Here is a 288,358-nt window from a genome sequence, read left to right on the forward strand (position 1 = left end):
CAAGCACCATCTATCTCCTAACCTAAGACCTTTCTGATCCCTCGTCCCCTATGCTGGTTCCTCCCCTTGGAAATCAGCTTATATTTTGTATCTATTTTGTATATGATTATTCTGATACACTATTTCCCCTGAAAGAATATAAGATCCTCAAAAGCAGGAACTGTTTCATTTTTATCTTTTTATCCCCCCTACTGGCTCAGAGTAAGCATACTTTTGGTATCAAAAATCTAAGTAACAATGAACGAACTAAGGCAATATTGTATAAATTTATGGAGATAACCTTCTGTTACCAAAGACAGAATCTAAGTATCTAGCCGGTCCTAATACTTAAAAAGGCTTTCAGTGCTGGCTAGACAAAACACTGTATATTATCCATGGACCAACCTGAGTAAGTTTGGAGAGGTTCATCTCTCCATCTTCATCACCTTTGGTGACTAATTTTTTAGCCACAGCAGTTCACAAAGACCAACTATGATGCTATTTAGGCACAGAGGGGCCAGTTACAATTTGTGTCAATACAGGGAGTCCCAAAAGGCTAAGTGACTTTTTGTCACTGACAATTTAGTAATAAAGACAAAAGAACTTTTCCAGTTTCCTTAATACTGAGGTCAACTTTATTAAAAGAAAAAAAAGAGGAAGGAACTTTGTGCCCAAGAGAATTTGTTAATTGAACCATCACTAAATGATTCTTTTTTAATTAATTTATTTTTAGTTTTCAACAATCACTTCCATAAACTTTTGAGTTTTAAATTTTCTTCCCCTCCCTTCCCTCCTCCTTCCCCAAGACAGCATGCAATTTGATACAGGCTCTACATATAGATTCCTATTAAACATTTTTCACATTAGTCATGTTGTAAAGAAGAATTAGAACCAATAGGAGGAACCACAAGAAAGAAGAAACAAAACAAAACAAAACAAGAAAAAAAAAGAGCAAATAATATGCTTTGACCCACATTCAGACTCCATAGTTCTTTCTCTGGATGTGAATGGCATTTTCCATCATGAGTCTTTTGAGGATGTCTTAGATCCTTGCATTGCTTAGAAGAGCTAAGTCTATCAAAGTTAGTCATCGCACAATGTGGCTGTTACTGTGTACAGTGTTCTCCTGGTTCTGCTCACTTCACTCAGCATCAGTCCATACAAATCTTTCCAGGTTTTTCTGAAGTCCTCCTATTCATCATTTCTTATAGTACAATAGTATTCCATTACATTCATATACCACAGGTTGTTCACCATTATCCAGTTGATGGACATCCCCTCAGTTTCCAATTCTTCACCACCATAAAAAGAACTGCTATAAATATTTTTGTACATGTGGGTCTTTTTCCCATTTTTATGATCTCTTTGGGATACGGACCTAGAAGTGGTATTCCTGGGTCACAGAGTAAATACAGTTTTATAGCCCTTTGGCTATAGCTCCAAATTGCTCTCCAGAAGAGTTGTATCGGTTCACAACTCCACCAACATTGTATTAGTGTTCCAATTTTCCCAGATTTTCTCCAATACTTATCATTCTCCTGTTTTGTCATGTTAACCAATCTGATGGGTGTGAAGTCTTCTACTTCTAAAATAAATGTGTGTGTGCGCGTGTGTGTGTGTGTGTGTGTGTGTGTGTGTGTATGTATGTATTGTTCAATTGTTTTCAGTCATGTCTGACTCTTCATGACCCTATTGGGGTTTCCTTGGCAAAGATACTGAAATAGTTTGCCATTTCCTTCTGCAGCTCATTTTACAGATGAGGAAACTAAGGTCAACAGGGTTAAGTGACTTGCCCAGGGTCACACAGCTAGTAAGTATCTGAGGCCAGCTTTGAACTCAGAAAGAAGAGTCTCCCTGACTCCAGGCCCAGCACTCTATCCACCATACCACCTAGGCGACTCATGACTAGAAACTGATAGGAACAAAAAATTTACCTTAAAGAAAAGAAGAAGATAAAAATTTGGGCAGAATGTTGAGTGAGCAGACAAATGGAGATGAATTGCCTGAAGATGGTCAGAGGGAAATGGTCCAAGGCAAAAGAGATTTAGATGATGACAATGATGCCACCAGTGACAATGGCAGGGCTACTTGGCATAATGAATAAAGAAGCAGCTTCAGAGTCATGAAGACCTAAGTTCAAGTGTGACGCTGGGCATGTCACATGCATTCTCTAAGATTATAAATTGCAGAATAATATCTGATTTGCAATGATAAAAGGAGTTTCTTTAAAGGTCTAGACAAAAATAATTTGTATAGCATATTAGCATAGCACTTAAAAGTTAACAAAGAAACCAAGATGATAATTAAAATTGCAAAAATAAACTGAAAGCTATCTTGGATAAGTTGTAGGAAAGCCAGCTTTCTTTGGGAATTCAACAAAAACATTTGATTCAACAAATATTTATAAATGATTACTATGTACAATACAAGGCACAGTGCTAGGCATGCTATGACTGCTATGATATGATTTAATCATTGTAAGGATTTCTAGATGCTGGATCCAAAATTAATGGAAGTTGTCAACATGATATTAGGTGAAAACCAGGTTTATTACAAGAAAATGAATACACATGCAGAACTCAAAGGGTTCCCAGTCCTTAGAGAAGTTTACATTTTTATGAAAAAGGGAGGAGGGGATACCAGGAAGGGGCATCACATGGGAGAGGGAACAGTGCAGCAAAGGTGGGAAAAAAGACAAGACCATTTCCCATGGGGAAAAGCAAGGTGATGGCAAAAGCCTTATTCTTTTCCCTTGGAAACTGCTAGACTATGAAGATAGGAGAGTCTGTTTATTTGCAAAGGACCCCAGCTGCCCAAGCATTATCCTGGCCTGCACAGAGTGCCTCCCAAATACACACAGGGAGCCCAGCTTGGGATACAGCAACAAATTATTTCAGCTCAGGAGGAACTTCATCCTTGACACTTTCAGGGCCTCCTGCATGCTCTGGATCCAGTGTTTCTGAAAAATATGGCAACTAAAAAAGACAAGTTCAGGGGACCCCGTAACAAAACACAGCTTTGACTATGTAATAAGGGAGCTGCCTTCAGCATAAATACTTTCCTCACTTTCATTTTTCCGGAGGCACTCAGCTAGTAAATGTCAAAGGCAAGATTTGAAGGTCTTTCTGACCGCAAATCTATTATATAGTCTATCCACAATACTACTGTCTGTATCAGGCAGTAGGCATTAAAGCAATAGTGGAAAATAACATACACAAATCAGAGGATGATTTTCAGAATTATTTTTGTATTTTTCAAATGAGTTGGCTATTTTGAGTCAACTCACAAAGCAAACCACAACTAAAAAAATTTTTTTTTCAAATGATGGTATGCTCATAAAATGTTTGTGCGACATATTAGAAAAAAATAGCAAAGTAAAATCCTATGGACTAACCTCATAACTGTATATTATGTCTGTATGTGCTGTTGACAAACAAACTTGAATAGGTGAAGTTTTACTTAGCTGCTCTATTTTCTCCTCTCAGAAAAGCATACTATGTGAGCACCAGCCATCATTATTAAGACTAAACTCTCTTAAGGGCAGATCTTGAGAAAGATAAATCCTTTTTCAGGCCTCAGATCCAGGTTAGAAGTGACTTCATTGTTCCTGAAACTTATAACCATTAAACAAACAATTCAGCCCAGGTAATTCACCAGGTAGTTTCTTAAATAAACAAAATTTAAAGGTGACCTTCTCAGAAATGTTTCAGATTCCAGGGCTTGCTTTCACTTGCTTTCCCATCACAAATTCACAAAATCTGGGTTGCCAGGCATAAATGACAGCTCTGATTGTGACATCTAGAAAGAATAAATTATGAGCCAAAATGGGAAAGCCCTCACCTTTTCTTATGAGAATTCTTACCACATAACAATGTCAGTGTTCTGTGCCTTGCTATTTCTATCCTTACAAGTACAGATATACTCACTTTCACATCTGATAAAGTTTATTTACATGGTTCATTAATTTCAACAAAAAAAAGTTTAAATGCATGATTCATGGTAGATTCCTTTGTGGAAAAAGTAAGCTTTTGCTGCATTTTCCTGGAAGGAAGCATTTATTAAGCACCTACTGTGTGTCAGGCACTGTAGAAATATCTCATTTGAGTCTCACAGCAATCCTGGGAAGTAGATGCTACTATTATTCTCATATTACAATTGAGGAAACTGAAGCTGAGAGAGATTAAATGACTCAGTCAGGGTCACACAGCTGGTAAGTATCAGACTTTTTAAAATAATGGACTTTTCTGACTCCAGGACCAGCCTTCTCTCCACTGAGCCCTCTAAGCTACTCAGGCTAGTTATTTCCGTAGTTTATGCCTAGAAGGAGCACGATCTGATGGATAAATAGGGCAGTGGACTTGTCAAGGGACTAGACAGACCTGTGTTTAAATCCCACCCCAGCCACTTAGAACTGTGTGGCACTGTGCAAGCCATTTATACCTCTCTGTGCTTCAATTTTCTCATCTGCAAAATGAGGGAGAAAGGCTCCCCATTCTCAAAGGTCCCTTCTGAGTCTCAATCTATGAATCTGATCTGGTTCAATTCAAAACATATACTGTATTCTACTGCAGTCTAGTGGTAGGTCTAATAACAACAATAATTTGAAAGTAGTGATGAGAGTCTACAGTATCTAAAGATAGCCATAACAACTGTAATGTGCTATGAAAATATCTGTTCTCTATTGGTATAAAAGTCACAGGTACTGTTAATTCTGGTGTGGTCTGTTGCCTACATTCATAATAGAAGGAAATGTTAGATTTTATTTAGAGGCTAGTGAAAATAGAATTAATTTTTTTCCCATCCAAATTCACAAACTTTTAAAAAGTCAGTGTATTCCAGGTTAAGAATCTCAAAAACAAAAGTCACTTAATAATTATTCAATTCCATCTTTGGCTGCTCTCCTCAAGTGTTTTTTTTAAAGTAATCAAAGGCAACTTCCCTGATATCTTAATCCCTTGCAAATATGTGTATAAGGTGTTTGTGACCCCCAAAATAATCAAATCAGAGACTTTTTCTTAAGAAAGGCAAAAAGGAGTTTTATTGCTTTCTCATGAGAAAGGACACACCAAGCATTCACTCAAGATGGCTCCAGCCAGGGTGTGTGAGGGAGTGTAGATCAAAGCCAGTTTATGTAGACCCTAAGGCGGAACCCACACCCTCCCACTAGCTCCTCTTCCTATTGGCTGGGCTTCAGAGCTCACAGTCTAAGCATGGAAAGTTTTCCCCAGCAACAAGGTTTGCACAAAGGCTCCAAACAAGGAACTGTTGGTTCAGCAGGAAAGTAAGAAAAAAGGAGGGGAGAGCCAGAAAGCCTGGAATCAATAACCTAATCTCCCCCTGTCCTGTTTTCTTATCAATTCTGTGGGAACCAAACTGTTAGCATTCCTCACATATGGAAAAGACACTAAACCAGATATATTTTTTGTTTTAAATTTGATCACCACCATTAATCCTTTCCCCCAGGCCTTACTTAGCTTTCTATTCTTGACCTCTCAAAAATTTTCCAAAAGAGAAAAGTCTGGAAAATATTTTGACTGGAGAAATATTTTTCTTAGTATTTTCAGTTGAACTAAAAAGGTGGTTTTTAAAAATATGCTTACACAAAAGAAGGGATAGATTATAATAGGAAAGACTGATTGTATGGGGGAGGATCATGTCAAACATAGGGGATAGCATGCAGAAAGACAGAGAAGAAGGCAGGTGCAGGATGAACCTAAGAAATACTGAGTCATACAGTTTAGGAAGAACATAGAATTCTTTAAGCCAATATATGATATATGATAAGCCAGGAAAGGTAGGTTGGAGACAGATTGTGGAAAGCTTTGAGTGCCAGGCTAATTTGCCTTGGTTTCGTCAGTATGGCTTCATCAAGAACAAGTCATATCATACTAATTTTATTTCTCTTATTGGCAGGATCACTAAATTGATGAGAGTCAGAGTAACATGGTAGCTACAAAGTGGACCTTTGAGTCAGGAAGACCTGGGTTCAAATCTTCCTACTGAATGTGTGACCCTGTACAAGTCACTCAATTTCTAAATTTTTGTCTTGCCACTGGACTTTGATGACTCTAGAGAAGAGAATGAGGCTGACAACTTGGCACAGCTCTGCCTCACTTAAATCCAATTCATGTGCAAATCAAGAAATCACCCTTGTGGTCCTCTTCAGAAATGAAGGAGCAAGGGGCAGCTAGATGATGCAGTGGATAGAGCACCAGCCCTGGAGTCAGGAGGACCTGAGTTCAAATTCGGCCTCAGACACATAACACTCACTAGCTGTGTGACCCTGGGCAAGTCACTTAATCCCGATTGCCTCGCCCCCTCCCCAAAAAAAAGAATGAAGGAGCAACAACAACAACTAACTTAGAGGAAACTCTCAAAGATTTTAAGCTTCAGAAAAAGTGCAGATATGCATAGGTAGAGAGAGTGCCCTCATCTGGGAGTTCTCTATGCCAAAGAAATCATAGGTCCAATCTTTAACCCTAGGTTCTAAACTGATAGATCAAGGATCACAGGATCATAATTTAGGTCCAGGAGGGACTCCGAAGTCATCTAGTCCAACTCCTTCATTTTACAAATGAGGAAACTTAGTCTCCAATAGAGGTTATGTGACTTGACCAAGAATGCAGGGGGTGAGGGGCAGGATTTGAACTCAAGTCATCTGACTAAAATAAAATACTATTTCTACTGCACTATACTGAATGATACCATTTGTTTAGGTTTTAGCAAAGCATTTGATAAAATTTCTTGAGTCATTTTTTGTGGGGAAAATGGAATGATGTGGATTACATCAGTGGTGTCAAATTCAAATAGAAATAGAGCCACTAAACTGTACATAAGAATTGTTGCAAGTTGCATGTAACTTAGAAAAGCCATATATTATAAAATATTAATGTTAAAAAAGAAAATCACATGTTAACACTATTAATGTTCTATTATATTTCTATTTTGTTAAATATTTCTCAACTATATTTTAATCTAGTTCAGGTGGCACTTAGGACTTTTGGAAGCAACACATGGCTGTAGGCAGCATGTCTGAAACTTCTGGACTAGACAGTTTTAAACTGGACTCAAGTCGTAAATAGTTCAATGTCAACTTATAAGGCAGTCTCTCCAGTGAAGGTCCTCATGGATCTATGTTTGTCTCTGTGCTATTTAATATTTTAATAAATGACTTAGGAGTGTAGAGGGAAAGTTTATCAAATTTGGAGATAACACAAAACTGAGAGGCATAGGTAGCCCACTTAATGACAGAGTAATGATTCAAAACCATAAAAAAAATTGATCTGTATCAAATAAAATGAAATTTAACAGGGCTAAATGTAAACTCTTACATGGGGCTGTAAATGTAAACTCTGAAATAGATTTTAAAAAATCTATTTCACAAGTACAAATGGGAGAGATGTGCCCAGACAACAGTTTGTCTGAAAAGGATTGTATTGGCCTCTATAAATGTGACATGAGTCAATCGTGTGATATGGCAGCCTAGAAAACCAAGGCAATCTTAGGTTGCATCATCTCTCTTTTAGCTTCTATGAATGAGGATGTGAGAGTCCATTCTGTTCTTTCTTGGTTAGACAACATCTGGAGTATGGGAGGCAGTGTAATACAATGGAAAGAGTATTGGTTCTGGAGTGAAAGGATTTGGGTTCAAACCCTACCTCTGACATTTAATACCTTTGTGACCTTATGCAAGTCAATTAAATTTCCTGAGCTTCTGTTTCCTCATCTGTAATATGATGAGATCAAACTACATAGCTGTTTAGGATTCTTCCCAGCTTTCTATCTATGAGCCTATAAGAATCAAATTTAGTTCTGACCTTCACAATTTAATTTCAATTATTATCTCTTCCTTCCTTTCTTCTATCCACTGTCAAAATCCTTAAAGCCAAGACTTTTTTAAAAAATCTATTTGTACTTAACGTGCAGTTACTCCTTTCTTTTCGGTTTAACTCCTGAGACTTTTCTTACTTCGTAGTATTTCTTCATTGTATTAGGAGTTTTTCTTCTCTTTACTCATGTCTTCAGCCTTAGTTTCTGGGTTGAGAGTTAATTAATGTCAGTACCATCTTTTGCCCCTTCTTGCACTCTTGGATGGGGTGGCAATGCTCTGGTCTTATTTCCTCTGAAGTTTGGATAGTGGTACTCCTGGCCTGCCACAGTAATGGATGGGATGGCTATTTCCTGGTCTCTTTCCCTCACTTTTCCCTCAATTCTGGCCTATGACACAGGGCTAGGATCAAGCTATACCCTCTGCCATAATCCTAGGCTTCTGCCTCCTTCTTCTGCCTAAGACAGGCACTGGCCTGTATTTACCTCCATCTTTGTCTCTTTCACCTTGCACAATCACTCACCTGGAGTTGGCTTGCCCCCTGCAGCAGCCCTGAAAGGTCCCAACTAGATTTTTTAAATAATGCTGGCTGTAAGCCTCCTGGAGGACACTGGGTTGCCTTTGCCTCATCCAATTTCCTTTATTCACCTTTATCTCCTTGGCCAGTCACCTACTGGGAGCTGCCTTTGTCCCCTGCTATTGATCCAATAGGACATCAGAAGTTGTTCTGACTTTATTCTTCTTGGAGAACCTTGAGGCCTGCACATACTGCCTGTTTTTGAGCAGGGGAGTGATATACTCAGATCTAAGCATTTGGAAGAATACTCTGGTAATAGGGTGAATGATAAGGGAGTGAAAGGAGAAAGAGATTGGAAGCCACAAAACTAGTTGGGCCAACTTTGTAATAGTCCAAGCAAACGTAATGAGGGCCTGAATTGATTGCAGTAAGAGCAGAAAGAAGGGATAAGTTTGAGCGCTATCACAGAGCTAGAATGAAGCAGATTTAGTAACTGATTGGATATGGGGGAGGAGGGCAGGGTGAGGGAGATAGAAGTGAAAAAGATGACTCATCCATAAAATGGATATAAGCTTGAATATCATCTTTTTGCTATACAGGCACTTTCCAGGCTTCAATTAGTAATAGCTATGCCTCTGGCATAAAGCATAAAGAAATGAATAATAAAACCAAGGGAATGTTTAATTTGTTGTTATGCTAACAGCTGCTCTAGGATCAAAAAGAAAAAAATATTCCAGCCTGTTCTGCTATAATGTGACATATGCATTAAAAATCACCACAAAAAACACACAATAAAAACCACAGAGCTTATATAGAAAATAGGGTTGGGGGACAATATTCAAAAATGTCATTAGTAACACATTAAAAAGATAGGAACCTGACAAAAACGGCAGTACATTTTTATACATGTTAAGTGGTCAAGAAATACATAAATACCATGATAAATAGTGGCGGGATCCACAGAGATACTATTTAGCCTACACTTAAGCTGAGCTACAGTACAATGATCTCAGCTATAGTTGAGGGCAGTGGAAACTCCAGAACTAGAGGCCAGGGCCTCAGCCAAGGCTGAAGGTGTGCGTGGTTGGGGAGGAATTCCTGGGTTCAGTTGTCAACTCTTCTGCCCACTACTGCAACAAAAGATATACAATAAATACAGTATTTTACCTTGAAAAAAGAACAGAAGTTTGCTTGTGGATGTGAGAGTCAGAAGGGTGGCAGCTTGTGAGTTATTGTGAAGTGGTGGAAGGAGAGTTATCTGAAATTGGGTGCACAGTTGTAACACCAAATGTGGATGTGTGCTTCACTGTCCTCTTGTCTTTGTGAGATGAAGTCGGGAACAAGCAGACCAAAATTCATTATGCTCAAATTATTTCCTGATATATCAATCACATTGGAACAAATCAGCATTTTAAAAACAATCCTTTTAGCAGAATTGACTAAGAAGGAAGTCATTAGCAAGAGAAAAATACAAGCTATATGTGAAGAGAGGCAGTTGTGATTTAGTATAGAGCCACCAAGAAGTAGGGTTAAGTCCCAGCTCTGATACATGCTGGTTTCTTGAACTAGAGCAAGTCACTGAACTTGTCAGTGCTAGGCAATTCAAAGTCTAGAAGGGGATGGCTTTTATGGCAGAGGGAATCCCCTCAACTAGGAATTCCCTATTTTAATGAAATCATAAGTCCAGTTCCTATTCTTTTATTTTAAGGAAGATAGAAATTTGGTTTTATGTCAGCAAGATGCTGGAGATAATAATACCAATAGCAACAGTCCTTTAATAGACTTGTAAAATTTGCAAGAAGGCAACATTGTATAATGGTTAGAACATTGGGTCTGGAGTCAGAAACATGTGACTTTAAAACTTGCCACTGGTACCTACTAGCTAGCTGTGTGACCATAAGCAAGTTGCTGAACCTTAGGCAACTCTCTAAGACTATAAGTTATAGTTATATTGCTACCTTCCAAATGGAGGGATTTTCCGCACCAATAAAATAACAAAAATATTAGTACTATAGCTAATACCCCTGATACAAAGTTTGCAAAGTGCTTTACATAGATTGTCTTCAAATAGCCCTCTGAAGGAAGTAGGACGAGTTTGGTTTTTTTATTGTCATTTTACAGATGGAGATCTGAGACTAAGAATCTGTAAGTGACTTATCAAAGAACTGCTAAGTGATCACAGGATCAGGAAGCTGGAAGGAAACAGACGCCATCTAGGGCTGCCATACGTTAACTGCAGCCTAACTTCAATCAGTTTACAAGGCAAAATATAAACTTTTCATCATATGTGACAGATTCTTCTCTTGTTACTAGCAGGAAAATGTTGTGTCAATAGCTCTTGACATGACTTTAATTTCAAATTACCCATTATTGTACTTATTTAAAATTTTTATTTAACATTCATTTTTAAAATGTTGAGTTCCAAATTCTTTCCTTTCCTCCAGTCCTTCCCCCACCCATTGAAAAAGCAAGCAATATACCTGCTATGCATGTGAAGTGATGCAAAACATATTTCCATATTAGCCATGTTTAAAAAAAAGTGAAAAAATACGCTTTCATTATCGTACTTTGAATTGAAAAGTCTTTAGCTAGAGTGCTAATATTTCTAGGACCTACTGCTGCAAAAACTACAAGTCCCATGATGCCTTATGATCCTACCCTCTCGTGATAGGTACAGCCTTTCTCAGTGGAGAAATGGAAGTGCGCTGGAGAGAAACATTCCCAGTTGGGATGATGGTTTCTCCTAGCAAGGCTGTGATTGTTCCTGGGAACGGAGGAGGTGATGTAGTGACCCATGGTTGGTATGGATGGGTGAAAAAGAGACTGGAAAAGGTAAGACTCTAGGAAATGTCTGTTTTTTCTTTAAGAATTAACCATGTAGTTTTTACTTCCCTCCTAGCTCAGTCCAAGGAGAGTTGTGGACTGGTCACAGGCAAACAATTACTGTATTCTCAGCTTTCTCCACTGCTCCCCTTATTTTCTTCCTGCATGTCCCATTTACGCGTTCATTTTGAGACAGGGAGAAACACTGACTGGTAATGCTTTTTTTCCCCCCTAGAAACATTTCTGCCCCCAAAACTTTGCTGAAGACTATATGTACTTCGAGACCTAAATGGTTTCCCCTTTGAAATCATAATGACACATTTATAGAGTGCTTCACAGTTTAGAGAAATCCGATGAGGTAGACAATAAAACTGTTACTACATCCCATTTCACAGGTAAGAAAACTGAGCCTTAGAGACGTGAGTAATCTGCCTAAGGTCAACTTGTTGAGTAAATGGTGAGGAATCAGGACTTGAATTCAGGTTTCCGGGATGGCTTGCTTGAAGATGTGGTCAAATCCCACCTTCTGCCGGCAGTCTTTTTCAGTTCCCCTTTAATGCTAGCGCATTCTTTCAAAGAATACTTACCATTTACGCTGTATAAACTTTTTTTTTTTTTTACATATTCCCTCTCCCTCCCCGCCCCCATTAGAACAGGAGCTTCTCGAGGGCAGGGACATTTTTGCCTTTCGGCACCTGTCACATAGTAAGGGCTTAATAAACGATTGTTGACTGTCTCCACTGCATCATGCTAAGGAAAGCAGAACAACCGTTTTACTCAGCCCAGTCTGGTCCACTGAGATCTGGTAGTAGTCCAGACACTACCTTTCCTTTGCCTCTTTGCTCAGCCTTTTTATTTTCTCCTCGCACCTCTCACGTCTCCTCAGCCCCAGCCCTTCTTCCCCAGAGAGAGTATGAAGTACTTGTCTCCTCCAGGTTGCCTTAAGTTTTAATAAGCTGTGAAGCTTTCTTGCCTAAATGGTGCAGGGTTCCCCCAAAATCTTAGTGTAGTTTTAAGCTATTAAAGCTTGGGACACCCTGTACTTTGCTAATACTTCTCTAATGAACCTGTCCTTGTTCTATTTGTGTATGCATTACACCCACCTCTAAGTGGTAAGTGCTGTCAGGGCAGGAACTGTTATTGGTTTTCCTATCCCTAACCCTGAGCACAATGTTCATAAGTATTTAATGAAATTACCTGCTTTAAGCATATAGAGTTTTTAGTACAATTTCAGACGTGACTGAAAAGTGGAGATGGAGGCACTAACAAAAATACAGAACTAAGAGTGACTTGGCTATTATGATCAAAGCAATGATCCAAGACAATTCTGAGGAACTTAGGATAAAATATAATGAAATATGCTATCCACCTCCAGAGAGAGAACTTATGGAATCTGAGAGCAGATTGAAGCATAATTTTTTCACTTTATTTTTCTTGCTTTTTTTTTTAACAACATGGCTAACATGGAAATATGTTTTGTATGATTTCAAATGTATAATTGATATCACATTTCTTGCCTTCTTGGCACTCAAAAATTTTTTTTAAATGAATGTTGCAAGTAAATAGTAAATTTATTTTTTTAAAAAAATGCAGAGCCAGGGCTGCTCAAAAGACTGGCACGTGTGTGTGCATGTTCTGGGCCAGGCCTGACCTCAGAATTGTTCAGCTGTTAGGTTCAAGACTGGAATGAAATGTATATAGCTCATCTAACACTTAACAAAAAGAGGTTTACTTAACACTAAATAGAAAGGATAGTGAACAAGGAGACGGAATTGATTCAGGTGGGCACAGGTTCCCTGCCTCCACATTTGTCAGGGTGGTATGCCTGGACGGAAGTATTTCAAGCCTGGGGAGCGCTCAACTACTAGGCCTTTGTACTTAGGCAACCAGGGACAGTTTGAGCCTTAGTGTCCTGGACAAACTAAATCTCAAGGATGATTTCATTGCCTTTTAGGGAAAAAATATCAGCCTACGTGTCATTCCTACCATAGCCTGTATATCCCCTCCCTGCACCTAACCAATGTTTGTTACATTGTAGACATTAATAAATGATCAAATGAATTGGTAACAGTAACATCAAAAACCATGTGTTATGGAAATTATCTAGTATTAACTGATCAAGTTGGTCCCTTTGATATCTTTCTCTTGTAGATACCTGACTTCCAGTGTTTGTCTCAAAATATGCCTGACCCAAGTAAGTTTTTATTGAAAAAAAAAAATCCCTTTACCTTACTTTATCTTTTTTCATTTTTTTTTACCATAGGCACAGGAATGACATAAGAGAAGCAAAAGTATAATTTTAATTTCCTAAGAACAGATGGTTCCAAAAGGGATGAGTTTTGAGTTTCTTTAAGGACAATTATCACTGAGCCATGAGGCAGAATTCAATTTTCTGCTTTTTCTTGAGCCTGGTTTTTCATTCCATACTTTCATAATAGTCTCTCAGAGAAATACCTTTCTTTCTTTTTTTTTTCCCCCTCTTTGGTGAGGCAATCGGGATTAAGTGACTTGCCCAGGATCACACAGCTAATAAGCGTCAAGTGTCTGAGGCCAGATTTGAACTCAGGTCTTCCTGACTCCAAGGCCAGCCACTCCTGAGATATACCTTTCTGAAAGTCACATTTCCATGAGGAATAAAAGAAATGATACTTGGGGAGAGTATATGTTTGAGAGGGTGCTTAAAAAGTACACAACTACTTATGTATTGACTATGTTGCTGTATGTTTTACTAGTATTATGAGAATTTTTGAACAGTCTGTTTCCTTGATCGGTGGCTATTGGTTTCTCATGAGAACATAGTAAAATAAAACCACCTGCCAGATCACACTTATCAGGCTGTCTAGCGCCAACAAATCCTTTGGCTCTGATCCCATGTTCTGATTTGTGTCTAATATATAGACCTTCTTTTTGGAAAGTACTACGAAATTTTTAGAGTTTATGAAACTCTGTACTACACCTGCTGAAAAGCATAGTATGACCTTAACAGACTCTAATTATCACCATCAAGTAATGTTAGATTTCATCTATCTGCTTAAAATCAGTTGTAGCTCGAGAAAGTATCTGGTTGCCTTTCATGGAGTCTGAGTTCCAATGTGATGAGAAGACAATCATCATAGGACACAGTTCTGGTGCCATTGCTGCCATGAGGTATGAATGCTTGTAAAATAGTTCATGGTTATCATCCACATCTACAAAAGTACACCTGAAAGTCTTCTGCTTGCCTGCGTCTTTGCACCTTAAGCTTTTTTTTTTCTATTGGCATTTAAAGTCCTAGACAATTTGGCATTAACCTACCTGTCCCAGCCCTATCCTCTCTCCTTCATGTACTCTTTGATTCAGTCAAAATCACATTCTTGCTATTTCTCAGACCACCATTCCATTTTCCATCTTCATTCCTTTGAACAGGCTGTCTCCCATGCCTGGAATGCACTCCCTTCTCACCTGCTATTCTGTAACTATAATAGAAAAGGGAAACTGGAGTAGCAACACCTCCACATTGTCACCCCTACACCAGTTTTCAGCTTTAATATGTAAATGATAGCAGCTATCCAATCGAGCACTCTTTCCCTTTATCCCACATAAAGACTAGAGGATAGATAAGTAACTGGCTGGATAAGCAGTTTAGGGCTGGGTTTCTTTCTTAGTTACAGGGCTCCACTGTACTAAATGTTTTTGTTTGCTTGGCCTCTTGCATCCAGAAGCAGCTTAAAGTATCATATTAGTTCCATATTAAAGAATTGCTCACTAAACACCATAATCTTCTGCTCACGTCAATTCACATTAGCAGTATAGTAAAAGAAGGGGTCAAATGTGAAACAATAAAATGGCAAAATTAAAATGTTAATGTGCTACAATAGGATATCTGAAAAATGAAGGAAGATGTTGCTTCTGGCAACGTGTCCCAAGTCCTGTTAAACTACATTTTCTCAGGATGTTAGCCTGTAACCCCCTCAGAGATCCATTCTGAGGCGTCACTGTGGCACAGCGGTGACCCTGGGCTCTTTTAGACTATGCCAGTAGATCACAAGCTCTGGAAGATTCTACAAAGCCAGAAAAGCTTTGAATATTGATCTGGCAACAATATATGTCTGTTTTCTGAGGGATCAGCCTAGCCAGCTTTGAAGATATTTTCTAGGTTGACTGTAGGGCAACGAATTTTTTGTCTTCTACAACTCTTAAGAAACTTTCTTATTGCTAACTTTTGTTCTTATATGACCATTTAAATTATATTCCTTCCCTCTTCTTCACTCAAAGGGCCATCCATCTCTTGTAACAAAGAATAAAAAAGAGAGAAAGTAGTTTATCAGTATTAACCAACATATCATTCAAGTCTGACCGTATATGTTATGTCACACCTCCATGGCTTCTACCTCTGCAAAAAAAGGGAGGGAATACATTCTCCTATCTCTTATTTGGGATCAAGCTTGATCTTTACTCTTACAAAGTGTCTAGTTTCTATTTTTGTTGTTCTCATTTTCTTTCTACTTGCATTGTTATGATAGGTGTTGTTTTCTTTGTTCTGTTTACTTCACTTTGTATCAATTTATATTTTCCTATGCCTCCTTGTATTCTTCATACTTATCTTTTTTATGACACAGTCATATTTCATTACATTCATGTATGTACCATACATTGTTGAGCCATTCCCAATTCAACTGTTGGACATCTATTTTGTTTTAGAGTTCTTTGCTACTAGAAAAAGTGTGGCCATAAATATTTTGGTGTTCACAGCACCTTTCTTTCCATTTTTTACCTCCCTGGAGCCCTAGAAGTGGGTATTGGTCAGAGCATTGTGGACATTTTAATTGCTTTCTTATTATGATTCCAAATTGCTTTCCAGTGGACCAATTTACAGTTCCTCCTACAGTATATCAATATGCCTGTGTTCCTGCAACTCCAAGAGTTAATGTGAATTTACCATTCCCACATTTTATGGTCTTTACCAATTTCTGAATAGGAAGTGAAACTTCCAAGTTGTTCTGTGTTTCATTTCCTATTATTAATGATTTAGAGCAGTCTTTCATATGCTTATTAATAGCAATTCTTTACAGAATTCTTTGTTCGTATATCTTCATTACTCATCCCTTTGGGAATTGAATGAATGACTGAAAAAGTATTTATTAAGTGCCTACTCTGTGTCAAGCATTGTGAGAACTGGGGATACAAATATAAATACAAATGTACAATAAATATAAATTACAAATCCCTTCCCTCTAGTTTACATTCTAATGGGGGAAGAAAATACACATTAGTCAGTGGTGACTCTGTAGGCAAAAAGGGGCACTTTGATCCTAAAAGTTGCTGCAATGGTGAGTGAGGCCATTGAGGAAGAGACCAACACACCTCTTCCAGGAATCAGTAACAGTGAAAGAGTTGATCTGATCAATATTCCAGAAGACGATGGGGACAGAGTTGAAGAGGGTACCTGAGAAGCAAGGAGGTTGGTGAGACTATCCAAATGATGACATGAGAGTAGGGAGTGAAGTGAAGCATGGCTGGAGCCTTCCCGAAATTGTGGGCCAGTAGAGACAGTCACAAATTAGGATCAGAAGACAGGGATATGGGGGTGGTGCAGGCAGGGTGGAACTTGTGGAGATGAAAGGGTTAAAATTTCCAGGTCAATTGGAACTGGCCATTACTACATTTATAGGGGTTCTACTGGAATTATAGAAGAACTGAGTTCTGTGTTGGTAAAGAAGGAGCTATCCTCATCAACTAAATTACCAGTCCTTGTAGTATTGAAAAAGTTAGCTTATAAAAGCTATATATTTTGTTTGTTTGTTTTTTGCTAGGCTATGGGGTTAAGTGACTTGCCCAGGGTCACACAGCTAGTAAGTGTTAAGTGTCAGAGGCCATATTTGAACTCAGGTCCTCCTGACTCCAGGGCCAGTGCTTTAACTTCTGTGCCACCTAGCTGCCCCAACCTGTCTATTTCAAAAGCCTCTGAGACTGACTGAAGGTAGGAGGACCCTCAGAAATATGTTTTTCTAAAGCAAATATAACTTAGTAACCCAGGAAAAGTAGCTCAGTCACAAAAGCTATCTTAAAATTATTAGTTGCTGAAATCTTCAGAAACCACTTCACCTATTAGTTTGCAGACAGCTTCAGACTAACCTTTGGGTTAGGCATTCTGAGTTTCCTTTCAAGGGGGCAGTTTGGAGGAGAGGATGTAGTTCTTTCTTGTAACAAATTATTCCATCATGGGCTTTCTGAAAACAAAGTAAAATAGATTTAAATTTTTCTTTTGGTTGGCTTTGACCAACTCCAAGAAAGAAGTGCTGTGATATAAGCTCAGTTAACACTATTTTTTCTTTCCCAGGTATGCAGAAACACATCGTGTATATGCTATCATATTAGTATCTGCATATACATCAGATTTGGGGGATGAGAATGAACGAGCAAGTGGTAATTTAGGTTTTGTTCCCTTCCATCTCCACCTGCCTACAATTTCTTATTTATTTTAATTCTTATTTTCTCATTTATCTATGCACTACTTTCAAATGTCAATTTTCAAATTTCTTATTCTCACTTACAATCCTCACTTCTTTGTTTATTTCCTCAAATATTTTCCAATTACATGTAAAAAATTTTTAACATTCATTTTTGAACATTTTGAGTTCTAAATTCACTCCCTCCTGCCCTTCCCCTGTCCTTTGAGGAGGCAAGCAATATGATATCCATTATATATGACTTCATTTCTTTTCTCATTTATCAGATATCCTCTCCTGAGAGACATGGTTAATATCAACCTTTTGCTTATGCCATCTTTCACATGACAGCACAACTTAAACTCATTCAATTTAATCATACCATTCTGATAATCATGTCAAGTCTGGTCCACATTGATAAAGAAACAAAAATGTATCGTATTTACCAGTGCAATGAAAATAACATCAGGGCAGGTGAGGATGGAGAGAGAAAAGGAAAGACCAGAAAGGCAGGGAATAAATTTGGACTTTGAGCACATAGTGGAGAAGAGATGAAAATGAAAGCTATATTTCTTACTTCTTGTCCTCACCCAAGGAAGCATAGACCATAGAAAAGCTAAGCTATTATTTGAGAGAGGCCTTTGCCCTTTTTGAGTGTTTCCATTTTTAGGCTGTGATAACAGCATAGGAGGACTTTAAAAAAGTCTCCCAGTGTGCAAAAATCATTTACCAATTATTCACTGAGAGGAAAGTTAGGTATTTTTAGGCCCAAGCCTCTTGTATCTAGTTAGTCTACAGGTATAGGATCCTAGTCATCTAAATAGGTTTGCGGGAGCAATTTCTTCCTTCGTCATTTATGATACAGTATCAAGCCCTATTGATTTAGTACAACAGTGGTGGATTTGGCTTATAGTCAGAAAGTTCTGGTCCTCTGTGTTTTAACTGGAGTAAAGTGTCTGGATAATACTGAAAATTGCTTTTACCAGACTTAAGATAAGCTTTTTTTCCCCTGTGATTCACAGGATACTTCAACCGTCCTTGGCAGTGGGAGAAGATCAAGTCCAATTGCCAACATATAGTACAGTTTGGGTCCACTGATGATCCTTTCCTTCCTTGGAGTGAACAGCAGGAAGTAGCCAATAAGTTGGGAGCCAAATTGCACAAATTCACAGACCGTGGCCACTTTCAAAACACTGAGTTTAATGAACTGGTCAGTGTGGTGCAGTCTATGCTGAATGTACCTACTTAGGCTTGATGAACTCTGTTAATCTGTCATGCCCAGATCTATACTTTATAGTCTGGACCCTCATTAAAGGACAATAAACAGCAAAGATTAAGTAACATTGCCCAAATGCTTGGCAAAAAGCAAAGCACAGTTCTTTTCCAAGTTTGCAAATAATTATTCCATGGGCATGAAGCCTCTGGTGTGAGTAACAGGCAGGGAGGGGAAGCTTTAGAACCCAGGGCACAAGCAGTGCTTCTAGAAAGTAGCACCTGAAAAAAAATAAATAAAAAGAAAACGAAAATAAAAAGAAAAAAAAAAGAAAGTAGCACCTGATTCCGGAACAGCAATTAACCAGGAGCCATTAAGAGGTGATAAGCTGTTGGTGTTATGGGCTGCCCAATATTCTGCTGTTGTGCTGTGGAGCGTGGGAAAAGACTCCCGATGCAAACAAGGTAGTGTAGTCATAGCTGTCCTTGAGAATTCTGGGTTCCATTGTTCTGTGGAGGTTTTCAATGGCTCCCACAGCATCCTTGGACTTGAAAAGGTATCCAGGACGGCGTGCCTCCTGCTGCGCATGTTACCTGGGGAGTAGCTATGGAAATACTGCTTGTAAGGGCTTCTCAGGCCACAGGGTGGTGATAAGGACAAGCAGATGCAGTGGGAAGAAACCCTGTATTTGGTCAGAGGACCTGCTTTTGAATCTCAGTTCTGCTGTTTCCAAATCTGTAAAACTTTCAACCTCTAAACCTGAGTGATGACTTGGTATGAATTTAGGACAGGCTATGTGTATTATACTAGAGATTCATATTCACAGGGTTGGGCCACTAAGGGAAGACTTTCTGGGGTCTGCTGCACTGCACAAAAATGGTTTATGTTAAATGTAGAGAAAAAGATTCAAATCAGTTAAACAATTGGTCCTGGAAGTACCAAAGTTTATCTCTCAGCACCTAACAGTACAGGAGTGATGAAGAAATGTGTGCTAAATGAATAAAGACATAAGGACTAAAATAGGTGAACACAATTTTAAAAGGAAAAAGAGTTAATGGGAAGACACTGATAGAGGTAGTTCCACTGGGATTTGTTACCAGAGTTTTGCATTTTACAAGAAGGATTTCATCAGCACAGTGCTCTCTAGTTGCCCGCACACACTGTAATCCTTAACTTGGGCTCAGGCATTTGCCTGAGCCACTCAGAGGGTAAGTGACCTGCCCAGGGTGACGTGGGTTGTACTAGTGGGGTGTGGGAGGTGAGTTTTGATCCTAGGTCTTGACTTCAGGTCCAGTACACTATTCACTAGACAGTACTGCCTCTATATCTTTGTTCAAGAACCTTCACTCAACATCGATGCATCTTGGGTTTTCTGCTTTGTATAAGTAATTCTTGGTCAGTTAGGTGATAGTAGATAGAGCACTGGGCCTGGAGTCAGGAAGATTCCTCTTCCTGAGTTCACATTTAGCCTCATACACTTATTAGCTGTGTGATCCTGGGCAAATCACTTAACCCCATTTGCCTCAGCTTCCTCATCTGTAAAATGTGCTGGAGGTGGAAATGGCAAACCATTCCAGTATCTTTGCCAAGAAAGCCCCAAATGGCGACATGAAGAGTTGGATACAACTGAAAACAACAATAAGTAATTATAGTGGTTCTTAGCCTGGACCTCTAATTGGCCCCAAGATTTTTGCCTCCTTCAAAGACCAAGTACACTATATACTTTTGGCTTGACTACAGCCTCACCAAGTAATATTTTTTTGGTTCTCATATAATGTTGAAGTGTGGACAGATCTTTTTGGAAGACAGGATGTCTTTTTTAAAAGAAATTTAGATTATTGTGCTTGATGTTCCAGTATCATTCAAGGCATTAGTGTGAATCTCCAGATTATTTTATGTTTTCATGGAGTGCCAGGTTCTTTATAACACACCATTTTATTATATGCATCATTTTTAGGGGTGGGGAGAGCACATGGTGAGGTAGTAGATAGAGCACTTCACTCAGAACTATGAGACCTGGGTTCAAATCCTAATCTCTACCATTTACTATCTATGTGACCTTGAACAAATCACTTAAATTCCCTGGGCTCAACTTTTCATCTGTAAAATGAGGGGTTTGGGCTAGACATTTCCTAAGATACATTCCAGTGATTTATGATCCAGTGACTCTGCAGACGATCAGAGACTATTTTAGAATGAATACATTCACAAACTGTGACACTTTAATGAAAAACAAATTAGATACATCTTTTGAAATTCAGTTCTCAAGCTACTGTTTAGCATTTATAAGGATTTTGCTGGAATCTTCCACATAAACCCTTAATGAACTACACTGGGATTATAGGCTCCCTGCATTATAATGGGCGTTTGATGACAGCTAATGAAAGAACATCCTCAACAGCAGCTTTGGAAGATGGTTATACAACTTACTCAAACACCTCTCATAATGAGCTCACTACTTTTTAGGGCAGCCCATTCCATTGTTCCAAAGTCCTTTTTGTTAGAAAGTTTTTGCTCATATTGAATTGAACACTACCTCCCTGTAACTTCTACTTGTTGGCCTTAGTTCTGTTCTCTGGAGCTACAGGCAACAAGAATACTTCGTTTTTCTTATGATAGCACTTCAGCTATTTGAAGACAGCAGTCATGCACTCTCTACGTAGTTAATGAACATTATCGAGACCACTGTATGCAGAAGACTCTGCCAGAATACAAAAGCAGTGATTCACTTTACAAGCAGGAGAGCTTGGTCCAGTTCTCATATCCTCAAGAGCTCTGGTGTTCTCCTGTTGCCAGACTTGTATCTACTGTGCCCTACAGAGTGAAGGTTGTTGTACTCTATAAGACTATAAAGGGGAACAGAACATTTTCCCAAAAGACCTTGGGTTCAAGCCTCAGAGTTTTGTTTTGTTTTGTTTTTTTTCCATAATTTTTTTTCCTTTTTTGCAATAGAGGTGCTACACCTCCTAGACTTCCCCCAGTCCCACTTTTTTTTCCCCACCAGGGTCTATTTTATTGCCTCCCCTTACTGGTATTGCCCTGGTGCCACCCATTCTCCCTGCCTAGTGATCTCACCAAGTCAGGTTTCTAATTCTTTCCTGCACTGCCAATGGATTTAGAAAATACAGTTCTTTATAGATTTGGGTTTTTTTTAAGGTATTTTCTCTAGTAATCTACAAGGGAAAATACAGTAGTTTAGAATAATTAATAAAACGGAACAAGTTACAGATTTATAAAAGTCACAAACCATGCCTCTGGAGTCAGAAGACATGGGTTCAGAAATCAAATATTTCTTCTGATGCTTAATACCTATGTGACCTTCACTTAACATTTCTGGGCCTCAGTTTCCTAATCTGTAAAATAAAGGGACAGAGAGTACTGAATAATATGGAAGTATTGAATAATATGAGGTCCCTTTCAGCTCTAGGGCTGATTCTATGGTCTTAAAATGAAACTGGTCAGGGGCCAGCTAGGTGGTACAGCAGATAGCGCACCGGCCCTGAATTCAGGAGAACCTGAGTTCAAATCCAACCTCAGACACATAACACTTATTAGCTGTGTGACCCTGGGCAAGTCACTTAACCCCATTGCCTAGCAAAAAAAAACCAAAAAAATGAATCTGGTCTTCCATACCAAGGAAAATCTAAGGTTAAAACTTTTTAAATTTCCCATTTCCTGGCAATTCCATCTCTTCAATATTGTCTCTAGAATTAACCCTGTGGTGTCCTTGGTGCCAATCGTCCATTGGCATCTCAGGATGCTCCTTTTTCTATCAGGAAGTCCAGGCTCCTTGGCTCACTGCTGTCCCTTTCAAATTTTTCACTTTTTGCCATTCTCCTTGGCTTACTTGTTGTTCAGTTGTGTTTTAGTCATGTCTGACTCTTCATGATCTCTTTTGGGGTATTCTTGGCAAAGATCCTAGAGTGATTTGCCATTTCTTTCTCCAGCTCATTTTACAGATGAGGAAACTGAGATGACTTGCCCAGGATCACACATCTAGTAAGTGTCTGAGGTCGTATTTGAACTCAGGTCTTCCCTACTCCAGGGCCAGCACTCTATCACTGTACCATCTAGCTATCCTTGGCTTACTGCAGTACTTTAAAAACCAGATCCCATGAAGGGGAAAATCCTTTCCCCTATTGCCTGATAATAGCAACCCAACCTTTTAGGTGTTTTTAAAGGGATTTATCATGAAAACTAAATAGTGAACATATAATGGAGAAGTGGGGCCTACAACAATGTGAAAATTGGACCAGTAGAGAATAAAATAGTATTCATTTACATTTCTTTTTTTTTTTTAAATTTTTAGGCAATTGGTGTTAAGTGACTTGCCCAGGGTCACACAGCTAATAAGTGTCAAGTATTTGGTCTGAGGTCGGATTTGAACTCAGGTCCTCCTGACTTCAGGGCCGGTGCTCTATCCACTACACCACCTAGCTGCCCCTATTCATTTACATTTCTAATAAAGTATCTCCCTGCTGTAGGCAGGAAAGTAATTTTAGGTCTTTCCCCATCCCAGGTCACTCAAAAGAGACTGGCTTAACAATCAACACCCAAAAAGCTAAATGGATGAGTAGATGTTGTATAGATTATGACAGGCAGTTGGACTGAATCTATAATACATATAAGTCTATATGTATTGTACAGGTAGTACAGATGGACCATGAGCTTGAAAGAAGAGGAAATTAGATTGCATTTGGGAAACTGCACAATGTCGTCTGGGATTTCAGGCTGTTTATCCATATAAAACTCATCTTTTTAAGACCAGTATTCTCCTGGATATTCTATAGGACTATCAGTTATGGCACACCAAACTTGTAAAGAATCAAAATTGTGGAGAACCCAAAGGCCAGTGGAGGAACAAATGGTGGGGGTAAACAGTCTGCCAATATATTGATGATGCTTTGTGCTCAAAGAGTGTTATAAAAGAGGTCATTCAGGAAATACATAATCAGAAAAGAAGGTAGACTGGCCACCTAGAGAGAAGGAGGGTAACAGATGACAGCATAAGCAGCATACAAGAACACACAATATTGAGAACCCAAAAGGAAGGCTAAGACATGGGATCATAGATGTATTCAAGTATTACTTCCTCTTCCACCTAAAAATAAAATCATGCCCCTGTTTCAAATTTTAACATTCCCTTTCCCTCTGAGTCAGTATACCAAAGTTCTTATCCAGGAAAAGGAATCTGCAGGAGTTCTGGAGAGAATGTTTATATCTGATGTTGAAACTGAAGTTTTTTAAAAAAAACTATGATCACTTGGGTGGTTTCCAATTGGACCTCTTCACAGAAGTTATCCATGTCAGTCTTATGTTGGGATTAGAAGGAAAAAGGGGCTTGCCACAGAGGTATTAATGACACACCTTTTTCACCCCAGCCTCTGTTTTCTGAGAGACAGTTTCCTACCAAGAAAAGCTAAGGGACATTTTTCACCATCCTCAGTACCCTGCATTAAAAATCACTCCAAGCTCTCCATTTGAGGCCTCCTGGATAGGCCACAAAGTACTTTTTGTTAGAATCATGGGCAATCAGAATGTTGCATCTTGCCAAGTGGGCTTTTATCAGTCAGTCCTGTAATTCAAGAACCTCTTGTCCTGTCCCACATGTGCATATGTTAACTCAAGCTTGAGTAGAGCCACCGCCTAGAGCCACCAGAGAGCTATGTCCCAGGGTGGGAAATGTGGAGGGCCCTAACATTTAACATAAACATTTCTTCAGAGAATAAGTAGAAGGGAGTAGGAGTGACACTTCTCTCTCCCACCCCCACCCCCCAGGTATGAATAACACCCATATTAACTTCTTTCCTGTACATTGTATGGGAGGGGATCTGTATGAGATATTTCTGGTAGAAAAAGAGCATTTGTCCTTAAATTCCGGAGTTGGACTAGAGACTAGAGCTCCCCCACACACCAGGTTCTATCTCCTTAAACCATTATAGTCATTTATTCTCCCTCTCACTCAACTGATGTCTTAATCACTTGGAAATTAGTTAGAATGTCTGTTTGTCTTGCTTCTCCTGGACTGCCCAAGTGTTGAAATTGTATCTGTGGCTTTGAACTTGAGTCTATTACTTTGTGGTTCGTGTTTTTCCTTGTCACATGCACATCAAACTCTGTGGATCCTGGGGTGGATGAAGGGGAGAATGTCTTCCTTGACTCTCCTGCAACTAGTCTTCCAGTCCATTCATGCTTTTCTAAAACTTGGGCTGGATTTTTCAAATGCCAGATGTTATGCTGGCATGCTCATGTAACTCGGGTGTCCCACTGCTCCTGCCAAGTTGTAGTCCATAATAAGCACATATACCTGTGCCTTCTATGTTTCCTTTAGCAAGTTCCATGGCTTGATTCTCTGGCTTGTAGAAGTAGTATAATGATTTTGTAGTTTGGCAGAAACCTGGGTTCAAATCCTACTGTAACTTGAAACCTGACATGTCCAGAAATGAATTTATCCTCTCCAGCAAAATACTTGCCCTTCCCACCACTAATTTTTGTTAGTGATACGACTTTTTACCTAGTCACCTTCATTATGTTTGTTTTTTCTCCCACTCTCTCTTCCCTCCCTTCAATTAGCTACTAAATCCTGCTGATTCTATTTTATAGAGTCTTCTAATAAGGCCTTTGGGCCTTAGTCTATCCTTCTCTAATCACCCTGCTTAATCTTCCTACTACACTGTTTTTTAAGTATATCATTCTTCTAGTCAAAAATCTTCATACCCTTGACACCAAAATTTGGGACCATAGTATTCAAGGCTCACTATAATCTAGCCCAAAGGTATCTTTCCACTCACATCTCATACCCTTTTATATATTCTATGTTCCAGGCAAATTGACTATTAGCCAACCCTTCCACCACTGAATTCTGATCCCAAAAGTGTCATCCAGAAGGCAATAAGAATATATCTGTAAAATGCTTGGTGAACTTTAAAGCATTATATAAATGCTTTATTATTTATGAAATGCTTTATTCCATTATTTTTATGGAATTTATTTATTTATTATTATGGAATATCTCAGCAAAAGAGGTTGGGAGGAATCTTGGCAGTCTTGTAGCTAACTAGAAGAAATTCTCATTTTCATACTGAAAGACTATTCATCAAAAGTACATAGTCATATTTATTATTTAGGAAGAAAAATGAAGACAGCATAGAAACCTACTCATGAAACTTTTACTAACATAAAATTCAAAATACAATGTTTTACATCAGTGGTTCTTAAACTTTTGGGTCTCAGGAACCCTTTACACTCTTAAAAATTAGTGAGGACTCCAAAGAACTTTTGTTTGTGTGGGTCATATAAATAACATCAATATTATTTCTGTAAAAAATTTTGATCCCTCAGACCCTCTGAATGTCTCTTAGGGACCCTCAGACTTTAATAACTATTGTTTTAGACTATTCATTAGTAAAATATAACTAAGGTCTCCTTCATCAAAATGAAGGACATAATGAACAAGTAGGTGAAAGGAAAACTTTGTATTCTGTAATTTTATGGCCATAGATTACAGCTCATGAAAATTTCTGTTAAATTCAAGTTAAAAATGATTGGCAGGCTCAAATTCTTTCATCTGATATGTTTTTCCCTGTCATGTTTACATCAAATCCACTATATAAAGTAAAACATTTAAAACATATTTTTAAAAAATTCTGATATTAATTTAAAATAGTGAAAAGTACTTCCTGAGGTCTCTTTACATGCAGTATGTATCAATAAATAATATTTTAGAATATGAGCTTCAGTGGGTAGACACATAGACTTGCATAATTTTTAATGATCATAAAAAACTGTGAAGGTCAAGTATTAAATAGCTAAGTGTATATTATGAAAGCATCTAGGTGATTCAGGCGATAGAGCACTGGGCCAGGAAGACCTGAGTTCAAATCTGACCTCAGACACTTACCAGTTATGTGACCCTGGGCAAGTCACTTATGGCAAACCATTCCAGTATCTTTGTTGAGAAAACCCCATGGATAGCATTGGCATGTGACAGGGTGACAAAGAGTCAAACACAACTGAACAACAAAAAACATTATGTTTTTGTCTCATTCATAAAATGTACACATAAGGAAAGCATGGATCCCATATAGAAAAACAAAAAATTTCACATATAGTCCTCTGTGAATCAGAACTGAGAATTATAAAGTCTTTTTTTCCTTGTTTACATATACACATCTTTCATGCTCTGATAGAGGCCAGATTTACATGTCTATAAATGATCAAATATCAAAATATCAAAAGAATCAAAACTATAGGTTACCACTCAAAGGGAAATTAAAAGACTAATGCTGGCATCTATGCAGGTTTAGTTGGCAAATTTGTCAGTCAATAAACATTAATTGCCTACCATATGCCAGGCACTGTGCTAAGCATTTGGGAGACAAAAAAGAGATAAAAGACAGCCCTACCCTCAAAAAGCTCACAATCCAATGCAGTAGACAGGTAAATAAATATTTACAAACAAGCTATATACAGGACAAGTAGGAAATAATTGAGAGTGGGAAGGCACTAGAATTGAGGGGTTAGAAAAAGCTTTCCCAGAACATGTAATTTTAGTAGGGACTTAAAAGAAGCCGGGGAAGTCAGTAGGCTATGTTGAGGAGGGAAATCATTCTAGGTATGGCAGATAGAGAAAATGCCTAGAGCTAAGAGATGGAGTATCTAGTTTGCCCAACAGCCAGGAGGGTGGATCAAAAAGTATGGGGCATGGAGGAGTGGGAGTGGGTAGAGTATAAAAAGACTGGAAAGGCAGGACGGGGTTAGGTTATGCAAGGCTTTGCGAGCCAACCAGAGGATTCTGAATTTGATCTTGCAGGTGACAGGGAGTGACTGGAGTTTAGAGTACGGAGTGACATGGTCAGACCTGTGCTTTAGAAAAATCACTTTAAGCTTATTAGAAAAGCACAGGTAAGAGGAGCATGCAGAAAATCCATCTGGTACGTTGAGGACACTGCTGAATACTCCTGTTAAAGAGAATTCTCTTTGAGCTATTTGGTTTCTTGATTTTCTTTAGAAATGGCAGCTGTCAGTGGATTTATAAAATACTCTATGTTTACATTCAACCTTATATTCTGGGTATGTGGCTGCATCATCCTGGGAGTATCAATATATGAACATGTCAGCAAACATGGTCAAGATATCACATACGAAGACGCATCTGGACTCACCATATTTGCAGCTATAAATCTCTTGAAAGCTGTGGGCACCATTATCATAGTCCTTGGTTTCCTGAGATGCTATGGCGCTATGAAAGAAACTCACCGCATGCTGTTCTTGTTCTTCATCGCATTACTTCTTTTTTATTTATTTTATTTTTTGTGGAGGCAATTGGGGTTAAGTGACTTGCCCAGGATCACACAGCTAGTGAGTGTTATGTGTCTGAGGCCGGATTTAAACTCAGGTCCTCCTGACTCCAAGGCTGGAGCTCTATCTACTGTGCCACTACTTGCCCTGATTGCAATTATTCAGATTGTTGCAGACGTATTAGGCATTGTCTACAAATCCAAGATTGAAGAATCATTTAAAAAGAATTTCCAGGAACAGGTGAAAACTTTGACTCAAGATGGTACTGAACATGAAACATTTAAAAACAACTTGGACAAATTTCAAAAGAAGTTTAAATGCTGTGGCTTGATCGATAGAGTTGCTGACTAGGGAAAGAACTTTGACAAGTATTCTGCATCATGTGAATGTACAAACACTACTAATACAAATGATATTTGGTAATGTATATGGGGAAACAAGTTTACAGAGACATGTGGTGACTGTATTATAAATTATTTAAAGAAAAATTTGATTGTTGTTGCTGGAATTGCATTTGGAGTGACAGTGATTGAGATACTTGGCTTAGTGTTTTCCATGGTCTTATACTGCCAGATTGGGAAAAAAAGAAACTACAGGAGTTACGCTGTAACCCACAAAATCTGCCTTTTAACAATTTGCTTTGCTCTTTAAAAAAAAATACAACTTTGTCAAGAAGTATTCAATTTGCTAAAATACTACATTTTGATGAAAGCATAGGTAATTTCATTATGCATCAGATGTCTTTAAGAGTTACGTGACATAATGATTTGAATGTATATTTTTATTCAGAATAAAAGCACATTTTTGTTTTAATTGAATTTTGAAATTTGAATTTGAATTTTATTTTAATCGAAAAAAAAAAGAAAAAGAAAAAATCACTTTAGTGGCTGAATAGAGGACGGACTGAAGTGGGGAGAGACTCTGAGGAAGGCAGACCCACCAGCAGGCTAATGCAATATTCGAGGTATGAGGTGATGAGGGCCTGCACTAGAGTGGCAGAGAAAAGGGTGTACTCAGATGTTGAAAAGGTGAAATTGACAGGCCTTGTCAACAGATTGGACGTGGGGAGGAGATAGTGAGGAGTCCAAGATGACTCCCAGGTTGTAAGCCTAAAGGCCTGGAAGGATGGTGTTGCATTCTATAGTAATAAAGAGGTATGGAGGGTTTAGGGGGAAGGATAATAAGTTCAATTTTGGATGTGTTAAATTTAGATGTCTACTAGATATCCAATTTGAGATCTCTGAGAGGCAGCTGGAGATGTAAGACTGGAGGTCAGTAGAGAGGTTAGGTCAAGATAGGTAGATTTTAAAGTCATCAACATAGAGATGTTAATTAAATCCATGGGAGCTGAAGATATCAAGTGAAGTAGTGGAGGAAGAAGACCCAGGACAGAACCTTTTGGGACAACCACATTTAGAGGGTGTGATAGGCACAAGGATCCAGCAAAGGAGCTTGAGTAGTGGTCATATAGGTAGGAGGAGAACCAGGAGAATAGTGTCTCAAAAATCAATCAGCATCAATCAACCAAAAAACATTTATGAAGCACTCACTATATGCCAGACACAGTGCTAAGTGTTGCAGGAGAAGGTGATCAACAGTATCAAAGGCTACAGAAAGGTTGAGGAGATTGAGGATTGAGGAAAGGCCATTAGACTTGGAAAAATAATTGGTAGCTTTGGAGAGAGGAGTTTCAGTGGAATGATAAGGTTAGAAACTAGACTGTAAGGGAATGAGAGGAGAGAAAATAGAGGCTGCAAAGGGCCGGGGATGGAAGGATCAAGTGAGGGTTTTTTGAGAATGGAGAAGATGTGAGCATGTTTATAGACAATAAGGAAAGAGCCAGTAGACAGGAAGAGATTGGAAATATGTGATAGAGTGGAGATGATGGAGGGAGCAATCTGTTGGAAGAGACAGGATGGAATGGGATCTCTTGAGCAGGTATGGGGTGGAGGGTTAGCTTTGGTAAGAAGGTAAGGCCACCTCATCATGTGAAGGAAGAAGGCACTGGCAGAGGGAATATGAAGGCAGAGGATATGAGGAAGCCAGGAGAAGAGGGAGCGCACAGCCTCAATTTTTTTCTGTTAAATACGAAACAAGACTCTCAAATGAGAGGAATAGGTTTATGTGAAGATGAAAAGGTTTTAGATAACTGCTATGGAAAGTGGGATAGTGAGCTAATGAGAAAGGTATAGTAGGATTACCTAGCAGCCGTGAAGGCCCAGTTGAGGTTGTGTAACATAAATTTGTAGAGGACCCTATTGAATGGTTTTGTGATTTTCTCCTCCATTCAACAGCACCTTGGGTAGGAGTGAAGACAGTGAATATTATCCAGGTTGCCTAAGGCTGACACTTGGAACTGTGCAATTGGCAAAATGATAAGGGGGCTAAGAACCCAAAAGAAGACAATAGAGAATTGAATTGGATCACCAGGGGGTTAAGATGGGGAAAAGAAGTGAGAAGGGCTAGTGCAGGAGAGATGGCCTGGGAGAGAACTGGGTTGAGTTTGGAAGCCACAATGTGAACGAAAAGTACAGTTTGGTAAGGGAAGGCAGAAGAAGAGGTAAAAAGCCAATAGATTATGATTGGACAAGGGGATTTTGTAATTCTTGAACATGGAAGTGATATATTTGTGGGTGATGAATGACAAGATTAAGAATATACTCATCTAGCAGGCAGACTTCAGAAAAACCTGGAAAGACTTGTATGGAGTGATGCTGTGAAGTGAGCAGAACCAGGAGAACGTTGTACACAGTAACAACCATGTTGTGAGATGACTAACTTTGATAGACTTAGCCTTTCTCAGCAATGCAAGGATCTAAGACATCTCCAAAAGTCTCATGATGGAAAATGCTATCCACATCCAGAGAAAGAACTATGGAGTTTGAATGCAGATCGAAGCATATTATTTGCTCTTTTTTTTCCTTCTGTTTTGTTTTGTTTCCTTTCTTGTGGTTCCTCCTATTGGTTCTAATTCTTCCTTACAACATGACTAATATGAAAATATGTTTAATAGGAATGTATATGTAGAGCCTATATCAGATTGCACACTGTCTTGGGGGGGGAGAAAAATTTAAAACTCAAAAGCTTATGGAAGTGATCGTTGAAAACTAAAAACAAATTAATTAAAAACAAACAACAACAACAAAAAAAAAGAATATGCTCATCTTTGTTAGGGCTGAGGTAGGGTAGAAGAGGTCTTAGGAAGTGAGTAGGTTGAGGAAACTGAGTGGTTAGGATGCTTAAAGGAGAGTCAATATGAATGTTGAAGTCTTCTGGATGAGGGCAAGAGTTGGGGAAAAGAGAAAAATTGTGAGCCATGTACTGAATTCAATTAAGAAGAAAAGGGGAATGATCTAGAAGTTTATAGACAATTACCAGGAGTCTGATTAGGTAGTAGAAATGAATACAATGAACCTCAAAGGAGGAGAGGTTACTGACTGATGGAAGTAGGGGGAGGTCTTGGAAATGGCAATAAGAAGCAGCAACCTAGATGAGTGAACTGAAGAGAATATGTGAAGGTGCAGCCATTACTGGAAAGCATGGTCAGATAGAGACTGGCCTGCTGCCTGTTATTGTAGGACCTCACAAGAACAATTTTTTACATTTTTAAGTAAAGTTTTATTGTATTTAAATACAACTTTAAAAATAGTACAAAAATAGGCAGCCTACTCTCCTCGTGCTATAGTTTGCAGACTCCCCCTTTAGCATACTTTCACTGATGACTTGCACTAGAAAAATCAAATGAGACAACCTTTGTAAAGCACTTGGCACAGTTTCTGACATACAGTGGGAGCTTCATAAATGCTTATTCCCTCCCACTAGAAAAGTAGTATAAAAGATATCAAGGACATAACACGAAAAAAGATGGGCTAGAAATGTGGCAAAAACCTGATGGATAAATCTGTACTGTACAAAATATAATCCACAAAATACAAAAGACCTAGAAGAAGGCTTCCAGAATGTTGGTAGACAAGCTGTGTAGGATTTGTTCAAGGATGAACAACTAGCACAGGATGAATCTATAAGGTGAGAGTAGAATCAAAGGGAACTTACACCTTGATGAAATCACAGTCATCAAAGTATACATCACTTTAAACACCACAAAGGGAGGGAGAAAAAGGAATATTAAACACACAAAATTATTCAACCTATACTGAGGAAAGACCAGCTTTATTTTCGAGGCTGCCACCCTTTTAAAGCCCAAAATGTAACAATATTTCCAAGGGCAATTATGATTTATCATTAAATAAGAATGATGGGCAACAATGGAACTGAGCCATTAAGTTACGCCTAGGACACTATGAAATAAAGCAAGTGTTTCAAATTAAATAAATGATTTTACTAAACAAGGATAGCAATTAACATCTATACATTAAAAAAACATATACCCTTGGTGACTGTCATTATTTTGGCTTGAAGTTTTCTTACCCCAACCCAACAATAGGATGGCCTGAAAACAGACCAATGCTAGCAGCCACCATGGCAGGGAAAGGAGGACCTTACCATCACTTGTCTCAGTCCACAAGGAGCACCTAATGAATTAAGGCCAGCATGAATTAGCTTTGGGGAACCTTCCAACTTAATCTCAAATTCCAGTTCCCAAGCTCAAACAATGGATATCCACTTTCAACAGGATGCCAACCTGCCCTACTCCTCCCCATCCCCATATTGGCTGGTAGAGGTAACCCAGACATGCCATGTTAACCCTTGTGCCCACCCAACTACCCCATTCCCAACAGTCAATGGTTGAAAACTGTCTGCCCTGCCACTGTTCCTCAAGGTCCACAGAGCCTTACCATCTGCTCTGCTGTTTTGTCAGTTGGACTCCTGGCCTTTTCATTGGCCATGAAGCTGAATTCTCCCTTATGTGCTGTCTACCCAAATTACAGCATGCGCTCCTTGAAGGCAGGAACCATCTCCCTTTTCCTTTTGTGTCTTCAGAACTTAGCATGGTTCTTGCCAAACAGTAAGTGCTTTTCAAATGCTTTTCCATTGCATTACATGAGAATAAATAGAATGTTTTGGGGAACAATGCCTAACCTTTCCACATATCCACCTAGTCTGCAATAGTTGCTTGCTATTGCTGCTTGTACTACCTTTAAGCCTTTTCATCTGGAAGCTTTCAAGTTCTTGCTCAATTGATGAAGGGAAAAATGATAATGGTGGTAATGAACCAGACACAGTATCTGCATTGGTCAGCTCAAAATTCCTTGCCTCTAGCAGCAACACAGGAAGGGGAAATTTCAAGTTCCCTTTATTACCTCTGTCCTTGGCAAATGTCAGAATTATCTTGAAGTTTATTTTCCTCTTAACCATTCAAAAATAATCCCTCTTGACAGCTTGGTAGGTGAATTCCTTATATTTTCCTGGTCCTTTATTAGCAGGAGGAATGGTTTCATTATTAATCTCTAATAGCTGCATCATGTACTTTTGGCCCAGTCAATCAAAATGTTTAATCTACATAAATACAAATATGCTCTTCACAGTAAGAAGTCTGTATCTCTTTTAGTGAAGTGTGCTTTTAACCATAACCAACTTCAATATTTCATGATAAATACATTCTTGGCTTGCAAAGTAACTTCATTTTCTTCCTGAATTTGTAAAATGTGAGTAGAATGCACACTTTGCTATTAAAATTCCAGCCACTCTGTCATATATATACAATTCGATGGTGAAATTTCACCACCTTCATGGCAATCATCAAAAACCTTTGGGAACAAAAAAAAAAGTTTCCAATTAAACAGAAGTTTTAAAAAACAATTTCATTACAGGCACAGATATCAATTATATTATACCCCACTACAACAAAAATCTGTTTCTTAGGATCAACTGATAGTATACTTATTTCAAGCAATATTCAAAATGAAATTTGTTGAATTTTAAAGGAATCAGGACAGTGCCTAATAATGTATCATCACATGATCTGACCTTTAATTGCAAGGGGAATTTATTAGTAATTACTAGAGTTTTTAAAAAACCACTAAAATTAAATGCTCATATTTATCATTTTATCTAGGGTAGCAGCATGGAATAGTAAATAATGCCACACTAGGTTTAAGGAAAACGTTAGCTTAAATCCTGCCAGTGGCACTTATTGGCTGTGTTAACATAGGCAAATCATTTAACCCTTCTGTGGCCCCAGGCAATGCTTTAAGATAGGGGTTATCAAAAAATAGTTATCAAAAAAATTTTTTTAAGTTCATGGACCCCAAAGTCTATCAAGATGACCTCCTAGGCCATATGACTTGAGTTTTCTCAATTTCTTTATCTCTCTACCTTAACATTTCTCTGTGTTAATTCATTTATTCCTTCCTTCATTTATATCCTTGATCCCTTCTTCCTTAAGCCCTTGCTTTATTAATCATCTCTCCTTTCTTGCACTTTTAATCTCTCCCTCTCTACCAAATGTGCCTACCAACATGTTCAGCTTTCTCCAATCCTCCCCTTCCCCATTACGCTTCCAATCCTCCCCTACACCATTCCCCATCTTTACTAACCCCTTGAACAACAGTGTTCTTTCACTTTTTTTTGACAAATTTCTCAAGAGAAGTTAGTCTATACTTGTTGCCTCTATGTTCCATCCTCTATAAATCCTTGCAATTAGATTTTTATTGCTACTATTCTACTCAAAGTGCTGCTTAGGTTAACAAAGACCTCCTAATTTTTAGTCTAATAGCTTTATCTTTCTTCTTCTTTCTGCAGCAGGTGAAATTGCAGAAAACCCCTTCTTGAAATCCTCTACTCAATCTGCTTTTGTGTTACAGCACTCTTCTGGTTCTTATCCTGTCGCTTTACATGCTTCTTCTCTCACTGATTTACTGGCTCCTCTCCCCTTGTACATAATATGAACATTTCCTAAGGTTCTATTCTCTGCCCACACTTCTTCCAATACATTTACTTTGGCAATCTTATTTAATCTCATAGCTTCGGCTACTACCTCTATTTAGGTGATCCTCCAATCTCTAGCTCCAGTTCTAATCTCTCTGCTGACACACTAGGGTCTAAAAGCATGCTAAACACAGGATCAGATGTTGAGTTGGAAGCAATCATCTAAGCCACCATTTTACAGATGAAGGCACAGGCCCAGAAAGAAAGTGATTTACCTAAGGTCAGACAGGTAGAAAGTGGCAGATATTTTAACATCCTAAAGGCTGAACTTCTCATTTCCCCCCACTAAATCATTGCTTCTTCTTCACTTCCAAATTTCTATCAATGGCACTCAAGCTGGAAAACCTTGCAGTCATCTCTGACTTTTCTCTTTCTTATTCTCCAAATACAGTCAGGGTCACTTATGTCCTTCCCTGTTTTGTAACCAAACTTCCACTATCTTAGCTGAGGTCCCTATTACTTACAACTACACCAACAGCAGTATAGTGCAAAATGCACTCAAGTCTGGAAAGCCCTAGGTTTGAATCCTGCCTCTGAAATTTATTAGCTGGGTGATCTTGTGCAAACTACTCAATCTCTATGAGCCTGAGTTTCTCCATCTGTAAAATGGAGATAATACCTGTATTATTTACTTCAAAGAGCTGTTGTGAGGATCAGATGAGCTAATATAAGTAAAGTGTTTTGAAAATGTTAAAACCTTATACGAACGCCAGTTGTGATTACAAGATTTTGTATGAGTGTCATAAATGATCTCTCTGCCTCTAATGTTTTCCCCTCTCCTCCAATCTGTCTTTTATACTGTTGCCAGATTAATCCTACCACTAGAAGGACTGGAATTTAAGAATATATTGGAAAACCAACCTGCATCAATTGATGCAGCTCATTTTTTTATCCATAAGGCAAAGAAAATAGAGATAGCAGGATGAAGAATTTTGTTTCAAAGTAAAATTAATTTTTTTGTGTGTCAATTAGTGTGCCTGTCCTTCCAGTGTTAAAGCAAAATTCTGATCATGTTATTAAACTGCTCACAAACTTTCAATGGTTGCCCATTTCCTATTGAATGAAGTCCAAATTGAGTATCCTCGCATAGGATGGCACCTCAGTATCCTGAGATGTTAAATACAACTTAGCCTTAAACTATCTTTCCAGTCGAATTTCCTACTACTTCCCTAAGTATACCCTGTATTCTGGCTAAACCAAATTATTAATCATGTTCTGAATCTGTCTTGTACTTTTGGTCAGACTATCCCTTTGCTTAGGAAAGCCTTGCCTAACCTCTTCTCTTTGTTGAAATTTTACTCATCTTTAAATCTTCAACTTAAAATCACTTTCATGAAATGAAGCCTTCCCTGTCCTCACAGGCTGAAGTGATCTCTCTGTCCTCTGAATCTGATAGCACTCTGTTTTTACTTCTTGTGTGTCATTTTCAATATTTTGCCCTGTAGATAGTTATTTGTATAAATGTAATAAAAGCAGTGTGGATTGGGTTTATCTCCTGGCTCTGACACTTACCTAATCTCTGTGAGCCTATTTTGTCATCTATAAAAAGGAACAATAATAATTAGACTACTCACTTTTCAGGAGTGTGGTAAGGAAGCATTTGTAAACCTTTAAATACTACATAAACCTGAGTTATTATCATATTGTCTTTCTCTACCATTAGTTTAAGCTCCCTGAGGACAGAAATATTGTTCATCTTTGTCTTGCCCATGATGCCTTGTATATAGTGGATATTTACTAAATATTTTTTCAAATAAATGAATATAAGCAGATTTATAAATATGAAGATTTTGTTACTAAACATTTTGTTTCTTCCTCTTCTTACAAGAACTTTAAAACAACTTTTTAATGCCAGAATGTTGTCAGGAATAAATTAAAATTTACCTTTACTTATAGATGAGGAAATTGGGGCATAAAAAGCACAGTTTTATAAACAGCACTTTAACAGCAGGTCTAAATAAAAGACAAGCAGCTTAAGAGCTATTTTATAGGGAAAAAAAGGTAAATGATTTGCCCACCTGACAAAACTAATTAGCTTTGGAGTTAAGGATTCAAATTTTCAAACTCTCAGAATCTGCAGTCTATCCTTGTTCTCATGATAAACATGACTGTGCATAAAAGACATGATTTGCTCAATAACTGGCCAATGAGGCAAAAAATTATGACAGCAAATTCACGTGACAGCTCGTGGCTACCCACAACAGTCTTAGAAGAAGATAAGTTTTATTTCTCTTAGGTTACCTATTCAGTATGTTCATTTTGAAATCAATTAAAAAATATAAAGTAGCCTAACTTACCGGACAGAGTCCACAAGGCGCTCGAACTAAGCCAGTAGGCTGTATGATTGGACTAACAGCCCTATACAGTTTCATATGTCCATCAACACTGCCAACTGTACCTTCTTTGGCAGCAATGATGGTCATTTCCACTTTGCCATCATAAATAAGTGTGTTCAAAATTGTTTCAATATCTTCCATGGACAACTCTACCTAAAAAAAAAAGCAAAAAAACCTTATGATACTCTTTATATAACAGAGATTGACAGGTTGATATGCAAGCCTCTTTTTTCAGGTTTTTTAATATGAAAATTGTTCATATTTGTCACGTGTATAACAAATAAAAGCAGTAAAAAATATGAAAACTGAAATGATAGCTGAATACATATCATTTTAAGGTTTACTAAGTAGTAATTTTATTCTTTTGAGTCAAATCAACAAGTAGTTATTAAGTACCTACCACATTCTAGGCACTGTGAGCCTCACTTTTAGGCCTCACAACAACCTTATGAGGCAGGTATTACATGTATTATTATAGCCATTTATAGATTAGGAAACTGAATCTCAGAGAATTAAAATGACTTGTCCATGGTTAAACAGTTAATAATTGCTGGTGGCAGGATTCAATCATAAGTCTTCCTGACCCCAAGACTAACACTCTAGACACTTGTGAGGTGCAGCCTCTCTTTTTCTTTTTTTGGGGAAAAAAAAATAAAGCAACACTGATATACCACTCATAATTCAATTTGGTTTAGCTGAACAAGCATTTATTCAGGTTTTACTATGAGTCAGGCATTGTCCTAAGCACCAGGATACAAGGAGCTTACATTTTGCTGGACAGAAACAGTACAGATAAGTAAATACAAAATAGATGCAAACTAAATACAAAGCAATTTCAATGGGTTGGATGAGGAGAAGTGAAAATACCTAGGGGAATTAATTAATCAAGGCTCTACACAGGAGGCAGCACTTGAAGTAGGGGTTACAAAAGCAGAGGTTATAAAGGAGAACGTTACTAAACTGAGTACTAGGAAGGATCTTAGAGGTTATCTCTACCCCCTGCATTTAACTTATGAGGAAACTGATGCCTACAGAGGTTAAATGACTTGCCCAAGGTCACACAAGGAATAAGCGCCAGAGGGAGTATTTGAACCTAGGTCCTGAGACTACAGGGACTGTGATCTTTCTGCTATCCTACATTGCTTCCTCTTACTAAATCTGAGGTATCTATGAGACATCCAGGTTTAAATGTCTCATAGGTCAGTGGCAATGCAAAACTGAAGCTTAGGAGAGATGAAGGCTGGCTGCAGACAGGCTTTTGGAGTTATTTATATAGTTGTAATAACTGAATCTACGAGAGCTGATGAGATTACCAACAGAGTACAGAAAGAGAAAAGGGCAAAACCTTTGGGTGTATAGATTCAGAAGTAGGACATGCATGGTGATTCTGTAAAGGAAACAGAGAAGGACTGGACAACTATGAGGAAGAAAAACCAGGAGAAAGCAGTCATGAAAACACAGGAAAGAAAGATTATCCTGCAAATGGAGTGGTTAGTAGCATCAAATAATACAGAGAAGTAAAGAAAAATGAGGACTAAGAAAAAGACACTGGATTTAGCAACTAAAGAGAATATGCCTTTCAGCATCTACAACTATCAAAGGGTCACAATTACCTAGTGAAATGGGGAAAGCACCAATCTGCTATACTGTATATGAAGAAGGGTAAATGGGTAAAAATAAATGGATTGAACTAGACAGCCTCATAGCCTCTTTCAGGCCTAAACCCACAATCCTAAAGGTATGCATACAGTCAACACATGGCACAGTGCTTACAATGGAACCCAACTAGTTCACATTTCCAGTCCAATAACCAAAATCCTTGCTAAAATATTTATTCTTTCAAGTTAGAAATCTAAGTCTTTCACAGAAAAAAAAATTACATCTAAAACTAAAAATTTACTTCTAAAACTAAAACTTCTAAAATTTCTTGATAAAAGAGATAGTGCTTGGTTATACATTCCATACAATAGGTGGTAGAGGGTGGCATCACAGAATGCTGGGCCTGGAGTCAGGAAGGCCTGAGTTCAAATCTAGCCTCAGACACTTACTAGCTGGGTCACTCTGGACAAGCCACTTAATCACTGCCTGCCTAAGTTTTCTCAACTGTAAAATGGGAACAAGGGCATTTACCTCCCGGTGAGGGGCAAACAAGATAATATACAAAGCATTCTTCCTTCCTTTCTTCATTTCTTCCTTCTCTTCAACTAGTCTGAGGCTTTACAAATCCCCAGTGCCAGCCTGGAAAGGCACCATGCCATTTTGTTTATCTGCAGTCTTCTCTGTGCCACCCCTCTCCAGTTTGGGCTCAGGCTTCACTCTCCAGGACACAAGGTGCTACCCTGTAAAACCTAGGACAAACCTGGCCAGATGTGTTCAGCTCCCTCTTTAAGCCTTTATCAAAGGATCTTTTTCAAGATCCTCATTTAGAACCTGGATCTCAACCTGAGTTAGCTCTACGTCAACCTGCTGCTCATTCCCCTGCTTGTTATTTTCTTAAAAGTAAAAGAATTCCTCTAGCTCCCAAATTCTGAAGGACGTTTGTTAAGTATTGACTGAAGCCCACATTCTCGGTTCTAGTAACAGCTGAAGCGATACAATTCCACCCTCTGAACAAAAGTTTAGAGCAATTGCAAGGCATTAAGACTGATAAGAACATTTCTTATGAACTAAAATTTAATGAAGCAAAAAGGTTAGAAACTTGAAACTGACCTTACTAATGCCTAGTTCACAAATATATTTCCATACTTCATGAGATGAAGCAAATGAACTGTTTCTTTGTATCATGGGGTTCTGTTTGCTTTCTCTAGCTGTTTCTGCCTGAAAGTATAAGGGAAAATTTCAGTTAGGAGGATGTTAATGAATGGGTTTTTTTTTTTTAAATGCATAATTTATACAACACTGCCAAACTAAAGAAATTATGTTAAGCAAATATCTAGATATTTATATTTATAACCCAGTCTAGCACCTTTGATTTCTAAATAATATGATTTAAAAGGATTACATATATACAAAAAAAGATTATTGCAGTAATACATGTCTTACCTTGCTTTGTAAGAATTTAAAACACTGTTGGTTTAGCACTTCTACAAATTCAGATTCAAAATCTTGGTCACTATACCAGGCTCCACCAGTTACTGATCTATCTGGTTGTAAATTATACAGCATATAAACCTTCTTCTTTGAGGCCTATGAGGAAATATGCAAAGTTTATCTTACTAGGGGGACAAATACAATTTTTTCCAAACCCTAAAGATTATTATTCTAACCAATAAAGAGATATGCGTATGGAGAGGAAGGCAACATCCTAAAATGAAGAAAGACTATAATATAACTATCAATCTGTGAGCATAGTCTAAATACCAAAAAGACAGTTTTTCGCTTTCTCAATATGCATACCCTGGTGAATAGCTCAGTCTCTGAAAATTAGTTATAACTTTTAACCAAACTTATGTAAACTGAGTTACTTGGACACACATCTCTAAAGGGTCAGCATTAAAGGTCACTAATCAAGCTACCTCCATTGTAGTGAAAGGAGCTTATCAGTGTGGTAGGGTTGGGGGTTATAGAAGAAACATCAATAAATTAGAGCTAAACTAAAATGGAAATTATGTCTGCCATTGGATAACTAGTTGAGAAATGATCACTACCATTAATTCTTGCCTGAAAGAGTACAGTGGCTTTAAAATTTCTTTTGTGCCATGTCAAGGCAAGAAGATATAAAGAAATAGGACTATATCTGAACAGGAACTTTGAGTCTACTAAATAAAAAATAATTTTTTAAAGCTTCAAATTTCTGATTACCGAGGACTTTATACAAAGAAGAGTAGTCAAAAATAATATAACTTTCACATATATATTCTGAAGAGGTGAAAAGGAAAAAATTTACTTACTGCCACAGATTTAACAGCTTTGATAAGCTTTTTACTCTCCAAATTCTTTAGTATTTTGTTGATTTCTGTTAATGGCAAGTTACTTTTATATCGAATATCTCTGCTCCAGATACCTAAAAAAAAATTTAAGTAGCTGAACTCCTCAAAATATTTCATGTTAAACAAATGACACATACCTGATTTGCACGTATGTGCTATTTTGTTACAATTCCAAAACTGCCTATGATAATAAAGAATATGAGCAAATGTATGTAATACTATAGTCACTTACTGGTTTCTAACTGTACTTAGATTGTAAAAAGAAAATCAAATCAGTCAATACACTATTTTCTAATTTTTAAAAATCTCAAATCCTACTAATTCATTTTTTTTAAAAAGATACTTAGGTAAAAGAAAATAAAAAGTATTTTAAGTATCTAAAAAAGTAGATTAAAAACAAAAGTAATATTTAATATGTATATTTTCCCCCTAATCATCAGAATAGAGAAGATTAAGTAAGCATTCCACCTTTACCTCAGAATGAAAAAGGTTTTAAGCAAGGCTTTCTGTGAGAAAAGCTAGTGTATGTGTCAATACATTTGAGAGGGAAAAAATAGAGAAGAAAAGGAAGAAAGCACAAAGTGACATGCAAAATTATTGAAAAGTAGTATTTTTATTAAAGATTTCTCTTCCTTTTAAATAGGATTTAAGTACCTTTTAAGTACCTCTGAGAAGAAAGGCGATGTAGCTCTCATATAAGTCTGTTGGTAGAACTGAAGGAGCTAGATTTCTTGGCTAAGCTTACTGAAGACCCAAAGGAGGTAACAGTGAAATGAGTAAGAAAGAGTAGTTGCTAGCTAACAGAGACAGGAATGACTTCTTACTTAATCTACTTTCTCTCATTGTATATAGAACCAGGTAAGTAGTTTGTTTTCATGCTTTTAGGTCCTTTAATTTAACCCTCTGCCCTATTAAACAAAAGCACATGTTATCTGTTGCAAAGTAGTTCCTAAGGAAAGTTGTCTGCCTCCACCAATGAAACTAACTAATGTTCCCAAAGTTCTCTGTAAACCTATCCTAGCAGAAATGACTGTTTCAAAACAGAAAACTGGAGTAAATTTTGGGAAGGAATTACATAGGGAAAATATTTTTCTTGATTTTCTTTCCTAAATAAGGAGATTAGGGAAGAAATACACACATGTGCCATATTTTTTTGTGTATGTGTAGTCTTATACATACACGTGTGTACAGTATATATACATTATATATATACACACAGAATTTAACTTTATTGGCTTAGAAAACTATAGTTTGATATGAACTGATGAAACAATTTTTTTAATCTAAAATTGCTTATTGAAATTTTTAGACTGTTATTTCATTGCTGTACTCAGCTGAATACCTGCTCTGCAACTTATAGCCTTGAACAGATGCCCAGACTCTGAAGATTAACTGACTTACCCAGGGTCACAGAGCCCCTATGTATAAGACGCAGGCCTCGAACTCAGAGTCTTCGTGACTATGAGGCCACTATACCAATCTGTTTATTGAACTGTCAGGTTAAAATTACCATTCATTTTAAAAACAATTTCCTTATAGTTGATAATATATAAAATCAAAGTTATAATTGCAAATTGTATCATATTTTTCCAAGCAAGCACCAATATAGAATCCAAAGAGTACTTTCTACTACATACTACATACTATATACTAAAATATGAATATTTTGGACATGATTCTTCAATACCTTTATTTCCGGCATCTTCTATGATTTGATACACTAGCTTCTCTTGGTTATCTGATCCCTTCATTTTACTGGGAAAAAAATGTTATTAGAGAGCAAAAAATTGTTAGAATATTATTTCTGATGTTTATCCTTGGTTTTGAAAATATTCATGGATTAAAATATTATGTTGTTACATTTATTTATTTACAAATATAAGAACTTACCCAGTATTCTGAGATTCTTTTATTCTATACAGAAGGCCTGTATTGCTCCTTAAGAGATCCAACTGTCCCTGTAGTTGTTTTTATAGAAAACAGTTAATTATTTGATACATCAAATTTGACAAAGGACTTCAAAATACTTATTTATAATAGTTTTCTCTAACACAAACACCCAAATACTGTACTCTGCCCTCTCATTTAATTATTAACCCCTAACTTGAATAACTAGCCTTCATGAGGAATCTTGTTTAGGTATGGTTTGGACTAAGAAGCCTTTGATGTATCTCACCACGTTGCAATTCTGTGAACTACCCATAATAAAACAAGGTACATTCAATTATGTTCCCACTAATTCTTGAAAAAACTTTTAAAAGTTGTGAACAATCACCCTACCTAAGTAATAAAATATGGACATTCAGCATATATAAGCACAGATGTTCTATAATCAAATAAAACTTGCAATACTTATCAGGAGACTTGGATTTAAATCTAAGCTCTAACATTTGCTGCATATACGACTGGGCAATTCACTGACCCTCCTGGAGTTTCAATCTCATCATCTATAAACCTGGGACAAAAAGAATTTCACCAACTACCTCACAGGTTGCCGTGAGGAAAGGGCTTTGTAAATCCTACAACACTATGGAAATGTTAATTATTATGAATTATCTGACCCTCACAATGACAGGAATTGTTATTATGTTGTGATATTATGAGACATAGATGGGAAACGTTTCAAGTAATTATGCCAATATGATTTTTATATAATTAAACCATGCATTCCTATGGTTAGCTGCTAAAATAGGAATATAAGGGGAACAGGACCTTTTGAAGACACTAGGTCTGCAACCTAGACAGCCAGGGCTTACTACTTCTCCAGCAAGGGGTCAATTATTTTGCAAGTACACTTGAACCCAGGTGCTAAAAACTAGGCATTCTAAGAGTATAGTTTCAGCCAGCACCTTCATCAAAGCTGGTGAAGCCAATATTGTGGGTCCATAAATGACTAACCTAAAAAATTAGATTTTACCTTACCATAGATAACAGTCTGTTGATGGCCATTGCCCTCTGTTGAGCTTCTATATGAGGCATCTCATTCTGAATAACTTGGTCTGTGATCCCATGAGGGAACTGATGACATAATTCTATTATCCTATGAACAAAGATATCAACAATATTTTATACAACCCATTTCAAGGAGTGAGGAAAAAAGCTAGCATCATGAAATATAGTTTCATCTTTTCCACATTTGACAAATAATTGTTATAATTGATTTTGCTCACCCTTTACTAAATCTGAGTTTTAAACTAGAGTAAAACTCATATGAGAACATTTGGGGGGGGGGATTTAAAGTTGTGGCTTTAAAATCCCATCTAAAATACTACTTTTTACAGGAAGCCTTTCCCTGTCTCTTGTAATTCAGTGTCTTTCTATTATTTCCAGTTTATCCTGTCTATAGCTTGTTTACACAAAGTTACTTGCATATTTTCCCCCCATAAGATTGTGAGGTCCTTGAGAAGAGGGACTATCTTTTACCCTTCTTTGGCTTCCCAGTACTTAGCATAGTGCCTGTCACGTGATTAGTACTTAACATTTTTGACTGACTGTATACCTTAAGATGGAGAGATCTAACACAAAAGACTTGGAATTTCCTATATTTCATACATTTGCTATTGACATTTCTGAAGATAATGCCATTGTTTCACCTTGCCATTATGTTGTTCTCTATAACAATAACAAAGTTAACAATACCAAATAAAACTCCTTGCAAAATATTCCCCTGTCACTGGACAGTTTGTTTGTGTTGAGTTGTGAACTCCCTGAGGGCAGGGAATGGTTTTATTTCTGTATCCCTGCCAAAATCCAGCACAAGTAGTTTGTACATAGAAGTCTCAGAAAAGTATTTCCTGACTTGAATTAAAACTGTACATGATCAGGTACAATCCTGGAACTGCTGAACAGTGCTGGAAGAAATTCACTCAACCATGCTAACTGGGTTTACTATAAATTTATGATACCAAATCTCAACTGAACTCTCACTACAGCAAGGCAATCCTTTGATTCTTCCCTAAATGATTCTCTATCACACTTCCTAAAGCAGCTAAACCAAATCTTCTTCCCTCAAGCCTTCCATCCCTCCCCTCCCTGACCCTCTCAAAAGAGGACCTCTTCTCATACTTTACTAAGGAAAGAGAGGCCATTCAATATGACTCCTCCTTCTCCCCTATTCTACATCTCAAAAACCCTTTGATATCACTCCTTATTTTCTCTTTTACTATGGTCTCTGAAGAGGTAGCCCTTATCTTCATCAAGGCCAAGAGTTTTACCTGTACCCTTTATATCATCCCACCTATCTCCTCCAGCACAACTGTTTATATAATCACCTCCCTTTTCTTCCAATCTTCAGTCTCTCCCTATCTATTGGTTCCTTACCCGCTGCCTCCAAACATATCTTGTTCTTTCTCCTTTATCCTTAAAAAGTTGTCTATACTAGTTTCCTCCACTTCCTCATGTTTCAGCTCTTGCATTCTTGCTGTCAACCTCACCACCCAATCAAAACTGCTTCTCAAAGTTAATGACGATTCTATTTTTATTTGTTAAAAATGCAGTGGTATCTTCTGTTTTATAACATCATCATAACACATCTCCTCTTTGATTTGCCACCCACCTCCATTATTTTGATGTATATTGGAGCTTTCTTTGAATTTCTGACCTCCCTTGGGTATATGCCTGGCATTGGTATCTCTGGGTCCAAGAATATAGGTCAGATGGGCCACTGCCATCTTCCCAGTCTTCCAGGTTTGTGATCTTGGCATTATCCCGGACTCCTCACTTTTCTACATATCTAATCTGTTGCCAAATCTTTCTATTTCTACCTCCATAACAGCTCTCATCTCCAATCCCTTTATCCACTCACACAGTTAATACCTTAGTTCAGGCTCCTCTCCTATTCAATAAACTCCACAGGCCTCCAATTGCCACCCTAAAGGATCAGTTTAGTTTTTACAGCCTCACACAACCTGGCTTCCACCTATCTTTCCAGCATCATTATACATTACTCCCCCTCAAGTCCTTTGTGATCTAGGCAAACTAGCTTTATCTATGTTCCTCATATGATGCTTGCTCTCTCAGTTTTCCTCCTATTCAATCTCCTTTTCTGTAACCATTTCCCTCCCCCTTACTATGCATGGACCCCAGGAATCTGTCCTTCCTCTCTTTTTCTACACACTCTTTCAATGCCCTCATTAGCTACTATGTGTTCAATTATCACCACTATAAAGATTATTCCCTAACTATTTATCTAGTCCTGGTCTCTCTCATTAGCTCCAGTTAATCAATCATTTATCAAATCTCTATTATGTGTCAGGCACTGGGTTAGGCACTGGGAATGCAAAAACTAAAAAATGAAAGTCTTTACCCTGAAGGAAGGAACTTAGTATTTCATCACCTATGGCCTACTGGAACTTTCAAATTGTATATAGGGTAAGCATTTCGATACATCCAAAACAGAACTCATCTTTCTTCCCAAATCCAACTCTCTGTTTAACTTTCCTGTTTCTGATATGGGCACAACTATACATCCATTCACTCAAATTCCTAAGTTCAGAATCATCCTCCAACACTCTCCCTCTTCTCACTTACACAATAAATTATCTTCTTATTCTGCTTCATCCCACATATCCAATCAGTTATCTCCTCACTCTCCCTCATTCCACAGCTGATATATCCAATCAAGTCTTGTCAATTCTTTCACTAAAACATCTTTCATACGTGTCCCCTTCTCCACACTCAAATCATAGTTCAGGCTCTGATCATCTCTTTCCTGGACTACTAAAACAATTAATCTAGCCTCAGACATTTACTCTCTGGGCAAGTTACTTAAACTCCACCTACCTCAGTTTCCTCATCTATAAAATGGGGATAATAGTAGCACCTACCTCTCAGAGTTGTTGTGAGGATCAAAGCCTTAAAGCACTATATAAATGCTAACTATTATTATTATTATTATTATTAATTAGTCTTTTTGTCTCAGATTTCTCCCCTCTTCAATTCTCCACATAGCTAAAACACAAGTTTGACCATGTTTCTCCCCTGCTCAAGAAGCTTCAGTGGCTCTTTACTGCCTATGGGATGAAACATGAACTCTTTTGACATTTAAAGCCCTTCACAACTTGGCCCCAACTTACCTTTTCATATATATTACACTTTATTCCTTTCTACCACAGTATCATCTTGATTCCTTAACTCTTTCTCAGTCCCCATATCCACTGAGTTGTTAAGTCCTGTTAATTCTACCTTCAAAATATCTCTTATGCCTCCTTCTCTCCTGACACTACCAAGACTCTGGTGCAGGCCTTCATCACCTCACCCCTAGATTATGAAGATACCTGCTGGTTGGCCTCTCACAACTATTTCCCCACTTCAGTTCATCCTCCATTCAGCTGTCAAACTCATCTTCCTCAAGTGCAGGTCTGACCATGTTACTTCCCTATTCAATAAACTCCAGTGGTTCCTTGTTACCTCCAGGATCCCATATAAAATCCTCTGTTTGGGTTCAAAGTCCTGTATAACCTTCCCCCTCCCACACCTTTCCAGTCTTCTTTCACCTTACATTCTCCCCACATATATACTCTGCAGTACAGTGACACTGGTCTCCTTGTTTTTCCTCACACATAACGCTCCAACTCCAGACTCCAGACTTTCACTCATGGGCTGACCCCCATGCCCGGAAGGCTCTTCATTTCTGCTTCCCTGGCTTCCTAGTCTCACCTTCTTCAAGATGTCTTTCTTGGTCCTCATTGATCTTAGTGCCATCCCTCTGAGATTATCTCCATTTCACCCTGCATATATTTTGTTTGTACATAGTTGTTTGCATATTGTTTCAGACTATGAGCTTCTTGAGAGCAGGGACTGGTTTTTTGCCCTTCTTTGTATCCCCAGCACTTAGAACAGTATCTGGCACATAGCAGCCACTTAATAATGCTTGCTGATTTGACCTTTCTTAATAACACTCCCCAAACTGCTTAGTGAATGAACAAAAAAGGCATTTATTAGGCACTTCCTATGTGTTAAGCACTTCACTGAGTACTGAGAATACAAAGACAAAAGAGAAATAGTCCAAACTCTCAAGTAGCCTTTATTCTAATAGGGAGAGAAAAAGTATATAGGAGAGTGGGGGCTAGAATGGTTTGGCCCAGAAGTACAAAAACGGTGAGAGGAATCACTGGACTCTTAAAATGAGATATCTTTCCAAAAGCAAGGAAAGTTTTGATTTGATTACTGTTCCTAGAGCAAGGTGGAAAGAAAAGAGCAGCAGCATGAAAGGAAGATCAATAAGGAGAAGTATGGTCAGGTTATGGGGCCAGCTAGATACGATTGGTTTTCACCAATCAGGACATTAGGAACCAAGGGTAGTAGTTTCAAGTGTCTTTCCTCTTCATATATATTTTTATGTGCTTATATGTGTACATGTTGTTTCCCTCCATAGAAGGATGGCTGAAATTGTTTCACTTTTGTCTTTGTATTCCCAGCTCCTAACACAGGCATTAACAGTTATGTTTGCTGACAGAATAATTAATAAAATGTTATGAATGTCTGTCTCTCCTTAGGTTATGGTAAAGCTTTTTAGCTAGGCCCTGTGAAGCTTATCTTCATAAATATTTTTATAATTATATAGTAACATAATTAGTTTCCTTTGTAACCCTAATGCGTTTGAAAAAATAACATTCTAAGAAGGTCTGACACAAAAAATTTAAGAATCCCTGGGTTAGAGCATCCAGTAAGGCTAAGGTCTTAGGTTCAATTCTCTGCTTCTTACAAAAGCTGTACACTTGACTGTGACATTTCCTCACACTAGACCTAAACATAGTCAAATTATCACCACTACTGGAACACTTTAAAAAGCATGTTTTTACTCACGTCATTTAATGAATGAATGAAAAAGCATTTAAGCATTTACTATGTGCCCAGCACTGTCACCTCAGTCTACACTTGTAGCCTCTTAAGTTATTGCAACTGTCTAGACGGAAGTAAGAACAAGCTAAGTAATTCAGAGCCTGCAAACTTTCCGAAATCAATTCGAATTCATCAGGCCACACAGACTTGTAAAGGGTTAGGTGGGCAAAAAGGGGAGGAGCGCCAAGCCCCGCGACAGTCTCTGTACCCCCTCCCCGGGGCCTTTCACTCCCCGGGAGAAGGTGGGCTGGTGGTGAAGGGAACGCAAACTATAGGTAATTCCCAGCGTCTCCTTTTTACCTGTTTTCTATTTCGACCGGGTCCGCATCCGGCGGCTGTGCCTTCACTTTCACCTCAGCCATGAGGAGGCCGTGCTCGGGTCAGCCGGGCCGAGAAACCAGGAACTCGAACCTCCGCCAGCCACCCCCCCGGACTCCACCCCCCACCCGCGGAGAAGGGGGCCTTTTCCTCTGAGTCGCATCGCAGCAAAGGACCCTCCTCCCTCTATGAGTTGTCTAAGGCACGCCGGTCCCATTTGACCATTGGGTGCTGCTTGGTTCGCGTACAGCCTTAACTATTTAAACTATTTCCACACACGTTCAATGGGTTCATGGGTTTCCTTGTCCCCTTGGGCTCTCCTCTTCAGTATTTTCCTTCATGGATCAGGCGAATATTTAGACGCCTAGGACGCTCCTTTAGTAGGAGTAGAAGGAGAACTCGCAGTATTCTCCCAGCGGCTTGGAAGGGGCGGAGCCAGTTGCTAGGAAGCGGAATTTATACCAATCAAAATAGTCTCCTCGGGTTTGGCTGGTGCTGGAGCGTCGCTGGTAACTGGAGTCCTCAGGACCGACCCGGTGAGGAGCGACCGAGGGCTGGGGGCAGTCTAGGCGGCCACGGGAGACACCAGGGGTGGGCAGCAGCATGGGAGAGCCCGGGAAGCATCTGGCCCAGATGAATGGGGTGACCCCTCACCTGCCGTTTGAGGATGACCTCGGGGACGCCGTGGCCGAGCTTTGCCCGCTGGCTTCGGGTGAAGGAAAGGCGAATTATCCGTGTTATTGGTGTTCAGTCGTTTCAGTCATGCCCGACTCTTCGTGATGCCGTTTGTGGTTTTCTTTGGGATACTGAAGTGGTTTGCCATTTCCTTCTCAGGCTCATTTTATAGATGAGGAAACTGGGGCAAACAGGGTTAAGTGACTTGCCCAGGGTCACACAGCTAGTAATTGTCTGAGGCCAGATTTGAACTCAGGAAGATGAGTCTTCCTGACTGCAAGTCTGGCACTCTATACATGCATTTATCCACTAGCTGCCATATGTGTGTGTGTATACAAATACACATGCATGCACACACATATATATCACAGCTACTGTATATGTATAGATATATATACACATGCACACATATAGTGAGCATATCTATATAGATATCATAGCTAGTGTATATGTATAGATATATGCATACATATGCTTACACAGTATATATATGCATATATGTACAAATAATAGATAAATGTATACATATAAATGGTGTATCTGTATAGATACATTTCATGGCAAGGTGTGTATCAATATATACATGTATATCATGGCAAGCACATATGCTTATATGCATGTATATACGTATCATAATGAGGTTAATTGAATGATATTTCACACTCAGCCAGGTGCTTGATAAAGAAGCAAAGATTGAAAACGGAAGCATTGTGATTTTCTTCCAAGGTGCTTCTAGAACAAGGAACCCCTCTAAGGCCCCCCTCCAAGGGATTCACAAATAGATTTCATGGGGTCTATGAATTTGGATGGGAAAATAAATTATATCTTTGTTTTTACTAACCTCTAGCTGAAATGTATCGTTCGCTTCAATTACGAATGTAGACAGCAATAATATTCTGAGAAGGGGTCCACAAGCTTCACTAGACTGCCAAAGGGATCCATGACACACAAAAAGGTTAAGAACCTTTGTACTAGAAGGAAGAACATGTCTTGCTCCAGGCTTGTACCTTGAAGGGAAAAGACAGGTGTTGGAAGATTTTTCCACAGCAAACCACATCTTGAATCACACAACTGACCATGAAGTCTGTGTTTTTTGGTTGGTCATTAGAGAAAAGGATTTGGTGAGGAGACTGAAATGTATACTTAAATATGTACTCAATGCCTCCAATAATGTCTTCCACATATATGTTGAGATCATGCTAGAGTCCTTTAATTTTTTACATGGTAGGGAGGACCAGATTTGTGACCTCATTGGTATAAGGAACTTCTGGTGAAGAACATTCTTCTACCAATGCATAGGATTCCTTTATAGATTCAATAAAATTAACCCTACATTTTGTTTCCCACCAGACTTAACTCTAGGGAACAGAAATTATGGGCTAAATAGTAGTGAACTATCAGCTAGAGCTGAGGAGATAGGGACTAAGAAGATGGAAGAGTATGATAATAACAATAATAGTACTTTTATGTTGCCTTAAGTTTTGCAAAGTACTTTGTACATATTATCTCATTTGATCTTCATAACAATCCTGTAAGGTAGGTACTATTATTATCCCCATTTAATGGATGAGGAAACTGAGGCTGAAAGATTTTAGGTGACTTTCCCAGAGTCACATAGCTAGTTGAAGTCTAAGGCAGGATTCAAACTCAAGTTTATCCATTGAACCACCCACCTGCCTCAGAAGAAGGAAAAGATCAATACTGTACAATAAAATACAATCAATACCTATAATACTAGCACTTGTAATGATGGCCACGGCAGTGAAAAATGCTCTCTCACTTTTCCAGATAGACAGCTTTGACCTACCACTGCTTTCCCAATTTATGTCATGGATGTTGATTTTAACTAAATTTTATAAATATAGAAATATTAGAGGAAGAAGTCCGCCCATCTCTTAACCCCCAGACCCATACCCTGAAGTATGTTTCTGTTGGCATAGTACCAACCAGACAACACACAATTATTAAGTAATTATTATGTGCCAGGCTCTATGCTAGGCTCTAGGGATATAGGGATAGATTAACGCACAAAAAAATGAAACAACCCCTCCCGTTAAGGAGCCCTTCTATTAAAAGAAACAACATGTATACATTTTAATATAATAACAATAATAGCTAGCATTTATATAGTTTTAAAGTTTATAAAGTCATTACAAATATTAGCTCATTTGATCCTCACAACAAATTTTATCCCATCTTACAGATGAAGAAGTTTAAGCATGTAAAAGTTAAGTGATTTCCTCAGGCTCATGCAGCTAGTAAGCATCTAAGACTGGATAGGAATTTAGGTCTATCCTAACTCCAAGTCTAGGGCACTGTGCCACCTAGCTACCTATAATACTACATATACAAAGTAGTTGGTGAGGTAGAGGTGTTAGCACCTAGGGGAGTCAGAAAATGCCTCTTCTAGGAGGTTGTATTTGAACTGAGCTTTGAAGGAAGCTAGGGATTCTAAGAGATACAGGTAACATCCCAGCCATGGGAGACATGTCTGTGCAAAGGCATGGAAACAGCAGATGAAATTTTGTACGCAAAGAGTAGCAAGTGGGCCTTTTGGGCTGGACTGTGAAGCGGTAGAAGGTGAGTCATGTGTAATAAGATTGGAAAGGTAGACTGAGACAGAGATTAGTTCTCTAAGGTACTTGTCTATGATTGCAAAAATTTCAGGGAGAAGCTTATAATACTTTTAGTTAATTGCAAAATAGCTTTTAGAAAGTGGCCCTATTTCTGGCATCTAGCTAAAGAGATTCAGACATTATTTGCATTTATACTCAGTACCTTTCATATGGTAGAGGTGAGCACTACTGTTTGTCCCCCATTACTTATTTAGGAGAAAAGATTATGCTGTAGCCATTCCTAAATGTTCTTTTCAACTGTTGAAAGGCAGAAAGGGTAAGATCAAACTCCTGGCTCTGGTATAAGGGAGACAGAAAGAGCTTTTTTTAACGAGCTAACTTCTTCTAGGAAGCTCTGGAAAGTGTGACACAGATTTTTTGGTTGTCTGGATTGTTGGACTGGCAGAAACCTCGTGTGTCTGTGTTTGTGTGTGTGTGTGTGTGTGTGTGTGTGTGTGTGTGTAAGTAGGCCGTATCTGGAGAAAATAGAGGCAGTCTATCCAAGTCAGTAGAGAAGGTGTCTCAGAGATGTGTTGGCTATGATGTGATAATTAACTAGTCATTTAACCTCTCAGTGCCTCAGGTAATTCTCTAATATTACAGATTTCAGACTGGTTGGATCTTCATTGGTAGAGGAAATTTCCTCATCAGGAGTTCCATTCCCTACACCAGTTAAATCAGTCAATAAACCTTTATTAAGTACCTACCATGTGCCAAGCACAGTGCTGAAATCACTGGACTAGAACAAAAGTTTTTTTTTTTGAAGAAGCAGCCCTCTCTATAGTTTTCTACATAATTTAGAAAGATTGCTTCTTATTAGCAATTATATTCAAGTAACTGAGTAAAATTGTGAGGAGAATATACATTGTGTATTATTTTCAGATATGTGTCTTTTTTTCCTTAGGCTGTAACAGAGAAAATGACTGCTGGTTCAGTTTGTGTTCCTCAGATTATCCCATTAAGGGTACCTCTTCCAGGAAAAAACAAACATGAAATAAACACCAATACACTTGTAGAAATGAAATCAGGTAAGAATTAAGAATGACTGAAATCATTGCTGATAACACATAATACAGTGTTTACCTGGCTTATAGTATTTCTTTTCCAGAGTTTTAAAATCTACTTTTTTGATATGCCTTTATAAGAAGTTCCTAGAGTCCCCTCAGACTTTGCCAAGGAATTCATCATTTCAGTGGGAAAACCAATATTTTTATATAAGAATAAAGCAAACACATTTAACTCCTTGGGGGCACTTCTAAATGACTTATAGACAAACTCTAACTGCTTAATGAAACATGTGATTTCTTTATGTTGTAGAAAAGATTGGTTTTCTGATTACATAAATATAAAAACAAATGGATGTTACCATTTGGAAAGGGAAAAGATTGAGTCTTATAAATTATGTACATTTATGCCGTCTACTCTGATGATTTTAGACTTTTATGTTTCATAGGATTCTAGGATTTAGATCTGAAGGGGCCCTTGGAAAAACTAGCAATGTAACCCACAACTTCATGTTACAGATGAGGAAATTGGCCAATCAATCAATAAGTATTTATTAAGTACCTCCTGTTAGGCTGAGAACAAAACCTCAAACTGAAATAATGTGGAAATAAATTTATTAAGTCATCTAGCAGAAGAGAGAGCCAAAAAATGGGGTGGCCCATATCCCCCAACCCCCTATCTGTAGGTTACTCATAATATAGGATCCAAACAAAGGAGGAAGGAAACAGTAACTGATTGGCCAGTACAGAGGCACTTTCTAAATTACACAGATGGGTTGCTTCAGATGCGTAACAGGAGAAAACTACTCACATTCCTTGCATCAGTCTTTGGATCTGAGAGGGTTTCTGGTCAGCACAACCTAGGTCCTAAGTTAAGCATTAACCAAGTCTGGTCTCTAAACAAGTCTGGTTTCTCTGGCACACAGGGCTAGGTTCAAAAAATTCAATAAAGTTTTCCCACACTACTGTATGTCATATGCAGTGGTTGATGCTGGAAATAAAAAGACAAAAATGGAACAGTCCTTGTTCTCAAAGAACTTGTAACCTGTTTGGGGAAACACCACTTATGCATATACAAAGTAAGTATAGACTAATGGTGGCATGGGAAGGTCCTGATGTAGGAGATGGCACTTGAATGAGTCTCCAAGAGGTGGAGGTGAGCCAGGAAAGCATTCTACCCATGGGGGGGGAATGACAAAGTGCAAAAGCAAGGAGGTGAGAGTTGGATTGTTTTGTGTGAGGAAAAGCAAGTAGGTCAGTTTAACTGTAATAAGTCTATAAAGGTAAGCTATAGCCAGATTGTGATGACCTTTAAAAGTCTAGCAGAGGAGTGGAGCTTGTTAAGGAGGAGAATGACCTAGTCAGACTTGTGCTTTAGGAAAATTACTTTGATGGTAGTATGGAGGATGGGTAGAAAACCCTGAGGCAGAGAGACCATTTAGGAGGTTATTTCTGTAGTCCTGGTCAGAAGTGGGAAAAGGCCTTAACTAGGGTAGTGGCTGTATGAGTAGAGAAATTATAAAAGTAGAATTGATAAACTTAGCATAGAATTTAATATTGGGGGTAGTTTCAATTAATATTCAATGACTATGGTTGGGAGCCTGGGTGACTTGGCAGTGCCATTGATAGAGATAGGGAAATTAAAGTTTGGTTGAAAGGAAGAATAACAAGTTCCGTTTTGGACATGTAGAGTTTGAGATACCTATAAGATATCCAGTTGGAAAAGTCCAATAGGCAGTTATTGATATGGGATTGAAGGTCGAGAGAAGAGAGTAGAAAAAATAGTGGAGGCAATAAGTATAGACACCTTTTTCTAGTAGTTTGTGAAAAGGAAAAAAAAGAGGATAATATTTGAAGAAGTAGTAGAGTCAAAAGAAGAAAACATTTAAATGATATGGACATATTTGTAAGAACCAGTAGATAGAAGGATGTTGAAGATTAGAGAGAGAAGGAATAATCACATAGGCAGCCTGCTTAAAGAGATGGGATCGAGGATATAAGTAGAGGGATTGTCCTTGGAAGGAAAGGCCACCTCTTCATCACAGAGAAGCACAGAATCTCAGAGTTAGAAGAGACCTCTACCATCATCCCTAAATCAACTATTTCCTGAGGCAGCCCATTTCACTTTTAAATACTGCTAATTATTAGGACATTTTTTTCTTATATGAAGATGACATTTTTATATGGTATCTGTATTTTTGCATACTGCTCCTAGTTCTGACCTCTGGAACTAAAAAGAACAAGTCTAATATCTCTTACAAGTGACACACTTTCAAATACTTGAACATAATTACCATATTCCTGTGAACTTCTCTTTTCATTAGGCTAAACATCCCCAACTCCTTCTGTTAGTTCTATAGACTAGCTCCTTTCCCCTCACTAGCCTCTTGTGAGCGGAAGCTTATGAATGTGTTTCCTAAAATGTATCACTCAGAGCTATTCAAAATATTTCAGATGTGGTCTGATTTGAACAGAGTATATAGCAAGAGTATCACTTCCCTGATTTTAGATACTTTGTCTTTCTGGCAAAGTTTTAGAAAGTGTTATTAAAGAAATTATAAAAAATGTAGAAAAGAAAGCACTTCCACTCACTATAGGAAAGGAGCAAGCCATGTTGCTTGACTTGGGGATCAGTGGCCAAGTGACCTGATCTTAAAGACTTGGAAGTTCAGAAGATTCTCCTTGGAGAGATATAGCTTGGTGAGAAATTATAAGCCCAAGGTGAATATGAAAAAAGGTATTGATCACTTAACAAACATTATTACTGACTGTGGGCCTCCATAGCAATTGTTGCAAGTTTTACCTCAAACTCTTCTATTACCAAGCAATAAACATTAAGTATCTGTTATGTGCCAAGCACTGTGCTAAGTTCTGGGGATATAAAAAGAGACAAAAGATAGTTTATGCCCACAGGGAGCTCACAGTCTGATGGAGGAGATAATAACCAAACGAGTATTACATATGTAAGATAAATAGGAGATGAGGGAAGGCACTAGGAGGGGTTGGGAAAAGCTTCCTGGAGAAGATGAGATTTTAGTTGGGGACTTAAAGGAAATCAGGGAAACTAATAGGTGGGGATGAGGAGGGAGAGTGTTCAGGCATGGCGTATAGCCAGAGAAAATACCCAGAGTCAAGAGATGTAGTGTCCTGTTCATGGAACAGCCGGGAGTCCAGAATCACTGGATCAAAGAGTATGTGTCAGGTAATAAGGTATAAGAAGACTGGAAAGGTAGGAGGGGGCTTAGTTATGAAGGGCTTTGAATACCAAACCGAGGGTTTTGAATTTGATCCTAGAGGCAATAGGGAGCCACAGAGTTTATATGGAAGAGAGTAGAAGGGTGGGAAGGAGGGAATTAGTAACCTGGTTAGACCTGCACTTCAGGAAAATCACTTTTGTGGCTGAATGGAGGATGGATTGAAGTTGAAAAGAGACTTGAGGCAGGCAGACCCACCAGCAGGTTATTACAATAGTCCTGGCATGAGGTGATAGTATTTATACTAGAATGATGGTAGTGTCAGAGGACAGAAGGGGGAAGGGTGATATTTGAGAGATGTTGCAGAAGTAAAAGGCCTTGGCAACAGATTGGATATGGATAGTGAGAGATAGTGAATAGTTGAGAAAGATTCTTATGTTGTGAGCCTGAGGGACTGGGAGGATGATGATGCCTTCTACACCTACAGGGAAGGTAGGAGAGGGGGAGGGTTTGGGGGGAAAGAGTTCTGTTTTGGACATGTTTAGTTTAAGAGGTCTACTAGACATTCCATTTGAGATGTCTGAGTGGCAGTTGAAGATGCAAGATTGGAGGTCAGCATAGGGGTTAGGTCAAGATGAGTAGATTTGAGACTCTTCAACTTTGAGATGGCAGTTAAATCTATGGGAACTAATGAGATCACCAAGTGAAGTAGTATAAAGGGAGAAGAGAAGAGGGTACCAGAGAGAACCCTGAGGGACACCGACAATTAGAAGGTGTGATCTGAATTGGGATTCAGCAAAGGAACCTAAGAAAGGAAAAGAACCAAGAAAAAGGGTGTCCCAAAAACCTAGAGAGAAGGGAGTATTGGGATGTGAAGGTGATTAACAGTGTAAAGGTTGAAGGATGGTCAAGAATAATAATTGAGAAAAGGCCATTGTATTTGGAAAGTAAGAGATCGTTGATACATTGGAGAGAGCAGTTTCAGTGGAATGATAAAGTTGTAAACCTGATTTTAAGGAGTTAAAGAGTAAGAGGAGAGAAAGTGGAGGCCTTTTCAAGGTGTTTAGCCACAAAGGAAAGAAAAAATAGAGTATAGTAGTTAGTGTTTTAGGACCAGTGTTGCAGATGCTTAATCTGCTTAATGACTAAGCTACCAACAATTAGCCAAAGATGACATAACCAAAGATAAAACATATCAACATAATAAAATCTTAGGAACAAAATTTTTTAAAGTCCTTCACTCAGAAGCATGCTATATATGAAGAGTCAGGGTGGGAGGTTGGGCAGGGGGAGAAGGCAGAAGGGCAAATATGCAAGTTATGGGCTATTTATTACACTGAAACCTACCAAAGTTGATTTTAATTTTGCGTAGGTAGGTTTGTCTGGCTTTTATTTATTTTCTTGGTAAAAATATATATATATTTTTTTTTCGTGAGGCAATTGGGGTTAAGTGACTTACCCAAAGTCACACAGCTAGTAAGTGTTATGTGTCTGAGGCCAGATTTGAACTCAGGTCCTCCTGACTTCAGGGCCAGTACTCTATCCACTTCGCCACCTCTCTACCCCCTAAAAAAAATATATTTTGAAAAGGATGCAGTGATGACAAAGAGCCAGGATGGCTTCATCAAGAAGAGGTCATATTAGATTAACTTTGAGGCCATAAAGATGAACTTTATTTCCTTTTTTGACTAGATTATTAAACTGGGAGATCAAGAGAATGCTGTATTACCGTTTAACTAGATTTTGGGAAAGCATTTGTCAAAGTCATGCCATTCTTGTGGAAAAAAACTGAGATCTGGGCTAGACAATAGTACAATTAAATAGAGTTGATAGTTGTTGACTCAAAGAGTAGTGAACTCAGGTCTTCCTGACTCCAGGCCTAGGACTGTATCTCCTGTGTTGTTACCTCGCTGCCTAATGTATACATGTATGAAATTTTTGAGTAAGCCATAACAGTTATTTTATCACTAAAGTAAGATATATTAGATAAATACATGTAGACCATACAAAATATACAAAATAATAAAAATTACAAAAATTGAAGAACCTTAATGTGCCTCCTTCATTTCCTAATTTTTCTATTTGTGGAGTTAAAGCAGTGACTATAAGACATAGAACTGGGACACAGATCAGTTTCTTTTAAAAAAAATTATTTTTTAAATGGTTTCTTGCTGACTAATTTGAAAAGTAATAAATGCCTTCACAAATGATTTTTTATTTTCAGCTTTGATTCTCTCCCTCCTACATATTCCTTCCCAGTCACTGAGAAAGTAGAAGAAAAAAAAAACCTGTTACAAACACATATAGTCAAACAAAACAAATTGTCATATTAGCCATGTCCTAAAAAAAAAAATCTGCATTCTGAATCCATCCTCTTTTTGGGTAGTATTTTGCATCATGAGTCCTTTGAAATTGTGTTTGGTCATTGTATTGATGAAAGTTCCTTAAGCCTTTCAAAGTTACTTGTCTTTAAAATATTGTTATCCTGATACATGTTTTGTGTGTGTGTGTGTGTGTGTGTTTAAAGAAGTCTTTTTACATTTATTTTCAAGAGATTTTGTTCCCCCCAAATCATTCTCCTTCCCCTCCCCCCATTTGAATGTTTTGTCTTCAATGTCAAGAAAGTTTTTTTGGCTTCTTATTTACTTTTCTTTGATAGAACATTGGCATATGCTGTAATCTTGATGAGCTGACATTCCCCAGTCCAAATAAAACAATGAATTCAGCTTTTAAATGTAACCAGAAAAACTACTGCTGGGTCCATTGGGGCTGCTGTGCTTGCCCTCTTTCTCTCTGTCAAAGGACAGCAAGCTCTGAATTCATATATGCAAGATACTTGGATTAAGTCCTGAGGATGTCTGGCTTTTAAAGAGAGGGGTTACATTCTTACTCTTAACTATTGGCCTTTTTACACCTCCATTCCAGAGTCTGATGACAAATTACTTAAAACTTAGGTTTAGCTTATGTATTAAGTCTCCCCAAAAGGGACAAAGGTACTCTGGATCATGTAGATCAGGTATAGGACAATTATTTATTTCTTCTACTCAAAATAAGTACTTAATACACATAAGACCCAGATGCTTTCATTGACAAAAACTTCCATAAGAAGCAGTTACTTATAATACTGTTATACTTTCCTGGAAGGTTGATACTTAAAACCATCAAAAATGACCAAAAATGTGAAGCAGTTTTCAGAACCATGAAATAAGCCTCGTGTTTCACCTTAACTCCGTATTGTCTCTCTCAAAGTCTGTGTCTTCCTCCTGTTCATGCTTCTCCTCAAACAGAGAGTAGTTGCAGAATGCTCATTTTGCTGCCCATCAGCTCTGACAATCAGAACTCTTGCAATCACAAGGCTTCTTTGGAGACTGGTTAACTCCCCCTCTCCCTTGCTGCTTTATCACCTATGCTTATGGAAGGAAAGCAAAGAAAAGGAAATTAAAGGCCCAAAGCCTAGGCTGAAGTCTACTTATACCAACAACTGTCCTTTCACTGCCATGCTCATAGTTGGTCATTTTTGGGGTGTAGGAAGCCAAGTGAGGGAGAGCTATTTGCCCTGGGTTGAGTTGGAGGAAGAAAATGAGTCAGAAGCTGTCTCTGCTGTCAGCGGAGAGTAGGAGGACCAACGGACCACCCAGTATTTGTTGTGTGCAGGCTCTCTCCAAAGTTACCAATGAGCTCCTAATTGCCAAATCCAATGGTCTTTTCTCAGTCCTCATCCTTCGCCACCTATCTGCTGCATTTGACACTGTGGGTCAGCTTCTACTAGATGTTCTCCCCTCTCTGAGTTTTCATGGGACTACCCTTTCCTGGTTCTCCTCCTACCTGTGTGACCTATTCTTCTCAATCTTCTTTTCTAGCTCATCATCCATATCCCAACCCCAAAACCCTGTGGGTGTTCCGCAAGGTTCTATGCCATCTTCTCTTTTCCTTCAATACATTCTTTCTTGATAACCTCATTAGCTCCCATGAATTCAACTGTTATCTTCATTCCCTTGACTTCTGGATCTATCTATCTGTATCCAGTCTTCTCCCTGAGTTTCAGTTCCACATCATCTGTTGTCTATTGTGTATTTTAAACTGCATATCCTGGAGATAAGTCAAACTCAACATGTCAAAAACTGAAGTAATTTTTTTTCCTCCAAAGCCCTCCTCTCTTTTAAACTTCCCTATTTCTGTAAAAGGTATCAACATTCTTCCAGTTTCCTTGGTTCATTACATCAGCATTATCTTGGATGCCTCACTCTCCCTAACCCCACATTTCCAATCAGTTGCCAAAGCTTGACTTTTCTACCTTCATAACACCTTCCCCATCTGACACTTTCTCTCTGCTCATTACAGCTGTCACCTTGGTTCGGATTTTGTCTCCTCTTGCCTAGACTTTTGCAAGTCTCTTTGGTCTCTTTGCCTCAAATTTCTTCTTGTACTCCACACTGCTGTCAAAGTAATTTTCCTTAAACACAGATCTGACCATGTGACTTTCCCCTCAGTCAACTCCAGTGGCTTCCTATTGCTTTTAGGATCAAATATAAACTCTGCTATTTCGCTTCTAAAGCTGGCCTCAACCTGTATTTCTAGCCTCATTGGACTTTACTCCCTCCACCTGCGAACCAGCCATAGTGAACTTCTCTCTGTTTATCATGAACAAGATCTCATCTCCCATGTCCTACCTTTGTCCTGTCAGTCTCCAGTGCCTGAAATGCACTTTCTCCTTACTTCCGCCTCGCAGAATCCTTCTTGTCCTTAAAGACATAGCTCAAGGGGGCAGCTAGGTGGCACAGTGGATAGAGCACTGGCCCTGAAGTCAGTAGGACCTGAGTTCAAATCTGGCCTTAGACCAAACACTTGACACTAGCTGTGTGACCCTGGGCAAGTCACTTAACCCCAATTGCCTAAAACTAAAAAAATTTAAAAATTAAAAAAAGACGTAGCTCAAGAACCGTCTTCTAGATGAAATCTTTCCTGATTCACCTCAGATGCTAGTGCCTTTCTTTATCTACCCCCCCCACCCCTTATCTGCTGGCTACTTTGTGTTTACCTACTGTGTGTGTGTATACTCTGTATTTATTTATATTAGTTTACTTTGTATTGACATGTGTACTTGTCTCCCTGATAACAATGTGAACTGCTTGCTATTAGAGATTTTTTTTTTCATTTTTGTGCTTGTGTTAACTAGCACCTAGCGCAGCAAGCTTTATAGATACTTGTTGATTGATCAATAATGTCCAGAGAGCTCAAGTTCAGAATGAGTTGAGGCTGGAGAGTGAAGCCAAGAACAATTAAAATGGTCTCTTTTAAAAGCTGTATTGGGAGAAAAAGGAGGATCAAAGAATGGACAGGACCTTTTCTTGGGGCAGATGGGATGATGATGACTGATAACAGAAGGAAGAGCAACTCAATTCTGTTTTGTCTGCCAAGGAAAATGACCTTTGTATCGGAAATAACGGAATAAAATTAGCTAGCAGGGAGCTGATACCCAAGATCCTAGGATCATGGATCTAGAGTTATCCAGGATGTTAGAAGCCAAATAGTCCAAATCCTTTACTTTACAGATGAGGAAAGTGAGGCTTAGAAGGTTAGATGACTTGCCCAACGTTACACAGGTAGTAACGTAAGAGAAGGCAGTAAGAGAACACATATTTCCAGTCTCCTCACCAGACTATGGGCTTTTTCATTTACTTCATCATGCCTGAAATATTCATCCTCCTCATCTCTACCTGCTGGCATCCCTAGCTTCCTTCAAGCCTCAGCTAAAATCTCATTTTTATTCCTGATCCCTTTTAATGCCACTGTATTCTTTCTATTGATTATCTCCAATTATCCTGTATATAGCTCATTTGTATGTAGTTGTTTGCATGTTGTTTCTGACTGACCTCTTTGAGAACAGGCACTGGAAGAAATCAGGTTCATGCTGACTTCTTACACCATATTCTACAGTACAGTCTGAGTGGATATATGATCTTAGTATTTAAGATCATATTTTAAAAAGTAGAAGAGAAGCAGATCATATACCTTTTACAGCTATAGAGAGTAGAAGTATTCTTTTGTATGTGTGTGTTTTTAAACAACTTGGTTTATTATCATATGCTTTAAAAGGCAATTTTCATTTACCTAGTCATTTGAGGAATCCTATTGTCTAGTCATTTACTAAAAGAGTTTTTTTTCTACTAACTTGTTTAGAGAGAAATTTTGTTACCCATTTCTATATACCTTTAAAGTCTAACAGCCATGCATTCCAATAAACTAGTCACTTAAGCCTCAGTATGGGAGCTTCAGAGACCAACACTGAAGTTTTTCAAGGGAGAGCTGAAATATTCAGATAAGTGTTATCAGTAAAAAGGGGAAGTCACTGAGCTCCTGTAGTTCACACATGGGTTACAGTAGAGAAAAGATAGATAGGTGAGTTCTGAGAGGCACCAGAACTATCTAAATTCTGAGGGATATTACCAATTAATTGCATTTAAGTTACTTACAGAGGGGTAGAATGAAAGAGAAGCACTGTTGGGTCCATTAGGAAAAAGGAGTTTAGAGACTGCCTTCGTAAGACTATAATAATCCTATCACCCTCCTGGCCTAGTTTTGTGATCACAAACATGGTGCTTCCAAAGGGTCTTGGTGCACCATTGATGTTTTTTGACAATCATACTTGTTAGAGATTATGCCCAGACTCATCTTTTATTGTTCTTTGTACCCTCCTTCTGAATAGAATGGCACTTGATAAAGGTTGATGGTGTCAGATCTCCCTCTCCCTCAAATACAAAGAGGACTTTGAAAGCAGAAGAGTGAGCTTAGTGTTGATCCTCGGGGTGAGGATGACTGCTTAAGTCCCTTTTTGTGAATCCATCAGCATGTTGACTAGCAGCAAGTAGCTCTTGACCTGAGCTTAAATTTTAGCTTAGAGGTTTTTTTTTAAATGTTTATTTTTTAGAATTCATTTTTTAAAATTTGAGTTCCAAATTCTCTCCCTCTCTCCAGCCCCTCCCTACCTGTTGAGAAAGCAAGCAATATGACACTTATTATACATGTGAAATCATGCAAAACATTTCCCTGTTGTTGTTCAGTCATTTCAGTTGTGTTCTATTCCTCATGACCCCATTTGAAGTTTCTTTCTCTTTCTTTCTTTCTTTCTTTCTTTCTTTCTTGTTTTTTTTTTTTGGAGGGGGCTAGGCAATCGGAGTTAAGTGACTTGCCTAGGGTCACATAGCTAGTCAGTGTCTGAGGCCAGATTTGAAATCAGGAAGATGAGTCTTCCTGCCTCCATGTCTGGTATTCTACTTATTTAGCCACCTAGCTGCCCCAAAAGTTTCCCATAGCCTTTATAACAAATGAGTAAAAAAAACCTTCAGTAACAATTTATTACTCTTTATGGATTATTTTTGCTGACTCTTGTGTTATTTATCACATTTGTTTTATTTATGACCTCCAGACACCACAGATGTCAACATATATTACACCTTGGATGGCAGCAGACCTGAATTATTAAAGAGAAAAGGATATGGTGAAAATAGCACTTTGAAGTATATAGGACCAATCACTCTTCCTGATGGAAAAATACAAGTTAAAGCTATGGCAGTGTCAAAGTAAGTTAGCACTAAATGTCTTGAAAAATTACTATGACTGAATAAACATTGATTAAGTGCTTTCTTTGTATAAGGCACTGTACTAAATGTTGTGGATATAAATGTAAGCAAGCAAAACAGTAGCTGACCTCAAAAAGGTTATGTTCTAATAAGGGAAGACAACTTGCATAGGGGAGGGGTGACCGAGGAAGAGTCTTTTGATGAGGAAGTCACAGAGATGATCATTGGAGTATTAGGGTAATTAGTTGACATTTCCTTTGTAGGAATAGTAATGTTGATTTGATTCCTGTTTCCAGAGCTCTGGAACCAGTGTCAAAGCCAGAAAGACTTGAGTTCAAATTCTGCCCCAGTCTTACACTTAGTTAACTTGGGCAAGTCATTTAACCCCTCACTGCTCTAGGCATCTCACTAAGACTATAAGTTGCAGAGAAGGTTCCAGTCTGCATTGGTTGAGGAAGTTCTCTTCACCAGTGGTATCAAACTCAAAAAGAAGTGACCACCAAACCGTGTGTGAGTACAATGCCTGTAGGCAATATATTGACTAGTTTTAAAATGTAATATTATCTCTGCTTTTATTATAGTTTTATTTATTTTGTTAAACATTTCCCAGTTACATTTTAATATAGTTTAGGCTGCACTCAGGTTTGTTGTGGGCCACATGTGGCCTGTGGATTACATTTTTGACAGCTCTTCTCTACACCGGTGAAATCATAGATCCTGCCCCTATCTCTGTCTCAGAGCCCAACCAAGGACTGAGCAAGAAGAATATTTGTAGCACATCATGGCATTATGATGGCTGGGAAAGAGCACGATGGGGCTGAGTCTGAGCTGGAATTACTAAATGTTCACCAATCAGTAGCCTAGGATCTCTGGATGGAGCTTAAAGTTCTGATTAGAGGTAGAAGCTGGAGCCCAGGATCATGGAAGCTTGAAGGCAGGTAGGGAGAAGGAGATAGCCATTATTATGTAATGATAGGCCTGATCAATTTTTCCCATGGAAATAATATATTTTTATGGTTAATTTCCTTATGTTCCAAGGCTCAGGTTTCAGTTTACTACTTCTAAAACTTTTTTATTTTTTTTACTGCTGGATTTATTTTTCTGTGTCTTAGACTTATTACAGTATGTGCTACCATATTCAACATACGTCCATTGAATTAATTTAACACTTATTAAGTGTCTACTGTATATAAAGCATAAGCATAAGAAGAAAAATAATCTCTGCCTTCTAGGAGCTTACGTTCTGCTGGACGTTGGATGCTTTGTGTAATACAGTTGACTGCCCCCCACTCTCTCAAGGCCAGATCTATTACTTTTCACACTGAAAAGGTTAGGGGAGGGTCTCTTTTCTCTGTCATTGGCTCAAACATACTATTGGCTGTGTTCCCCTAATTTTTAGGGGCCCAGTGACTCCCCAGTTCTATTTAACCATTTACCATCAGATTATACAATGGGATATTTACTTCAAAGATATGTTAAGAACAAATGTACAAACATTTCTCCCCAGTTCCTTGGGGACATGATCCCCCTCCATACCACCTAGAGTAGTTTAGTTAATTAGGCTCATAATTGGAGCAGCTAGGTGGTAAAGTGGCCTATAGTCAGGAAGACATGAAGGGTCAGACAGGACTGAAAAAATGACCATACAACAACAGGCTTATAATTTAGCTAAGTTTCTACATAGCCTTGGTCTCACCAAGATCAAGTTCAAAGCTGGCAGTGCCAGTTTCTGCTAGGATGAAGTCACTGGACCCCTTGCTCCTCAGATTGTTTGCTGCTGGACTGGCTGTAGTATCTGGCCTGGATTCATGGACCTCCTGATCCCTGTAGCTCATGTTCCTGAGCTAGCTCAGAAAAGAAACTGAAGAAAGCCAAAGACCCAGAGCTGTTTCTCAGGCCATAAGGCTTCAGTGGGAGAGGAGGTGCTGAGATCTTTCCACTTCACCTCCTTCCTCAGACATGCAGCAAAAGCCACACGCATGTGCTGAGTCAGACCATGTTAAAGGCAAGACAAAGACTTTTCAGCCAATGGAGAAAGACTGCTCCCAGCCATGTGGTAGGCCAGCACAGATTATCCAGCCTCCTGTAGGCAGCTCCTTAGAGTCTTCCATGTGGATGACGCTATCATAGTGGGTCTTGGCATGTGCCAAACCCCAATTACACGTGATATTAGTTATTTCATTGGTATCCTTTCTTCCCCTTCCTACCCAATAACTTTTTCTTATTTTCACATAAAGCCTCATTTTATTAAACTTAGAAACTTTCACTATTATGTTTTCTGAAAGAAGAATCAATTGCGGGGCTGATTAAGTGACATGGCAGTGATACATCATTGTATCCTACAAGACAGGTTTGTCATCATTTATGGCACCGTCTAGGTTTCAAGCACAATGCTGCACGATTACCTGTCTGAATCCCTAGAGAATATAGACCTGAAAAGTGCCTTTCATACTCCTCCTGCTGGTCTACCTGTGAGGTGTATTTTTGGGGAATTGTTTAATACAATGTTAATCTTTCAAGATAGCTGATACCTGAGAATTTCAAAAGTAGAATACAAAATACTAAATACTTTAACTCTTCAAGTGGGTCAGCTAGGATTTATAGATTGTTTTCCATGGACTAAACCACCTTCTCACTCAGTAATGTCAATTCATCCCAGGCAGTTTTGACTCTTTAATTGTCCAGGTTTTTCCCATTTCTAACTTAATTACAAAGTTCACTATGTTGTATCAGTCAGGCTGTTTGGGTAATGTATTTTATTGATTTTAAAATCTTTATTGATATCTTTTATTTCTTATACAGTAGTCATTTTCTGCTTCTTCTCCCCTCCTGATTGTAAAGACAAGTAGTGAAGCAAAACCAACTGTTAAAAAGACCACTCTCCGAAGATGTGGCATTCCACCTGGTTGTCCCTTACATATCTACCCAGAGGAGGGAGGCATTGTCTCATGATTGTCTTCCCGGACCTGGATTACTTATTCTAATTAATCTGATTTTACCTTTTTCATCTTGTTTTTTTATTTATATCATGGTAGTCATTATGTATATTATTTTTTGGGTTCTATTCACTTCACTCTGTTATCAGTTCAAGTGTCTTGATATGTTTCTCTGAATATCTCAAAGAAGAATCACATTGGATGAAAACCTAAGGTTTCTTTTTTCTTTTGGTGCTATAATCTGGGAACTAGGGAACAGAACAGAGACTAATTCCTTTGAGTTTCTATGTGGTGGTTGTTGCCTAATTCTTCCCCTAGGATTGGAGCCAGGGTCCCAAGTAGCAGGGCATCTGACTAGAGCCTAAGAGAAGGTCATGGAACATATCTAGAAATATTTGTTTGACATTGTGTACAGTAACAGCAATATTGTAATGATGATCACAATGAAAAACTTAGCTACTCTGATCAATATAATGATCCAAGACAATTCCAAAAGACCTATGATGAAAAATGCTATCTACCTCCAGAGAGAGGAGGTATGAATGGAGATCATATTGAAGCATATTTTTTTAAATTTTCTTTGTTTCTTGCTTTTTATTTTTTATTTTTTATTTTTCATAACATGGCTAGTATGGAAATGTTTTGCATGATTTCACATGTATAATTGATATATTGCTTGCTTTCTCAGTGGGTGGGGTTGGGGCAGGAGGGAGGGAGAGAATTTGGAATTCAACATTTTAATAAAATGAATGTTACAGAAAAGAAAAGAAAGATTAAAAAAAATTTGTTTGAACTACATTACTAAGTAGCTTTAAATGCTCTCTTGAGTTAGACTTTTAAATGTCACATAGGTAAATAAAAAGGCATGATAATAGATAAATGTGACATAGTTTTAATAGACTTTACTCAGATTTTTACCAAACACTTCAAGAACTAGCGATTTATTTTCTGGTTAGAAGATACTATTTTCTCTCTTGAGATACTGTATTAACATCTCTATCAAAATATTTCATTTATCTTTCATCATATCTATCATAGCATTTTTCATCATAGGTCTTTTGGAATTATCTTGGATCATTATATTGCTCAGAGTAGCTAAGTTTTTCATAGTGATCATCATTACAATATTGTTGTTACTCTACACAATGTTTACATGTAGAAATTAGAGGCCTCAGATTTAACCATAGCTAAAATATTGATGCTGATATTAAAATGATCCAATTAAACCATATGCTCATTTATATAACCCTTACTTTGAAGGATCCCTGTTTTGCTTGGTCTGGGTAGAAAAAAAAACCTTGTTGAATCACATTGGATGATAATTTTAGTCAAAAGAATGAATTTTCATGATATAGTGTGAATGATATAGATATAGGCCACCTAATATTTGGTGATAAAATAGGCTATAGGATATTGATATTTTCACTTGACCATAAGTAAATGGTAAGAAGAGAAAGCAGAAATTAATCCATACAATATTTCCATTTTGTCATTGTGTTTCAATAATTGAGTAGTTGAACTAAAAATGTTCATTGATAATTTTACTATTATTGCATTACTGCAAATGTCTTTTCTGCCTCTCTGTTATAGAAAACTTTTTGTTTATTAATTTTCAGAGACTGCAGGGAAAGTGGCATCGTAACAAAGATATTTCAGGTAGACTATGAGCCAACAAGTGTGACTTCTTTTCAAGAAGACAGTGATGAAAATCTTCTCAAAAACTTTGAAAATCAGGCAAGTTATAATAAAGGTAGTCTCCAAGTCCTTATTTTTTCCTTTACAACTTCATTTTAATCTGTCAATTTCTTTCTATTCCTAATGTCAGCAGCATAAATCTGACTTTTATTACTATATGTTTTATACTGTAATATTTTCCTAACTGGTGTCCCTTCTACTCTTTTTCCTCCAATCCACCTGGAATACCAACCCCTATATTGATCTCCTTACAATATCACTTGATATTGTTTCCCAGTTCAAATACATTCCTCATCACATAAACAATTAAGTCCAAATGACTAAGCCTGGCATTCAAAGTCTTCCTTGCTGTGGGTCCAGACTACTTTTGCAGCTTCACCTCTCACTACTCACCTACACCCAACTTATACTCTAACCAAAATATTCTACTTAGAAAATTTTTGTTGATAATTATTCTTTATAGGAAGTCAAACTCTGAAGACCTAGTTGACTTCCTCAAAAGCCTGCTGCCTTTGCTTCAATCTAGAATCACAAATGCCTTGTCTTCTCTCATTCTGGATAGCAGCACACTATCTGGGACTTATCTGTTTATACCATGAAAGATCCTTAAAACCAAGACAGAGGGCAGACAACTCTTGTCTTTGGTTGTCAGTGTGGCACGTATTAGGTCAGTCTTTAGAAATCCAGATCAGGAGCAGGGGCACAAGGAGAAGCAAAGTCCAAGTGTATTGTCAAGGTCAAGATTCAGGCCCCATCTGGAGGACCAAACAGAGATCAGAGTCTAGACATTGTGACTGATATCTTATCATTTGATATAGATCTGTCCATAAAGCAGGTGCACCCTAATTAACCTGATAACTCAGACTCTAACTTTGTGATTTCTCTCTGGAATAACTAACATGTGGCCCATGACACTTCTTAATGCAACCCAAACCAAATTAAAATGTAATTGAGCAATATTTAACAAAATAAATAATATTTTAAAAAATATAGATAACATTACATTTTAAAACTACATCAAAATGTGGCCCACAGGGAACCTTATATATGGATTAGTGGCCCCTATTTCTATTTAAGTTTGACACCACTGATTTTGGCAGTCCAGTGAAGCCTTAATGAACCCCTTCTCAGAATGCTCTTTGTTGACTATATTCATTAGTGAAAATAAAGATGTAATTTTTTTTTCCATCCAAATTAACAGACCCTCTAAAACCTATCTACAGACCCCTTGGGGGTTTGTGCATCACAGATTAATAACCCTTGGTCTATACTAATTGTTTTCTCTACCCCTACTCTTTGTGGCATCTTGGCTTTATGTCTAGCTGTCTACCACATTGGTCTTGTTGACAGCTAGTCCTTATTCTTCTTGTTCTGCCCTGCCCTACTGTCTTCATGACTTGGTATAATTAATATAAATCTCTGGGTTTCATATAGTTGGTATGATATAGTGAAATTTAAAACTGTTTTTTAAAGTTATTCTATATAAATTGCCTTAGATAATTTCAAGTAGCAGGTTTTAACTATTATTCTTTTCCTATAGTTACTTTTAATTTTATATAGTACAGTGTTAAATAGGTACAACAGAATTATTGATGTATAATCTTTTTATTCTTAGGAATTGAAAAGTGAAATTTTTGCAACAAAGCTTGAAGAAAGAGATATAAATGTTGAAAATAAACCTGGTTGTAATGCTGGAGTTAAATGCCAAGGTATGATATGATATATTTAAGACTAGATCTAGCATTTCAAAGCCAGAGTAATTCATTCATTCCTCATGTGAACAAACATGGGAATAATGCTCAGAAAAGAAAGTTCTAATTTTGAGTCACACACTTAAATTCACACAGAACTGTACTTTTTCACAGTTGCTATTTTAAAGAAAGGATATAATGGTGATGGTCCTTCATTAAAAATAATTTTGTGGTTATGTATAATTATTACTGTTCATGAAACAATGATGTATTGTCATTTTAGACTTCAAAGGAGAGGCTAGAACTGAAAATAAATCTTTGTGAATCTGTCTTTCCCCAGAAAGTCCAATGGAAACCCCATCTTGCCAAGAAGAACCAGTTTTTACGCAATCCAATTATCAATCCCAGGTAAAAGAAATATTTTTGGTTCTAATTTTTAAATTTCCTATTACGTTAACGGTTTATAGTACTTCACATGTCAGATATTTTAAATAGTACAATCACTGTTGTAAAGTATTTTCCTATACCCAAGATTTGGATACACAGCTATACTTTATTAATTCAGACTCTGCTAATTTGCAGTTTGTTATGATTACTCAGGGCCTTTTATGAAGTTTGCCTTTACATAACAACATAGTTTAGTTCAGTTAAATATTTATTAAATACCTACTATGTGTAATACAAGGCTTTTTTTCCATAGAGAATACAAATTAATAGTGCAAAAAATGTTTTTAAAGGATTGCATAAAGTGCTTAAGAAGACAGCCTTTTCTCTTATATACTTTGTAAGCAACATTTATAATTAATATGCTTTTTTTTAAACAAATCATCCTTACATATTCTTTTAAACAAGTCTCTTAAGGATATCTGTTATGTAATATATTTTCATTTTAGGGGAGTGCAAGCTCCTGTGGCCAGGGATGACTTTGTTTTTTTTCTTTCTATCTCCATTGCTTAGAATAGCGCCTAGTACACAGTGAGTAATTAATGTTTATCGAAATGAATTGTATATACTTGAAAGTAATAAATTGTACTTCATTAAAATTAGTCTGTAATTCATACTTAAGTAATTCAAAAGTATCCACCTGCCAAACAATCTAATCGTGTTCCTATCTAATGACATGTAGTTATCTAATTGTAATGAAGAAAGCTTATAACATTAATGGTATATTGTCCTCCCAGCACTAATTATTACTGAATTTTGCTGTGAACATTTGTGCTTTTCTCTCTTTGGGTTCTTCAAGGATCTGTGATTTTGCCTGGTGTGAGTATTGCCTCCATGGATATGGAACACAGCTTCTTTATGACTTAGTGGAATGTCTTTGAAATGTGTTCAAAACCTTCATGCACTTCCATTTTCAGAAACTTAAGCATCCCTGGACTTTTTCTTCATTCCTTTAGCCAAATGATATATTCTTTTCTAGGCATGTTGGGCATGGGGATGGGGGGGGAGGGGAGGGTAAGTATCTTATCTTTTAATTTTAACTGATTCCATGTCAATTATGTTTTTTCTCCCTCTGTATCAAGCTGTAATATTCTCTATAAATCAGATAAAGAACTATATCATTATGCTATCGTTTTTGAAGACTACATAATTGTAGCTTTTTTACCTAATTCATTGAAATAGAATGACCATTTCCATGCTAAATGTTAACTTATTTCCCCTACTAGTCATTATATTATTTACTCAGTCAACAATGGCTCCAGTTATCTGGAATGACCCTGCTTTTCTACTTGATCATCTGAGATATTCTTATTGTTGTTTTTGTTACTGTTATTGAACTGCAAAAGATGAGTGGTTACCCTTATTCATCAAGGACACCATCACTAAATGTTCTTTTCTGAGGAAACAAAAATTCTATTTCTGTTGAAAAAAAAAAAAGCTAACAATAACAAAAATTCTTTACGCACTTGTGGCCAGACTGGCGATGAGGCACTATCACCTAGGGAGCCACATCTGGAGATAACAGACATATGGAGTCCATCACCAAACTTGTACTAAAACCCTTTGCAGCTTGGTAGGATCTTCTAGAGCTTACACTGTGGCATAACCTTATAACCATTATGCCACAGTGAGGCATTGGAAGGGGACATTAGTGTAGGTTTCTGTACTTTTCAAAACAATAATCTAAGTAAAAAAAAAAATAATAATAATCTAAGTCTCTAAGGTGTAAGCACACTCTGACAGCCCTAACTTTCTTACTCTCTCCCTAGTTGTAGTGAGAACATACTTAGACTAGTATTTCCTATTCAGATGACCTAAAATGATCTCTTGTGTGTACCTGTGAGCTCAGGACTACTCAAGACAGTGCAGACATGCTGTCAGAGAACAAACTTTGATGCCCTGTGATCATTAGAGTGTACTTCAGACCTAGGGGACCATCTGTCTTTCTTCTCACATGTGACATCTTACATTATATCTCATTTCTCATGTCTTCATTTTTCACATGGGATAATTGCCTGTTTCAGGTCTAGAGACATCTATTTTCCTTCTGCATATCTATAAGACTTACCTTACCTGGCAGGTCTTTGGCAGAGCTATTACCTAAAAATAATCAATATAACAAAGTGATGTCCAAAAAACCAAATCAAAGCAACACAATGAAAAGAACACTCCAAGTCCAAGTGGTAGGAATGTGAGAGGCCAGGGTCTGTGGCAAAAGTTATTTTTCCCACTGATGTTCTTCAGGTCAATGAAAGGTTTTCTCCAGTCTTCCTCAAACACGGGCCTACCGAGTTATACTTTGGCAAATTGGTTCTAATAACACACCGATGCATTTTAGCAGCTGCCAAAGAGACATGGTTATGTCTAAGCCAGAATGTATGAGCCATGACTAGGGATGACACAGAAGCACCAGGAAACTAGAACACTGTATTTCCAGAGAGTAGCAATGAGTTGAGGTGCTTCATGTTGATTTGTTTCCTAAATTTCTTTAGGATACTATCTCTGAAAAAAACAGATATTGGTAAAGCGTTTTAATACTAAGCTGCTAGCTAGTTAATTGAAGGCATTTTATTAAAAAGTCTGTTATATTAATTTATAACATTGATTTCTACCTATATCACTGCCTCCTACCCCCACTCCACCAATGCTGAACCTTTCCCTGGAACAAAGAAAAAAACAGTTAAATAAAAACACCTAATATAATACCAGACTATGTCTGATAACATGTATAACATTCTGCCTATAATCTCCATCTCTCTGATAAGAGGAGAACACTTTGGTCCATTATCTCTTTTCTGGCACAAGAGTGGGCTTTATAGTTACTTGGAGTTCAGCTTCCTTTTGATATTCTTATCACGTACATCAGTCAATAACCACATTGTTCCCTGCTTCTGTTTGCTTCAGTCTGCATCATTTCATACATCTTCTCATGTTTCTCTGAATCCTACATATTTATCATTTCTTGTTACCCAATTATACTGGATTATATCTGTTTTGTTCAGCTTTCCCTGCAATACATTCTTTGTTTCTAGTTTTTTACTACCACAAAAAAGGCTCCTAAGAATATTTTAGTATAGACGAGGCCTTTATTTCTGCAATTGCCCTTCTTAGCGTACAGGCCTAGTAGTGGGATCTCTGGGTCAAAAAGTATTTTTTAAAAATTGTAAAATCTCTTCCTCAAATATAGACATTGTATTTGCAATTAAACTCTAGTTAAATGTTCTAAAGATCTACTTGGAGTTTGGGGCTAAGATTTTTTATAACTCCTGGACTTTTTTTTACATGAGAGGATATAATGAAATTTTGCTTTCAGCCTGTCTTCATAGTGTTATGCTAAAACAATAAGTAAACTTCTCTATTTGTTTAGCATACTGATTCACAGTGTGTGAATGGCCAGAAAAGGCTGACCAGTGCCCAGGTCCAGAGAATTAACAAAGCAACAAACTTTTTCAAGTAAGTAGAGCTTTCTCTTTCTTCTTAGCTTTCAACAATGGCAAAGGACAGTGACAAACTTGAGGGAAAGACACACCAAAAACATTATTTCATGATGCTTCCACTTATTATAGTTTTAAATAACTGCCTCAGCCACAAAAGATTCTTTGTAGTCATTCAGTTGTTTTTCAGTCATGTCCGACTCTTTATGACCCCATTTGGGGTTTTCTTAGCAGAGGTACTGGAGTGGTTTGCCATTTCCTTGTTCAACTCATTTTATAGATGAGGAAAATGAGGCAAACAGGGTGAAGTGACAAGCCCAGGGTTGCACAGCTAGTAAGTATCTGAGGCCTGCTAGGAACTCAGGAAGATGAGTCTTCCTGACTCCAGGCCTGGCACTCTATGCACCATGACACCCACTAGCTGCCCATACTTAGTGCTCCTACTTAGTGCTTAAATTCTTTCTTTTTTTTATACTGAATGAAAAATCATTCTACAAGAACTTACTATGTGCCAAGCACTATGCAAAACCCCAGGAATAAAAATACAAAAGCAAAGACAGCCCCTGACCTCAAGGAGCTTCCAGTCTATCTTTTTCACAATTTATTTTCACTCCCACCTCCTCCCAATTAAAAAAAATTTCAAAAAAACTTGTAACAAATATGCATAGTCAAGCAAAATAAATTCCTGTATCACTCATGTCCAAAATATATGTTTCATTCTGTTAATACTGGGGAACTAAAGCATTTTAAAGGTTTTATCTACTTTTTTTACTTTGAAGGGATTATACTTTTATAAACTTAAATTATAACATATGTCCATAAATTTATAATAATGGGAATCCTAATAGATAAGAAGAGGAATTTTAATAATGGATGTTTGGTTAGTGATTTCACTTTGAGAAAAAATGCCATGTTCCAATAAACTCATTTTTAATTTTCTGCAAAACAAGTTTTGTCCTAATAAGTTAAGTATTATTCTTTTTATAGTTAATAACAAAATACATACTCATCTGGAGAAAAAAAAATATGTGTTTCTCTGTTTCTTCGAGTTGTATCTTTTTATGTTATAAGAAGACCTAGTCAATCATTTCTGACTGTCACTGTCCTCAAACTCCATTGACTTCTCATGGCCTCTAGAATGAACTATAAACTCCTCTGTTTGCCTTTTGAAGTCCTTCACAACCTTTCCCCACCTTTTATTTCTATCCTCATTGTTCATTACTCCCTTTACTGCACTCTGTAACCCAGCCAAAGGTCTTCCTTCTGTGCCTGACATGTGACCCTCTGTCTTTCCTCCCTGTGCCTCTGTTCTGGCTGCCTCCCATGCCTGGGATATATTCCCAATCCCCCTTCACTTTGGAGATCCCTTTCTTCCTTTCTTTAAGATACAGCATCTTCTCCTTGAACCGTACCTGATCCCCCTTGCATGTGACTGGCCTCTCCATCAAACTACTATTTAATGGCTTTGAATTTAGTCTGCATATACCTGTGTACTCCCCTGTTGTTTCTCCTGTTAGACTGTAAGCCAAAGGACCGATTGTTTCATTTATTGTATTTGTATCCCCAATTTCTAGAACAGTGTCTGGTATGTTGTACATAGGCTCTTACTCATTGATTTTTAATTGATTGATAGCATACCTCCTTGTTCTATGTGACTCTAGCATTTAGTGCTAGAGTGATACATAGGAAAATAACCCAAGGGTGGGCCTCTCTAGATCCATGATCTCCTAATATGGGATTTATGGAAAGAGAAACAGGCAAGAATTACACAGGATAATTTTTCTGAGACAGTGGTATGACATAGTTTGTAGCCACATATCATGGCTGGAAAACAATGGAGTTAAGAGGATGGTCTTTAGTGCACTAAATACTTTTCAGAAAATTGAATGTACTCTACAATTTTCTCATGTAGTCCAATCTCCTCTCCTCATAGATATAGGGTTGAATGAAACCTCTACCTTCATTTTCAATGCTACATGGGTCTAAGAATCCTGGCAGAATGGACAGACCCAGGGTGGGTTGATTGGGAAGAAATTAAGTTTTCAGGTGCTTGTGGTGGCTTCTAGACCAGGACCCATCACTGTTTCTTTGACACTGAACCCATGGACATGAGCTTCTAAAAAATCAATGAGACTTGCCAATTGCTCATTTTACATATTAGGAAACTGAGGCCTAGAGAGGCTGTGAATGAATTAATGAATGATAAAAAATTTATTAAGCACTTACTATGAGAATATGTAAGATTGCCCAAATCCATTAGATAGTTGTCTGTAAGAAAAGTCTTTGATTTCTGCCCCAGATAGGAAAAAAATAATGCCAGATCTAGACTGGGGGCATTATGCTAAGCAGTGGGCATACAAATACAAGTAAGAAAACAATCCCTGCTCTCAAGAAACTTGTATTCTAAGAGAGTAAGACAGTACATAAAGGGAAACTGGAAGGGGAAAGAGAGAATACACATTAAGCAAAGTGATTTGAAAATGGCTGGAAGGCAAAAAAGCTCACTTGTCAGAACCCAATGTCTCAGGGACAAGAGGCCATGATATAATAGAGGGGGGTAGAGAATACCAGAGTGGCATGGTCTGGAAATAGCTGTAAAGTGACAAGGGGACCTGGTTCTGGGCAGAATAAGGTGAAAGCTCACCTACTGAAGACCAGGGTACAAAGAGACTCTGGTGGGGATGAAGAGAGCAGCCAGAGTGCGGGTGGCCCTCCTATTGAACTAAGAATATAATTGCTATCTATTACAAGCTCCCTCTTCTCACCTGTTCTGCATTTCAAAACCCTCCTCCTTTAGTCTGTGAAGAGGTGGCCTTTCTCTTCTCCAGGGCTACTCAGTCCACTTGTACTCTTAATCTTCCCCCTACCTTTTTCACTGAATGTGGCTCCTGATGGTCTCACTGTGCAATCTCCAGTGGTGTTGCTGTCTGCTAATCTTAGCATCTCTCTCCTAGGCATTGCTCATTCATCCTGTCTTGTGGGCTTATCTCTTAAAGGTAGGCCAGGCTTCAGCATGCTAGGACATAGTAGCTAGAACCTTCCTCTAATAAGGACTGCCTGACAGTTTTTTGCTTATAACCACCATAGCCAGCTAACAAAAGCCAGGCATCATGCCTCCAGTCTAGGTCTTTTTTTTTTCCTATCTGGGGCAGAAATCAAAAACTTTTCTTACAGGTTACTATCTAATGGATTTGGGCAATCTTACATATTCTCAAGATCCTCTGTGGCTTAGCTACAAATTAATTTGAGTTAGAATGAAAGGTAGATTAAGGAGGTGAGGTCAATGTTCTCCATCCTACTAGTCCGTATTCTTGTCTTCTTTATATATATCTGTTTGCATATAAGCCTCAGTGCTTTGGTCTGATGTTTTGGCCAATGAACACCTTAATCTCCCTATATCTATTTTGAATGCACAATTATAAAGCTTGGAAGAGGTTATAGATTTAGTCATAAACATTTTAAAAGTATCTTATGACCATGGCTGCTTATTTTTTCATATTCTTAACGTTGAATGATAAGATACATTCAATTAACAAACCCTTGTTTTTTAGGTGTACAAATTGTTTAAGTACTCGCCTGTGCGACCCTTTCACTCTTTTCTGTCAAGAATGTGGCACTCCTGTTCCACCAGTGTTTGGTCAACGCCCTCCACCCCCAGAAGGTGCTCAGGTGAGAAAACCTAAAACAATCTTTTATTTATTCACCCTTTATAGACAGTATCAGCCAACTACATAACTTAATACTAAGAAACTATAGTTTTCTTATATTTTAGGTTAGAAAAACCTGTTTTTGGAACCATTTTAGTGTTCGTGTTTCTTATTGCATGTTGGGTATTTCTTTTTCCTGTTTGTTTGTTGGTCTTAGGTGGTGAAAAGATTTGAAATATCAATTTTGTCTCAAGCATCCTTCATCATAATATTACTGAAAGAGAAGATGTTCCTGCTTAGTGTAGCTTTTAATTCATAAAATAAATATAATGAAGAAAAATATTCAGCGGTCATAAAAGCTTAGAATTGGAAAGGCACTTTACAAGTCATCTACCCCAACCTCTTATCTAATACATGCATTTATTCTATAACATCCCTGACAAGTAATCTTCTAGCTTCTGCCTGAACACCTCACTACTTTACTATGCAGTTTTGGACCATTCTAGTTATTAAGTAGGTTTTTCTTATGTTATGCTGAAAACAATTTCTGTCTCGCTCCCTCCAGTTAATACTAGTTCTCCCTTCTGGATCTATACAAAATTTGTCTAATCTCCCTTCCACATGGGCTTATCCAGCCCTTCATACATCTCTCATGTTTTCCCTTAAGTTTTCTGTTCTTCAGGCTAACCATTCTCCATCATTTCTCATATGATATGACTTTGAGTAGCTTTGCTATCTTGGTCACCATCCTCTGAGGCAGGTGCAATTATTATTATCGCCATTTACAGATGGAAAAACTGAGGCCCAGAGAAGCCCAGTGACTTGTCCAGGTTCACATCCAGGAGGTGTCAGAATTCAAACCCAGGTCTTCCTATCTCCAAGTCCAGTGCTCCAAATACACTGCCTTTCTGTTTACTGTATGAGATTATTTCAGATCTAATGAGATCATGATTTTGTTCTGTTTTTAGCTTCTTAAAGAAAGTTGCTATTTGAACTAAAAATAGCACCTTTATCTTGAATACCCCAGGTATCCAGAATACCCCGGGATCTCTCTTTCTGTTCAGGAATGCTGTGCCAAATAAGGAAGCCTCTCCTCTGCAGTCCTTCTCTTGCAGAAGTTTGCCCCATTCAGCTCAATCCCAAGTGCATTTATTAAGCACCAATTGTGTGCAAGGTAGTAGTCCTTGCCCTCAGTGGGTCCTTGGCCCAGCTCCCACTCATGCTATTAGTTAGGGCTGGCTCCTTCTCACCCTCAGAGTTCTAGGAGTAACCCTAAGTGGCCATGAGGTTTCTTTATCACTGTAGGCTAGAAGGGAAGGGAAGAGGAAAAATAAAATCCCTGACTGATATATATTTGTATAGATATACATATATATATACACCTGTATATTTTTAGAGATTTGACATTTGGTTTTAGGCAGAAAATCCACTATCTTAGATTAAAAAGGTTTATGAAGATAAACCAAAAAACTGCCACCACAAATATTTTCACTTGTGTCAGTATACATACTGTAAGATATGTATAATTTTGTAATAATATACCAGTCCGAAACAAATTAAGTTAATGAACTTTGATCAAATGAAGTCAATTAGCTGTTGATTTTCTATCAGGTATTAACTAAGCTCCTAAGTAAATTTGAGTGGCATTTAGAAGTGATTAAAATAGCTGTGCTTCCAATACAGGTTTAATTTTTAAAAGCTTATCTAGAGGTTAAGATGTCAATTTAAAAAAAAAAAAAAGCTTTTTGGATAAAAAACATGCCTGCTAGGCTTTCTTCCTAAGGACAGAAGAACACCATGAATCACTTATTTTTTTTAAATCCATGCCTATGGTTTCTTTCTTTCGTTTTTTGTTAGGGGTGTATTTCATCAGTAAAGAGTACTATGAAAACTTTTCACAGTATATATGCCTAAGGAATGTTGGAAGTAGCTTTTCTAGACTTAAAAAAAAAGACCTATTTTTCCTTTCAGTATTTTGACTACTTTTTTATTTCTTTTTGGTTCTTGCTCATTCCAACATTTGTTCAAATATGCCTTAGACTATGTTGGGTCAGTGATTTTTATAGTTTTCAGTGGATATTTCAATATTCAGTTGTTAGCTGAGAACAAAAGATTCCTAAACTAAAATAATTTAGAAAGAAGTTTATTAAGTTGTCCATCAGAGGGGAGAGCCAAAAAAGGGGTGGCTCACTCTCCCCCTTTCACTCCCCCATGAATGTAAATTATACATTATAAAGGATTCAAACAAAGGAACAAGGAAACAGTAGCTGATTGGCCAGCATGAAAGTAGTTTCCAGATAAGATGTGTGGGTTGCTTGATATGCATGTATCTTCAGATCTGACTGTTTCTGCTCAGCATAACCTCCATCCTGAGTTAAATATTAACCAAATATAATCTGTAAGTAACATATCTGGTTTCTAGATTCAAAAAATGCCATAAAGTTTTCCCAGAATTCCACCCCACCTTTCCTATACTAGCAGAAGTGCAATTACAGAAACAAATAGCTAGGTTAAAGTTTAAAATAACCAGTCAGCAGAGGCATCTCCATCACTGCTCATCTTATTAAGAGCTTGATAGAACTCCTTTAAAGTGTGATAGGGACTAGATTGGTGGCAACTGATAGTCAGAGAGAAGAAACTGGGTAAGCATTAGAGGCCATAAGTCAGACTTAGACTTGTACCAGGAAACAAGTGCCCCACCTAATACATGTAGAATTCTTAGAAATTGAAAGAACACATATAGTCACAAATTTCATAAAAAGTTTAAAAAAAAATAGATTCACAACCCCATGTTTCCTTCAATGTCAATAAAGTTGAACAAACTTAGTTAAGCAAAGTTATAATCTCACACATCCCTTAAGGAACAAATCTAGTTAAACAGATTCTATAGGTAAACTAAGTCAGGTTATAGATTAAACTACCTTTGAATAACATTTCATCTTGGGTGTTAGCTGTCTCATTTAGCCATCTGATGCTTAGAAACATTTTCCCTTGGAAATTCTGGAACAGGCCTCGTTCCCAAGGCAGTTGTAGAAGGGTGTTCCTCTTAAATTTGGTTTTTCATTAACTAGTTCAAGCAGTGAAAACCAGTTCAAACCTTAGGGAGATAACTTTGTACTTGTCTTTTTGTCATTGTTCTTAATAGAAACATTTGAAGGTGTGTGGTCCAAAATTGTCCAATTTACAGTAAAAGAAACTGAGGCAGAGCTCCAAGCCAATAGCACTTTATTGAAGGGTCCATGGTCCCCTCTAATGAAGTTGACCTCAGATCTTCCTCATGATCTGACATGCCCCCTTACCCAGGGCCTTACTTTTGTAGTACTTGATACCCAGATACACATAAGAGGCAAAGGAAAATATAGTTTCATTGGTTGATAGAACTTGCTCTTGACCCTCCAGGAGAATCAGAAATGATGCATCACTATGTGTGGTCACAGGATGAGCAAGGCAAGTGTCATCTCCACTGGCTAAGTGTCTTTTCCTCAGGAATACTTTTAAGTCCTCTATTTAATGAAAGAACCATATTTTCCCCTGAAGGATTACACTCACTTTTGCTGGGTTGGTGATTCTTGGTTGTAATCCTAGGTCCTTTGCCTTCTGGAATGTCATATTCTACAACCTCTGCCCCTTTAATGTCGAAGCCATTGAATCTTGTGTGATCCTAACTGTGGCTCCACAATATTTGAATTGTTTCTTTCTGGCTGCTTGCAATATTTCCTTTATGACATGGCAGCTCTGAAATTTGGCTTTTATATTCCTGGGAGTTTTCATTTTGGGTTCTATTTTAGGAAGTAATTGGTGGATTCTTTCACTTCTATTTGATCTAAGATATCTGGATCTAAGATATCAGGGCAGTTTTCCTTGATAATTTCTTGAAATATGATGTCTAGGCTCTTTCTTTGATTATGGCTTTCAAGTAGTCCAGTAATTCTTAAATTATCTCTCCTCAATATATTTCCAGGTCAGTTGTTTTTCTGATGAGATATTTCACATTTTCTTCTATTTTTTTCATTCTTTTGACTTTGTCTTAGTGTTTCTTGATGTCTAACAGAATCATTAGCTTCCACTTGCCCAATTCTAATTTTTAAGGAATTATTTTCTTCATTGAGATTTTGTTCTCTTTTTCCATTTTACCTCTTTGACTTTTTAAGGAATTCTTTTCTTCAGTGAATCCTTGTGCCTCTTTTACCATTAGGCCAATTTTATTTTTTAAGGCATTATTTTCTTCTTTTTGTGCCTCTTTTACCATGCTGTTAATTCTCTTTTCATAATTTTATTGTGTCATTCTCATTTCTTTTCCTATTTTTTCCTTTATCATTCTTATCTCTTTAACTCTTTCAGGAATTTTTGTTGGTCTTGGGTCCAATTAGCATTTTTCTTTGAGGCTTTTTTGGTAGCTGTTTTCATATTGTTGTCTTCTTCAGAGTTTATATCTTGGTCTTTCCTGCCACTGTAGTAGCTTTTTATGGTCAGATTCTTTTTTTGTTGTTCATTCATTTTTCCAGCCTATTTCTTGACTTTGAACTTTATGTTAAAGTTGAGCTCTGCTTACCTGGGGGTGGGGAGACATCGTGCCAAGCTTTAGGCTTTTTCATATTGCTGTTTACAGGCTGGAGGTCTCCAAGTTTTTGGTGCTTCCAAGATGCGTTTTCCTGGGAGAGGTGTGGTCACTGCTCTCCCGGTCTATGCTCTGGACTTTACCAAGGAAAGGCTGCTGTTGCATGTCCTAATGCTTCTCTCCACCTTGGTACTGCTACCAGAGCCCTGGCTCCCTTGTGACTGACCACCAGTTTTCCTCTCGGCCCTGGAATTGTGACCTAGAACCATGTATGGGCAATAAAATTGCCAATAAGTAATAGCTTCATCCAGTACAAGTAAAGCGTCACCTGTGATCTCTTTCTGAGCAATTGTCCAACCCCATCACCATATCTGGGCTGAGAGTGCTGGAAGCTGCTACTGTCACCACTGTTGCTACCACCAAGTATATGAGCTCCAGACAAACTTCCATTAGACCTCCACCTCAGTGTTACAGACTTCTCCTGCCTACCTCTTAAGTTTTCTTAGGCCAGAAAAATTTTTCATCCTGACTTTTTATTGACTCTGTCACTCCAAATTTGATTAGAAGCATTATTTTAAAGTTGTTTGGAGGGGAATATTGGGCGAATTTAGCTGGGTGGCTGCCCCTAATCTGCCATCTTGGCTCCCCTGACTTTTCACTCTGCAATTTTTGTAGCTGCATTTTCCCCTTAGAAATCTTCCAAGGCAATAAATCTACAAACAACACTAAATATGACACTAGACAAAGATTTTCCAGAGAAGCTCTTAGGAAGGATGAAGAGAGAGAAAAAGAGAGATTTCCTACTGTTGGGCTATGAGCACTTGGCCCACGAACAGCTCATCCCTGGTCAACAGTTTATTTCGACTAGTACACATACTAGCTCTCTCATTAATCAAGGGTCATCTTAAGTGAATGAATGTAGGACTGATGTTAGGCAGCTAGTTTATCAGGGTCACTTAATCAACTAAATGAATAAAGGATTACCACCCATCTAGTCCCATGGTCCTTGCATCTGCTGCTGCCAGTAGATAGTCACAGACCGTGTATCTGGTTTATTTTCTAAAAATCACTGGAGGGTAAGAGAACTACAGAAAGAAAAAGAGAAGAAGGAGGAGGAGGAGGAAGAGAGAGATCGATCTACTAGAGGACTGTGCAGATTAACAGATGATGGATGATCCACTCCCTCAAAACTCTTGCTTGATCAGTCCAAAAGGACTACTCATTTGCTAGGCTAGTTCTAACCCTCCCTAAATAATTCTCCAGGTTGAGATAGTACACAGCCCCCTAGCTTTCTGGATACCCAGAATCCTGAGTCCTAAGACCTTGTCTGGGGCCAGGTGCAATTTGACTATGTTCTGCTTGAACCACAGAGGTATTCCTCCAGTTTTCTCTGTACAGAGTGATCCTATCTAGGTCAAATCCAATCTCTTGGGTCAACCATCAAAGATCCCAGTTATGAGCTGAGAAGAAAAGATCTCTAGACTGTAATAATTTAGAAAAAAGTTTATTAAGTTGTCTAGCAGAGGGAAGAACTAAAAAAAGGGATGGCTCACTCCCCTTGATTGTCCATAAATTTCACATAGGATTCAAATAAAGGAATAAGGAAATACAGTAACTGATTGACCAGCATAGAGGCAGTTTCCACATAAGACACATGGGTTGCTTGAAATGATGGAATCAATGTACAGTATGTCCACCTATGACTGATCAGACTAATACAAGCTCAGAAGGCTCTATCACACGTTGGGTTCAAATAGTCCATATAAACATTTGGGATAAAAATGTCTCTGAATTTGCACATCTCATGTTTCTTTTGAGCTACTGCAATTCTGCTTTGTTTATAGAGCGTAGCACTTTCTTTGATGCAGGCACACCATGCTTTTTTCTCTTAAAATACTCATTCACCTAAGATCTAGAAAGAATAAACACAAAACAGGCATAGTAAACAAAGGTGCTATGCATTCATAGACACAGTGGCTGGGTGGGAGAGAGACCCCTCTGCCCCTTCCTCTCATGACAGCTCACAATAATTTTCTTTACTCACAAGCCACGAAGGAAGAATAAGAGAGAGCATCTGCCTAAATCTTTTGTTCTGGCTCAGAAGCCAATTAAAATAACTTTATACTACCCTTCATTACATTATTTCCTTAAGGAAGTAGCTGGAAAGTTCTTGGAGTTCACAGACTGATAAAAATAGATTGGTAGTGCAAAGAGGGCTCTAGAGCCAGTTGCCCCCCCTAGAACTCTCCTCATGGCCTGCTCTGAGCAATTCACCATGCTAGGCTATCAGGGACATAGAAGGATAAATGGTCTCTGTCCTCAAGGAGCCTATATTTTAATAAGAGAAGACAAGAATGAAATAAATGTCTATGATATGAAATAAACATGATAATTGAGTGAGAAGTACAAAGTGATATGCATTTTTGGAGGAAAGGAGAATAATTTCCCACTGAGAGAACCCGAAAAAGCTTCAAAGTATAAAGGCAACTTATGGATAGAGTGCTAGATTGGGAGTCAGCAGGACCTGAGTTCAAATCCTGAATCAGATACTAACTTTGTGACCCTGGACAAGTTACTTAATCTCTGTTAGCCTCTGTTTTCCTCATCTGTAAAGCAGAGATAACAATAGCACCTAACACAGGATTGTTACAAGGATCAAATGAGGTAACATGTATAAAGGGCTTTGCAAAACTTTAAAACATTTTAAAAAACCATAAATAAATAAAACATTAAAGCATCAAGTGACACAGTGGATAGAGTGCTGAAAGTGGAGGCAGGAAATCCTGCGTTCAAATATGACCTTAGATACTTACTATGTGAGCCTGGGCAAGTCACTTAGCCTCTGTCTACCTCAGTTTCATCTGGAAAATGGGTACAATAATAGAATTTTTCAGGCTTATTGTGAAGATAAAATTAGATAATATTTGTAAAGCATTTGCAAACATTAATGTGCTATATAAATGCTAGTTAATATTAATATTGTTAGCTGTTATAGGTGGCATTTTTGCAACTTTTTGAAAAATGGGTAGGAACCAGTTCTCTAATGATAGCTATGAAAAGATTGGTAGAATTTCAGCAGGTAAAGTTGGAGGAAGAATTCCATATCTAGAGAACACCCATTAACTTCATCTCTTCCTGCAGTACGTATTTGTGTTCAAGGGAGCGCTCAGCTTCAGTACACTGTTTAGTACAGCCCAAATTAAAATTAAATGTTTCTCAGTTTTGCATGGTTCTTGCAAAATAAATTGATGTTAGTTTGAAATAGGCAGCATGGTGTGCTTGACATGGAGTCAGAAGGCCAGGGTTCAGACATTTGCCTCAAGCTTACCTTGAAGCATCGTAACTTGGCCAGGTCACTTCAGCTTTCTTAAGCCTCCATTTCTTCCTTTGTATAACGGGGATAATAAAACTTACTATTTAACCTCATAGTGTTGGGAAGAAAGCATTATATAAACCTTAAAGCATTTTACAAATAAGAGGTATCATAATTATTCATGTAGTCTTCTGTAGTGTTTTGTTTGGTACACTGTTTTCCACCCAATCCAAATCAGAACAGTTCATCTTCAGGATCTGTTGTGCTAACCAGAGGAACTTCTGGCAGACCCATTTCTAACTCTTCTCACACAACAGCTTTGTACTACAAGGTCCAAAACTGTTCCTATGCCTTGCTTATTCTACTCTTTGTCCTTTATCCCCATTTTGCTGATATAGATCTAATCTTTGTCTTCCTAATGCATCAGCAATGAGACACACACTTCCCAACTCCTTCCTTCCTTGTTTCTATTCCCATTTGCCCATTCCCAAAACTCTAACAGCCAAATTGCTGTATCCTTGAACCCCTTCTCTTTTTTACATTATCATAATTCAATGTATTCTTTCCAAAGGCTTATCTTCTCTGTGGAAAATTTAGAAATTTATAAGTCTGTCAGCAATAAAAAAAAGAAAAAGGATTGGGAAACCTAGGTCAAGATCCTTATCAAACAAAATTGGTAGCTTTGCTGATAGTCTCAGGAAAAGACAGAATGGATGACAGAGAGCTACGCTGTATGTGGTTCTTCCAAGTCATAGTTGAAATACAGAAAGCAAGTCAGCAGTGATGTCATCCTTTTTGAGCTTCTGGGATTAAAGAGGAAACTTTCAGACTAATTAGTTGGTCTTTGACCAACAAGATATTTCTCTCTTTTTAAGAAGAAATTGTTATTATTAATAAACTATGAACCTAGATGTTGAAAATGCTAAGGCAAGAATGAAGTTTTCTCTTTGATACAGGAAACTTGATCATGAAAAATGTATAGAATAGTTTGTCTTTGCAAATAGATTTCAAGAGGTAAGCTGGGATTGTTGCCTTTCTTCCTTATTTGGCACTGGGGGAGGGAGACAGTAAGTCTGTCTTATTCTTCATTTTACAGAAGAAACTGAAACAACTAAAATAATCACAATGACGCCTTTATTTGAAAATTTCAAGATACATATTCAAATAAGTGTATTGACTTACTGTTGCTGCACAGCCACTTAAAGAATTTGGATTAATTTTAGGCCTTGTGAAATCCTTTCATTTACCTGTGACTTTCTCTATAGTTCAGTATTACCTGGAAGTTTATTTTACATACTAAAGTCTGCTTTCCCTTTCAGTTAATTTTTTTTTTTCAAAATAAAAGGTACCTATCACTTTTATACAGATGGGGATGTGCATTGAATGCAGAACCATAGTACCAGTGAACACTCCTGTATGTGTTGTGTGTGAGGCCCCTCTTGCTCCACAGCTACAGCCCCAAGCAAACATTCATTTAAAGGTAATGCAAATTAAATTATGAATTAAAGCTATTGAAAGCAATATTTTGAATAGTAGAATATAGATTTTGATATAGGTTATATGCTTGGTTAATTAAACTATTGCCACAGTTAAGTCCTTGATCATATGTAATACTTATTAAATAGTATCTATGATTAAAGATATTTTTATTCATGGATAGCCATGTTGTACAAAGTAGCCTGCCAACAGGATCTGTGTGCACAAGAGATAGGTACACAAAAGTTCCTTCTGTAAAATTATTAAATATAAGTTTCCAACTCAAAGTCATTATAACTGAATTTTACATTGCTCTAAGCTTTAGGAAAATTTTGGCTTTACTCAACAAATTTGATATTTTGATAAACTATAATTTGATCAAAAATTTGAACATTATGACTTATTTTTATTTATTTTTATTACTATGGCTTTTATTTGTTGTTGTTTGTCCTTTGTTCTCAAAGAGGACCATGACATCAGGAAGATGATGCCATGACTTGTAAGTGAATTTGATTTATGTGAAGAGGGCTGTGCAAGATCACCAGCCTCACTTTCTCCTCCAGAGCCATGTGAGTCCAGTGGCCAGATATAGATCAGAATGACTAGAGATGGACCCCAGCTTTTACTTAAACTATTCTTAAGCTTCTGTTTGCTTTGATTATCAATTGCTACCATACACAAAGAGTGTAGACAATTACCATCAGAGAGGAAGAGTATCATAGAATCTGATATAGTGGATAAAAGGCCTGTCTTAGAGTCAGGAAGACTTGGATTCAGGTCTTGCCTCTGATTCATACTAGCTGTGTGACCACGGGCAAGTCAGCTAATTTCTCAGTATTCCAGGCAAGTTTCTAAGACTTTAAGTTGCAAACAAGTTGCCAATCTTCATCGATGGAGGGTGTGAATGAAACCACAGATCTGGACATACACAGACAGATGGATAAATGGAGAAGAGAGAAAGAAAGACTATCAGTTCCTCGGGAGCAGGGACTATTTCATTCATCTCATTGTTTTCCCAGCATGTAAAGACCTGAAACAGTAGGATCTTAATAAATGCTTGTCAACTTACTGATATATCTATACATATACATTATTGTTGTTCAGTCATTTTCAGTAGTGTCTGACTCTTTGTGTCCCATTTGGGGTTCCTTTGGCAAAGATACTGGAGTGGTTTACCATTTCCTTCTCCAGCTCATTTTACAGATGAGAAAACTGAGGCAAACAGTGACTTTGGTCACCGAACTTCACTGTTTGGGTGAAATGACTTGCCCAGGGTCACACAGCTAATAAGTGTCTGAGGTCAGATTTGAATTCAGCACTTTCTGACTTCAGACTCAGCACTTTAGCCACAGCACCACCTAGATGCCCTATATGTATACATAGATGTATCTGTATTTCTATAGGCAAAGGATACAGTCATAGTTAATCACCTGACCTGTAAATCCTAGTAAAAAATGAAACATAGTTTTCTTCTAGACGTGCAATTATGTCTATTACTGTTAGGTAGTTAGAGATCGGTCTTGTATCCCCTTTAATTTCAAGTGGTGACTAAAATAAGGAGATTGTTGTAAAACAACCTCTTCTTACCGAAAAACATTCTTTTGGTTCCAAAACAAGACTAGTTACCAATGAGAAACAATACTCACTTTATTTCCAGTATTTTGTTACTACAAAAAGTGCTGCTATGAATTATATATATATATGTAATCCATTCCATTCTGTCTTTGACCTCCCTGAAGTATGCACCCAGTAGTGGATTTTCTAAGTTAGACAGATATGTCTAGTCCTGAAAAATATGAGTTATTCTGTTTTAAGAAAATTTTGGTGCAAAGATTTTTTCCCAGTTGACCCCCTTCCTTTTTAACATAGTTGCTTTGATTTTATAAATGCAAAGCCTCTTTAATTTCATGTAATTGAAAAGATCTTTTTTTATCTTTTGTGATCAATTCTGTCTCTTGTGTGGTTGAGAATTCATCTCCTAGCCATAATAGATTTGATCTGGTTCTCTTCTGGTTTATTTTATGGCATGATCTTTGATATTCTGTCACATAACTGTTTTAAATTTATTGTTACATATTGTATAAGATGGTGGTCTAAACTTAATTCCTGCCTAATATCTTTCCAGTTTTCCTAGAAGTTCTCATAAAATTGGGAGTAGTTTTTCCCCCAATTAATTTATGTTCCTAGGTTTGTTATGGGGTTGTTGCTTCTGTTGTTTCTGGTGCATACTTATTTAATCTGTCACTTTTAAAAAATCAGTACCAAATAACTTTGGTGATTATTGTTTTGTAATATAATTTGAGGTCTAGAATTCCTTAACTTATACTCTTTTTTTTCAAGATTTCCCTTGAGATTCTAAGTCTTTTGTTCCTTTGAATTAATTCTATTATCATTTTATCTAGTTCCATGAGGTATCCCCTTGGTGGCTTGATTTTTTTAAAAAAAATCTCCCTTGAGATTCTAGACCTTCCTTTAAATGACTTGTTATTTTTTATCTAGCTCTGTAATGCATCCCCTTGGTAGACTGATTGTTATAGCACTAAATCTATAAGTTAATTTAAATAATATCATTGTTTTATTTATTATATTGGCATAGCTTAACCATGAACAGTGAATATGCTTCCAATTATTTAAATAATTCTTTATTTCATTAAGGAGTATTTTATAATAGTATCTATTCAGGTTTTGTGTGCATTGTTAGACTGACTCCCAGAGATTTTATGTATTTCACAATTATTTAAAATGAGTCTTCCTTTTCTAATATTTCCTTCTGGGTTTTGGTACTGCTATATAGAAACGCTATTGATTTTTGTGGGTTTATTTTGTAACTTGCTTCTCTACTAAACCTGATAATTGTCTCAGTTCTTTGCTGCTTCATGTTATCAGCAGATAGATATAGTTTTGTTTCTTCTTTGCCATAGTTTGTGACATTAACTCGACTTCTCTTTTCTTATTGCTATCATGAGCAATAGCGTTTGCCATTTGTTATTAATAAAAATAGCTAACATCTATTTACATCTGTTTTCTCATTTGATCCTCACAGCAACCCTGTAAGTTAAGTGCTCTTAATATTAAATTTTATAGATGAAGAAAGTATACCTTATAGAGGTTAAGTGACTTGGTTACCCAGCCAGGCTCTGTCAATATGGGTGGGATTTGAATCCTCTTTCTGGATATGAAGCTGGCTTTCTGTCCTTTATGCCAAGCTGCCATTTACTGAAGGAATCAGATATACTCCTTAAGTAGATTGATATATTTTTTCCTTCCTAATGTTCAAAGACATTGCCAGAGGGTCACCTGGCAAGTCTGAAGCCTTATCTTCCCAAACCTGGTTTAAAAAAAAAAGCATTGTATTCTAAGCATTCTTTCTACTAATTTTTCCTTTTACTATTAGCATCTAATTGGGCATTCATGGTATTGGGAGCCAATGACAGACTTCTTAAAGCAAATTTGAAAGATTTCATCTAAAAGAAGTTGCCAAATATCACTATTTGAGGAAGCTACTGCCTGCTCATCATTTCTTATGGCACAATAGTATTCCATTATATTCATATACCACAACTTGTTCAGCCATTCCCCAATTGGTGGACATCCCCTCAATTTCCAATTCTTTGCCACCACAAAAAGAGCTCCTTATCAATATGTTTGTACATTTGGGTCCTTTTCCCATTTTTATGATCTCTCTCAGATACAGACCGAGTAGTGGTATTGGTGAATTAAAAGATATGCACAATTTTATAGCCCTTTGGGCATAGTTCCTGGCTTATTTTCTAAAAAAACTTGTTTAGAGATCTAATGACTGACACTGTTTGAGGGCCTGGATTATTATTTTGTTGAGTTGTTTGCCTAAAGCAGTACATCATCCTTTATTTCTAAGGGTAAGGGAATCTGCCGTTTTTGTGGAACTGGAAACCCTGCTCCCTTGAAGCACTGTGTTACCTGTGAGAGTCGCCTGCCTGAAACACATGTGGTAGGTTGAATACATAACTGACTCAAGCTTGCTTCAGATTATACTGATCTCAAAATTGGATTGTCGTGATGAGTAAAGTTTTAACACAATCTCCCCTGATGTTAAGGAAGCAGAGGGAATTGTACTACTAGGTTAAGACTAGAAGACTTTCCCCTCTCCCCCAAATAAATCCAGGGACATCTAATTTCACAAAGGAGAGTCAGCTATGGAGGAAAAGCCTACCTCTTGAGAAGGGATTGCTCTTTGCCCTTGTGCCTCTCCAGAGAACAGTAAGGGTTGGAAGGGGAATTCTCTTTTTCCCTTTACCCTACATTAGCCATGGCCTTTTGATTTGGAGCTATTCTCCCTGTGTTAGACACCAAACCCAGCACTGAGCAGAGAATTAGGAGAAGTGACTCCAAGGAGAGTGATCCCTGGCAGCAGCTAAAGAAACCAGCAGTGGAAGAATAAAGTTAGCATTAGTCGTCTGAAGTCATATGGCAAAGAGGAGCAGGCCCAAGGAGCCATCATCAGTCAATCAGTCCATCAACAAGCATTAAGTACTTACTATGTTCTAGACATTGTGCCAAGCACTAAGGGTGTAGAGAAAATCAAAAGAAGCCTGTCCTCAAGGAACTTTCATTCTAATAGGGGAAAGAACACATAAACACAAGTTATGTACACAGTAGATACAAGGAAATTTTAGGGGAAGACCTCTTGGAAAAGGAGGAATTCGAATTGAGCCTTGAAGGAAGAGGTGGAGATGAGGAGGAATAGCCTTCCATGCATGAGGAACAGCCAGTGGAAAGGTACCAAGCCAAGAGATGGGGCATCTTGTGTGAGGAAAAGCAGAACTACTAGTTTGGCTGGTTGTGCCCACAGAGTACACAAAGAGAGTATCCTAGATAAGAAGACCAGAAATATATCAAGGGTCCAGGATGTGAAGAGCTTTAAATATCCCAAAGAGGAGTTTTGATCCTCAAAGGCCACTGAAGTTTACTGAACCAAGGGAGTAGTTTTTTTTAATTTTTATCTCTACACTGGCAAATGTTTACTTTCCAAAATGCTTGTTTTCAGAGACAGGAAGAATCACAGATCTTATATTAGAAGATGAACCATTGCCATCAATTTGCCTGGTTTGGTTGTTCTGATGGCAAAGTACAGAGACAACAAGGGGGTAGGAAAAAGGATGGCTTCTCTTCTCTGATTTTTAACCTTCAGAAGGAGGTGTCTATTTTAGAAAATATATGTTTCTGGTGGACAACAGGCCACATTTTCATCCCAGCATAAAGAGTAAAGCTGCTTGACCACAGGCTGCTTAAGGCCTCAGCTCTTCCTTGCCTGAGTGGTCATCTGGGGGAGTGTACTTCCCTTCCTTCATTAGCTTCTCTTTCTGCTCAATGATGATTCCCAAGCATTCTACCAATTCTGTGCGCACACTTGATGAATTCCTTCTCAAAAGCATGGCGGTGGGTGGGATCCTGTAAGGTTGTTTAGTGCTTATATTGTCATCCATTTGTCAATACTGAGGCCCAGCCAGCTATAAACATCAAAGAATGATGAGATTTGTGCTTTAGGAAAATCATTTTGACAACTTGGTGAAAGATGGATTAGAGATGGAAGAGACTTGAGACAGGGAAGCAAATTAGGATGCTGCAGTACTAGTGCGGGCCAGAGGTGATAAGGTCCTGAACTAAGGTGGTGGTTGTGTGAATAGAGAAAAGGCAACATACATATATAAGAGAAGTTGAGGAGATGGGAACAAAATTTGGTAACTGATTGGATATGTGAGGATAGTGAGAATGAGGAATTGAGGGTGACACTGGAGTTGGGAACCTAAGTGATCAGAAGGTGATACCGTTGACAGAAGTAGAAAGTTTGGAAAGACAGGGGTGGGTGAAAATATAATGAGTTCTGATTTGGACATGTTGAGTGTGAGGTTCTGACGGAATATGTGGTTTGAAATGTCCAACATGCTCAGGAAAGAGACTAGGTCTGGGTGTATGTTATGTGTGTATGTCTGTGTACACAAAGATAGATCTCTATATGCAGATAGATATCTACATACAGACAGAGAGACAGAAAGATACAGAGAGGAGAGAGAGAGACAGAGAAAGAAAGAGCAAGAGAGAGATTGAGAGAGATCTGAGAGTTATCTTCATAGAGATGATAATAGAATTTAGGAGCTGATGACATCATCAAATGAGAGAATATATAAAGAAAAGCTAAGAGGATCCAGAAGAGTTTTGGGGTGTGACCACATTTAGAGAACTTGACTTTTGCTGGTCCCACCCTTGTGTGAGTAGTGCTATTCTCTGAACTCCTTCCTTCAGACATGACTTTCTTTTCTAATAAGCTCCCCTGGGAAAAAAATGTTTTCCTTTCAAGCCTAGCATGGGAAAACAATGGGAAGAAGAATTACCTGAGTAGACCATCTCAGCAAAACTAGAACCCACTCACAACCTTTCCCTTCCCCCCGCCCCCCAACGAAAGGCTGCTAAACTCAGTTGTCTATGAGTAGATTGGATCCATATTGTTCTCCACTTTGGGGCAGTTATAAAAATAAGATTCAATAAAATATCTTTTATTCAACATCAAGCCCCCATTTTTTCCCTAGGGAAGGTCTCAGTAGTAATACATTTTATTTCTCTCTCCCTGTGTGCCTCTCCCTCTGTGCTTTACTACCTCTTCCTCAGCTGCCTTTAAGCAAAGAAAATACAGATGAGTAATGCAATGGTTAACCACAACTTTCTTTTAACACCAGCTTTAAGGACTAGGTGAACAGGCATGCAAAAAAACTTTAAAGAAACACAGCTAAGCTTTTGGAATAAACACATGTTCTCCCTGAGTAGTGAGAGGGAAAATGGAATCATCATCTTATATCTGCCTACCTGGGCAATTTCAACAAAACCAAGATCTGCCCAGACAAGCCTCAGACTTGTCTCAAACCTCAAGACAGACCCCTCTCAGGGTCCAGTGTAGGTGACCACATTGCTGCAGCTCTTGCTTCTGTTTCCATAGTGATTGAGTCTGTCCAGTTTTTTTCATTCATATTGTCCCAATACTGCTGGGGCCCCAGTGCTGCCTGCTCTCTTGTCTGGCATAGTACAAGCAAAGGTGGACATGGTTTTGTGCCCACACCTCCAGCCTGTTTGTGCCTATATTTTCTTGAGTCTCTTTTCATGAAGTTTCTGCCTTTCTCTATCTTTTAAGAATGGGAGAGAGGCTCACCTTTCAGTCGCAGTCTCAATGACTCCTCAGTGGCTCAAGTAGATAGACACTAGGGCATTTCTTCCCTTGTGGGAAGTCTCCAAGATCTTCTTACATACAGAGAACATAGCATCAGGTTATCTTTTTTGCAGGTCCTGTGCTAAGAAGCTAGGAGTAGTATATATTGGATTGCAATGGATATGGGCATTTACAAAGTAAGCTTTTTCTAGTTTATACTGGTTTTCTGTTCAAAGAAGACTTAGGAATTTACCTTTTCAATGTTCCCCTTTACTGACATTACTGCCAAATAACTAGAATGGCAGCCAATATTATAAGACAAGCTTGTTCTCTTTTAAAGATCTTTATCAATTGTTGGCCATATTTAGAGTAAGTTCTATTCTCTGAAAATAATCCACAAGAAGCTATTTTACAATTGCCTCACAGAATTATAGTATGGATCTGTAATGGTCAAAGTAGTTAAGAAATCAAATACTGATTGGCTGAACTGACTGATTATATTTAATAAATTGATCATTTGGGGAAATAACTTACATGGTCATGTAAACACAACTCATGTGTTGTATTTTCATGAATCTACTCTGTAATGTGGATTTTTCAAGTTGAGATTAAAATCATAAACCATAATATCAGTGGGTGAATTTATGTTTATGATGATATTTTAGTGATTTTTAAAATAACTTTTACAGATTAAAAAAATCAACTCATCATTATGCCTTAGAAAAATGCTATTTTCCAAGAAATAAGAGAAATACTATGATTGGAAAGCAGTACAAATAAAAAAATGTTGCATGTCTTTATCATAGTCATATTCCATAAAATGGAATCATCATCTTCATCATAGGGTTTATTAATAGAGGCAAATGAATTACCAATCAGAAGTCCATTCTTGCCTCAAGCTATGTGATCACAGACTATGTGATCTGTCCTACACAGATAATAAATACTTAAAATTTATATTCCTTCCTACACCCAAAATTTACATCACTTTCTATTAACCTCATAACCTGTACATAAGCCCAGCTCTGCTCATGAATGATGGCAAAACTGCTTTAACAGGATTTCTAAAACTGAATTTTTTTATCAAGATGATAAATGCTGAATAAATTACAAATTTCTCTGTAGCAGTATTTAGTATTGATATGTCTTAGCAAAATTTGCTACTCAGTCTGACATCTCTATTTAATATGATAGGATAAAGTGACTTATTTTCCTTTTTTTTTTAAGGAAGTTTCAAAAGATTTTTGTTTGATACATGAATTAAAATTCTAGGGCCAAACATAAACTTTGCAAAGGTGTTTTCTGCTATCTATCCCAACCCCTGCAAAAATATCCTCACTACTCACTGTGAGAAAGTTTCCTTTATCATGTCTAGGAGACACAAGAGCTGGTTGGCCAAGTCGGTAAACATATTGCCTTTCAGATTACTTCTGTCAAGTTGTCAGTGTCAGAGTTACAAAGTGGGCTAGTAGGATTTAAATTCCTATACCATCTTTTCTGAGCCAGACTCTGTGGTAACACAGAATGTTCCTAAGTGAACAAATAGCCTAGCCATTAACTTCTTTTAGGATATCATTTAATGCATAAAATAATTAAGTGGTACCCTGGTGTACAGAAAATTTCTTCCAGAGATTTTTTAACTTGTCCACATATTCAGAAATATTTATATTGGCACTAGCATCTGCACTAGAGCCAATATACCTCTTTTAAAAACCTATTAGCAGGGGCAGCTAGGTGGTGCAGTGGATAAAGCATCAGCCCTGGAATCAGGAAGACCTGAGTTCAAATCCGGCCTCAGACACTTCACACTTAGCTAGCTGTGTGACCCTGGGCAAGTCACTTAACCCCATTGCCTAGCAAAAAAAAAACAAAACCTATTAGCAGAGGCAGCTAGGTGGTACAGTGGATAGAGCACCAGCCCTGAAGTCAGGAGGACCTCAGTTCAAATCTAGCCTCAGACCAAACACTTGACACATACTAGCTGTGTGATCTTAGGCAAGTCAGTTAACCCCAATTGCCTAAAACAAAAAAAAAATAAAAATCTATTAACAGATTTGTATTTTGGGAACAGTAAAGACTTGTTTTTTCTATGTGCATTTTCATTGTCTGACCTAGAGTAAGCAAGAGATATGGGTTACAGAAACACATAGCATAAGTCCCAAATGCCTCAGGAATCCCATTTCTATCCCAAATTTAGTGTAGCTATTTGGGTTATCAGTCTTGCAACTAACAACATAAGGCCCTTTTAGTGCAATTCTACTACCAGACTACATAAGACACATTAAAAAAAAATACAAGAGCCTGAGAAAACATGTAATTAAGACTTTTAAAAATATATAAGTAGGGAATCAAATAGTAAAACCATCAACTTCTCATGCACAAATGATTATAGTCTCCTATACTTCCACAAAGGGATTGGATGAGAGAGATCTTGTGAGAAAAACTTTTGATTAGGTGGGGAAACCGAATCTTGACATGTGGGCAGACTGGGTGAGAAAACTGTCAGTCTCCCTTTCTTTTCAGGAAGTCTATCAGATTAGGCTGGAGATCTATGAAGCCTCTTGGTTAGACTCTGGGGTATCAAGATACCACCAGGACTTCTGGGTATGGGGGATGCCATGGTATCATCACTCTACACGTTCTCCTTCTGTCCTCCACTCTGAATGTAACATGTGGTTTGCTTTTCCTTTTCTATATCCTCTAACCCCCTCAGCTCTGGGCATCCCACTTTTTGGGAAACTTTTCAGTCTTACAAAATACTCCTTATCAGGGTCCTTATCTATTGGCCTTTTTCTATATGACCCGACATGCCCCTTTCTAGGAAAATGTAGTCTAGGGAATTTCTGCTGATGAGAAATGCTTTCTGGTCTTGAAACACTATGGGAAACTAAGTCCTGGTTTTTTCGTTGATTGTGTATGCCCACTATATCTTCTTGCCAGTTAAAAAAAAAAAAAAGAATACAGAGCCTGCTAATCACCCTGAGTGTACAAATAAACATAAAAATATCTATAGCAAAGGGAGTTGTATATGGCCCCAAGGGAATCAAGAATAGATATCTCTAGCCTCTCTCCTCCTCCCAACCTTCTCCAAGGGAGGCCTTAATTCCTTCCAGGAGGGGAAGCAGGAGGTGGGACCAGAGGCCAGCCACTCTGCTCTCCTCAGAAAGGAGTACCAAGGTAGAGTTATATCTCTTTGCTCCCTAACAGATTATTAAGTTTAAAGGAAGTAGTTTTCAAGTTCAAGCTAAACTCCTGATCACTAGTCATTAATGGGGAAAAGTAACTCCAAGCTTTTTATCCAAGGCTTGACTCCCTTCCCCTCAAATACAGGTTCCACAGTGAACACATATAGCAAATAGCAAGGAAATCTGTTTATCCGGAAATCAGAGAAAGTCTACATATGAGAATATATACCAGACCATATAGATTGAAGGAGCTCTCCCATTGGGAGTGAGTTAACTAAACTCAACTAATAGAGAGAATCCCATACCTCACCCAAGGGAAATTCCTTGAAGTCTCTAAGAATGAGGACATGATTGATGTTCTACATTTCAGTTTCTTCCCAGAGTCTTTCTCCCTTCATAACTTTGAAGAGAGATTAGAATGTCCCTCCCCTCCATTGAAGACTATCTAAATCTCTCTTCTCTCCCATCCTCACCAATTCTACCACCCTGCCTCTCACTCAGGCCCAAGGCATTGATCTCTGCCAATGAGGAGAGAGTCCCATACCAATGGGACCAATTTAGGGCCTCAGGTTATCTTCCATTAATTATTTTATAACCTAGTCATAATTATTCCAAGTATCATGCTTATTAGAATTAATTTCCTTGTGTAAGCATACTACAGGTATACCTGTTGCCCTTCCGCAAAAGAGGGCCCAGGAATAGTCTGTCCTATATAGATAACATTAAAACCCATTTTATTTACTGGCCAGAAATATTTCAGTGATGTATTCTTTAGCTTTGCTGTATTGCTCCACTAAGTGTTATAGTTGCTTGCTTTTGGTTGTTTAGTTGGGGAGAGGGAGAATCGAGAAAATGCTGTTTCTCTTCCTTAAAAATAGTTTTGTTTCACTAGCCAATATTCACTGGAGAAGTAACCTCACCTCTTATCAATCAGAAGGCAGCAACCATTTCCTGTTCAAAATGTGGCCGTAGGAATCGTTGTGATGCACGTTTTTGTGACTGGTGTGGAGCTAAGGTATGTACATTCAGCCCAGACTTCTTTAGCCCTGATCTTCTCGAAGCTGACGCTAACAGATTCAGTGTTTCTGCTCTGCAGTTTATGTTTTATGTGTGTGTGTGTGTGTGTATAACATATGTATATGTATATGTGTGTGTATATATATAACATATGTATATGTATATGTGTGTGTGTGTGTATATATATATATATATATTTGCCCAGCGTTCTCAATGAATCTAAAGTTAGGGATAATTTTTTTTTTATTTCAGAAAATAAAGAACTGCCTTATTAATTGCATTTATAGTCACTAAATCACTGCCACATGACTCTGGTAGTCACTGTCAGAATATGTGTTCTATTGATACAGCCATTGGGAACCCTGGGTCACTTTGACTAAAGTCCTAGTCTATTATGGTACCTCCTCCAGGTATAGCGATGACCCTGTGCTCTTGAAGATGATACTAGCAGAGCACAAACTCTGGCAAGTCCTTAAGGCTCAGTGGTCCTTTCCATCTCTTATCCTCTCTCCTTTTCTCCTCCTCTTCCCTCCTTCTTGTTCTTGTTCTTGTTCTCATTCTTCTTCTTGTTCTTCTCCTCCTCCTCCTTCTTGTTCTTCTTCTCATTCTTCTTCTTCTTGTTCTTGTTCTTCCCCTCTCTCTTTCCCTGTCTAAGGACCATCATCATCACATTGGTTGCAAGATAATGAATTTTTTTCTGCATGACAGCTCTCATGAAACCATTTATTGATGTTGCAGAGGGGTTGTGGTTTGCATTGGCAGAAGGAAGACCATACTGATGAAATCACAGATCCTTGAAATTGTCACTGAAATAAGAAATATCTTCTGTTTTCTAGTCTACTGTTCCTGCTGGCTCTTCCATTTGCACTAAATGCGGAGCTAGCAATTATCCAAATGCTCGATACTGTGGATCTTGCGGTGATTATGTGGAACCCTTCACAAACATAGAATCTAGTAGTAGTGTGATCTTTAATGGTAGAGAAATGGAGACTCTTTCTAAGGTAAGTTCTATAAAAGAGAATGCCACACAGATACTTTGGATTATATATATGTATTCAGATTATTTGTGTACTATCTGCCACAGTGTATCTGATTATTGTTTGAGATATTTGTGTTTTCATGAAGAACTTAGGCTCAAAGTATTTATATGTGTGGCAGGTGGTAAATGAGCGTATTCCTGATCAATTGAGTCCACTTGACAAAATTACAGGCATGGACCTTTTTTCTTTCTAGAAAAGAATCCCTTCCATGAAGAAGGTGGGCTTGCTGTCTGGCTCTTTGGTAAGGGACATTTCCTTTGCAGGGTGATGCAGAAACTCTTATTTGGCCTTATAGAATGGTAGCATAGATGATTGTCCCCTGAGAGTGAAAAGGATGGACTCGAGTGGGGCTAAAAGCTTTGGAAATGGCTCTACCCTTCTCTTTGGGGACCCTTGGGGCCCACAATTTCTTTACCTTGAACAAAGTATATAAACAATAGAAATTTTTATCAAAGAAAATTACATTAATCAAACAGCATGCCAAAATTTATGGGATGAAGCTAAAGCAGTCTTTAGTGGAAAACATATCTCTAAATATTTTTGTTAACAAAACACTTTTATCAACAAAAGAAGTAACAAATAGAGCAATGAATTGAGCATATAAGTAAAAATAACTAGAATAACAACAAATGAAAAAATGCCCAACTAAACAGAGTTGAAATTCTGAAAATCAAAAGACCAGGTTGGATTTGTACCAAAAATTCATCGCTGGTTCAATAAAAAGAAGTCTTTCAATGTAATAAGCCATATGAATCACATAAGTAATAACAACTATATGATTATATTCATAGGTGCTGAAAACGCTTTTGACATTATTGTTTCAATTTGACAAAATTGTCTAATTGTTTCTGTTAAAATGCACTAGAAAATATAAGAATAAATGGACTTTCCCCCAATATAGTAATATTTTCCTAAAACCCAGAGCAAATATTATATATAATACAAAAAATTTAGTGGCTTTTCCAGGAAGATTAGGAGCAAGCAAGGATGCCTGTTATCACCAGTACTACTTAACATTAGTGTTAGAAATGCTAGCTATTGCTATAAGACAAGAAAGAGAAATTGAGAGAATAAAAATAAGCAAAAAGGAAGGATTATTTTATTTTGCCAATTAGATGATGATTCACTTAGAAAGTCCTAAAGACTCAACTAAAACTAATTGAAACAGTTAATAAATTCATCAGAGTTGTGAGATATAAAATAAATCAAACATAATTCATTGGCATTCCTTTATATTCCTAACGAAACCCAGTAGGAAAGATATAGAAAGATAAATTCCAGAAGGTATAAAGTGTTTCTGAGTCCACCAAGACTTACCTAGGAACTCTATGAATTTAACTACAAAACACTTTATTGAGATAAAGACAAATATAAAATAATTAGAGAAATGTTAATTGCTTATGGATAGGTTGAACAAATATAGTTAAGATGACAATTATTTCTAAATTAACTTACTCAGTGCCATACCAATCAAACTACCAAAGGATAACTTTATAGATCTAGAAAAAAATAATTAAATTCATATGCAAGTAGGAAAGGAGGCCTAGCAGTACTAGATATCAAATTATACTACAAAGCAATAATCTTCCAAATAATTTGGTATGGTTAATAGATTCAGTGTACAACATACATAATCAAATGACACAGCATAATGTTTGATTAACCAAGAAAAACAGAAAGAGTAAGTCAGTTAGTCAATAATTATTTATTAAGCAACTACTATGTGCCAGGCACCGTGCTAAGCTCCAGGGATACAAAAAAAAGCAAAAGACAGTCCCTTCTCTAGGAATTTAGAGTCTATTGGGGAGACAACATACAAACAACTATGTACAAACAAGCTAAATACAGAACTCATTGGAGATAATCAGCGCAAGGAAGCATTAAGGGGGAATAAGAAAGGCTTCTTGTAGAAGGAGGACTTTAAGCTGGGAAGTGAAGAAGTCAAGGAAGGTAGGAGGCAGAGAATTCGAGGACAGACAGTGAAAATGCCTGGAATCAAGAGATGGAGTGTCTTATGTGAGGCAGAGTGAGAAGGCCAGGGCCGCTGGATTGCAGAGTACAAGAGGGTGAGGAGAATGTAAGAGTTTGGATTATGAAGGGCCTTGAATGCCAGAGAATTTTATATTTGGTCTTGGAAGTGATAGGGAGCCACAGGAGTTTATTGGGGTTGGAGCAGGGGGAGAGGTGACATAGTTAGAACTATAATTTAGGAAGATCACTTTGGCAGCTGAGTGGAGGACCGACTGGAGTGGGGAGAAACTTGAAGCAAGCTGACCTACGAGCAGGAACTAATCAATAAATCAATTAACAAACATTTATTAAGCACTTACCTTGTGCCAGGCATTGTCCTAAGTGCTGAGGATACAAAAAGAAGCAAAAGACAGTCCCTGCCCTCAAGCACTTCACCATCTAATGGAGGAAACAACATGCAAACAAATATATCCAAAGCCAGCTATGTGCAGGATAAATAGGAAATAATTAATAGAGGAAAGGCACTAGAATTAAGGGGGGGAGGAGGCTTCCTTTATGAGGTGGCATTTTAATTGGGACTTAAAGGAAACCAGAAAGGTTATTAGTTGGAGGGGAGGAAAGAGAGCATTCCAGGCATGAGACAGCCAGAGAAAATGTCCAGAGCTTAGAGATGGAGTGTCTTCTTCATGTAAGAGCCAGAAGGCTAGTGTCACTGAATCCAAGAGAATATGATGAGGGGTAATGTATAGGAAGACTGGAAAAGGAGGAAGGGGCTACCAGAGTGGTGGCAGTGTCAGAGGAGAAGTTTTGAACTTGAGGGACTGGGAGGATGGTGATGCCCTTACTGGGGGATCACTCATCTGACCACTGCTTTTAATCTGTCCTTAGAGGACAAGTAGCTGCTGTTTGTTCAGAGCACCCAGCTCCCTCCTCTGGAGGAAGACACTCAAATTTGTGTTTTAGGTCTAAATGTACAGTTACATTTTTCCTTCTTTTCCTCCTCTAGATATTCTTCTCCTTTTCATCCTCTGACACAGTTCACTTTTCTTTTCTGCCATTTCAGATAGTTTTATTAAGGGGGGAGAGATATTCATCCCTTCCCTCCCCACTTCAATTAATTTAATCATAGAAGGTCTGGAATGTTGTCACAAGTTGTTAAGTGTAAGGGTGGTTACACATGGCAGAATGTTAATGTGTCAACAAAAATGAGTGTATACTGTGACCCTTTTATGAGGAGTAAATGTCTTTGGTTAGTTCAAGAAGGGAATGGTATGATTTTCCATGCAAGTGAGCTGGCCATATCTCTAGAAGCATTAAATTGCTGGAGAAATTCCAGAAATTTACTAGTCCAGTTCTTGTTCACAATTCATCAGCTCAGGAGTTGGATTTATCAGTGGCCCAAGCAGGCCCCAAAGGGACCGACAGGAGGATTTTACAAAGTGAGAAAGGACTTCCAGTTCTAGGAATTGTAAGTAACCCTTTGTTCCTGTGTATCATAACAGGGCCCCACAACTATTGTACTCTTAAGTTTACTCCCACTCTTCCCATGGACATTGTGTGTACTTGTAGAAAAGGGCTCTCCAATTTTATAGGAGGAATGTTTTATTCCAAATGTTTTTTCTTAGACCATCTTAGTAAATGCTTTTGCTAAAAGCTAATTAATTGTACTGGCTGATTTTTAATGGGAAGCACACTGATGGAGGTTTATGAACCACAGTAGTAGAAATAGCCACAAATAGAGTTACCCTGAGAACCCAAGGTAGCAGTTGCCCCTCTGAGGACCTAACCTGTGAGTGTGACTGCAAGTTTGGGGTAGCTAGAGGATGTGCTACACTTTGTTTACTTATTTTTTTCCATTAAATTTCCACATCTGGTTTTGAAAGAACTTTTAAGAACTTTGTTGTCCCCAGTAATCTAGGTGGGGGGGATTGCATTCCTTGAGCCCTGTCACCTTCACTTCTAGAAGGGAGACCAGCCTGCATGTGCCACATAGATAGGAATCGCTTGGCCATGGCAGAAATACAAACATTGCACACTCAATGTATGACACACACAAAGGATGGGGATAGAGCAGTGTAATATACATGTTCTCTCTGGTAATTAATATTCTTAGCCTTGTTTTTTAAATAATTTATTCAGAACCCCACAAATACCAAACCAAAAAAAAAAAAGCATTTCCATAGAGAAAGCAGAATAGGAGGGAGGGGAAAGGTATTCATCTTTGTTTTAAAATCTGCTAGTGAGTGTTTACAACTTGTTTTTTAAACAACTCCCTACGACCTTTACAATGTTATATCCTCCTAACAGCCAAATTCATCTTCTCCTTTCAGCAACTTAATAGCCACGTACACATTCCTTTCCTTTCTCTATAACTCTCAGTGTTTTAGCATTTTGTTTTACTTATCTTGCTGCTCTAACTATATTCTTTCCTCCTCTTTGAGCCCCTTTCTCTCAATCTTTTTCTTCTCCAAGATCTGAGTCTTCTTCCTCCTCCTCTTTGAGCCCCTTTCTCTCAATCTTTTTCTTCTCCAAGATCTGAGTCTTCTTCCTCCTCCTATTTCAGGCTGAGGTTGTTCTTTAACTTTTCCTCAATTTCTCCTAAAATGTAATCTCTGACCTCCTTCTCAAGGCCAAAGTCCTCTAAATCATCTGCATGATTTTCCTTTCCTATTTATTCAGCCTTAGTCCTCTCTTCTCCTGCTTCTTCCACAACCTCTCACAGAAGATAGAAACACTGCTGAAAGTCATTTAGTACTGACCTTCTTGAATTCATAAGCAACTACCTGGGCATAAGTTAGACCCTTTTGGAAACTGTATCCCCTATAGAATTATAGTACTTACATAACACTTAATGAACAAAAGCACTTCATAGTGATCAACTGAAAAAGGGTTAGTGAGAACAAAGTAAAAAGTTTAGACTATTTATTTCATTTCTTGTTTTCCCCCACAGCATCCTTCATAGTTTGATAGTTTCCTTTGTTCAATGTTTATTTCTCTAGAAAAGATTTTCTTGTTTATGAATATAATTTTGATATGAAGACTAGATAAGTTAAGAAGACTAGAAAAATTAAATTATGTTTTAATTTTTGCCTTCTCTATTTTGCCTCATAGCCTCAATCAGCATGGCTACATGTTCCCATGTCGAAATCTAATATGCCAACAAAGAAGGACAAAGGCACACAAACAGTTGGCTTGTTTTACCCATCGAACAAGTTTTTGGGAAAAAAAGAAATGGATCTTATTTCTCTAAAAGAAAGGCAGGAGAAGATGAATGATCACAGGCCTCTGTTCACAGCCATCAGCCCTGGAAGAGGTGAGGTATAAGATATGATTTCTTTAGCGATCAGTGGGGAAATTATTCTCTAGTGTTTAAACAGAATATTTTCAGCCTTTTTTTTTTAACCATTCCTGTTTTCATAAGGTATTCTTATTTGACTGTAGAAATATTGCCAGCCCACTGTAATCTAACCCCTTAACATTATCATTTTCTGGTATAACCATTACCAGACCATCATCTATCACTTGGTTGCCTCTCTGAGCTCTCTGAGAAAACAAGAGCAAAATTAACATTGCTGTGATAATTCTCATTCATAAAATTATCCTTTTGAAAATAGGTGCCCATATCTGTGAGATTATGCCAGAGAGGCATAATCAGGAGCAAAGAATCATTTAGGGTATTGAAAACCATAGTTCTGATTTGAACTGATTTATGCAAAATAAATAAGACTCTGTCCAAGTGTGACCCAGTTCTTTTCCTTTGCACGTGCCTTTCAAAATCATTAGAGCCTAAACATCTCACAAATATTTCCTGAAGGATTCATTGTTTTCTTGTTTATTCTTCTCAGTTCAAGTCAGAGGGAACTTGTTACTTATACTACTGATTGCTCTTTCAATGTATGATGATGTTTATATTTCTTTGGTCCCAAATCTGTGTCCCATGAAGGACTTGTTTGTCCATTCAAAGACAATTGTTTTTATTAGTCTTTGAACAGGTAACTTCTCCTGAAAATATGCATAGCCGAGACTTTCTTTCTGCCCTACACAAGTGCTTGCGTTATTGGGAACACCAAGATCTATTCCTCTCCCTTCCTTTTTGGAGATCTTTTGAAAGCTGCCTCTAAAAGTTGTAAACATAAGCTAAGGAAAAAAAGAGACTTAAGGCTTTCAGCTTGAGTCTGGAGGTCACTTTGAACCAATAAATCAAGGTGAAAGCAATAGGTAGGTGGTACAGTGCATAGAGCACTGAACCTTGAATCAGGAAGACCTGTGGTCAGATTTGGCCTTGGATACTTGCTAGCTATGTGACCTTGGGCAAGTCATTTAACCTCTGTGCCTCAATATCCTCCTCTGCAAAATGGGGGTAATGACAGCACCTACTTCACAGGGTTGTTGTGAGGACCAAGTGAGATAATATTTGTAAATCACTTAGCACAGTATCTGGCACATAGTAGATACTTAATTAATGCTTATTACCTTCCTTTCCTCTTACAAATACCTTGTTCTTGAACCTCCTACAAAAGATGTTCAGGCCTGACAAAGAATCAGAATATATTTTGTTTCTGGTATATTCTGACTGTGCACCAATCATCTTGGGATAAGCAAAGGAACTGGTATTGAATTAGAGTTCAGTCAGCCCCCAGGCCTCAATTACCAGGAATATATTGACCATCCTATATACTCATCTTGATCTCTTTTCTTTTCTGCTATTTGAGGATTACCAAAACAGACACCCTGTGTATGTCCACTGACAAAGTAACCTTGTGGGCAGGAGTTCCAAACAAATTCTACTTCCAAATCCTATGACTAATAATTCTATTTACCTTTTCCTAATCCTTGGGATTCAAAGTTGAAGACTGCCTAGGTGAATATCTCCTTTCTCTGCTACTATTACTTCTCCCCATTACCTCATCCCTCTTTACCAGTCCTATGCCTCCTGAGTCTAATTGTCAAATCTAATAGCCTTTCTCAATCCTCTTCCTTGTTGACCCCTTTATCATTGAATACTGTTGACCTTCTTCTCTTATGGATACCATGTGCTCGCTGGTGACCCTGCTTTCTCTTGGATCTTCTGCTAATTGCTTCCCCTCAATATCTTTTGCTATATCTTAATCCATGGCATGTCTACAATGTGTGTACCTCAAGGCTCTGTCCTGGACCCTCTTTTTTTTTCTTCTATACTATCTCTTATAATAATCCCATCAATTCTCAGGGATTCAGTGTACTCTCAGGGCTGCTTTGGGTGCATCCCAAAAATTTTGGCATGTTGTCTCATTCTTGTCATTTTGTTTGATGAAATTATCATTTCCATGATTTCTTCTTTGACCCACTGACTCTAGGATTAAATAATTAAGTCCATTTAAATGTGAATTCTTTCTACAAAGCCTATTATTGATTATAATTTTTATTCTTTTGGTCAATAGAAGATATGTTTAACAACAGCAACAAAAACACCTTGTTCTCAAGGCAAGACATAATGAGCACAAAGAGATCAAGGGGAAGGTTATGGCTATATATGTTAAGAGACTTAATGTCATCCTGAAATCTAGCCGAATGGAAAGAGCATGTTTAAAGCTATTAACAGTTACACAATACCAAGTTTTGGGAACTAGCAGATGGACACAACGGCTTTGGAAAGTATCCTAACAAAAATCCATATAATATTAGTGACCCTTTGACACTTAACATTTAACCTAAGGCAGCTATAAAAAAAATGAATACTTACTCCCCAAAAGGGAGAAAGAAGAGTGAAATTTGTAGAGCATTTGACCCTACAGAAATACTTTTGGAACAAGCAAATATCAATAACTTCATTGGGTAATAATAAAGTCTTATAGCATGTACATGCCATTGGATTTGTAGAATGTAATCAAAAGTCTGTGAAAGATTGTGTTTATGAAACAGCTAAGTTGCTTAGTTTCCCCAAGTGGAAAGGGGAACATCTGCAGGAACTCAGCTAATAATAGTGGGTAGGAAGCAGTGGTCAGAGAGTCCGAGAGACCTGGGCTTGAATCCATAACTTTCCACCTATGCTAGTCCCTTAACCTCTCTCTGTCTCTCAGAATTATTGTGAAGATCAATTGACATTATATAGATAGAAATATTTGAAGTACTTTTATGAAGACACAAAGAAGAGACAGAATGTGAAGAGGCAAAAAGGATTTCCAACCTTTATCAGAAAGTTGGAGATTGGAAGAATGGGACACAAAAAAGGAAAAGAAAGACATCTTAAATACTTGGAACTAAATGATATCTATGAGGATTCCTGTAGAGGAAGAGTGAGGTTCTGAACCTTCTTAAAGCAAAATAGTTTTTCACATGCCAAGAAATGATGATGGGAATCCGTAGGTGCTTTTCAGTGCTTGATCAGAGGAAGAAAAGAGGGATAATGGTGATTGGAGAATCCTTTCCAAGGGGGTACTGAGGCAGCTATTTATTGTTCTGACAATGAACAACAGAGAGGTCTACTGTCTTTCCAAGGCATGAATTTGACTGTGATGGAGAACTTCATACTAGTCAAACCTGATAACCACTACCACATCTGTTGGCTCATTGTATATCCAAGTGATTCCTCTAGAAGAAACCAAGGAAACTTTGATAAAGAATATGGAGTCCTGGGTGAAAACCTCAACACTCTGGGGCCACAAGTGGTGTTTTCATCCTTGCTGCCAATTAAAGGTAGTGTATTCAGAAGAGAAAGGCAGCATTAAGAAGTGAATAGCTAACTAAGAAGATAATGTCTGAGAAATCAATTTCAGTTTATGAGCCACAGCTTAAAATATGGAAATGTATAGACAGGGATAGACAGATAGGAGACAGAGAGACAGATAATTTATGGAGCACTTACTAAGGACGGGCATTGTGCTAAGTGGGGGAAGATAACACATCAAAGGGAACTGGTGGGGAAGGGAAGGTGGCATAAGGCAGAAATGTCTAGAAAATTAGGAGTAGATCTGAGAGAGAAGTAAGCATGGAGAACCTGGATACTTTCTGAAATGGTGGTCCTGGGCAGGAACTTACCAGTTGGAGGAGGGGACTTCAGGAAAAGATGTATCCAGGGTGAGAACACTGCTAGGGAAAAAAGTGCCTATTTGCTTCCATAGAGCAGTAGTTCTCAAACTTTTTGGTTTCAGGACCTCTTTACATTCATAAAAATTATTGAAGACCCCCCCCCCAAGAGCTTTTGTTTATGTGGGTTATTTCTATTGATATTTACCATGTGTGAACTTAAAAATAACTTAGTATTATTATTACAATGGATTTTAGCCCACTATCACAGATTGCAATAATGCGTTGTTTTAGAAAGTTGCCTGAAATTCAGAGAAGTTAAATGCCCTGCTGACAGCCATACATGTGTTGTTAGAGGTGAGAATTTTAATTCAGGTCTTCCCAACCCTTAGTGCAGCACTCTACCTCCTATCTCATTCTGCTTCTTATTTAGTAGGGGATGAATTCCATCTCTAAGTTCAAAAAAACAAATCCACGATTCACTAAGCCAGTGACAGGGAAGGCATAGTTAGATACCAGTTGCTGCAGCATTTAGTGAACTGGAAACTGGAAGATCTAGCACTGTTTCAAGCTGTTGCATTAAGTGGCAGGAAGGGAAGTATTAATTTTGCCATATCATTCTGTGCCTTGCCCTTGTCAATCACACATGGAGTGCTGAGTTCAATTCTGGGTGCTGCATTTTAGGAAGCATGTAAATAAGCTGCATTATTCCAGAAGAAGATGTTTAGCATGGTGAGAGGACTTGAGAACCTGTCCTATAAGAACCCAAAGGTAAGTTTTTAGAACAACTTGGGATTGTTGAAAATGCTGTTCAGTTTCTTAAGTGAAATCTAGTCTTGGTTTTTCCTGTTTCATTCTGGGTCTAGCTCATTGTCCATCTGCAGTGTCTGCCCAAGAAATATCCAAGATCTGCATACTGATAGAATAACTGAATGGCAAACTATGCTATAGTCAGAACAATAGGCATTCTTCATCTACTTGGTTTTTCCTGTGTAGATTGATAGGATGAACTCTTTTGAGTAGAAGTAGATCTCATTAAGGGGATTCTGGGGCTTCACGTTATCAGCTCTTTAATCATCTACAAACAGAAACAGAAGACTTCAGCAACTATAGAATATGATCCATGACAGTGGCAAACATTGTTAATGATCAAACATTCAATGACTTCAAAGCAAAGGTAATTGAACATAGGAGAAGATTTTAAAAATATGTTGGAAATTGGGGTTCAGGATTAAAAAAAGAAACAAAGGTTTATAAACTACTCAGAAGTTTCATGTCTGTGTATCATAAGTATTTTCAAGATGCTATATATAGCAAATATAGAATAATATCCCTCAAAAATAAAGTTGTTTATATCTAACCAGACAGGACACTGTTTTCCAGTGTTTGTATATAGTCAGAATATATAGTCAGACCATGGACTTGTTATACTAAGGTGAGAACAAATCTAGAAGCAAAATTTTAACTGTAAATCTTACAACAACCTTATAACCGTGAATGATTTATCATTTACTCAGTATAAATTCTATACTATTCCACAGTAATCATTGAAGGAAATGGAGATCAAATTAATGAAAACTCTTCCTGATTAGGAACTTTGATATACCAATCAACCCTGAAAAAGGAATTCAGAAAGGTAAAGCCTAAGAAAACTTTAATTTGTGAACCACTACGTGGGAATTGCAAATTGTCATGTCAAAATAACTAAATTACAAATATGATTAAATATTCCTTTATTGTTCTCGTGGTAGTATAGTTTTGACCTGATTAACAAATCCTTAAAAAAGAAGGCAACAGGGGCAGCTAGGTGGCACAGTGGATAGAACACCGGCCCTGAAATCAGGAGGACCTGAGTTCAAATTTGACCTCAGACCAAACACTTGACACTTACTAGCTGTGTGACCCTGGGCAAGTCACTTAACCCCAATTGCCTAAAAATTTTAAAAAAAGAAAAAGAAGGCAACAACAAATTTGGTTTGATTAGCAATTAAAAGTCATAAGTGGTCTTGGAGGTGGAATAGTTAACTAAAAATAATCATATATATTAACCCCATCCAAATTTTAAAAATAAAGAAAGAGGAGAAGAGAAATAGATTGTTAGCATCACAAATGAATAATTGATGAATTGTGGGAAAAGAGAAAAGTTAACAATACCAAACCCATATACCTATACAGAAAAGAGATGAAGGTACTTTATCTTCACAATAACCCTGTAAGGTGGGTGCTAGTATTATTTCCATTTTACAGATGAGGAAACTGAGGCAGACAGAGGTTAAGTAATTTGCCAAAGGTCACACAGGTGTATAATTTTTTTAAAAGTTAAAGAGAGATAACGAGAAATTTCAGGACTGTATTTAATGATTTGCATATACTAAAGTCTGGGGTTGGATTAGTACTGATAAAATAAGATACAACATACTCCTTATTGATAAAACAAATATAGCAAAATATAATAGAGGAAAAAAACAGAGTCAGGAGCAACTGAGTTCAAATCCGGCCTCAGACACATAATACTCACTAGCTGTGTGATTCTGGGCAAGTCACTTAACCCCAATTGCCTCACCAAAAACAAAAAAAAAAAGGAAAAAAAATTTAATGTTGCTATTGTAACATTAAATATAAATTAATTGAAAGTTCCCCATTATGAAAATTCTTCTTTTTTATTATTTTTGTATTCCAGTGCTTGGCACAGCACCTCACACGTAGTAAGTATTTAAATACTTTATCTACCTGTGAAAAAAGGAAAATGGTTTTAAAAAGAACCAACAATATATTGACTATCAAAAATATACCTAAAACAGAAAGTTACAGATTTACAATGAGAAGAGGTTAGAATATAATCTACTCCCTCTTCTCCCATATACTACTGAAATTCCATGCGAAAAAAAAAAAGTCATCTATAAACTTCTCATTGCTAATTATGGGTATTCTAAGCCATTTCTCAGTCCTTGGTCTTTATCACTCAAACCTAATTCTGGTTAATCTCTCCTCCCTTTTGGTAATCCTAGCTAACCTTGGACAAATTACTTACCTTCCCTGCGCCTCAGTTTCCTCATCTGTGAAAGGAGAGGTTTGGACTGAATGACCTCTAAGGTTCTTTCCAGTTCTAACCTTCTGATGTCATAATTCTTTGATTTCCGTGACACTGAATTCACAGTTCTTCTACCTCGAAGGACCATTCCTTCTTCTATTTTTCAGCACCTGCTCCTTTTCTGTCTGCTAAATGTGGGTGTTCTCCTGTATAGGTGTCAATGAAACTATGACTGTTTTAGTGTTTTTCATAATATCTAGCTTTTCATGGTGTGTCTAAATTTTTTCCATTTAGAACTTTTGTAATTAATAAGAATAATAGCTAGCATTCATATAGCATTTTACAGCTATTATCTCATTTTACCTTCACAATCTGTGAGGTTGATGATATTGTCTCACTTCACCTTCACAATTATCCTGTGAGGTTCGTGCTATTATTATCCCCATTTATAGATGAGGAAACTGAGACAGAAGTCAAGTGACTTGCCCAGGGTCACACAGGCGTAAACATCTCAGGTTGAATTTGAACTCTGGTTGTACTGACTCCAAGCCCCATAATTATATTCACTGTACTACCAGCTGCTCTGAATGACAAGTGCCATCCTTCTCCACTGAATTGCAACTCATTCTTAATGGTTTTTCTAGAGAATATATATATATATCCATTCGGGACTATATATCAATAAATTGGAGTCTTTTCTGCTTAATATTAGAATTTTTTTAAATTCCCTGCTCCCCCTCCCCAAAGAAGAAGAAAAAGAAAACTTTTTAGGATACTTTAATTGTTTTTTATTTGCCTTGCAATCTATTGCAATTTGGTTACTTTATTTTACTTAAACTGCTGGGAAGATCTGTTCTTGTTTCCAAAATGTGATTATGCTCAATTTGGGCCAAATGAAGTTTTGTAGCACCCTGCTCCTATAGATAACAAATTTCTGCCTCCTAAGCAAAGTTAAGGAAGATGAGCCTTCTAATCATTGCCCTGAAATCTCCAGAAACTGAGACGTTACCAAAAGGGATTATAAAAAAGGAAACTTGGTGAAGTCATCTTTGGTGCTTCTATCTTTCTAAGACCTCTGGAAGTTGCTACCCCAGACTAGCTGGTCTGGGGCGCAGGGCTCTGCACTGCCCCAATAGTGAGCGAAGAACTAATTTTGGTGCTTCTGCCACTCAATCTGTGATGTTACACCCTGCCTCTCCCCCTATCCCCACCCCGCCCTCAACCACCTGGGGATTCAGCTACCTTTCATCTCTTCCCACTAGTGAATCTATGATTGCAGGAGACCCAACTAGAATAGCAAACTGGAGAAACACCCTTGTCTCATTTGCAGCCTTCCTGAGCCCTCTACTGGCTACACAGAGTATCCTCCAATAAACCTCACCAGGATACACAGATTCTACGAGTGTGGCCTGTTTCTTCCTTGGGCATGTCAACTAACTTTTTACAAAATTATCAGTTTGGGAGGAAGTTATCTATAAATGTAGGAAGTACATTTAATCTGATTAAATTACCTTTTTCAATTATTTCCTATGGACACCCTTTTAGGATACCAATTCCCACTGAGAAGTTATGCATTAGGTCCTCTTCTTTTCTCTCTACACTTCTCACATTTGGTGATCTTATCTACCCTCAGTTTCAGCTATTATATTTATCTCCCCCAGACAACTCCCCAGGGCTCTACTCCCACATCTGCAACTCTTTTTATATTTATGTCTCACCAGCAACTTGTTTAACATTTAAAACCAAACTTATGTTTCCTTTAAATTGCCATTTCTAATCTTCCCATTTTGTTAATAACATCACTGATCTCCTAAGCTTTTCATGCTTAAAATATTAAATTAATTTTTGTCATTTCTGTCCTTAATTTCTAACCCTAATCCTCACATAAAATCAGTTGTCAAATCCTATTGATTCTTTGTCCTCAGGACTTGAATTACTTTCTGTGCTCATAGCCACCATCCTAGTTGAGGTCCTCATTTCATCCTGTTAGAAGCATTGCTGTCAGCTTCTAGCTGGTTTCCCTCTCTCAAGTCTCTGCTCTTGGTAATATATCCTTCATATCACTGTCAGAGTAAAAAACACAGCTTTTATGATATCACCCTCTACTGAAAACCTTCAGTGGTCTCCTTTGCTCACCAAATAAAGTCCAAATTCCTTATGCCTAGAAATCAAGGCCCTTCATAGTCAGTCTGGCCCCAACTACCTTTTCTAATCTTATTTCACTTCCTTTCATGTATTTTATGATACTGACCCTCTGAACTATTCTTCCCAAAACTTGTCTTGACCTTTATAGCTTTGTACATTTGCTCATGTTATGCCACATATTTGGAATGTACCCTATTCTCTTCCAACCTCATTCAGATTCTATAGATGGCACCTCCTCCATGAAGCTTTCTTTTATTCTTGTAGCCAGAAGGTATCTCTCCTTTCCTGAATCTCTCATACATAGTACTTTGTACTTCTCCTATGAACTTCTGTATTATGTTTTACATTATAATATTTGTTAATATGTCTTATCTTCCTTAAAATACTCAGATGGATCTGGGACCTATTGATATAGGTACCCCTTCCAGTGATGCCGATTGCAACTTCTTCCTGTCCACCCTGGATGGCTCTTATCCATTTCCTCTCAGAAATTTATTATAGAGGGTTCACTTCCTGTGCTAGGGGCCTTCTGTTCTCTCTCTTGACCAGTAAAGCACAAGGCCTGTCCATCTCAGCGTGTCATCCACATTCCTTTTTGGTTCATATATTTCTTTGGTAACATCTATTATCCTACTTCTCAAATATTATTCCTTATTTGTAATGTTTTGTAGTCTATTCCTACCAAATGTATTTCCATTGCCATATGTATTCCATGACTTCCTTGCATAAACCACCATTACTACTAGAACATATCTGCCGTACTAGTTTTCAAACTGATCAAGGGCAATGACAGTCTCTTATTTATTTATTTTTTGTATTTTTTAGGCAATTGGGGTTAAGTGACTTGCCCAGGGTCACACAGCTAGTAAGGGTCAAGTGTTTGGTCTGAGGCTGGATTTGAACTCAGGTCCTCCTGACTTCAGAGCCAGTGCTCTATCCACTGCGCCACCTAGCTTCCCCCAGTGTCTTATTTATCTTATTTATCTAGCACAGTATCTTGCACATACTAAATATTTGGTCAGTCAATCCATGGACAAGCATACATTAAGGGCTTACTGTGTGGTAGGCACTGGATTGGGCACCAGACAAAAATGAAATAGCCCCTGCCTTCAAAGAGCTTACATTATAGGGTTAGGTAAGGGAGACAGTATGTGTGTGTGTGTGTTTATGTATGTATATACAGAATGTATACCCCCAAAAATGCAAAATAGTTTTGGGAGAGAGAGCACTATTAGCTGAGGGAGCATTGAAGGCTTCATGTAGAAGGTGGTTCTCACACTAAATCTTGAATGAAACAAGGGATTCTAAGAGACTTTAAAAATCAAACATAGTGCATTCGAGGCACAGAATACCTAAGCAAAGGGATGAATATGAAAGATGGAGTTTATGTGTGAGGAATATCAAGAATAGCATACCTGGACCATAAAGCTTGTGAAAGGAAGTAATGTATAAAGGGTCTGAAAGGATAGATTAGGGCTTAGAAGCCATACAGAGGCATTGGAGTGTTTTGAGGAGAGGAGTGACATGATGAAACCTGCCCTTAAGAAAAATCATTTTGCAGCCAAGTAGAGGGTGGATTGGAGAAAGGGAACATTTGAGGTGGGGAGAACAATTAAGAGGCTATCACAGTCAAGGTGGTGGCCTTGTGAGTAATGAGGAGAGATTGGATTCAGGAGATATTGTAGAGGTAGAAATGACAAGATTTGTCAACTGATTGGATATATGGGGTCAGGGAGAGTGAGGACTCAAGGATGATGGAGACTTGCTCCATTAAATTGTAGTTAGGCACGTCTAAGGGAAGCCTGGTTTTCCTAAAGCCTTAACCAAGCACTTTGTTGCTGTAATCATGGCTCTGTTGTTCACCAGGTGGCAGTGTATCCTAATTGCAGGCAAAATGTGAAGAAAGAAGGAAATGGTACTTTGAAGCCTCTGCTTACAAACCCATATCTATAAGGAAATGAGTGTCCCATTGTATGAAAAGAAATTTGTATTAGAATTGCTTCATTAGAACCAAATTCGGTTTGGTTCACCAACTTTGATTTGGCTTTCACTCACACCTCCCAATGTAATCCTGTTCTCTTATTTGATCTCCTTCTAACTACCAACATTTTTCCTACTACTGCCATTAATATTTGGCCCGGAAAACACAAGCATCTGTTTATAATAAATATTATCAGAGATTCCTAATAAAGGTTTCAATACAAATTAAGCAGATATGATATAAAAAGTAGAACTGAACTATATTTGATTCCTTTTAAGCTCGTTGCTTGATTTCTTCAAAGTCTTGGTTGACTTATAACTTACCTAGTTATGTGAAATTTGTACTTTTTTCTCAGAATGTTCCAAAAGTCCAGCTTAGCTGGGAAAAAAAATGCCTGTTCTGTATTTTCCTCCATGTATATTTTACTGCATGTGGACAAAACTTTAAGTCAAAAGATATAGTTTTTGTGTATACCCTTTGACCCAGTAACACTACTACTAGATCTATATCCCAAAGAGATTAAAGAAACAAAAAATATATACAAAAATATTTATAGCAGCTTTTAGTGGTGGCAAGGAATTGGAAACTGAAGAGATATCCATCAGTTGGGGAATGGCTGAACAAGTTGTTGTATATGACTGTGACGGAATACTATTGTGCTATAAGAAATGACTAGTTGGGTGCTCTCAGAAAAACCTGGAAAGACTTTCATGAAAAGATGCAAAGTAAAATGGGCAGAACCAGGAGAACACTGTACACAGTAACCGCAATATTATATGATGATCTACCGTGAATAATGTAGCTATTCTCATCAATACAGCAATCCAAGACAATTCTGAAGGGCTTGTGATGAAAGCTGCATCCATCTCCAGAGAAAGAACTGGTAAAGCCTGAATGCAGATCGAAGATACTTTTTCTTTACTTTATTTTTGGTTTGTTTTTTTTCCCATCTGTTTTCTTTCACAGCATGACTTACATAGAAATGTGTTTTGCATGACTATGCATGTATAACATATGTCAATTTGGGGGAGAGGGAAAGGGAGGGAAAGAATTTGGAACCTAAAATTAAAAAAAAAAAGTTAAAATTGTTTTTACATGGAATTAAATTAAAAAAATTAAAATCCTCTCAGTGACCCCTCCAAAAAAATATAGTTTTTGTAACCTATTTTGTAGAGGCAGTACTAATATACTAATGTAGTTCCAGAAGAGAAAGTAACAAGGTCATGATGAGATCTCTTTTTCAAGTAAACAAAGTTACAGTTGTGTGCGTCTGTGTGTTTGTATGTCTGTTTTAGAGCAAAAGTATTTAATTTCCTTTTTTTTTGGTGGGGCAGTCAGGATCAAGTGACTTGCCCAGGGTCACACACCTAGTAAGTGTCAAGTGTCTGAGACCACATTTGAACTCAGGTCCTCCTGACTCCAGGGCCTGTACTCTTATCCTTTGTGCCACCTAGCTGCCCCTTGTTTTTTGGGGAGGGAGGAGTCATACAGAGCTAAGTGACTTGTCCAGGGTCACACAGCTAATAAATGTCAAGTGTCTGAAGCAAGATTTGAACTCAGGTCCTCCTGATTCCAGGGCCTGTGCTCTATCCACTGCTCCACCAAGTTGCCATCTAGGTTAATCCAGATAAATCACAGTAATTAAATAAAAGGGCAACAACAAATAGGTGGCATTCACATATAGATTTCAGAACAAACCTAGAGAAATGGAGTAATAGAAAATATATTTGACTTAGAACCAAAAGGCCTAGGTTTAAACATGGCTCCAAATCCAGTTATCTGAGTGACCAGGAACAAACTTCATCTTGCTGAATCTGTTTCTCCAGTCATAAAATGAGAATAATAATTTCATTAAATTATTTTTAAAAAATACTTTAATAGTATTTTATTTTTACCAATTACATGTAAAGACAATTTTTTAACATTAATTTTTTATAAAATGTTGAGTTCCAAATTTTCTTCCTCCCTCTCTTCCCTCGCTTCTCCCTAAGACAGTAAGCAATTTGATGTTATGTATGTGCAATCATGTAAAACATTTCCATAAAGTTGTGTAGTTGTGAAAGAAGAGTTTGTAAGAAAAAAATTATAATTTGCAAAAGGAAAAAAATAAAGTGAAAATAACATGTTTTGATTTGCATTCAGACTCCACCAGTTCTTTCTCTGGATGTGGATAGCATTTTCCACCATGGATCTTTTGGAACTGACTTGGATCATTGTAGAGGAGAGCTAAGTCAGTCATTGTTGATCATTGCACAATGTTGCCGTTACTGTGTATAATGTTCTCCTAGTTCTGCTCACTTCACTCACGAAGTTCTTTTGAGGAAAGTATTTTGCTAACCTTTAAGTACTTTATGAAGTTATTATAATAATAATAATGATTATTAGAAAGTTAATGTAAATTTATAACAAAGTGAGCAAATGGCAAACCAAAAGCTGAACTCAGAAATCTTGCCTCTTAATTAATTTCCTGTCTTTATTCCTTTACAGGAGAATCTTTCTAGAACATTTTCTTCTAGGCCCATAGTGTAGACTACCTTTCTGATATTTTAATAACGAAATTTCATTGAATAGGACTCAAAATAGAGACCTGCCTTAACCTCAAATTTTTTTAACTAAAAAGTGTTATGTCATATAGTGACAGTAAGGAAAAACAGATATAAATCCCAAATGCTGTACTGGTATTCACAAAATATTAAAAGATTAAGAGATAGCACTCCTATGCATTGTGCATATTCATTATTAAAGATTTACAGAAAGACATGGAAAAAAAATCACCTAGGATGACAAGACAAGACAAGACAAGGGAGGAGATGCATTCTATACGGGTGGAAGAAGTATTTACAAGACTGTGATCATGGATCCACCCTGGTTTAGAAATATATTGAGACCTCAAATAATACCAAGTATTCAGAGGGGTTTTCTTGGGTGCCATGCCATCCATCATTCATATTGTGAGATGATACATAGCCCTTTGAAAATCTCTTTCTCATTTCTGGCTTCTGTGAAGCCTATAGCATTATCATAGCTATAACAGGTGTGATTACAATTTCCTGTTAGCTGACAGACTTGGTGATGTCAGAGGCAGGATAGCATGAATTTTAGAAATAAAGAAGGAAGGACTCTGCCTCTCTAAGTATGAAATTTATGTCAGGCAAACTATGCAACATAGGTATTGGGTCTCAGTTTATAGAGATGTTGATCAAGGGAGTTTCTCTTGGTCAATTTGATAAGCATCTCTCTCTCCCTATGGAATATAAACATGCCTATTTGGCACTATATTAAGAAGACAACACACTAACTCATAATTGATTTTAATGGTTTGTGATTGTTCCCAGGATGATCTTGCCAACAGACCTGCTGAGCTTTTTTCAGACTTCATCTTTTCCTTTACATCTTTCTTCTGGAGTACAGCAAAGCTGACGGGGTAGAATTTTCCCCTCTAATTTCTTCTCTACCTCTCCACTCCTCCAGCAAATAATGTTAACTCATGGCAGGAGTATATGATAAGCTGCTTTTACTTGCTTAGGTGGCCTGAGGAGAATTCCTGGCCTCAGATTCCTGGCCATCTTCTGCCTTTCTGAATTGCTTTCTTAGCATAAGTCAAAGACCAGGGACATAATGGACTTTCTTAGCCTAAAAGATGGCAGCATTCAGTGACAATAAGAGTTCCTACAGAAACTCTTGCAGAAGCAGACATGTGCTTGCCCATTTGGCCTAAGAGAGGAGTTCATTGATAGTGTTCCTGAACCCTAATCTCCTTTGTAGAGGAGCATGGATCTTGATTTCCTGGGCAGGGTCAATCCCGGAATCTATCCTAGTTACTGATTTCTTGGACAATGCTAACTTAGGGGTAATTGACAACCAGCGGCCCTAAGACACTGAGAAGAAACCAAAGGTGTTTCATGGATACAGGAGGGTATTGGTAATTGGTCATGAACAACAAATAACTATAATGATAAAAACTAGATTAAAACTATCCACTGTGATCTGAATTATTTAGAATATCAGTCTAAATTATTAGTTTTCAAATGGAGAACATTTAATGAGTGCTATCGTCCTATCACTGGAGCTCCAAAGCTGCTCCCCTCTTTCCTATCTACCCAATAATAATAATAACCAACATTTAGTGCTTTTTTAAATAATTTTTTCACTCTCCTAGCTGTCCTCCCAAATGAGAAATAAAGAAAAAATTCTTTACAAATATGTATAGTTAAATATTCTCATTGCTCATGTCAAAAAATACGTATCTCAATCTCTAAGTTCACTAGGACTCAGGAGGTAAGTGGCATGTTCCATTATGAGACCTCTTGAATTGGAGTTGGTTACTATAAAGGCAACTAGCTGATACAGTGAGTGGGTCAAGCACTGGGCCTAGAATTAGGAAGGTCTGTGTTTTAGTCTTTTTTTTTTCTTCAGTATTTTTTTGGGATCTCCTTTAGCAAGCTGTTGACTCATTTTTCATGATTTTCTTGTATCACTCTCATTTCTCATCCCAATTTTTCCTCTACTTCTCTTTCTTGATTTTCAAAATCCTTTTTGAGCTCTTCCATGGCCTGAGACCAATTCATATTTTTCTTGGAGGCTTTGGATGTAGGAGCTTTGATTTTGTTGTCTTCTTCTGGTTGTATGTTTTGATCTTCTTTGTCACCAAAGTAAGATTCTATAGTCTGAGTATTTTTCTGCTGTTTGCTCATTTTCCCAGCCAATTACTTGACTTTTAAACTCTTTGTTAAGGTAGGGCTCTGCCTGCAGTGTGGAGGGTGTACTGTCTCAAACTTCAGGGGGTGTGTGCAGCTGTTTTCAGAGATACTTCTAGGGACCTGTAAATTTTCAGTTCTTCCATGATGCTATGATCAAGGGTGAGATGTTTACTCCTCTCCTGGCCTGTGCTCCGGTCTCTGAGTGACCACAAGCACTTGTGAGGGACTGTCTGATGTTGGCAACTGCCAGGTGGGTGCTGTGGCAAGATTAGGGTAAGATCTGGGTATTTGGAAGTCGAGGCAGGGGCTGTGGTAGGCGGAGTTGTGGTGAACTGGGATGGGCTGGGTACGGAGAAGCCCTGAGGCAGTGGGCAGTGCCATGTGAGATAAGCTGGGTGCAAGGAAGTAACTGGAGCATGTGCTCATGAGGCAAGGGGTGGTGCCACGTGGGAGTGGGACGGCAGAGGACAAGTTCCCTTTGCTTAGTCCCCTCCCTATATGCAACGTCAACCCCAGACGCCTCCTTCCTGTGACCTTCCTGACTTCCTGGGTCCCTTTGTGTAGCACCGACCCCAGACGCTTCCTTCCTGTGTCCTTCCTGACTTCCTAGGTCATGTACTCTGTCTATGCACTAATCCCATATGCCTCCTTCCTGTATCCGGTCCTAGCCTCCTACATCACTCCCTCTCCCTTGGTGTGCTAAACTCAGACAGCCCCTTCCAGTATCTGACCCTACAATCATTGGCTAGTAAGCGGGCTGGGGAGGAGGGGCTAGGTAGGTATTTAGGAACGAGCGTGGTCAGATCACGCGCTCTTTTTTTGCTCCTGCTCTGTTGCTCTGGCCTTCCTGCTTGGCCTTGCTGTGATGGCTTGCTGTGATGGCCTCTGAATAAAGCTCTGGTGTTGGCGCCTCCTGATGGCTCGTCTCTGTGTGTTTATCCGGTTGAGGACCGAAGACTGGTGAGTGAGTATGACTCTGGCAGCCTGCTCCTTATAGGAGGAGTGTTCGGCGCAGCCGGCATAAGGTCGGCGCGGCCGGTACAAGCACTCTTTTCTGCCTTGGAACTGTGAGGAGGATTCCCTCTCCACAACCACCACCACAAACTCCTCCACGCTCTCCTCCTTGCCCCAGGACCGCCACCCAGGACTGCAAACCAGCGGCTGCCGCAGTGACTGATAATGGAATTCTTGGCCCACAGATGGTGGGGGGGATCAAGTGACTGATCAGAAGGGGACTGCAGGGATTTCTTTGCTGGCGCTGAGGCAGGATTCTCTCGCTTTGCCCATGCTTGGATCTGGGTCGCAGTCTCAGCGCTGGGGTAGGACCATGCTCCCCTCTCATCCAGGTCTAACAGACCTTTCCTACTGACCTACTAAGTATGTCTTTGGTGCTTGTGGGTTGAGAAGTCTGGAAACCACCACAGCTGCCAGTGATTCAGTCCCCTGAGGCCTGCTCTGGGTTTGCTGGGGCCCTGTCTGTTCTGGCACATTTTGCGCTGGACTGTACTTGTCTCTCAGACTGGTGCAATAGACCTTTCCTATTAACCTTCCAGGTTGTCTTAGGCTGGAAATTTGTTTCACTCTGTCATTTTTTGAGTTCTGCTGCTCTAGATTTTGTTTAGACGCATTTTTACAGGTATTTGAAGAGGTTTGGGGGAGAGCTCAAGCAAGTCACTGCTTTGTTTGCCTCAATTTCATCATCTGTAAAATGAGGGTAGATATAGTACCTAGCCATCAGAATTGTTGGGAGGATCAAATGAGATATATTGGCAAAGTGCTTAGCCCAATACCGGGCACAAAGCAGGCTCTTAACAAATGGGTTTTTTTTTTATTGTATTGATCAGTCTTTCATGTTTGTCTTCCCAATATAGTTGCTATTGTATAAATTGTTCTCCTAGTTAGATTTATTTCACTCTGCTTCAGATTATATAAAATCATCCCAGATTTCTATGAAACTACCCCCTTTACCATTTCTTATAGTACAATAGTATTCTATCATATTTGTATACTATAATTGGTGGGTACCCCCGCAGTTTTCAATTGTTTGTCGAGCAGAGAGAGCTACTATAGTTTTGTACATCCTCAGAGTTTATCTTAAGACTAGTCCCTCAATCTACCTGCTCTGTTATTTACCCCTCATCCTTCACCTTTCCCTGTTGAATGAAATGTATTTCTATACCCAAACATGTATTTTTTCCTTCCTTTGACCAGTTCAGATGAAAATAAAATTCAAGTGTCAGCTGCTTCCCTCACTCTCTTCTCCATGTTCATATAGACTTCTACTTGTGCACCCCAATTATGTGAGGTAATTTTCTTATCTTTCTCTCTTTTCTCCCCTAATGTGTTCCTATACCCCTTCCTTTCCATTCTTCTTTTAAGATCATCAAAACCTAATAGAATGATTCCCAGGTCTTCTACCTAATTAGGCTCCCATCATAACTCCTGATGATAGGGTTCTGAAGGAACACATTTATCATCTATCTATATTAGAATGTAAATAGTTTATTGTTTAATCTCATGATTGCTCACTCAGGTTTGTCTTTTTATGTTTCTTGACTCTTATGTTTGCACTTCAGAGTTTCTATGCAGCTCTGGTCTATTCATCAAGAATGCTTGGAAGTATTTTTCCATTAAAAATCCATTTTTCTCTCTGTAGAATTACACTCCCTTTTTTCTGGGTAAGTTATTTTTGGTTGTAAGCCTATCCTCTTTGTCTTCTGAATTATCATACTTCAAGCTCTCTGCTTCTTTTTAGTGGCAGCAGATAAATCTGGTTATGTGAAGTATTCAGGGAGAACTAGTTCCTCTGGTGTGAGAGCTGCTGAGCCTTTTCAGGCCTGCTTATCCACCTTTGGTGTCCACTTGCCATCCAGCTTTCATCTGTGGTTCCAAGAAACTATAGTGTGCGCAATGGCCACACCCCAGTAAAACCATCTTGTCAGATAGGCTAAAACAGGTTGACTGTAACTGACAGGCCTCAAAGGTGTTGGTGAGTTAATGAGGTGTCTGCCCCAAGCATGTGAAGACTTCCCCAGGTAGATGTGAACATTTTGTTTCCACAGGCCATGAATGTGGCAGAAGCAGGTGCTATGGAGCACTTCGAGCTTGGTCAGATGCCAAAGACACCAAGGTCATCCACTACATCCAGAGCCATTGCTAGTTGTCTTGACTTTTATCTAGTTACTGGGCTCCAATGATTCTGGAAGAGAAAATGAGGCCAACAACTTGATGCAACTCTACCTTATTTAAATCCAATGTATGCACTAGTCAAAAGACATCACCCATACCATTTTACTATTTTACTATATCATCATTTTGTTATTTATTATTTTATTGTTACTGTTTTACCTACCTTGAAGTCCTGTGGTAACAGGCCAGTGACAAAGCAGCAGGTGTGGATATACTGTGAGCTGTAGTCACAACCCTGCACACAGACAGCACAGGCTGTCTTCTCAGTAGACTGAAGCATTCGTGGTATTCAGCAGTTTTCTGGGAATCTGAGTAGCCTTCTTAAGGACCTCACAGCTCCTGGCATAAGGAAAGAGCTAGAAAAGGTGCCCTAAAAATTGTTTGCTTCACCTACCCCTGGCCTTCTTCCCGTAGCAAGTGGGGATCCCACCCTGCAGTTGAAATACAAAAACACATGCAAAATTTTTGTGAAAATGATTCCACTTATCATTGGCACATGGAACGTGCACACACTTATGGATAATAAGAAATCCAGTAGACCTGAAAAACGAACAGCTCTTGTACAAGAACTCAGCAGGTGTCACATACAAATAGCAGCCCTGAGTGAAATAAGGCTGGCAAATGAAGGCTAGTTTACTGAAGTTGGAGATGGATATGCATTTTTCTGGAGTGGCCTCGATGATGGGGAACATTGTGAAGCTGGGGTAGGTTTTGCATCAAATCTAATCTAGTCAACAAATTTTTATGCTTCCCAAAAGGAGTAAATGACAGACTCATGACAATGGGATTGCCACTTGGAGGAAAGTGCTGCTCCACCATCATCAGTACATATGCTCCCACCATGCTGAACCCTAATGTGATCAAAGAAAAATTTTATGAAGACCTGGAGACCCTTATCATCAACATGCCTAAAGAAGACAAGTTTGTAATTCTGGGTGACTTTAATGCCAGAGTAAGCATAGACTATCAAATATGGCAGAGTCCTTGCAAGGAATGAAGTTGGAAACAGCAACAGCAACAGTCACTTACTACTGAAAACTTGAGCATCTCATAACCTTAACACCAACACTGTCTTCCTAAACACACCTAAACACAACAAAACTTCATTGATGCACCCTCACAACAAACATTGGCATTTAATAGACTATGTTATTGTAAAGAGACGAAACAGACAGGATGTAAGAGTGATGAAGGTGATATCTGGCACAGAGTGCTGGACCAATCACAGACTCATCCTCTCCAAGCTAACATTCGCATTCAAAAAAGCAGCACTCCAAGGCATGACAACTATCAAAAGGCTTTTGACATCAATAAATCAGAGTTCTTGGCCTCTTGGGAAGTCTGCATGGGCATACATCGTGGGCCTCCAGCATTGTTGAGTACGATGGAAGCTGTTGGGAGGAGCAAGAGGTTCCAGCCACTGCCTCAGAATCTTTCTGGGGAACAAAATGTACAAGCTTTTGTTTTGTTACATTTTGTTTTTTGAAAGCAATGAGAATATTTGCAGCCCTAAGTCACTGATAGATTTTTTTTCCTTAAGAAAAAAGGCAAGGTAGAGGCCCAAGCCCTTTATTCTCCCTTTATCATTTGCCATTTGGTGGTATATAGAATTAGATTTATTAAATGAGAAATTAGGGTAAAGAAGTCACTGAGGTAAACAAAAAACTGGAAACAAAGTGGGTGTCAAATAGTTGGAGAATAACTGCAAATTACTGTGTTATTTGAATGTAAGATTGTTGTTGAATAGTATGTGGTTGTGGCATAAGAAACAACAGTGAAAGGCAGAATGGCATAGTGGATAATAATTAATAATAATAGCCTTTATACATAGCTTTAAAATTTACAAAATAGTTTACAGATATCTCATTTGATCCTCACAATAACTCAGGGAGATGGGTGCTATTATTATTCCTGTTTTATAGATGAGGAAACTGAGGCTGGCAAAGGTTAAGTGACTTGCCTAGGGTCACACTGCTTGTAAGTATCTCAGGCATGATTTGAACTCAGGTTTTCCTGATTCCAGGTCCAGCACTGTATCCCATTGTTCTGCCTAGGATAGCTTGCTAGCTTTTGATGAAATCCTGCCTCTGATATATGATGACATGTAACCTCTCAGTGCTCCACACAGGGCCAAATGCAGATCTAGATTCTCTCAGGAACTTCCTTTGCCAATAAAATCACAAGTGTGGTTCAAAGATAAAAGGACAAATATGAAGAGTGCAGATACATTGGGGAAAACTTACCTATACTGATGCAGAGCAATCCTTGGCAAGTAGAGGCAAGAAAACAATATACACTGTTTCCACAATAATGGAAAAGGAAAATAGCACTTAGACATTAGAATTCAAATAGACCCAATGACCAATCTTGAGAACTGATGATGAAGCCCTATTAACCTCTCATTAGACTCCAGGTGCTGCTGAATGAGACATGTAGCCTCTCAGACGGGGTCAGTATGTCGGTCTTACCTTATTGTTCTACTCCTTTGTTAGAAGAGAAAATTGGAAGGAGCGGTTTTCAGGAATGACAATAATGTTAAAAAATATAAGTAAAATGTTTGTCTAAAAAAGTTTTTGACACCATTCCATATCTACTTGATTGAAATCAATAGGACATTTTGGCAACTATTCAGAATATTTGCTCTTATTCACACTATTTATTTGGATTTGTTATTCACATGAATATAATCATCTCTATCATTACTGTTGTTGTTATTATTTAACTATAAACAGATCAAATAGGTTTCCAGTGAATTTACAACCGTATTACCCTGGCAATGGTGTTGCTAAGCAAGGAATCCAAATCTATTTGCCAACCCAAATCAAGGAAGCCTGGATTTTTTTCCCTCCAGATCTTCTAGGAGTCATTTTGAGACACATTGAGCTTCTACTGGAGAGCTAGTTTGAGACCTTAGAAAAAGAATTGAATTGGGAATTTTTAAAAACCTAAGTTGTAGTTATAATTCTGCCACTAATTAGCTGTGTGACAATGAGCAAAACACTTAACTCTCTGGACATCAATTTTGTCATCTGTAAAATGAGAGATTGGAATAACTGATCTCTATGAGACCTAAGCCGTAATAATTCTAATGCCATTCTAATACTGATTCCAAAAGATTAAAAAAATGTTCAAATCTTTAAAAACAAAGCATAAGACTTGAACAAGAAAATTCACATTTGAACTTTTCTTTTTTCTATCATTGGTCCTACATAGCAACAGAAGAATTATCAAAATGACTGTCTGCTTTTATTTTTCCTTTTACTTTCAGGATATTGGAGGAAACAGCTGGATCATATCTTTGCTCATCTCAGAAGTTATACCCAGAACAACCCTAGCTTCAGGGCTTTAGTTGGAGAACCAAGGATGGGAAAGGTAAGGAAATATAGTATAGAATACGTAGAACAAAAGGGCAGGACAAGAAATAGGAATAAAATTATGATTTTTTTTTTTTTTAGCACTTCTAGGTCCTGTTGGCCTAATTAGTAGAAACATCTAGGTAACTTTTTTGTAACTTTCCTAGAAACATGATACATGACTAAACATCATAATTTGTTGTCTGTACACTACTAAAGATGAGAGAAAGAATGCATTGAAGAAAAGAATTTTTCCTACAATGTATTAATTCCCAGCATTTTTATGCCCTATAAATCCAGCCAAGAAAAGCATAAAAGATCCAGGAATCATGGATTGTTAGACTCTACCAGGATCTGCTCCACTCTGGTTGAAAGAGTTTTTTGGTTGTTGTTTTGTTTTGTTTTTCCAAGCAGAGTAAAGATGTTAGAGGTTCATTTAATCTAAGTCCTTAGTCAGAGTATTCAGCCTGCAGCTATAAGCACCTCATCTATAATCTTGTCAAAGCTTTTCCATCAAGCAAGGTTAGGCAGACTCAGCATGGGAGCTGACCAAAAAAAAAAAAAAAAAAATAGCCAGGTGTTGCTGAAAATGATCATGATGACTCAGATAGAGAGCCCTTCCCTCTGAGTCAGCATAGAACCCATATCCAGTATAAGGAGAAGACCAGTAACTTCAAGGTGCCCAAAATTGCTTGTCTAGCCTTGTTGCCTGAATAGTCAGTGAATTATTTAATAGCAAATATATGCATTACTAGAGAGGCCATGTAAGGTTGGGCTAAAGTTTAGAGGCAGCTTACAACTGAGTGTAAGGCCCATCTCTATGTATACCTATTGTGTGACCCTAAACAATTCAATGCTCAGGGGGCAGCTATGTGGCTCAGTGGATAGAGTGCTGGACTGGGAATCAGTAAGACTCATCTTCCTGGGTTCAAATCCAACACTTGTGAGCTGTGTGACCCTGGGCAAGTCTATTAATCCTGTTTGCCTCAGTTCCTCATCCTTGAAATGAGCTGGAGAAGGAAATGGCAAACCACTCAGTATCTTTGCTAAGAAAACCCCAAATAGGGTCACAAAGAGTGGGGCACAACTGAACAACATGATATTCTACATTGGTAGATGAGCTTCCTTACCTGGAGTTCTCTAAACCTATGAAATCATAGATACAGACTTCTCTGGACTCCAATTCCCCCCCCATCCCAAAAACAAATTATATTACTAGAGTGTATTTTCCTTGATGGCTGTTTAAATTTTATCTTTGTATCCTCCAGGATACAAACTATATGTGCTTTGTATTGAATTGGAATATATTGGTTGAATTGAATAACACCACCAAATTTGATTAAATATAGAACAGATTAATAGAAATGTCATTTTCCTAACCTTCAAAGGGAAAATCCTACCAAAAAAAAGAAGGAAAAACAGTATTTTATATGTAAGAAATAAAAGTTAAATTACAGAGCCTTAAGCAGTTTTCCATTTGTCCAAGAAGCTAGAAAACCAAAGTTAAGGTGATAACCTGTATTTAAGTGTGTTGTAGACAGTACTTGAAGGCTACAACTTCACCTTGATATATTGTGAAACTGGGAGAAAATAATCTTCAGGCTCCTCTGAGATCTCATAAAGAGTGGTTATTACCAGTCAAGTGACATCAATTCAATCAAATGCATTTCCAAAATAACATACATAGAAAATCATTCATTTATAACTTTCAGCATTCTATACTAACCACATCTAAAACTCAGTATAGATCAGAGTGGAGAACCTGCTGCCTCGAGGCCACATGTGGCCCTCTAGGTCTTAAAGTGTGGTCCTTTGACTAAATCCAAACTTCACAGAATAAATCCCCTCGATAAAACGATTTGTTCTGTAAAACTTGGACTCAGTCAAAAGGCTGCACCCAAGGACCTAGAAGGCCACACGTGGTCTTGAGGCCAGAGGCATATCCTGGTTCTGCTCCTTACTACATGCTTAATCTTGGACAGGTCACTTAACTTCCTTGGGCTTCATTTCCTCATCTGTCAAAGAAGGAATTTGGATTAGTTATCTCTTAAATATTTTTAACACTAAATTATACAAGTCCCTAGAGCACAACTTCAAAAGCTGCTATGTGTGCACAATGGAAGTTCTTATAGAATCAGGCCTAGAAGTCACCTCAAGAGCTTTAGTCCATTCCTGTGACAAAATAGGAGGATATCACAACTATTTTATATATTGTTGTTTAGTTGTTTTTAGAAATGTCTGACTCTTTGTGACCCCATTGGGGTTTTCATGGCAAAGATACTGGAGTTGTTTGCCACTTCCTTCTCCAGCTCATTTTATAGATGAAGAAACTGAGTCAAACAGGGTTAGGTGACTTGTACAGGGTCACACAGTTTGATGAATGAAAACCTGAGAGACAGAGTTCCTGGGTAAATAATAATCAATTTATTAATTAGAGTAGCTGGCAATCAATAAATTGATGGCCAGTGGTTTCTTTTAGTAACCAAAGACCCCAACGGAGACCCTGAAATGCCTTCAATCCCTTCTGAAAGGGAACTCTTCTGACAAATGAAACTCAATCCTGATTGGTGGACATTTAACAAAGAGGTGAACCTCTGGCTAGTTTTCTCCTTCATGAGATATCCACCTTTAGCAGTTCTCAGACTGCACTCCCTTTTGGACAGCACAATGCATTCCCCTTAAATGGTGAACTATTGGCTTCATGATACTTCAGACAATCATACCTGAAATCAGACTCAGAACAATATCAAATTGTAGTCCCATGAGATTTTATCTCAAATAGCAAGATTTCACAAGTAACAGTTTAGGGCTAGGTTCTTCTTCTCATGTTCCAGTACATAGTTAACAGTGACCAATATAAGGTCACTTCCTTTTTTAAGTTAAGATTAACCACATTTTAGAGTCTTTACACACACAGTGAATATCTAATATTTGACTCAAAACCTCTGAAAAATTCTGACTATAGTAAACCTTCGATCTGTATTGCCTATTTATGCCAAAGGAAGATTGAGGTATTTGAATTGTAAGGTCTTTTACTACTAAGCTGGCTTAAACATGTAACTGCAATACTGACTATCAAGAGGTAAAGTTTCAAAATTTTTCATAAGTGATGGTCAAATAATCTCAAATGAAACTCTTTACTATAAGCAAATTTGCAAATTTTCTTGCTTTGGCTGGAAGAGATCCCAGTTTCTCACACTTAAGTGCTTCAGAATTTTATCACATGCTGTCAGCAGGGCTGATAAGATCTTATAAACTTGATCAAGAAGAAAATCCCAAGGAACCTCAGAGATAAGGATAACTTAAGATGTCTATGCTACTTTTCTTCCAATAGTACGTTATAATTGTTATCCTCTTTAAAGCAAATATACCCCATTAAATATTAACAGCTTTCCAACATTTTGACCACATTGATTTAACAGCTTAATTCATAGCCTAACAGCATCCATATTAAAAAAAAAAAGTTATTTTTTCAACAGCATTTCAGAAACAATGATTTCCCAAACTTATATTTTACAATATAAAAAAAATTTAGAAACATAATAACATACATGATATCATGTATCTAAAACATGAAACAAAACTTATTACCAGTCAAGTGACATCAATTCAATCAAATGCATTTCCAAAATAACATACATAGAAAATCATTCATTTATAACTTTCAGCATTCTATACTAACCACATCTAAAACTCAGTATAGATCAGAGTGGAGAACCTGCTGCCTCGAGGCCACATGTGGCCCTCTAGGTCTTAAAGTGTGGTCCTTTGACTAAATCCAAACTTCACAGAATAAATCCCCTCGATAAAACGATTTGTTCTGTAAAACTTGGACTCAGTCAAAAGGCTGCACCCAAGGACCTAGAAGGCCACACGTGGTCTTGAGGCCGGAGGTTCCTCAACCCTGGATAGAGTAATCCAGTATGGAGTAATTATGTAATAATAATCATTAACATTTACATAGTACTTACTATATGCCAGACACTCTGTTAAGCGCTTCACAATTATTGTATTATTTGATCCTCATAACAACGCTGGGAGGTAGATGCCATCGTTATCCCATTTTATACACATGAGGGAACTGAGGCAAACAGGTGAAGTGACTTACTAAGGATCACAATTTCTGAGACCAGATTTTAACTTGGGTTTTCTGATCTATGTTGTTTTCTAAGCATGTCTCCTTACTACCAGCATCAAATATATCTTTCATTAAGCTCTAATTTACCACAATTATCTTGGTAGGAGAACACATCTCACTTAAATGTGACAAAAAACAAATTCATTATTGGATTTATATTTACAAATGGCATCATATAGTCTCAGTTTTCCCAAGGGCCATCACCTGCCAGCATTTCCAATTTCTTTTTTTTTAAATTATTTTTAGTTTTCAATATTCACTTCCATAAGCTTTTGAGTTTTAAATTTTCTCTCCCTTCCTTCCCTTCCCCTCCCCAAGATGGCATGCAGTCTGATATAGGCTCTACATATACATTCCTATTAAACACATTTTCACATTAGTCATGTTGTGAAGAAGAATTAGAACCAATGGGAGGAACCACAAGAAAGAAGAAATAAAACAAAACAACAACAGTAAAAAAAGAGAGCAAATAATATGCTTCGATCTACATTCAGACTCCATAGTTCTTTCTCTGGATGTGGACAGCATTTTCCATCATGAGTCTTTTGGAGTTGTCTTAGATCCTTACACTGCTGAAAAGAAACAAGTCTGTGAAAGTTAGTCATCAAACAACGTGGCTGTTACTGTGTGCAATGTTCTCCTGGTTCTGCTCATTTCACTCAGCATCAGTTCATATAAGTCTTTACAGGTTTTTCTAAAATCTGCCTGCTCATCATTTCTCATAGCAGAGTAGTATTCCATTACATTCATATACCACAATTTGTTCAGCCATTCCCCAATTGATGGGCATCCCCTCAATTTCCAATTCTTGGCCACCACAAAAAGAGCTGCTATAAATATTTTTGTACATGTACATCTTTTCCCCTTTTTTATAATCTCCTTGGGATACAGACCTAGAAGTGGTATTGCTGGGTCAAAGGGTATACAGTTTTGTAGCCTTTTGGGCATAGTTCCAAATGAGCCTTTCAAATTTCAAAGATTTCATAGGAAGAGAAAGCATGGGCAGATTGCTATCTACTCCAGAGTTGTCAAACTCAATTAAATAATGGGGAAATGTTAAACAAAATAAATAAAAATGGAATTCAACACAAAAAACTGTTTCAGTTAGCTCATGTCCAGAGAGAGAAAAAAAATTCATGGTGGTATACTATATCCATCTCCCCATAACTTTTCTTTCTTTTACTTTAAAATCACCCAGTGAGCCACCCCACCCAGCTTAAATCCTCTAGTCTTTATTTCCCCATCATATCCCAGACTATCTATAGAACTAATCTTCACTCCACTGAATTTTTCCTTTACAATTTAGCATAAGTTTTTATTATTCAAAACGAATTAATTGAAAGACCGTTGCCTTTGGAGTTCTTAACAGCTAACAAATGTGTGATCAATTCCAATACCTTTTAGTGACTTTGCTTCTAGTTTACCTAAACAATTAAGTTCTGTTATATTATTCACAGAAGAAATAGAGGGGTAACACAAAATAGCCTTCTAGATTAAATTTTACTTAATTTTAAATTGCTCCCTGATTTAAACAAGTTTCTCTCTTTTCATGGGAAAGAAAAACTTAATAATAGGTAGTTCTTAAGAACCAGATAAATTTGAACTGCAAATTGCAGGCCTATTTTTTTTTCCTCTTTTCTCTGATCAGCAAAGTCACCTTCTTTCCTTGCACTAAAATAATAAATAACTAATAAAATAATAAATAAACTCTATAGGGAAAGAGTGATAAAAGGTCTAAGCACTGTTTTCACCTAACTTTTACAGTTTTATTCTTATTTTTCCTTAAAATAAATTCTACAGAGTGGTACTCCAAAACTCACTGAAACATTTCAACATTTATAGAAACATTAAAACCATAATTTGGAAATTCACAGTAGAGAAATTTCAGTCACAGATTTAGTCTCTAATTAGGTTACAATGCCATAAATTCCTGCAGATTGGGAACAAACCTTCCCTGCCTTCTTGTCTGTCTCTTGTCTGCCTCCCCAACTTGGCCAGATTTAGAAATGCAGAGAGAGAGAGACTATCTTTCTGAAGACTTTGAAGGTTCCTCAGTGGGGCAGCTAGGTGGTGCAGTAGGTAGAGCACTGGCCCTTAAGTCAGGAGGACCTGAGTTCAAATCCAACTTCAGACCAAACACTTGACGCTTACAGCTGTGTGACCCTGGGCAAGTCACTTAACCCCAATTGCCAAAGGGAAAAAAAAAAGAAAGTTCCTCAGAAAAAGTTTCCACATTTTGCACTTTTCTCTTTGGCTAATCAAGCCACAGGAAGAAGTTAATTTGATTTACCAAGACACAAAACACAGATAATACAATAAGAGAGACACATAGATGTATTTGCTGGCACTTTCCTTCTTATCTCCCACTGAAAGTTTAATCAAAAAGTGCACACAAATTTTCTGAAAGTAGTCGCAAAGCCTTTAATTTACAATAATGGAAAGTTGCTTCTTTGGGCCAGCTCAGGAACCCATCAAGATTTTTTTATATTTTAGACCAGTCTTTACCCAGTTTGAGAGCTATATTCTTAGTTATCTCCTATGTAGAAATCCATCTTTACCCAATTTGAGTTCTGTTCTTAGTTATCTGGTATTGAATGGGAAGTTTTCCCTGTTCTAAGGCCAATAAGAACCTCCCCAAAGGAATATCCATGTGCCTACTAGAGCTAGCCCCCATGGAACCCTCACTTGTGGACTACTCACCTCTATGAAGATCTGTCTGGATGTGGTTCTGGAGGACATGGAGGTCCAGGGATGGGACGTCCTTCACTGAGGAAGTCCATCAGTAGAAAACGTATCAAAGCACGCTAGGGTGTTCCTTCAGCAAATGTCCAGTAAGTCACACAGAGACTTGCAGTCTCAGTCCTTTCATTGGTCACTGTAACTGTTGCAGTGGAATAAAAGATAAATAAACAAATAGTTACATTCAGACAATGATTTATTTAGCAATGCATTCAGTTGCAGAAACAAACCAGGACCAAAGTTCTTGGTAGTCAAGGATAATGGCCATTGATTTCTATACAGTTAGTATTATAATTGGAGGGAATGAAAAGCAGGATTATACGTATTAAAACACCTGATTTCCTATTGGTAGAGAAGATCAGGGGACAGTGAGTTGAGAAGGAAAAGAATAATTTTGTGACGTTCCTCAAGTTGGATGACCTTTGGGAGGAAGAATAATCTTATGACTTCTCCAAAATCAGATGACTTACAAGCAGCTGAAACTAACTTCACAAAAGGGTGAATAAAGGCAAAATAGAATCGCTAATGCTATTTTTTAATGTAACCTCATATACCTCTTTGACGCTATATTTTAAGTCACTTTTTACACTCCATGCCATTCTGTGGTAATATGCTGCATCCTATTTAGGTACTACTATTACTATTTCAATCTTTATTTCTCTTCACAAAAACTTGTTAATACATCTGAACAGAAGGCTGCTTAATATGACTTGGGGATTGTGGTTTTGAGATCCCCTGATCTTGTCTATTCATTGCCCTGACAGCACTAAGATATATTAAAAATATCTTGGACAAATTATCTCTCTTACTATTGAATATTATATGGTCTACCTTTGTTAATTTATTGTTTATAATCTCATAGATAAAAATCTTAGCAAATAGATACATAATCTAATCCTTCTATTTTTAGACAAGTCAATTTAACAGAAACAATTAAGTGATTTCTAAGATCTAACCACTATGTTGCCAGTATTTCTCCTGGGCTCTGTCCTTTCACAAATGAGGAGATATCCAGTTATTAACTAAAATTAAGTATCTAAGGATCCACAGGCAGATACAGCTCAAAGTCCCTAATATTCTAGGCTATTTTTCATGAGACTCAAACAGTTGTGAATGTCTCCTTTATGTGTGTATATGTTTTTTTTAATAGCTTCTCTCAGCAACAATCCATGAAGATGATTATGCAGTCAGTATCAGGCTGAATTACATGAAAATCATAAAGGTGAGTGAGAAGAGTCAGATTTAAAAAAAAAAACCTAAGTTTGGAGATCTATTTATTTCATTATTTTTGAGTTAAAAATTCATGGGAGTGCTTCCACTTGTCTTTATACATTTTTAAGATTTACAATAGGCAAGCCACTTAATAGTATAGAACTGAAAAATAGACTAAACCTAGACATTGGATCTCAGGTAGGCATCTGACTAGGTAAAATACTTAAGGGGGAATAACCCAGAACTCATCTTGAAGCTTTTTTCAGCATTTTGCCACTCCATGGGATTCAGAAGATGTTCATCTTTTGCCACTGCAATACAAAGTATTGTAAAGGTTGAAGATCTTATTTTAATTAAAAAAAAAAAACCATAACCCCACCAGCAACACCCTGTAGCCTTTTGTTCTCTTCTGGATATAATTTCTTCATTACAGTGTCTTGCCTGTGGATGATACAGTAAATGAATTTCCTGTGTGGTGCTACTATATCTCAGTAACCTTACCTTGTAATCCTTTTAAAATTCCAAAGCAACTGTTTCCTCAGTAGCTACATTTTGACAGTTGCTCCATAAAACATTGTTTTTATTAAAGAAGTAATTTGCTATTGAGACTATTATCTTCTCTAGTATATCTTTCCTTTCACATCTCACAAAAAAAAGTAATTCTTTGTATATTTCAGTTTTGAAAAAGAATCTAGCAAATATAACAACCTAAAGCATGTTAGGGACAGCTAGGTGGCACAGTGGATAGAGTGTCAGGACTGAAGTCAAAAAGACTCATCTTCATGAGTTCAAATCTGACCTCAGACACTTACTACTTGTGTGATCCTAGCAAGTCACTTAACCCTGTTTGCCTCAGTTTCCTCATCTATAAAATGAACTGGAGAAGAAAATGTCAAACCACTGCAGTATCTTTGCCAAGAAAACCTCAAATGGGGTCACAAAGAGTCAGACACAATTGAAACAACTCAACAACAGTAACAAGAAGGAATCATGTTAGACACATTTGTACTTTTCATCCAACTCTGTGGGAAGCAAACTTCCCACACTGTGTAATTTTCTACACATTTCTTCTAATTTTCAACAACGTTTTCTATACATCTTCCAAAAGTATTTTCTGACAAAGGATCGATTTTTAGTTTGGCACAGTATTGTTTTCCGTGTATCATTTCAGCCATTTTTACTATGGCAATAAGCATATGAGTTTCTCCAGTGGTATCTGACTTTTGTCTTTCTGTATTAAATAAGAAACCTCAAAAAGAAAAAAAGACTCATAAACATTTATCTTCAGTGAAATTTGGTATGGCACTGGATTATTACATGACTTTGAATAACAATGGAAAAGTTATTCATGACTATGAATGTTTTTTTAAATAACTTGCTAATTGTAATGGTTTTGTAGTATCATTAATTACTTAAGGTGAGATTAACTATTAACAGTGGATATAAACCCATATTTAATATCATAATTTTGATAGTTTCAAATTGTTTGGGCTTACTTTTTATCAGTTCTGATTTAATCTTTATTGTTTTTACTTTGTAACGTGCCTCATGAAGGGCTGCCGCTAAGACTAGAAGAGTCAGCTCTGCCATTTTCTTGATGTTGGTAATGTTGTGCTCCCATTATTAGTATGTCCTTAAACCTATGGTTTCTTTGCAAAAAATCTTTTAAAGCAACATATCCATTGTGTGATATGTAATTTAGTTAAAACTAAATAATGAAATCTATAGATTCACTTAACCAAATGTATGTAAATTCAATCCATTACACTGAAAATAAATGAATGAGGATGTCACTGTCAACCCTGTCATTTTGTGGAACTCCATTCTTCCCTTAAAATACTTCATATACTGTATATAACGCTTATCCATCTGACATATGGACAAAGTGAGGTCACCACTGTGATTCTGTGTAATAAATGTTAGTAAAGCTTCCTTTCTTTTTTAAAAAAAAATAGGAAATATATAAATAGAAGCTCTAATTTTTTTTTCTTATACCAAAGTGAATCATTTTGAGCACCCTCAGTAGTTTTCACCCTGGAGAACACTGGTCTATGCTATGTCATGCAACTGGATGGCCAATTCAATGAGTTAGGATAACACTGCAGATGTGCTGGGCCTAGAATTGAATCACGAGATAAGAAAACATCCTAGATTATATTTGGAAAATTGTGCAGTTCTTTCAGTGACCCTAAGATGCTCAATGAAACAAAAATGCATTTTTTAAACAACAACCTTCTTCTGGTAATATATTGCTACAAATCATGGAACATTACAGTCAGTAAAGAGTCAGAATTATATGTAACCCAGATAGGCATAAGTAGGTGGAGATCTATTACTAATGATACCTTGGGCAGTCAAAATTTTGGGAGGGATATCACCAAGTAAATGTATTATTGTACAATGACTTGGGATGGTCATATAATGAAAGCAAGAAATAGTAGATGGATAGTCTTAAGTGCTTCCCTAGAACACACAAAATGTAAAACAAACAACTAAAGGAATGCTTCTGGCATATTAGGTAGATACTCTAGGGAAGCTATAGACAATAATTGCATAAGATGAGAATGTGTGGATGAATTGTGACTTACACTGATTGAGGGAGCATACCCATATTAATGAGATTGTAGATATACTGGAGTATTAAAGTATAAGTTCCTTACTGTAGATTCTTTATGTAATGACTAATGAATTATTATACTACTGAAGGAACTGAACCACATCCATATTGACACCCTGACTATAAATGACACCAAAAGATATAAAGAAGTTAGAACTGAATGGGACAATACCCTCATAGGTCTTCTGGGGAGATGCATGTAAAGGAGTTTGTGAAGTTAATTTTCATTGTGTCACCAAAGACATAATATCACTGGATATTTGGTCTACTTGCCTGTTGCTTCTTATGGTGAGTTTAAGCAAGGAAACTACTATGAAGTTAATTGCTGCTTATATACCCATATTAGTTGTAAAGGAAGAAGGTGAGCTTTAACATAAAGTTTGAGGTCAAAAAATAGTCTAGAAAAATGAGCAAACAACAGAAAAAGAACTTGACCATAAAAAGCTACTATAGTTATAGGGAAGACCAAGACATGAACATAGAAGAAAACAATAATGTGAAACCAGCTTCAAACAAAGCCTCAAAGAAAAATGCTGATTGGACCCTAAGCCTGCAACAGTTCCTGGAAGAGTCAAAGAAAGAGATGAGTGATAATTGGGAAAAGAAATGAGAATGTTGAAAGAGAATTAATGACAAGAATTGGAAATTGAAGGGATGCCCATCAATTGGGGAATGGCTGAACAAGTTGTGGTATATGAATGTAATGGAATAGTATTATGCTATAAGAAATGATGAGCAAGCAGACTTCAGAAAAACCTGGAAAGACTTACATGAACTGATGCTGAGTGAAATGAACAGAACCAGAACACTGTACATAGTAACAGCCACATTGTGCAATGAATGACTTTGATAGATGTATCTCTTCTCAGCAATGCAAGGATCCAAGACAACTCCAAAAGACTCATGATGGAAAATGCTATCCACATCCAGAGAAAGAACTATGGAATCTGAATGCAGATGGAAACATACTATTTGCTCTCCTTTTCTTTTGCTGTTTTATTTCTTCTTTCTCGTGGTTCGTCCTATTAGTTCTAATTCTTCTGTACATCATGACTAATGTGAAAATATGCTTAATATGAGTGTGCAAGTAGAGCCTATATCAGATTGCATGCTGTCTTGGGAAGGGGGAGGAGAGAGGGGAAAAATTAAAACTCAAAATCTTATGGAAGTGAATGTTGAAAACTAAAAATAAACAAATAAATAAATAAATAATTTTTTAAAAAAGGAAAGAAAGAGAATTAACAGCCTGGTTAGAGGCGCACGCGCGCGCGCACACACACACACACACACACACACAGAAGAAAATAGCATCTCTTAAAAACACACACACACACACACACAGAACTGGTCTAATAGTAAAAAAGAAAAGAACTCCTTAAGAAGCAGAATTGGCCAAATGGATAAAGAGGTGCAAAAGTTCACTGAATAGGGGTCAGCTAGGTGGCACAGTGCATAGAGCAATGGCCCTCAAGTCAGGAGGACCTGAGTTCCAATCCGGCCTCATACCAAACACTTGACACTTACTAGCTGTGTGACCCTGGGCAAGTCACTTAACCCCAATTGCCTGAAAACAAACAGAAGTTCACTGAATAAAATAATTCTTTAAAAATTAGAATTCAACAAGTGGAAGCTTGTGACTCCATGAGACTTCAAGAAACAATAAAATCAAATCAAAAGAATGAACAAATAGAAGAAAATATTAAATACCTCATCAGAATAGCAACTGACCTAGAAAATAGATTGAGGAGAGATAATGTAAGAATTATTGAAGTACCTGAAAGCCATGATAAAAAATAAAGCCCAGACATAATATTTCAAGAAATTATCAAGGAAAACTGCACTGATATCTTAGATCCAGATGGTAAAATAAAAATGGAAAGAACCCACCAATTACCTCCTGAAAGCAATCCCAAAATGAAAAGTCCCAGGAATATTATAACCAAATTTCAGAGCTTTCATGTCAAGGAGAAAATAATGCAAGTAGCCAGAAAGAAATAATTCAAATATCATTGAACCACAGTCAGGATCCCACAAAATCTAATGGCTTCTATGTTAAAGGAATGGAGAGCTTGGAATATGATATTCCAGAAGGCAAAGGAACTAGAATTATAGCCAAGAATAACCTGCCCAGCAAATCTGAGTTTAATCCTTCAAGGGGAAGAATGAACATTTACTGAAACAGAGAACTTCCAAGCATTCCTGATGAAAAGACCAGAGCAAAATACAAAATTTGTCTTTCAAACAGAAGATTCAAGAGAACCATGAGAAGGTAAACATGAAAGAATAATCATAAGGGTCTCAATAAAGTTAAACTGTTTACATTCCTTTATGGGAAGATGATATATGTAACTCCTACCAACGTTATCATTATTAGGACAGTCAGAAGGAGTCTACATAGAGGACATGGGTATTAGTCATTTGTGTAGGGATAATCTCCAAAAAAAAAAAAATGTAGGGGTGAGAAAGAGGAATGCACTGGGAGAAGAAGGAAGGGAGTGGTGGAATGAGGAAAATTTTTTCAGATAAAAGAGGCACACAAGAAAAAGTTTTTATAGTGGAGAGGGAAATGGGGAGGAGTGGGCAATACTTGAATCTCTCCTCAGAATTTATTCAAAGAGAGAAGAACATATATGCACACTCAGTTGAGTATAGAAATCTATCTTACCCAATATGGAAATGGGAGGAGAAGGAGATAAGAGTTGTGGGAGAGGGGAATGATAAAAGGAAGGGCAGATTAAGGTCAGAAGCAAAACAGACTTTTAAGGAGGGACAGGATAAAAAGAAAACGACAAAAAAAATAGCATCAAAGGAAATATACAGTAATCATAACTGTGAATGGGATGAGCTAACCCATAACCCATAAAATAGAAATGGATAGTAGAATGAATTAGGAATCAGAATCCAACAATATGTTGTTTACAAGAGACATGCTTGAAACAGAAAGACACACACAGAGTTAAAATAAAGGGCTGGAACAGAATCGATTATGCTTTAGCTGAAGTAAAAAAGGCAGGAATAGCAATTATGATCTCAGACAAAGCAAAAGCAAAACTAGACCTAATCAAAAGAGATAATCAGCTATATCAGATTGTGTGCCATCTAGGGAAGGAAGGAGTCAGGAGGAGCTGAGTTCAAATCCAGCCTCAGATACTTGACACTTACTGGCTGTGTGACCCTGGGCAAGTCACTTAATTCTATTGCTTAGCTAAAAAAAAAAAAAAAAACAAAAAAAAAAAAAACATCCAGGCCACAAAGCAACAGTAGTTGTGAATTATCCCTTTACCTTACATGAATCCTAACAGTGTTTCTTACTATCATTGTACTCTAAGTTTGAGTCTACTGTTTCCATGGATTTGTGTATATTTGTGAGTATGCCCCAGAATTTGGGGATAATGTTTTGTATAAACTATTCTTACTCAACCTCCTTAGTAAATATCTTTTCTAAATGTCTACTAATCTGCTCGATAATTGTTAGTAGGAGACATAATGGACAGGGCTAATGATTAATAGTATTAGAAACCCAAATGCTCAGGGTTACCTCTAGGACCCTAAGAAAGTAAATAATACTAGCTTTTGACAAGGAAGTGATGGATTTAAGATGCCAAATGAGAAATATTTTTGGACATGACCAATGTGGGAATTTGTTTCAGTCAGTTATCAAACAAAGAACACTTATTAAGAGCCTACTATGTGCCTGGCACTGTACTAAGCACTGGGGATACAAAAAGAGTAAAAGACAGTTCCTCTTTTCAAGGAACTTACAATCTAATGTAGGAGACAACATGCAAACAGATATATACAAATAAGGATAAATAGGAAATAATTAACAGAAGGAAAAGCAGTAGAATTAAGAGGCATTGGAAAAGGCTTCCAATAAAAGATGGGATTTTAGTTGGGACTTAGAGGAAGCCAGGGAGGTCCGTAGGCAAAGCTGAGGCGGGAGAACATTCCAGGCATGGACGACAACCAAAGAAAATGCCCAGAGCCAAGAGATGGATTGTCTTATTCCTGGAACAGCCAGGAGCCAGTATCCTGAATCAAAGAATACACGTCAGGGAATGAGGTATAAGGAGATCAGAAAAGATATGAGGGGGCTAGGTTGTGAAGAGGTTTAAATGCCAAACATAGCATTTTGTGTTTAATCCTGAAGGCAATAGGGAGCCACTGGAGTTTACAAAGTAGGAGGGTGTTGTGATCAGACATGCGTTTTAAAAAATCACTTAATGCTGTCCACATCCAGAGAAAGAACTGTGGAATCTGAATGCAGATTGAAGTATATTTTCATTTTTTTTGTTTTTTGTTTTTTCTTTCTCGTGGTTTTTCCCTTTTGTTCTGATTCTTCTTCCGCAACATAACTAATGTGGAAATATATTTGAAATGATTGTACATGTATAACCTATATCAGATTGCTTGTTGTCTTGGGGAGGGGGAAGAAGAGGGAGAAAAATTTGAAACTCAAAATCTTATAAAAATTGAATGTTGAAAACTATCTCTACATGTAATTGGAAAAAACAAAATACTATTAAGTGGGGGGGGGAGAAATAAAAAGAAAATCACTTTTCTGTCTGAATGGAGGATAGATTGGAGTAGGGAGAGACTTGAGGCAGGCAGATCTGGTGGATCATGATAGTCCAGGAATGAGATGATGAGGGCCTACACCAGGGTGGTGGCAGTGTCAGAGGAGAGAAGGGAACATATTCAAGTGATGTTGCAAAGATGAAATCAACATACCTTGGCAACAGATTGGATATGGGGGAGAGAGATAGTGAGGAGTCAGGGATGACTCCTAGGTTGTAAACCTGAAGGACTTGGAGGATGGTGCTACCTTCTACAGTAGTAGGAAATTTGGGGTGGGGGCTGGGCAGAGCAGGGTTTAGGGAGAAAGATAATAAGTTCAGTTTTGGACAAGTTGAATTTAAGATGTCTACTAGACGAATGTAGTTCGAGTATCTATATGAAAAGCAGTTGGAGATGTAAGATTGGAGATGAGCAGAGAGGTTGGGAGAGGATATTGAAAACAGTCAACATGGAGACTATGAATGTTTGTAATAAGAACTTTGTTTTTTCTTTTTTTCCAATGGAGGAGGGAGTGAGAAAATAAATGCCGATTAACTGAAAAATAAATTTTTTTAAAGGAGTCATGTGAAGACCACAACTTGCTATAGTGAGACATAATTCAGGGAGTGGCCCCCAATGTTACAAAGGACTTAATGCATATTCACAAAATCAGTGATTAGATTTTTTAAATATACAGCATTGTTTTCTATATTTATTCCAGAGACTACTTGGTGTGATACAAACAATGCTAGATTTGGAGTTCAGAGTTCCCAAGTACCTGCTTTGACTATTGCTCACTGCCTATATGATCCTGGGCAAGTCATTTAATCACCAAGCCTGTTTCCTCATCTGTAAAACAAGAGTATTGGACTAAATGGCCCGAGAAATCCTTGCAGCTCTAAATCTATAATCTTGTCTCAAATTTCCATGTGTTCAGGTTTCTTTTAGTTCTGATTTGATATTTGGGGTTTGGACCTATGATTTCATCAGGGAAGGGAATGACCCATTAGGCAACGCATTCTACCAATGCAGATAAACAACTTTTCTGCATACCCTTCTACCTGATTGTGTCAGAGAGTTTCCTGGGGCTACTGAGAGGTTATATGAATTGCCCAGTGTCACATAGAGTACATATCTCCCTAATTTCTACATTGACTTTAAATGTTTTGTTTTCCTTTACACTGAATCAGAAGATAACCTATCTACTTTTTAAAAATATTTTAAACATCAACATATAACTTGTATCTTAACATAGCTATTTGAATTATTTTTTATTTGTTTCTCTCATTAAGAAAATAAGCCTTAAGTTCATTGCTAGAGGTGATATACAATCTAGCTTTCAGGGGTTAGGTCTCCTTTCTCCACAGCACTGTCTCTTACCTACACTTTGTTGCCATATCTTTGTAGAGAGAAACCATTTGTGAAAAGACATGTTTCTACTATGTATATAATTTTATTATATGTATATAATTGTTTATATATGTATATAATATGTATGTAATTGTACTATATGTATATAGATTGTATATAATCTAATTTACTCATTGATTTTACTTTACATTTTTTGCCTTTACCTTTCTTAACATTCTAATCCACCTAACTCTTAAAAATCTTTTTATAAGTTTTCTTATCTCCACTGATAGTGGTAATGGTTTTTGTAGCTGTGGAAATTTGTTGGCAGATCGTTTCAGTTCCTTTAGAACCTGAAGTATTCTTCATCTCCTTTTAAATATATCACATCTACTTGATGTTCTAACTGTCAATACTGGAGCTTGATCCTTTCTTGCAACCATTATTATCTTGTCCAAATTAATATATAATACCTTTTTAAAATTTGATGTCTTTCAGTTAGTTTTGAAGTTTCTGTCATCATGGTTATCTGCTCTGGATTCTCTAGGCTTTCTTTTTCCTTTGGTATTCTAATAGTTCTTAATATTAACTGAATCTAAATACATATTTTATGTACATATTATATAGAAGCTCATTGTTTTGAAGATTAATTTGCTAACTTTTATTTGTCACTGCTTCTTTTTGTTTCAAACATTGCCTTTTTAAAAAAATGAATTAGCTATCACTGTGTGCTCAGTAAGAAAAAAAATTTCAGGGTTATCTTTTAAAATGCACTATTTATGTCATTTGCCAGAATATTTCTACCAACAAGCCAGTAAATTATGACAGGCATTTTCCAAGCACAGCAACAGAAGGTCAAAATGGACATTATGGTAGCCAATTGCGTGCAGGTGAGTTTTCCCTTAATGTTTTCAACAAATTAAGAGTGTCTCATAAAACTTGATAATGGCAACAGGCACCTGAAAATAATGTACTTAACCACCCACTACAATAACTCATATATTGACACCCTTCTGCTTAGTTGACGTTTCCTTGGAATTAAAGCTATATCAGGGGCAGCTAGGTGACGCAGTGGATAGAGCACCCGCCCTGGATTCAGGAGGACCTGAGTTCAAGTCCGACCTCAGACACATAACACTTACTAGCTGTGTGACCCTGGGCAAGTCACTTAACCCCATTGCCTAGCCAAAAAACAAAAACAAATAAAAAACAAATAAAGATATATCAGCCAAAATGCCCCAGAAACAGGATGATGAAGTTTGGGAGCTTGGGTAAAAGAAAACTTCATGAGGAAATTGTAGGGACTCTTCTTACAGGGTTAATGGAGCAGATTCTCCTATCTAATTTTCTTTATTCCCCACCACTCCCTTGAACATAGATTGCCTCATCTGCCATTGGACTACAAGGAGAGAATATTTCTTTGAATCTTAACTCTTTCATGTTCTTCTTTAGTAAATGAAAACAACCAAAGCACCTCAGACTCTACAAGGGACATAATGAATAAAAAGACGATAAGACCATTTCAAGGAAAGGAAGACCTTCTTTCAGTATGTACAACCCTTATTCTTTGTGATTGCCTTCTCTAGTGCAGGGGATAGCACTGCCATTTGCAACAATTAAATGGAGAGGTAGAAAATGAGTACATTTAATAAACAGAATCCCAAAATTTTAGGAAGTAGAAGAGACCTTAAGAGTCAACTGGTCCAACCTTTTTATTTTACAGATAAGGAAACAAATCAAAAGAGATTAAATGATGATCTAAATCACTAACCTGAGCACTGTAAGAACTAATATTCATATCTCCTCAATTTTCATCCAATTTAGCTTTTTTTCCCATTGTACAATTCTGCCTATTAATCTCTCAAATTCTTAGAAACTGTTTGAAAGACCTCTTAAAAAGAGAACTAATCACAAAAATCTTTTGAAGGACCCAAACGACATTTAGAAATATTAGCTCAAAGTACTTTCTGCATAGCCACCTTGTAAGGTAAGTGAATGAAAATCTTATTATTCCCATTTTATGAATTAGGAAATGGAAGTTCAGTGAAGTATAATTACTTGCCCAACATGATACAACTAATAAGTGGCAGAGAAAAAATTTGCTCTCTGTGGTAGCATTGTTGGATTGCCCTTTGTGGGTAGTTTTTGCCAAGTCATAGAGTTCAGAGTTGTTCTAGTGAATGAGCCTTGGAATTGAACATCTGCCAAGATCTTAATCCCTCTCCTCCATGAGAGGGTCTGTCTTAGAAGCCTAGGGACATACATACAGAAGGAATCTTTTAAACAACTAGTCAACCAACAGACATTTAGCAAGCTCCTGCTCAATGTCATATATTGCCAGGCACTGGGGACACAAAGACAAACATGAAACACTTCCTTCCCTCAAGGAAGACAACATATTTGTGTATAATTATATTCAAAATAAATACAGATAATGTGGGGGGAGGCTTACAGTCAATCAATAAATATTTATTAAGCACCTACCAAGTGCCAGGCACAGTGTTAAGTAAGCACTGGGGATACAAAGAAAGGCAAAAGATCATCCCTGCCCTCAAGGAGCTCATAGTCTAATAGCAACTGGAAGGAACAGGAAAAACTTCACATAGAAGGTCACATTGGAGCTGAATTTTGAAGGAAATAAGGGTTCTAAGGAGCAGAGGGGAGGTAAGAATCCATTTCAAGCTCTGTTTGGTGGGGACAGCCAGAGCAAAGGCAAAGAGGGTGCGAGGAATAGCAAGAAGGCCAGTTTAGCTGGACCATAGACTGTATAAAGGGAAGTCGAGATATTCTTTAAGTTGGGTGACCGTTGGGAGGGGGAATAATCTTGTGAACTTCTCCAAAATTGGGTAACTAACAAACTTAACTTCACAAAATGGTGGATAAAGGCAAAATGGAGTCACTAATGCTATTTTATAATGTAACTGCTGAGGTGTTTCTTTACTATTATCATAGTCTCTTTTTTCCTTCACTGTGCTTAACCCCTTTTTCTTTTGAGTCTTTTTTATCTACTAATGCTATTAGAGATCATTCCTACTCCCTTTTCTCCTAAATAGGTTCCTTTCTAACTTTAAGAAATAAAAGCTTTTGTTAAATGTAAACCCAAACTTTGTGTCTACAAAGACAGAGTCCGATCTTAGGGAATGACCCGTAAGAAAGAGATTGTTCTCTCGTTAGCCTTTTATGACCCCTACCATGTTAACATCTCTGTAGATGTGGGTCAAAGGATTCCCTTAGGTCCCATACAAGTACTCATAGTAAAAATGAAAACATGGTGCAGGATTACCTTTATTTTACTTGTAGAGAAAATGCTGAAAACACAAAGGACTTAAAAGGAGACCAAAAATAATTCAGGCACTGATTTTATAACTAGCCATTTTATGCTAACCACTTCCATTTGTTTACCAACAGCCATATCACTGGCTCATTGTTAAGAAGCTAGTGAGGCAGTGGATAGAGTGCTGGGCCTGACTCAGAAAGACCTGAGTTCAAATCCTGCCTCAGTTAATTAGTAGCTGTGTGACCCCAAGCAAATCACTTAACTTCTGACTGCCTCAGTTTCCTCAGCTGTAAAATGAGGATGATGATAATACCATCTACCTTGCAGACTTGTTGTGAGAACAAACAAGACATTTGTAAAGTGCTTACCACAGTGCCTGGCTCACAGTAAATGCTTAATTAATGCTTATTTCCTTTATGCCACCAAGTTCTCAGCTCCTCTATCATTATTTGTGGTCCCATGATAACTTGCCAAAGTTGGTGATTGAAGTAAACCTATTTCAATACCACTTTAATCTTTAAGCCACTGACATGTCAGGAGGTTTGTTCCCAACATTCGGCCTGAAATAGAGATTGGAAAGGTATCACTCAGAAGAGAATATTTATAAACCACGTTCTGTGTTTCTGTAGGCTGAGAGTAGACACCTTCTGAAGGAAATAAGTCTAAAAGGAGATGGGAGAATCTTTATGATTGAACAAATGCTTGATGAAGTAAGTATAATAATAACAACAAAGGCCCTCTTCAAAACTGCTGAACATACGGCTTCCTGTCTATTTGTGTCTAATAACAATTGTTCAGTGTTGTTTTAAGCCCAATGTGTTAAATTAAAAAGTTGTTTTAATATTGGATCTAACGACTAGATTAAAAACTTTATGCTAAATGATACCTACTTTCAGTTTTAATAATACAGTGGCAATATGCACAATTTTAGGAAATTTGACATATGTGTTTAAAAAAGATTTCCTGGAGGCAGCAAGCAAATTGTATAGGAAGCCAAGGAGGCAGTGGATAAAGCACCAGTCCTGGATCAGGAAGATTTGAATTCAAATTTGACCTCAGACACTTACTAGCTATGTGACCTTGGGCAAGTCACTTACCCCCAATTGCCTCCAAAAAAAAAAAGAAAGAAAGAAAGAAAGAAAAAGAAAAATAGATTTAATGACGGCTATTTTTAATACCACATTCATTTGCCTATATACTCTCCCTCCCAGCCACCCCACCCCCAGAAATTTCTCTTGTAACAAAGAAAAACCACAGAACTAACCAAAAGAGCAAACTTGTCTGGAAGCATTCGATACATTATGCACCAATAGTCTCCTGCCTCTATGCTAAAAAAAGGAGAGTATATTTCATTATCTCTCTCTGAGATCAAGATTGGTCATTGAAATTAATAAACAGCTGCTTTTGTTATTGTTTTTATTACATTACTGTAATTATTATGTATATTTGTAACATGGTTCTATTTTCTTTGTTTTACATGTCTCTGAATTCCTCTTATTTGTCTTTTTATAAGGCAGAGTAATGTTCTGTTATGTCATAAACCAGAATTTGTTCAGTCATTCCTTTATCAATGGCTACCCTCTTTGTTTCCAGTTGTTATTGTTTTTCCTGACACAAAAGTGCTGTGATGAATGTTTTGTTATATGTGGAACCCTTCTGTTTTTTACCTCTTTGGAATATATAGCTAGTTGTAAGATTTCTGGCTGAAAGGGTATGAACGGTTTCCAAGTTCACACTTTTCTAAGCACAACTTCAGCACCTGCCCTGAGGGTTCTTTTGAAAGAAAGTTTGTAATCCTAGCTCAAGAGCCAGGAAATCCTCTTTCCTATAACTTAAGAAACCACAAATCGAGTTGCCTTCTCTATTTTACAGAATCAGCATTTCTTCCTTCATACATTCATGTCTCCTGTGGGCCTGATTTTAACTCTTGAAGTCCCTCTCCTTTAGTCCATGAACAGTTATGTTTTACCAATCTCTGGAATCACCTCACAGTACTATTAGTTGGACTACAGAGTTTTTATTAAAATATCTCCTCTTCTGTCCATTGCAGGGAGCTGATCCCAACTGCACCAATCATGAAGACAGACCTTCTTTAACTGTGGCTGTTTTAAATAAGCACCATGAAGCAATACCAGTTCTTCTGCAAAAAGGCGCAGACATTGACCATCAGTCAGGACCGTAAGTAACCCCAACTGAATAGCATTAGCTGGAGCATTCTCATTTTCTTTAGCAACCATCTAAAAATATTCTAGGACTTTCCTTTGGCGTAATGAAAAGAAAACTACAATCTTATTCAATTTAAATGATTTAAAGATGGTTAAAGTCACTTGATCATTGAAAATGTTTCTGTCCAGACCTATGTTCTCATAGGTATAAGGAACTTCCCTCCAGTATGGTTATTGTTGTTGTTGTTATTGTTGCCCTTCGTTCTCCAAGAGGACCATGACGTCAGGGAGGTGATGCCATGACATGTAAGTGAACTGGATTTAAGGGAGGGAGAGCTGTGCAAGGTCGCCAGCCTCACTCTCTCCTCAGAGCCATCTGGGTCTGGTGGCTAGATATAGATCAGGACAACTGGAGATGACCCAAGATGCAGCGGGGGACCTTGGCCTATGGTAACTTTCCCATCTTAGCATTACCTGGAGCACTGAGAGATTTAGGGACTGGCCACATAGTCAGTCACAAAGTGGTTATGTGTCAGATGCAATACTTGAGCCCAAACCTTCCTCACCACAATGCAGATCCTCTCTCCACTACACCAAGCTGCCTCTCTGTATTGAAAAGGTTGTTTTCTTTAACCTTCCAAAAGTGGGTAAAGAAAAAAAAAAAAGGACTTACCTATTTACTTATTTTCAGTAGGTTTTCCGTAGAACTCATTAAATGAACATTTAAAAAAAAACTGCCTTTAGTTTAAATTTTAACTTATTAGTTTGTACTCTTTTATGGCCCTCCAATACAGGCTCACAAATATGGCCCACAAACATCTGAAGGATAAAACAAATTTCTTAAAATTTTATTAAGTTTTTTTTTTTTTTAATTTTTTTTTCAGTCTCAACTTGTGATTTCACTGGTACAGGGAACTTGTGATAAGGAAACTGTTGATTCAGATCAGCGCTTGCCTGTAATTTATAGCTTAAGAGAGTTGCCTGGTCTTTTAAGAAGTTAAGTGATTTATCTAGGATCACAAGGCCCAAATGTATCATCAAGATTTTAATTGTTCGTATTACATCTCATAAAGGAGGCATCATTGTCTACCTTAAAATGTCAATGAATAAAGCACAGAAAGAAATCAGGAATTCTGGATCCTGTTCTCAGTGGTATTGCTTGATGAACTAGATAATTTTGAGTATATGTATCACTTACTCATCTTAAATTCTCTGTCTACTAAATGGGAGGAATACCTGCTAAGAACGGGCTACCTAATCTCCTACCTCTCTCAGCTTTCTCCTTCTATTGCTCCCTTACCAAATTGTTTTTAGAATATAGGGTGGAAAACTCCATTTTTGAATACTACTTCTTATACTTTAATGGATCCATGATTTCATTGGTTTGGCTGGCACAGATTGAAATGTATCCATACTCTTATCCTGATAACTCATGTGCTTATCTTCCCATAAAGCCTTCACCCAACAAGCCAAAGCCTCCTTGCAGCTTTTAAAAATTATCTCCTAGATATTATTGCAAAATGCAAGCTTTCCATCTGTTCTTGCTATATTACCGGCCCCTATCATACATGCTTATACCACTTCTCACATGCATATCTTTTTAGGTGATAAGCTGCAACAGGACATCCTTTTTAACACTGGCAAATAACCTTTGAGCATCTATCTCCCTATTTGATTTCTCTTTTGATGTTGATACTTAGCAGATCAGTAAACAAAGTTATCTCCGTGGTCACATATTTCAGGGAATCTTGTTAGATTTTACATGTGTATGAAAGATCCATTATTACTGGAGAGTCTCTAAGGCTACATTTTGTTCTACTTCACCAAATGTTTGTTTGTAATCAATAAGCAGTGAATAGAGTGAGATTTTATCTTCACCATACTATTCAATCATTTGGGTAACTATGATGATGTGATCTATTACAGGAAAACAGCTGTGAAAATCTACCTGTAGCCTTCTTGTATTTTCATCAAGGATATCCTCGAATAGGAATCAAAATCCATATGAAGTTAGAAAGAAATAAAAATGAGACAAATATGGAGTGCATTTACACATTTAAAACAATTCCAATCTGACCTATTTGAACAAACTGCCAAAAAGGAGAAATAGATAGAGGAAAGGATATCAATTATGTTTATAACAATTTCAGACAGAAATTTAACCAATATAAACAAATTTCTGTAATTGACAAACCTAGGGCCTAAAAACCGCATTACATATGTGCAAAGTGGAACAACATGGCAGCCAAGGGCAGTACCAGTTTAAAATATGATAGGATCATAGGTCTAGAGCTGGACAGGACCTGGTCATAGAGGCATAACCTCTCATTTCCTGAAGGAGAAAGGTGAGGCACAGAGAGGTTTAATCATTTATTCAGAATCACACTGCCAGTAATGTCTGAGGTGTGATTTGAACCCTGGCCTTTCTGTGCCCTGTCCACTTCACTATGCTGCCACTCAAATATAAATTTGCTTGTAAAACTTTTATGAAAAAAAAAATGATGAAAGATTATGAACAATAGTCCTGTAATAAAACAGTGTAGAGCAGTAGAAGGAAGAAGCAGTTTAAAGAAAGATACTGGCCTCTTTGCTGTTCCATCAACAACACATTCCAACTCTTGACTTTGAGCATGTTCTCTATGCCTGGAATGCTGTCTCCTCTTCTCTACCTAACTTCCTGTAAGTTTCAACTAAAATCCTATCTACAGGAAGCTTTTACCAAACTTCTCTTTCCCTCTCTTAATTATTACCTGTTAATTTGAATCTCCAGTGGATAAAGTAGAAGAGTTTAAGAAATGCATGAAATAAAATACAGAGGATTACAAAGGAAACCAAATATATTGAAATACAGTATAGTAAGGAAAATTTTTTTAAAACAACTTTGCAAGTTCACTTAACCTAAGTGAACCCTAAATTCACAAGTTAGGAACCCCTAATCTAGTGCAACACCTCCATTTTATGGAAGACGGCAATTTAAGCCCCAGAGAGGGGAAATGACTTGCCCCTGGTCACAGAGGAAGATCATTCAAACTTTACTGAAATTGAGGCAGAGCAGAGGCAGAATCAGATGGATCCTAAATCTCAGATTCACAGACTGTTAGTACTGGAACTGCTTAGAAACAACATTGGCCAGCCCTCTTTAACCGCAGAGACCCAGAGACCCAGAATTCGTGTCAGAGAGGGTGCTAAAACCCCAATGTTCTGACTCCTAGTCCAGGGATTTTTTGGCCAAGTTATTGAAATTTAGACTCTTCATGCCCACCTCCTGAGGACTGGCTCTCCTAGAACAGTAGCCCTTGATTTCATAGCTCAGAACAAGCAGCCAAGTGACTGGTCACCTCAGTCTGAATTCCAGGTACATATTGGCACTGAGCTCACACTGCATCCTCCAGTCAGCAAGAAAGTTGGAGAAGTGAGGAGGGCACAACTCAGAAGGAAAGAGCAAAGGTTCCTGTGGCTGAGGGGTTGGCCACATGAAGTGACCTTTCCTACCTCTCTGAGATGTTGTAAGAATTAAATAATATTTGTAAAGCATTTAGCATAGTTCCTGGCATATAATAGGTCCTTAATAAGCATTTATTCCTCTCCTCTTCCCTTCCCTTTACCCCACCCTCAGAGACAGCTGAAGACTTCTAGATCTGAGGAAGCTTTCTCTACCCTTACCAAGATGGCTCATGTCACCTGCAGGGCCTCTGGCTACTGAACACTCCACTCTGAGAATGCCTGATACATAGTAGGCAATTAAATGTTTGCTGGTTGATTGATTGACCCACCACACTTTACCACAGTTCTGCTGCCTAACATCTCAAGTTTTTAGCCATGAAAATATTTCTGTGTATCCCTTCATTCGCTTGTCCCATCTGAAGGGCCTGCCCCTCTGGGAGTAGAGGACCAACGCAACTCTCAATTTCCGTTCCAGTTGGTAGCTGGGTTTCTCTTCCTATCTAGGGAAAATGTGCCACAAAATAACCCCTAAAAGGGTACTGTTTTTGCCACTGAAGGGTCCAATCTGGGCCTCTCTCCCTTTTTCTAGGCCAGATCAGAACTTGGGTCCTGATATTTCTGTGTTCCTTCTCACCCTCAGCCAGATGAACCCTGAAAATTCAGTCTAGAATCAGATTTTTTTCCCAGCTGGAGTAGGACTCCAGCTCTAAACTCAAACCAGTTCTTACCATCCAGTGACTGACTCTACCCCATCCAAGCTCCAAGACCATCACCTTCACCTGGGCCACTTCCTTAGAGGAATACAAGCTCTATGAGCTGCCCTTTAAATTTGGTGCCCTGAGATATACCTGGCAAGAAGATTGTAACCTAATCATATTCAGTGTACTTGGACAGATTGAATTTCAGTTCTTCCCCACCCCTTAGTTTGGGGGAAACTAGAAGTCTCATTTGCTTGAGAGGAATCTTTTCATGGAACAGAGCATCCCATTGATGTGTTAACTGACTCTCTGTCCCCAAAATCAGTTCACTTGAATTTTAAATTCATCCACCCTATTTGCCTCTGACCCTCACCATATATACTAACTAACGTAGCACAGAATTCACTTAGAGTATAACTAGATTTGTTTTGTTGGGAGCCAAAAACCTGTAGAGGGATTTTTTTCCCCCTTTGAGACCAACAGTGCCCTAACACATTAACCCTGAGAACACAGAGTGAAATCCTTCTCTGTAGTTAACAATCATTTGTGGGTGCTATGTGCACACTTCTGTGCTACATTTTCTCAAGTCTTCATATTAACAGAATTTCTCCAGTATCCTAAGTGATAATGCAAGTAGTCAGTCACTGATAAATCAATCAATGAAATTAAGTTGTGGAAGCTCTTTACTTGATCATAGTAGAAGAGTTAGTCTACTAAAGAAAGGCTTCAGAAAAGATAGCCTAGACACCAGAAATTATGAGGAAAGTGAATCTTCATCTTAAAGAAGGAAACTCCCAAAAGCTTTGATAATACTAAAAAAAATTTCATCCAAGGCAAAAACCCCTTAACTGAAAAATGTCCCAAGATTAGAGCTGCAACACATGAAATATTTAAAATTCCTCTCACACCATCACTCATTGCGGTTCAGATAGGACACAATTATCTGTTATTGGGGTAATAGACTGATTTGGCACCATGGAAAGCACCACCATAAAACATAGGCTCATAAAATTTAGAGCTAGAAAGGACCTTAGAGCCCATAGTCCAACTTCTTCATTTTATAGTTTAAAAAAAAACAGTCTTGAGATGTGATAGCTAAGTTTTTGCTGATAAAAGGAAAGTCTGTTGCTGCAGCACAGTCTTTCATTAGTTGCCCTTTGAAAATACACAGACATTTTTACTGCCTAGCACAATGGCAATCACCTGATTAATCTTGGATTTCCTCTGACAAAGCTTAAGGGGAGAGTGGCCAACCATACAATTTAACTTTCCTCAGCATCAAGAACCTTGGCTAGCTGAGTTATTTAAGTAGTTAAAGGACATGAAAGATAGACGGTCCCATGACTCAAAGGAATAGGTGTGTATTCCACTTGGAATCTCCAGAAACACCAAGTCTCTTGCTCACTTCAATAATACTTTGAGAGATCTTGTGATCTCACCAATATAGGTACATCCTGTTAAGGTGAGCTTGCAACCCATCTAATTCCCTCATCCTGTGTGACTTTTGTCCATGTTCTTTCATAAATCCTGCACAAAGGGTCTTCCCAACATGCTGCAGGGGCTTACATTGTATAAATGATTGACATTTTAAAATATTCTTGTGCCACCCATGAGACGAGGCTGTCAAGATTTTAGAGAGAAAGGTTTACCCAAACTTCTTGCAGTAGAATATTGGCTTACTCGTGACAGTGTGAAAATGGCTTAACACTTTGCCAAGGAAAGTTCATGGGGTCACAAAGAGTCGGATGCAACTGAATGACTGAGCAACAAGAGAAGAATATAAAAACATAGAGCAGTGGGTGGATAAAGTAGGTAACAAATAAGCCTCATTCTCATCTGAATTGGTCAAAGGAAGGTTGAACACAAACACAAAGAAGCTCACATACGCTTTGGTGTAAAAATACATCATACATAATGGGACATTAAGGAGGAAATCATTAAAAAGGAGGATAATATTAGAGAATAAATAAGCAAAATGAACAATATGGACTCAATGAAAGGAATAAAACATAAAGAAGAAAACCAAAGAATGAGAATAGAAAGCATGTACGAATGGGGAGTGACCAATTATAGTGTGGCGGTAAGATGTCTAGGAAGAGTCAACAGGAGGACCAGGAAAGAGAGTCCACAGTTGATCTGCCCCAAGGATATCCCAGTTATGTCTATCTTACAAAGAGCGGTGAGCCTAGAGTCCAAGAATCAGGAATTTAATGGGAGGGTCATCGAATTTAGAGACTGAAGGGACTTTAGAGGGCATTGACTATTATCCACTAATTTTACAGATGAAGAAAATGAAGATAAAGAGAGATTAAGTGACCTTTCCAAGGTCACACCAGTAGTTTCTGAGGTGAAATTCAAAATCTAGGTCTTGCTATCTCCCAACTCCAGTGCTCTAAGAAGAGAAGGGGAGACTAAAGGAAAGGTCTGCAGTTAAGAGTAACATGGAGATCCCAGGATCAGCCCAGGAAAAGGAATATGGCAGGTTGGATTTCATGGTGCCTAGCCCATATGACTGCCATAGAAAAAGGCACTCAGATGTCACTCTACAGCAGTAGCATAGAGAAGTCAACTTCACCAATAAAGGAGAAGAGACTGTTGGATTTGCTTCAATCAGATCAATTAAGAGAGAAGATAGCCAAAAGTAATGCAGAATTTCTGAATGGAGTATTTCAAGGCTGAACATTGATATCTCCAATGGAACATTAAATGTCCCCCTAAAAATGAAAAGGCAGTTGGGGAAGAGTGGCACTCTTGCCATCCACTGCCCTAGAGCACGGAGCCCATTGAAAGGTGCCTGCCAGAGCTTTTGGGTCATGGGAAGGGAGAGGCACATGATGTGGGACCAGAAGGAAGAAGACATTTTGCCCATGTTCCTGCTGTTGCAGATGCCTAAGTCACTGTTAAGTTTTAACCATCTAGTTAGGCCAACAGTTGCAGTAGGGATGAGGTTAAGGATTTGCCCTAGGATTCCAACAACAAGAGAAAGTGCGTATGGGTCAGTCAAAGCATTTAATAAACACTACTATGTTCCAGTCACTGTTTATGTTTCTTGTGGTCTGAAGCCAAGAGGAAGCTGTGGAATAAGAACAGAGCTCTCCCAGGGCCGTGGCCACGAGGGTCCCTAGCATAAAGGAGGCAACTACTTCTTACATGGGAAGCCCAAGAGAAGGCTTTTCTGGGAGGTAGAGAAAATAGGGTAGGAATTATTCTCATGGCATGTGGCTTCCATATTCTGAATTAAGGGGCAAGAAAAACAGATGGTAGAAGGGGAAGATTCCAGGACGACTAAAATGCCTGTTATTTCACCATACTGAAGCCAGTGACTAGAAATCAAGATCTGTTCTCATCAGAACAGTACATTAACAGTCCAGATGGTATTTGGCTGACTGACCCTAGAGATGATCATTAAGAAAGGAGTGTAGGGGGCAACTAGGTGGCGCAGTGGATAGAGCACCGGCCCTGGAGTCAGGAGGACCTGAGTTCAAATCCGGCCTCAGACACATAATACTTCCTACCTATGTGACTCTGGGTAGGTCACTTAACTGCAATTGTCTCATTTAAATAAATACATACATACATATATACATACATACATTCATACATACATAAAACAAAGGAGTGTAGGTGGGAGTGGGGGTAGCCAAAGAGAAACCAAGAAGAAACAAGTTGCAAAAAGCAGTGGTCTCCAAACATTGTATACCCCATCAGTAAAAAGAAAAAGAAAAATGAGACTGTACCCATATACTTATATATTATACTCATATATTTATGTATTCATAAATTATATATATTTTCTACTATGCTAATAAATATATATTATTTTTAAAAAACAAAAATAGACATTAAAAAAGAGATTAAAGACCCACTGGGAAGTGCTGATAGCCAGAAAAAAGAAAGAAATGGAGTCAACTCACTGTAACTCAGTCAGGAGCGGGAAACAGTCTATGGTTAAGTAGAGCAGTTTTATTCTACTTGAGTAAAAGGAAATTCCCACCTTCACCTAAAGACATCCTTTGGCCACATTGCAGGGCTATGGGACCCAGGTGTAAGGAGCAGCGTGTTAAATGGCCGAGAGGAATCCTGGCTCTTGAAACACCAAAAAGTCTAAGTTGAGATTCTAGTGTAATCATTTCATGGTCCACCTGCTATAGAGCTGACACCATTTCCTGATCAAGAGAGTGAACCATAGCAAGTACCCAAGCAAAACTGAAGACAACAGTAGTGGAGAGAAAGAGAGGACAGTGACAAAGACAAGATAGACCCATCATCCCTGAAGGCAATATGAAGCAGAGACAGCAGAGCTGGAGTGGAAATACCAGTCAGGGACCATGCCAGTGAAAAAGTATCAAACAATGAACCCTAAGCCCTTTTCCCTCACTAGGAACCTCACCCAATCTAATATTATAAGTTAAAGAAGCCACACAAGTCACTGAGGGGGAGCAGTGACTTCTTTTGACTCTCCTGCTGGGGACCCTGTTCAGGATAGGACTATAAATCACAAGGACAGTACAGGTGCCTAGAGTAAGGAAGAGGTGGAGGCCCACCTCAAAGAGAAAGGGATTTCTTGACTCACCATAGACTCAGATGTGAGTTTTTTCTATGGTTTTTACTGTATGTTTTGAAGCCTTGTAAGCATAAGTGGTTGTAAGGGAAACTTAGAAGGAGTGCTATCTTCTGAAGTTCCCAGATTTCACCTGCACAGTGACAAATAAATCACAGAAGTAAGAAGTTCTCAAAATGTGTATGTGTACATATATATGTATATATATATATATATATATACACACACATATATTTATATGTAGAGACATACACACACATATATATCTATACCCTTTGTATAAGGAGGATGTCTTTGATACAAGGGTCATATGTATTTATTCCTATTAACATTTTTAAATTAATATTTATAAGATTTCTCTTTCTCGCTGCAATTTAAACTCATTCATCTTCACAGCTTCTCTATAAGCAAAGGATAAAGGAGGAAACTGATGTGATCTTCCACAATTAGTGAGTATGTCAGTGGTAGAGTTTGAGGTAGAATCCATGTTGGTTCCTAGCGTTATGCAGTACCTATCCACTAGTGCCCATCCTCTCCTCACAGTATGTATTCCTGTTGATACCAAAGCCTTATTCAGGAGTAAAACAGACTTTCCTCTTCCTCCAATCAGGCTCAGAAACACAGCTCTTCATGAAGCATGTCTGCTGGGGCCAGAAGGAAAGAAATGCATAGCCGCTCTATTGAGGTAAGTTCATTGGTTCTTGGGTGAGTCAGATATTGAAAAGAGGGAACTGAAATGTGGGCATAGAAACAATCTGGCTGAAAAGAGAACCTAAAAGGAGTTCTCAGGGTATTAAAGAGCTGCCACTATAGAAAGAGCTCTACTTTGCCTTTTAGACCAGTGTAACCCTGCATTGATAAATAAAGAATTTTCAAGGCACGATAAAATCATTGCCCTTTTGTTGTTTGCCTTCAGTATACCTGATGTAATGCCTGAGATTTAGAATTGTATTTTTTATGAAATGCAATATAAATGAAGTATAAAATATGCAGATCTTATGCTTTTCTTTATTTACCAAATGTACATGTATGTCTTATGCCAGATACAATCATAACCTCTATATGAAAGCTAGATGGCACAAAGGTCAGTTAGACTGAGGTCTATGATATATGGGATATAGCTGATTAGACACCCTTTCCCCAAACCACTTCTACTTTCATATATTTCATTTGCAGATACAATGCAAATATTCAAAAGAAAAATGAAGAAGGACAGTCAGCATATGATTTGGCTCTGAAGACAGGGAATGATGAAATCATCTCACTGTTTGCTGCAAAACTTGGCCAAGGAGTCCTGGACCAACAGACCCAATCTAAGAACCTCAGTCTAGAAGACTTTTGACCCTAAGTTTCCTTATTCTTAAATGCCTTTGTCTTTATTTAAAGAAAACTTCTAACACATCATATTCTCAATTTATTTTTTAATTTAAGAATTAAGGAGGTTCAGTTTAGCCAGTTAGGAGATTGTATGTTTATGAGAATTATTAAATGAAGAGAGAACCAGCACATAAGGCCACTCCCTGTTTATTCTATATTGTGATAAATATATCTATACTTGCCTATAAATCTTTAAAACTTTTTTTCTGTTATGACACGTATGAACAATTTTTATATCAGATGTTTATTTAACCTTTGGCCCTATAAATTATGTTTGAATAAGTCATTACAGGGCAATATGCAACTTTGTTTCTTTTTTGGATATTTCAGTTTGTGTGATCAAGTAGCTCAGGGGGTCCCTCAACTTTTCCTAATGGGATCTCCTTTTGATTTCCAACAGTTTGATGACTAGGTTGGGGTGAAGGGTAGGGACATAGAAAGTAAGTACTCAAGCCCTTCCCTGCTGGTTCTCCCAGAAAACCTCAGGATGGGAAATAGTTCAACGGCCATCTGGGACAAAAGCTTGATGGAAATCCCTAGTGGAGTTAATAGAAAATAAAACCAAAGGAACAAGGAGGAAGAATGGGTACATTCCTAATGGGACAGACCTGCCTTTAAAGTACACGGGTATGATTTCATTTTCATCTTCATTCCAGGCACCTCCAACTGTGACTGTATCTTAACCTCCACCGTCACCTGGATCCAACTCTAAGATCCTGGTTTTGAAATTCTGTCTGGCCAGTTCTGGCCCTTTTCACTTCTCTCTCGGTCCCTCACTCCATCTTTTTTTGCCCTCCCCTCAATCCCTCATTCTGTCCCTATTATCCCAGTAGATCACCTTCATGCTGATTTCACTTGTCACCCTGCCCAGCCTGAAATCCATGTCAATTCACTTCAATACACCCCACCTCTCTAGAGTCCTTCAACCCCTTTGACCTGCCATTACCAATCTGCAAATCCTTAATCCTTGACAACACCTATGTGAGAGGACCAGGGTTCCCCATTTCCCTGCCATAGGAATTAGTTTTCCCTAAAAGGTGTCCCTGGAACTTGATTGACCCTGGTTTCCCTTGACACAGCTTTCTGATGACCTAAAGATATAAAATGCCCCACCCAGATTGACATGGATTTCTGAAGACGATGCAAGTCACCAGTTATGCCGGGGGGTGGGGGTGGGGGGGCTACATCCAGAGAAACTGCCGCTGTATCCTTGTTGCCACCATACCTTTTCTGTACTAGGGCAAAGTAAACCTCCTTTTAACTGTCCAACAACTTATGAGTGGCTCATTTAGTCCCAACATTGAACCTGAACAGGATGTTGGTATCAAGCCAAATGAGATAACATTTGTAAAGTGCTTAGGATAGGAGGTGCTGTATAAATGTTATATAAATGTTTATTTCCTTCCCCCCATCCTTTCCTCCCCACTTCCCCATTAAGCCCACCCCTATCATCTGCTTTCTCTGTTCTCAAGTTTATGGCCTGGGTTCACTATCTATTCATGTTATTTAAATTCAACTGGGCCCTCAATTTTGCTCAGTAATTTTTTTTTCCATACTCTGTAGCATCTGCTCCAAATCTTTCCCACTGTACTCAAAACCTCAGTCCAGCCTTCCCCATTCACCTTTGCCCAAATGGTAGCTATTATGACCTGGCCTCCTAGATGTAGGTTATATTGCTGAAAAGAGCTAAGTCATTCACAGTTGATCATCGCACAATGTTGCTGTTACTGTGTACAATGTTGCTGTTACTGTGTACAATGTTCTCCTGGTTCTGCTCACTTCACTCTGCATCAGTTCATTTAAGCCTTTCCAGGTTTTTCTGAAGTCACCAATTCATCATTTCTTATAGCACAATTGTATTCCATTACATTCTTTTTGTTTTTGTTTTTGTTTTTTTGTGTTTTTTTAGGCAATTGGGGTTAAGTGACTTGCCCAGGGTCACACAGCTAGTAAGTGTCAAGTGTTTGGTCTGAGGCCGGATTTGAACTCAGGTCCTCCTGACTTCAGGACCGGTGCTCTATCCACTGTGCTGCCTCACTGCCCCTCCATTACATTCTTATACCACAACTTGTGCAGCCATTCTCCAACTGATGGGCATCCCCTCAATTTCTAATTCTTTGTGACCACAAAAAGAGCTGCTGATAAAAAATAATCTGAAAAGAAGGATGGTGACAGGATGGGGAGAAGGCAAGGTAAGGCCTCTTGCAGAAGGTGGGATGTGAGCTGCCTTGGAGGAAGCAAGATAATTACCTCTTGCCATTTCCAGTGTCTCACCACCCACTTATATCTGAGTGTTTTCCATTCCTACTCTTCTACTGAAACTGCTCTCTCAGAGCTTAACATTAACCTCCAAGTTGCCAAATTCAATGCCTTTTTTTCCAGTCTTCATCCTCCTTGACCTCCTAGTTTAGGCTCTTGTCACCTCTCACCTGGACTATTGTAATAGCGTCCTAACTGGTTCCCCTGACTCTAGTTGTTCCCCGCTACAACCATCTTTCACATGGTACCAAAATATTATCTACCTCAGGCACAAGTCTAGTGGCTAATAAGTGTTTATTGAATTGAACTTTTTATTGAGACCAGGGAAATCTAAAGCTAATGCCCATGTTACTGCATACACACTAAATGATTTCATTAGAAAATTCTTGAATTTCAGCACAATGTTCCCACATTTAAAATACTAAGTTATATTTTATTCCTTTCAAACTAAGACCAATTTTTTTTGAAATATGAACTTTGTAATAGTCATCATCTGCATAAGATTTGCATATATTGCATATATTGCATATATTACATGATTCATGCAAGAAGGTTTTCCTAGAGACCCTGAAAATGACATTTTAAGATGTATGCTTCATAAATTCAATCATTCAAGTTGCACGTTCTGAACACCTGTGCAAATTTAGAGACACCTCCATTCATACGGATTATTTGTGACCACTTGTGGGAGAGCCTTCCAAGCTTGTATTGGTCTGGCCAGGCACAGTCAGACACGCTGTACATTAACTGCGGCATAGTAATGTCATTTTTGTCCTCTTCAAGCACAAAGGACCACAACCAATCTGAACACCAGATGTGTATACAGCAGTATACTGTATATAAGTATATATATAAGAATTAGAATATATAAGGGAATATATAAGAATTAGAAGGCACAGTCCCTGGATTGACCATGCTGATCTACTTATCCAGCTGGAGCATGGGATTTGGTATTTAACTGGTACAGTTAGTTAGGGACATACAATCTAGTGGTTTCCGTAGTGCTCTCTTAAAAAACAGTGTGGCCTGGGCTCAGTCTAGGCCAGTGGTTTCTAAGATGATTTTATTTACTAGTCATTGGTGCAAGCGGCGCAATATATGCTCCAGCACTGGTTGGAGAGCATGTCAGACTATATCAGGTGGCCTGAAGAAAGGTATATGAAAATGAGATCATAAAAACTCATGTTCACACAATGTATATGTGTGTATGTGTGCGCACCTGCATGTGTGTGACCTCATTTAGTCCTCCCAAAACTCTATGAGATAGGTAAAGAAGGAAACAAGGGGCAGCTAGGTGGCACCATAGTGCAGAGTGCCAGGCCTGAGCCAAGAAGGCTCATCTTCCTAAGTTCAAATCTGGCCTCAGACACTTACTAGCTATATGACCCTGGGCAAGTGACTTAATTCTGTTTGCCTCAGTTTCCTCATCTGTAAAATGAGCTGGAGAAGGAAATAGCAAAGTACTCCCATGTCTTCCCCAAGAAAACCCCAAATTGGGTCACAAACAGTCAGACATGACTGAACAGGAATGTTATCCCCATTTTACAAATGAAGAACCTGAGATTCTGAGAAGTGACTAGCTCATGGTCAAAAGCAGTAAGTTGCATACTAAGACATGAACTCAGCTACTCTGACTCCAAATTCAACCTTCTTTCATAGTGCAATAAAACGATTGGTGACTCCCAGCTCTGCTACTTAAAGGCTGCGTGACCTTAGGCAAATCACCTTACTGCTCTGGGTCTCAGTTTCCTCATCTATAAAATGATGGGACTGGTCTAGATGACCTCTGAGGATCCTTCTAGTTCTATATCTGTAATCCTTTGGGTTTAAATTGCAGCTCCATTATTTATAACCTGGGTGACCTTGGGCAAATCACTTAACCTCCACAGGTCTCAATTTCCTCATATTTAAAAAAAAGAGGGGATTGGAATATATGTTCTATGAAGTCCTGACCAACCCTGAATTCTTTTTTTGTGCACTTAATAATACTTTTAATTACATGTAAAGATTGTTGTCATCATTCACTTTTACAAGATTTTGAGTTCCAAATTTTTCTTCTTCCTTCCCTTTCTCTCCTCCCCAAGACAGCAAGCAATCTGATATAGGTTATACACATACAATCATTTTAAACATATTTCCACATTAGTCATGTTGTGAAAGAAGAATCAGAACAAAAGGGGAAAACCACAAGAAAGAAAAAACAAAAAAAAAAGTCAAAATAGTACACTTCTATCTGCATTCAGACTCCGTAGTTCTTTCTCTGTATGTGGACAGCATTTTCCATCATGAGTCTTTTGGAGTTGTCTTAGATCACTGCATTGCTGAGAAGAACCAAGTCTAATCTCAGTTGATCATCACACAATATGGCTGTTACTATGTACAATGTTTTCCTAATTCTGCTCACTTCATTCAGCATCAGTTCATACAAGTCTTTCCAGGTTTTTTCTGGTCTGCCTGCTCATCATTTCTTATAGCACAATAGTACACTCATATACCACAACATGTTCAGCCATTCCCCAATTGATGGGTATCCCTTCAATTTCTAATTCTTTGCCACAACAAAAAGAGCTGCTATAAATATTTTTGTATATGTGAGTCATTTCCCCTTTTTTATGATCTCTTTGGGATACAGACCTAGTAGTGGTATTGCTGGATCAAAAGATATGTACAGTTTTATAGCCTTTGGGCATCGTTTCAAATTGCTTTCCAGAATGGTTGGATCAGTTCACAACTCTATCAACAATGCACGACTGTTCCAATTTATTTTTTGTGAGGCAATTGGGGTTAAATGACTTTGCCCAGGGTCACATAGCTAGTAAATGTCAAGTGTCTGAGGCCAAGTTTAAACTCAGGTCCTCCTGACTCCAACTCTGGAGCCCTATCCATTGTGCTACCTAGCTGCCTGTAGTGTTCCAATTTTCCCACATCGTCTCCAACATTTATCATTTTCCTTCTCTGTCATATTAGCCACGCTGATAACTGTGAGGTGGTACCTCAGACCAACCCTGAATTCTATGAAGAATGAGATTCCTGGATTTATCCTATCACTGCCTTGCTGAGGATAATTCACTTACTGGTTCTTTTGCCCAGGTCTCAAATAGTCCAGAATCTCTTTTTACCTCCCAGGAATGTTAGGTATTACTGGTTTCAGGCCAAAAGCATTGAGAAATTATGGAAAGTAGGTGCTAGATAAACATGTTTGTTGCTGTTGTTGTTGCTGCTGCTGAAATGCTATGGTCTTCTACCCTCCTTTTCCTAAACCTCTTGTCTTTTGGGGTTTTTTCTCTTCATAATAGGACCTGCCAAATGAAGTGAAGCTTGGAATTAAGCTATCTCAAACTGGATGCTCTCTGGGCGTCTCCAATTGAACATATATAAGACAGAACTCATTGTTTCCTCCTCAAACCCTCCCTTCTTTCCATCTTTCCTATTACTGTCCAGGGCACCGCCATCTTCCTAGTCACCGAATGACATCCTAGATTCTTCATACTCATCCTACTGTGATGTATAAAAAGTTTGGAGATATGGCTTCTGAGTAATTAATCATTTCATTAATCATGCTAACAATAATTAATAAAAGGGTTCAGTGGCACTCTAGAATGCCAGAGACCCCTTACGGAATCCACTCAACACTTACATGCCCTTGGAAGAGTGGGTGTTCCTGAGAATGGCAATCAACTCTGATTGGTTAACAAGTAATGAGAGAATGAATATTATAATGAGAAGTGGGCTTATTCTAATGAGGGTCTGGGGAACTTGACTCTGATCACTTAGTCTTGGTCTAAGAGACTTATCATTTATCTAGACTACCTCCCCCCCTCCCCCCTCTTCTCTGCCCCCCACTTCCGCCAGGGTAATCTAGACTAAAGGGAGTCCACCTCTGCTCAGACCTGGCTGAGTAGAACATAATGGGACAGAATTCACCTTAGATTAAATTCTTTGTAAGGTTGGGTGGGGCTACAACTTCCACCCAGGATGGAATAAATGTACCCCTGTAGATTTGGGATTTGAGCAATCTCATCCATTAACAATGTCCTTCAGATTCTGGCTTGGCCTAGCAGAGTAAGAGGATCTAGGATGGCAAAAACTTCTGGGTCTCCTCAATATTAACAATTAGTTATTTAATAATTATTTCTCTCACCACACATCCAATTAGTTGTCAAATCTTGTCTGCCTCCACATCTCTCCTCCCCCATCCCCTTCTCTCTACTCACAGAGCTCCCACCCTGGATCTTGGCAATAATAGATATCTACTTGGTCACCCTGGCTCAGGTCTCTCCACTGTTCCATTCATCACCAATATAGCTGCAAAATCAATTTTACTAACCATCAGGTCAGGCCATGTCATCCTCAGTACTCAGGAAGCTCTAATGGCTCTCTACTACATCCAGAAGCAAATGTGAAATCCTGTTATATTCCTCTACAACCTGGCCCCTCCTGATCTGTCCAGTCTTCTGCACTAGGACTTTACTCCAACACTTCCCACACTTGACTCTACCTCCTTGCCTCCATGACACAACTACATTGGCTAACTTGCTGTTCCTTACTGATGATATAAGGAGCCGCTAGGTGGCGCCATAGTGCATAGAGCACTGGGCCTGGAGTCAGGAAGACTCATCTTCCGGAGCTCAAATGTGGCTTCAGACACTTACTTACTAGCCGTGTGACCCTGGGTAAACCACTTAAACCTGTTTGCCTCAGTTTCCTCATCTGGAAGAAGGAAATGGCAAACCACTCCAGTATCTTTGCCAAGAAAAGCCCAAATGGCATCACAAAGAGTCAGGCATGACTGAAACGACTGAACACCTATAATAACACAGATAATGTGCCCTCCTTTCACCTCGTGCTTTTTTACTGGCTGATCACCATCCCTGAAAGGTTCTCTCTTCTTCCTTTGGCCTCCTACCTTTCTCAGCTTCCTTCAAGACTCAGTTCAAACTCAGACTTCTGCAAAAGTCTTTTCCAGGTTCTCATCTTGTCCCTTCCCTCTAAAATTACCTCCCAGTCACACTTTTTATATCTTGTGTATCTTCTGTATCTTGTATGGTATGCCGTGTCTTTCATTAGAATATGTCTTTCTTTGTACCCCCAGCACTCAGCACCATGTGTGGTACATAATAAGCACTTAATAAATGTTTATTGACTGACAAATGACTTCTTGTTCATTGTTCATTCATTTCAGTTGTGTCCGACTCTTCATGACCCCATTTGGGGTTTTCTTGGCAAAGATACTGGAGTGGTTTGCCATTTCCTTCTCCAGCTCATTTTACAAATGAGGAAACTGAGACAAACAAGGTTAAGTGATTTGCCCAGGATCACACAGCTAGTAATTGTCTGAGGCCAGATTTGAACTCAGGATGATGAATCTTCCTGCCTCCAAGCCTAGCACTTTATCCACTGCACCACCTAGCTGCCCAACACATAGTAGACACTTAATAAATGCCAATTGATTTGATGATTTTTAACATAAGACAAGAACTAGTACTAGAAAGATGAAATGACTTGCCTAAGGTGATAACAACAACATCATCTTTGTTGAGGCCTGGTATGATACTTATGTATACTGGGTGTCCCAAAAGTCTTGGTGCTATTTGAAGTGATTAAAACTTTAGGACGCCATGCAATGACATGATAATTGCTTGGCTATTTTATCTCCCCAACTAGGCAAGAAGTTCCTGGACGGTAGTGACCTGTGGATACTTCGGTATCATCTATAGGGTGACACCCACAAGTGGATGTGTATGTATATTGTACATGTATGTATATATGCTGTTTATAGATAGGCTATAGGCCTACATAAAGCTCTCCCAGGTTTTTGAATACCAATGGTTTTTCCCATTATTTTCAGGAGAAGGGTCAACGATGTTTGCTCCAGAGTGTGACAGCATACCTTACCCACTCTTCTCACGGATATGTGTACATGTGTGTATATGCTGGGGGTGGGGGGAGGGAGAGGTAGAAGAAGTAATTGATCATATATATGTGATAGGGACTGGGCCTGTGAGTTATATCTGTATATTAAAGAACCAATCTTTAATAAATACTTTGAATGAATGAATTCAAAATTCAAATTCAATCTTTATTAGGTACCTACTACTACAGGGCTAAAGAATGAATGAATAACAAATATCTCAACCCAGTGATGGACTATTTAGTTCAATTCAGTGTAGCATTGAGAAAGGGTAGGGTGGTTTCCACTTGTAATGAATACAAGGGGATTGTGTGGTTCCCACATAGCACAGCTGCAGATGTGTTCCCACTAAGGGACTCTAGTTCTGGGCTTCTTAGGGGTATTGGACTGTGTTCTCATGTGTGATGAATGATGAGAATCCCCCAAGGTATGACCCTGCTTCCTGGGCTTGGCTTGAGACCAAGGACTTTAGTCCTTCCTACCTCCACCAAATCTAGAGATGTATATGTGTGTGTGTGTGTGTGTGTGTGTGCATGTATATATATAGAGAGAGAGAGAAAGAATGTGTATTATATTTATGAGTTTATATCATTTATATAAATTCTATATAATATATAAATAACATATTATTATGTTGAATATATCATATTATTTTATTATATTACTCACAAGTATATTAAATATTAAGTATATTGTGTTAAACTGTACATTAAATATATTAATATAGTTTCTGTTATATAATATATGCAAATATAAAATATACCTAGTTTATATATAAATATACATTACATTTATGTGATTTTATATATAATTTATGTATATAAATTTTATGAATATTGTATCTACACACTCTCATTTTTGCTCTCCTGTTTATAGAAAACTATACCAGCCTAGGAGTATAATTTCAATATGCCTTTATTACATTTTCTACTTTCAAATGGAGTCTGCTCTCCCTTCCCTTGTGCCTCTGCTATCCTGAAGTGGAGTTGTATCTCCCATCCCTGTACAAAAATCCAAGCCTCTCGCTTAATCTCAGCCTGTGTGAGAATTAATCACACCAGACAAGTATTTAGGGGCTGCTAGATTTTGTTTTTCATATACGGGGCTGGAGGGGCTGATATTGGAAAGACAGTGAGTCATGGGGCATGGAGAGAGGCACATTCACTAGAAGCACCATGGGCGTCTCACCCTAACAGCACTCGGCCAGATGCGTTTCACAGTTACTGTGGAGCAGCTCTCCCATCTGATCCAGAGACAGAGGCAGAAGGGGACGTCCTTACGCAGTGCTCACGGGCTTCACCAACTCTCACTGTCAGTTCTTCTAAGTGTCTCTGGCACCTCTCAGCTCTGGTCACCCTGCCCACCAAAGTCTGCGAAGGGAAGGACAGAGGCAGCATCTGGAGACCAGACACACCCTGGACCTTGCCTAATCCCATGGCACAAAATGAAGGATCCATACTCTTCTTTTGGCATTCGTAGAGCATCCTTCAAAAACACAGAGACTCAGAAAGCCAGATTTCTTTTGAAATCACTAGACTCTGAGATTGCCTCTGCTAGGGTCTCTCCTTAGTAGTGCTCTGGAACTCAGAGCTACAGCAGAAAACATTTATTAAGCACCTACTGTGTGCCAGGCACGAGGGATATAATAACAAAAGCCCAAAAAAGTTCCTGCTCTCTCTGGGGGGGGGGGGGGAATCATCATCATAATATTTCTACAGCATTTCAAGGGTGACAAAAAGCTTTACATATGCAATCTCATTTGATCCTCACAAGAGTTTTATTCAGTGCTGTTATTCCCATTTTATAGATGAGGAAACCGAGGCTCAGTAGCTAAGTGATTTTTCCCATGGTCACAAACTTAAGAGTGTGAAGCAGGATTTGAACCCAGATCTCCCAGTGATGGGGTTGGAATCTGGGCTCCAGGAAGGAAAAACTCTGGCCCTGATGGGGTTGGAATCTGAGCCCCAGAAAGGAAAAACTCTGGCCCCAGACTATTTCCCACCCTTGGTAATTCTATTACCTCATGGACTCTACTTTCCCACATGGCCAAATCTCTGGGCTATAGTCCCATCAACTGGTCTTTCATTGTGGCTACACCCAATCTCCCCTCCATTGTCTTGCCTCCCTATGGCCCCAGGCCATTTCCCACCCTTGGTCCCACCTAGGCTCCATTTCCCACCCTTGGGAATTCTATTACCACATGGATTACTTGGCCACTCTCCCATGGTCTTTCTGTATATAAGGTCCATTTTGTCTCCATTAAGATGCTCAGATTTTCACATTCTAGCCAATAGCCCCATAGATGTTCAGACTCCTTAAGAGTCTAGCTAATAGGGCGCATCTTCAATAAACTTTGTTTTTGGCAGCAAGAAGGCTTGGTTTGAATTCTATCGGGCAGGACCTGGGTATTGTGATTTTGGGGTGCCAGGACCCTAATCTCTAGACCGCATCACCAGAATCTAATTGCAACACTCTACCCCCTATGTCATACTACCTCTAAGGACATACACTGATAAATAGAAGATTATGCCAGCCCTTTCCTCCATGATGGCAATGAAGGAAAAGAAGGGGCTGTCTTGCCAAGACAGCACACAGTAGGTGCTTTAAAATGCTCATTGACTGGCTCACTGACAATAATACCCTAGTATTCATTATGGATATTATGATCAACAAACATCATATCAAGCAGGCTGTAAGAAGCTAAATGACACTGAAGTGGTCAGCCCCTGGATCTCTCCTGATAGAGAGAAGGCTGATGTCTATCTTGTCCCAGACTATGATGCTTTGGGTGTGATCAACAAAATCAGAATTACCTTAACTACATCCAACTAGCCTGTGCACATACAGTAGTTTTCCATGACATGGATATTTTTTTTAAAAAATTCCTTGAGGAAGGGGCAGCTAGGTGGCACAGTGGTTAGAGCACAGGCCCTGAAGTCAGGAGGACCTGAGTTCAAATCCAGCCTCAGACACTTGACACTTACTTGCTGTGTGACCCTGGGCAAGTCACTTAACCCCAATTGCCTAAAAAAATTTAAAAAAAATTCCTAGAGGAGGGAAAGAACAACTGGGGGTGGGGTTAGATCAGGGATACCTTTGCCTGGGAGGTAGCATCAAGTCAATAAGCATTTTTTAAGCACCTACTATGTACCCAACATTATAATAAGAACAGGGCAATGGTGGTTTCAGGTGTTGACACCATAAAGGGGCCTACTTTTGTAAAAGAAACACTCTGTTTCCTGGTCCATCCCTTTGTTACCAACCCCCACAATCCTTTTATGGGGTAGCTAGGTGGGTACAGTGGGTTTGGAATCAGGAAAATTCATCTTCATGAGTTCAAATCTGGCCTCAGCCACTTATTAGCTGTGTGACCCTGGGCAAGTCACTTAACCCTGTTTGCCCCAGTTCTTCATTTGTAAGGTGAACTGCAGAAGGAAATGGCAAACCATTCCAGCTTGTGACCCCAAATGGGTCTGAATACACGACTGAAATGATTCAACGAGTCTCCTCTTCCAAGGTCTGCCTACCCCAGATATTTCATCCTCTGACAACTGTTTTCCCCTACCCTCACCTCCTCCTAGAAACTTTGGGCCTGGCTTGCTAGGCGATGAGTGGTTTTGATGCGGTTTAGGGGTGCTGGGACCCCAATATCACAACACGCAGGTCCTGCCCTAAAGAAGTTGACCCACGCCTTCTTTCAGTCAAAGACGAGGTTTATTAGAACATCCACCATATTAGCCAGACTCTTAAGGAGTCTGAAACCTGGGTAAGCAGTGACTAGATTATAAGAATTTAAGCATCTTAATGGAGATAAGGTGGACCTTATATACAGAAAGACTGTGGGAAGGACCTAGGAGTGGCCAGTAAGCTGAACAGAACTCCTGGGACCTGGACCTTGTGGCCAAGGGAGAATGGAGCCTAGCTAGGATTAAGGGTGGGAAATGGCCAGGGGCCATACATAGGGAGGTAGCCACAAGGCCAGTTGATGGGATTATAGCCTCAGGCAAATGCCAGAGATTTGACCAAGTGGGAAAGCCCAGGGTTTTTCCTTTCTGGGGCCCTGATCCCAACCCCTTCAGTTTGAGCCAGCCCTCCCCTTCCCCACTCAACTGATCTTATTCCTTATTATGCCTCTTGGAGACACCTGAGTGAGGTGAGGTTGGATTTCTAGAATTCTAGGGGGTGAAGGTAAGAAGGGAGTACAAAGAGGATGTCATTTGTGGGCAGTAATCCTGTGATCTGCACCATTTCTACAGATCAGGCTCTCTAGTGTGGAAATCATTCACTAACCAAAAACTAAGTCTTTTCCTATTGTGACGGGAGAAATATTGCAGGGTCTCACCCCGGAAGAGAATAGTGGATTCACAATTGTTATCAATTCTCTCTAGGTTGCCACTAAATTATCACCCTGCACAGAGAGTTTTGGAGAGGGGGGAAGGTCACTGTAGGAATATTCCTGAGGGACAGGGAAGTCATTGGGGAAAGGCTGAAAGAGGTTAACAACCCAATTAATTAGATTGTTAGGTGGAGAATGATTAACCAAATAATTAATGATTAAACCAAATGATTAAACCAAAGAATCTCGTAATTTTTACCTGGGGCCGAAAGTTTCTGGCTCAAATCTCTTGGCCGACTCTAGGTGTGGCATTGCGGGTAGTGAGGACTACCCTTTGGCCCTACCAGCCCGAGATTTGTAGGATTGATAACACCTTGGGAATCGGGAGGAGCTGACCCAAGGCTAGGGCCCAGCCCCTTTGGAGAAGGTGAGATTGCTTGGGAAAGTAGCTCCCAGCCCCGAGCCACAGGGAGGAGGGGAAGGAAGGCGGGGGTGGTGGGGTGGAAACTGCAAGCTCATGCCTGCTGCTGGGCCTATTGAAGTGGTAATGAGGCAGAGGGTTTGCCTTCAGGCTGAGCATTTGGTGTGGAGCTCGGATTCCGGTTCTTGGGGGGGTGTGGGGGAAGGGTGGGAAGGAATGTCTCCAGGTCTGCGCCTTTGTGAGCAGAGGGGAGAGGATGTGGGAAGGAGGCAGAAGAAGGTGGGCAGGAGTAACAAGAATTGTCGATTTGAGGCCTCTGATGACAAGGTTCCCCTCACGAGAAAACCTAGAGCTGAAAGAGAAATCCCATTACTGGGATCCTCCCAAACCCAGCCAGCCACCACCTGCCCCTCCCTGGTGTTCTTAGGATGCTATCGAACCTCCTAGGACTCAGGATAGGGAAACTGGAACACTTTCCAGTGGAATCAGAGGGCCCAATAGTGTGGCCTGTGGCCGCTGGAAAATGCCTCATGGCTAGCCATCTTGGGAATTCACTGGGGCTGTTTTCTTAACCAGCTTTAAAAGGACTCAGTAATTGGCCGCCCCCATCCTCCCTAGCCATGGCCACCCCTGCTCACCTTTAGCCCAGCTTCCACCCTGACACCCCGCTTCTCTCTGACTAGCTGCCTGGAGGAATTTGCTATTTTTCAAAGCATTTTTTTCATGTACACTGTCTCATGGAAGATACACAACCGGGACCAAGAGGCATGAAGGCCTGAGGCTCCCAATGCGGCAGCAGTTAAGACCCCTGGGTTTTCATTTTGGCTCTGAATATGAGTCAAAAGGATAATGGACAAACCTTCAAAGGGAGTTTTCTCATATAAAAACATGTCTTCTTGTTGGGCTCAAAGTCACCTGGACTGTTGAGCAAGGTACTGAAGATAAAATTATGTAACAGTAGTTGCTCCTAGAGACAAGTGCCCAATTATCTGTCCCCATGGGGGACAGGAAGAAACTAAGTCATCTGTAGGATAATCCTACGAGTTAGTATTATAGGTATTACGATTCTCATTTTACATGTAGTGTAGCCTCTCTTAGTGTCAGGCCTGCTGCATTGTTCCCTCAGTGTTCCAGAGTACACTGAGGAGTCTTTTCTCAAACCCCACCAGTCAAGTTGCCCCATTATGAGGGGAAGGGTACAGTTGCTGGCAGCTGTGCTAGGCCTGGAGTCAGGAAGACTCATCTTCCTGAGTTCAAGTCTGGCCTCAGACACTTAATAGTTGTGTGACCCTGGGCAAGTCACTTAACCCTGTTTGTCTCAGTTTCCTCATCTATAAAATGAGCTGGAGAAGGACATAGCAAACCATTCCAGTATCTTTGCCAAGAAAACCCCAAATAGAATCACAAAAAGTCAGACAATTGAAATGATAACAAAGTTGCTAGCACCCCAGTACCATTTAATAATACTAGCTAACATTTATATGATAATTACTGTGTGCCAGGCACTGTGTTCAGCATTTTACAGTTGTTATCTCATTTATTCCTCAAAACAACCCAGTGAGGTGAGTGCTATTATCATTCCTATTTTACAGATAGAGAAACTGAGGTAAAGAGGAGTTAAGTGATTTGCCCAGGATCACATAGCTACTAAATGTCCATTTATCATTAAACTAGCTTTTACAAAGTGGTACTTCCAAATTATAGCCAAAAAACCCATCCATTCCATCCCCCCCATCCTCAGGGGCAGATTCTCCCCTATATTACTTCAGTTTTGGGAAAAGTAGTCTCAAAATTTAGTTCAGTTCCTACATAGAAAAGTTATGTCCAGATGAGGTATGACTGCTGGATGAGCTTACTTCTCAACTCCCACTTGGTCCTGAAGGTTATTACCAGAGGTCAATCCTTACTCCTCAGGGCAATGATGTTATGCCATCTGGGGAACCCAAACTCTGCATGCCAAGACAACGGAGGCTCCACTCCAGTGGCATACTGGTAAATATTTAGCAATCATCTCTCTGGGGAAAAAAAAATGTTTAGCAGGACACATTTTTAATTTAATCTATATTATTAATAGTTTCTCCATCACTTTTTTAGGTCTAGACAACCAATTAAACAATGAATCAAGTCCTATTCATAGTTTGCCAATTGGCACAGTGGATAGAATGCCATGCCTAGAGTCAAATCCAGCCTCAGAAACTTACTAGCTTGTGTGACCATGAGCAAGTCACTTAACCCAGTTTGCCTCAGTTTCCTCATCTGTAAAATAAGCTGGAGAAGGAAATGGCAAAACGACTCTAGAATCTCTGCCAAGAAAACCCCAAATGGTGTCACAAAGAGTCAGACATGACTGAAAGAACTCAACAACAATGGAAATGCTTAGACTGAGAAGTTCACAATTGGCTCCTACAAGCCAGTTTAAGATGACTCCAGCACACCCTTGCCCTACTACCTTCGCACCTTGGGAACACTGATACCACAGACCCAAATTCTGGAATGATGGGATATGGAAGAGCCCTCTGGACCTTTTAAACTTATAAGGTCAAGGTTCTACCCTCTTCACACTTGCTGAGCTCTTCCAAGAACACTGAGGCAAAGAGGAGGTATCTGAGCTGACAGGCCTTTCTGAATGACTCCACAGACAATCCCAGAGCCTCATTTTCATCACAGGATCAGCTGTGAACAGCTCTGTGAACAGAACCAATAACAAAATGTCTACATGAGTTCCAGTCTCTCCAAGGCCCTTTGCTTACATGTCACCACATTCTCTTAGAAGCAACTACTTAGCATCCTCCACGTGAAGAGACACCATCTCAGTGGCCTCAAATGCCCCAGATTCCCATTATATGCATGGGATGGATCCCGATGGGGTCTTTAACACAAAAAACTTCACGATATAGAGACTGCCTTACTGATGTTGTAAATCTTTTTCTTATTGCTGAGCCCAGACCTTCCATATTAGACATCCTCAAGCTGTATTTATCTGAATGCTTGCCATTTCACAGCCAGGGGTCACAAATGGCCCTCTCTCTGCACTAGAATCTGTGTCCAGTAACAGCTGCCATTACAGTTTAAACACTTAGCTTCTGCTGTGACATCTCCTCAAAACTGCTCTAAAGAGACTCCAGTGATCAAGTCTACCCAAGTAATGGAAGCAGCATTTCCTCATATACATCTAGCATAGCTATGATCCTCTTACTCATCTGAGATTGATTTATTACATGGCTACCAACCAGCCCTTAATTTCTAAATGCAACTTCTATTCCTCCTGGACTCTCTCCTCCTTGAGTTTTCATAACATTCGTATTTCCCCATTCTCTTCCTGTTTGTATCCAACGCCCTCTCAGGCTTTCCATATTCCTATCCTGACCATCCTCTGTAGATATACCAGAGAGGTCTTCTCTTGATTCTCTTCTTTTCTTTCTCTAGCTCTCTCTCAGTGATCTCATCAGCTCCCTTGGGTTCACTTTTTACTTCGTTTTTTTGATGGGGATTTTTTTTGGGGGGGGGAGTCACAGGGTCACACAGCTAGTGAGTATAATGTGTCTGAGGTCAGATTTGAACTCAGGTCCTCCTGACTCAGGGGGCCAGTGCACTATCCACTGCGTCACCTAGCCGCCCCTCACTTTTTACTTTGATGAATATGAATTCCAAATAGACATATCTAACCCCTCATTCTCTTGACCTCTTAGCCTGTATTTCCAATTGAAAAATGAACATCTCAGCCTAGATGTCCCATAAACACGTCAGGCTGAACACATATCTTCCTCCTTAAACTTAATCCTCTTCCAAACTCCCCTATTTGCATCAAAGATATCCCCATCCTTCCAGTTTCCCAGATTCTCAATCAATCTCTGAATGGCTATATATAGTATATAGTGCTTAATAAATGTTTATTGAATTAACTCTTTCCTCCAGCCAGGTGAATAGTTCTCCTTAGAATATCAATTTATGGCACTCTTTCCTCTCAATTCACTTGATTAATCATTGCACTTTTTTTTCTTTCTTTCTAGACCTGTGACTTCATCAGCAGACGCAATACCTGGCATGGACTTTCCCCTACACTGGACACAGTGTGTTTTATGCCAGTTTGATATTATGTGCCACGTGAAGTATAGTAAAGCCTTTATTTTGTCCCACAAATGTTTTAGGAAACACGTAAGGAACTCATAGTTGCCCATAAATGATTCTTCTTCCTCTTTGTAAGTATTACCTTCCTTCCTTCTTATATAATCTCCCAGGTTCATAGTGCCATCTTGTAGTTTAGACTGAAGGAAAATCGACTTGGGGTTGCTTAGAGTGGCAACCCTCTTTTCAGCCAGCTTACAGCTCATGGCAATGCCAGAGAATAAAGACCAAGTCATTGGCTTTTCCATCTTATATCTTAGCCTCTTCCTGATTTAACCATAGGGACTTAAGCAGGATTGCCAACATTCTGGTCAATCACATTTTGACCTCAGGTGTAGTTACACGTACTCTAAACGCTTGGATTCTCTCACTTCCCAGAAGGAAACCAGGAGTTGCTGGAGATGCAGCCTCCCTTGCCATTGGACCTGTACTGTTTGAACAACTCATGGCCATAGCCATGAATTAGGAAATTTAAGGTCTCTTGGTCCCCCATGTCTCATCTCAGTCCCTTACTGCTCCCTCGGTAATGGGGGAGCCATGTACATGCTCTTCTTGTAAACACACTAGCCCTGCTCTGTAACTTCCCTTTTCTCTCTAGAAATCTAAGTTCTGGGATCTTCTCTTCAAGAGGTGGAGAGGGATGATTTCATTTTTACTTTGTATCCTCAATGTCTAATAGAGTGCCTTGGACATAGTAAGTGCTTGAAAATGTTTATTGAATTGAATCAAATTTAGAGAGTAGGGGCAGCTAGGTAGCCCTGGAGTCAAGAGGTCCTGAGTTCAAATCCAGCCTCAGACACTTGACACTTACTAGCTGTGTGACCCTGAGCCAATCACTTAACTCCATTGCCTAGCCAAAAAAAAAAAAAATTAGAGAGTGGAACTCTAAAGAATTTCTGGCAGCTGACACAAGTCTAGCTGTGTGTGCATATTTGCATATACTGAGAACACAAAATGATGATGGGGTTTTTTGGTCCCAACCTTATTTCCTTCAGCTGTCTCCTTGGAGGCCATGGTAAGAGAGTCCTTATAGGGCACTATGCACTATCTTACTAGCTCCACTTGTGAAACTTCTGGAGAAAAGGGTTAAACTGCAAGGGAATGGAGATTGCTTCTACTAGCTAGGAAAAAACTAAGGCTTTGATGGTCTGATTGAGAAAGTGGTACAGCTCCCCAGGAAAGCTGAGCTACCATCCAAATACCTGCCCCATCACTGCTTCAGGGTCTCCATCTAGAAGACAAAGAGGATCTGTTTACAGACCCTGTCCAGTTCTGATGCTAGAGAAAGTATCCCTATCCCATCCCTCTGTCCTATACAGCCAGAGCAGAAAGGGAGACAGAGACAACTGGAATAACACAGAGATGGCACAAGTGTCTTGTCAATGGGAGCATTGCAGGGGGCAGAGAAGAGATTCAGCTATGATGGACCTACTGGTAAAAAAAGAAAAAAGCAAACTGCTATGTAAGTATTAACAGTAATAATGCCATTCACGCCTGGACCACTGCAGTAGCCTGCTGATCGGTCTCCCTGCCAAAACCTCTCCATCTGCCACTCTAGTTCGTCTGACACTCAGCAGTCAAATAGGTCTTCCTAAAGCTCATTTGTGACTACATCACCCCACTGCCCTATTCAGTAAACAACAGTGGCTCCCAGTTACCGCCAAGATCAAATATAAAATCCTTTGTTTAGCCTTCAAAGCCTTTTCTAACCTGGCCCCTTCCTACCTTTCCAGTCTTTGTTATGCCTTAACTTCCCCCTCATAGACTCTGTGATTCAGTGACACTGGCATGAGCCGATCCATCTCAGCATCCAGAATCACACCTTACACATGGGAGCACTTAATAAATGAATGTTGAGTTGAACTGACCAAATAAATGAACAGAGGTAGAAAACAGGAAACACATTTCAAGAACAGAAAATATTTCTGTTTGAATCCATTTTAGAATATGCAAAGGGGAATAGTGGGAGATAAATTTGAAAAGGCAATCTAGAGACAGATAGTGGCAGTCTTTGAATACCAAATTAAGTAGGCAGACTTTATTCATAAAGCAATGGGGAGTCATTGAAAGTTTTGGGGCAAAGCAGTGAGAGCATTAGAAGTTCATTTTTAAAAAGACTGATCTGTTGATGTGTAGGATTGATTAAAAGTAGAGAAAAGACTAGATGCAAGAAGACCTATTGGGAGGCTATTGCCATAGTCAAGTCCAGAGTTGACCTCCCATTCAGAGTCTAATAACTCACTTGCTGGTATGTTGTATGAAGACAGAAATGGCACTTAAGAAGATAAGGGTGAGAGGAGTGGCACACTCAGAAGACATCTATGTGTGCGAGAAAGGACATAATTTTCAAAGTACCTAGGCATCCATTTAGAAAATATATCAAAAAAGGAAAAATACCAAAATTTAATCCAATTCACTAAAAATCTATTAAGTGGGGGAAAAAAAAGAATCTATTAAGTGTCTACTGTGGGCAAAGTAGACACTGGGGATATAAAGGCAAAAACTAAACAGTCCCTGCCCTCAAGCAGTTTATATTCCATTTGGGTTGGAGCATATTGGAGGAAAAAAAGAGGTTGGGTTAAGGAGCAGAGAAATAGAATGTGGTCTTCCAATTGTTTTTCTACATTATCTAATCCCTCACCACATCAGGTAAGACTGAGGTGGTTGGGGGTGAAGAGTACTGTCTGTGGCTATTAACAGCGGTTTTCAGGATGAGAATTTAACTGCCATATGTCTGTGTATATGTCAAATCCAAGGGCATTCTGGTTCTCCTTAGACAAACCTTTAGAACTGAAATAAACAGAGAGCATTCTTTTAAGGGGCTGCCCTTAATCACATCATTTCCCTCTCTTAGAATGTATGAATAGCAAGTAAGGAAGGAAACTAAGACATAATTAGAATTGACACTTTCCATTTCCCAGACTTGTCCTTCCTTCTTTCCTTCCTTCCTTTCTTCCCTCCCCATTGCCTTGTAAATGAAGTCTACCTATTTAACTTGGCATTCAAAGCCTGCCATGACACTGAGGTCCTTTCTCGAACTAAATTGCCAAGCATTCAAACTCTACTGTAGAAAGTGCAACTCCAATGAGCTGGCCGTGTTGTTCAAATGCCAAATGTATGCTTATCAAAAAAGACTATTTTATAGAGAACTCACACAGAGCAATGGTGTTCAGAAAAAACAATACAACGATACTCTCAAGGTCTCTCTTAAAAACTTTGGAATCGATTGTGTGAGGTGGGAGACATTGGCACAGGACCACCCAGCATGGCGTGCCCTCACAGAAGGTGTTGTGCTCTATGAGCAAAGAAGAATTGAAATAGCTCAAAAGAAAGGCAAGATGCGAATATTTAGAGAATCCACCCCAAATGTTCACATGGACTATTTGTGCCCGACCTGTGGCAGACCATTCCAAGCTCAAGTATTGGTCTGATCAGCCACAGTCAGAAACATTGTAACTTGACTCTAACATAGTGATGTCATTTTGGTCCTCTTTGAGAACAAAGACAACAATCAACCAGCCCTTTTTAAAATATTTACTTAAACTAAAATACTTTTTTTGTGTGTGAATTTTTTGAATTCACACTTTTTTAGCCATTTGAAGCTATTCCAAATCCTGAACACCTCTTCTCTGATTGGCATGAATAGTCTGAGACCTGTTATCTCCAACCATGTGATCTATAATCTGTTCTATTCTTGGTGAGTGAAGGTTGTTGCCAGCTCCCATTGCCTCCAGGCCAGGCAATAAATTAACTGAATTCGTTGTATGCTACTCAGCATAAACATGGTTTATTCATTACCTCAGGATGTACTACTGTGAACATTCCTCTAGTCTGTGCTTCTGTTCCACACCACAGACCTTAGAAAGCCTCCATCCTGAGCACGTGCAGGAGCAACCTGAGTAACCCAAACTAGCAAAGGAAGATTTGGGGCAGCGTTCAGAATTCGGGACCAACTCTTATCAGGACCAAAAATGTATTTTGAGAAGATAAATAGATCGCTGGATATCTAAGGCATCAACCAGCTGATCAGGTACCTCAGATGGAAACTATGAGAAAAAAGGAGAGGGTGACAGAAAAAGAGGAAGAGTTTGATCAATTAAGAAATGGTATATTCTGAGAAAATATATGCAGAGCTTATTAATTTTATACTGAGTGGCAAAAAGTTCCACTCCTCTTTACTACCATTTTCCCATCCTGCTTCCTTGTTCAGTACTCTCCCATCTTGCCATCAGCTTAGCACCATTGGGGGTAAGTGTGGTCTTCACCCAGATATGTATGATATACGATAAGACACAGGTCATAGGGTGAGAATTTTCGGGTAACAGAGCTGATAATCTGAATAGCCCCCAACCCAGGAAACCCAAGGTGTAATCACAGAAAGTCTGAGGCAATAAGGAAGTGTTAAATTAACTGTAAAGATGTCACTATACCCTGCCCCCTCATGAAGAGGGAAAAAATTATCAGCAGAATTAGACAGAATTATTGATTGAATTGGAAAGGAAATCTGACCATTGCCAGATTAAAACTAGTGGTGCCCTTGATGGGCCCTTAAAAGGCTCACCAGCCTCACCAGCACTTCAATCAGGACCAGATACTGAGAAGGAATTGCTCTGCATCTCTTGAGGAAGGAAGGAAGAGATTTCTCTCTCCTCTCTGCATATAGGACATGGTAGAGCTACTGAGTCAGTAGGAGATATCCTACACCACAGTTCAAGAAAGTCTGAGGCACACAGTTAAGAAACATCCAACTTGGAGCAGACGCACTCTTTATGGAGACACTGAGACAGAAAGGTACTCACTGAAAGGAAGAAGCCCCTTCAAAGAGCATGACCTGAGGCAGCAGAGAAGAGAGCCAAGTATGGATTCAAGGGAGAACTCCACTGGCAACCAAGAGTCAAGGGGTGGGGAGAATCCAACTCTGGGAAGTCAGCTCAGCAATCTGCCAAGTTGAGGTACTAACTGTGTCTAAGGGAGAAGGAGCATGAGGACTCCACAAGTGGAAAAAGGACATCAAGGCACTGAGGTCTCAGAAATGTGAATTGCCCTGACCACATGGGCTCCCTACACATGTGCCTCGTTATTATATTCTATTTGACGTCACTCTTTCCACGGGGGTGTGGGGAAAGTGCCCAGGAACATAATAAAAGCTAGCATTTATACAGTACTTTACAAAAATTATCTCATTTGATCTTCACAACAACCATGTAAGGCAGATGCTCTTGTGATCCCCTTTTTTTGTGATCCCCTTTTTTATAAACTAATAAGGAAACTAAAGCTCAGAGGTAAAGTGAGTCACGTGGTTAGTAAGTGTCTGAATCCAGATTTGAACTCAGTTCTTTCTGATTCCAAGTCCAACATTTTATCTACTATGCCCCTGAGCTTCCTCTATGGTGGGAACGTTTTCTAGTTCCTTTTTTTTCCCCTATGCCAGCTCCTTTTTTTTTTAAACTATACCAGCTAAGTTTTATCTTTTTTTTTTCTTTTTAGGCAATTGGGGTTAAGTGACTTGCCCAGGGTCACACAGCTAGTAAGTGTCAGGTATTTGGTCTGAGGCTGGATTTGAACTCAGGTCCTCCTGACTTCAGGGCCGGTGCTCTATCCACTGTGCCACCTAGCTGCCCCTAGGTTTTATCTTTCAATCAATAAACCTTTATTAAGATCCTGCTATGTGCCAGATACTATGCTAAATGCTAGGGATACAAGAGGCAGAACTAATTGTATCAACCAGACAGCTGTTAAGAGGAAGTTCACTGATAAAGGGTTTGACAATCATAGTTTTAGGCATGCTGACCCATGGGGTAATCCTTATAATCTGTAGTAGTAGTTACCCCTGGGCTGACCTACAAATCTATACATGCCAAATGTGGTAACCCAGAGTGAGTGAACATTAATAATATAGTTAATGTTATTCATTGGGGCTAGAGAAACTGTTCCCAGTAGTTCTGCGCTCAAGGAAGCCATATTGCATTTGGACTAGGGTCTCCCCTCAGATTTCAAACTAGTTGCATTGTTAATATGTTAAACTATATTTCACCTGAAAGCCTTTAAGTCTTGGAGTCAATTTCCCTATTTTATTTCAAGCTCTCCGACATGCCTGAGAAATTTTCGTAAGTTTTAATGCAGCACCTAAGGCACTCCTACTCACATATGGGACCCCTAAAATAATTAGTTACCTGTGGTTCAGAATACTCGGAGACCATATTTCCTCAAAACCCCAGTTCATTGATGTTGACTTTTTAGACAATCTAGTCAGAGTTCATTATCAGTTCAAAGCAAAGGCATTTAATGAAATAACATAGCAAAAAGGTCACCAATAAACTTGAAACACAATCTCCCATGAATGTACATATCATCAGTAGGAAGAGTAATACCTAGGGATATATAGATATAAATGTGTGTATATGCATGTATATGTTTGTACATCTACATATAAATTAGCACCTTTTTGATAGCTAAGAATTGGAAACAAAGTGGATACCCACTAATTGGGCAATGGCTAAACAAACTGTGATATAGAAATGTAATGGAATGTTGTTTGTCCTTCCTTTCTATAGAGGACCAATGACATCACAGGTGGTGTCTTGACTTGTGCATGAATTGGATTTAAGTGAGGCAGAGTTGCACAAAGTCATCAGCCTCACTCTCTCTTCCAGAGTCATCGAAATCCAGTGGCAGGACAAAAGTCAGGATGACTGGCAATGGCCCAGGATACAGTGGATGACCTTGGCATCTTCAAGAGTCTCCAGAGTGCCTGCTCTAGCTGCCTTCACGGTCACTGGAAAAAAAATGTTTTCATCTACCCATTCTGCCAAGGGAATTCTTCACATGTGCTAAAAGAAATATGTGTGATGAATACAGAGAAACATGGAAAGATATATATGAACTGATGCAGAACAAAGTAAACAGAGTCAAGAAAACAATATAAACAGTAACCCCAATAATGTAAATGTTAAGAACAATGACACATCAAAAAAATCAAAAGTACAAATATAACAAAATTATAAAGATCAAATGGGACTTGAACGAAGAGATGATGTGCTCAACCTACCCTTCTTAGAGGCAGAAAGAAGTCCACAAGTCTTACACATTTTACATGTTTTCAGACTTTTACAATGAATTGACAAGTTATACTGACTTTTTTTAATCCTCTCTAAAAATATTATTTGTCATATGGGATGGACAAATATTATTTGTCTCAGGGAGGAGGAGGAGGGGGAAGGGCAGGGATGATTGGGATACTATGGTGATGTAAGAAACAAAATATTAATAAAAACATAAAAAATATAATACCTAGGGATCACACATAAGGAGTATACACATGGATAATACAGGTAGTCCCAGTCACACTAGGTCAGTCATTTAACCCTGTTTGCCTCAGTTTCCTCATCTGTAAAGTGAGCTGGGGAAAGAAATGGTAAATCACTCCAGTATCTTTGCCAAGAAAACCCCAAATGGGGTCATGAAGAGTCAAACAGGACTGAAATGATTGAATAACAACTAGACCACAAGCCTTTGGAGAATAAGCGGCAATGCATTGTTTGTGGTATCCAGAGAAGGAAATTCAGTTAGACAAGTTCATCGACAGGTCTTAACAAGCAAGTGTTGGCAGGTGAGTTTGTCACACATTGTCCAGCACATAGCTGCAGGAATATGTACGAGTATTGACTTGTTTATGATACAATAGTATATAGTTCCATGACATAATATTGTGTCATCAAAATTTAAATGCAGGAAAAACCCCACAAATTTACAATAAATTATTAACTTACATCATTTCAAAAAAATTTTTTAAAAAATGATGCGAATTTTTTTTTAAAAATTGCTAAAGGGTTAAAGATTTTCAGGGAGGGGGCTGAGTAATTTTTTTCTTAAAGGGTGTGGTAGGCCAAATAAGTTTGAGAATCTCTTGTCTAAGGTATTCAAAGCTTGGTCTCCTATTTCCCCTCTTTGGGTAGGGCCAGACTCAGTGCTGGAGGTGGGATGACCTAGTGTCTGGTGGAAAGCTCTCCCCAAACTGCACCATTGTCAGTTTTTAGGGAGACAGAAGACTGAGGTTGCCGTGCCTCCCTCCCTGCCTCTCCTCTCATAAATTATTTCACTAACGAAGGGAGAAACACAGATGGAAATAGGAAAGTTGCAAACTTCTCTAGCAAACTAGAGTTTGGAACATGTCCCCAGACACCGGAAAAAACATGTCCTGTGTTGTCCTCTCTACTAGCCTTAGTATAGAGTTGCATTTTGTAGGTTTATTTGGAAAATAATATAATCACTATGATTTTTACTGTTACACAACAGATGAAACATGTATGAATGGTTTTTCAAATTTTTCTTCCCTTTTCTTCTTTCCTTATGCTTACACCGCCCCCTTATTTTTATTCGATGTCCCCCAGTTGAACCTGAGGCTACTACCACCTGGATCATTTTAGAGACCCCCAGGGGACAGTATCATCCACTTTGGGAACCTCTGAGACTGCCTGTCTAGTCTGAGCTGGCTACTCCATACCAAGCATCTTCAGACCCCACTGCCTTAATGACAGGCCAAGTCCCAGGCAACTGCCCCCTTCTTCAGCTTCTCTCCTCGAGGTGCAGTGAAGCGTGGTTCAGATCTCAGCTTTATCTGTCAGTGTGGCCTTGGACAAGTCACTTAACTGTTTCCCCAGCTCTAAAATGAAGAAGTTAGACTAGATGATCCCCAAGGTTCCTTCAAGTTCTAAATCTATGATTCTACCTAACACGGTTACTAAGGTGCTATTTCAATATCTTTTTTTTCTTTTCATAATTATTGGTAGTACTCCGCTAAGCTCCAGCACTGTTTGCAGCTTCTTTGTTCTTGTTCCTTGTCCTTCCACTTTTCTTCCCTCTGCTCCTCTCTTTGCTATGCCTTAGGATTTTCCATGGTGTCTGTGGACGTTGCTTCACTCCAATGGCAGCACTTCAGGCCGCAGACATTGCTGACACCTAGAATAGATCATGTGGATAGTCTTTGATTGGTCAGAAACTGGCTGTGCTGGCCTTCATTGGCTTTTCAGGATAATTGTTAGGGTTCAAGAAGCGAGGCTGTGGATCATCTTCCCTTTTTGCTATAAGATTTTTAAAGGCAGCAACCATCTTCATTTTGTCTTTTTATCCCTATCACCTGGCGTAATGCCTGGCACAAAGTAGGGACTTAATATTTGCTGATCTATTAATATTAATATTAATACCACATCTCAGTTCTTCTACCTCAAAGAAAAATAAATAAATACAATACTTCCTCTGGGCTACTTACCCAATAGGCGGTCACAGTTTGTGGATTAGGTCTCCAAAGGGTACCTGATTTCTTGGGTTCTAAGGGTAACTCCAGGTCTGTACTCTTAACACTGTAGTTCATGAGCCCTTACTGGTATACTTTCTAAAAATAATCAGCCAGTAGACTTACCTATCTCTTAGCAAAGGTATTTGTATTTGTATATCATTTTGTAAACCTTTAAGGAGAAAACAAACAAACAAAAACAAAAAAATTAATAAAAGAAAGTTAACCAACTGGAAAAAGAGATACATAGGTATCTATGTATGGGTATAGCTCCAAATTGTTCTCCAGAATGGTTGGATCAGTTCACAACTCCACCAACAATACATTAGTGTTCCAATTTTCCCACATTTTCTCCAACATTTATCATTTTCCTGTTTTGTCGTGTTAGCCAATCTGATAGGTGTGATGTGGCACCTCAGAGTTGTTTTGATTTGCATTTCTCTGATCAACAGTGATTTAAAACACTTTTTTATATGACTAAAGATAGCTTTAATTTCTTACCCTGAAAACTGCCTGTTCATATCCTTTGACCACTTATCAATTGGGAAATGACTTGTATTCTTATAAATTTGACTCACATATTTTTTATGTAAATTTGACTATATATTTTAGAAATGAGGCCTTTATCAGAGATACTGACTGTAAAAATTGTTTCCCAGCTTTCTGCTTCCCTTCTAATCTTGATTGCATCGGCTTTGTTTGTGCAAAAACTTTTCAATTTAATGTAATCAAAATCATCCCTTTTGCATTTCATAATGGAACATTATATTTCAAAGAGCAAAAGAGCTAAGGCTGCATCCAAAAATAACTTACCCAACAAAGTTGAATACAATCCTGAATTTAAAAAAATGGATATGTGATGAACTGAAAGACTTTCAGGTATTTGTAACAAAAAGACCAGGACTCAATGGAAAATTTGATATAAAAGGTCCAGAAGAAATATAAGGAAAACATTAAAGACTAATTTTAAGGCACTCATTAAGGTCAAATTTTTTTACTTATTATATATATGAAAATGTTATCAGTATTCTTAAAATGGTCATCATTATTAAGGTAGTTTGAAAGAAAGGTTGGAGCTGAGTTGTGCATGATGGGGTGATTCTAAAAAATAAAACTGAGTAGGAAAAGGTAAAAGGGAGCAATTATGTTATAGAAATGGGGCATAAAAGGAAAAACTAATACAAAGGAAGCAGATGGTGGCAGAGGGCTGGTAATGTTGAAACCTTACTTTCATCTAGGTTGAAGAGAAAACAACATGTGCATCTGGAAGGGTGTAGAAGTCTTCTGAACATGTAGAGAGGTGAGAAAACTGGGGGACAGGTTGAGGAGGGACTTTTAGAAGAGTATGTGGATTGGGGTTTGGGTATGTGGGGGGAGAAGATGGGGGGACTTTTGGAGAGGTGTGCGGATTGAGATCAGGGGTTGGGGGGACTCTTGAAGGGGTGGGTGAAGTGGGGGTGGCCACGTAGGGGGAGAAGATAAGGTAACAGGGCTAGGGTAAAAAGAGAGGCTGAGGAAGAAAATGGTGAGTAAAATTAAGATGGAGGGAAATTCACAAATAGTAATTATACCTTTGAATGTGAATGGGCTGTTTATAGTGGTTTCCTTTGTGGTAGAAAAGAACTGGAAATTGCAGGGATCCCCATCAATTGGGTAATGGCTGAACAAGATGTATGTTGTGATGGAATAATACTGAGTTATGAGAAATGATGAGCTCAATGATTTAAAGGCATGGAAAGACTTACACAAAATGATGAAGAGTGAAGTGAGCAGAACCAAGAGAACATTGTATACTGTAACAGCAATATTGTTTTAAGAATAACTTTGAGTGACTAAATCATTTTGGCTATTATAAACACACAAATTTAAAAATATAGGACAGATGAAGAAAGATGCTATCTGCATCCAGAGAAAGAACTGATAAATAAAAGTATGTACAGAATAATTTTACATACATACACACGCACATACACACACATATATATACACCTATTTGTGTCTACTAGTAGCTATCTCTAGAGCAAGGGGGCAGGGAAGGAAGAAAAAAAGGAAAAAATTTACATGATAACTTTGTTGTATATTTGGAGGGAATAGCAAGTTGTACATGGTGGATTTGCAGTTTCATATGCAATCATCTTTTATTGTACTGTTATGGAAATGCTTGTTTTGCTCCATAAATTGAAAGTAAAATAAATAAAAGGGGGAAAAGTACAATGCTAGTGATGCATACATTTAGAATATATGTGTGGCCAAGGCAACACACAAGTCCTGACACTGCAGGGCGTGAAAGTTCTATTTCTCTTCATAGAGAGAGTTCTCATGCAGAAACTCTACTGGGAAGTTGCTCAGCTGGATCCCCAGGGGCTAGTCCTTTCCCTAGTTCCACTCTAGATTCTCACAGTGAAATCTCTTGAGTCTACAGCCTGCTCTCTTCTTTGCTCTCAGAGGTCCTATTCTTCAAAGCTGCTTCCTTCTTTGGGGACTATCTTTCAGCACGGTGTCTATCTGGAGTCCGTTCCCTCTCTCTAAATGAACAAGTAAGCTTCTGAATGGGGTAGCTCCTGCCTTGCTATTAGATTCCATGATGATTGGGGAAGGGGGAGAGAAAGAGAAATATCCATCCTGCCTTCCGCAAAGCCCTTTGGATAATCAAATATGCCCAGAGCTTGGGACTTGAACCCAAGAGTCTTAACATCAAGATCAGTGTTTTTTCCTCCAGTGAATCTTCTGCACAGAGATCATCATTGAACCTGTGGGAACTGAAGAGATCACTGAATGTGAGAGAGTTTCAAGAAAAAAAAAGGAAGTGAGCTCAAGACCCTGGGGGGACCCTGAGGAGACAAACACAGTTCAGGCATGACATGGAAAATCCATCAAAAGTGAATAAGACTAGCTGTGTGACGCTGGGCAAGTCACTTAACCCTGATTGCCTCACCAAAAAGAAAAAAAAAAAAAGACTGAATAAGAAGGAGCAGTGAGACAGATAGGAAAAGAATCACGAGAAAGCAGTCAGGAAAACCCAGAGAGGAGAGAATATGCAGGAGCAGGAGGTAATTATGATATCAGAGTTTGGAGAGATGTCAAGAAGGATGAAGACTGAGAAAAGGCCATTGGATCTGTCAATTAGGGGATCATTAGTAACATTGGAGAGAATAATTTCAACATTGTCCTAACATACTCTATTTGTATAGCTACAAACAGTTTGTAAAATGATTGATTATACTGACAGGCATTTTTGGCTGCTAATTCTCTCTTTAAAAAAAAAACTTAAAACATGCTGCACTCTGCTGAGAACTCACCAAGTGGGTTCTCTGACTTTCTGGGGCTATGATTTCACATCTCTCAACATCTCTTGACACACCCATTATCAGGGAGGAGAAAAGGAAAGAGGCAAGATTCAACTACTACACGCAAAACTACCTGAGGCTAGAGACAGCAACTGCTCTAGCTACAAAAACCAACCAGCTATTATAAACTAAAGTGAATCCGGTTCTGTACAGCCCAGGGCCATTCAAATAGGGTCTGGATGTACTGAAATTTCTGATGCCCTGACTACTCAGGCTGGGGATCATTGTTTACAAGGTACATGGTGTAGGGTCTCTCTCTTAATCTAAAAGGCCCGGTGGACTTTGGGAACTTTTCACTTCTTGAGGTCATTGTCCCCAACCAAGTGGAACCTGAGAACAGAACTGGTAAGCTTGACCTTGCCTTCCTCCCACTCAAGAACCTACAGGCTCTCCCTATTGCCCCCCAAATAAATCACAAATTATACAAGTAAAGGGGTATAGAAATCTATCTTACCCTACAGGAAAATAGAAGGGGAAGGGGATGAGAGAAAGGGGGATGGTAATAGAAGGGAGAACATATTGGGTGAAGGGGTATCAGAATGCAGGCAGTCATGAGGTTGGGGGAGGGGAGGGAAGGAGAGAAATTTTGGAACTCAAAATCTTGTGGAAGTGAATGTTGAAAACTAAAATAAATAAATAAATAATGAAATAAATCACAAACTCCTTGGCCCAGAATTTAAAGCCCTTCATAGTGGTCTATCTTTCCAAACTTCACATTACTGCCCCTAATGCACTCATCTTGGGACCAAAATGACCATTTCTTGGGCTCAGCATTCTTTCACTTGGCAGCTCTCTCCTGGTCATTACTGTTTTGCTGTTTCCCTTTTGACTCCCTTCTAGAAGGGGGTGGTAATCATCCCAGGTGCCCATTGATGTTTGGCTGGTGGACCATGATGGACACTTCAAAGAGAGGGGAGTTTCACTCAGCTGAAATCAACTTAAGTTGTCTTTGATGAAGCCCTTGTTGAACAGCCTTCCCTTGCTAAGGCTAAGGAAAGCTTTTCTTAACTGCTGAATGGATATATGACCACCTCATTTCAATATCAAACTTAAACCACGAGGTGACTGGTCCAGGTCAGGCCCAGTTCAGTACACCCCTCTAGTGTCTAGCTTTTGAGCAACTGGACTTTTGGGTGATTACATTAGAACCTCTTCTGACAGGTGGGTGGGCAACAAGCATTTATTAAATGCTGACTATGTGCCAGGCATGGTGCTTAGGGCTCAGGATACCAATACAAGCAAAAAAAAACTGTTCCTGCCCTCGAGGAGGTTACCTACTAGCAGGGGAAGACAACATATAAAAGGGAACTGAAAAGTAGGGGCCTGCGGGAGATAAGCTACCCACAGAGGGGCAGAGCTGTAAAATAAAAATGGAAGGTATCAGAAACTGGGATAGAAATGAAGAGTGGTCAGCTTGCAATTATATCCAAAATGAAAGCCTTGGAAGGGAACTCACCCATGAGAGAAGGAGACATGGAGGCATGTTATGGGATAAGAAGGCCTGGGGCATTTCAGGCATTCCAAGACTTCCAGGGCAAAGTCCAAAGGGAGAGTCAGAAGCACAGTCAGGAATTCTGTCCCTGAAGCATGGATTGTCTTCTATTGTTTTACATTTGGTTCTCACATTTTGGTATGTATTTTCAGATAGCATTAGAAACACCTATTTTTTTTTTTAGTGGATTTTCTACTCTGGGCCAGCTCATGATGAAGGTGCCTCATTTACCTGGGCAGACAGCAAATGTCCTATTGAGTCTTCTAGGGGCTCTCCATTTGTCTGTTTTCCATTCTCCTCCACAGAAGCTGGACCAGGTTATGCAAATCAACCCCGGGTTGTTTCACTAAAATTCTCCAGAGGGGACAGGGTGGAGCCAGTGCATCCCAGGCCTAGCTCCTGACCTGGAGAGAAGCCTTCAACACAGAGAAAAGTTTGCAGTCCCCATCACAACGGTATTCTAAATGTATCTGCTGATCCAGGAGTTCCAATCCTATTTTGATACTCATAGAGAAATCGTTACAAATGACAACGACTCACATTTAATATAGTGATATCCTTACAACAGCCCTGAGGTATATAGCAAAGAGATGCGATTACCATTTCGAAAGTTGGAAAACTACAGTTGGACCCAGACCCAATAACTTTTCTACTTTTCCAGGAAAGCTTCGCTAAGCATTATCTGATCAAAATATAATTAGAGCAATCATTTGCCACCAGCTGCTCTGCTTGGTTTTGACTCTACCATCACCATTATTTCCCTAGTGGCACACACACACACACACAGACACACACACACACCCTTTCCTGCCCTGTCTGTCCCACCCCAATAAACTCATCACCAGGAAACTCATTGTCATGGAGGGTGTTTCAGCTTTGGTCCTCTCAAGTACTTTCTGCCCTTCTGATTGGATAGCTGAAAAGAGAAGTAAAAACTTCTCCCAATGTCACAATCCCACCAGTCTCTTCCTTTGCCACCAGCTGCTCTGTGGCCAAAAATGACTCTAACATTGTTATCATGACTTCTTACCCTTTTCTGTTTCCTTTTGGCTATTGTCTTCTCCCATCAGATCATGAGCGCTTGAACACTGTGCACAGCAACAGCAATATTGTAATGATGATCAACTGTGAAAGACTTGGCTACTCTGAGCAAGACAATGATCCATGACAAGTACAAAAGATCCACGATGAAAAATGCATCCACCTCCCGGGAGAGAACTGATGAACTCTGAATGCAGATTGAAGCATGCTTTTTTTTTTTTACTTTATTTTTTTGGGGTTTGTGTATTTGTGCTTTCTTTTGCAATATGGCTAATATGGAAATGTTTTGCATGACTTCATGTCTATAATCGATATTACGTTGCTTGCCCTCTCAAGGGGTAGGGGAGGGGAAGCGAAGTGATTTGAAACTCATTATTTTAAATAATGAATGTTAAAAATGTTTTTACATGTAATTGGAAAATATTTAATGAAATATATAAAAATATATTTTTAAACAGATTATGAGTTCCTTAAGGGTAGAAATTGTCTTTCTCTTTATTTGTATTCCCAGAGCTTAGCACAGAGCTTAGCACATAGTAGGTGTTTAATAAGGAGGAGGAAGAGGAATTTAATAAATGTTTATCATATTGTAGAGAATCTCCTTGATTGCCAAGTTACATGTCAAGGATTAATTAGATATTGAAATCTCTTTACATAGAACTCTGCACTCAACTAAATCTTCTATAAACACCAGGAAGGTCATTTCTCTTCGCACCTTAGAGGAGGAGGTTGAAACTTCATTCCTTACTAGCTTGCCTCATTTGCAGGACTCAGGCAGGTCGTACCAGCCAATTGGTACATATCCTAGACATGCAGACATGTGGTGGGTAAATGCCTTCCAGGCTGCAGAGGAGGCCAGTTGACAAGGAAATGCTTAGGGACATAAAGGGAAAGAAATGAATAAAATGAGCAGATTGAAGACGTTTGACTTAGAATTGAATGGTAGGATCCTATCCAACATTTATAGAACCTACTGGCCCCTGGACACTGTCTTGGGTTTTTGTACCCATGATGCAATATTGTACTTCCCCTACAGTGCCTAGTACTGAGCTCTGCACACAGTAAGTGTGAAGAGAATGAAGTGGCCACTGTTTCATGAACCAGTTAGTGAGAAATATGTCTTAGAAGGCATTAGAGCTTAGTAGATAGAACTGGATTTGGCGTCAGTTAAAATGACTGAATTCCCTTGGATATCTACTGAGTTAATGACTGCGGTCAAGTCATTTAACCTTTCAGAGCCTCAGTTTTCTTATCTATAAAATGGGAATATTACTTGAACTAGATAGCTCATAGGGTTTTTGAAAAGAAAGCTCTTATACTATATGTAAATTCAAGTTGGGATTTTTCTGGTTGATGCAGGAGCACTCCAGATGTGGAATGTTCTTCCACTGAAAGAAATCAGTAAGTCGTCACTAACTTGTAATTTCAGAGAGTTGGCAAGGGCACTGAGAGAAATCACTTGCCCCAGGTCACAAAGCTATGGTTTGTATCAGAAACAGAATGCTGAATTTTCATTTTCCTGATGCCAAGACCAATACTCTGTCCACTGCCCTGCCTTTTGCTAACAGAATAGCTATATTGTGTGATATGTCCATTTATTCATTTGGCAAATGTGCTTGGCAACAAAAAATTGTCGCACACTCCTCACACTTTTGATAAAACAATCAACACAACTAATTTTTGGCTCATATTTTATTAAAATAAAATTAAGAATTTGTTTTATATCATAAATCTTAAACACATAATAAATATAATATGCATGATTTATTGATTAAATAATTTATAATTTTCATAATTATAGCATATAATAATGAGTAGGCTTGCCTCTCAATTGATTGACAAGTATATATTAAATGCCTAATATATGCCAGGCACTTTACAAATATTTCATTTGATTTTCACAACAACTCTGTGAAGTAGGTACTATTATTATCCTCATTTCAACAGTTGAGGAAATTGAGGCAGATTTCATGACTTACCCAGGGTCACACAAGTACTAAATGTCTGAGTCTGGATTTGAATTTAGGTTTTCCTGACTCCAAGCCCAGTGTTCCAGCCCCTGTACCACCTAACGGATGAAACATACACTTTTGGACATGGACAATGAGGGAATTTTTTTTTTTGCTTACATGCATATTTGTTACAAGGGTTTTTTCTTTTGAATAGGGGGCAGGGAAGGAGGTAGAGAAAATATATTTTTGTTCATTGAAAAATTAAATTAGAAGCCTGTATATAGCTCCCCACTCATATTTCTTAATATGTGACTGTGAAACACCCAATGCACCCAATTTACACGAGGGGCCACATTTTAACTTAGTACTTACAGACTGAAACTTTGCCCTGCCATGAATTGAGTTCTATAGTTGGTCCAATATCATCCTTACATTATATCATTTATAGCAAGGTTGGCCCCTGATGGTACTACTGCAGTGAGAAGCTAGAACTTGTTCTGGTTGAAAATTCTTACTAGTTATGGTGACGCTTGGCCACACGTTATATAAAACATCCCTGTCTTCTCTTCCTGGTCCTCCATGGTGAGGAGAACCCTGTCAAAGGAGTAAAGTAGGACAAGGTTGGACATTGATGGTACTGCTAGACCAAGAAGCTACTGGAACTCAACAGGCTCTCTCTTTGTTCTGAGGCCTCGTGGTCAAATCTTATATGGAACATCGAGCTCAATCCTTGTCCACTGCTCTCCTTCTGAGGAGAAACCTGACATAGGAGAGGATTATGGTAAAGTTGGCCCCTCATGGCACTACTAGAGTTGGAGAAAGCTAGAGTATCTCACTCTAACTAAGAATCCCTACTGGTTCTGGGCACTCATGGCCCTTCAATATCTATCTATATCTATATCTAGAAAGACATACATAAATACATTGAGAAAGATAACATCCCTAGGTTTCCTTCCAAGGCCCTCTCTTCCTGACGATAATTGTTGTTGTTTGTACTTCATTCTTGAAGAGGACCAATGACACAAGGAGGGTGATGTCTCAATTTGTAAGTGAATTGGACTTAAGTGAAGCACAGCTGTGCAAAGCCATCAGCCTCCCTTTCCCCTCCAGAGACATTGGGGTATTGGGGTGCATAAGGAGTATACAAACATGGAGGAAGGGATGGGGGAGTGAACATCAGCATCAGGTGAATCTCATTTATCTGAAATGGCCGTGTGTGTGTGTGTGTGTGTGTGTGTGTGTGTGTAAGAAAATAGTCCCAAACAAAAGAAACTTCTTGATCCTGAAGGGTGGACTAAAGATGGGCGCAAGAAAAGCAAACAGCTACAATCTAAAGGGCTGCCTAAAATGGTCTCTTAGAAAATTGAGGAATGTCTAAACAAATTGTGGAATATGAATATAATGGATTATTATACAAGAAATTATGAAAGAGATTTCATAGAATCTTAAGCTGTATGAATTGATACGGAGAGAAGTGAGCAAAACAAAAACAAGTTATACAAGGGCAGAAACATTAGAAGAAAAAACCACCTTGAAAGATTCAAGAATTCTGATCAATGCAATGTCCAGTTACCCTCCTCCCAACAGCTGATGGAGACAAACTTTTGAAAGTGGCCACAGTGTAGATTCATTTTGCATGACTATGTTTATTTTTCACAAGTTTTTTTCTCTCTTGGTTTTTAATTGGGGAGAGGGAGTTGGAAACTTAGTAAAAGTGCAATCATTTTTTTTAAAATTCTACTGTTATAGAAATGCTTTATTTCATAAATTAAAAATAAAATAAAAAATTTAAAAATAGTGACACCTCAAAACAGTCATTGTAACATTTTTAAAAGGCTTTATATATAAAAAGCAAGTATTATGAAATAGAGTCATGATTTCACGTAGAATCCTCGTGTTCTGCTGCGTGTGTGTGTGCACGTGCATTTTAATGAAATTCTAATCTTTTTGACCCTCCTTTGCTGCCATATCTCTACTGAGCCTGCAAGCACAGTACAGGTAAGTAAGTAAACATTACAAGTCACAGTTCGGGCCAAAATTTCCTAAACTGAGTAAATATGTTAATTTTTCCAAAAACCTTCATAGGATATCCTCTTCAAAGGAAGCTTTGTTTTCCAGAGTTCCAAATCTTTCACTGCATATAGGTTTTTAACTTATCTTTAATTTAAATATGGGAGGCAACTTGGCAAAATGTGAAGGATGTACTTGCTTTTAACTGCTTTTTTTGCTTGTCTCTTCAGCTTTCTCCTCTCCCTTGTTAGTCCTACTCCCATTTTCTAAATTCATTGGAACTTCTTTAGAGTACTATTATTTATAGAGTAAAATGAGCCAGTATTAAGTTGGGACCGTCTTGGACCCTAGCCAAGGAGTTTTGGTTACTGAAAAATATTAAAGTTTCTTTGTCTTGAACATCACCTAACTAGGTAAGAACAAAGACTAGCCTGAGCATTAGCCTAAAGTCAGAAAAGATGCATCCTGCTCCTTCCTGGAAGAGTCACCTGGCAAATGACTCCACTTTCAGGCCTCCACGTCTTCAAATCAAACCAAGATTTCTTCTGAGGACAAATGTGACATTTCTAGAGTACTTCATGTGCTTTGGTCTTGAGCCATGACAGTTTAATGGCCTAATGATTGAGGACCACTTTATATTTAGGGTCACGCCAGGTACTGGGTGGGTGGGTGATGTGTGTGGTGGGGTGTGTGTGTGTGTATGCGCTCACTCTCTAGCACATACATGTGTGTCATAACAAAAGCATACAGTTCCAGAGATTAGGAGTTTATGAGATGGGTTTTGGTTTTTTGTTTTAAATTTTGGAGGTTTTCTCTTTTGTTTAGGCCTGTTATTTCAGCAGCATAGACTTAGAGCCCTAATTTGCCAGTGGCACTGAGACAACCCAAGTAACTTGCTCAAAGTCAAGGTAATCATAATAGGTAGGACTTGAGGTCCTGGTCAAAACTCTGAGGCTAAGCTATGCTACCTTGTACAAAAACTAAGTGCTTACTGTGTGCCTTGGATTATGCTAACTGCTAGCCTACAAAGTAAAAAATGTCTCCTTCCTCAAAGAACAAAGTCTATCCATTGAGATGTACACACATGTAAGTATAAGCAAAATAAATAAAAAGCAATGGGGGGAGGCATTAGCAAAGGGGGAAATGTTAAAGAGCCCCAACGGAGGTGGCACTTGAGCTGAGCTTGGTTTTCTTGGCTCTTCAGCTTTTCCCTCTTCCTTGTTAATCCTACTCTTATTTTCTAAGTTCACTGGAACTTCCTTAGAGTACTCTTATTTATGGAGTAGACATGCTTTCCTGCATACTTTCTTCTGAAACACATATGGGTTTTTTGTGTGTGCATTGGGAGAGAGCGCATTTCTATTACTCTTTTCATGGGGAATATGGAACAGCTGAACTAGATGACTCCTATTGGTGCTTTCTCCAACAGTGCTATGCTTCAAGAGCATTTTTCTGCCCTGACCCCAAACCTCACAGATCTCTGGCACGTGACCACCTTTGTTGGGACGCCTGCCTGCTGTGGCACAGAGATGGGCTTTTAGGGAAGTGACAACTGGTCACCACAAGCCTGGTACAAACACATCCAGACCCGTGGAAACTCTTTATTGCAAAATCAGTAGGAGCAGGAGTAGGAGCTTTTCTCCCTCAATCCAGCTTCCCTATAGAAGGCCTTCAGTCCTGTGGGCATTTTTCATGTAAGCTATTCTGTGGTTGAAAAAAAAACAAAACTATACCATTTGATGGAAAAGTGCTACCACTGTGAAAGTAGCATTCTAAATCTGGCACCATCCCTTGAATAAGTCCCGGTATCCCATCAGAAGACAAAAAGCTGGGGCATTTTCCACAGGCCTCGAGAGATCCTTGGGGAAAGGGACTTTTTTTTTAAGTGCATTCCCAGAAATATAACTTGTAGATAGTTTATTTTGTCATGATGTGAAGGTGGACACTGCTCTTTAGCCATTTACATTTCTTCGTATATATCTCTAGCAACAGCAATCCATGAGCAGAATCTCTATCATGAACCTAGAATATTCATAGCCTATTCCTCAGAAACTTGTACAAGGATACAATGTAGAGAATTGTGTAGGCATGCAACCTTGCCAAGATTTCATGGCATTGATCTGACAATGGTCTATACTGCTTGCCATTCAGCATAGGCCCAGATCAGCTTTCCCTTTCACATACTGGCTTTTGGACCATGGTTTATACTCAATCCTAATGCTGGCTCCAACATATGGAGCAACATAATTTAAGGTAATAATTGGCTTACAGAGAAAATGAATCTTGTTTAATAAACTCAAATAGCAACAACTTTGTTCAGAGATTCTTCTGAAATAGCCAGCTGTTTCACAGGCTTCAGCCAGCCTCTTTGAAGAAAAAGAACTACGTAAATATGAGCATGATTGTTGGAACCACAACAAGCAACTTAATCTGTCATCTCCAAACTATTAGCAAAAGCTGTATTCAGCATCTCTATCAGTCAATAGCCAAACATTTATTAAACTAATATGTGTTGGGGCACTGTTCTCCAAAAAATTAAACTCAAATTTCTTTGATTCTTTTCAGATAAAAAAAAAGAGGTAGAAAGAAATAATACCAAAAAACCTATATTAAAAAACTATATGTAACCTATGTAATGGAAGGGGGAGGTGAAGGGACTTTAATTTTAAAAGACAGATTTGCTTTTTCTCCTGAAGCACAGTGAATCCCAAATTTTCATAAACAGCAAAAGTGTAGAGGTTATAATTCAATATTTATTGAACGCCTAAGTGCAAGGCACCATGCCACAAAATGTTTTAATTGCCTCTCCTTGCTGAGAGCTATTTAAAAAAAAAACCAACTTTTTTACTTACAGGTAAACACATGCACCCACACACAACATATACATATACATATAAACACACATAACTACTCACACCAAACAACCGCTATAAAAATGGAGACAATTAAGGCAATGATTACTATCTTCAGGTATTCTTCTGCACAAGATGAGAGGAAAATTTCTTCTGTTCTTTGTAGCAAGCAAGCAAAGGCATGATATACTTTATGTCACAGTTAAAGGTAGATTTTCACATTTGGAAAACATAAAACCCCCCAGCTATGACTGAATAGACTATAATCCAATTTGTTAATCAAAAGGCCCTAAAAGTTTAAAGAGCTAAACAGAGAAAGTAAAAATGTCATTTCTTCCTTTAAAGGAAATCTGAAGCGTTCTCCTTTTAACTACTATAATTCCTTAAAATAAATTTAAATGGTGGCCAGACTTCAAAGTATCACCACAGCCTAGGCAGACTGCTACTCCATGGTGCAGGTAGGAACTGCATTTGTTTCTCCCCTCTAGGACAGAATGTTTAAAGCTGGGATTCAGTTTGGTGTCCCCTCCTCCCCGTGGTTTATCTAGCTAGGGTTCAGCAGTAATGACTTGGACTGAATGAAGCTTTGGTTGTGGGTTCTCCTGCGTATGAAAATTTTTTACTAAAATCTTTATGGTTTTTATAAAAGAGATTGGACAAATTGGTGTAATGGGAAGGGTACTACTACATTTAGAATCAGAAAACTGGATTCAAACCCCAACACTCCTATCTGTGATCTCGGGTAAGTCATTTAAGCTCTGGGTTTCAAGTTTCCTTGTCTGTAAAATGAGAAGGATATATGAGCCCATGATCAGGCAGGACAACTAACGGGAGAGAAATCCAACTATTTAAAATTCCTACAAAACACTGAACAAACCTACTTTTGCATAAACCACACGTTTATGGTAGTAATGATAATAATGATAGCTGACACTTCATACAGCATTTTAGGGTTTACAGAACACCTAACATGGTCCTCACAACTGTGAGACAAGATGCTATTACCATTTTCATGGCCCTCCTGGCCCCGTTCCTGACTTCCTCTGGACTTAAAAACCATACCTTCTTATTGTCGATTTACCCCAGAACTTTGCTCAGCACCTGACCCTCTTGCCCTGGAGAAGCTCATTATCCCACCTTTGCAGCCTGTTATATCCCTCTGCCAGGCCTGCCCCTCTCTTCCCACTGTTCCTTGATGAGCCTCTACTTTGTGAAGGGGCCCAGGCTGGTTTGCTTCCATTTCCCTTCCAGAGCCTTATTCCTGATGTTTTCTCTGACTTAAAAACCAAAGCCTGCTCTGCCACCCCAACCCCCTTCCTATTTCTGCCTCCACAAGTTCCTGGAGGGCAGGAGTTATCCCTTTTGCTCATATTTATCCCATGTGCTTAGCATAGTACATGACACGTAGAAAGCACTTAGTAGTAACTCCATAAATGCTTGCTTTCTTCTTTCCTTCCATTTTATAGGTGAGGAAACAAAAGCTCACAGAGGTTAAGGGACTTGCAAAGGGTCATTCAGAAGGTGTCTGAGTCTGGATTTGAACTCAAGCCTTCCTGACTCTAAGACTAGTGCTCTATAAACTGTGCCACCTGAATGGCTGAAGTAGTGAGATGTGAAAACAATACAAAGTTGGGGAGTTATCAGAATTCCACATATTCCCTTTATTCAAACACTATAATTTATTTCCTTAGCCATTATTAGAAATACAGGACAATTTTTGGAGTACAACTCCTATACATTTTTACCTAATTTGAGTTTTTAAAACCACTAAATTCTAGCTCAACAATGATTATTAGTCTAAATATTTTCCTTTTCATCCTGACACCAAGCTGAGGCGAGACCTCAAAGTCATGACATAAGGACTGGTTGAAGGAACTGGGGATATTTAGCCTGGAGAAGATTTTGTGTGTGTGTAAATTGAGAGATGGTCCTTGTCTTCATTTATATAAAGGGGAAGAAGGAAGAGGAAGAAGAATTAGACTCATTCTGCTTGGGCCCAGAGGGCACAACTAGCATTACAGAAAAACTTTACAAAGAGACATACATTATAAGGATTTCTGCTCAACATGAAGAATACTTTCTTAACAATTAGAACTGTCCAAAAGTTTTTATAATGTTTGTCCCATGGAAAATGTCCCATGTAACATTAGAATAATAATTAGAATAAACATTAGAATAAGAAAAAAACAACTGTGAAAGCAGAGGCAGTGCTCTTCACATTGTCCAGTTTTGTGTACCCATGTGTCCCAAGGTGTTGGTCTAAAGGCCTCTCCAAAAAGCAGCCCAGAAAATTCATTTAGACTGGCTCTCTGCACTCCATTCATCTCAGTGTCTCAGTTAGTTTTGGGTGGCTTAGGGCTTCCTTTAAGATTATGTCAGGCAGCACACCCAGCACCACAGCTGGGCTGACCAGGAACATCAATAAGCACACTGATTTTATAACTTAGTCATAAAAGGATCAAAGCAGAAAGCCTTGTAGTGTTCCATAGTTTCATACTTCACAGAACTCTATATATTCCGTTTAACTCATCGACGCAGCCTCAGAAAAAATGCATGTTTACACTCTTTACTCTCCAAGGGATAATATTTGTCATAAAAGTCCAAGACATATTCTTCTGTCTTGAATCCAAATTTCTGGTACAGAAGCATAGCGGAGTTGCTTGCTGAGACGTGAAGGGTTACGTCCTTGCCCATGCAGGTCTGCCAAAAAACAGGGGTAAGAACAACACTAAAATGAAAAAGCCTCTAGGGAAAATGAGTAGGTTAAGAAACTCTTTTAAGTGTAGGTATTTCAGTAGCTGTGAAACGTGAGAAATCAGAGACCTGAAACTGAGACATTACAACACATAGCAACAGCTGGAAACAGAATGGAATGTTGCTGCTTATGCAAACATTCACAGGACTCAGGCACCCTGCAGGGTTTGGCCTGACTTTATTTATTTCCCCTGTATGGAGAGACCAGGAGTAATAGAGTCAACTTTACAATCTAATTTACAATTCAATTATATTTAATTATTTCAGAACACACCAATGTCAAACACTTGTGAATAACCTGAAGAAAAAAAAAAAGAAAATGAGGAGGTCTGTTTTTATAACTGAGTGCTTTCTTTGCCAAAACAAAAAAAAAATTACCTGATAAAATTGGTTACCTAGACCCACTAGCAAGGGGCTGACATGAAGCCTCCATGGACATAACGTATACAGATTTCAGCTGGTAGACTACACGGCAAACTGAAAAAGGGCCAGGTCTGGGTTCAAATTAGCCTCTCCAAACCTGACTTTCCCCAAGAGCAAAACAAGGCTGCCCCCTCTGCATGTGACTCCCAGAGGTTGTTCTGAAGACAAAGATAATGCATTCACAATGTTTTGTCCTTCTTTCTATAGAAGTGCCAGCTATTGTTACTATTCAAGCCCGCTGTGCTCTTTGAAAACCTGTGTTAAAATCATACAAGAACCAGATAAGGGAGTGCTAAAGTTGTGTAAAATTTTCAGTTTCCCTCCACTTAGTAGAGATAGCTTAATTTCAAAAACTTTTAATAATTAGAGGCAGCTGGTGGTACCATAGTGCTGAGAGCACTGAGTATGGAGTCAGGAAGATCTGAGTTCAGATCCAGCCTCAGACCCTGATTAGTTGGGTGACCTGACAAGTGACTTCACCTGCCTCAGTTTCCTCAGCTATGAAATGGGAATAGTACCTACTTCCCAGAGTTGTTATGAGGATCAAATGAGATATTTGTAAAGTGCTTTTATAGCATGGTGCCTGGCACATGGTTGGCACTTCAAAAAAATGCTTATTTCCTTCCTTCCTTATAATTATTACATCTACATGAAAAAGATCTTTAATCAATTAATGCTTAAAAATAAGGCAAAAGCCATAAAAAAAGAAGTCTCCCTGTTTTATGAGAAGTGTGCACTCAAAACAGTGTAACCAGCAGACATTGAATGTACTCCTAGAGATCTGATTGATGGTGCCCAGGATCTACACTTAACAACTTCTCTCTTAGGTTAGTTGACACTAACCCATCGACCTCCAGATTTTTCTAAGTTTAATGAACTACATTTTGTTTCAACAAACAAAACACCACAGAATATACCATAACCCAAATCAGATTCATAGCTATTTGTGAAGCTAACCTAGTAAAAGAAAATCTGTGCATTAAATTATAAATGGAAAAAAAGTAAACTCCTGACCATCATAAAATACTTATTGGGCACTTAATATAATGAAGAGTTATAATATATAGTCCCTGTCACCCAAAGGGCTTAGAACTGTGGGAGAGGACAAATATGTAAAAAGACAAATAACAAAAACAAAATAACAGCTATTTGTAAAGAACTGGTCAATACTCAGTTGCCTGAAACAGAAAGAGGTTTAAAGGGTCAAAAGGATAATTAAATACTAGAGGGAATTTTGTACACTCCATACTCAGTCTCTAACAAGACAAAGTGGCGGTTACTAGGTCTGTCAAGTCATTTATAAAAATTTTCACTACGTGCTACGCACTAGTGCTGGGGATGGTTACAAATAAAGGCAGAAAACAATCCCAATACGAATGAGTATATCTCTTAATTGGGAGAAAACATGTGAATAACTAGACACACACAATATTTACAGATGAGATAAAAGGTAGTATGTAAAAGTGAAAACATTAGTAGCTGGGAAGACTAGAAAAGCCCTCCTATACAAAGTGGGATGTGAGCTCTGCCTTGAAGGAAAGCAGGGACACTAAGAGATAGAGATGCAGAAGAGCATTCCAGGGATGAGGGTCAGACATGAGTTGTATAGGTAACAAATGCTATAGGACTGTTAAGAGGGAAAGATCATTGTTCAGACAGGAAGGCTTTCAGAACTGGCAACATCTGGAAACTCTGGATTCAGTTCAGTAAGAACTGGAGAAACAGCATTTTATCAGCTCTAGTCTCCTGAAAAAGTCTGCCTATTTAACCCTTAATCCCCTATTGAGACATATTTGAATATGGAGGATTTATGGGAAAATCCCAGAAAAAAAAATCTCTTACACACAAACCAACAATCCAGTCAATCCAATGGAAGTGTATAAATAGAATGTATTTTTCTGCATGGGGAATGCAGACTATGTTTTATAGCTGAAACATAACTCACTCTCTCAACCATGTACTGTAGCCAGAAAGGCCTGGATTCAAGTGCCCCATCTCTCTCTCTCTCTCTCTCTCTCTCACACACACACACACACACACTCTCTCTCACACTCTCTCTCTCTCTCTCTACTAAACTAGGTAACCCTTAGCAAGTCACTTTCACTTCTCAAGGCCCCGAAACAACTCTCTTAAGATTGGGTTTCAGAGACTGTGCTGACTTTCACTGGGTAGGAGTTAACCTCATTGAAGACAGTACCCACTGCTAATGAAATCATAGATACAAGATTTATCCCTATCCCAATAACATACAATCTTAGAAGCCTCACCCTATTTGTCAGTCACCGACTCATATATTCACAAAAAAATGATGGAATTTCGGAGAAACTTAAGATGTGCTTAAATGTCATTAAATCTTTCTCATAAATGATGAAAAATCTCATTTAGGCTTAATTGCAAATAAAAATGAAGGCCTGAGCAAAGGAAATCCAATAGAAGTGTAAAGACATGAGAAATAATGAAGCATACACATGTGAATTTTTCAATATAATATTGAACATGATGAAAAAATTAGGGACTGTGAAACATTTTCCAGCTCCCTTCTTCAATTTATCAGTACCATGGTGTTGATGACTCCACTAATAATGTCAGAAGTCTAAAGGAAACATGAATAATAAAAAGAATGAAGGGTATACATTTTTTCCATTTTAAAATGTTTTATCGATTATGCTTATCCACAAGCTTGTTTCTTTCAAATCCATGCTAGCAAATGCTAGTTTTTAAGTTTTTAGTTTAAAAACAAACAAACAAACAAACTCATGAATCTTTCATATTATTGACTGATGTTATTTTGAGTTGATTTAGGGGCCCTGTTATTCCCTTGGTCATGATCAAAAAGGCCTAGAGAACAAATGACCTTCCCTTCCCTTACTCCAACATACCTACCTCCACCTGGATCCCAATAGGTTCCCAAGGGCCCAGAACAAACAGTCTAAGGGGAGTCCTTCTACTTCTTTGCCCCATTTCTTTTCTTCCCATTTTTTTTTTTTTGGCTAAGCAATGGGATTTGCCCAGGGTCACACAGCTAGTAAGTGTTAAGTGTCTAAGGCCGGATTTGAATGCAGGTCCTCCTGACTCCAGGGCTGGTGCTTTATCCACTGAGCCACCTAGCTGCCTCATTTTTTTTGGGGTGGTGGTGAGGCAACTGAGATTAAATGACTTGCCTGGAGTCACACATAATGTTACTATCTTTTTTTTTTCCTTAAAGGCAATTTGGGTTGACTTGCCTAGAGTCACACAGCAAGTAAGTGTCTGAGGCCAGATTTGAATTCAGATCCTCCTGACTCCAGGGCTGGTGCTCTATCCACTGTGACAACCTAGCTGCCCTTGCCCCATTTCTTAATACCCAGTTCCCATCTTGGCAGAATGCTGAGCTATCCTCCCCATACCCACCCTCCACCAGAGGTTACCCAAGGTCCTGACCCATTACCCCTTTCTGAAGACATTGGCTAACCACACAGATCCTCGTAGTACTATGATGAGTTGATGCTATGTCTTATGGACCTCTACACATTGCCATCTGTTTTGCCATTGCACTCTAAGGACATCTGGAATTCAAAATACCCTGGCCACTGCACCCTAAGTACCAATTGGCCTATCTGCCCTGCAGCTAAACCTACCTATATGTGTGCTCTCCTTTAATTAAGATATAAGCTACTTGGGAGCAGGTACTGTCTTGTTTTTCTATTTTTATTTATCTCTACCACTAGGAACAATGTTAGGGCACATTAATAACTGCTTAATGCTTTTCCATTCCATTCTATTATAAATATGGATAAATTACCTGAATAAGATGATAAATCATAAAAGTTGCAATTCCTGCTCTCCTCCATTCAGGATGAACAAATAGAAATGATATGTAAGCTTCATTATACTTCACATCAGGAACCATGAAGCCAAAGGCAATTATGACTTTCTTATAAAGAACGACGACACTGAAATCAGGATACTGAAGGCATTCTGACAAGTCAATACCTAAAGATAGAAAACAAATGGGAACTTAAGATAGGGCAACTACGAGCAAATCTTACAATCAAGTATTCAAAATATAATAATTGGGAAACTAATGAAAAACCTATACTTACAGGCTAAAAACATACTCTGTACGTGCAAAAAACTTTGTAACATTCAAAACATAAAAATTAACTCCAGAGACTTTATCATTAAAGTACTCTAAAGCCAAACTAAACCAAAAAAAGATATTAGAGTTAGAAGGGACTTTAGGGATATTCTAATCTGACCTCCTCATTTTAGGAATGAGAAAACTGAGGCCCAGAGAGGTGAAGTCATTTGTCCAAGGATACAAAGTCACAGAGTTGGAACTAGAATGAAAGTCTGAGTTTCAGACAACCATATGCTTAACTTAGGGAAGTTCTGAATAATGTCACATTTTATAGGAGTGAGAGTGGTAGGCCAATTTCTCTCCTACTTATTATTAGTTCACATTTCAGTTGTCACCTCTGTAAAGATGACTCCCAAATCTACACATACTGCTGTAACATCTCCTGTGGTTTCCCCCCACATTACCAGATGCCAGCAGTTCATTTCTACTTAGATATCCTGCTGGCCCCTCAAATTTAAATGTAGAAAACTTGAGCTTACTGTGTCCAGCCATGACCCCAATTCTCACCGCCTCAAACTTGTCTACTAAAGACACTACCATCCCCTGAGTTACCCAGCACTGAAATCTTGGAGTTTTCCCTCAACCTCCACATCTGATTAGCAGACAAATTATGCCTTTTCTATAATACCCATCTCTTCCATTTCCTTTTCTTCATTTACAATGTCATTGCTCTAGCCCAAGTCTTCACCCCTCTTCAGAAAGACTGCTATTATAGGCCCCCTTTGGGTGAGTCTCTCCCTTTTCCAATCTAAACCATACATTGCTGGGAAAATAATCTTCCCAAATGTCCAAGTCATTCTTCTGCTTGCTGAGATATCTTCTATGGTTCCCTACTGTCTCTAAGAGAAACTACAGACTTTTAAAAATCCAGTCAGTCAACAATAATTTATTATGTTATCAGTACATTTGAGGAATTGTTCTAAGTGCTAAGGATATAAAGAAAGGTAAAAGCATAGTCCCTGCCCTAAGGAAGCTCACATCTTAATGAGGGAAACAACACGAAAGCCAATTATATGTAAGATACATAGTTCTGTGTGTACAGATATACATATCTATATGTACAAATGCATACATATATTTATAAAACATACACTGAGGAGGCAAACTCAGAGGGATGGGGGGGCGGGTATGGAGTGGGAAAGAATAGAAAAGACTTCTAGTAGAAGGTAGGTTTTAGGTTGAATCTTGAAGGAAGTCAGGGAAACCAAAACACACAGAACGGAGAAAAATGCAGGCACAGGGGACAGCCAGTGAAAATGCAGGATTGGGGAAAAAAAATGCAGGATTGGGAGATGGTATGGCCAGTGTCACTGTAAGGTAGTAAACTTAGTAAGTCAAGAAAGGTTATAAAGTTATAAAGGTCTTTAAAAGCCAAACAATTTTAAATTTGATCTTGAAAGTGACAGAAAACAACTGGAATTTATCAGGTAGGGAGATGACATGGTCAGACCTCCACCCTATTTTGGCAGAAAAGAGGAAGAATTGATGTGAAGCAAGAAAACCAATCAGGAGGTGGCTATGTGAATAAGGGAGATGTATACAGGAGATGTTCCAAGAGTAGAAAGGTCATGACTTAGCAACAGATTGGATATATGAAGTAAGTTCAAGTGAAGGCATTGAGAATGAAACCTAGACTGGGAGACTGGAAACTTGGGAGAGCAGGAGGATGGTGGTGCCACTTAAAGAAATAGAAAAGTTCATGGTAGGGGTGAAGTGGGGAGGAGTATAAAAAAGTCAGTCAGTCAATAAGCATTTAAGCAATATTATGTGCCAGATATTGTGTTAAGTGGTGGGAACAGAAAAAAGAGGAGAAACACAGTTCCTATGCTAAATAAGCTCACAATCTAACTTGACAAACTACCTCCAACCTCTGTGCATCTGCAGTCTGTTCTCCATGCCTGGAAATCACTTCTTACCTCCATGTTTTAGAAAGACCTGATTTCAAATCATGGTTCTGCCACTTTTTATCTTGAACAAGCCAACTAACCTATCAATCAATCAAGTGCTTAATATGTGGCAGGCACTGTGCTAAATGCTGGAGAAATAAAAAAAATTAGTCCCTGCCCTTGAGAACCTTACATTTTAATGGGAGACACCTCTCTAAGCCTCAGTTTCTCATATGTGAAATGGGGATAACACTGTTTATAATACCTATTTTCCAAGGCTGCTGTAAGAAAAGCATTTTGCACAAGTGCTACATAAATGTCAGTTATTATCTTCCTTCAAGATTCAGTTCCAGAGAACCAACTCTCTATGTATCCTTGTTTTCCCTAGCTGATAGATTTCTCTTCCTCTTCAAATATTTCTGGAGTACTTTATTTCTTCTTTGCCCCCATCACTCCTTAATGTGCATTAATTTGATCCTTGCTCACGTGTGCTAAAGGACAGTCAAATCTTTAAGCATCATTTGGGAGGCACCAGGATTAGTGGAAAGAATGCTAGATTTAGAGGCAAAAGAACCAGGTCCAAGCCCTGGCTCTCAGCTCGCTACCTATGTGACCTTGGGCAAGCCACTTACCCTGTCTGGGCCTCAGTTTCCTCATCTGTAAAGAGTTGGACTAGATGACATCTAAAGGTCCCTTCCAGCTCTAAATCTATGGTCCTATGAAGTAGAAAACAAAAATGTCACAACTGATACAAATGAGCAATCTGCTGATGCTGAGAAACAATATGTGATTTTGTGGACGTTGGCCTAGATGAACAAGAACAAGGCTCAGGCAGAGGGTGGATTACATGGCCTCTGCAGGCGGTCTCTAATACCACGTGGCTGTGAAAACAGGACAAAACACATTCCGAAAACAGAGAGACAAGTCATGGGAGCCAAACAAAGCTACCTCACTACTTTAACTGCTTTTTTGTCTAATCTCAGAAAACTAAAAGATGAGTATAAGTCCGAAGGGATATAATGCAGGGGTGGGGACCAGGAAAGCTGAATCAAGTCTCAGCTCTTCCACTGAGTGACCCTAGACAGTCATTTTACCTCTCTGGGCACCAGCTCCCTAACCTGTAAAATGAAGGGGGCTGTCTGGACTTGATGTCTAAGGTCCCTCCCAACTCTAACATTCTGCTATTCTCAGTTTTTTAACAATGATGCTAAAAACATCTATTAAAGAAAGACTTAGAAGATTATTTGGTTTAGTGAATAAAGAAATGTTAAATATAGATCAGAGATATCTTACCAGGCCAGAAAAATTCATGACACATAGAGTTTATCGTTGGGATGTGATTTGGGCGAACATAGCAGTAATCAATCGGTGCTTCAGGCTCTGGTTTCCAACTGGCATCATTCTTATGTAGATAGGCACGTATCTCAGACAGAAGCTGAAGCTTAGGTGGTTTTGACTCATAATCACGCCTCCCAGTATCAAAGGAAGAAAACACAAAATAACAGCACCGTGAAAAAAAATCCTTTATTATTGTAAGGTATTTGATGATCATAAAACACATGTCATGTTTGAAAATTCAAGATAACCTGTTCTTCTTTATAGGATTGAGGTAGTCAGAAATGATATTCTCCTTTTATAACTGAAAAGCAGCATACAAACAATATACTCAAAATGTCTTTTAAGGAAACTTTTGTCCCATTAACTTAGCGGTGGTTAAGAAAAGCCAGACTGAAGACTCAGAAAGTAAAAATCATACAACCACAGAATAAGTGGGGCACAAATAATACAGACCCAAGTTTTTTCCTATTCAGTGAGTATGACTCCATCCCTGAAATGACCAATTCTAGGGATTAAGAAGTTATTTGTTCATTCAACTTCTGTCAGCTTTGCCTATTCCAACAACAGAGCCCATTATTATAAACTACTATGGTGTTCATTACAATGTTGATATTGTCCAGTTAGGCACTAACATAGGATGTTGCTCCACACCTCCCCAACTTTATTTCCTAGATCATTAAATAGCCATAACCATGCAAAAACTAAGAATTTTAATAAAAAGACTTTTATTGACTTCATTTTAAAGTTAGCCATTACTCTGAATCTGCTGGACTGCAAGTTAAAATACCCCTAACTTAAAATCCTTAAATCCTTTTTTAAATCTCTTCTTTGGAAAAAATCAGATAATCTAAATCATTTTGTTCTATATTTCTTTCCCAAGATTTTCTGACTCTTGTATCCCAAGTTACCTTTTTTGCTTTGAGGTATAGACATGCTAAGTGAATGAAACCTGAAAACACAAATCTTATATTTGCTGAGGTCCTCTCACAATCTGGAATTTTTATTCACTACAATGGAAGAATCCTATGGGATGATCTCAGAGGACTGTGCTGCCCTACCTTGCCACATAATAATACTGTTCTTGCTCTGCAGACAACCGAGAGTAGAACACTAACTAGAACTGCAAGATTCATGCTGGTTTCACATTAAAGTCATATTGCTGAATAAGTGTTACAGTACAAAGTATAACTTGGCTGTGTGTTCAAATTCTCTCTCCCTCAAAAGTTATTAAGAATGAAACAGGAGAGAGTAGATCAGGGGAACTACCAAAATAAAAAATTGCAAGAGATCAGTAATGAAAATTAAGGAAAAGGACAATAGGCTAAGTGACAAAAAGAAAAAAAAGGATAAGAAAGAAATGGAGAAGTCTGGCCTTTAGATGAATGAATAGTTGAAAAATAAAAGCCACCCTCACTTTTACTTAGAAACTCTCCTTCATCTCCATTCTCCTTCTAGACTCCACGCTGAAAGCAAACTGACAAACAAGGTAAAAAGGAAGGGAAACAAGTATAACTTTCAATGACAAACATGACATTAAACCTCATTGACATATACCTGATATAAGGTTTCAATACCCGAGAAGTATAAGGGCTGACAATACTATGGTCTGCTGCCATATCTTCTGATCCTACCAATCGGGACAAAAATTTAGTAGTCTGGTGCCGATACCCTTTTCTGGATGGCAAGGCAGTCTAAGATAAAGAAAAATCGGTTATATAATAGGATTAATAAAAGTATGTGACCAGAAAACCTAAGTCCTGTTCCCCATCTGAAAAATGTAAGGATCTTGCAGACTTTATAGATTATCTTGATATTAAAAACCTATAAAAGAATAACTCACTGCAAATATTTTAGAATAAAACATTCCAAAATTTTAAAGTGATTTTCTTGGATGTCTGGAAAAAAAATCAGTGTTTTTTTTAAAGCGATTAGGATTATACCTGCTATAGGAACTACCACTCTAAAATTTCTCTGTGCTTTTAAATCCTCAACTACAGAGATTAATAAACTGGCATAATTTCATCACATTTCTCCCAACTCCATTAGATTTCTATCATTCTAGGCCTACACAATACAACACTCATAAATACTACATAGTCAATTTCATTTACCACTAAAGAAAACATTAGGGACAGCTAGGTGCAAATAGATAGAGTGCCAGGCCTTGAGCCAGAAGACTCATCTTCCTGAGTTCAAATCTGGCCTCAGACACTTACTAGCCATGCCTTATGCAAGCCACTTAATCCTGTAAAATGAGCTAGAGAAGTAAATGGCAAATCACTCCAGTATCTTTGCCAAGAAAATCCCAAATGGGGTCACAAAGAGTGTGACAGGACAAACAACTGCACAACAATTAACAAAGAAAACATTTACAGGTTGAATGCATTGCTCAGACTAGGATTAGAAGTGTACACAGCTGAGGATACATGAATTTTTTGACCAAGTTGTTTTTTTTTTTCAGGAAGCCTTCTGGTTCCCTCACCTGCCAGTTGAGTGGTACAAGCTAGACAGTATTTTCTAGTCTAAGAGCGTGGCTGCTATATAGAAACGGCTCTTACTACTAAGCTTTACCCTTATGCTTTAGGAAAATAGCCTTATAAAAAATAATGTGGGGCAGCTAGATGGCGCAGTGGATAGAGCACTGGCCCTGGAGTCAGGAGGACCTGAGTTCAAATCCAGCCTCAGACACATGATACTCACTAGCTGTGTGACCCGTGGCAAGCCACTTAACCCCAATTGCCTCGCAAAAATAAATTTTAAAAAAAACATAATACAGTAAAAGGAGAGAAAAGAATATATACCAGAGGCAGTAAGGTAGAGCAGAGAGATCATTGATCTTCAGAAAGACTTATGTTCAAATCCTGCCTCCTACAATCAATCACCAACCAGCATTTAAGTACTCACTGTTTGCCAGGCACCGTGCTAAGCATTGGGGATTCACAGAAAAGTAAAAAACAGTTCCTGATCTCAAGAATCTTAACCTTAATGAGTATAATAGCTATATAACCACAGGCAATTCATTTAGCCTCTGAGACTCATACAACTTTTGAAAATTTGTTCACTAAATTATATATGGGTTGGAATCTGTCCTGAAGCTCTACATAGTAAGAAAAATGTATTATCAGTCTTGTTCATACTATTAAACAGCTTCATTTTGCTCTTTTCAGGGAATATAGAGTGAGTTATATATTCAAATGTCAGGACATGTCTGCTGTATCAAAACAAAATGTAGCAATTAAAATATTAGAAATTTCTCAAAAAAGAAAAAGTCCAATAATTAAAAAAATGTATTCTTTTCTACAGCAACCTTCACATACAAACTCTAAAAAACCAGAATTTGCCCAGCTAAAGTACTTTACTGGTTCTCTGCCTCTGGCACCACTCACTTGATAACGGTCAAGGATTCTGAAGTCCTGACAGGTTGTTCGGTATGTGGCATGGCCAGCTGGAATTCTTGATGCTCCTCCATCTTTTGCTCCATAGATACCATCAACCAAAAGAAGGGCAGCATTAACAACCTGATCTAAGTCAAAGAGGGGTAATCCCCTCTCTCTCTTGGCTTGTCTGACAATTAATTTTCTCTTTAGCCTCCTAGCTTCTGGAGTCACCAGCACAGCACTGGGGCAGGACTCAAGCCTCCTCAGGAGGAGTTTTTCTTCATAAATGCTAATGGGTGTGTATTTGGGACCTTTTGGTTTACTGTCCTTCTCTAGCTGTGGCTTCCTCTTTTCTCTTGTTCTCGTTTGTAAGGATGCACTTGAATCTTCAGTGTCTTCACTATCGGCTTCTATCCGTTCAGTTTTCTCTTCCTCACTCTCCACCTCCTGCTTGATTTGTTCAGGTGCCTTCACCTTCTTTCTCCCTCCCACCACTGCCCCAGAGCTTGATGATGCAGTAGAAGGGGGTACATATTCTATTCCAGGATCTATAACGCCATCTCCTTCCATCTCCTCATCATCTAGACAAGGTATAAAAACAAAGAATTACCAAAACAAACAAACAAACAAAAAGCCTAGATGAACACATTCTCTTTAACGGAAACTGAATATGACAAATATTTATTTACTGCCTACTATGTGAAAGACAAAATAACAACTGAACAGTCCCTTATCCTCGAAGGATTTATATTCTACTAAGTAAAATACAAATTTTCTATGGAGAGGAGAAAATAACTATCAGGATGGTTTAATACAAAGAGAACAGACCTTCAACATTAAATTAACAGACCTATTAAACAGAACATAATAATGACAGAATTGTGAAAACAAGGTTAAATCCATTCATTGATAGCAGAAGTACAAACTAATAAAAATCTTTTTGAAGAGATTAATGTAGTAGGACTGAGTAAAAGTTACAAAAATTACCATACCCTTTGACCAACAGTTTCATTACTGGGAATATACTCTGCAAGTATTTAAAAAAAAAAAAAAACAGCAAAGAGCTAGCTGCCCAAAGACTTTCATGGAAACACATATAATCACAAAAAACTGTAAACAACTAAATGTCCAACAATGGCAGAATGGTTAAATGAAGTGAACATTAATGCAATGGAATTATTTTAGGGGAAGGATGTCTAGACATGATTTCAATGGCACAGGAAACTCTCAATATGGATATTTCTTGCAATAACCTATGTTAGCAATTCATGAGTAATTTGTAATGTTAGGAAGCTGCCTAAGATACTGAAAAGTTAAATGACTTATTTATGACCACAAAGTTCTAAGGATCAGAAGCAAGAATCCTAAAGCACTAACTCCAAGGTCAGTCCTCTATCCATTATGTCATGCTGCCTTCCAATCTAATGAAGCACATTAAAACCTACAAGTATAAGGATTACAACAACTATCAAAAGAATACCTTTTAATGAAATAATGTAAAGAAAGAAAAAAAAGAACAAAATACACACTATGTTCATAAGAGAAAAAGTAAATTGGAACAAAAGTCTAATGGAGACTAAGAGGGAGTAGCTAAAAAAATTATGATGCTGTATTCATTAAAATTAATTTAAATGTAAATCCTAAGCAAATTTAGGCGGCTGTACTAATGTTCAGTGTTAAGTTTTCAACAAAACATTTTTTTTAAGCAGAGGCCTTTTTTTTTTTTTTTTTAAAGCAGAAGACCCTGGTTCTAGCTCCAATTTTGACACATTGGCTATCTAAAACCAACTAGTGTTTATATAGACTTCACTGTCTAAAAAGTTCTTTATTCAAAATAAAATAACCCTGTGAGGTACATACTATAGATATTATTAACCTTACTTCAGATGAAAAAATGAAGGCACAGAGAAGTTGACCGCTTAACTCCATGCAGCTATTAAGTATCACAGCCAAGGTTTGACCTAGGTTTCTCCTGACTCTTAAGTCCACTGTCCTTTCAAATGACACCATACTACCTTACTTTATCACGGTCTATTTGTAACACAGAAATAACAGTTGTGAAAGTTCTTTGAAAACTAAAGGCATTATTTATGCAGGCAGTATTTTGTAAAGATATGCCCATTTGAAAATGAATTTTCCTGTTTTTTCAAATGGCTAGATGAACCCTGTTCAAAATGCAGTCAAAGTGCCATTCAAAACCAAAGTTATCAACTCCCTTTAAAGACTTATAATGCAAATCTAAAATTACCAAACTTAAACCAAGTATAACCAAAAAAACAAAACAAACCTCAATACTTGTGTTTTACAAATCACCAAGTCATTAGAAAAAGCCATGAGGCATCAGGTGTTAACAATTTTTCTGGGATTACTATAAACAGTAAAGGATGGCAGCTGAATCAGTTGCTGCTTGAGCAAGGACTTAATTACACTTAGTACAAGTCACTGCTAATGGCCCTAATGTTTTTAAAGGACTTCAAAGATTGTTCAAAGTGAGGTGAACTTACGTTGCCATTTTAGGCAGAGGTAGCTAAAAAGAAGCAAGAATTCATTCACTGGCAATAGTATATACTTTATTTTGTTTTGCTCTGTGTTTCTTTATAGCAATATTGTTAAAAAGAGCATAATATTCAGTTCGTGAATTTTCCATATTCTTTATGCCTTTTTTCTCTCCTTCTCTCTCTTTCCACCCAAATAGAGTATATAAGTCAAACCAATTGTGTTTCTTGTTGGTAGCTTTTGTAAAAAGTCTGGTAAAGATATTAAAACAGTTTTTAAAATTATTTGGATATCAAATATCTTTGATAAGAATGTGAGATCCAAGATATAAGAGGATTAAAAGAGCCATTTCCCTAGCAGATAATTAGTCAAAGAATATGGACAAATAATGCTCAACGGAATTGCTTCAAATTGCTTCAGATCACTAAAGTAACAGAAATCACATCTCTGGGATTTTACTCCACACTCAGCAAACAGGCAAAAATAACAAAACATAATAATCACTGTTAGAAGGGCTACAAAAAGACTAGCACACGAAAATAGTGTTGGTAGAGCGAAGTGTCCAACCACTTTAGAAAACAATGTGGAACTACAATAAAAAAGTGAGCAAAATGTCCATACTGTTTGGCCCTGAGATTCAATTTCTAAGCATATAAAAAAATGGGCAAAAAGAAGGTTCCACATACACCAAAATATTCACATCTGCACTTTTAGTGGTAGCAAAGAACTCTTTTATCTATACCAAACAGAGGACCATCAACTGGCCAACAGGTACACAAAATGCCATGTGAATTTAATCAAATATTACCAAAGAATAAGTATGAAGAATCCAGAGATTTATATGAACTGATGCAGAATGAAGTCAGGCAGAAACAGCAAAATAATATACACAAATGACTACAATAATGTAAATCGAAAAAAAACACTACCCCCCCAAACCTCGAATGATTTATGTAATTCTAATGACCAACCTTTTTCCTGAAAAAGAATTAAGAAAATGCATTCTTCCCTCCCTTTCTGTGACAATGTGTATGTGACAATGGATATGAAATATTGCATCTATCGACAGACTTATCTGATGTGCTGATTGGTTTTGCTGATTTCCTTTCTTTTTAATCTGTTATAACAGATGGTTCACTGGGCAGGGAGGAGAAAGGATATATTTGAAAATGAACGTGAAATAAAAACAAAAAGAATCAATAAGACTTTTTTAAAAGACTTTTTAAGGCTGGAGTTATTAATGGTAGATTTAATCCATCCATGTTTCCTATAATCCTTATCATAAGTAGCCTTTGTTCGAAAGACGCTATCTTTTCAGAATAACCTATCAATGCTTTTATAGCAAATGGTAAAACATACCTCTAATTATTACAGAATCATCATCCCAATCAGCACATAGAAAAATATTTACATTGCTTTGGCCGAGTGATAAAATAACATAGATGTTTTTAAAATCAAAGAATGTGACATTTCCTGCTAAGACAGGTGCTTGGAAAGAAAGGCAGGCAGCTGAGCTCCCCCATACTTATTCCAGCAAAACTCTTTTAGTTTTCATTAGACCAAATTATGATCAAGAAATCCAATAAGAAATTATAAAAAGTGACTTCTTCTATCCCAAAATTGCACCAAAAAATCAGCCACAATCCTAAGCAATAGGAAAATGGGCCCCTCCAGCAAAGCCAGTACTAGTGCAGGGTAGCATTCCAGTGCCACCAGAGATGGAACACATCTAGTCTGCAAAAAAAGTTATGTCTGGAGGAAGCATAAGTGGAAGGACACCCTGGGAAAGCCATAGGACAGTTACAAAGTGCTGGCAAACAGGACAGCAGCAGTCATCAGTTAGCATGGTATCATGGCATCGAAACCTATAGAGCTCAGGCCCAGGGATTTTGAGGTCTCTAACACCCTGCTGAGACGTCAAAGAGGGCTCTGAAGATCCAGCAACGCTAAAGATGTGTCTACCCCTGGGAAGGGTCTAGATTTCAGAGTATCACTAAGTTGCCTTCTCACTCTAGCACATCCTTTTTCCATTGGTGAATTCCTTTTAGGGGACTACATTTTGCTTATTTTTTTTTTCCTGGCTACACAATGGGGTTAAGTGACTTGCCCAGGGTCACACAGCTAGTAAGGTTATGTGTCTGAGGCCGTATTTGAACTCAGGTCCTCCTGACTCCAGGGCAGGTGCTCTATCCACTGCACCACCTAGCTTCCCCAGGGGACTACATTTTGGAAACAGACCAATCCCTGCCGAGCTTGGCTTCTGACTCTCTGGACTTTACCACCATGACCATGCCAGGGTACCTCCATTCCCTTTCTACTCCCCATTTTCTGTTCACTTTTATGTACTCTCTTCCTCCATTAGAATGTAAGCTCCTTACAGAATCAGAACACTGTCTGATGATCAACCATGACTGACTTAGCTCTTCTCAGCAATACAATGATCCAAGACAATTCCAAAAGACTCATGATAGAAAATGCTATCCACCTCCAGAGAAAGAACTGATGGGAGTCTGAATGCAGATCGAAGCATACTATATTCACCCTTTTTGGAGTTTTGTTTTTTTCCTTTTGTTTTGTTTCTTTCACATGACTAATGTGGAAATATTTTACATGACTGCACATGTATAACCTATACCAGATTGTTTGCCATCTGAGAGGGAAAAATATTTGGAACTCAAAATCTTCCAAAAAATGAATGTTGAAAATTGTCTTAAATGTAATTAGAAAAAATACTATTAAAAAAAAAAGGAATGTAGGGCAGCTAAGTAGCGCAGTGGATAGAGCACCAGCCCTGGAGTCAGAAGGACCTGAGTTCAAATTTGACTTCAGACACATAACACTCAATAGCAGTGTGACTCTGGGAAAGTCACTTAAGCCCAATTGCTTCACCACCCCCCAAAAAAGAATGTAAAACTCCTTGTGGACAAGAACTGTTCCCCCCCACCAGGACACTTTTATTCGTATCTCCAACACTTAAGCAGAATGCCTGACACATATTAAGTGCTTGTTTGCTTCCTGCCTAGGAAAGGAAGCCACATCAATGAAACAAAGTAATTTGGACTGAGAGCATTCAGGGCCAAGCACCCCACCCAAAAGTGTAGCAGTGGGGCAGGTAGATGGCGCAGTGGATAGAGCACCGACTCTGGATTCAGAAGGACGTAAGTTCAAATCCAGCCTCAGACACATAACACTTACTAGCTGTGTGACCCTGGGCAAGTCACTTAACCCCACTGCCTAACCAAAAAAAAAAAAAAAAAAAAGACAAAAGTGCTGCAGGGAGTAGAACCTGATCCGATCATCAAGCCTGAATTAAAAAAATGAAGGCCAGAAAGATTATTAAATCAAGGAAAACATAGAATACTATTAAAAATTATTGCAAATCTAAGACCCCCAAAATAGAGTATCAAATCTAAGACCCCCAAAATAGAGTATCTCCACGACAACTTTACACAAAGATTCAAAGTAAAAAAATGGATCCTCAAGAAAGATTACATGAATACCAAGTTAAAACAAACAAGAGAAAAAAAGGAAAGAAAAGCTCTTGAGGAAATAACTGGAAGAATAAGTAGCTTAGAAGAAAAAGGGGTAAATCTTACTCAAGAAATGGACTCCTTGAAAATAACAGACCAAATAGAAAATGAAAGACTCAAGAAATAATGAAAATCCAAATGACTGAAAAAAAGAAAATATAAAATATCTGCACTAACCTGGAAAATAGGTCAAAGAAATATCATTTAAGAACCATTGAACTCTCTGAAAACCACGATTAAAAAACAAAACCTGACATTTTATCTCAAGAAATCATCTTTGAAAACTGTCTGGGTCTCTTACAAGCAAAGAGTAAAGACAGAAAAAATCTATCAAGCACCTCCTGAAAGGAACTCTAAAAACAGTCCTGGGAATGTCAGAGCCAAAATCCAGACCTCCCAAGTTTAAAAAAACAAAAAACTATAAAGATGCAAAAAACAAACAAAAAAAACCCCAACTCAACCTGTTAAAGCGTTAAGGAACTAAAGTCAAGATCACATAAGACTTAGCAATTTCTACTATAAATCAGATAGTGGAATACAATTCCAAAAGGTAAGAGAGAAGCTTACAATCAAAAATAACTTACCATGCAGAGTGGAATATAATTCTACAGGGGAAGAAAAAATAGACCTTTAATCGAAGAAGACTGTAAAGCATTTCAATGATAATCTGCTGCTAATAATCTAATGGAGAAGAAAGTGTCCCTTCAGAATCTTAATTTCTCCAAAGTACATTAAGGGAGCTAAGAAAGTTCTGAGGGCAGACTGGTTCTGAGGTTTGAAGAAGGCAAAGACAAGAGAGAGTAAAAGGAATATATACTAGTGTAGAAAAGAGAAAAAATATGGAAGTGTTTTGCATGACTACCCATCTATAATGTATCGAGATTATTGCCTTTTCAATGAGGGTGGGTGGGGAGGGAGGAAGGGAGAAAATTTGTAATCCAAAGTTTTAAAAACACGTGTTAAAAAAAAAAAGAAAAAAAAGGAAAAAAAAGGGTGAGGAAATTGCTACTTCTCATAATTGTGATGGGAGAAGAGTATACAACTTGGAGGCAAGGTATGGGGAGCCGACATCAGGTAAATCTCACTCTTATCTGAAACGGACAAGAGAGCTGAGCATACACACAGTTTAATCTAGAAATACAACAAACAACAGGAAGAATGAATATGGAGGTGAGAAGTTAATAAAGGGAAGGGAAGTTATAACACAAAAAGAAAAGCAAAGAACTAGAATCTAAGGGAAAATTTCAGATTGCCTCTTAGACACCTTGGGAATGTGTGCACAAATTATGGTTTACGGATACAATGGAATAGTATTATGCCGCAAGAAATGAGGAAAGGCTATCCATTGCCATATGAAAAAAATGCTCTAAATCACTTATAATTGTAGAAACTCAAATGAAACTAACTTTGAGGTACCATCTCAAAACCATCAGATTGGCTATGAAGATTAAAAAAGGAAAATGACAAATGCTGAGGGGCTATGGTCCAATAGGTTCACTAATGCACTAATGTTGGTGGAGCTGTGAACTAATAAAACCATTCTGGAAAGCAATTTGGAATCATGCCCAAAAGGCAATTAAACTGTACATATATACCCTTTGAGCCTCCAATTCCTCTACTATATATATCCCAAAGAGTTCAATGACAGAGGCTAAGAAAGAATATGTACAAAAATATTTGTAGCAGTCCTTTTTGTGGTGGTAAATAAATGGAAAACAAGGGGACTAGCTGAACAAATTATGGCATATGAATGTGATGGAATACTATTGTGCTGTAAGAAATGATGAAGAAAATGGTTTAAGAAAAACCTAGGAAGACTGTATGAACTGATGCAAAGTGAAGTGAACAGAACAAGAACAACTTATACAATAACAATACTCAGATAACTCTGATCAATACAATGACCAACCACAGCTCTAAAGAACTCAAGGTGGCACAGTGGATAGAGTACTGGCCCTGGAGTCAGGAGGACCTGAGTTCAAATCCAGCCTCAGACACATAACACTTACTAACTGTGTGACCCTGGGCAAGTCACTTAACCCTAATGCCTAGCCAAAAAAAAAAAAAAAAAAAAAAAGACCCTCAAGGTGGAACATGCTATCGACCCTCCAGATAGTGAACTGATGGCTTCAGAGTGCAAATTGAAGTAAGTTTTCTTTTGGACACGGCTAGTGCAGGAATCCTATGAATATATGCATTTGTAATGGGCATTATTTTTCTTGCCTTCTAAATGGGAGGGAGAGAAAATAATTCAAAATTGAAAATAACATTGAATTTGTTTAAAAAAAAAAAAGAAATGATGAATGTGATGACCAAATACGTCTCCCAAAATCTATGATGAAGCAGGTTATCCACGCAAGTGAAGAACATAAGGTGCAGAGACACATTTTTGAGCACACTCACTGCCCCAGTGGATTCATTTTGCTTGACTATGCTGATTTGTTACCAGGGTTTTCTCTTTATTATTCTTTCTCTTCTGAATTGAAAGGAGAGTTAGCAACAGGGACGCCAAAAAAAAAAAGAGGGGGGCCACTAAAACTTTTTTAAGAATGCACAAAAAAGAAAAATAAATTAGGAAAGAAGCACAGACAATCAATTTTGAAAGGAATGTGTAGATTTTATTATATACTTTTTAAAAAGCAAGGCATCATTGAAATAGAAATTCAGTTTCACATAGAGCCCTATTATGGTGTTCTGTGTGTACACAGAAATCTTCTTCTGGTATTTCTTTTTCTGGTATTTAAGATAAAAAAACTTAAATAACAGAATGTCTGAAAACTGAGTTTAGAGTTATGTTTTATCCAGTATACAATGTTAAATTTTAAATATATTAAATATAAATAAATATTCAACAAAATTCATCAAAGTGAAGAAGAAAGACTGTGAGGGTTGGCAGAACCCAATAGATAATTCTTACCATGAAATAAGGCTTGTGGTGGCATTACATCTGGAATAAGATCGGCTTCTGACAGCAGACTAGGAGTTGCTGAATGGGAAGCAGGAGTTCCAGGAGCAGAAAAATCAAGAGAAGGAGAAGGAGATGGGCTTGTCAGAGGGGTTCGATCAGAGGAACTCAAAGATGAAAAGTCAATCACCTCTCCCTTCTCAAGAACCACGTCAGGCCGACGGCCACGGCTCATGAATTTTACTGGGGTGGAAGATGTGCTTCTATCCAAGAAACCAGCTGCTTCTTTCTGGGCTCGCCTAATATCTTTAGCTTCTTGAGTTCGTGATCTCTTCTCCTTCAGTTCCATGGCAGATTCCACAGGATTTCGACTCACTCTTTTTCTAAGCCCCTCCACTGTAATGATGGGATCCAAAGCTGGTTTCGAGGCTAAAGAAAAACAATATGTAAAAACTCATTCACCATGTATATACCTAAACTCTTCATTGACCAATAGCTGTTCTGCTTGGTTCCAACTCTAGAACATCTGATCAGGCCTTCCCCAGGTTAAGCTCACCATCTGAAATCTGATAGGTTCAGCAGAGAGAATCCACACCTCCTGACCCTAGGCCTGTCCCTCTAGATTAGAGGGCTAGAGGGCAAAAGAATCAATTCCTCCCAAGACGACCCCTTATATGGAGGGCTCAGACATTTCCAACAAACTTCATTCACCACAAGCTGCTCAGCTCAATTTGACTCCCAAGAACCTCAAGCCCTAGAGTGGGGTACACTCTGGCAACCCCCTTCCTCTCCTTTTCAGCTTTCATTTGTATGCTGCCTTTCCCCATTTCCGTAGTAAATTCCTTGAGGGCAAGGACACTCTTTCTTTTTCAGACTGGAATCCCCACTCTGATTTGTATGACAGACACAGTACTTAACAAATGGTTTGGCTACTTACCTGGCTATGTGCTTAGTACAATGCTTTATACTCATAAGATGCTCAGAGAATGCCTAATTATGCTAAAATAAGGCTTTTTAATGTCTCCAATGTGTGAATTTAAAAAGCCAGAGATATTCAGAAATCAGATTTTGAGCAAGAAATTTTGAAATACTTGAAGCAAATTACAGAACAGGCACTTTTATTGGTAAAAGGAGAAAGTGTTGAATTTAAAAAAAAAAAAGCTTCTAAAATTTTGTCATCTGGAACATACCAACAAAGGAACTTCCAGGGACATAAACTAGCTATTCTACTTAAAACAGGGCTCTTATCTTTAGATCTCCTATCTTTAAACTTGGTTGACTTTGGCTTGCCTGGCACCTCTTGTACTGTTCCAGGTACCTTTTACTTTCAGAGCAGAAGCAGACAATTTCTCTCCTTCAGGTTTCATTGTCGGGGGCTTGTTATGAACAAGTTTCCACCATCCAGGTTCTCCAAATTCCTGAGCACCTGAGCGGAAAAACACTGGGCTCCCCACACTAAGGCAACCTGCTACTGTACTCCACCAGGTTGAAGTCTTCTTCCTAAAAGAAAGGACAGAGAATATTTAAAATTATGAATTATATAGGTTTCCTCATTGACCTATATGAATTATATAGGTTTCCTCATTTTTAGGTGCATGTAAACAATATTCTCTGTATATTTCAACAAATGTGACTTTCTGACACGTTTATGTTTATCTTAAGAAGCATTACTGAGATGGTCAAGGAAACATTTTAATTCATTGAAAGGTATTAAAAAATATGTGATATTACACAAATGTCAAAAAACTAAACAAGGTATTATAATTCTACTCCTAGAAGCTTGGGAATCTGTGGCATAGAAAAGTCTTTTGCCTAAGAGCTTGTGCTTCTTTGAAAAACACCCATTACTGGTTTTTAAGTACTGAAGCAGAACTAGAACTGCATGGCATGTACCACAAGCTCTAACGGTTTAAACTTCAGAGAAATTGACTTTCAACTTCCATTTTGTGGAAAATTGTTTTAGTTCTAAAGCATGACTGAAAAAGATGCTACGTCCCAGGAGTCTTTAATTTATTTAATGGGGGAAAAACTTTTCAATGTGTGCTTTGACAATATGATGAAAGAAACAATTAAGAGAATTCTTTTATACTTTATTCTGAACATTTTCAATGTAAAGGCCATGGTCTACTCCCCAGAAACTAAATTATATACATTAGAAGATCCACAAGAAAATAATCTTCCACAGCAATCGTATTCCACTACATGGATAATACACCAAAGCAAGCAAAAGAGGGCAGCAAAGAGTGGTAAAGAGAAATGGTTATTTAGAAACACCAGAACTAGTCAGAAAACGAAAAAAGGTTATTTTTCTCAATGAGTATGAGATGTGTTTGAGGTAAGAAGTAACAGCCTAATTGTAGCTTTAACAGTATTCCATTCCACAGTACCCTTCTTTCCCCTTTCTACCTTCCAAAGTCCAAAGTGATGAATGAGTAGAAGGTATACTCCCACTCTCATACACACCAATACCTGGGTGTAGAAATGAAATAAATCCACTTTCCCCAGTCATAGGCCTCTTCTAAAAACACCTTTTAGTGTTCTGTGACCCCATGGCAAAGAGTCAGATACTGATGTCTTTAATGCAGGTTAGAAAAGACTCACGAGGCCTCAGACTTGCACCTCAATCTTCCACGACAACAGATTAGTATAATCGCACGTTTCTTCCTCTTTGCTCATGTGTCTAATAGATATAGGTTGAGTTGATAAGAAATAATATGAGGAAGCAACCTTTTTTTGTTTCTACCATGGAGCATGAAGGATCACTTCTGCACTTCTCTGGGGAAAAGGGAGGCGCCAAAGAGAAAATAACTGTTTCTTAAATTGGAATTTGATAATGTTCATAACACCGAAAAACAATGAGCAAATTCATTAATTATACACTATGTACTCTCAAGGATATCTATATACAAACCTTTTTCTGTTATAGTACACAGTATTTTACTAAGCCTAACCCCTAGCATATAAAATTTTAAAATACTTTCCCATGGTAGGAACATTAGCCAGTCTGTGATGTTCCCTCAGGAATTTCTTGTTAAAACATATACAGTGTATTTACATATTCTTTGTGTAATAAAAAAAAATGTATTTTTAGAAACAGGCATGTTCAAATTGCCGAGTGGTCATCAAAAACACAGTGCCTTGAAAAATTTTAACCTAGAACAACAAATGTAACTTACAAAACCTAGAAAACATTATTTCATGTCATTAAAGATGACATATGGAAACCGAGAAAACTAAATTGTTAGTATTGGGTTATTAGTCAAGTTTTCATTGACTTTCTATGATCTGTTTGTATATACACTGATAAAATCACAGGTCAAGTCAAAAAGAAAAAAATTGAAAGTTACTTAAGTCTGGAGCTAAATAGAAATACATACATAGCCTGTACAATCTTAATTATTGAGGTTCTAAGTATACTATAGACAATTCATAAAGTTCATTTAAAAGCAATTTAAAACAACATTCTTATTTCAGATCCCGTGACAAAGAAAAAATTACTTCCATTAGGTATGCATTATCATATAGCTACAAAAAATCACAATGCATTTCAATTGTGAGAAATAAACGCCTGTTAAACATTTGCAGTTTTTCTCACCTAAAATCTGAATTATTAAAACTTTTAAATTGCAGAAGGAATTTATGAAGACCCATTATGTCATTTATAAGGAGTGACATCTCAAAAGAAGGTCAAGTCAACAAGTATTTTATTAAATGACAAGTGTGTATACTAAGTACTGGGGATACAAATGAATACAAAAAAAAAAAAAACCAGTCCCTGCTTTCAAGGAGCTCAGTCTAATGGGGAGAAAATATGCAAATACCATACACACACACACACACAAAAAAAATATATATATGTGTGTGTGTATATATATACACATACACACATACAGGATATGTCAGAGATAATATCAGAGGGAAGGCCCTAAGATTAAGGACAATTGGGAAAGGCTTCTTGCAGAAGGAGAGTTTTCAGCAGAGATTTGTAAGTAACCAGGGTAAAGATAAAGTAGCTGGAATGTTAGATTCAATGGCAAAAAAAAAAAAATCTAGAGCAGTTAAAAGAAAATAATGTCAGCGCTGAGCAGATGACTCTCCAAACAAACCCCAGGACTCAGAGTTAACAAGGACAAACAAATAAAAACCCCAGGACTTAGGGTTAACAAGGACAAACAAATGAGCAAATTCCATCAAATCAGACAGTATTTTTAAAAAAACAGACAAAAATTTGGCAAACACACTTCTTACAAAGAGATATCATTCCTAAGAAAAAGCACTCATAAAACCCACAGAAACATTTCAAAGCTATAATTTCATTTTCTTCTTTCTCACCACACAGCAAACGTGCATTAAAACAAGTTCCACAAAAAAAATGCCCAATCATTATATTAAGGCAATAGGTCTCCTTTTTATAGAATAGAATCCTTTGTGTTGTCAACGCCTTTCTTAACACCAATAAATAATCTGGTTACTAGAATGTCCCCTATCATAAAAGGAGACTAAAATATTCTCTTAACTTAGCAATTCCTCTCATTACAAGGTCTTATAAGGTCACATACTACCAGTGACTCACTCACTCCAAAGTATTCTCAGCAACATCAGCAAAACCTGAAAGGCTTTAAAAAAAAAAAACAAAACTACTATAGAATCCATTTGGTAAATTTACTTCACTACGTTTGAGAAAACACACAAAGGACTATGTTAAACAGGATAGCAATTAATAAAAAACCTGCTCTGACTTGATCAGAGACTTCAGTCATATCTATCATCACTGAATTGTGCAAGATTTGTTCATCTTATCCAAGACCTGATACAACATCTAACGAATTCAGAATCTTGAACAAAATTCAAAGATAAGTAGATTTAGTCAATTTCAATAGCATAGTAAAAAGTCAGATGGGCCCCATAAATTCACTGAATGGAAAAAAAGTTTAAGAAAAATATAGTTGAGTGGTAACGACACTGTTAATATAAAAAAACTAATGAAACAATTATTTAGTGTACCTAGTAGGGAATATAAAGGAAGTATAAATACTGTCTTCAAGGTACTTAGAATCTAGCTGAACCAGTATAAGTTTATCTAAACACTATGTAAGTACCAAAAGAATGAATATAAGTAATTAACTGCTTTAAGAGTTTAAAAGAGTAAGAGTAATAGGACCCAACCTGGGAAAAAGCACATTTAATACTCTAGCTATCATCATCCTTTCCCATTCAGAAATTTGCTATGTTCCTTTAAGGGTTCTCCTGGAAAAAGTTTTTGTTTTTTATCCATTCTCCTGGCTCAATAAACGCTGTCAAGAGGACTTTTAGGACCTGCAAATATCACTGTAGTAAAGACAACAGTCACTGTGATTCCCACACTAAGTATTAAACCTCATTCAAGTGAATAGGTTAAGATAACACAAATAAATCTAGCAGTATGATTTACCTTCTACAATGTGCAAATTTCAAATAAACATTTTTACCTGTTTCCTAGTAAAAAGGTCCAATGTTTCTCAATAAAAGCACAAATATCTTCTTTCCATCTGAAATAACCTTGGCGTCCAGTTCCTTCCAGAGACAAATTATACATTGCCAACATGACAACCTGGCATACAAATGAGGAAAAAAAAAGGAGCGAAAAAGAACACAGGCATTTAGAACTTCAAGGAAGCTGAGAAATCATCTTATTCAATACTCTTTTAAGAGGAGGAAACCGAGTTCCAGCCAAGTTAGATGATTCGCCCAAAGTCACAGAGCAGCGCTAAGAACTAAATCCTGGTCTCATCCTCTCAGCCCAATGTTCTTTCCACTATGCAACAATGTCTCTTTTCAAAGAAATTTTAAATCCTTAAAAAATATTTAACCAATTGGATCTAAAGAAACGTATACTTTTTAACAGATTGTGTCAGATTCTGAAAGGACTTCTAACTTTAAATAACTTTAGTTATTTTAGTTACTTTGAGAATATAGAAGTTGGACGTATCACAATTAATCAACAGAGCATAATTATTCACAAAATTAAATAACCATTTTATCAAATGGCATGCCCAACAGGAGGACCTACCTGTTGATGCACTCCTTTCAAAATAGGCAGCTAGGTGGCGCACTGGATAAAGCACCGGCCCTGGAGTCAGGAGGACCTGAGTTCAAATCTGGACTCAGACACTTGATAGTAGCTGTGTGACCCTGAGCAAGTCACTTAACCCCAATTGCCTCACCAAAAAAATAAAATAAAATAAAATAAAATAAAATAAATAAAACTCCCTAGTGTGGACACCAGATTAAAATGTAATCGGGAAATATTTAACAGAACAAAATATCTTTTTAAATGTGATGCTTCAAATAATCTAATTTCAACTTTCTTTGAATTCTATAATTTCTCTATGCAAGTATAACCATTATACACTAGGTCTTACTATCAGGTTCTTAAAATTCTTAATTATAGAACTAGGGACAGCTCGATGGCGCAGTGTAGACAGAGCACTGGCCCTGGAGTCAGGAGGAACTGAGTTCAAATCTGGCCTCAGACACATAACACTCACAAGCTGTGTGACTTTGGCCAAGTCACTTAACCCCCACTGCCTCACCAAAAAAAAAAAAAGAATTCTAGAACTGGAAAGGCCTTACTAAGTGACTTGTCCAACAAGGTCACTAGGTCATTAGCAGCAGAAAAAAGTGAACCTGTGTTCCAATTTCATAGATCTTAGATTTAGAGCTGGAAGACACCTTAGAGACCACTGAGTCCAACTCCTCCTTTCATAGATGAGTAAGGAGGATGAGACTAAGTGACTTGCCCAGGGCTACACAGACAGAATTAGAACTCACATCTTCCTGATTCGAAGTACAGCATTCTCTCCAATGGGCCACCAAGCTGCCTAGTCCATATTTTGTCCATTACAGTACGCTGCCAACCCTATGCTATTCCCAAAAAATGAAAGATAAATTATTTTATTTCTTTGGCATATTCAGGACACAATCTAGCACACTGCTATGCATATACGTAACAGTCGTTACATTTATGTAATTTAAAGGAATTAAATGGAATTTTTTCTGTCCCTACCCAAGGACCTCTGTCCTCATCCTTCTTTCTTCAACCCCACTTGTTTCATACAAGCCATTCCCCATGTTTTAATGGAGTCCCCCCTTTCCCAACTCTGATTCTCTATCCACTGAAGTCCCTTCTGACCTCTAATAACCACCTCAGGTTTGACTTTCTTGCCACCATAACCACAGCTTCTAACACCTTATCCCCAAAACAATCTGTCTTCAAATTTCTCATGACACACTGTGTGGTCCTTTCCTTTACCTGATAACATTTACATGCTATCTTAATAATATTAGCATCTAATATGTGCACCATGCTAAGTGCTTTACAAATATTATTTCATTTGATCTTCAAAACAACCCTGAGAGGTAGGTGTTATGATGACTCCCATTTTACAGCTAGAGAAAGAGATTAAGTGACTTGCCCAGGTTCACACAGCTAGTAAGTAGATTTGAATTTAGATCTTCTTGACTCTAGTCTAGGCCCAGGCCTCCAAGCACTGTGTCACCTAGCTGCCTATCTTATATCATAGTCATCTGAGTAAATTAGAATGTGAACTTCTTAAGAACGGTACCTGTTGTCTTTAGAATAGTACTGGTACCTTAAACATAATAAAAGGGTTTTTTGTTTAACCAAATTGCCTACAGTGCACAGGACAGTATCTGAGAAGCTGGAGGAAATGCAAATTTTATATAACATATGATATCTGCTCTCATGGGACTTATAAAATAACACAAAAACTATAATATAAAATGATACATACATTCACAGAAATATAAGCATAGTGGAAGGAAAAGTTATTACTAACTGAAGGAGGGGAAATCAGGGAAGGCTGAAGCAGTAGCACTGGCCACTCAGACCAGTTCATTTTTTTAAGAATAAAGAAAATAACTGACATTTATACAGCACCTTAAATTTCCCAAAGAGCTTTATCTCATTCGATTCTCATAACAATCCGTTGGGGCAGATACAGGTATCATTATCTTCACATATTGTATTCCTCTAGCCACCAGAGCCTTGTCCACAAAATTGGCCTGTATTTATTTTGTATATACTTTTATGTATAGCTGCTTTCTCCTATAGAATTTAAGTTCCTTGAGGGCAAAGATTATTTCATTTATACCACTGCATCCCTAGTGACTTGGCACAATACTAGAACCTTTATTAAGGCTTATTTGGTTAACCGATCGATTTTACAAAAGAGGCAACTTAAGGTAACAGAATTTAAGCAATCTGGTTTATTACACAGTGAGATTAGAAATCAGATCTTTCCTGACTAAATGCAGCACTCTTTCTGCTATATCACCTTGCCTCTTTATTTTGTATAAACAAGTATAACTAATCAAAATTAATTTGGTTCTATACTTAGAAATTGCATCTGAAGGCAGATTTGATGAAAAAAAATTTTAATGCCTTTCTTTAATTTCTGTTTTCCTTCTCAATTATAGACTCACAGGACACTAGAAATTATCTAGTTCAAACTAAGGTCCTCAAAGAACTTGCTCTAATTAGAATTCAAGTCTCTAGCTTGTAGTCCAGCACTCTTTACACTATACCAAATACTCAAACTTTCTGCCTACTCCTTACCTACTTGTAAGAGAAACTGATTAATGGAATCTACAGACAAAACATAAGCCTGATGATGGCACAGATGACTGAAAAAAGTTTCTCACCCATATGTAAGGAGAACAATGACCGAAGAACTTCTCAAAGAACTCACAACTCAGATGTAGGGTCATTATCAAAGAAACAGCTTAAAGGCTGCAGCATGTGATCAGACACCAGTCATTCGTCTTGGCAAGATGGGACCCTAAACAGATAAGGTTCCATCCCTGCTGACACTATCCCTTCCTACTAGTAAGACCACCACACACACCTACCATCTACAGTAGAACACTGCAAGTCTGGAGGGCATCTGGAGGTTACATAACTCAGTTCCTAGAACAGGAGCTGAGAACTGCAGGAAGGGCAGAGCAGCACACTCAGAGAATGGATAAACTTCATCATCACTTCACATATGCTGCAAGCCAGTGGCTCAAATCCAACAGGAACAGCAAAGAACAATCGAAAGACAAGAGATGTCTTGAACCACTTTAAAACAATATAATCAGCTAAGAGTTACTGCAACTATCCAAATAAATCAGATATCAAAGGTACACTGCTGAGACTTTAATGTAAGGAGGAAAAAAAATTTCCACTATGACTTTCACTATTTATGCTGGCCAAAATGCCCCCAGAGTACACAATTTAATAAGTTAGTTTCAGCTCAAAGTCTTCTGCAAATCCAAAGTGGTATTCTTTCTACTACACCACTCTGTCTCTCCTATGTGCTATTATATCAGCAAAAGCTAGAACAAAAGGATATGTGAGGCACTCTTTTTACATTAAAACAGTTAGTTGCTATTCCAACCTCCAGAAAAGGTACAAGTGTAGCTCAGAGGGATAGATTAGTTGTGCTTCTTTCTGCTGCCTGTAATACCTTTAGCAAGTCATTAAACCCTTCTCTAGAGTTTCTGCATCAATAAAAAGGTGGGGATGAACTAGATCTTTAAGGCTCCTTCCAGCTCTACATTCTAAAGCAATGTAAATAGAATTTAAATTGTTATTATTTTCTTTCAAAAAAAAAAAAAAACAATGTCCTGCTGATAAATTTTAATAAGGATTTCATAGAGGGATTTTGAAATTTTGAATTGAGGAAAGCCTTAAGCATGTGAGGTAGATCCCTCTGTGGAAAATTAAAGGAGTTTGGGGACAAGTGTGACACAACCCAAGCAGGAAGAAAGGAGTTGCAAACTACATCTTTGGTGAGACTACTTATGTACAATATTAGATAAACAGCATTAAATACAACACAAGAATCTGACTAATCATGTAATCATATTTATAATAGATTGTAGGCTATCATATTTCTTTATTCTTCCCATTTTTCCCCTAAAACAAAAACTTTTGTTTTTTGAATGGTAGTCAGAAAAACATCAACTACATTTTTCATTAAAATCACAGGATGGCATTTACATGAGAAAAGAATCTTTTTAGGGGTCTTCCATGAAATCTCCAAATTGAAGTATTTACATTTTTAAGAGCAAACATTTTGTACAGTTCAATCAATTAACATTTATTAAGAATCTATTAAATATCAGGCACTGAGCTAAGCACTAGGGATACAAAAAGAGGCAAATGACAGTCCTCATCCTAAAGGAGCTCACAATCTAATGGGGGAAAACAACAAAAAAAATATACAACAAGATATATACAGGATAAACAGAAAATAACTAACAAAGGAAAGGCACTAAAATTAAGAGGACCTAGGGAAGGCTTCTAGCAGAAGGCAGGATTTTAGTTCTGACTTAAAAGAAGCTAGGGAAGTTAGCAGATAGATAGGAGGAGGAAAAGTGTTCCCAGCATAGTGAAAAACCAAAGCTGGGAGATGGATTGCCTTCTGCCTGCAACAACCAGGAGCCAGTGTTACTGGACTGAAGGGCATATGGCACGGAGTAGGTAGAAGGGTGCTAGATTATGAAAGGCTCTGAATGCCAGAAGATGTTGTAATGGAGCCAGAGTGACAAGGAGCCACAGGCTTTTATTAAGTAAACGACGTGGTCAGACTTGCATTTCAGGAAAATCACTTTAGTGGCTGAATAGATGATGGATTGGAGCAAGGAGTAACTCAAGATAGGCAGATTCACCAGAAGGTTACTGCAATGTCCAAGATGTGAGATGATAAGGGCCTGCACCAGAGTTGGGGCAGCATCAGAAAAGAGAAGGTGAGCATATTTGAGAGGTGTTACAAAGGAGAAATCCACACATCTTGGCAACAGATTGGATACCAGGGAGGAGGGAGTGAGGAATCCAGATGACTCCTAGATTGTAAGCATGAGGAATTAGGAGGATGGTGTTACTCTCCACAGTAATAGAGAATGTTAAGAGGGGAAAATACTGAGCTCTGCTTCAGATATGTTGAGTTTAAGATGTCTACTGGACGTCCAGTTTGAGATGTCTGATAGGCAGTTGGAGATGCAAGACTAAAGGTCAGTCAAAATGTTGAGGCAGGATGGGTAGATCTGAGAATCATCATCATAGAGATGATAATTAAATTCACGGGAGCTGATGAGATCACGAAGTGAAAGTAGTTTAGAGGAAGGAGAGGAACTAGAAGAGAAGGAACACCTATGGTTACAGGGCATATTTGAAACAGGATCCAGAAAAGGTGACTGATAGCAGTTGAACAGATAGAAGGAAAATCAGGACAGTCTTATCCAGAAAACCTGGAGAAGAGAGTATCAAAGAAGAGGGGATGATCAACAATGTCAAGCTGCAGAGAGGTCAAGGAAAATAAGGATTTAGAAAAGGTCATTGGATTTGGCATCCAATCATTGGTAAATTTGGAGAAAGCAGTTTCAGTGGAATTATAAGGTAGGAAGTTGCACTGTGAAGGCATCTCCTTTTCAAGCAGTTTAGCCACAAAGGGCAGAAGAGATAGGAAGATGATTAGCAAAAATGGAAGGAAAAAGTAAGGGTTTTTTAGGAGGAGGGGATATATGGGCATGTTTGTAGGAAATACAGAATGAGGAATAAGCAGGGAGAGATTGAAAATAAGTGATAGTACTGAGATGACAGGGGACAATCTGTTGGAGACAGGATGGAATGCAATCACTTAAAACACAGGGGTTAGCCCTGGTAAGGACTAAGGTCACCTCAACTTGTGAGAGAGGGGTGAAGGAAAAGTTAGTGGTAGAAGGAACACGAGTAATTTGCAATGAGAAAAAGGGTAGAAAGTTCATTGTGAGTGGTTTTCATTTTTTTTCAGCAAAATATGAAGCAAAGCTCTCAGCTGAAGGCGGGGGGGGGGTTGCCATAGGAAGCCTGAGGGATGAAAAGGTTTGAAGAGCCACTGTGGAGAGAGCAGGATATTAAATACAGTTCTTTTCAAGGCAAAAGAAGAATGCAGTATCATGGGATTTAAAAGTAAAAGGAACTTAGAGATGAACTAGTTCAACTCTTTCATTATCCAGGAAAAGACAGGACCAGAACTGTTAAGATATGCATGTTTTACCATTTTTATAATGAAACTACTCCAAAATTCCTGAAGTAAATTTCTTCAATTACCTAGAATTCTTTGTTTTAATAATATTATTTCCATAATATGAACCAAATTTTCACAAGATACTACTGTCACTTTTCTATAACAGATTTTTACTTACTTGTTGCCATGTCAATCTCAGTCTCTCAAATTGCTCTTTACCATCTTCTGAACAATCTGAACAAGTAAATCTAAAAAAGTTATCACCTTTGAGGTAACTGAGCTGTTCCCTCAGTTGACCTAAAACAAAGTAAAAGACAAACACAATCTTTTTTTAGTTTTTCCACATAACGGGAGCCAAAATAGTTGAGTCGTACTTTATCAGTTCATTTTTCCTACCTAGTTCCTTTGATCTTAAACTCTTCCAGTGGTAGAATGGGGTCCCTATGATGCCAACCTTTCACCTTGAAACTTTTTCATTATTGTGTGCACGGAAAAAAATTGATTTAAGCTAAGTTACAATATAACAAAATAATTTTTGTCCCATTTAAGATACAATACTACTCTAGAGTCCAACAGAAGGAGCCCTATCTCCACATTAGGATATGTAACTACTTAATAAAGTGTGATGTTTGATTTGTGAAACAATTGTTACCAAAAGATTCAAAGAAAAGTAACACTAACATATTACTTGAACCTATATTACTATGAAAGTGTCCTAGAAAATTATAAGTTCATCACTTAACCCCGATTGCCTCACTAAAAAAAAAATTGTAATTTCTGTTCAGTCAATGAAGTTAATATCAATAAAGTATTTTCATTTAGTTTTCAATTACAGTTACTTTTTTTCTAAGAAAAAAAATTCTAAGCTTTAGAAAATGAAAGGGAAAAAAAAGGTTCTTACTGGCTGATATCCATTTTTGGCATTTATCACAAAAGTAAGATAGTTGTTCTTCCATCCAGGACACATCCCCTTCATCACTATTCAGGGAATCTCCACTTTGATCATGAGATAAATCCACTGAGCCTTGATCTTCAGATTCAACAATTAGGAGGGTTTCACCTTCCACTTCACCTTCTTCCAGACCTTCAGAGGTGGATGTCCTTGTAGCGTCATCATCATGACGACTCATTAGCCCACTAATGTGGACATTATTATCCATCCTTTCTTGCCAGGAAGATTTTTTTCAATGACAACCCTAGGGTATGGTTACCCAGTTAATATTGTTCATAACAGATAAAAAGTGGCTGTCTTTAAAAAGTGAATGATTACAATTAAAATCACTTCAATAGAAGGAATTTTTTAAGCAGTTTTAAAACTTAAGTGATATAAACCACTGTTCTTTTATTTAAATGTTTAAAGGGCAGAAAAAATTATATTGGTGGAAGCAATCACTTAACTTACGCAACGACATAGCTAAAAAAAAAAAAAAAACAATCTAAACCCGTTTCGTTAATATTTCATTCACTTCAAGACTCATGTTTTTTGAGAACCTTTTGCCAGTAACATCTTTCTTTCTGCTTCAAGATGCTCAGTCAAAATAATCTGTTCTTCCAAAAGACGAACATTTTCTTTTTTCCGATTTTGCCTCTCTATATCTCTGAGCACTCCGTCTCGAAGCCTCTAAAACACAAGAAACTTAAGTAACAAAGAGCCACCAAGATGCACTTCAGATTTCCAAATTTCTAAGCACAAATCCAGATAGTGTTTGTCTTAATTAACCTAACTACAAATATGCATATGATACAGAATATTTTTAATAAACAGCAAATAAATCTTATGTTTTAACAAGTGCAACTATATATCATTTTAACAAAACATTTTCATAACATTCCTGGAAAACTTCTGAAGGCTTAAGAATTAACTGAAAGTAAAGAATAAGGCTACCTAGGATTTTTTTTCTAAACCAGAATACGATCTAACAATTTAGAAGCACAGTGTTTTCACTGTAGCTTAAAATTACAATACCTCGGTATTGTATCAGTTACCATAAAGTATCTTCACTCATTAACAAATAAGAATTGGGAAAAAGAATATATTTTTTATTTATTGCAAGAATCAAGTATAATAAAATCTACTTCAGGTGAAATTGTTGAAAAAAAGAAAGGTGTAAAAACTATCTAAGAAGTAAAGAATACCAAAAATAACCTGCCCCCCAAAAGGTGACTTAATATATTTAGAAAAAGAGTATCGAATTACTCCATAAAACTCATCACTGGTAATCATGTTGTTGATCAAACAAAGAGAAAATGACAACCTTCAGTACTTGAAAACAGCTCATATGTAATCAAACAAGTATTTATTCAGCACCTACTACTTGCCAAACATTATGTTAGGCATTGGGCATACAAATACAAAGAATATAACTATTCCTACTCTCAAACAGCTTACATTCCAGAGGATACAAGTACATGTATATGTATTTTATATACGTATATACACACATACTTGTGTAATGCGTTCTGTAGAAACTTAAATATATGTATAAAACATGTTTATATTACATATACATACATATATGTACATATAGAGAAAGCAAACATAAATACAGCATAGTTAAAGACAAGTTTGGGAAGATACTACCTTTTGTAGAGGATTAGTAAAATGAGAATAGGCTTTCAGCAAGCATTCCTTCAGTCATTTATTCATCAAGCCTGTTCTGAAAAATTACTTGATGTCCCCTCAAGTTATCTAGTACATACTTACCTATTTAAATGCTATATACCTCAGTAGAATATTAATTAACTCCTTTAGGGCAAAGCTTGGTTTCCATGTCTTTATATTCTCAATGACTAATACAGTTCTTTACACGTTAGGTGCTTAGTAAATTTTTAATGGCTTGGATTGCCTAGTACTGTATTAGATGTTACAGGAAAATAAAAGACTATCTCTATCCTAAGAGCCTTAGGCCTATTAACATTTTAGAAGATTGAAGATTGAAGAGTCTTGAGATTATGTCACTTGAGTATCTGAAGGAACGAGGAGTCTAGAAAATAGAAGCCCTAGGGTAAATAATAGCAGTTTTCAAGTATTTGAAGGACCATTCCACAAGGAAGAGGGATTAGATTTGTTCTTCTTGTTGAGAAGCAAAGAGTGGAAGCTGAAAAAAAACAAATTTAAGCTTGATAAATCTGCATCGAGGGCAGGTAGGCATCACAGGGGATAGAGCACCTCTTCCTGGAGTCAGGACAACTGGAGGGTCAATATGGCTTCAGACACACACTAGTTGTGTGATCCTGGGACAAGTGATAGCTTGCCCATACAGCACGATGAAGCTTGTAAAGATCTTTACGTATTTTATTATATTTCATCCTCACAACCTGGTGAGGTAGGAGCTGCTATTATCTCTATTTTACAGAAGAGGAAACTGAGGCTGATTGAGTTTAAGTGACTTTCCCAATGTTATACCTCTTCTAAGCGTGTGAGAGAAGATTCAAACAGATCTTCCTGTCTAGCACTCCGACCACTTCTCCACTTAGCTAAAACACAATAACAATAAATTAACAATAGTCCCGTAACCTGTTATGTATTTTGTTACATAATTGTAGCAACTAGCATTAACATAACACTTCAAGGTTTACAAAACATTTCACAACTATTTATCTCATTTACAACCACCTCACAACACACCCCGAGAAGTAGGTGCTATTATCATCCCATTTTGCAAATGAAACTGAAGCAGGCAGGAGTGACCCGCACAGCTGATAAGCGTGAGGCCGAATTTAAATTCGGGTCTTCCTGATTCCAGGTGCAGGGCTCTATACACGGGAACACCCCGAGGTTATGGAGCTTACAGCCTAGGAAGGAGACAAGGCATAAGCACATGTAACATGACTCACGTTTACAGAGCGTTTTGAGTTTTACAGGCCCATTCTTCACACCAAAACCCCGGAGCGGTAATACTAAGACTTGCCCCATTTTGTAGGTGCGTAAGGAGATTCGGAGAACAAAGCAACAGTTAATATCACCGTCACGGGCGACAAGGGCGAAACCTCACTACGGGCCGCTGGCCTTTCGGTGGGCGAGAGCGCGAACGAAAAGGCTACAGGACAGTGGGGACCACGCGAAGAGGAAGGGGAAGTGGCGGGCCGGAGAGAAGTCAGGCCGGGAGGCGGGGCCCCGGAGCACGCAGGCGCAGCCGCAGCCTCCTAGTGCCCGCGAGCGGAGTGCGGAGAACGTCCCGAGACACCCCGCCCCTCCCAGGACTGGAGGAGGTAGGGGGGAAGGGAAAACGGGGCTATATCACGTGGTCCTGACCTGTTGGTCTTGCTTCTGCCGAATATGCACCCCGACGACTGTACCCACCGTGAGCACCACAGAGAGGCCCAGCACCACCTTGGAACTCCTCGACATCCCTCCCGGGCAGCTGGCCGCGGAAAGGCGGCGGAAGCAGCCGTTTCCCACAACAGCGAAGTACCGGACGACTAGAAGGCCGGGAGCTGGGCCGCGGCCACGAGCATGTACGACTGTGGCGAGCCTCTTCCGGCGTGCGCGTCCCCGGTCCTCGTTCAGGCTCAATCGCTCGAACACAGAACGTTCCCCCTTGCACCACGTATTCCAGGCGCAAGCAATAGTGAGCTGACAAATCGATCGCGCCTGCGCACTGCTCTCTCGGTTTAGCGCGGTGTGTTCTGATTCCCTCTGGCCACGTGGTTGCAGCAGGCAAGCCCTCTGCGTCCTGTCTTTCATTTTCCATAGCCCCCCCCCAACCACCCACCCTCTCTTTCCACCACATAAAGAAGAACTTAAGGGAGATTCTTAGAGAAAATGGGATCCTAAAACTAAATAGGGATCCTTCTTTAAATTAGGGTTATGCGGCATGGAAATTGTGTAAACATTTGACTTTGTAATTGTTTAAGCCATGCATAAAGCTTGCAACCTTAGTGGGCACCTGATTTAGCAAAGGTCCTCAAAGATCAGGGCTTCCTTCTAGTTTTTCTAAAGCGCATAATAAAGAACTGCAGGCTAACAGAAGATATTTGGCATTTCATTCAAGGTAGGGAGACATGGTTTAGACTTTGTCCCAGGAAAGTTGGGGCCAATGTTCAGGGTATTTTCTGGGAGCCTTGACTTTCCTTCCTTTTTCTTATTCACCATTGGTTGCGACTTCTCCATTCCACTTCAATAAATGAATGAATTTTTACAATGTTTTATTAAACACTTAACGGTGCCAAGCATTGTGCTCAACCTTGGGAATATAAAAACTGCAGCTAAAACACTCTGCTTTCAGGGAGCTTCCTTTTTAATAAGTGACAACATAAACTGGGAACTGACATGACTAGTGGGAACAGGGTATTGTGGTTTAGAAGGGCATTCGGACAGTAAGTGGAACCTTAATGGATACACCTTTTTCAGTAGCAGCAGCAGCTATGATTTGGTTATTGTTCCACAACCGGGAAAAGGGAAAATGGTGGGAGGGGGGTGTAGATAAGGGAATAAGTGTACTTCTTAAAGGTTCCATAATGGTTGATAAAATGACCAAAGTTGATTGTTCCAAGAAAAATTTCTTAAAAATCACATAGTCTCACAGGATTGAAAGTTAAAATAGACCTTAGAAAGCATCTATTAAAACAGTATCATTCTGCAGATAAGGAAACTGAGGCCCAAAGAGGTTGTTATTGCCACAGGTCAGAAAGCTTAATAAATGGCTAAACAGATTTGAACCAAGGTCTTTTTAAACCAAATCCAGTACAAATTGGAGCCAGATTCAGTGTATCATTGTCCTACCTAGGAAGACTGCGTTGTTCTGCATCTATTACCTCCTCCACCAAAACAGTCCTTTTTTTTTTTTTTTTTTTTTTTTTCCCGGTGAGGCAATTGGGGTTAAGTGACTTGCCTAGAGTCACACAGCTAGTGAGTGTTATGTGTCTGAGGCCGGATTTGAACTCAGGTTCTCCTGACTCCAGGGCTGGTGCTCTATCCACTGGGCCACCTAGCTGCCCCCCTTTCATCATTTCTTATACCACAATAATATTCCATCATATTCATATACCTTAACTTGTTTAGCAATTCCCTAATTGATGAGCATTCCCTCAGTTTCCAATTCTTTATCACCACAAAAAAAGCTGCCATAAATATTCCTTTTTATGCTTTTTTGATCTCTTTGTAGCAGTGTCACTGGATTATGCACAGTTAAATAGCTTTTGGGTATAGTTCCAAATTGCTTTCTAGACTGGCTAGACTAGTTCACAGTTCCACCAACAATGCATTAATGTGCCTGTTTGTCGTCTTAGCCAATCTGATGGGCATAAGGTGATATCTCTGGTATTAATTTGCATTTCTCTATTAGTAATTTAGAGCATTTCTTCATATGGTTGTTGACAGCTTGGATTTCGTTCTCTTAAAACTGCCTAGTCATATCTTTTGGCCATTTGGGGAATGGCTTTTATTCTTGCAAATTTGACTCATTTCCCTATATATTTTAGAAATGAGACCTTTATTAGAGAAACTTTCTATGAAGATTTTTCCCCGGTTTCCTGCTTTGCTTCTAATTTTAGCTACATTTGTTTTGTTTGTGCAAAAACTTTTTAATTTTATGTATTCAAAATTATACATTTTAACTTCTGCAAACCTCTTTCTCTTGTTTGGTCATGAACTCTTTCTCTATCCATACATCTGACAGGTAAACTCTTTTATGCTCCATTAATTATGATGTCACCCTTTATATCTAAATCCTGTACCCATTTTGAGCTGATTTTAGTATAAAGTGTGAGATGTTGGTCTACATGTAGTTTCTGCCAGAATACTTCCAATTTGCCGAACAGTTTTTGTTAAATAGTGAGTTCTTGCCCCAATAGCTAGGATACTTGAGTTTATCAAACACTAGGTTACTGTTTTCATTTTCTTTTGTATATTGTGTAACTAATCTGTTCCACTGATCAAACTCTTTTTTGTTGTTGTTGCTGTTATTGTTCAGTTGTGTTTGATTCTTTGTGACCCAATTTGGAGTTTTCTTGGCAAAGATACTGGAGTGGTTTGCCATTTCCTTCTCCAGCTCATTTTACATATGAAAAAACTGAGGCAAACAGGGTTAAGTGACCTGGCCAGGGATACACAGGTAGTAAGTATCTGAAGCTGTATTTGAATTTATGAAGAAGAGTCTTCTAGACTCTGTCCACTGTGCCACCTAGCTGCTATTTCTAGCCCAGTACCAAATTGTTTTGACGATTACAATTTTGTAATATAGTCTGAGATATGTTACTACTAGGCCCCCTTCCTTCCCTTTTTTTTCATTGATTTCCATGATATTCTTGATCTTTGTTCCTTCAGATGAATTTTGTTATTTTTTTTCTAGCTCTATAAAGCAATTCTTTGGTAGCTTGAGTATGATGGCAATGAATAAGTAAACTAATTTAGGTAGTATTATCATTTTTATTATTTTAACAATCTACCCATGAGCAATTAATATTTCTTCAGTTATTTAGAGGTCTTTACTTTTGTGAAAAGTTTTTCATAACTATGTTCATATAGTCCCAGTGTATGTCCTGCAAGGCAGGTCTTGTACCTTTTAGGAAAACATAGTTTCCCTGTTTATCTCTTTTAATTAGTTCTATTTTTATTTTTGTTCTGTGTGTGATCATGATTGCTACCCCTGTTTTTGGGGGGTTTTTTTTGGCTAGGCAATGGGGTTAAGTGACTTGGCCAGGGTCACACAGCTAGTAAATGTCAAGTCTCTGAGGCTAGATTTGAACTCAGGTCCTCCTCACTCTAGGGCCAGTGCTCTATCTACCTCGCCACCTAGCTGCCCTCCTGCTCTTTTTTTAATTAAGCTGAAGCATGATGGATTCTACTCCAGGCCCTTATTTTAAGTCTATGTATCTTTCTGTTTCAAGTATGTTTCTTATAAACAACAGTGTTAAATTCTACCTTCTAATCTGATCTGCAATCCTCTTCCATTTTGTAGGTGAGTTCATCCCATTCATATTCATAGTTATGGCTGCTAACTATTTCCTTCCATCCTTTTCTCTTATACTTTTCCTTTTCTTTCTTTCCCGGTCCCCTCTTTAAGAATCTGTTTTGCATACATGCCCAGTGAATGCAGAAGCAGTGGGAGGAGGGGGGAAATGCCTCTGCTGTGGGCACTTACAGGAGGTGGAGGTCTTGGTTTGAGTTTAAGGTCAGAAGGGTGAACTGAAGAAGATTAGAGGCACCATCCCCCATACCCCAGGACTAGAGGTAATTATAAAAACTAAATTATTACCAAAAAATGCACAGGCAAAGGAGAAAGAATCCAACCATAGAGAGCTATTATGGGAATAGAGAAGATCCTTCAGAGGAGGATACTAAAGCAAAGAAACTCTCTTCTACCCCGAAGAGTAATGTCAAATGGTCACCTGCCCAAAAAGAACTCATCAAAGAACTTAAAAAAGACTTTAAAAATCAAATGAGAGAGACTGAGGAAAAACTAAAAAGAAAAATAAGAATAATACAAGAAAAACAAGAAGATCATGAAAAGAAAGTCAACCAATTAGAAAAGGAGATCCAGAATCTTAAGGAAGACAATGACTCCTTGAAAATCAGAATTGGGAAAGGGGAAACCATCAAAGTTATAAGAGATGAACAAATAAAAAAAATATATAAAGAATGAAAAAATAGAAAAGAATGTGAAACCCCTCATAAGAAAAACAATGGATCTAGGGAATAGATAAAAAAGAGAAAACATAAGAATAATTGGAGTCCCTGAAAGTTGTGATCAAAAAAAGAATCTTGACACAATAATATAAGAAATAATTAAAGAAAATTGTCCTGGAGCAGCTGGATGGCGCAGTGGATAGAGCTCTGTCTTGGGGAGAGTGGTGGGAAGGAAGGGGGAGAAAAATTTTAAACTCAAAAGCATATGGAAGTGATTGTTGATAAATGAAAATAAATTAATAAAAAAATTTTTAAAAAAAGAACGGAGGGTGTGGGAATAGGTTAAAAGGGGGATATAGAAGTGGGCTTAAATGTAGAGGAATGGGAAGATAAAGAATTATAGGAGTAGGGGTAGGTCAGCTAATAGGGTAAGGTAGCAGGCAGAAGTAAAGTAGAGGAATTAGGAGAGATAGGAAAAACAAAGAGATATGCAGAAGAACAAAAGAAAACCTACAAGGAAGCAAAGAGATGATGGACAGCTTTCAACATAATGAACAATATTTAATATGTAGGCTTTCTTGAAATGAAAAGTTATTGCTATATAATTTGAATCCTCTCCTATGTTCTGCTGTGCCCATGACATTTTTTTGTTTTTTCTTATTTTATATTTAAGTTTACAATGTTTCTTTTTTTCTTGTTATGTATTTAAGTTTTAGCATTTGTCTAAAATTTTTAAAAAGAAGAAAAAAAAATCTGTTTTGTTTCTAACCACTGCCTCCCTTAATCCATGTTCCTTCTCATTCCCCCATCCCGTTACTCTTAACTCATTTCCCTCCTACTTCTGTGGGTAAGAATTTCTGTACCCAATTGTGTTTGTATATGTATTCTCCTCTCCTTTAACCAGTTAATATGAGAGTAAGGTTTGAGTCTGTTGGTTTGTGCATAGTTGAGCTTTAGTAAACCTATATCAAATTACTTGCCTTCTCAGTTAGGGGAGGGAGGGAGAGAATTTGGAACTCAAAATTCAAAAAAACCAATGTTAAAAATTGTTTTTACTTGTTATGGGAGGGGAGAATAAAATATTAAATAGCTGTATTCCTTGTAGTTGCGCTTCGGTAGATTGCTGCTGGACTCAATTACTGTTAACCCACTGGGAGGTTCTGCAAGGTTCTGAGGGGCTGAACTTCTGGCTGCCCTTTGGTCTGGGACTCCTGCCCTGGTTATTCCACTATATGCTAATGGGCTGAGCTAAAGGTTAAAATGGCTCTGGGCTCAGAGCCACCCATTTCCAGAGTTTATTCCTTGGTCAGTAATCAGCTATGGCCTGTCTTGCTTATGACCACTCTTCTCTGCCCTGCATCTGTGACCTAGAACTAGTTAAGAAGTGACAGAGCTGCCAGATGACCCCTTGTTCCTGATCCTGATCTCTTTCTGTTCTGGTACTTCTGATCCTAGTGCTCTGTCGTGGCCCCCTTTCCATCACTGAGCACTAGTGCTCTCACACACTCCTCCTTTGTTGCCCTGCTGCATACTCTTGGCCAGCTCCCACCCAAGTTGTCCACAGACCTCTCTGTCTCCTGCAGCTTTCCTGTCCTGAAAAAATGACTCACTGTGACTTCTTGACTTTCCCAATCAGAAATCAGTCTGGCATATTTTGTAGGTAACTGGTGACACAATGAATGCACTGGGCCTGGAATCAGGAAGACCTGAGTTCAAATTTGGCCTCACATACTTACTAGTTGTGTGATCCTGGGCAAGTCATTTAGCCTCTGATTGCCTCAGTTTCCTCAACTGTAAAATAGGGATAATAGTCGTGGCTTTCTTGCAGGGTTGTTGTGAGGAATGAAGAGATTTTTTTTTAAGTGATTAGCACAGGTCCTGGCACGTAGTAGGCACTATACAAATGCTTATTCCCTTCTCCTTCTCCCTCCCCTCTAGTTTGTTGTGGAAGGAGACATTGTAAGGGACCAAAGGCCCAGTATGACCATTGGAAAATTACTAGTGTTGCAGCTGCCAAGGCACCCTTGTGATAAGAACAAATTGCGGTCAAAGCTGTACCTCTTCCTAGAATACCCCGCCCCTATACCGTTGGTAGAACTCCCCTACTTCCTCTTACTGTGTGTATAACTACCCTGAGCTTGCCTTCAATAAACGAAACTTGATCAGAAAGCCTGTCTTGTCTCCATTTCCTGTGTCCCCTGCTCCCCTCCTTTTATAGCTCCGGACCTCCGTTGATGTGCCGCGGGTCGCGACATTTGGCGCCCAACGTGGGGCCCGAGACCCCCTTAAAAGGAGTAAAGGTTTTTGGTGTGTGCTCCTGTGGAAAAAACGACTGCAGTCACGATACATGAGAATTGGTCGCCGTGGATTTGCCTGATCTGCGGAATAGAGACCTGAGGTAAGGAGACACTCTCAAAATGGGGCAGGATGCTAGTAGTCATGAAAAATTTGTAGAAGGGCTTAAGGCCTCATTAAAGACACGGGGAGTAAAGGTTAAGAAAAAGGATCTTATACAATTTTTTGTTTTCTTAAAGGACGTCTGTCCTTGGTTCCCCCAGGAAGGAACTATAGATGAGAAAAGATGGAAACGGGTGGGAGATTGTCTTAATGATTATTTTAGAACTTTCGGGCCGAGAAGGTCCCTGTTACTGCGTTCAATTACTGGAATTGTATTTATGATATTTTGAAAATACGTCCTTTTGAGACCGAGGTTTGTAAGATTGTCAGTGAGAAAGGCGGAGGCCCCCCGGAGCCTCCTTGTCCATTACCAGCCTCACCCGTAACAGAGGATGAGTCTAGGAAGGATTGTGATTCTGTGTCCATCGACATGCCCTTAGATGATTTTTCCTCCCAAAGTAGGAGAGTTGAGCGCATTTATCCTGTTTTACAAGAGGCTTTGGTCAAGAGGTCAAATGATACCTTAGATCCTACTGATGCAGCTGACCTTGAGCAGGAGGCTGCTTCTTATAATGACCCTTATAATTTCAGTGCCGCTCCTGCATGTCTTCCTACTATACAGCACTCTGCTTCCGCGCCCGCTGCTCCTGCTTCTCCACTCCCAACCCCTCATCTTCCTGCTCCTCTGCCCCCTTCTGCTCCCCCTTCTTATCATACTCTTCCCCCTTTTCCGCCTGTTGACACTCCCTTGACCTCGCTCCTCTCTCAGATTCAGTCCCTCCGACAGACGTTGATGTTTAAGAAAGAGAAAGCACAGCTGCTTAAGGAACTACGGCTCCTTGATTTGGAACTCGCTGATTGCATTCCTGGCCCTGCTGTTGCTCTCACTGCCCCTACAGTAACCTCCAAACCCAAATCCGAATCCCCTGTTTTGGCCCCCCTCCCTTCCCCTAAAGATGCACGGTCTTTACTCCCTAAGAAAAGGAGTCTTTTCTCCTCCTCCCCCCCTTTTCCTTTTCCCGTTATTGAGGATAAAACTGCGTCAAGTGACACTGACGAGGAGGGAGAGGAGGCTGCCCCCCGGCAATATAGATGCCTCGGGTATAAGACGCTAAAAACACTAAAAGAGGCAGTCTCTCAGTATGGCCCTGTTGCCCCATTCACCCTCTCCATCCTTGATGCCCTTGATCATTTATGGCTCACTTCTCATGATTGGCTTCACCTTGCCCACGCCACCCTGAGTGGAGGAAATTTTGTGCTTTGGAAATCTGAATTTAAAGAATTATGTAAGGAAGCGGCCCGCTGTAATCATGAGGCTGGAGGGGAAAGTGCGGAATGGACTTATGAAATGCTTGTTGGCCTTCCTCCTTTTAATACTAATGAGGCCCAATCTAAGTTTGCTTCCGGAATTTTTGCTCAAATTCAGGCTGCTGCACGAAAGGCATGGCGGCTGTTACCTCCTAAAGGACCCACCACGACCTCTATCGCCTCCATCCGCCAGAAGCCTGAGGAGCCTTACGCTGATTTTGTTAGTCGTCTAACTGAAGCCGCGGAAAGACTGTTGGGGCCATCTGAGGGCGACAGTGATTTTGTCAAGCAGCTTGCTTTTGAAAATGCCAATTCTGCCTGTCAGGCCGCCATTCGCCCGCAAAAACGTCAGGGGTCTCTTTCTGATTATATCGGTCTCTGTCAGGATATTGGCTCCAGTCGCCAACTTGGCGCCGCGTTACAGGATGCCTTTGCCTGGGCTGTTGCTGCTGCCCGCCCCAACGGCTCTCCTAAATGTTTTAATTGCGGCACTCCTGGTCATTTTGCTAGAAATTGCCCAAACGCCAAGCAAGGCCGTGTTGGTCACCCTGGCCTCTGTCCCCGATGTACGAAGGGTCGTCACTGGGCCTCTCAGTGCCGCTCTAAAACTTCCTCTGAGGGCCTCCCCTTGCCGCTGCAGGGAAACTTCCTCTGGGGCCAGCCCCAGGCCCCTCTCATCCCCTCACAGGCCGGCCCTGGGGCCGCTCGGCTGGCCGTGTCTCAATCTCTGATCTCTCCCGAGCAACCCCTGGAAGTGCCGGACTGGACCTCCGTTCCTCCTCCACCACAGTATTAAGTGCAGACCAGGGACCTCAGGTCCTTGGTACTGGGGTATTCAGTCCCTGCCCTCCGGGGCTCTTTGCCCTTCTCCTTGGGAGAGCCTCCTCTACGATCTCTGACCTTTTTGTACATCCAGGAGTAATTGATAATGACTATACTGGTGAGATCAAGGTGATAGTTTCTACCGCCTCTGTTGTTCCAAAAACCATTCCGGTGGGCACGCGCCTGGTGCAGCTTCTTTTGCTTCCTCTTGATAATTCCGTGGGTTCTTCCCAGAGGCCTTCCCCTCGTGGCCCGCGTGGCTTCGGCTCCTCCGATGCCTTTTGGGTTCAACCTGTTCTCCCCCAAAAGCCCCTGCTTCTCCTAAAGATTGAGGGCAAACAGTTTGAAGGGATTGTGGATACTGGCGCTGATGCCACCGTTCTTAGGAAGGAGTCCTGGCCTGCTTCCTGGCCTTTAGTTTCTGCCCTTACTAACCTTAAAGGCATAGGCCAGGCAGTAGATCCTGAGCAGAGTGCCAAATTTTTGACCTGGTCGGATGCTGAGAATAACACTGGTCTTGTGAAACCTTATGTTATTCCTGGCCTTCCCTTTAACCTCTGGGGCCGGGATATTCTCTCACAGATGGGAATGGTTATGTGCAGTCCAAGTGATCTTGTTACCTCCCAGATGCTGAGGCAGGGTTTCCTACCTGGCCAAGGTCTTGGAAAAAACTCACAGGGCATTCGTTCTCCCATTGAGGCCTCTCCTCGCCCTGAAAGATTAGGTCTGGGAAATTTATTCTGATGGCCGCTGATATTCCTGCACCCCACGCAGACCATATCCTATGGAAGGATGACGTGCCCGTGTGGGTTGATCAGTGGCCACTTCCAAGGGAGAAGCTTGAGGCTGCCGAGGAGCTAGTGCGGGAGCAATTCCTCGCTGGCCGGATTGAATATAGCGATTCCCCTTGGAATACCCCTATTTTCGTTATCAAAAAGAAATCGGGAAAATGGAGGCTCTTACAGGACCTTCGCGCTGTTAACCGAACCATGATCATCAAAGGCTCCCTTCAACCTGGTCTGCCCTCCCCTGTGGCAATCCCCAGCTCATTCTTTAAAATCATTATTGACCTTAAGGATGCCTTTTTCTCTATTCCTTTGCACCCTGCTGACCGTGCTCGTTTTGCTTTTAGTTTGCCTTCTGTGAATTTTCAGAGCCCAATGAAACGCTTTCAGTGGAAAGTGCTCCCCCAAGGAATGGCTAATAGCCCTACACTCTGCCAAAAGTTTGTGGCTGCGGCTATTCAGCCCGCTCGTGATCGTTGGCCCTCCCTTTATATCCTCCACTATATGGACGATATATTAATCGCTAGCCCCGAGTCACAATCCCTCTCCCATTGCTTTGCTTTTCTCTCGCAAAACCTTGCTGAATGGGGTCTGCAGGTCTCCCCCGAGAAAATCCAAGTCACGGACCCTTATACATACCTCGGTTTTGAGCTCTGTGGTTCCCTAATTAGGCCTTCTAACCTGAAATTGAGAACTAGTCATTTAAGAACTCTTAATGATTTCCAAAAGTTGTTAGGGGATGTTAATTGGATCCGCCCCTATCTCCGTCTTACTACAGGTGATTTGAAACCTCTGTTTGATATTTTAAGGGGGGACCCAGACCCCCGATCACTTAGACAGTTAACTCCTGAAGGAAAAAAGGCTTTAAACTTAATCACACAAGCCATTCAAGGCCAATTTGTGTCAGCCCTGGATTATTCCCTTCCATTCCTTTTTATTGTCTGTGCCACTTCACACACACCCACGGGAGTCTTTTGGCAGGTGGCCTCTCCCCTTCTCTGGGTTCATCTTCCCTCCTCCTCGTCCAAAGTTGTTGTTCCTTATTATAATTTAGTAGCAGAACTCATTATTCAAGCCCGAGATACCAGTGTCAAGATCTTTGGTCAGGAGCCTCACTCTATCATTCTACCTTATGCAAAGGCGGAGGTTGATTGGCTTTTTCGTACCTCTGACCTTTGGCCTATAGCGCTTTCCTCATTTCCCGGAAATATAGATAATCATTATCCTGCTCATAAAATGTTACACTTTATTCGCACACACCCCTTTGTTTTCCCTAAATTAACTTCTACAGAGCCTTTAGTAGGGGCCCTTACAGTTTTTACTGATGGCTCCTCCTCTGGGACCGCTGCATATTCATGCAATGGCGTGGCTACCCCTCTGTCCACACCCTATCGCTCTGCCCAGTTAGTGGAATTGTTTGCTGTTTCTGTAGTCCTCCGAACTTTTCCTTCCACTCCTTTGAACATTTATACAGATAGTGCATATGTGGCCCACTCTGTCCCCTTATTAGAAACAGCCTCCCATCTAAAACCTAACTCCTCTGCAATTCAGCTATTTCTCTCAGTACAGTCCGCCATCCTAGCCGTGCTAGGGCTGCCCCTTTTTTTCTTGGCCATCTGCGGGCACATTCAGGTCTCCCTGGTCCCTTGTCGGAGGGTAATGACCTCGCTGACCACGCCACCCGTATGCCTATTTCAGTTTTTTATCTGTCCCCTGTGGATAGGGCCACTCATGCCCACTCCCTTCATCATCTTAATTCTACCACTCTTAGACTTTTGTTCAAAATCACTCGTGAACAAGCTCGACAGATTGTTAAGCAATGTCCCTCATGTGTGACCCTTCTCCCCACCCCCCATTTAGGAGTGAACCCCCGTGGCTTAATTCCTAACGCCCTATGGCAAATGGATGTGACTCATGTTTCTGATTTTGGTCATTTAAAATATATGCATGTCTCCATCGATACTCACAGCGGCTTTCTCTCTGCCACATTGCAGAGCGGTGAGGCCTGCCGCCACGTGATTGCTCATGTCCTCTCTTGCCTCACTGTTATGGGCAAGCCTGAGTCTATTAAAACTGATAATGGCCCTGGTTACGCTGGCACAGCTTTTCGCTCCTTCTGTGCCACCCTTGGTATCTCTCACATCACGGGCATTCCTTATAATCCTCAAGGGCAAGGTATTGTGGAATGGGCTCATCAAACCTTAAAAAACACTATTACCAAACTTCGAAGAGGGGCATTCTACCCGGTCAAAGGATCCCCTCGGAACCTGGTCAGCCATGCTCTTTTCATATTAAATTTTCTTCAATTGGATGATACTGGCAAATCAGCGGCTGATAGGTTTTGGCACCCCGAGTCCCAGCACAATTATGCCAAAGTACTGTGGAAAGATCCCCTTACTAACCAGTGGCAGGGTCCCAACCCTGTTCTTATTTGGGGTCGGGGTTCGGTCTGTATATATATTAAAGAAAAACAATCTGCTCGCTGGCTTCCTGAGAGGCTTGTAAAGCAAGTTGATTCCTGTAAGATGGCTTCTCCGCCTCCAGTTGACCTTCCTTCCAGGGAGGACAAACCTCTCTGAGAAATATTTCTTTCCCTTATCTGCAGGAAATGCTCAGGAAACGATCACCCCTACGCTGGTGCCTACTGGATGTCCTGAGGGTCTGCCTTGCTGGTTTTGACGCCCCGGCCGGCAACGATCTCCTCGCTTCCCTTTTTGGGCCACCCTGTGACTGCCGTGGAGGGTATACACGGGTAACACCGCAGCAGTTCTCTTACTCCAACGACTGCAATGAATACACCGCCTATCTCACCTGTCGACCATCCACCGGTGGGGGATTTAAGCAACGGTGGGAGTGTGTTGCCAAACCCCGAGTCATTCCCTCTCTGCCTGGGTCCCCTGGTCCCTGCCCCTCCTCCTGTCGCTACTATCAAGCCATTCATTCCCTTTGCTATAACAGCGTCCAGCAGTGTTCTTCTAATAATAAGGTTTATTTGACGGCAGTTCTACAGCAAGCCTATGCAGGAACCTTTGGTGGAGAAACCTCCGCCACTCTCCAGGGACATACTAGCAAATATGCCCAGGCGTCTTGTTCGTCTGCCGATGTTGGCCACGATGTCTGTTGGCCCGAACGTGCACCCCTACATGTATCAGACGGAGGGGGCCCTTCTGACAGAGCCAGAGAACATGAGGGTCCAGCAGCACATTGAGGAACTCATTCGAGCCCAATTCCCCTCCCTCCATTATCATCCTCTTGCGTGTTCCCGGCCTCACAGATTGAGTCTGGATGATCAGACGTCTGTCATTTTGGAATCCACTCACCTTATGCTAAATAAGACCAATCCTGTGTTGGCTGCGGACTGCTGGCTTTGCTTGCCCCTCGGTACTCCCATTCCTATGGCGTTACCCCGCCTTGGTAACCTTGCTCCTGCCGAAAATCCTTCCCTTCCGGTAAATTGTTCCCTAGGCCCCCCTTTTAGGATTCAACTGATCCCTTTGAATCAGTCACTCTTTGTAGCCCCCTGCTTTGAGGGTACCACTCCCAATGCCTCTGTCTCCATTGATGTGGGTTTTCTCCCTCATGTGAATTGTTCCTCTGTCCTTCGTACTAGCAGTTTCCTGTGTCCCCCTCTAGGCCATGTTTTTCTCTGCGGAGGGAATATGGCGTTCCCAGCGTTGCCCGTAAATTGGACTGGTTATTGCTCCATTGCCTCCGTTCTACCTGAGATGGATATTGTTCCGGGGGACGAGCCTGTTCCGGTTCCCAGCCTCGACTTTATGGCTGGAAGACATAAAAGGGCCGTATTTGCTATTCCCTTGCTTGTTGGCTTGGGCATTACGGGAGCCCTTGCGACAGGGTCTGGGGGCTTGGGAGTCGCCATACACTCCTATAATAAACTCTCTGCACAGCTCATTGATGATATCCAAACCTTATCAGGAACTATTAGTGATCTCCAGGACCAGATCAACTCTCTAGCCGAGGTGGTCTTGCAGAACAGAAGGGGATTGGATCTCTTGACAGCCGAACAAGGGGGTATATGCTTGGCCTTACAGGAGAAATGTTGCTTCTATGCTAATAAGTCCGGTGTAGTCCTGGACAAGATAAAGAAATTACAGGATGATCTGGTCAAGCGTCGGAGAGAACTGTTTGAAAATCCTTTTTTAAGTAATCTTCATGGCTTTCTTCCTTATATTTTACCTCTTGTAGGGCCTATATTTGTGTTTTTATTAGCTCTAACCTTCGGTCCTTGGGTGTTCCGGAAGATCACCTCCTATGTCAAACAACAGCTGGACAAGGCCTTGTCCAAACCTATTCAGGTCCATTATTGTCGGCTGGATACTGGTGACCCTGATCTTTATACCGACATTGGCTGGTCCCAAGGATTAGTCTGAGCGCTGGTTTGGTTAGCCAATGACGGACGGGTAAGATCCCTCTGAGGGGAGTCTGACCTAAGCCAGGGGCGTTACTTTGCATATTGCCCCCATGACGGGTAACAGTATCCCACTCCTCGGGACAACCTAAGACAGGCACAAACCCCTCTGCTAAAACCTTCCCTCTTAAGGAAAGAAAAGGGGGACATGTAAGGGACCAAAGGCCCAATTTGACCGTTGGAAAATTACTAGTGTTGCAGCTGCCAAGGCACCCTTGTGATAAGAACAAATTGCGGTCAAAGCTGTACCTCTTCCTGGAATACCCCGCCCCTATACCGTTGGTAGAACTCCCCTACTTCCTCTTACTGTGTGTATAAGTACCCTGAGCTTGCCTTCAATAAACGAGACTTGATCAGAAAGCCTGTCTTGTCTCCATTTCCTGTGTCCCCTGCTCCCCTCCTTCTTTTATAGGTCCGGACCTCCATTGATGTCCCGCGGGTCGGGACAAGACATGTTGGGTAAGCTAAGCAAAAATGCTTCTTCTCACTTCACCATCTTCAACTCCACCCTCTGACAACTGTTATTTTCAGTGTGTCCCTGTAGTAGATAAAATACTGGACTTAGAGTAAGGATGTTCTGGATTAAAATGTAGCCTCTGATATTTACTAGCTGTGTAATCATAGGTTTGCCACTCTCACTAAGCTTCAGTTTCTCCATCTGTAAAATGGTGATAATAAATATCTATAGATCTACCTCCCAGTATTATCCTCCCTCTTAACCCCACCCTATCCCTTGTTTCCCTTGTTATGGGCATGTTTTAACTCACCCAAGGAAAGGTTTGCCTTGAGTGCAACGACCTTCAGGCAGGAGGAATAAGGGGGTCAATGAACCTGCCAGAAGCTATCCCCTGGATTTGGCATACCTTGGTTATGTTAAGCTCTCATCACTCCTAGTTTAGTTTCAGAAGGGGGGGGGGGGGTCTGTCCTCCACAGCCCAGCTGCTCAGTAATGTCTATGAGGACCAGGGATTTTATAAGAAGTTTTAGTCAGGTACATCTCTGTTGTCACAAGCAGGTAAGTGCCAGGAGACAGCTACCCCACTAAGTAAAGCATGGGACTAGAAGTTTCTAGCCTAGAAGATTCCAGAAAAGGTAAGACATATTAAGCTGGAGGAAGAGGTATGTATAAAGCAGAGGCTGCCTTTTAGCCCACGTATCAGTCCAGGTTTATGGATCTCTCAAGCTTATAAAACAAGAAGTTTTTTAGGTGGGGGAATGTTGAATACATATCATAGCTACTCATAGACAAGAGATTCCCATTACTCCTTGAAGTGAGCAGAATACTTTATGCATCCAGAGCTCTAAAGGACTTCACAGGTCATCTAGGCTGAGTCCCTCATTTTTATAGATATAACCAAGGTTTCCAATCAAACCTAGGGCATTTTGCCTGAGATTCTCCTAATCAGTAGAGAGAATGATGATGTGATGCTGCCTAGATGAAGAGAGGAGTTTGTACAATAGTTCTGGGGAGGAAAGACGTTGTTTTTGACAGTCATATGTGGTGGAAGACTCTCTTCAGGACCAACTCCAGACATGCGGAGAGACAGACACAGAAAGGGAGGATGAGAGAAGTGGGAAGGAAGGGGAAAGAGAAAGAGAGAGTAAAAAACTGAGAGAGAGGAGAAGGGATGGAGGGAGAATGGGGTAGAGGGAGGAAGAGAGAGAAAGACAGAGACACTGAAAACTGCAGACATGTGTGGGAAACTGGTTCTTCTACATGTCCCAGATTTCTGGTTTGCTGCCCTAGAGACTTCAGGGAATTTTTCCATGGGTGAGATTAAGGCCTCTTTGATCTGAGATCTCATTTCACATTCATCTAAATAGATCATTCACCCTCTCTGTTTTCTGGTATATTCTAATCTGTAGAATTGATCTAATTTCTGTTTACTTTTTGCTTGGATAAATGGGTTAACCCACTATTCGTGATGGTCTTTTGCCTAGTTAGCCTTTCGTGAGGAGTTAAGTCTATGAGTGTTGTTGAGTTGTTCAGTTGTATCTGACTCTTTGTGACTCCGTGGACTTTGTCTATGGAGTTTTTTTGGAAAAGATACTGGAGTGGTTTGCTATTTCCTTCTCTCCCATATCCCCATTTTACAGATGAGGAACTGAGGCAAATAGGGCTTAAGTGACTTGCCCAGATTCAAGGCTGGATTTGAACCTAGGTCTTCCTGACTCCACCAGACCCAGTGCTCTATCCACTGTGCCACTTAGCTGCCCTATTAAGGGATAATGACCAGGGAAGTAGCTTTTTGTTTCGAACCTAAAAATCATGCCCTCGGAACAGCAATATTTAAAGGAGTAGATAGATCTCCTTCTACTGCAGTACCCCTTTGAGGGGCTAGAGAACAGAAGAGCCAATCTGGTGGCCCCCTCCACTTGATCTGCTCAAGGTAAGAATCACAGTCTCCTTTGGTGAAGGCTGTGTAGGATTCCAGAGGTATCTATCAATCATTGCCTCTGGTGAGCTGCATTTAGACAACCCTTATGGACATACACATCTTATGTGGGCCTGAGCATCCTATATAGATAAGGATTCTAGACCTAGGTGCTCTTTCCATACTGTACTTTTTTTTTTCTATACTGCTTCCTTTCAACTTGATTTAATTTTGTCTTATTAGCAATTGAAAAAACAGACTGATTACTCACCTAATAACAATTTTAAAGGAATTATAATGTGCAAGTCAACTGTCTAGGTAAACTCTAGGCCTCAGGAACTAATGAACCTCCATGTTTATTTTTCTTCCACCATTTTGACTGTTATTCTTGTCCTCTGTCTCTAGTTTCCTTTTCTTTTTCTTTGTCTCATTTGACTGTCTCTTCTTTCTTCCCACTCTCTCCCTTTCTCCCCCTTCCTTAACTAATATGGATGTTAATTTATTTTTCATTGTATTTCTTAAATGAAGTTCTCTGTTTCTTATTCTTAAATTTAAAAGCAGAGGACTAAAACACTTTATATTTCTCTAAGCAAAACATTCCATTTCTTTTTACTTAAATGTGTCTCTGCATTGGTTTTTCTTTTTCATGGATTCTCAGTAGAAAATAGCTTCCCCAGGAAGGACAGCAGATCATGCAATTACAGATACTTTTTCAGCTTTTCATTTTGGAGCTCCATTATGCTCCTTTAAGAAAAAAAACTATTAACCATTAATCATTTAAGAAAAAAAATGAATCATCTATCCTACTTTTTGTTTTCCTGAATTTCATTGTTTCTTTTAATTTAACATTCTCTAATCCTAAAATGTTGGCTTATAGCAAAATGATTGCAGACTATGTGTGCACATCTTGAGAAGCAGATGTTGATTATTTTCCCATTAATTTAATTCAGCTATAATGAAAGAAAAGTTTTTTGGGTTTTTTTTTTAAATATCAGTGACTAATTCCAACATGGGATGGAAAATTGAAAGGGGGTGTAGGGTAGGGGGTGATCAGCACACACTTGGCAAGTTTCCATTTATCTGAAGGTTCTCTATCAAGGAAAGAAAAGCTTTTTTGGGGGGGGTGCGGTAAGGGAAGAACGGTGCCCTGGCAAAATACCCCAAGCCCAAGAAGAACGGGAATATCACAGTTTTACTGCTCAACTCTTCTCTGCCATGGGATTACATCAGCCAGGGAGGCAAAATTTCTTTCCTATGCTACCACCATCTCATTGCAGTTTCCCCCAATAACTAATTCTTCCCCAGTCAAACTAAAGCTATGGAACCTACTGCTGCTATTCCATCATCACAATGTTTGTTTGTTTTTTTTTTTAAGGGAATTGGAGTTAAGTGACTTGCCCAGGGTCACACAGCTAGTAAGTGTCATGTGTCTGGTCTGAGGTTGGATTTAAACTCAGGCCCTCCTGACTTAAGGGCCGGTGCTCTATCCACTGTGCCACCCAGCTGCCCCATCATCATCACAATATTTTGGGACAGGCTTAAGACTTGACTCTTTGTCTTTGCTTATTTTCCCTCAAGCAACTAGGATTCTGGCTCTTCTTCCCTTCCTCAACTCCCAACCCACCAAGGGAGGCAGAAGAAAAGCACTGAGTTTTTATTTTTGCTGTTTGACTCTAACCTTCTCCCTGATCATCCAGAATCTTTAGTGAGATGTGTGTGTCATAGAGAATTACTCTATATAGGTTGATAGAGAAGTGACCTCTAGTGTAGGAGTTTGGAGCCTTATTTCTCTTGAAGAATATTATACCAACCAAAGAAAAGCAATCAAAAAGAACTCACAAAGGGAGAAAGAAATGTAATGATGTTGGTTTGAGATTTGGGTGGAGGAGTTTTGTATATTTCTGGGTCTTTGGGTGATTTTTTTTTGACAGTGGCAAAATGAAAAGGTTACAATACCAACAGTTTAGAGGCCTGTGCTAGGTGTTAGGAGAGAGACAAAGTTCAGATAAAACAGAAGCCCCTGCCCTTCTGAAGCTTGCAGTCTGGTGGAAGCTCTGGCTTAAGTGCCTTTATTCTGGTTCCTGGCTACTTCTATAATATTTTTCTTCAGCATGATTCTGCTAGCTCTCAGCTTGACTCAAAAACTCAACAACATTGAACTGACAATGGGTTTGTGTGGCCCAGCTAGCTTGCTATGTTCTGATTGGCTTCCATAATCCAAAGGTACCCCCATCTGCCTCAAAGTTCTCCCTTGCTCTCTTGGCATAGATTTCAGGAACTTAAATGGAAAAAAAAAAGTGCATCTTTATTATCACTGTTATCACTTTGGTTTTCTTTATCATTCTACGTATTTCATGCCTTTAAAAATATTGCGCTTTGAAGAAGTCCAAATGGTTCACTATACTGCCAAAGTAGTCCATGAGACAAAAAAAGGTTAAAAACCCCAGGAGGGAGTGGAGAAACGAAGACCTGAGAGGATGTTGTTGCCAGTATGTGTATGGGCAGCTAGGTGATGCAGTGGATAGAATGCCACACTAGAAGTCAAGAGGAATCATTTTACAGAGAAGGAAATTGAGGCACAGACTTGCCCAGGGTCACGCAAAAGCTAGTAAGAGTCTTGAGGACAGATTCGAATTCAAGATGAGTCTTCCTGTGTCTTTGCAAAGAAAATCCCAAATGGTGTCATGAAGAGTCGGACAGGACTGAAATAACTGAACAGCTATTGCAATAGTACTACCAATAGCTTGGTAGTAAATAGCCTATCCTAGGGTTGTCAGTTAGGTGTTGACTGTTGGCTATATAAGTCTGAGGCTCAAAAGATGGAGAAGAATGTGAGCCATAAAGGTCAGGAAGAAGAGAAGCAGCTGTTATAGGACACCAAGAAGGCAGAATTAGAGAGACAGGAGAAGAACCAAGAGGCTATGTAACTTTGTTTTTTTTAGGCAATTAGGGTTAAGTGACTTGCCCAGGGTCACACAGCTGGTAAATGTCAAGTTTGGGCTGAGGCTGGATTTGAACTCCGGTCCTCCTGATTTCAGGGCCAATGCTCTATCCACTGGGCCAACTAGCTGCCCCTAGGCTATGTAACTTTGAAGCCAAATAAGAGAATACTTGGTAGGAACAGAGTAGTAAAGAATGTTAAACGATTAAAAGAAGTTTTAAAAAATCATTATCTTTCCCCACAAAACTTGTCTACCAAACTTTCCTGTTTCTGTCTAAACCACCATGATTTTTCCAATTATCGGGGTGTTTACAACCCAAGAGTCATCCTTGAGGACTCCCTTATTTCCTCCCCATATCCAATTACTTGCTTAGTCTAGTCATCTCTACCTACTCAACATCTCTCATATCCGTCCCACTCTCCCCATTGACCCAGCTACTACCTTATTTCAATCCTTCAACACCCAAATAGTTGTAATAACTTCTTAATTGATTTCCCTGCTTCCATTTCCTTTCCTTTATATCTTTAACTTCCACTGACAAAATAATCCCCTTAAAGCATAGGTCTGACTATGACTCATCTATTCAAAAATCTTCAGTGACTCCCTATTTCCTTCAAGATAAAAAATGTATATATATTTCTCAGTTTGGCATTTAAAGCCCTGCAGAGTCTGGCCTCAGCCCATCTTTCTAGCCTACCTCTCACCTCTATAACTGCAAAGGTTGTTCCTAAGTCTGGAATGCATTCCCACTTTACTTATATCCAGGGGTGTGCTGGTAATGTTTAATAACCAGGTCCCTGGGGGGAAAAGTGTACAATATACTTTTAAACTTAATCTGCTAACACTTTTAAGTTTAATTTAGCATTTCTCCATGACTTTCTTAAATCTTGCTAATCAACACAACAATAAACCAAGCTTTGATTTGTAACTTGCCAATTTCCAAGATGTAAATGCACACTGAAAATTTAACAATGGGCTCTACTTAGTTCAGACTGCCTCCAGCACATTCCTTTTTCCACCTCCTGAAATCCTTAGCTTGAGCTTCAATGGGAAGCTTCTCCTGATCCTCTTAGTACTTTCTTCTTCCTCAGTTTACCTTGTACTTGCTTAGCTGTATTAAATGTTGTATAATAGGCAGCTAGGTGGCACAATGCATAGAGCACTAGATTCAGAAAGCACTGGAGTCAGGAAGACCTGAGTTCAAATTGAGGCTCAGTCATTTACTAGTTGTGTGACTCTGGGCAAGTCACTTAACCTCTGTCAGCCTCAGTTTCCTTATCTGTAAAAAGAAGATAATAATAGCATCTATCTCTTAGGGTTGTTTAGAGGATAAAACAAGATAATATTTGTAAAGTGCCTTGTAAACCTTAAAGTGTTATATTATTATAGCTATTATTATTATTTTTATTCCCTTAGGAAAACGTAAGTATTTTGAAGGGAGGGACTATTTTTCATCTTATTTTTGTATCCCTAGATCCTAATAGAGTGCCTTGCACACAATCAACACTTAATAATTGCATGTTGAATGAATGAATGAATGAAAAGAAAAAGACTGGATCTGGTTATTAAAGTGACTTTACTTACACATCATTTGAATGGTGCTGAACTATATTGAACAGTAAAGACACAAGTATATTACCTGAATATCAGGTAAGGCATGGAGAACCCCATGCTCTTGATAATTGGAGCTTACAACCTGTGTGATCATGAACCTGTTTTCTCATCTGCAAAATGAGGGGGTTGGGATAACTAGATAACCACTGAGGCCCCTTCCAGCTCTCGATCTACAATCCTATGACACACTGAGATGGAGAGTGTTAAAAATGATGTAGGATAACGTCCTTGTTTCCTTTGAAAGCTTATTCTCATGAAGGGAGACAGTAGGAAGGAACATTAGTGAAAACCAGCAGAGAATCTCCGAATTCCTTTAATGGTCTCGTAGCTTTCATTTTTTTATTTTGCTAGAATGACCTAAAATGACAAATGGGGTGAGGAGTGTGGAGGAGATGGCATAAACCTGTGACTTCTAATTTAAAACGTTCCACATATGCTTTGCAAACCTTACTCTATAAATGCTATCCCATATACATATCCTCAGGGTGTAACACACAGTAAGGCTGAATAAATTAACAAATTCTTATTCATTCATTTAGTAATTTTTCAATATGTAGGAATACAGTTTTTCAGTTTCACATTTTAACCATATTAGAAGCCAATGAATAAACACAGAAAGGAATGGCAAGAGGAAAGAAGGGGGTAATAAAGAGAGAGGCAGGCTAGGTTCTGAAGTGTTAGTTAACTACTCCTTTCCCATCCTACAATTCATTTCACTGTAAGTTTCAGAAAATTATTACCTATAAGTGACCTTTGAACTCTTCAGCCATTCTTTTCCCTTAAAATTATAGAAGATTCTTTATGAAAGTGATAGTATTAGTAGCCTACCAGCAGGGAAATTATTCTCTACCTGAAACTGCCATGGTCAGAGCAATGTTAACTAGAGAGCCAGATGCAATCGAGCCCAGAGCTGGAAATTATCTACCCCAAACAAGAACCTGAAATGAGAGCCAGCAGAGCTGGGTTACTGGTCCTCTCTCTTCTACTAACTAGCTGTTAGGCTTGGGGCAAATCACTTAACCTTTTTGGGTCTCAATTTTCACGGAGAATAGTAACTTCCCCACTTACACCACTTGGTTGTTGTGAGAATAAGGTAATAGATGTGAAAATGCCTTGAAAATTTAATAGTAGGAGAGGGAGGGAGTGACAGAGAAAATGTGGAACTCAAAAAAAAAATTTTAATGAATGTTAAAAATCGTCTTTACATGTAATTGGAAAAATTAAATGCTATTTTTAAAAAAATTGAAGGAAAAAAGAAAATTCAATAGCACTATACGAATATAAGGTATTATGCAGCATTGGTATCAAAGAGAGCTGACTTGGAGTCCGGAGAGATGAGTTTTGAGTTCTGGCCATGCCACTTACTGTAGGCAAGTCATGTAACCTCTCAGTCTTAGCAAGAATGCTCCAGCCTCACTCCTTCAGAGCAAAGCCTAATACATATTTTCTTTAGGGTTCCAGGGTTACTCTAGAGAGGACTGGGACGTCATCCTTCTAATGCTATTGGCTTGAACCCTCACCTGTTGTGTTTCTGGTCTCTTAGCCAATAATGATTGCTAGCATCCCAGCTTCATTTGACCATTTAACACCTACAGGCATACTGCATTTTATTTCACTTTATTGCATTCTGCAGATGTGGTTTTTTTTTTTTTACAAATTGAAGGTTTGTGGCAACCCTGTCAGCAAGTCTAGTGAAACCATTTTCCCAACAGCATGTGCTCATATCGTGTCTCGGTTTCACATTTTGGTAATTCTTGAAAAAATTTCAAACTTTTTCATGATTATTATATCTATAATGGTGATCTGTAATAGGTGATTTTTTTTGAGGCAATCAGGGTTAAGTGACTTGCCTAGGGTCACACAGCTAATAAGTATCATGTGTCTAAGGCCAGATTTAAACTCAGGTCTTCCTGACTCCAGGACCAGTGTTTTATCCACTGCGCCACCTAGCTGCCCCGTGTAATAGGTGATTTTTGATGTTGGAGCAACACAAACCCCACCCATACAAGATAGTGAACTCCATGATAAATGTGTACGTTCTGACTGCTCCACCAACTCACCGTTTCAGGTCTCTCTCCCTCTCTTCCTGCCCTCCTATTTTCTGAGACACAACAATACTGAAATTAGGTCAGTTAATAACCCTACAACGTCCTCTAAGCGTTCAAGAGAAAAGAAGAGTCAATTAACATGTCGAACTTCATTGTTGTCTTATTTTAACAAATTGCTACAGCCACCCCAACCTTCAGCAGCCACCATCCTGATCAGTCAGCCTCCATCAACATTAAGGCACGACCAGCCACCAGCAAAAAATTATGACTACCTAAAGGTTCAGATTATGGTTAACATTTTTTAGCAATAAGGTATTTCTAAATTAAGGTATAAACATTTTTTTTAGACATTGCTATTGCACACTCATAGACTACAGTATAGTGTAAACATAATTTTTATAGGCATTGGGAAACCAAAGAATTCATGTGACATAGATAATTCGCTTTATTATGGTGGTCTGGAACTGAAACTGCAGTATCTCTGAGATATGTCTGTATTGTTTTATTGTTTTGTTTTGTTTTTTTTACAAAAGGATATTTACTTGGAATATATAGGGGAAAAAAAGTAATACTCATTTCCCCATCCAGCAACTCAGGGTGTTCTGAGCTGTTTGTTCTTGCACCATTCTGGCACTTGTATAACACCAGCCTGGGTCTCAAAGAAGCAAGTATTCACCCTGGCAACACTCAACCTCTCCAGACCTAAGTCCTCTCTGACTTGTTCAGCTGTGTCTGACTCTGTCATCCCCTTTTGGGGTTTTCTTGGGAAAGATACTGAAATGATTTGCCATTTAGTAAGTGTCTGAGGCCAGATTGACTTCAGGCTCAGCATTCTATCCACCTTGCCACCTAACTGCCCGATGCCTCTTCTGATCATTCTCAAATACTGGAACTCAGGGCATAGCTGTTTGTAAACTTCCTATGTCTCACCCACATCAACCCCATGAGACTTGTCTTTTTAAATTTTAAATGTTAAAAGCTTACCTACCATTCAGAGGTCTTCACTGGGTGATATGAACAAGCGAAAGTCGTCGACAGCCCTCTGGGAGATGTGGTCCCCAGAACAACGTAGGTATCTATCTGGGGCCAGACATTCCCCCTAATGCGTAAAATAGAGATGATGATATTCCACACCTAATAAGTTTGTCAGGCGAGTTTGTGGTAAACAGTAAAGTGATATAAGCTATTGCCATATGTAACATAATCTGTTCTTCTGGCAGCCACAATTTCTCAAGAAATTCATCTGAGCCTTTATCCCAGAGGCTCTTTATCCTAAAATCTGATCAGTTTCCACCCATCTCGACCTGTTTCTATGGATCAAGATGTGCCTGAAGTACCACTGATGCGGTCTAGAGGTTAGGGGTCCTGGCACCCCAAAATCATGATACCCGGGTCCTGCCTGAAAGAATTCAAACCAAGCATTCCTGCAGCCAAAAACAAAGTTTATTGAAGATTCGCCATATTAGCTAGACTCTTAAGGAGTATGAGCATCTATGGGCTATTGGCTAGATTGTAAAAATCTGAGCATCTTAATGGAGACAAGAGAGACCTTATATACAGAAAGACCGTGGGAAAGTGGCAAAGTAGTCCATGAAGTAATAGAATACCCAAGGGTGGGAAATGGAGCCTAGGTGGGACCAAGGGTGGGAAATGGCCTGGGGCCATAGGGAGGCACCAGTTGATGGGACTATAGCCTCAGGGGAACGCCAGAGATTTGTCCAGGTGGGAAAGTCTAGGGTTTTTCCTTTCTGGGGTTCAGATTCCAACCCCATCAGGGCCAGAGTTTTTCCTTTCTGGGGCTCAGATTCCAACCCCGTCACCACTACCTCCCTCTCTCAACAAAACAAACTCAGCACAAGGTGTACCTGATCAACCTCATCTCCTCTTAGAATCTGTCCATTTTGTTGGAAGGTTACCAAAGGATTGTAGAGTTTGTAGACAAAAAGACTAAGTGGTTTGCATTTAATATATTGAAATTTAGCATTAGATGATCAGTTTGAGGAGTCAGAATTTTCAGAGATTTCAGGAGACTTTAAAATTAGGCATAAGCACTAAGCTCTTTAACAGAAATCCAGAAAGCTCTTGAAAGCACTTCTAGTTGTAAGCTTTGTAATGTAAAACACAGGAAAGTACTTTTGTAGGAGTGAGTAGAACTCCCTCCCCATCCCCCCAAGCCCCCAAGCCCCAAATCTCTATCTTCTTCCCAGGCATAGCTCTGGGGCTCTCTCCCACACAAGGCCTGTCCTGATCCACTGCCCCACCCCACCCCTCCCCCAGTTATATTGTTCTCTCCTTCTTAAAATTAATTTGTATTTACTTATAGTTACTTTTCTACAGGTTGTATCCACTGGAGAGAATATAAGTTCTTTGAGGGCAGGGACTGTTTACTGTTTCATTTTCATCTTTGTCTCTAGCCCCAGCACCTAACACAGTGCCTCGTGAAGAGGTGTTTCATAAATATTTGTTGATAGAATTGAATTTTAAAAAAGAAAGGGAAGACGTGGAGAGTTAACATTGGAAGGAAACCCTAGTTATAAGCTATCTATACATGTGGAGGAGTGAAAAAATGAAAACCAGTGAGTCTAGCCCCAGTAACCTTCTAAGGGCTGTTAAATCAATAGTGTCACACCAAGATTGTGGCCAAATGCTTTGTCTAGCTTCATTCATATGAGGGCAGGGCTTTAAAAAAAAAAAAAAAAAAAAAGGCAGCCAACACTGACTGATAATTGGCTCTGTGACTCTGGGCTTGAGCCAGGGCCAGGCCTTCAGCCCCACCTTGTAGCTACTCTGTGAATCGTATCCTGATACGTTATCTCAACTGCAGCCACTGCAGTCATAAATTATATTCGGTATAGAAAGTAGGCTATAGGTAATGCAGGATATGGGACAGTTAAATGGCCCAGTGGATAGAGTTCTGGACCTGCAGTCAGGAAGACTCATCTCTCTGAGTTAAGATCTGTTTCAGACACTTACTAGCTGTGTGACCCTGGGCAAGTCACTTCACCTTCTTTGCCTCAGTTTCTTCATCTGTAAAATGAGCTGGAGAAGGAAATGGTAAATTAATCCAGTATCTCTGCCAAAAACAAACAGAAAAACAAAAGGCATCATGAAGAGTCAGATAAGATTAAAAAACAACCAAACAAGAACACTGTAGGATGAGGAGGATAGGGGTAAATTTACTTGGGGCCAGTGGAGAGAAAGGTTTTTCAATAAAGTTTTGTTGCATTAATCAATTAATTAAAAATGGAAAATGAAGGCAATGTGGATTTGGAGTCACAAGACCTGTGTGACCTTAACCAAATCCCTTTCCCCTCTCTGGGCCTCAGTTTCTCCATTTGTAAAATGGAAGATTGGACTGGAAGACCTACCTCTGCAGTCCTTTCCAGCTTTAAAACCTAGGATCTTATTTTCACAGGCACCAAGTTTCCTAAGCTCAGGTGCTCTCATTTAAACAACAACAACAATGGTGGAATGTTTGGAAGCTTTTGGAAAGATCTAGGCATCTTAGGGGAGGAGTTTGGGAGAGCCCTGGGAGGCTTCACAAAAAACAAGCAAGCACAAAGTGCGTTGGGACTCTCTGAAAACCTAACTTATAAATAACCTGCTCAACTGAATTAGGCTTCCCTCCCCTCCCCCTCCCTTCTAGGCAGCAGAGTTTGCGTTTTTATTTGTAAATCAGAGCGACAGGAAAACTTAAGACAAAGCAAATACAAATCAGACTAATAGGGAGACAAAAAAAAAAAGAAAGAACAATGATCTTTTGAAAAGTCATTTTAGAAGCTAAATGGCACAAAGAATTCTGTTTCCCTGATCCGAGAATATTGGGTACGTTCTATTCTTCTATTCAAAAGCACTTTTCTCTTTAGAAGTAGTCTGTAGTGAATAATACTTAATTCTCCTACTGTCCTGCTGTGGTCACCCAAAGTCCTTCTAAAATCTGTATTCCTCTCAAAAGAAATGGTCATTTGCTTCTTTATGTACAATAGAATTTTCATCAGGTAGATTGATTGTTATCATTCTAAAATTCTATTATCATTATGCGCAAATGTCTATTACTATACAACTCAATCATTCTATTAAGTATGTACTATGTGCAAAGTGCTATGTTAGATGCTGGAGATACAAAGAAAAAAAGAAGAAACAGCTCTTGTATTTTAGAAGTCTACCTTTGGAGTATTTGGGGCATCTCCCAACCAAAGGGTTGGTTCCCCAGGGGCTGGAGATGCTATCGTGTTCAGGGTAGTAGGATTTGCATTTCCCAAAACTATAGTCCTCCAAATCTTGAACCCTTAACAGTTATCCAGAGGATAAAATTAGCTCAAAGCAAAGGATTTTACAAATGTCATGAAATGTCATGGTAAGAAAAGTAGCAGAGGCAGCTAGGTGGCACAATGGATAGAGTACCTGCCCTGTAATCAGGAGTTCAAATCCAGTCTTAGACACTCAACACTTACTATCTGTGTGACCCTGGGCAAGTCACTTAACCCCAATTGCCTTGCCCAAAAAGAAAGAAAAGTAGCAAAAAAACATTTCCACTATGAACCTGGGGTGGACTTTCCCACAAATACACATAGTATCGATGGGAAGATACTCATTTAGGGAATACATGGCCAGGATGTGCACTGGATAAGCCCACACATAATACCACGGGACACACATAGAAAGGCTTCTGATGCTACAGGGCTGCTGACATCTACTGATGTCATTGTACTGCTCTTGCCAAGACTGCTTTCACCAACACCAGTCTTCACTTCTGCTGGAAGCTTCGCAGCCTGTACTTCTAGGACACAGCTCTGCTGGATTTCTGTGGGATGCTACTTTGTTGGACATGTCTCTGCAGACATAGCTTGGCTGTAATCTCCACTGCCTCGGGCTTCCGACTGAGCTGAACTCCTTGGCTAAGTTACTACCATGCTCTTTTAGCTTCAATCAATCAATAAACATTTATTAAGTAACTACTAGGTGCCAGGCACTAGTATTTGGGGATACAAAAAGAGGCTAAAGATAATCCCTGCCCTCAAAGAGCTTACAATCTAATGTGGGAGACAACATGAAAACAAATTTATACAAAGCAAACTATACAAAGGATAAATAGGAAATAATTAGCAGAGGGAAGGTATTGGAATTGAGTGGTCAGCGAAGACTTCCTGTAGAAAATGAGATTTGGTTGGGACTTAAAGGAAGCCAGGGAGGTCGATAGTAGGGTAAAGAAAGAGACAGCCAGAGAGAATGCCTGAGATTTAAGGGCACGCATAAGCTTCTTGTAGATCATTTTAAAAAGGCAGGAAAATCTTTGTCCTTGGACCAGTTTCTCTTGGAAACTTGGCTATCAAGACTTTTCTTTTCTCTCTAGTAGGAGATTCTTAGCCTCCCGTACCAAGCTCTTTGTACTCATCCCAGCTTATGTTGAATATTCTATAAACTTTCCAGTTTTCATCTCTGAAAGCTAAACTATAAACCAGTAATGGTTATTTGCCTAATAATTATCAAACTGGAGTTTTTCAAATTTAAATTCCTCTTGTTTTTCCATGTAAATAAGTGGACAAAAAAAGGTACAGAGGAAAGCTAAATCTAGGAAGCAAGGTCATTGTCTCTGTTACCTATTCAGGCAGATGGAGTCTGATGCCCTGAAGTTTATAGAAAGCAACCAGAGACTTGGGAAGATCAGATTGTGGTATAGATGATATCTTCTCGGTCACTCAAAACTACATAATGACTTTGCACATCTTGGCTTCACAGTTTGGCTGTTTGATCCCATGAGGCCAATAGAATAAGTGGTCCTCTTTTAGTTCAGTTTCCTTTAAGAGGTGATACATGAGCTAAAGCTTAATGGAAGCTTAGGACTTTGCAGGACAGAGGTGAAGAAGGCTTGTTCCAGGCATAAAGGACAGTGCAAAGACACAGAGGTGGGAGGTGGAGTACCGAGTAGTTCCAGGAACAGTGAGTATGCCAGTTTGGCTAGACTGTGGAGTGTAGGAAGAAGTATTGGGAAATGAGTTTGAAAAGGTAGGCTGAAAGCCAGCAATGCATTTTAAAAGCGAAATAAAAGAGTTTACACTTTATCCCCAAAGCAAAAAGAAGCTGCTGAAGGGTCTTTTTCTTTTTTTTAGAGGCAATTAGGGTTAAGTGACTTGCCCAGGATCACACAGCTAGTAAGTATCTGAGACTGGATTTGAATTCAGCCTCCTGACTGCAGGGCCAGTACTCTATCCACTGCGCCACCTGGAGGATTCTTGAGTAAGGGAATAATGCTTAGATCTGTGGTTTAGTGGTATTATTTTGGTAGCTGTGTGGAGATTGGATTGGAGAGGGGAGAGGAAAGATTCAGAGAGATCAGTTAGGAGTCTATTCATGGTGAACTAGCATGATGGTCATGTAAGTAAGGAGGGAGACAGACAAGAGAGACATTGCATAAAAGGAACCAAAGAAAACCTGACAACTGATTGAATATGAGGGGTGAGGGAAAGGAAACAATGTAGTTAGTTCACAGAGGAACTAACATTTGAATTGGGCCTATTGACAGTTAGATCTAGGGGGAAGGCTTCTTCAATCAAAGATAATAGCTTGAGGAAGTACGGAGAATACTGTGCCAGACATTGTTAAAATGTTTGTTGGTTTTACTGAAATAGAAAATAACTTCCTTATTTTCTATTTCTTTTTTAATCATTTGTTACAAGGGATGGCCCTTGGGATAGGAGAAGGGGAGGGATGTATTTCGAAATGAGGTGATATGAAACAAAATGTATCAATAAAATAAGTTTTTGTTGTTGTTTATGTTTTTTAAGTACATGGAATGGAAAGCAGGAGGCTTGTTTGGGGTAATTAATGGTCATAATTAGAGTTTGGCTGAAGAATAGGTTGTGTGAACTTAAGTTGTATGAACTAAGTCCACAAGGATAGCTTAGGGTCACATGTTGGAGCCACATTTGAACCTTTAAAATGCCCATTTAAGGAGTTTATACTTTATTTGGTAGGCTGTAGGAAGTCATTGAAGGTTTTCAATCAGGGATTTCCATCATTGTTCTATAAATCTATCATCATAGTTCTGTTTTATGACAAATAATCTAATAGCAGTATGTAAGATAGATTGGAAGAGAAGAGAAATTGTTAGTGCAATAATCTTGGTAAGGTGTGGTAAGAGATAGTGTGAACCCAGATTAGGGTAGTAGTAGGAGGAATAGAAAGAATTGAGAAACAGTCTGGAGACAGAACTACGGCTTCTAACAATTATGCTGGAAATGCATATACAGGCTATCAGAATGTACATGAGGGAGAAGGAGAAGTCAAATATGGCTATAGTTGGAACCTGGGTCACTGGGAGGATGGTAGTGCCTTTAACAGTAAGGTTTTTGGGAGTGATTTAGACACATAAATTTTACATTTTAGACATATTGAATTCCACGAAATGGTGTGACATTCAGTTAATGATATCTAGGAGATAGTGGGAAATATGAATGTGGAGCTTAGGATCATTTGCTAGAGATACGGATTTATCTCTCTGGAACTACCTGTGTAGCCTATGGGACCCACCCACTCTGGATTCATATGGTTCAAATAGTGGATATTTTTCATGGGTAGTCATCTTCCCCCTCCCCAGTTTGAAACTGGGAACTTTTAAAGTCAGCTCAGGTCTGCATATTCTCCATAATAAAATACCCATTCAAAAATAGCATTGAAACAGAAAAACATTTGAGCGAGACTGAAATCAGCAATAGAGTAACAGGAAAACAATATCATAATTCCTGAAGAAGTAGAATCTAATTCTTCCCTGAGTGTTTTGGGAAACATGTCCCATCAGACTTATTACTCTAATAATGCAGGTAGGTGAATGATCTTTCTGTGACTAAAATGAGGGATAATGAACTCACTTAATGTTTGCAGAGTGCTTTACATACCTTATGCCATCTGATCTTCATAAAAATAATAATCATTGGCTCTTTTTGTGTTGGCAAAGAGTTGGAAATTGAGGGGATGCTCATCAATTGGAGAATGGCTGAACAAATTGTAGTATATGAATGTAAAGGAATATTACTGTACTATAAGAAATTATGAGGGAGCAGCTAGGTGGTGCAGTGGATAGAGCACCCACCCTGGATTCAGGAGGACCTGAATTCAAATCCGGCCTCAGACACATAACACTTACTAGCTGTGTGACCCTGAGCAAGTCACTTAACCCCATTGCCAAGCCAAAAAAAAAAAAAAGAAAAAGAAAAAAAATGATGAGCAGATTGATTTGAGGAAAACCTGGAAAGACTTACATGAGCTGATGCAAAGTGAAGTGAGCAGAACCAGGAGAATATTTTATACAGTAACAGTAATATTGTTCAATAATCACCTGTGAATGACTTAGCTATTCTCAGCAATGCAATGATTCAAGGCGATTCCAAAGGACTCATGATGAAAAATGCAGTCCAACTCCAGAGAAAAAACTAATGGAGTCTAAATGCAGATTGAAGCATCCTATTTTTCAGTATTTTCTGTATTTTTTTGGTATTTTTTTTCCTTTGAGTCTATGTCTTCTTTCACAACACGACTAATATGGTAATGTGTTTTACATGATTGAACATGTATAACTTATATCAAATTGCTTGCTTTCTCAGGGAAGGGGTGAGGGACGAACCCAAATTTTTAAATGAATGTTAAAAATCACCTTTACATATAACTGGGGGAAATAAAATGTTATTTAAAATAATAATAATAAGTATCATTAAGTACCCACTATGTGCCAGGCAAAGAACAACACGACCCCAACTGTCGAGTAATATACATTCCTTTTTTTTTTTTTTTTTGCTTTTTGGTAAGGCAATTAGAGTTAAGTGACTTACTCAGAGTCACAGAGCTAGTAAGTGTCAAGTGTTTGAGGCCAGACTTGAACTCAGATTCTCCTGACTCCAAGGCTGACCTCTATCCACTGCACCACCTAGCTGCCCCGTGGAATGTACATTCTAATGGTCAGTTAGGCCTGGGTTCTTCCGGCACTTAGTAAATGTGTGACCATGGAGGAGTCTTCCTTGAGGGCAGCGATTGCTTTTGCCTGTCACTGTATCCCAGTGTTCAGCACACAGTAAGTGCCTGGCACATAGTAAGCTCTTAATAAATTCTTATTGACTAACTTTTCAATTGACAACCTTATTAAGCTATACTTTCCTCCTCTGTAAGATGGAAATATTAATATTTGTTGTAACTACCTCATAGTGTTTTTATGAAGATCAGGTGGCAAGGGTATGTATTTTGCAAACATTAATATCAGTTATTATTAAATTCCCCCAAAATTAGATCACTTGAAGGTATATAATACACAATCACATAAAAAAAAGTTCAATACTTTTGACTGCATATGAATTCCATCTATGAACACTGTAACTTTTTCACCCACTTCCTCTGGTGCATAGTGTGTCAACTTAGTCACTACCCAGATGGTCCTAATACTTCTGCAGTGACCCTGCATCACTTACCCATTCCCAGTCTCCATGCCTTCTATGTGTGGGTCAGCATCATCACTGACCTGCAATACAAATCCTGAGTTTGCAAATGGCCCAGGATAAATGAGACTTTCTTTAGCCTGCAACGAGTTAGATAGATGTTATATAGATAGAACGAAAAAGACTTAGCAACTAATTGGATATGGGGGTGAGGGAGAAGCAGGATTTGAAACTAGGTCTTCCTGGTTCTAAGGCCTTCTCTCTGTTACCCCATGCAGCGTATTTCCCCTGATAGCATATAAACTCCCTTGGAATCTACACAGTGGAGTATTAGACAGGAAAGAGGTGATCTGTGGATTCAGTCCTGTTCCCCCCCCTCCCACCATGTAGATAGAATATGCACCTTCAGATCAGTACAGCTGGGGCAGGCTTTCCCAACCCTCAAGAGGGAACTAACATGCAATATCTTCTTCATCCAAATGTTAAATCAGATCCTTCCCATATGGACTATGTCTGGTACCAACTGTTCATTTGTAACTGGTTATCAGGCCTTTCTGGAGCCCTTGCCAATTTTCAGTGGCTCCTGGAAAAGGTGGTTGCTGATGCAAACTACTTGGAAGTGTTAACTGTATCTGGATGACCTCACTGTATTTTGAAAGACATTGGAATAACATAATGAAATATTGTTGAAGATGTAGATAGACTATAGAGAGACTGGAAGCCACTGGCCTAAAGCTGACAATTACAAAAACCACTTCTTTGGAGCCTGTTCATTGGTCCTATAGTATTGCTCTTTTTAAAATTTAATTTTTTTTTGTAACATTTTAAGTTCCAAACTGTCTCCTTTCCTCCCTTCCCAACCCGCTTTAGAGGCTACCATATCACACATTTATATGTGTGTACATAGTGTGTAAAATCATACTACGCATACTTCTATTATCAGTTTTTTCTCTGGAGGTGGATAGCATCTTCCTGGATAGATTCTTTGTGGTTGATCTAGGTATCTATCACACTCAGAATAACTTAGTCATTCACAGTTATTCTTCAAATAATATTGCTGTTACTGTACACCATGTTCTCTTGGTTCTGTTCATTTCACTCTTCATTTAAAATATATAAATTCTTTTCCTTTTTCTCTGATCATCTTGGGAAACAGACCTAATAGTGGCATTACTGGGTCAAAGGGTATTATACAGTTTTATAACTATTTGGGCAGATTAGATCAGTTTATAGTTCCACCAACAATGTTTTAGGGTCCTAATTTTTCCATATCCCCTCCAACATTTGTCATTTTCCCCTTCTGTCATTTCAGCCAATCTGATAGATGTGAGATGATGCCTCAAAGTTGTTTTAATTTGCATTTTTCTAATCAATAATGACTTAGAGCATTTTTTCATTTAACTATATATAGTTTTGATGTCTTCATCAAAAAACCGCCTGTTCATATCCTTTGGCCATTTATCAATTAGGGAATGACTCATATTCTTACAAATTTGACAAGGTTCTCTATCCAAGAAACTTTCTATAAAAATTTCCCCCAATTTTCTGCTTTCCTTCTAATCTTGGCTACATTGGTTTTATTTATATAAAATCTTTTTAATTTAATTTAATGTAATCAAAATTATCCATTTACATCTCACAATACTCTATATCTCTTGTTTATTCATAAATTCTTCTCTTATTCATAAGTCTGAAAGGTAATATATTCCATGCTCTTCTAATTTTCTTAAGCTATCTCCCATTAGGGGCAGCTAGGTGGCGTAGTGGATAGAGCACTGGCCTTGGAGTCAGGAGGACTTGAGTTCAAATCCAGCTTCAGATACTTAATGCTTTCTGTGTGACCCTGGGCAAGTCACTTAACCTCAATTATGTCTAGGTCATCTTGGTAAATTGCATAAGATATTGGTCTATACCCAATTCTACCAGCCTCCTTCCCAATTTTCTCAGTAAATTTTTTTTTTTACCAAATAGTGAATTCTTATGCCACAAGTTTAAATCCTGACACTTGTCAAACACAAGGTTACTATAATAATTTACTACTGTGTATTGAATGTCTACTCTGTTCCACTGATCTACCTTTCTATTTCTTAGCCAATACTAGATAGTTTTGATAATTACAGCCTTGTAATATAGTTTAAGATTTGGTACTGCTAAACCTCCTTCCTTTATATTTTTTTATTAATTCCTTTGATATTCTTGAGTTTTTGTTCTTCCAAATGAATTTTGTTATTACTTTTTCTAGCTCAATTTTTTTTTTTGGTAACCTAATTGGGATGGCATTTATTTTAAATGTGTTTCTTGTAAACAACATATTGTTGGATTCTGGTTTTTAATCCATTCTGTTATCTGTTTCTGTTTTATGGGTAAGTTCATCCCATTCACATTCAAAGTTATAATTACTAGTTGTGTATTTCCCACCATTCTATTTTTCCTCACTTTTTATCCTTCTGCCCTTCTCTTTTTACTATATCCCTCCTCAGATGTCTAATTTACTTCTGACCACTGCCTCCCTATTCTGACCCTTTCTAAGAATCCCTCCCTTATCCTCCCCTCTTGCCCTCCTATTCTTTAATCTACCCACCCTTCTAAGAGTCCTTTCCTTATCTTCTCCTCTTACCCTCTTATTTCTTGATCTGTACATACTTCTAAAATTCTCTCACCCTCCCATTTCTCTCTAAGTTAAGAAGACTTTTATGCCCTTCTAAATGTATGTTATTTTCTCTTTAACGCAGTTCTGATAAGAATAAGGTTCAAGCACCACCAGCCCTCATGTCCCTCCTGTCCTCCATTGTTACAGTTCTTCCATTTACTCCTCATTCGTATGAGATAATTGCTCCATTTTACTTCTCCTTACCCAATTTTATTTTTTAGGATCATCCTATCATGCTCAACTCAATCTCAAGCCTTCTCTCTATGCATGCTCTTTCAAACTATCCTAGCAATGATAACATTCTTAAGAGTTAAAGAAAATGTTTTCCCATATAAGAAGTAAACAGTTTGACCTTATTAAATCCCTTATAATTGGTCTTTCATGTTTACCTTATTATGTTTCTCCTGATTTTTATAGGTCAAATTTTCTATTCAGTTCTGCTCTTTTCCTCACAAATACCTGAAAGCCTTTTAATTAATTAAGTATTAATTTTTTTTTCTCCATGCAGGATTACACTCAGCTTTGCTGAGTAAATTATTCTTGGTTGCAAATCCAGCTACTTTGCTTCTCAGATTATCATGTTCCATGTCCTTTGGTCTTTTAATGTAGAAGCAACTAAATCTTGTGTTATCCTGACTATAGTTCCACAGTATTTACATTGTTTCTTTCTAGTTGTTTGTAGTATTGTCTCCTTGAACTGGGAGTTTCAAAACTTAACTATAATGTTTCTGTGAGTTTTCATCTTGGGATCTGTTTCAGGTGATGATAAGTGATTTATTTTTTCAGTATCTATTTTGCCTTCTAGTTCTAAAACTTCAGGGCAATTTTCCCTAAAATTTTCTTGAGGTATAGCAATCATAACTTTCAGGTAGTCCAACAATTTTTATATAGTCTTTCCTCAATCTGTTTTCTAATTCAATTGATTTTCTAATGAGATGTTTCATATTCTCTTCTATTTTTTTCATTCTTTTGATTGTATTTTATTATTTCTTGGAGTCCAATGATGTCATTAGCTTCTTCTTGACCAATTCCAAGTTTTAAGGATTTATTTTCTTCCATAAGTTTTTGGATCTCTTTTTCCAATTGGTTGACTTTCTTTTCATTATTTTTTATTTTCGTGCATTACTCATTTTTTTCTTAATTTTTCCTCCACCTCTTGAATTTTTAAAGTCATTTTTAAGCTCCTTTGAGAACTCTTTTTGGGTTTGTGACCATTTTACATTTTTTTCTTTGAAGTAGACATAGCTGTTTTGACTTCACTGTATCCTTCTGAGTTTGAATCTAGATCTTCTCTATCACTATGGTCAGTTTCTTTCTCTTTTGCTTACTTATTTTTACCAGCTTATTTCTTTATGTCAGAGTCAAGTTCTAGTCTCAAGGTGTGGGGGATAATGTCTTAAGCTTCAGGTTTTTCATGCTGTTGTTTTCTGAGCTCTATCTGGAGGCCTGACCTTAGGTACTCCTCTCTACCTCTGAGCTATCACCAGGGCACCCAGGAACAGTCACTACAAATGCTCTTACCCCCTGCAGTCCCTCCAGGGGCTACATGCTTCACTTCACCCCTCTGCCCTGGAACTAAAACCAGGGACTCTGCTTTCCTGCTAGTGACCACAGCAAACAGGGCCCCACACCTCTGTGACTGCACCCACAGGCGTGTGCTCACTCCTCCTCAGCTACAGTCTAGGACCCCATCTGGTCAGTGCACTTGGGTCCTGAGTCCAGTGCCAGTCAGTGGAGGACCCTGAAATCTTTCTCTCATCAGTGTTTGATTACACTGTCTATGGGGTGAAAGTTCCTGAAACTAGGGCTCCTGCTGCACTGACCCCAGAGCTTATGGTTTGTTGATTTGGTGGTATCTTCCAGGAAATATCTGTACTTCAATCAGGCCAGACCACCATTCTGGGAGGTCAGGTCTTTTCTAATGTCCCCCCAAGTTGTCTTAGGCTAGTCAACTGCTTTACCCCAACTTTTAATTGTTTCTGCCACTTTAAAGTTCACTTTAAAGCATTATTTTAAATTATTTGTGAGGAAAATTGGGAGAGCCAGTTAATTTCCTGCCTTATTCCATCATCTTTCCAGAATCCTCCAGTCCAATAGTATCTCAACAGGGAGTGAGAATTGACCCTTGGAAGAGAGAAACACTTATCCCCTGGTCACTTTTTATTGAGAGCTAAAGATATTTCTAGGGGTTTGCTGTTACTCTTGGTGATATGTGAAGGTTGTGCCATGACTGCAGAGCCTCATGATGGTCTCACTCATGAATGTATGGTTAGAAGAACCAAAAAGAGAAGGAAAAATTAGCAAAATCTGTTCTGATCTCTCTGGCACCAGGGAGGGATTATAGGACAAGAAAAGTGAGCATGGATTCAGAGACTGGTCAGTTGCCTCACACATGCAACCCATAATCTTCAAATTGCTTGAAGGCTCAGGCCAGATTGCTCAGTACCAAAACTCTCAGACAACTCATGGTTCCCATATGGAAACTTGCCAGAAGATAGAAGACAGTGCTGGCAAAGCAGTAAAACACTGAAGCTTTTAATCCAGGGGTAGATCTATAGAAGTTTGGTTTTGGAGATTTCTAGTGTCTATCTAGAGGCAATGTGGATAGAGCACTGAGTCTGGAATCAGGAAGTCATGGATTCAAATCCAACTACAGATACTAGCTATGTGACTCAAGACAAATCTTATTACCTCTGTTTTAGTTTCCTCAAGTATAAAAAGGGGTCTACAGCATCTACCCCTCAGGATTGTTGTGAGAATCAAATGAGACTTATGTTTGTAAAAAATGCTTAACAGTGCCTGGCACATAGTAGGCACTATATAAAAATTCCCTTCTCTCCCCCAACAAATGGAAAAATAATTGAGGGTTGAAATTCAGCACTGGGGTTGGTACATTCTCATTGTATGAGTGGGATGTAGGATGTGTCCAAGGAACAATGCAGTCAGTCCAAATCAATAATTCCTAACTCTTCTAATAATGGCTCCACAAATCACTTTTTCTTTGAATGAGAAGCTTAGAAATAACCTGAAAGAGTTGTTATCATTATGGAGTTCTTTAATCTGTATGCCTCACCCACAATAGCGGCGTGGAAGAAGACTGGAAAGGGTGGCATATGGGTGGATTGTTGGAAATCTTTTGGCAGTATATGCTAAAATGCATAGAATCCATTGGACAGAAGGTAAATTCTTCTTTTTCTTCCTCTACCATTGGCTTAGTATCTATTGGAAAGCTCTAATATTGAGAATCACTAGCTACTTAGCTGACAGTTGAGGGTAACTTGAACTCATGGCATAGTTTACCAATCCATGTTAATCATGAAATGTACCATTCCTCTTTTAGTGGACTGTAGGTGCCAACTGAATATGCTGTCATATATAGTCAGTGAGTAAATTTGTTTTGTTTATTTGTTTTAGAAGTATAACTCAGCCAAGTTCCTAAAAGGGGGAGAGAATCCTGACACAACACTCCCTTGCATTAAGGGAGAATTTGATGTGAGAGCTCTGGAGAGACATTCTTCATTTCTCCTTTGAGTGACCCATGTGGTTCTAGATTCTCTTTGGGATTGACTCTAGGAAGAAGAAAGAGAAAGACTCTCTTGTAGGCAGGTAGAGAAATCCAACTTTTCAACATGTTCCTGATTTCCAGCTTGCCTCCTTAGAGACTTTGGAGACTTTCTCTTTGGGTGAGATCAAGTCTACTCTCATGATTGTAGAAAGAACTCATTCATTCCTTGTATTCTCTGGTATATTCTAATCTGTATAACTTCTCTGCTTTCTGTTTGCTCTTTTCTTGGATAAATGGGTTTACTTGCCATTCATTATTTGCAGTAGTCTTTTGTATTTGGTAGGAAGGGACCAAGCCTATAAGTATAAACTAAAGGCAACCCTTCCTGCAACAAGGGATAATGAGCAGAGAAGCTAGCAGCTTTTTGTTCTGAATCAATCATGCCCCTAGACTAGCAACATTTAGGGGGTCCCAGAGATACAATTCTAGTCCCGTATCCCTTTCAAAGGACAACAGAGAAGCCAGCTTCGTAACCCCATCTCTTGAGGCAAGAATAACAGTCTCCCGTGGAGAAGAATGGGCAAGATTCTGCAGGTATCCATCTATGTCCCTTCCAACCTGTCTGTTTATATGTTTTGACATTCTATTTGGAATACGTATCTTACATGGGAAGCACGTATCTTACATAATGGAAGCTTCTGCTTGGGGGACAGTGCTACTGAGAAATGATAGCAATGTAAATGTAGGAGAGGAACTGATCAGGAACTCAGATCAGTTCAGTTCTTCCCAATCCACTTACTGAAATCACACTACAGAAGAGGCGGGTAAAGACAATAAAGTGCTAAGATCTTAAAGAAGTGAAAAGAAGTTTTTATGCTTTATTCTTTTAACCAATTAACATCAATTAGTTGTTGTTGGGTTTTTTTTTTTCCCAAAGGGATATGGACAGAAAAAACATAAAAAGAACCAAAGTACATTACAAACTATTCCCCAGAATGGGGAGCACGCTCTCCCCTCTACCATTTTAGTCCCTGGGAAGAGGAAGTTCAAATTTAAATCAGGCTACAAAGTGTATTTACTTCTGATTTCAGCACAGCCAATGGATGAGTTTCTCTATTGTGGCATGACATAATATCTCAGGTTTCATGTTGATCCACTGATGGCCTGGGTCATACAGGTCATTTCTCGGGGCTGAGCTGGCATATCAGGCTTGACTGACAGCATATTCTAGTTTGGATTCCTATCATTGGACCTCTGCTTTCCCAATGTTTTAAAGTCCCATAAGGCCCTACCAAAGGAAAGAATATGTAAACAGGAGGCTGCCACATCCTAGACACAGGTGTACCTAGAAGGTCATGATCTTATAGGCCAAGCTGGTGGGGAAGGAAAAAGTTATCCCCCTTCTCACTGCCCCCTAGAGCTCAGAAAGTTGTCATTATCCCTCATGGCCTGCAGGAAAGAAGAAGAATGTTTCTCCGTTGGTGTCTTTGGAATATACTATAAGTCAATTTAGTAGCCAACCAAAAGGCCTTTTTTTCACGGGGCCCATTCATTTTATGTCATCGTGAACTTGCAGGCTTACCAATATCCACATCAGTCTCCTCTACATGCTCCCATGATTGGACCCTCAATGGCTAGTCCCCTGTTATTTTAGCATTAAAACAAGCTATATATAGGATAAATAGAAATAATTAACAGAAGGAAGGCACTGGAATTAAGAGGGATTGGAAATGGTGAAGTTTTAATTGGGACTTAAAGGAGGTCAGTAGTTGGAGTGGACAAAGGAGAGTATTCCAGATATAGTGGACAGTCAGAGAGAATGCCTGGACCCTAGAGATAGTGTCTTGTTCTTAGAATATCCAAGAGGCCAATATCACTTGATCAAAGAGTGCATGTTGGGAGTAAAGTGTAGGAAGACTGGAAAGGTAGGGGGGAGCTAGGTTATGAGGGACTTTGAATGTCAAACAGCATTTTGTGCTTGCTCCTGAAGACAATAGGAAAGCACTGGAGTTTATTGAGTGGGAGATGTGGGTGTGACATTATCATGTGGCTTTGGATTTTTTACGCTATTATGTTAATTGTTTTCCTAACATTGCACTGTCTTTGCATCCCTGGTATAAAACCAATTTGATGATAATGAGTAATTTTTCACATGTGTTGCTGTATGATTTTATTTTTAAATTATAATTGATATTGATATTAGTCTATCATTTTCTTTTTTGCTTTGTCTTCCCCGGATTTAGATATTAGGACTAAATTTGTTTAATAAAAAAGGAGAATTTGGTGGAAAATGTTTCCTTTGTCTCTTTTTTTGAGAAATTTTTCAAAGTGTAGATCTTAATTATTCTTTACTACTTTTGTTCCTTTACAGCTAGTTCAATTTCTTTTTTTAAAATTGGATTAAGAGTTCAATCTTCCTCAGACTTTTAAAGATGGAAGCAAGGGCAAATAACTGAGGACAAACACAAAAGAGTAGCAGAAGTCTCTAGGAATTTTATCAGGAGTGCCAAAGCTCAGAATGAGCTGAAACTGGCAATGAAGTTTTAGGACAACAAAAGTTTTTTTTTAAATCCATGCTGGGGAAAATGGTATCATCAAGGAACGAATAAGATTATTTCTGGGAATGGGAAGGCCAATATGGATAACTAGGAGGCTGAATCGCAACTTTTATCTTGTTTGTTCTCTTTTCCAAGGACAATGGCATTCGGGCTGGGAAGGATAGATTCAAGAATGGTTAACAAAGAGTGGAAACCCAAGGTAAGGGAGGAGATGATAAGATAGTATCCAGTTGTTCTCAATCAATTCAATTCACCAGGTCCATAAGAACTACCTCTCAAGGTTCTGAAAGAATTGTTAGGTGTGATTGTTTATCCATTATCAATGATCTTTGAAAGACGCTGGATAATGAGCAAGGACTCTTAGTACTAGAGAAAGGATCTTGTCCCAATTCTTTTCAAAGAAATAAGAGAGCAAAATCTGAAAACTATATACTAGAGGTAAGTTTAACTTTAATCCTGGCAATTATATTAATCGTTGAAGGAATGGTTTGTAAAAGCCAGCATCACTTTTTCCAATACAGATCACGAAGACCAGCCTTACTTCCTTTTTTTTTTTGACAGCGTAACTAGCTTAATGAATCACAGGATCATTGATTTAAAGCTGAAAGGGACCTTAGAGTTCATCTAATCCTCTCATTTTGTAGGAAAAGTAATTGAGGCCCAGAGAAGTTAGGCAACTTACCTAAGGTCACACAGGCAACAAATAGCACAGCCATGTTTAAAACTTACACCTTCTAAATCCAAATCCTCTTTCCACTGAACATTCTGCTGCAGACAGAGACTAATTAGACTTCAGGAATGTATTTGACAAAGTGTGTTGCTTACAAACCAGATGAAGACATGTGGGCTAGATGATTACATAATTACTAGATTCAAAAAGCAGTCATTAATGGCATAATGTCATTTTGGAATAAAGAAGGAGTGTCCTGAGAACCTGTCATTGGCCCTGTGTTATTTAACATTTTTATAAGTAAGTTGGATGATGGTATGCTTATCAAATTTGCAAATGACACATAGATGTAAGGCATAGTTAACACAAGGGATGACAAAATTTTAAAAAATTCCAATAGGTTAAAAATATGGGTCAAATCAAAAAAGAAAAAGTTTAATTGAAGCAAAGGTAAGTTCCTACACAGTTTTTTTTTAATTATTTATTTTTGGGGAGCATTCTTTTCTTTTTAAATTTTGAGTTCCAAATTCTCTCCCTCTCTCCCACCCCTCCCCCACCCAAGAAGAAGGTAAGCAATATGATATCCGTTATACACACCTACACTTACCTCCCCAAAAATAAACGTCACTATTATAGGATGAAGAAACCTGGCTAGGCAATAGTTCTTCTGAAAAAGATCTGAGGATTTGAGTGGACTGTAAGTACAATATAAGTCATAGTGAGACATGGCAACTAAAAAAGGTGCAATAAGAGAGCTCAGTGTCCAGAATTGGGAATGTAAGAGTTCCACCATCCTAAAACTAAAAATAGTAGAAAACTAACAAATCAGAAACTCCCAATTAAATACCAAAATATAAATTCTGAAAGTCAAAGAAGAAATTAACATAACCTAAAGTTAAAAAAAAAAGTCATTGAATTAAAAAATAAAACTAGAATGGAGTACTATTGTTACATAAGAAATGGTGAGCAGGTGGATTTCAGAAAAACCTGGAAAGACTTGCATGAACTGGTGCTGAATGAAGTGAGCAGAACCAGGAGAACATTGTGCACAGTAACAACAACATTGTGCGGCAGCTAGGTGGCACAGTGGATAGAACACTGGCCCTGAAGTCAGGAGGACCTGGGTTCAAATCCAACCTGAGACCAAACACTTGACATTTACTTAGCTGTGTGACCCTGGGCAAGTCACTTAACCCCAATTGCCTAACAAAAAACATTGTGTGATGAACTTTGTTAGACTTAGCTCTTCTCAACAATACAATTATCTAAGACAATTCCAAAAGATTCATGATGGAAAATGCTATCCACATCCAGAGGAAAAACTATGGAGTCTGAATGCAGATGGAAGCATACTATTTTCTCTTTTTTTTCCTTTCTTATGTTTTTTTCTGTTTTGCCCTGATTCTTCTTTCACAACACGACTAATGTAGAAATCTGCTTAATATGATTATACATGCCTATATCAGTTTGCATGCTGTCTTGGGGAAGGGGGAAGGGAGGGAGTGGGGGAAATTTAGAACTCAAAATCTTGCTCCCATGCCTTTTAGCATGATGTTTTCAGCCATGTTGTGAAATGCTTTCAGTGAGGATGAGCACGGCATCAAGGTCAGCCATAGCATTGATGATAAATACTTCAACTTGAAAAGACCACAAGCCAAGACCAAAGTGGAGGGAGTGTTAGTGCATGATTTTCTGTTTGCAGATGATTGTGCACTCAGTGCAGCCTCTGAAGCTGAGGTGCAACAAAGTATGCATCAGTTCTCTGCTGCTTGTGCTAATTTTGGCCTAGCAATTAACACCAAGAAAATGGAGGTGCTCCATCAGCCACCATCACACCATCCATATGTGGAACCATCAGTTACAGCAAATGGAGGAGTTTTGAATGCTGTGGATAAGTTCACTTACCTTGGGTATTGTATTTCCAATGATGTACACATTGATAACGAGACACATGCATTGCCAGAGCTAGCTCAGTGTTTGGGAGGATCCGAAGGAAAGTATGAGAGAGAAGAGGTATGAGACTGACTACCAAATTGAAGGTTCTGCAGAGCTGTTGTGCTGACTTCATTGTTGTATGCCTGTGAAACCTGGACAGTATACCAGCTCCATGCCAGGAAACTGAATTGCTTCCTGATCACCTGGCAGGATAAGATACCAAACACTGAGGTCCTTTCTCAAACTCAGCTGCCAAGCATTCAAATTCTGCTTCAGAAAGCGCAACTCCAATGGGCTTGGCCAAGTTGTTGGAATGCAAAACTTACGCTTGCCAAAAAGACTATTTTATGGAGAACTGACACAGGGCAAGCGTTCACATGGTGTTCCGAAGAAGTGATACAAGGACATTCTCAAGGTCTCTCTTAAGAACTTGGGAATTGATTGTGTGACATGAGAGGCACTGGCACGTTACCGCTCAGCATGGCGTGCCCACATCAGAAAAGGTGCTGTGCTCTATGAGCAAAGCAGAATTAAAATAGCTCAAGAAAAAACACAGGATATGCAAACTTAGAGAATCCACCCCAAAGGTTCACAGGGACTATTTGTGTCTGACCTGTGGTAGAACATTCCGAGCTCGTATTGGTCTGATCAGCCACAGTCGGACACACTAAACTTGACTCTAGCATAGTGATGTCATTTTGGTCCTTTTTGAAAACAAAGGACAACAACCAATCAATGTGGAAATATGTTTAATATGATTGTACATGCCTATATCAGATTGCACGCTGTCTCGGGGAGGAGGGAAGGGAGGGAGTGGGGGAAATTTAGAACTAAAAATCTTACAAAAGTGAATGTTGAAAACTAAAAATAAATAAGTACATTTTTAAATAAAAATAAAAAATAAAACTAGAACCTTTTTCTTAAAAAGATAGATAAGCTATTAACTTTATTAAAAAAAGAAAAAGAAAACCAGATTGCATTATCAAAATGAAAAAGATAAATTCAAAACCAGTGAAGAAGAAATAAAAGAAATTATTAGGAGCTATTTCACCAGTTATATGCCAGTAAAACTGATAATCCAAATGAAATGGATGAATATTTAGAGCAATAAAAAATTATTCAGATTAACAAAATAGAAAATAGAGAACTTAAATAACCCTATCTCACAAAAAATAAATTGAAAAAGCAACAAATAAACCCCCAAAGAAAAAAAATCCAGGACCAGATGGAGATATTAGAAAATTCTATCAAACACCTAAAGAACAATTAATTCCAATATTACATAAACTGAAAAAATAGAAAAAGAAAGGATCTTAACAAATTCCTTCTATGACACAAATATGATCTTGATACCTAAAAACTCACCAAAAAAACAAAAACAGAACAAAACAAAAAAAAAACAAAGGAAACTATACACTAATATACCTAATGAATATTGATGCAAAAGTTTTAAATAAAATATTAGTAAGGAGACTGCAACAACGTGTCCCAAGGGTCATACACTATGACCAGCCTCGATTTATACTGCATATGCAGGGCTGGTTAGGAAAATTATAAGCATAATCAATCATATTAATAATAAGAACTATAAAAATCATGTGATTATATCAATAGATATTGAAACTTTTTTTTGACTATACATAACACCCATTCTCGCTAAAAACACTAGAAGGCATTGGAATAAAAGAAACTTTCCTTAAAGTGATATATAATATTTGTCTAAAACCAAGATCCAGAATTATCTCTAATGGAAATAAGCTAGAGGCCTTTACAATAAGATCACAGGTAAAACAAGTATATCCCTTATCACCACTACTATTAAACACAGTGTTAGAAATGCTAGCTATCGCACTACAATAAGAAAAAGAAATTGAAAGAATAAACATTGGTAAAGAGGAAAGAAAATATAATTGTTTTGACGATGATATGTTGGTTTACTTAGAGAACCCTAAAGAGTCAACTGAAATACTAACAGAAACAATTAATAACTTCAGCAAAATTATGGGATATAAAATAAACTCATGCAAATCATTACTATTTTTGTATGTTATTAAAAATATCCAGCAGAAAGAAAGAGAAAAAGCAATTCCATTTAAAATATCTACAGACAATATAAAATACTTGGGAATCTGCCTTCTAAGACATACAGAGGAACTATATGAACACAGCTACAAAACTCTTCTTTACACAAAGATATAATTGAAGAAATATTAATCGCTTGTTGGTAGGCTGAGTCAATATAATAAAAATGGCAATATTACCTAAATTAGTTTATTTATTCACTGCCATACTAATCAAACTACCAAAAGATTATTTCATAAAATTGGAAAAAATAACAACAAAATTCATCTGGAAAAATAAAAGGTCAAGAATATCAAGGAAATTAACGGGGTGGGGGGGGAAGTAGAAAGAAAGTGAGCCTAGCACTACCAGCTCTTAAACTATATCAATATCTCATGCTTTTTTTTTTTAACCAAGACAAACTCCAAATGGATGTATGATTTAGACATAAAGGGTAAGATTATAAATAAATTAGAGGAGCGTGGAAGAAATTATTTTTCAGATCTGTAGATAGGGGAAGAATTCATGACCAAACAAGTGATAAGGAGGTTGACAGGGAGTAAAATAGACAATGTTGATTACATAAAATTAAAAAGCTTGTGCACAAGCAAAACCAATGCAACTAAGATTAGAAGAGAAGCAGGAACCTGAGGGGGGAAAAATCTATGCCCCAAGTTTCTCTGATAAAAGTCTCTTTTCTAGTATATGTATAGGGAACTTACTCAAATTTATAAAAATTAGAGCCATTCCTCAATTGATAAATGGTCAAGGGATATGAAAAGACAGTTTTCAGAGGATGAAATACAACCTATCAATAGCCATGTGAAAAAATGCTCTGAATCAGAGGTGTCCAACACATGACCTGCAGATTGTATGCTGTCTGCAATATTCCTGAATGTTGCCAGAATCAGATTAAAATATAATTGGGAAATATTTAACAAAATAAATAAAAAATACAATAAACATAGATAACATTACATTTTAAAACTTAGTCGGTATGCACCCTGCAAGGACCCTTATGTACATATTAGTGGCTCCATTTCTATTTGAGTTTTGATACCACTGCTATTAAATCACTACTAATTAGAGAAATGTAAATTAAAGCAACTCTGAGGTACCAGCTCACACCTGTCAGATAAGTAAAGTTGATAAAAAAAAAATGACAAATGGTGGAGGGGTGTGGGAAAACAGGTACATTAATGCACTGTAGGTGGAATTGTAAACTAGTCTAGCCAGCCTGGAAAGCAATTTGTAACCATACCCAAAAAGCTATTAAACTGTGCATATCCTTTGATTCACTGATAATGCTACTAGATCTATAAAAACCCAAAGAGATCAAAGAAAGAGGAAAAGGAATATTTATAGCAGCCCTTTTCTGGTGACAAAGAATTGGAAACTGAGGGGATGTCCATCAATTAGGAAATAGCTCAACAAGTTATGGTATATGAATGTGATAGAATATTATTGTGCCATAAGAAATTATGAAAGGGATGATCTCAGAGAAACCTGGGAAGACTTGTACAGATATGGAACTTGAGGCGATAAAAAAATGTGAGGACTGGTCTATTTCACTGTTGCTAGTTTAGGTGAGGTGAGAGAGAAATAAATCTCTTTACTAGGGCCATTTAATCCCACCTGCAGGTTTCACCTACACCTGGGATTAATCCAGCCGTGATGTAGGGGAGATAAAATGACCTGTGAATAGATTTGCGACCACAGTGGCTGGCATTGCAATCTTTGCTGCTGATCTTACCCTAACTTTGTGGTCTGGTTCTAGCAGCTGGATTTTTCTTTTATATACTATAAGTAAGGCATCACCTTGTGTTGTTCCCTAGAGGGTATCTTTTTGTGTTCAATTGTTTTTCAGTCCTATCTAACTCTTTCATGATACTGGAATGTTTTGCCATTTCCTTCTCCAGTTCATTTTATAGATGAGGAAACTGAAGCAAACAAGGTTAAGTGACTTGGCCACGGTCACACAGCTAGTAAGTGTCTGAGGCCAGATTTGAACTTGGGAAGAAGAGTCTTCCTGACTCCAGGCCCAGCACTTTATCCACTCCACCACCTAACTGCCCCTACAGGGTATCTTAGACCCTGTTTTTTTGTAACTACTCCACTTCCCCATTCCTATGGCCTTATCATTATGGCCTACCTTTCCAGAGACCAGGACCCTGAATGATAGTCCCTATGGATGAGTCCCTGCTACTCACTACTGGAGGTGCAGGTTAGGGAGTGCATTACTCCCTGACACTACCAGCCTAGTGAACTTCTACCTGTTTCCTCTGATCCTATGATCTGCCTACTAGGTGAACCATCTGCTACTTCCCTCTAGACACCATTAATAAACCATCACAATCTCTCAATGTTTTCATGTACTACTCTCCTAATGGAGCTTCTTCCTTCTGGTGCTTACTGCTGGGGTCTCCTTAGATCTTTTGACCTAACTCAATGGGTCTATCTCATCTCCATCCCCATGACCTGACCTGTCCCCCTGAGCTCAGATACTATTTAAAAGGAGATGAGCATGAGCAAGGTTTTGATGAGGACATTACTTTTGTTCTTGGAATCTACAAGTCTCATTTGTATTTGTAAGCATAGCTCTACAGAGTTCCACCTGATGTGGGGGTAAATGGGGTTTTGCTCCAGGATGCTGATATTGGTAGTGATGGGATTGGGATCTGGGTCCCAGAAAGGAAAAACCCTGGACTTTCCCACATGGCCAAATCTCTGGTGTTAGCCTGAGGCTATAATCCCATCAACTGGCCTTTCGTTGTGGCTATACCCAATCTCCCAATTCTGTTAATTTAGCCTGGCCTTCCTTTGTCTTACCTCCCTATGTATGGCCCCCAGTCATTTCCCACCCTTAATCCTAGCTAGTCTCCATTCTCCCTTGGCCATGAGGTACAGGTCCCAGGAGTTCTGTTCACCCCAGTTTATTGGCCACTCCTAGGTCCCTCCCACAGGATTTCTGTATACAAGGTCCATCTTGTCTCTATTAAGATGCTCAGATTCTTATAATCTAGCCAATAGCTTACTAATGTTCAGACTCCTTAAGAGTCTACCCAATATGACGGATGTTCTAATAAACCTTGTCTTTGGCTGAAAGAAGGCTTGGGTCGAATTCTTTCGGGCAGGACCCACGTGTTGTGATTTTGGGGTCCCAGCACCCCTAAACCGTATCATTTTGGTGGCCCATATGGGGAAACTGCCTAACCCCAAGTTCTTCAGCCAAGACTGGAAGGTATGTAAGCCTCCTCTCCCTCCCTTTGTTGCTCTGCAGTCAGGGTGGCTCTCCAGGCACCAAGGCTTGGAGGTGCTTTTTGGGCAGACAGTTACGAGGCTGTCTCTCACTCGGCCTGATGCTCTTAGGCTCTCGGTCCACTGAGTCGGTTGAAGGCCATGGACCTAGGTGCACCTTCCACAGCATAGAGGACATGGATGGACACCCTATCCGGAAGTGTATGCTCTGTTAATTCCCTTGGCACTAGGGAATTGGGGAAAACTGCAGTTGCTTTTTGGTTCCCTGAGGTTTACTTACTCCTCTCTGCACCTCTGAATCCTCCTTCATGGAGGTTACAGGGAAAGTTAGAACAGCTAAAAATATCTTGGCAGATTCTGAAGGTTTCTCAAAGAGTCTGCCCAATATGACGGATGTTCTAATAAACCTTGTCTTTGGCTGAAAGAAGGCTTGGGTCGAATTCTTTTGGGCAGGACCCACATATTGTGATTTTGGGATCCCAGGACCCCTAACCTCTAGACTTCATCAGTAGTAGGGAGTGTGCTTCCTCCTGAGAGGTCACACTTACATCCCAAAGGGGTGATGGGTTACCATCTTTGCCTCTTCTTGCAGTCTTCCCCCAGCTGACTCCCATATGGTATGACTGTCCCTGAGCCTGAGGAACTGTATTTACAGTCAGACTGTCTCCTTGTCATCTGAGCTGCTGCCTCGGCCTCCTGACTAATCTTTAGACTACTTTCTTTACTGTGACCATGGTGGAGGGTGAGGGCAGAGAGTTCCTCATTCCATTCTCATTTGTTTCTGCTTTGCAGAATTCCTGGTTATGGCCCTGCTGCCCTGTTGGAAAGCAGTTGTTTCCACAAAACATCAGCATCATTGTTATGAACAGTAATAATAGTTCATTGCTATGAACAGCTTATTTTCAAAACTCGGAGTTTGTTTTGAAGTATAATTTCTTTTCTGGACCCAGTTTCTTCATCTACACTGTGTTGAAAATGGAACACTAGATTCACTAGAAATAGCTAGATGGTGCAGCAGGTAAGAGTAATGTCCCTGGAGTCAAGAAGACCTGAGTTTAGATCTAATTTAGACACAAATCCAAATTCAGACACTTACTAGCTCTGTGACCCTGGGCAAGTCACTTAATCTCTGACTACTCTGTTTCCTTTCTGTAAAATGGCGATCATAGCACCTCCCTCATGAGAATGTTGTGAGGATCAAGCGAAATAAATAACATTTGTAAAGCATTTAGCACAATACCTGGCATATAGGAGGCACTTAATAAATGCTTGCTCCCTTCCCCATCCCTTCACATTTAGAAGATATGGGGGAAGGCAGAGCCAAGATGGCAGATTGATAGGAAGCAATGTAGCTGAGTTCCTATCCATAAATTCCTCATAATAGATCTAGAAAATGTACCAGATTGGATCCTGATGGGAAAATCCAGGAGAAAAATTTTTTCCAGCCCAGCATGGAACAGAGAGACAGAGAAGTCTTTGGACAGCAGAGTCAGGAGTT

At 38.7% G+C, this 288,358-nt stretch overlaps 5 protein-coding genes, 1 long non-coding RNA gene and 1 other non-coding gene across 12 annotated transcripts; 2 read left to right on the forward strand and 5 right to left on the reverse strand.

The window, feature by feature from the left end:
- Nucleotides 1–11,000: 11,000 nt before the first annotated feature.
- On the forward strand, nucleotides 11,001–18,927 carry RBBP9 (RB binding protein 9, serine hydrolase). Its single transcript, XM_027840444.1, has 5 exons — nucleotides 11,001–11,156; nucleotides 13,299–13,341; nucleotides 14,189–14,294; nucleotides 17,467–17,552; nucleotides 18,598–18,927. The coding sequence occupies exons 1-5, from the start codon at nucleotides 11,019–11,021 to the stop codon at nucleotides 18,822–18,824; spliced, it is 600 nt and encodes a 199-aa protein (XP_027696245.1). The 5' UTR covers nucleotides 11,001–11,018; the 3' UTR covers nucleotides 18,825–18,927.
- A 13,312-nt stretch (nucleotides 18,928–32,239) lies between these two features.
- On the reverse strand, nucleotides 32,240–49,507 carry POLR3F (RNA polymerase III subunit F). 2 transcript variants are annotated; one of them, XM_027840454.1, is made up of 9 exons: nucleotides 49,384–49,507; nucleotides 44,164–44,281; nucleotides 43,132–43,199; nucleotides 42,929–42,996; nucleotides 41,203–41,315; nucleotides 40,355–40,498; nucleotides 40,022–40,129; nucleotides 37,274–37,465; nucleotides 32,240–33,796 (listed from the first exon to the last, which is right to left on the reverse strand). In XM_027840454.1, exons 1-9 carry the CDS (start codon nucleotides 49,443–49,445, stop codon nucleotides 33,719–33,721), a joined length of 951 nt encoding a protein of 316 aa, XP_027696255.1. In that variant the 5' UTR covers nucleotides 49,446–49,507; the 3' UTR covers nucleotides 32,240–33,718. The 2 variants fall into 2 exon arrangements, with proteins under 2 accessions (XP_027696255.1, XP_027696256.1); XM_027840455.1 differs by lacking the exon at nucleotides 40,022–40,129.
- Nucleotides 49,508–49,889: 382 nt separating this feature from the next.
- Nucleotides 49,890–160,725, forward strand: DZANK1 (double zinc ribbon and ankyrin repeat domains 1). Its single transcript, XM_027840442.1, has 21 exons — nucleotides 49,890–49,937; nucleotides 53,596–53,719; nucleotides 64,316–64,469; nucleotides 69,022–69,139; nucleotides 70,716–70,809; nucleotides 71,132–71,199; nucleotides 74,603–74,688; nucleotides 78,221–78,338; nucleotides 87,554–87,667; nucleotides 91,541–91,633; nucleotides 98,918–99,040; nucleotides 99,879–100,043; nucleotides 105,165–105,366; nucleotides 127,373–127,476; nucleotides 135,485–135,556; nucleotides 144,864–144,960; nucleotides 145,523–145,617; nucleotides 147,977–148,057; nucleotides 149,398–149,525; nucleotides 158,826–158,900; nucleotides 159,392–160,725. Exons 2-21 carry the CDS (start codon nucleotides 53,611–53,613, stop codon nucleotides 159,555–159,557), a joined length of 2,262 nt encoding a protein of 753 aa, XP_027696243.1. The 5' UTR covers nucleotides 49,890–49,937; nucleotides 53,596–53,610; the 3' UTR covers nucleotides 159,558–160,725.
- On the reverse strand, nucleotides 123,398–134,747 carry LOC114026720. 2 transcript variants are annotated; one of them, XR_003567149.1, is made up of 4 exons: nucleotides 134,669–134,747; nucleotides 134,296–134,476; nucleotides 124,268–124,535; nucleotides 123,398–124,114 (listed from the first exon to the last, which is right to left on the reverse strand). It is a non-coding gene; the product is annotated as an uncharacterized LOC114026720 (long non-coding RNA). The 2 variants fall into 2 exon arrangements; XR_003567148.1 differs by lacking the exon at nucleotides 134,669–134,747 and having other exon boundaries at nucleotides 134,296–134,625.
- Nucleotides 160,726–200,270: 39,545 nt separating the features above from the next.
- On the reverse strand, nucleotides 200,271–235,083 carry KAT14 (lysine acetyltransferase 14). 4 transcript variants are annotated; one of them, XM_027840282.1, is made up of 11 exons: nucleotides 235,004–235,083; nucleotides 234,414–234,708; nucleotides 233,691–233,809; nucleotides 226,928–227,049; nucleotides 222,778–222,959; nucleotides 221,472–221,888; nucleotides 212,538–213,109; nucleotides 210,706–210,842; nucleotides 209,107–209,282; nucleotides 205,589–205,779; nucleotides 200,271–201,330 (listed from the first exon to the last, which is right to left on the reverse strand). In XM_027840282.1, the coding sequence occupies exons 2-11, from the start codon at nucleotides 234,670–234,672 to the stop codon at nucleotides 201,157–201,159; spliced, it is 2,349 nt and encodes a 782-aa protein (XP_027696083.1). In that variant the 5' UTR covers nucleotides 234,673–234,708; nucleotides 235,004–235,083; the 3' UTR covers nucleotides 200,271–201,156. The 4 variants fall into 4 exon arrangements, with proteins under 4 accessions (XP_027696083.1, XP_027696084.1, XP_027696086.1 ...); XM_027840283.1 differs by lacking the exons at nucleotides 233,691–233,809; nucleotides 234,414–234,708; nucleotides 235,004–235,083 and adding an exon at nucleotides 230,163–230,591; XM_027840285.1 differs by lacking the exons at nucleotides 233,691–233,809; nucleotides 234,414–234,708; nucleotides 235,004–235,083 and adding an exon at nucleotides 227,509–227,598.
- LOC114026753 lies at nucleotides 230,260–230,504 on the reverse strand. The gene has a single exon (XR_003567162.1). It is a non-coding gene; the product is annotated as a small nucleolar RNA SNORD17 (small nucleolar RNA).
- On the reverse strand, nucleotides 234,963–238,111 carry PET117 (PET117 homolog). The gene is made up of 2 exons (XM_027840286.1): nucleotides 237,768–238,111; nucleotides 234,963–235,133 (listed from the first exon to the last, which is right to left on the reverse strand). Exons 1-2 carry the CDS (start codon nucleotides 237,861–237,863, stop codon nucleotides 234,987–234,989), a joined length of 243 nt encoding a protein of 80 aa, XP_027696087.1. The 5' UTR covers nucleotides 237,864–238,111; the 3' UTR covers nucleotides 234,963–234,986.
- Nucleotides 238,112–288,358: the final 50,247 nt, after the last annotated feature.

This window comes from Vombatus ursinus, unplaced genomic scaffold (assembly GCF_900497805.2).
Source record: "Vombatus ursinus unplaced genomic scaffold, bare-nosed wombat genome assembly UNPS02014841.1, whole genome shotgun sequence".
Classification (NCBI taxonomy): domain Eukaryota; kingdom Metazoa; phylum Chordata; class Mammalia; order Diprotodontia; family Vombatidae; genus Vombatus; species Vombatus ursinus.

Bases quoted from the DNA above. Each gene is read 5' to 3' on its own strand.
- RBBP9 (XM_027840444.1), top strand. From the start codon at position 11,019: ATGGAAGTGCGCTGGAGAGAAACATTCCCAGTTGGGATGATGGTTTCT. The intron at 13,342-14,188 runs GTAAGTTTTTAT...GCTTAAAATCAG, and splicing joins TCAAAATATGCCTGACCCAA to TTGTAGCTCGAGAAAGTATC. The intron at 17,553-18,597 runs GTAATTTAGGTT...TGTGATTCACAG, and splicing joins TGAGAATGAACGAGCAAGTG to GATACTTCAACCGTCCTTGG.
- KAT14 (XM_027840282.1), bottom strand. From the start codon at position 234,672: ATGGATAATAATGTCCACATTAGTGGGCTAATGAGTCGTCATGATGAT. The intron at 213,110-221,471 runs GTAAGAATTATC...TACCTTGTCTAG, and splicing joins ACCACAAGCCTTATTTCATG to ATGATGAGGAGATGGAAGGA. The intron at 205,780-209,106 runs GTAAGATATCTC...TTCTATCTTTAG, and splicing joins TCATGAATTTTTCTGGCCTG to GTATTGACTTGTCAGAATGC.
- POLR3F (XM_027840454.1), bottom strand. From the start codon at position 49,445: ATGGCTGAGGTGAAAGTGAAGGCACAGCCGCCGGATGCGGACCCGGTC. The intron at 44,282-49,383 runs GTAAAAAGGAGA...CTTTGTTCATAG, and splicing joins CCGGTCGAAATAGAAAACAG to GATAATAGAATTATGTCATC. The intron at 41,316-42,928 runs GTATTGAAGAAT...ATTTTTTTTTAG, and splicing joins AGAAGATGCCGGAAATAAAG to GTATCTGGAGCAGAGATATT.
- DZANK1 (XM_027840442.1), top strand. From the start codon at position 53,611: ATGACTGCTGGTTCAGTTTGTGTTCCTCAGATTATCCCATTAAGGGTA. The intron at 53,720-64,315 runs GTAAGAATTAAG...TATGACCTCCAG, and splicing joins ACTTGTAGAAATGAAATCAG to ACACCACAGATGTCAACATA. The intron at 145,618-147,976 runs GTATGTACAACC...GTGTTTCTGTAG, and splicing joins GAAAGGAAGACCTTCTTTCA to GCTGAGAGTAGACACCTTCT.
- PET117 (XM_027840286.1), bottom strand. From the start codon at position 237,863: ATGTCGAGGAGTTCCAAGGTGGTGCTGGGCCTCTCTGTGGTGCTCACG. The intron at 235,134-237,767 runs GTCAGGACCACG...CTTGTGTTTTAG, and splicing joins GGCAGAAGCAAGACCAACAG to AGGCTTCGAGACGGAGTGCT.